This window comes from Mesoplodon bidens, assembly GCF_964165515.1.
Source record: "Mesoplodon bidens genome assembly, chromosome: 9".
NCBI lineage: Eukaryota > Metazoa > Chordata > Mammalia > Artiodactyla > Ziphiidae > Mesoplodon > Mesoplodon bidens.
In genome coordinates this window covers 63,924,760-64,129,628 of record NC_138166.1, presented here as the reverse complement: position 1 = coordinate 64,129,628, position 204,869 = coordinate 63,924,760, and the positions used below count along the sequence as shown (strand labels likewise).

General features: G+C 41.2%; 2 protein-coding genes and 1 long non-coding RNA gene across 3 annotated transcripts; 2 read left to right on the top strand and 1 right to left on the bottom strand.

The window, feature by feature from the left end:
* Positions 1-48,234: 48,234 nt before the first annotated feature.
* Positions 48,235-165,703, bottom strand: NPSR1 (neuropeptide S receptor 1; the record flags this gene model as incomplete). Its single annotated transcript, XM_081243664.1, has 10 exons — positions 48,235-48,282; positions 48,422-48,522; positions 53,073-53,213; positions 64,586-64,662; positions 74,852-75,053; positions 81,430-81,523; positions 86,849-86,952; positions 162,486-162,618; positions 164,595-164,680; positions 165,652-165,703. 10 exons carry the CDS (start codon positions 165,701-165,703, stop codon positions 48,235-48,237), a joined length of 1,038 nt encoding a protein of 345 aa, XP_081099790.1.
* Positions 110,867-114,063, top strand: LOC308622487 (SUMO-conjugating enzyme UBC9-like). The gene has a single exon (XM_081243946.1). It carries the CDS (start codon positions 113,359-113,361, stop codon positions 113,959-113,961), a length of 603 nt encoding a protein of 200 aa, XP_081100072.1. The 5' UTR covers positions 110,867-113,358; the 3' UTR covers positions 113,962-114,063.
* On the top strand, positions 133,298-151,882 carry LOC308622464. The gene is made up of 4 exons (XR_014016640.1): positions 133,298-133,348; positions 135,237-135,316; positions 138,070-138,210; positions 151,775-151,882. It is a non-coding gene; the product is annotated as an uncharacterized lncRNA (long non-coding RNA).
* Positions 165,704-204,869: the final 39,166 nt, after the last annotated feature.

Genomic DNA, 204,869 nt, shown 5'->3' with positions numbered 1-204,869 from the left:
TTTAAAAAGGACATTAAGATATAGAAAAGTCTTGAAAACTCTTTCCTCTTACCTTTCCTTCCATGAGAGAGATTTTAAAATTCTGAATGAATGTGAGAGTTGAAGACTTTTTCTCTTAAGATTTTGAGTCATTGTAGTGTAATTAAAAGGTAGATTTTTTTTTTTTGCAAAGAGATTAAGATAGTATTGATACTGGCTCTGCTTTCAGAGCAATGCTTTCTGTACTTCTAAATCTAACCCAAAGTTCTAATTAAGTAATGAGTTGTCAAAATGACTTTCAAATAAATGGTAGCACTATCAAGTATTCTGTTTATGCAGCATGTGCATTTAAATTCAGCATAATATAATTTCATTGATTTTTTAAAAGTAGCTGGACTTTTTTTCCCTGTATGCAGATTTAATACCTTGAAAGAAAGTTGAATGTAGCAGAATTATGCTCATTCAGTTGTTATGCTGATTGCTTTTAAAGCTTTAGTACTTACCCATTTCTAAAAAAATAGAAAGTGAAAATAAAAAATGACCATTTCTAAGAAGATTTGGCATCAGGCCATGAAAACTGATTTTTTTAAAATGGTGCCTGAAGGCCAGCTCTTCAGCTCAGCTTTATGGACACAGCTAACATCTCTGGTTCTGCCCCGCTGGGTGATGATGCCCCCCTCTGGTCTTCATTCTTGGTATCTGCTTATTAACCAGAGTCCAGATTCAGAGGCCTCCCTCTTGCCCTAGAACATCCTCTTCCTAGGAGGTGCAGTTCGGTTATTCACTCCAAATCTATGATGAATTTGGCTTTTTCTAACAAAGACTCTTTATGGCAGTCGTCCTCATACTTGTCTGTACATTGTAAATAATTTGCAAAGCTTTGAAAATACTGAAGTCTTTCCCTCACCTCCACAGATTGAGATTTAATCAGTGTAGGGTGTGTCCTAAGATTTGGAACTTTAAAAAAATGCCCAAGTGACATTTTAGAACCAGGCCTCTCTGCCTTATGTCTGTATGTTCACCCTTTGCATATCTCTGCCCAATTGAATTAGAAACGGTAAGCAAGTTTCTCTCACACAGTCTCCTTTATTAATAATGATTGACTCTTTCTACTTTATGAATAATGGAATGTAGTGTTGAGTAGACTCTCTAAGGAAAGAATTCTGTGTTTGGTTAGAGCTGAGTGCCATGGTGGCTGTGGGCGGTGGGAGAGTGGCAGCATAAGTATGTATATGTATAAACACTGATTTGAGTGCCAGTGAGAAATGGGGATATAGCAGCCAACAAACAAAAAACAAAAAGGAATAAAAAGAGACTAATTTAAAAATCACTTTGACAATTTAATATTAGTTGTGGAGAATCAGGTTTCTGCTCTTTGCTGATTTTTTTTTCTTTTTCGTGGAATATGCTTTCTTGATCAGTTTTCATTTCAAGATACAACTCAACTCAAATGTCACCTCCTCTGTGAAGCCTTCCCTGACTGCCTATCCTTTGGCTGAGTTAACTGCTCCTACTGTCCACACTCCTATAACCCCTAAATTCTGCACATTTAACATGACTTTTTCTACTGCATTGTGTCCTGTTAGACGGAACCTATGTCTTACTCCATTCCGAATCCACAGTGCCTCCTAGCACCGTGCCTAGCAAGTGGTAACACTTAATGATTTTTTAAATCATACTTTATTCAACAATGCAGTCAATTCCATTGTAGATGGCACTAAAAATTTTTTTTTTTTTTTTTTTTTTTTTTGCGGTACGCGGGCCTCTCACTGCTGTGGCCTCTCCCGTTGCGGAGCACAGGCTCCGGACGCGCAGGCTCAGCGGCCATGGCTCACGGGCCCAGCCGCTCCGCGGCATATGGGATCCTCCCGGACCGGGGCACGAACCCGTATCCCCTGCACCGGCAGGCGGACTCTCAACCACTGCGCCACCAGGGAGGCCCTAAAATTTTTTTAAAAACTAAAAGAAATGGAAGATTATGTATTCCAACTGTGGAGATGAAATAATAAGGAAACGCAGTATCTCCAGATTAGATTAAGAGAAAAATGTCCCTGATAAACAGCTAAACAAAAATGAACCTCACAACATATCCTAGCTACCTTGATACATTCAGAAATGGCTGGTAATCAAAAAACTACTGGGAAGCAATATGGCAAAGATGGATATGTCTGTCTCCAAAGGAAGGATTCTCTTTGGCCTAGTTTGGGTTGTGTGGCCCAGGATACTATGATGGCTGGTCCTAGGATACTATGATGGCCAGTCCTGGGCACATTCACTGCTGATCAGGAAGCAGGGAGCTCTGATTAGGAATTTAGTTCAAGTCTGGGAGGAGGGGATTCCCAAAGGATGGGGAGAGACTCACGTTGTCACTAGATGAGGATGTTAGACAAAACAGATGACAGCAGTCATACAATTAATACTACCATAATTGAGACAACTAAATTAGAATCCTGGATCCATTCTTTACAAACTTTTTAAGGTAAGACATGTTTATTTATTTGAGAATCAGTCTTCTTACTTTTAAAAAGGATATGCCTCCAAGGGTGGTAATTAAAAACAAGTAGACAGGGCCTCCCTGGTGGCGCAGTGGTTGAGAGTCCGCCTGCCGATGCAGGGGATACGGGTTCGTGCCCCGGTCTGGGAGGATCCCATATGCCGCGGAGCGGCTGGGCCCGTGAGCCATGGCCGCTGGGCCTGCGCGTCCGGAGCCTGTGCTCCGCAACGGGAGAGGCCACAACAGTGAGAGGCCCGCATACCACAAAAAGAAAAAAAAAAAAAAAAAAAAAAAAAAAAAAAAACAAGTAGACAAATTCACAAACACAGCAGGAAATTTTAACATACCTGTCTTAGAAATTGATGTAATAAGCAGGCAAAAAGGTCAGTAAGGATATACATGATTTGAGTAATAAAATAATCTTGATGTAATGGTCATATATAGAACAACTACACTGAACAAATGAAAAATACACATTCTGTTCTAACATGTGGGACGTTTTCAAGAACTGACAAAGCATGAACTCCAGGGAGGCATAAATTTTTTATCCATTTTTTTCACTGATGTAACCTAGAACAGTACCTGGCATATATGTGTGCTCAATATTTGTTGAATGAAAAAAATTGATCCTATGGGGGGCCAAATAGTGATTCTTGAAAAAAATTAATGATTAAAACCCCTTAATGTGAGAAATCAATACAAAATATAAAAAACAGTTTTAAATACTCCATGAATCAAAGAAGAATCTTATGATGAAAATTTGAGGAAAAAAATAGAACAATGGTATACTACAAACTACTTGAGGGATATAATTAAAGCAAATCTAGAAATTTGCTTTTTTCTTATTTAGTCTAAAATGCACATATTAAACTAAAAATGAATTCAAATGTCAATGTCAGAAATATAGACAAAGAACAGCAGAATACTCCCTCCCCAAACTGAAGGAAATAACGAGCAGAACTTGATGAAATAGAAAACAGTGATATCAAAGCCAAAGTTGGTTATTTGAAATAATTCATAATTGAGAGAAAATAATAAGGCATAAAAATTAGGAATGACAAATTATGGAAGCTGCAGAGAGTAGGTGGAGGAGATATTATGAAAAACTTTGTCAATAAATTTGAACACTTAGATAAATGGTTAAATTCCTAGAAAAATACAACTAGTCCAAAAAGAAATAGAAATTAGGAATAATCTTATCCCTAGCAAAGAAATTGAATTAATAATATTTTAAGATCTCCCCTCAAAGAAAACAACAAATCCAGAGAGTTTTGCAGACCTCTTCTACTAAACATTCAAGATACCGATTATATCAATTTTGTACAAACACCCAGAGAATAGGAGATAAGAGAACTCCAGTTTTTTGGCAACTGTAACATTAAGCAACAACAGCAGAGTAGGATTAATGCAGTATAGGAAAATTACAGGTCTATTACATTCATGAGCAAAGATGTAAACAAGAACCAAGAATGAATTGAACATAAGTTGTAAAAATACTAGCTTACCTCAAATTGACCTATATTTTAATCAACATACAAATAGGGCTTTTTATAGAGCTTGACAAGCTGAATGTAAAATTTTTATGGATGAATAATCAAGACAAATCTGAAGAAGGACATGAAAGGACATTTTTGCCTACCATCTAGAAAGATTTATCACAACAGCAGTAAAAGTATCGGCACAGGGATATGGAAATTGACTAATAGAATAATAGCTCAAAATAAACGTGCATATATTTAATAAATGAAGCTGACAATTGGTTATATGGAAAACAAATTGTTTCCCTACCTCACATCACCCATAAAAATAAAATTCCAGATAGATGAAGACCTAAATATGAGAGATAATACTATAAAATCTAGAATACAATATAGGATAATATCTTTATGTCCTCAAGGAGAATTTCCTCAAAGAAGAAGTTCCTAAAATCCCAAAACAATAACTTTTTTTTTTAATTTTAGTTATTTTTGGTTGCATTGGGTCTTCGTTGCTGTGTGCGGGCTTTCTCTACTTGTGGCGAGCAGGGACTACTCTTGGTTGTGGTGTGTGGTCTTCTCATTGCGGTGGCTTCTCTTGCTGCAGAGCGTGGGCTCTAGGCGTGTGGGCTTCAGTAGTTGCAACGTGCGGGCTCTAGGGTGCGCGGGCTTCAGTAGTTGTGGCACACAAGCTTAGTTGCTCCACGGCATGTGGGATCTTCCCGGACCAGGGCTTGAACCTATGTCCCCTGCACTGGCAGGCAGATTCTTAACCACTGCGCCAACAGGGAAGTCCAAAACACTGACTTTAAAGGAAAGGAGCGATCAATTCACTATGTTATGGTTAATAACTTCTATTCACTAAAAGACATGAAGAGAGTGAAGCAAGCCATGATGTGTAGAAGATATATGCAACTTGTCTACCTGACAAAAGATTAGTATACAGAATAAAGAACTCCTACAAAGAGTAAAAATAATGAAAAGAAAAATTGGCCAAAAACATGGCATTTCCTGAAAAAGAAATGCAAGTGGCTCATAATCTTTAAAAAAAATCCAACCTATTCATAATCAGACAAATGCAAAATGCAACCGCAGTGACAACATTTATAACTTGCAACATTGGTTAAAATTTTAATGTACTAGGAAAAGGGTGGGACGGGTGGGACAACACCAAGTCTTTTTCCTTCCCAGTAGAGGGTAATCATTTTGGAAATAAATGGCATTTCCTGATAAATCTGAGATTATACATACTAAGACCCAACTTCTCCATGCCTTAGATTTATACCCCAGAAAAATTCCTACACGTGCATCAGGATACATGCCTAAGAAGTTTACTGCCAAGTGTTCATAACAGCAGAAAATCAGGAAATCACTTGCACATGTGTCTAGAGTAAATAGAATGGATAAAGACATTGAAGTATAGTCATCCAGCAATATCCTATTGAATATATAAAACTAAAACAGCTTTAGACAACAATGTGGATGACTCCTAGGGAAATACTGTTAAGCCAAAAAACAAAAACTAATTTCCAGAAGAATTCATGTGATGTGAGTTCATTTAGAGAAAGTTCAATAACATGTAAAGTTAAACAACACATTTTTAAGGGATTAAAACATGGTAAAATATGAAGAAAAACAAATTATAAGTAAAATTAGATTAGTGACTGTCTCTCAGAGGATGGAAGGCACAAAGGGGTCTTCAAAGTTGAAGTGTATGTGTTCTTCTTTGAAATTGGGTAGTGGGTACATGGATGTGATTCTACTATAATTATTTATACTTTATGCATATTTTATAATTATTCTTCAACAAATATTCAATATTGAAAAAACAAATAGACACTCTCAGATACTAAAACACATGAAAAGAAGAGCCCATCATAGGTGTGGCAGGTGGTTGAGAGAAAATCCTCAATTTCTCTGGCAATCACAATTTGTAAATAGTGTTTCCCTTGGTGCCTGGCATACCATTGGCCCTCAGTTCAATATGAAGGGAACAGAGGGAGGCGGGAAACAGGTGTCTCATTTAAAAGGCCAGCAGCAACCATTTAGGATGATAAAATCTGTTACTGAACTCAGGTCCAGCTGCTCACTGCTCAAAAATCAATACCCCAGAGGCAGTTGGTGGTGGAAAGGAAAGTTGCTTTTAATCAAAAAGCCAGCGATCTGGGAAGAAGGCAGACCTGTGTCCCCCAAAACCAACTCTGAAGATTCTGCTCAGCCATGAAAGTTTTAAAGGGAAAAGGGGAAGGAATCTCAGTTAACAATTGAGATATGGGGTCAGAGGAGTCGCCACCCCACCCCCCACTGTTGTGTGCAGGCTCCTCGACTTCTTGTGATCTTCCTCTAGATGCTATCTTGTTCAAACAGTTTGTTCACACAGTTTGTTCTCAAGATTACTGAAGGTGAAGCTAGGGAAGAGATCTGGTCATCTGTTAATTACTTATTTTTCATTTCTACTTCTTTGATCTACGGAAAGAACCAACAGGCTAGGTAACGTATTGTGTGATCAGAAGATTTGAAAAGTGTGCTAGGGCTGGAGATGAGCAGAGCACGGGAGTGCCTGAAACCAAGTTTAGTTACAATATAGCTTTGCTAAAGTGACAAGACAGACAGTAACACAATCATAGTAGGGGACTTTAACACCCCCCATTCACCAATAGACAGATCATCCAAAATGAAAATAAATAAGGAAACACTAGCTTTAAATGACACATTAAACAAGGTGGACTTAATTGATATTTGTAGGACATTCCATCCAAAAACAACAGAATACACTTTCTTCTCAAGTGCTCATGGAACACTCTCCAGGATAGATCATATCTTTGGTCACAAATCAAGCCCTGGTAAATTTAAGAAAATTGAAATCGTTTCAAGTATCTTTTCCGACTGCAATGCTATGAGATTAGATATCATCTACAGGAAAAAAATGTAAAAAATACTAACACATGGAGGCTAAACAATACGCTACTAAATAACCCAGAGAGCACTGAAGAAATCAGAGGAAATCAAAAAATTCCTATAAACAAATGACAATGAAAACACGATGACCCAAAACCTATGGGATGCAGCAAAAGCAGTTTGAAGAGGGAAGTTTATACCAGTACAGTCCTACCTCAAGAAACAAGAAAAATCTCAGATAAACAACCTAACCTTACACCTAAAGCAATTAGATAAAAAAGAACAAAAAAACCCCCAAAGTTAGCGGAAGGAAAGAAATAGTAAAGATCAGATGAGAAATAAATGAAAAAGAAACGAAGGAAACAATAACAAAGATCAGTAAAACTAAAAGCTGGTTCTTTGAGAAGATAAACAAAATTGACAAACCACTAGCCAGATTCATCAAGAAAAAAAGGGAGAAGACTCAAATCAACAGAATTAGAGATGAAAAAGGAGAAGTAACAACTGACCCTGCAGAAATACAAAGAATCGTGAGGGATTACTACAAGCAACTATATGCCAAATGGACAAATTCTTAGAAAAGCACAACCTTTTGAGACTGAACCAGGAAGAAATAAAACATATAAACAGACCAATCATAAGCATAGAAATTGAAACTGTGATTAGAAATCTTCCAACAAACAAAAGCGCAGGACAGATGAATTCCATCAAACATTTAGAGGAGAGCTAATGCCGATACTGCTCAAACTCTTCCAAAATATAGCAGAGGGAGGACACTCCCAAACTCATTCTACGAGGCCACCATCACCCTGATACCAAAACCAGAAAAAGATGTCACAAAAAAAGAAAACTATAGACCAATATCACTGATGAACATAGATGCAAAAATCCTCAACAAAATACTAGCCAACAGAATACAACAGCACATTAAAAGGATCATACACCATGATCCAGTGGGGTTTCTCCCAGGAATGCAATGATTCTTCAATATACACAAATCAAAGAATGTGATACACCACATTAACAAATTGAAGGATAAAAACCATATGATAATCATAATAGATGCAGAAAAAGCTTTTGACAGAATACAACACCAATATATGATAAAAATTCTCTAGGAAGTAGGCATAGAGGGAACTTACCTCAACATTATAAAGGCCATATATGACAAACCCACAGCCAACATCATTCTCAATGGTGAAAAATTGAAACCATTTCCTCTAAAATCAGGAATAAGACAAGGATGCCCACTCTCACCACTGTTATTCAACATAGTTTTGGAAGTTTTAGCCACAGCAATCAGAGAAGAAAAAGAAATAAAAGGAATCCAAATCACAAAAGAAGAAGTAAAGCTGTCACTGTTTGCAGATGACATGATACTATACATAGAGAATCCTAAAGATGCCATCAGAAAACTACTAGAGCTAATCAATGAACTTGGTAAAGTAGCAGGATACAAAATTAATGCACAGAAATCTCTTGCATTCCTATACACTAATGATGAAAAATCTGAAAGAGAAATGAAGGAAACACTCCCATTTACCATTGCAACAAAAAGAATAAAATACCTAGGAATAAACCTACCTAACGAGACAAAAGACCTGTATGCAGAAAACTATAAGACACTGATGAAAGAAATTAAACATGATATAGACAGATGGAGAGATATACCATGTTCTTGGATTGGAAGAATCAATATTGTGAAAATGACTATGCTGCCCAAAGCAATCTACAGATTCATTGCAATCCCTATCAAACTACCAATGGCATTTTTCACAGAACTAGAACAAAAAATTTTACAATTTGTAGGGAAACACAAAAGACCCTGAATAACCAAAGCAATTTTGAGAAAGAAAAACGGAGCTGGAGGAATCAGGCTCCCTGACTTCAGACTATACTACAAAGCTACAGTGATCAAGACAGTATGGTACTGGCACAAAAACAGAAATATAGATCAATGGAACAGGATAGAAAGCCCAGAGATAAACCCACACACATATGGTCACCTTATCTTTGACAAAGGAGGCAAGAATATACAATGGAGAAAAGACAGCCTCTTCAATAAGTGGTGCTGGGAAAATTTGACAGCTACATGTAAAAGAATGAAATTAGAACACAATACACAAAAATAAACTCAAAATGGATTAAAGACTTAAATGTAAGGCCAGACACTATAAAACTCTTAGAGGTAAACATAGGAAGAACACTCTTTGACATAAATTACAGCAAGATCCTTTTGACCCACCTCCTAGAGAAATGGAAATAAAAAGAAAAATAAATAATTGGAACCTAATGAAACTTAAAAGCTTTTGCACAGCAAAGGAAACAAGACAAAACAGACAACCCTCAGAATGGGAGAAAATATTTGCAAACGAACCTAATGACAAAGGATTAATCTCCAAAATATACAAGCAGCTCATGCAGCTCAATATCAAAAATACAAACACCCCAATCCAAAATGGGCAGAAGATCTAAATAGACATTTCTCCAAAGAAGATATACAGATTGCCAACAAACACATGAAAGGATGCTCAACATCACTAATCATTAGAGAAATGCCAATCAGAATTACAATATAGCTGATTCACTTTGTTATAAAGCAGAAACTAACACAACATTGTAAAGCAGTTATACTCCAATAAGGATGTTAAAAAATAATCATATAAAAAAATGTGACAAAGCAAAGGGGGTTTCCTGCTGAGGGTGGTTACAGTACCTGTAAAACAACTGCATCAGACAGTGGGTCTGTGACTCCACTGTCCTAATTCTTAACTGCTTAAGCCTACTTTTTTTTGACTCAGGGAGGTGTGGGAGATTTCAGCTTATCTACAAACAAGAGACAGGAGACATGGAGCGGTCTTTGTATTGTACTTGAGGGGGCTGGGGGCGCAGGGTTCTGCTGGGTTCCAAAACCACAGGCTGTTAGAAGAAAGTGTTTGCTGGCAAGGTTGAAGTCAATATCTTTTTATAAATGGAGAAGCTGAGGCTGTGAGAGGGGAAGTGACTTGCCCAAGTTCGGGCTAGTACTCAGTAGTAAAGCTGAAATTAGAAAGTTGCTCCCCAGGGCCTAGCCGGAGGCACCCCATTCACCTTGGTGTGGTAGGAAGAACACGGCCTTGGCCTTAGGAACACAGTTAATGGGGTTGGAATTGCAAATGATTATTGTGGTTCCCTGTTTACTCCAGACACAAAGACCTTTTGTTATCACCAAAAGATCCCTATGGTAACAGAAGAATCATGCTGAGCAAAGATTTCTGCCAAGAATCAATTTCCTGAAGTCAGGAGGCCTTATCATTCATAGTCTGTGTGCAAAGCTTTTTTTTTTAAATGTATGATAGCCTCCTTTATTGATTTCTCCCTTCACCCAGCCTCCCGTTGCTTGCTGTTTCCCCCTGACTTCTGGAATCTTACCCTGGGTGATAAAGAATTGGCGAGACACTCCCTACCCAACGAGGTGCTGTGCAAAGCCAACTCACCCTAGCGCTGGGACCTTTTAGCTACGCGGGGAGCACAGGTGTGGCAGGCTGGGGGGCTTTGTGGTGCCCCCAAAGGGCCACTGGGAGGTTGGCTGAAGGTCCTCAGGAAATGTTTACTTGAGGCAGATCTGGGTCACATTTTAGCTATGTGATCTCAGGCAAACTGTTTAACTTCTGAGTATCTGAAGAATATTCTCCATGACAGAAATTGTAGGATTTAGTTTCATTTTTTGTTGCAGTTTAACATACATATATTGAGTACCTGCTGTATGCCAGGCACTGGGAAATCATTATAGAATAAATAAGTCACGCTCCCTGCTATCAAGGAGAGCCAGAATTAAGTTCAGGGACGTGCAAGTTTTATCCCAAGCACACTGGTTAGGAGCACATGTGCTGCTGAGGGTCAGAGCAGGGCACGCAGCCTGGCTTTGCCATTCTCTGGAAAAGGCTAAGGGATCTTAGGCAACACATTAACCTTTGTAAACTTCTGTTTTCAAGTCCATAAAATAGGAATAATGATTCTTCATAGCCTGGGTGTGAGGTTTAAATGAGATCTAATTTTTGTGACCAAGTTACTGCCAGCTCTCTGTGCTCAATCTTCCATTTAACATAAGAATAAAATGATCTAGGGATCTCATCCCACCTGCTGTTTTTTCACCCCATGGCGTGTCAATCACACCAGCATCTTCTTTCATCTTCTTTCCTATCTCTGTTCTCTCCTCCTCACCCTGAACTCAGCAGGCAGCTGCTCTTTTCCTTTAAGCCCCCTGGACACGGCTGGCCAGACACCAGAGCCACAACATCACACACTTCCCCTGAGGTCTGGGGTGAAGGGAGGGCCTCGGTGGTGCTGCTGCCATTGTGCTCCCATTAAGACCTCGGGAAATGTTTCACTAGCTAGGCTTCCTCCCTTGGCCCTGCCCTCTGCCAGGCTGCTGGACGCTGTCCTTGCTCTGTTTCACTCTCCTTCCTCCTCTGGTCAACAGCCCCCGACTTCCAGCCACTAGTGAGCCCCCTCTGGTCAAATCCTAAGTTCCCCTTCATTACGCAGAGCAAGTTATCTCCTCATTGCCTAACCCTTTTTTAAAAAAATTGTGGTAAGAACACTTAACATGAGATCTGCCTTCCTAACAAATTTTAAGAGTACAATAGAGTATTGTTAACAGTAAGGCACAATGTTGTACAGCAGAGCTCTAGAACTTTTTCATCTTGCTTAAGTGAAACTTTATACCTGTTGGTTAGTAATTCCCCATCTCCCCCTCCCACAAGCCCATGGCAACCACCATTCTATTCTTTGCTTCTGAGTTTGACTATTTTAGGTAACTGATATAAGTGGAATCATGCAGTATTGGGCCTGACTGGTTTATTTCACTTAGCATAATGTCTTCAAGGTCCATCTATGTTGTCACATAGAGCAGGATTTCCTCCTTTTTAAAAAGGCCAAATAATATTCCGTGGTATGTATATACCACATTTTCTAAATCCATTCATTTGCTGATAGACATTTAGGTTGTTTCCACAAGTTGGTTATTATGAACGCAGCGAACATGGCAGTGCTAATATCTCTTTGAGATCTTGATTTCAATTCTTTTCTCTAACCTTCTTATCTAGGTTATCTATTCCCAGGGGGCTTCTCATTCATAACCAAACATTTCTGTTAGGTTATTTTTCCCAACCAGAGGATCAGGGATCTCTTTGAAAAGAATTCCCTATCAAGCTTAAATAGCAGACACCTTAAAAACATTCTCCCTCTGGGACTTCCTTGGTGGCGCAGTGGTTAAGAATCCGCCTGCCAGTGCAGGGGACATAGGTTCGATCCCTGGTCCGGGAAGATCCCACATGCCGCAGAGCAGCTAAGCCCGTGCGCCACAACTACTGAGCCCACGTGCCACAACTACTGAAGCCTACATGCCCTAGAGCCCATGCTCTGAAACAAGAGAAGCCACCACAATGAGAAGCCCTCACGGTGCAATGAAGAGTAGCCCCTGCTCGCCGCAACTAGAGAAAGCCCATGAGCAACAATGAAGACCCGACGCAGACAAAAATAAATAAATAAAATAAAATAAGTTATAAACCAAAAATTCTCCCTCAATCAGGGTGGAACTGATCACTAACCATTCTTAATACTGAAAACTTCTGAGGTTTTCTTTTTGTGCTTTTCCTCCCAGATGTCTCTCCAACCCCCACCCAGAATAATTTTTTGCTGTTCCTCTTTGCTGTTCATTGAGAGTAGGAATAATTCATCCAAACATAAGGAGAGGGAAAAAAAGCTTTGTGGGGGAAGGGAGGAGAAAATCAATCTCCTGTCAAAATAGTCTGGCTCCCACATCTGCCCCTTTCACTCAGCCTTTGCTTAAAGTGGGCCTGGCTGGTTGAGATGGGATGGGCCGGGAGCTCTGCTCAGCACAGCATCTGTCACTCCCTGCAGAGCTAGGGATGCCTTCTGAGATGAACAGGAAAATGACTAAGTGATGACAGAGAAATGGCTGCTAATTCCAAGTAAAATTGCCACCTTGGAGAACGCACAGCATTGCCTTTTCACATGGTATTTTCACAACGACCTTGCACTCCCTGCAGAAGCTTATGATCTGAAAATATGATTCCTGTCCAAATGCCCAGGCATCCACTGACTCCTAGAGTTGTAGAGTTTTATGCTGGGAAAAATCCTTTTGAGTGAAAGGCAAAGTTATAAGCTGTGAAATTGGTTTTGGAAGTGTTACCGAACCAAACCTGGGTCCACTTGCTTGCATAATAAAGCCAATCTACTGACACTGGGTTGTGGTGAAAGAAAGTGCAGCATTTATCATAAGGTGCCAGATGAGAAGTCCAGGACAACTCATGCTCAAAAAACCCGAGCTCCTCGAGGGGTTTCAGGGAGGTATTTTTAAAGGCAAACTAAGGGAGGGGAGTTGCAGGGTATGTGATCAGCTTGTGCACAGTTGTCTAATTGGTTGGTGGTGAGGTAACAGGGTGGTGTCACGGGGTTAGGTTCTCAGTCCTCAGGTACCAGTAGGCCTGGGGGCTATGTGCTCCCTGATTTTCAAGTGGTTTACTTCTTCCACTTGGCAGAGGTTTTAGCATCTGTAAAACAACTCAGGAAATGTGCATCAGATACTGTTATCTAGGTACTTCAGAGAGGAACTAAAGCAGAGGATATGGGGGAGGGGTCTGTCCCAGGAAGGCCCCATAGGATCCTGCTTGGTTATAGAAGGATAGGAAATTCCTAAGGAAAGTTTCAAGAATTCCAAGGTTTCTGAGTGAATGCTGAGGAGAGAACACTGGACTTATTCTGGAAGACTTAAGTGTTAGTTTCCACTTTGACACTAACATTTTGTGTGTTATTGGGCAAATTACTTCTCTGAACTTTTTCTCACCTATAAAATGAGGATGTTGAATGGGAACAATAATTTTCAAATTGTGTTCCTAGGGTCCTATGTGTCAATAAGTTGGGGAGATGCTGGAATAAATGACTTAGAATACTTTAGTAATGACCTTCTCAGAACCTTTAATATGCCAATATGCACAATGACTTTCCAGGACAAGGATAACCTGCAAGTTCTCATAAGCAATTAAAAGCCCTTTAGTGGAGGAGGTGGCAGTCAAGCCACTTATGACTTTATTGGTACTAAATGAAACTTGTTCTGGACATTTAGTTACACAGTTCAAGAAGGTGGAGAGAAGCTAGAGGAGTGTAAAGAAGAGCAGCACAAGTCCTGAAGGTAAAGAAAGTGAGTCCCATGAGAATAAAAATCAATGGAAATGAGGATGTGAAGTTAGAAGGAGAGATGGATAAAAGGCAATTTGACTGGTATTCACTTATATGAAGGGCTTTAATGAAGAGTTGGAGGTCATGGAGGACCAATTAAAGGTAGAATGACTTGAAATTTAAATAATAAGAAAAAAAATCTTACATGTTTGCTCAGTTCCATGTTTGCTCTTCATGCCTTTGTGTAGCTCAGGATTTCCACCTGGTATCATTTTCCTTCTACAGGAAGGACTTCCTTCACATTTCCTGTGGTGCAGGTCTGCTGGTGAAGTATTGTTTCAGCTTCTGTATGACCGAAATGGTCTTATTTTGCCTTTGTTTTGAAATATAGTTTTACAGAGTGAAGAATTCTAGGTAGACAGTTTTTTCTTTCAGTACTTTAAAGATGTTGCTCCACCGTCTTCCTGCTTTCACCCTCTCCAGGAAGAAATTTGCTGTAATTGTTATTTTTATTCCTCCATATGTAGTATGTCAGTATTCTCTGGATGCTTTTTAAATTTGCCTTTTCTCACTTGCTTCTTAGCAATTTGATTGGGATGGGTCTTGGTATAGTTTTCTTCATGTTTCTTGACCTTGGGCTTCATTGAGCTTTCTTTGATCCATGGGTTTATAGTAGTCATCAAATTTGGAAATTTTAAGCCATTAGTTCTTCAAATAAATTTTCTGTCCATACCCCTTTCTCTGTTGTCTCTTTTGGAGACTCCAGCTACTTACATTTTAGGCTGCCTGTATTTGTCCTGCAGCTTACCGATTTTGGGGCGGGGGGGCAGGAGGGAGGGATTCTTTTTACTCTCTGTGTTTCATTTCAGATGGTTTCTATTGCTGTGCCTTTAAGTTCACTAATCTTCCTCCCTGAAATGTCTAATCTACTGTGAATACCATTCAGTGTACTTTACATCTTAGACATTATAGTTTCCATGCCCTGAATTTCTATGTGGGTCTTTAAAAAATATTTCCATGTCTCTCCAGAACTTTTGAGCATATTGGGTAAAATACATTTTAATAAATGATTTAATGTCCTTCTCTGCTTGTTCTACTATCTATGTTAGTTTGGGGTCAGTTTCTATTGATAGATTAATCTTCTCATCATGGGTCATGATTTCTTCTTTGCATATCTGAAAATCTTTGATTATGCCAAACATTGTGAATTTTATCCTGTTTGGTGCTGATTATTTTTATATTCCTATAAATATCCTTGAACTTTGTTCTGTGATGCAATTAAGTTACTTTGAAACAGATCTTATATGTCTTGCTTTTATGATTTTTTTAGATGGGTTCAGAGCTGTGCTCAGTCTAGGACCATTTATTCTCTACTACACTATTTTCCTGGGTACTCTACCCAATGTGTATGAATTATGTGTTGTTCTCTCTGGCTGGTAGAAACAGTCACTATTCACAGTCCTGTGTGAGCACTGGGCACTGTTCTCTAATCCTTCAAGATGGTTTGCCCTCAGCATTGGGTAGTTTCCTTAAGTGCATATGCTTATTAGTACTGTGCTGAATACCCAGGGAACCTCTACAGATCACCCTCTGAGCAATTCTCTCCTTTTTGGTACTCTGTCTTGCAAGCTCAAGCTCCCTTCACCTCCCCAGACTCTCAGTTCAGGGAGTCCATGATCCTCTTTCTGGCTTCCCCCTTCATAGGCTGCAGACTGTAAACTCTCTCAAGGCTGTAATCTGAGGCAAGTCTAGGGCTCACCTCATTAGTTCGCTATCTCTGGGATCACTGTCCTTCATTGCCTAGTATCCAGTGACTTAAAAATCTTTTTTTCATATATTATGTCTTTGTTGTTATTTCAGTAGGAGAGTAAATCCAGTTCCTTTTACTCTGTCTCAGGTAGAAGCAAAAGTCTTTAACTTAAAATTGTAGCCGAAAGTTTAAGTTCAACATAAGCAAATGTTTTTTTCTATCACTATTAGGAAAAAAATCATAGAGATAGGAGACTCAGGGATATTTTGGAGTCCTCGTCTTGGAGGCCTTAATAAAGGGGACAGAATGTGAGGGCAATCTGACTGTGACATCTGTCACCCCACTGATCACGAGGGTTGATTTGGCTGATCTGGCTGGCTAGGCAGGTGTCCCCTTCCTCCCTCACTGCTCCACAAGCATCCCTCCCAAAGCTGCACACTTAGTTGAAGAGGACAACCTTCACTTATAGAGGTGAACCGGCCTTTAGTCAAGGCTACATGAGTAGCTGCACTCCCCTGCTAGAACCTCCAATCAAGCTCTGCAGGATAACGTAGGGTAGTCAAGCTTCCAAGATTGCAGACACATCCAAATGTGGTGCTGCATGTGGCAGTCTGCCTTTCTTTAAAAAATAAAATAAATAAAATAAAGTGGACAAATGGCATTAGTAATGGATGGTTATTTATTAAGGTTTCTCTCTGATGTATGTGACAGAAAATAAATTCCAACCTTCAGCAAAAAGAGTCATTTATTGGCTTAATACTTTTCCGGGAAGTCCAAGGAGTTGGGCCAAGCACATCTGTCATTCAAGATATGAATGGCCATTCTAGATCCACACCTTTCCTTAACTCGAGGGCCAACGCAGAGAGAATAATCCTCTCCCCAGCAGAAGTAATCTGAATGGCCATTTAAGTCATGTGAACACTGCCAGATTAATTATTGTTTCTCGAGAAATGATTTAAATTACTCTCTGGTTGTTTAGTTTGGATCTTGTTTCTCAGCATCTCCACACTCCCCTCCAACCCTACCCATCCCCATGATTGACAGTTTTATTAGAATTACATGCAGTGGGGGAGGGAGGGAGTGGGTAGTCAAAATTTTACCCGTGAAACATGAGAGAGCTATATGAGATGATCTTACAAGGTTTCCACCTACTCTAAAAATTCATGATTTTAAGGATCAAAATGAATATAGAAAAGATTTGAAAAATATCAATTATAGGGCTTCAGACAACACACAGTAAATTGATTCCCTTCTTAGGAAGCATTTCTTAAGGTTTTATTTTTCTGAATTTTTTTAATAGACATATAGTTGATTTACAATGTTGTGTTGATTTCTGCTGTACAGCAGAGTGACTCAGTTATACACATATATACGTTCTTTTTTATATTCTTTTCCATTGTGGTTTATCACAGGATACTGAATATAGTTCCCTGTGCCATACAGTAAGACCTTTTTGTTTATCCTGTTTTTCTGATTTTTTTTAAGTAATGCATGCTTATAACTGAAAACTTGCAAAATTGAGAAAATCTCACTGCCCAAAGAAGACCCCTGATAGCATTTCAGCATATATCCAAATTGTTAAAGAACTTGATTGATTTGAATTAAAAGAAGGCATACCTGAATAAAGTCTGTTGCTAAGTCTCCTGATATTTCATGCTTACAGAACAAGTTGAATACCAAATCTTGGCATTTATGCTCCTAGTAACAGTGAGCAGATTTTTCAATTAATTATGTCATGTATACACTTTTGAAAGTCTTATTCCTTTAATCACTTACTAGTTGCTGCTCTACGTTGTGCGGCTATTCAATAAAAATGCACATCATTAATGTCCGGCCACTGCGGCTCTATCCCGCATTACAAAACTTCACTGTGATACACAGCTTATCTTGACATATTTCTGAAAGGTCTTTATATAAATAGCAATGGTGAGGTATGGGCTGGATGGAACCCATGGTTAATTTTGTGCTGCTTCTGCTCATTCATTCCTGCATTCATCATTCATTTACTCATTTATTCAACAACTTTTTTATTGAATTCCTACTATATTCCAGGCACTTACAGGGTAGAAGAGAAATAAATGTGAACAAAACACACATGGTTCCTTTCCTCTCATAGTTGGAAGTTTAATGGGAGATATGGAAAAAAATAAACAAGTCAATGAAATAATTACAAACTGTGATAGCGCTATAAAGGAAGCAAACAGTGTTGAGATTTATAAAATTTAGACCAGACAAGGTTCTTTTCTCTTCAAACCATCCATAGCTCTGCATTGCTTATATAATGCAGCCAAACTCCTCAGCATGACATTCCAGGTTCTTTATAATATGGCCCCTACCTGATATTCCCAGCTTCCTTTGCCCCCAACACTCAGACACATGTAAATATTCAGCACTCCCTGGACATGTATGTAATGCCAAGGAGCTCAGATTTTGACTTGCTAATACTGGTAAAGAACCTTGGAGTAGTTCCAGGTGAGGCAGTGACACAAGCTCAGACAATGTATACTTTGGATGGTAACTGCAAAGTGGAGTGTGCAGGAGGACCTGGTCAGGTGGATGCATGAGGATCTGTTAGGAAACATCAGCAGGGCTTCAGCAACAGGATGCCGTAACCTGAAGTGTCAGTGGGAGTGACAGATCTACAAGATACTGAAGTGATCCATTCTCTAGGACCTGGCTGTGAGGGCCAGGAGAAGGAGAGAGCAAATGACTCCCAGCCTCCTGGCCTTGAAGAGTTTGGCGAGCTGCCAGCTGAGGCAGTAAAAGTAGCAGTAAAATGGTGTTAAGGTAGTAATACTACCTTAATCAATATATAGATTCTTCCAGAGAAACTCAGAAATAATTTCTTCCTCTGGGGCTCACCAGAGTCTTACAGAAAAAGTACCCAGACTTCTTGCCAGTGGTGTTCTGACATCAGAAGACATGGCAAGAAACGTTATTTCATAAGCCTCTAACCTGGGGTCTCACAAGGGTGGTTTATAGGCTGAATCTGTCTTACAGACCAATGAGCTGTCTTTTTAAAACATAGGAAGTTCCCCCCTGAAATTTCTGATTTCCAGCTTCTCTTAATTAAAAATGAGATCTGCTAAAATGTTCATGACACCGATTGGCTGGAACTGAGGGGTGACTCTCTCCTTCCAAAGACGTCTGCCCCTCAAGTTCACCAGGGGCCCCCCACTCCCTAATGTCCATCTGGACAGCAGTTTGAGAAGTCCTCCGTGACTGTTCTGTATAAGGGCTCTTGTGCAGTGCTTGCAGGGACACGTGTGAGACCCTGGGGCACACAGGTGAGGTCCTAAACACAGTCATCCTTCTCTGGTTCAGAAGGCTTCGATCTTCCCCCACACCACCCCTCCAGGTGCCTGGCCCTGGAGTGCCCCGCGCTGTGGCTGCTCTCCCCACTCCTGAGTCTCTCCCCCAGCAGCATGTGCCCTGATGGGATCAAACCCAACACTCTGCCCTGTAGCAAGGAGTCCTGCAGGTGAACTGCAGCCTATCTATTATTTTAAGCACTGTTGGCAATAACACTTTCAGTGATATTAATAGGAACAATTATAAAGCACTTAGTCTAGATATACGACTCCTTCAATGCACCTCAGGGTAGACATTATTATTCCCAGGCTACAGATGTGGAAACAGAGGTACAGAGAAATACCTCGCACAGGGTTACACCATGGGTGATTAGGGAGAGAGGAGAATCTAGGTTAAATCCTTAGCACCTACCCTTGAAAAATTTCTTGACAGATTATGTATTTTTAAATAAAATTATTCCTCTTACATCTATTTTTTTAAACCTTAGTATTATGCATGTTTGGAATTATCTTTAAACAGCCACATCTATCTGGAATTGCTGATTAACTCTAGATAGTGGGCCGTATGCTTTCCCGTCCTGCCTCTTTGTGCACGTGTTTCTCCTGCTTGGGTTGTGGTCCCCTCCTCCTCCTCCTCTTGGCCCATGTGAATCTCTACTCTGGAAGCTTCCAGTAGCAATTTGCATATGCCTCTTTAAAAATTTTTTTAATTAATTTTATTTTTTTACTGAAGTATAGTTGATTCACAATGTTGTGTTCTTTCAGGTGTACAGCAGAGTGATTCAGATATATATATACATATATGATCCCTCTCTCTCTCTCTCTCTCTCTCTCTCTCTCTCTCTCTCTATATATATATATATATATATATATATATATATATATATATGTATATGTATATGTTCTTTTTCAGATTCTTTTCCCTTGTAGGTTATTAGAAAATATTGGGTATAGTTCCCTGTGCTGTATAGTAGGTCCTTATTGGTTATCTATTTTACATACAGTAGTGTGTATATGTTAATCCCAACCTCATAATTTATCCCTCCCTCCCCCCACCACCTTTCCCCTTTGGTAACCATGAGTTTGTTTTCTATGTCTGTGGGTCTATTTCTGTTTTGCATATCAGTTAATTTGTATCATTTTTTTAGATTCCACATATAAGCAGTATCATATGATATTTGTCTTTCTCTGTCTGACTTACTTCGCTTTGTATGATAATCTCCAGGTCCATCCATGTTGCTGCATATGCCTCTTATAGGTGGCATGGGCACATTTTCTGAGGCAGTCTTGATTTCAAATATTTGGTCCTATTGTTATACTTTCTCACAGCTTGTGTCCAGACCATGGATTCTTGATTCAAAATATATGACCATGGTGTGTGTACAGTCCTTTTAATCTCTACTGAGAGTTTGGCTTTTTTAAATTGCACATGAGTCTCCCTTATGAGACAATGAGGTCCTAAGAGCAGAAATCACATCTTACTCATGTTCATGCTGCAGCCCAGCTTAAATGATAAAGAGCATTGAATGGAGTGGGCAGAGTTTGTCTTGCATCCATTTAGATATCAGTTCTCCTTACTTAATAGCATGTTCAGATTTCTTTTTCTCTCTCACCATTAAACCAGCTGGGTTGAAATGATAGAAACTTACTCTGAGGCATCAGAGACTAATGCCGATTTTGTGTGGTACTTAATTTTCAATTGGCATCAAAGACCTCATCCAGAAGCATCCACATAGAAAAGGTCAGTGACTAGAATCCCATGTGTGTGAGGGCAAGTGCATATTAAAATGGACAACCATGGTGAGTTCAGAGCAGAGGTACTGAACCAGGGGTGATTTTCCCCCTTTCTTTCCCCCTCAAAGCAGTGTCTGAAGACATTCTTGGTTGTTGTAACTTGGGGAGGGACCTTCTACTGACATCTAGTGGGTAGAGGTGAGGGATCCTACAAAATATCCCACAATTCACAAGACAGCCCCACAACAAACAATTTTCCAGCCCAAAATGTCAATAGTTCTGAAGTTGAGAAACTCAGGTTGAGAGGGTTTCCTATTGCTACTGTAACAAATTTCCACAAACACAGTGGCTTAAAACAACACACATTTATTATATTATAGTTCTGGAGGTCAGAAATCTGAATGGGTCTCACTGGGCTAAGATCAAGTTGTCATCAGGGCTATGTTCCTTCTGGAGGTTCTAAGGGAGAAAACATGTCCTTGCTTTTTCCAGCTTCTAGAGGCCACTCACATTCCTTAACTTGTTCCTCCTGCTCTCTTTCTTCAGCAATGTCAGGCCAAGTTCTCAGGTGCCATGCCTCGGGTTCTCCCTCTGCTGCCTCCCTCTTTCACTTAAGGACCCCTGTGATTATGATGGGTCTATCCAGATAAACCCCAATAATCTCCCTATTTTCAGGTCATCTGATTAGCAACCCTAATTCCACCTGTGACTTTAATTTCTCTTTGCCCTGGAACCTTACATACTCATAGGTTTGGAAATTAGGATGTGGGTATCTTTGGGGGCCATTATTCTGCCTACCACAGAGGCCTGTCCATGTCCTACAAGTATTGGCCACAACACAATCCTAAATCAAATGCATTTACTGGCTTTATCAAGACCAATTTTCAAGTCATTTAAGTAATGCCCAAATACCATGATATGATTTTAAAATAATTATGTGTGGACGGCTCAAGATATATAATTGAGTTCATTCCCCTTCAATTATAGTTACTTACAGATCAAGGCCTACCATATGACCTCCTATGGCATTATTTCCTGAGCTGTAGGACTTGTTAAGGGCTCTGGGCTCAACTACACTGGCCTCCCAGTGTCAATACCTGGTAAGAGGTTTACACACAAGGATCAATAGCCAAATGGAAATCAAGGTGCCTTTTCATTAAGTGCCAGATGCCACAACTTTCAGTGTAAAGATAGGAATCCAAGAGAGGCTTCACTCCCCTTCCCTGAAAATGTAAGACCTCAGCCTAAATTTCCTACCCAGTTACAGGCAGAGTGGAGGTGGAAGAGAAGGAGCCCTGGCTGGGCCTGCCGAGAGACTGAAGCCCCGCCCAGGTCTGCCTCCCAAAGGACCCATCATTGTCTGCTCCCTTAGATCAACTTAGAAAATTAGGTTAAAAATAAAAGCTAACATGAGCTTAGGTAGATATTGGAGAGTTAGATTACCCTTAGGAGGCGTGTTGGAATTTGGGGGCCTTCAACAAAAGGATTGAGGTTACCAGTGGTGGTACAGAATGGGCGGTGGAGAGAGTACTGGTATTGGAATCAGAAGGTTCTGTGTTCTGGTGCTGGCTCACCTCCACCTGGGAAGGCTGCCTTATATAGCTTTCCAGGATCTAAGCCACTGTCCTTCCCCCTGCTGACCTACAGCGTGGTGTTCCAGCCCCCTTTAAGCAGGGCAGGTGCATGCAAATTACTATTCCCTACAGAAAACGCACCTGCGGATCAGTGGTCATTATTTTAGGAACACAGTAGGAACATTGCTCTGATTCCAGGCACTCTCCAGCTTTTGATAGTAAGGCCTGAGTACCTGGCATGTCACAGCGGCTGTGGTGCTGTTGTTTCCTGGGTTGCCATGTGAACCCAGAGAAATATTCTCCATGGGAGCCAGTAATATGATTTATTTGAAAGAAAGTCTATAATGAACATGTGCTTCAAATGAAAGAATCAGGATGGTACTGCCAGGGTTCGGCCTGTTACGCTAATGCTCTGCAGGGTGGTAGCTTGAAATTGCTTTTATTAAGGGAATGGAGCACAGCGTGGAGAAATGGAGCCTGCTGGCAGCCAGAGGTCTCCTAATCTCTTCACTTTCGATTTGCAAGCATCTGGGATGCCAGCTACGGTTGGCAGGGTGGTTTGCTGGTGCTGGCCTGGCAAGCTGACTGGGCCTGGAGAAGTGCCTTCCCTGCATCCCACAGTCTGCCTGAACTTGCTTTCCCCAGCTCTCTGTCCTCTCTCTTGGTGAGAGTCAGGAAAGAAGAACAGACCCCATTGTCCCCACAGTGCCAGGGTGAGGCAGGTCACGCTTTAGTTAAGAGACCTGGTGACAGGTGGAATGGCTGTGTCCCACTGGCGCTAACATACACAATGCCGTCAACCTGGAGGATTCCAACAGGCTCTGGGTGGACACTGGCCTCACCACCTAGGTGGATGACCCTTTTGGCAACATAAAAAGCATTTTACCAAGTGAGTGAGTGACCCAGAGATGGCCTGGGGACCTCAGAAGGTACGGATGTTGCCATTTGCAGCATATCTTGGCCCATGAAGTTTTGGAAAATGTCCAAAGCCCCCATGTGCTCCCATCAACCCTCCCTGCCCTATATGGGGGTGTATTCATCTCCTACAGCCACTGCAACAAATTAAATCAGATTTAGTGGCTTAAAACAACACACATCTATTCTTTTACAGTTCTGAAAGTCAGAAAGCGAAAACCAAGATCTTAGCAGGGCTGTTTTCCTTCTGGAGGCTTCAGAAGAGAATCTATTACCTTCTCTTTTTTAAAATCTAGAAGCCACCTGTATTCCACTCCACTCCAGCTTCTTGCTTCTGTCATCGCATCTCCTGCTACAGACTCTGAGCCACCTGCGTCTCTCTTGTCAGGACCCTTGTGATTACATTGGGCATAATCTCCCCATCCAGAGATCCTTAACTTAATCATATCTGCTAAGTTCCCTATACTGTAAGGTAAAAGTTTCCAGGACTGAGAGCTGAACATCTTTGGAGGGCTATTTCTCAACCTACTGCAGGGGGACCACAGCTGGTGGTGGTGTGGGACAGGGAGACCACATCAAACCTTGCCCCATCCAGCCCAACAATGCCTCCTTCAGTGTGGCGGCACCGGACACCATGTCAAAGGGCAGCTCTGGACCCCGCTTGCTAGGATAGGCCTACCCTAGCCACTTTCCATGACCTCTCTCCTGAACCTGAGCTGCTCATCTTCACTCTGCTGGCAAGTGACCTTGCAGCTCCTTCTCTCCTTTCGGACTTTTTCTTCATCACTAGAGTGATCAGGTTGTACCATTTCCTTTGTTCTATCCTTGGATTCTCTTTTTTTTTTTTAACATCTTTATTGGAGTATAATTGCTTTACAATGTTATGTTAGTTTCTGCTGTATAACAAAATGAATCAGCTATACGTATACATATATCCCCGTATACCCTCCCTCTTGTGTCTCCCTCCCATGCTCCCTAATCCCACCCCTCTAGGTGGTCACAAAGCACCGAGCTGATCTCCCTGTGCTATGAGGCTGCTTCCCACTAGCTATCTATTTTACATTTGGTAGTGTCACAGTCTTTTTTTTTTTTTTTTTTTACATCTTTATTGGAGTATAATTGCTTTACAGTGGTGTTAGTTTCTGCTTTATAACAAAGTGAATCAGTTATACATATACATATGTTCCCATATCTCTTCCCTCTTGCGTCTCCCTCCCTCCCACCCTCCCAATCCCACCCCTCTAGGTGGTCACAAAGCACCGAGCTGATCTCCCTTTGCTATGCGGCTGCTTCCCACTAGCTATCTATTATCCTTAGATTCTCTTATCCACGTCCCACTTATCCTCCTTGTGGCCCTACTCGATTGAACATTTTCCCCAGAAAGCTTACCATGACCCAAGAAGTTCTGTGAAGTTTGAAGACATTAATGTTACAACAGAAATGCAAAAATATACCATCTCTTGAAGCCAAAGATAAAATCTGAGGGTAGCATGTGGGAACAGGGATGAGGTCTCAGTGCTTCAGGCGTGATGACCAAGGGCAGAGAAGAAGTAGAACCAGTGGGACAACTCGGGGGCAGGAAGCAGAGATTTGTCATAGATGAGGGTGCCTCAAGGTGAGACCTGCTTAAGAAAGACCTGAAAATGAATGAGAAACCCCCAGGGGATGCTGATGAGACCTCTGCTCAGAAAGTGTTGTATCTGAGACAGAGGAGACAGTCACTGCTTAGGGCAGCTGGCGGGGGTGGGGGTGGGGTCCCAGGAGGACAGACTATGAACCTAAGATAAGACCTGGACCAACCAGAGAAGATCAGGAATGTGGGAGGGTGAGTTTTCTCACTTATTAGTGGAATCCATCTTTTACCACGTGTATTAGTTTCCTGAGGCTACTGTAACAAATTCCCCAAAACTTAGTGGCTTAAAAGAACAGAGATTCATTCTCTCACAGTTCTGGAGACCAGAAATCTGAAATCAGTATCAGTGGGCTGATATCAAGACATAGGACTGTGCTCTCTCTGGGTGCTTTGGGGGGAATCTGTTCCTTGACTCTTCCAGCTTCTGGTGGCAGCCGGCTTTCCTTGACTTGTGGCTACTTCAATCTCTGTCTCTGTTTGACTTGTGGCTAATTCAATATCTGCCTCTGACTTGTAGCTACGTCAATCTCTGCCTCTGTGGTCACATTGCCTCTCCTCTGCGTGTGATCTCTCACTGTGCTCTTTTATAAGGGTACTTGTAATCACATTTAGAGCCCATCCTGATAATCCAGGATAATTTCCTATGTCAAAATCCTTATTTTAGTCATACCTACAATGGTTCTTTTTCCTTATAACATTTACAAGTTTCAGTAATTAGAACCTGATATATTTGGGTGACCATTTTTCAACACATGACACCATCTTTACACCAGCCTTGTCAATGGCCATCAGCAAGGAAGGGGATAAGTGACTGCATTTCCAGCCTCTCATCATAGCTGTGACCTTTGTAAAATCAATCACGAGGTGAGTGCTAATGATGATGACCCTGACATTCTTAGAGAAAAATTCACAGAACTTTCCCAGTCAAAGAAGACAGAGGATGTGTCTATGGACCTATGGCCTGGGCTCCTTGTTAAGTACACCATGAAACCCTCAATGTACCAACTTTTTGACAGATGATGGAAGACAGATGACCTATTCTAAGAATTCCTTTTCTTTGGTTCTTTTCTCTTCTGGTCACTGTTTTCAGAGATAGTATCATGGGAGGAAAAACTGTATAAGCAACTGAAGACCCAATGCCATAGGCAACTCTTCTGTTGTAAACACAGTGCCCTCAGATCCAGATCCTACCAACTCTCAAGGCTTTTTTCCTCTCTCTCTCTTACTCTTTCTCCCTCTCCCTGTACATGGCTAAGTGGTAAGATTTTTAATAAGAATTTGTAATTGAAATACATCTATTCAAAGTCTCAGTATCAAAATTTGTTGCCCTTTTCCCCTCTATTTGACATTGGGAAAATCACTACCCCTTTCTAGACCTCAATTTGCTCCCTTGTAATTTGAAGGGAATGAACAGAGAGGGCAGAGGCAGGGAGGGATGTCTAATGTGAAAAAGACTGTATAACGTAGTGGAGAAGCTCAAGCTTGAGAACCAGGCAGCCCTGAGTTAGAAACCTGCCTCTGACACTCTGCTACTCAGGTGCTCTTGAGCAAGTTGCTTTCCCTTTCTGAGTCCCTGGCTCCTCATCTGTAAAATGGGAACAACAATTGGTGTGAGGATTGTTTATAGGTTGAATTGTACCACACAAAAGGAGATACTAAGTCCTAATCCCCGGTACCTGTGAAGGTGACCTTATTTGGGAATGGGGTTGGTGCTGCTGTAAGGTGTTAAGACGAAGGCATACTGGAGTAGGGGGGCCCCTAATCCAACATGACTGGTGTCCTTATAAGAAGAGGAGAAGACACACAGGGAGAATATAGTCATGTGATGATGGGGGCAGAGATGGGGGTGGAGCATCTACAGCCCAAGGAATGCCTGGGACTACCAGAAGCTGGAAGAGGTAAGGGAGGATCCTCCCCTAGAGGCTTCAGAGGGAACATGGCCCTGCCAACACCTTGATTTCAGACCTCTGGACTCCAAAACTGTGAGAGAATAAACCTCGGCTGAGTTAAGCCACTCATTTTGTGGTTGTTTGTCATGTCTACTCAGGCTCCTCTTGGCTGTGACAGTTTCTCAGACGTTCCTTGTTTTTGATAAACTTGGATTTTGTAGTGTCCTTCTGGTGGAATTCGTCTGATGATTTTCTCATGATTGCACTGGGGTTATGTATTTTGGGGAGGAAGACCAGAGGTAAAGTGACGTGCTAATCACATCATATCAAGGGTGCATACTATGAATATGATTTATGACTATGGTGCTGACCTTCATCACCTGGCTGAGACAGTGTTTGTCAGCTTTCTCTACCACAGAGAAAAAAGCTTATTCTCCCTTTTCCTACTGTGCTCTTTGGAAGGAAGTCACTATCTGCAGCCCACACTTAAGAGATGGGAAGTTATAATCCACATCCTTGAGGGTGAAATATCTACCAACCTTATTTAGAATTCTTCTGTATGGAAGATTGGTCTCTTCTTCTCTGTTTATTAATTTATTTAATTATTTTAATATGAATGTGGACTCGTGGATATTTATTCTACACTGTGGATTATGATCCAGCATTACTTTATGTTGTGGTTCAAGTTGTTCCAGCTTGGCCATGGGGGCTCTTTCAGTTGGCTCCTGAGTCCTTTTGAGATACCCCCATCACTGTGAGGTTTTTTCCTTCCCAAGAACTCCCTTATTTCTGGCACTGCAAGATGCTCCAGGGTCATCTTGTATATTTCCTGCCCCAGCCGTAGAATCAGCTCTGGATAAACCCTGGCTTTTTGAATTAGAGAATGGTATTAGAAATCACTGTGTGCTCATTGCTACTGGAGTGTCACAGCTTTTAGTCCCTCTTAGCTGACAGAGCAAGAAAATATACGTGTGTTTACTAACCAGCGTTTTTCTAAGTTGCTGTTGACCTTAGATTTGGTATTTCTTGGATCCCTCCTCTTTATATTCCTAATAGGAATAGATATTGTTGGGTCCAGACAAAAGGGTCCATCAGCAGGACAAGTCTATTAAAATGCACATGATGATTGAGTCTGAATGGGCTTTCTTTCTTTATCCTAATTATCCATGTTTGTCAAGTCTGTACCCTTATAGCCTCCCTAGCGTACCCCATAAGGTCCTACCTTGGGACTTAAACTTACATTGTTCATTTTACCTACCATGCCTGGCTGGCCCTTTACCTTCTATTTATCCAAATCTTCCCCATTTTTCTAGGTCCAACCTGGGTGGTTGCATGGGTGTGTTCCCATTATCATGATTCATCAAATTGTACATCTAGGATTTGCACAAATTTTTAAATGTTGGCTATACTTCAATAAAACGTTTACTTAAAAAGATACCTTTGATCTAGGTAGATGGCATCCATGAGTTTGCTCCCATGAGGTTGTAAGTAAACTTCATGATACTAAAAATAAAACTTATTCTTAGGCATCAGTTCAAATAGATTTGTCTTTAAGAAACCCCATCTCAAGCTGGTTTAAACAAGGACTTTATTATCTCAGGTTACAGGAAGTTCTGAGGTAGGTGGACCTCAGGCACAGCTCATTTGGTCGCCCAGTGATGGCACTGACGACCTAGGTCTGACTGTCTGCTCAGGCCCCCGGGCGCTGACTGGTCCTCAGTGCCAGCAGCCACATTGAAGCATCACTCCCAGACCTTCCCATACTCAGAGTGTCTCTTCCTGTGGCTCTCCCTAAAGAGCAAGGGAACCTTCTCAGCAGCTTCCCCCTCTCAAAAGAGTCTTCCCTTCACACCCCCTGAGTCAGAATTGAAAAAGGGAAGGGAAGGGTCTTGGTATCTTTGTGTCAGTAACAAATGCTGTCACTCCTCCTAAGGAAGGAAAACTCTTTCAGGCAGGTGAACATATGAGGCTCACATTCCAGGGATTTTCCTCCTAACCGCCCTCAACAGTTTATTTGTTGGCTCTTCTCTGCCATGTCTTCTGGTATTGCTGGAATCTGGTCTGAGTGGCCATCACCTTCTGGACCTGCTGGAGGAGGTGGGCAGTGAAGGGTCAAGCAGTACCCGTTATGAAGGAGGTTGCACGCCCCTGGTGCCCTGGTGGTTATTATGGACCAGGAAACAGCTTCAGCGCCCCAACCAGGGCTGCATTGTTGGTAAAATAGACCCTAGACCTGGGCTCCTGGCCCAGGATTTTAGAGGTGGGCTCCGGGCCACTGAAGTGTTCCTTCAAAGTATTTAACACAGTTCTAATTTTATATTTTTTGATGATTAATTGATTAATATCTTTCTCCATACTATTCTGTAAATTCCCCAAGACTAAGGAACATGCCATCTATTTTGCTCAGCTTTGTACATCCAGCATCCAGAATAGCATCTGGAACACACGGGAGTTCACCACTATTGCTTGAACCAGTGAATATGGTGGAAAGGGGTATAGGTTTTGAGATCAAACCAATATGGGTTCAGTGCCTAACCAAGGAGGACCTTTCAGTTTCTGGCTTTGACCAGGGCCATTTAACTTCTCTGAGCCTCCAAATCTCCATCTGTAAAACGAGGAGAACACTACCTACCCTTTAGGAGAGCTATGTGTTAAGCTCTCACACATGTCAGTGTGTCCCTTATTTTTCACTCCCCTGACCCCAAACACCCCACCAGACTGTTTCTTTATAAATCAAATGGGGACCAAAGGCTTATCTCATAGAATGGTTATGGAAATTAAATAAAGTAAAATTTGTGAAAGAAGGTGCTATGTAAAAGTTGGCGCTAAAATTACGAGGGCCATCATTTAAAGAGGCAGGTAGAAGAGTCCTGAAGTCTGTGTCTACCTCACAAGATTTCCCAAAATACACAAACCTTCTTACCCTGCAATTGATTTTGCTCTGTGTCATTTAAAGACCTCAGTGGCATTTTTGAGGGTAGATTATGCAAAGCTGTATTGACTTTTTAAAAAAAATTTTTATTAGTTATCTATTTTATACATATTAGTGTATACATGTCAATCCCAATCTCCCAATTCATCGCACCACCACCACCCCCGCCCCTCTGCTTTCCCCCCTTGGTGTCCATATGTTTGTTCTCTACATCTGTGTCTCTATTCCTGCCTTTGCAAACTGGTTCATCTGTACCATTTTTCTAGATTCCACATATATGTGTTAACATACAATATTTGTTTTTCTCTTTCTGACTTACTTCACTCTGTATGACAGTCTCTAGGTCCATCCACATCTCTACAAATGACCCAATTTCATTCCTTTTTATGGCTGAGTAATAGTCCATTGTATATATGTGCCACATGTTCTTTATCCATTTGTCTGTTGATGGGCATTTAGGTTGCTTCCATGACCTGGCTATTGTAAATAGTGCTGCAATGAACATTGGGGTGCATGTGTCTTTTTGAATTATGGTTTTCTCAGAGTGTATGCCCAGTAGTGGGATTGCTGGGTCATATGGTAATTCTATTTTTAGTTTTTTAAGGAACCTCCGTACTGTTCTCCATAGAGGCTGTTTCAATTTACATTCCCGCCAACAGTGTGAGAGGGTTCCCTTTTCTCCACACCTTCTTCAGCATTTGTTGTCTGTAGATTTTCTGACGATGCCCATTCTAACTGGTGTGAGGAGATACCTCATTGTAGTTTTGAAATTAGTGATGTTGAGCAGCTTTTCGTGTGCTTCTTGGCCATCTGTATGTCTTCTTTAGAGAAATGTCTATTTAGGTCTTTTGCCCTTTTTTTTTTTTTTTTTTTTTTTTGCGGTACGTGGGCCTCTCACTGTTGTGGCCTCTCCCAGTGGGGAGCACAGGCTCCGGACACGCAGGCTCAGTGGCCATGGCTCACGGGCCCAGCCACTCCGCGGCATGTGGGATCTTCCCAGACCGGGGCACGAACCCGTGTCCCCTGCATCGGCAGGCGGACTCTCAACCACTGCGCCACCAGGGAAGCCCTTTTGCCCATTTTTTGATTGGATTGTTTGTTTTTGTATTGACTATATTCTAAAAAAATTTTTGTATCCTTAATACTCTGACATTTGGTGCCTTGATCTTGGAGAGATTGCCCCTCCCAGGGCCACCTAATTCCTAAAAATAGCAAATGATTTCCCCAAGAGTGCACCTGTCATATACAAACCAACCAACCCAGAGCCCACACATACATCATCTCCTTTACCAAACTTGCACACAACAAGTCAGTATTCCTCCTGCCCTTAATCACCCTAGAGCCAGGTGCCAGACACCTAGAGACCACCCACACAGCCCAGAGCCTGCTGAAATTCTTCAAACTTCCCCATCCTAAGTTTACTCATTGTACCTACCCTGCCTGGCCCATCCCCTCTGGGCAAAACCCTAATAAACGCTCTGGGCCATGTTCTCTTCTCTTGCCTCTTCTGCCTCCTAACCTACCCTGGTGCTTCTCATGTGGCCCTGCATGGCATGGCATGGTGTACCTCTCGTTTCTAGGGACCCATGAGTATAAATTTCTTCCTCTGTGACAGTCTTGTCTGTGTCATACCTGACTGAAGCAAACCTGGGTACATTTTAACACAGAAACAGACCCCAGGACCGAAAGCTCTGGGTGGGGGTAGGTGGAATGGTGTGCGTATGTTGGAGGGAGGATAACAAAGAACCCCCTTCTCATCTTCTTAGAGGACATTCAGTGGCAGAGGCTACGTGGACAGTGGCCTCAGACCCTGGGAAGGGTTCATGAATTTCTTGCTGATGCACAGAAGACCATCTGTACTACTCAGAAATAAGTGGAAAAAATATTATTTAATACCCTCGAGACTTAACTGGAATCACATTTGCAGGAATTTCCAGTAAAAGGGTCAGAAAAGAAAACATTCTGTTGAGTATCTACATTGTGCTTGTGTCAGGGACACAACAGCCTCCCAAAGAAGGTACTATTTAGCCTCTTGTTACAAATGGTGAAACTGGGTCATGGAAGTCCGTTGCCCAGCTTGTAAGTGGTGAGGCTGGGACTGGGACACATGTGTGTTGCTCCAAGGCCTCCCTGACCCCATCCGCCTGTTGTCTCTAGACCAGAGTGACGTCATCAGACATGCACACAGGGACAAGGGAGCCTGAGGTCACCCCCGTCCTTTGGGCAGTGTGGGTGGAGAACAGAAGTAAAGAAGAGAAAGGAATAAAGAAGAGAAAACCCTATAATCCTATCATCCTACCACCCAGATATCTATGCATCTATATATCTAATGTGTGTGTACTTATAAAATTGGAAGTATACTGTTTATTATATACTACAAAACATATACATACACACACAAAAAAAAACAAATGGAGTTACACTATAATATAGGCATTTAACTACCTTTTGTTAGCAGCATTTTACACAGTTGGATGGTAGTATTATTTTGCATAAATCAGTACTTTTCAAGTTTGGCTGTGCTTCATAACAGCCTGAGGAGCTTAAACCTTTTTGTAAATTCCTGGGCTCTTTCCCACATGCTACTGTGTCAGGATTTCTAGGTTTGAACACTGCAATTTCACAAGCCTCCCTGGTGGTTCTGACATAGCCCAACCTGCTGTGACCCATTTGCAGAACCACTGGTGTCCGTGTGCCGTCATGAGCAGTAGGAAGTAGCAGAGGTCCCAGGACCACCTGCAGCACGTGGTGAGAACAGAGGAGCCAGGAAGGCCCCGCTGGCTGAGCTTCTGGCTTTCTCCTTGAGGGCATCACACAGTCAGCCTCCTGGAGCTGACACGGAAGAGAGAACTCCGGGAAAGAGGAAAGGTTTATCGAAATGAGTAAGTGCCGGGCTCTTCCTATGTGTGACCTCATTTTGATAACTCCTCACAGGACCTATAGTCCACACCCCACCCTGTTTCTCACCTTCCAACCAATACCACCACAGATGTCCTTCCCCCACCCCTTTTTATTCTGTGAGCATCTCTGATCATGTCTTCCATCCTCTTCAACTCTTTCCCAAGGGCTGGACCCTGCTGCTGTGTCAGGTCTGCTGAGGGGACAATGGCATCATGGCCGACTCCAGCTGAGTGGCTTCCTCACAGCCTCACAGATGCCCCTCAGATGTCAGCTCTAATCCTGTCCCTGGGGACTGAGCAAATCTCTAAGCCCTTGTGAGTAAACACATAGTCCCAGACCAGCAACAGTAATCTCACCTGGAAGTTTGTTAGAAATGCAGAATCTCGGGCTGAATCCAAACCTGCATGTTCACAAGATCACAAGGGATTCCTATACACACCGAAGCTCTGTTCTAAGGGGTTACATCTTCTAAAGAGCATAGCTGCTTCCGGTGCCCCACACTCAAGGGCCTGATTTGAGGGGTGAGATCAGAGGCTGCAAGTTCAGGCAAGCCACTGAGAGGCCCAGTAAGGGCACCCGGACCTCCAGCTCCATCACTGGATTGACCTGGAGATCCCCAAGTTTAAGGTGAGGAATCAAGCCATTCTGCAAGACGGTGTCAAGCCCCAGCACTTCCTGGAGGCCTCCAGCTGTGCTGGCTCATGCCCTTGGTGACACCTGGCTGCTATTGTTAGGGGAGAATAAGGACCAGCAGGGACAGTGGCACTGCAGATACTGACTAAAAAGGCAAGGCTCCTATCCGTATTTGGAATGACAGGCCAGATTCTGTTTTGGAAAGAAACAATGGCTCTTTTTTCACTGGATGTTACAGGATTTCAATGGCAGGAACCAGCCAGAGAGGCGAGGGGATGATTAAGAGACAAAATGCAAGGCATTGTGTGCACACCACACTTAGTCCAGCCCTGAAAGCATTATTGTAACAGCCTTTGTTCACATAGCCCCTGCCTGGGCCCTACCACCTTCCTCAGAAATACTGTAGGCCTTGGACATGCCGAGGTCTATTCAGCTCTTCTCCAGAAAATGGGGGTGAAGCCACAGCAAACTCTGATGGAGTCTTGGGAGGGGAAGTGGGGAGGGGGAGATGAAGGGGCAAAGGACATGTGGACAGAAGAAGGTGACAGTGAGGGTTGGTTAGGTCATAGACCACAGCAGATCAAGGAAGAGATGTTGGGAGCCAGATCAATTTATGTTGTACTGGGGTTTTGAGGAGAAGAGAGAAAGAAGAGGGCAGATGAGGGCAGGGAAGTGTCACCACTGGTTCACACCATGAGACAGGATATCAGAAAGCCCGAGTTCAAACCCCATACCCCTTAGGGCTACGTGACTTGGACATTTTGCGTGCCCTTTTTGAGTCTCATTTTCCTCATCTCTAAAGTGCAGATACTGACACGTGCCTCTTGAGGGGATGTGACAATGAAATTAAATGAAATGGAGCATGAGAAAGTATCTAGCATACTTGGCACAAAAATCATGAGTTCTAGTTCAGAAAGATGTTGCTTTCTGTTGCCTGTCAACTAATACACACCACCACCCCCAGCCCTGCCGGTTTCACCCTCTAAGAAAGTTTCAAGTTGTGATTCCCAAAAGCAGTGTGTGGGGAGGGCGCGAGGCAAGTCTGGTGGTAGTTAGAAGACTATGGCAATTATCCTAGTGGTAGTTAATTATGGTCCGAGCTACGGCGGGGCGTGTGGGAATGGAGAAAAGGCAGCGATTTTAAACAGGATCTGATGTCACCAAATTTGCATTTTAGAATAATCAGTTTCAAGCACTCTGAATGACTGGGCCTGTGTCTTCTCCCCTTGAATTGTTTTATTGTTTCACTTGAATTGTTTTACTGTTCAACCCCTGTTTCACTGATTCTTGCTCTCCCCTGATAATGAAGGACAGTTCCTTCCTCGCAGTTTCCAGAGAGTGTTGTTCAGGAACAGTTCTGTCCGCTGTCATACTGGGTCCTGGGTCAGCCCCGTCTTGGAGGGTGGCAAGGTGGACAATCTTCTTTCCGTGGTCATTATGGGACTCGCTTCCTCAGAGCCCTGGCCCGAAATGCTACGCAGAGTGAGCTTTCCTGTGAGGTCTTTCCAATTCCTCACGAGAGGTTTGTCTCAGCTCCACCTGGAGCCGCTGCTTCCTTCAAACAGGCTTGGTGTTGCAGCCGGGGCCCCTCGTCGTTCTGGTCATCCCTACCCAGGCCTTTGGCAATGTGAGGACTGGCAGTACCTCTTTCCCCATCTGTATTCTATTTTGACAGGGGGGGGCAAAGCAGCCCTGATGGGTTTAAACTGGAGTTGCTAAGGTGGCAAACACAGTGACGGATACCACAGGACTCCCAAGTTGCTCTCCTCTGAAGAACCAGGCCTGTGTTACTGGGCCGTGCTGGGCACCCAGCTCTTCCCCTTAGTGGGAGTTCACTCTCTCTCATGCCAAGAGCAGGCTCACCACCACCCCTCTCCTAGACAAACGCAGATGCTGCTGTGTCCCAGAGGTGGGCCCTGCTAGGGTTGACGCTGGGTGTCTAGTGCAGCTCTATGTTCAGATCCCATCCCTTCCTTTGACTTGGGGGATTACTCTCTGCTGAGGGACCTTCAACTCTTATTGGTCAGGGATGCTGAAATTCCCAGTCTCAGTGTTCTCCCCAGCTAGGTCAGAGCTACTCAGAGATGGATGAGCCAGGCAGGCATAAGGGGGTTCTGGGAGGCGCTGGCGCTGGGGGGCACTGAGGGGAGGTGCTGAGGGGTACTGCTGCCTCGTGTCCCCCTAGCTTTCTAGTGGAGGATGAGAAGGGGTTCCAGACTCCAGCTCGCTTTGACTTCTGGCATATACCCCCTGAAAGCTGCCTTTCTCCTGCTGACTTCTTGCTCTTTAATAAAGGAAATTCACCAGAGGTTTATATAATAGTATTCTAATGTACCCCAGATTATTTGGCTACTTGGCTAGTTTGAACTGTCAGTCAAATTCATCTCATTTGATGGCCTCACTAACTTCTTTATTTTGGGAGCAGAAGGTTGAGATAATTCAATAAATTATAGCTTCCCATGTTATAAATTTTAAAGATTGGGAATTTTTTTTTTTTTTTTTTTTTGGCTGCACACACGGCATGAGGGATCTTAATTCCCCGGCCAGGGATCGAATCAGCACCCCCTGCAATGGAAGCACAGAGTATTAACCACTGGACCACCAGGGAAGTCCCAAGGTTGGAAACTTTTAATAAAACTGACGGGCTTTCTCCATCTGGGGTAGACGTGCCTCATTAGTTTATTCATTCCACAGATTTCATAGTGCCTGCTTTTCATATCTGAACTCCTTTATTGAATGTGAGACTATGCACACGCACAATGTCCAGCACCACGATGTCCTTGAAGAAACCTCCTTTGTTTCCCCATGTGGGCTGGAGAATTCTTCTTACTGTGATGTCTTTTCCTTTACCCTAAACTCTGAGCCTCATAATAACCTAAAGAATAAAGCAAAGATTCACCTACTTATTCTCCTTTCTTCCCAAAGTGCCGATCTTGCCAAACTCTCTATTATTTATTCACAACTTCTTCCCAAAGCTAGTTACTCAAGCCACCTGACAGATAGGTAGGAAGAAGCCCACATGTTCATGGTCTTTTAGGGGATCACTCATCACAGTCTGATAACATTTATGGAAATGAATTGTTCTAGTCAGACAAGGCACAGTGATGCACTCAAGTTAAGTCAAGGAAAAAGAGGGTTATTATAAGGACAGATGTAGAAGGAACTGAACAACTGTCAGGATCCAAGATACCGCCGTGGATAGGTTTCTCCAAACTGTGTCCTCTCTCCCTCTTTCTTTCTCTCAGGCCTCTCTCCCCCCCTCCTCTCTCCATTTGCATTTCTCTGTACAACTACCCTATTGTCCTTTCTCTATCAGTCAACTTCCTCTGCTTACTCATGGGTCCTACTGTCTTATGGGCTTGAAAGTGTCCATTGTCACCTCTCCCATTTGAATCATATGAAATTTGGGTTTCAATTCCCACTAAATGACTCAGTCTCTTGTCCATAGTATGCTGACCAGTCTGTGGATGAGCCCCCATGGATTGGCGGTCTACCTTGGTCTAATCTGCTTTGGCCAGGAGGTGCTAGGCCACATGGGACCAAACGTTGGCCTGAGTATTAAAGGCTGTGCAGGACAGTGTCCTTCAGAAAAGACTGTGGGTGTGGTAGGCCCACTAAAGGGAGCCCAGGCCAGCATTATTCCTGCTATGGTGAGGATCTGAGCTTTTCTCTCTCCATTTCAAGCAAAGAAAGGTGGTCTCCAGGGCAGGTGGACTCTGAGGCAGGGAATTGCTGAGGGCACAAACTTCCCTCAGAAAAAGCCTGGTGATTTGTAAGTAAATGCCGCTATTCTTTAAAAAAAAAAAAAAACAATAAAAGAATGTGCTAAGGATATCCTGTTTTGTCTACTAAAAATGACCCTTTGTGGACTCTGTAATTGGGAGCAGGTAGAGAGGCAGGTCAAGAAGGGTTGTTTCTCCTTTAACTTTCACCCAACTTTGTCCAACGAGGACTATTTGGCTGGCTTTCCGTGGGCTAGTCACAAGAGAGAAGCAAATGTAGTTCTCCTCTATTTTATACCTAAGGAAGTTAGGAGGGGGTGTGTCTTGAGAAAGAGCTAATTGAATCTGGATGGGGAGCAAAGGAAAGATTGTTGGAGGTCAAAACAGGGGGTGCACAGAAAGAAAACACTTCCTTGGGAAGATCCTTCCCTGGGAAGGTGTGATCATCTTAGTCTCTGGAAAGAGGATCCCTCAGTCCTACCTGGTGGAGTTTAATCTGATTGGTTTGAATGTGGGAAGATGATGCTGAGCATGCTCAGCTCAGCTCCACACTCTTTCTCCTGGGCTCGGGCTGTCCCCAGGGTACAGAAGTTTTCTTCTGCTCCTTTATGTCTCCCCTGCACAGCTAACTCCCTGCTGTAGGAAAACCTGTCCTGGGTCAGTGCTTCCAGGAACCTGGTGGGTATATCAGGCAGGGTGACCTAAGTGCTGCAAGAAACAACTTCTGGAAATTTCTTAGCTTCGTCCTTTTCTAAGTCCTCAGAGTTCTTTCCATTCAGCTTGCAGATGGAGTTGGGGAGAGCATGAGAAATACTCATGGGAAGTTTTTATGGATCATGCTAAAAGGGAGCACATAAGGGTGTTGTTTTAATTTCCCTTCTGTCATCCTTTGTTTTATTTTATAATCTGTTCAAAGCTCTCATGGGAAGAGAGAGGCTATTTTTGGACCCCTCAACTCCAACATTTGGTGCAGGTCCTTGGAACATTGAGGAATAAAACATAGGACTTGAATAACAAATTGGGAAGGAATTGGACTCTAATTTTCCTCAAACCTTAAATCACAAGGGGAAGAGAATATGATTTGAGACCTTAAATCCTTTGGGCTTTAATATCTTTGGACTTTAACTTAATCATTGGCTTTAATCATTGAAATTTAATTTCTTCCCAGAAAATTCATGGTGAGAAGGGGTTGATACTCCAACTTGGAACATCTTGTATTTGGTATTTTATTGCTGGAGTATCTTACCGTCATTTAATTTCTTTGTAGAACATATAATGATCCATATTTAGAGTGACAATATAATTTATCACCCAAACTAGGATAGTTTTGAGAGAGAAAGGAGGCTCTATTAATAATTATGCTGGGACAACAGGCATAAACCTATACTGTTTGGATTGAACTGGGCTGTACAGTCACTCTAGCTATATTGGACAATGTGGAGGGACATCATTAGGAAAGATAAATGGAATAGGGAATTAATTTCCAGCAATGTAGAGATTTAATTAATGGAGATTTTCTGACTCATGTAGGAACCCTCTGGGGATCAATTCTAACTTGTCCACCAGTGGTCCCAGGAGGATCCACGAAGGAGCTGTACCAGTCAGGGGCCATCCAAGGGAAATAGGAACCACGGTAGATATTTCAGATAGAAGGGTCTCAGTGCAGGGAATTGGGTACACAGGTGCTGGACAGCTTAAATAGCAAAGAAGAATGGTAGCATAGAGATGAATAACTGCAGAAAGCAACTACCATCCCTCAGACTGGGGGAACAAAAGGAAGGACGTGGAGTTACTCCCACTGGCCCAGTGTAGCCCCATACTCCCCAAGATGTGTTCTTTTTTTACAATATCCTGCCCAGCTCCCTTTGGCAGACCCTACCTAACAAGAAACAACTGTCAAAGGAATTGGGAAATGCGGTTTGCAGAGTCCCCGCCCCAGCTTCAGCATCAAAAGTGGAGTGGAGGGTGGGCTTGGAGCTGAGAAACAGTAGGGACATAAAGGGCCCAGATGCTGTGGATGGCATTGGGGGAGTGTCTGATGAAAGAGGAGTAGAAAGGTCTTGATAGAACTTCTGGTGTCCTCATCGGAGGATCACCGCACCCCTGGTTGACCATAGGCTAAATAGTTAAAGCACAAAGGGGTTGAGAACAAACAATTGAAAGTCGGTGGTGGGTGATGCTTGTTCATTTCTGATGTTTCTTTTCATGTGGAGATGCCACATTTTCAACTTTTATTTGCTCTTCAGTCGCCCAAAGGGGAAGGAATGGCCTAATCTGCGTCAGGAATTTGGAGAGAATAAACTGGGCATGCTCAGCTCAGCCCTCCTCCTCTCTTGGATGCTGATGTTCTTCTCTGCCCCTTCTTCTGTAAATCTTACTATTTATTGACACCTGCTCTATCCCAGGCACTGTTCTGGTCCTGAGGATATAGCAGTGAACAAAATAGACAAAGATACTTGTCTCATGGGAGATGCAGGCAATAAGCAATAAACATAATCAATAAGTACATTATATAGTGTATTGGGAGGTGATAAATGCTGGTGCAAAGAAAAACACAGAACAGTGTGAGAGATCAGGGTTGCGGGGTTGGCAGCTGCAGTATTAAAGAATGTGGTCTGGGTAGGCTCACCTAGCAAGTGCATTGAGCAAATGAGGAGAGCCATTTGTCTGCCCACACTCAGAACCCTGTAAACACCAGAGCTTTTGAGGTGAATACTGGCCAGTCTGTTTCTCAGTCCACGCACCACTTGTCCCCAGTCCTGGACATGCCCTGAGCATCTTGTTTGAGTAGGACTATGGGCTGTGGCTCCCAGCAGAGACAGGTTTAATCACTAGGTTTACCTGTTGAGGTGTTGTCTTGGAGCAAAGCCTCAATCATAATTGCCTATAATTAGTGCTTTACCCAGCTTTGCAAACAGAGGCATGTGGTCCATTAGCCTACCCACCTCACCCTGCCTCAGGTTTGCAGCCAAGACAGCAGTATTAAAGCAATAGCTATTGCTATTGGCAAACAAATGTGCACACTGTTTTTCTTTAAGGCAGCAGTCCCCAAAGTGTGGTGCAGATCCTGGTGGGTGGAGAGAACCTTTCAGGGAGGGTCTGTGAGATTAAAACTATTTTCATAGTAGCACTAGAATGTTTTTTGCCTTTTTCATTTTCATTCCCTCATGTGTACAGTGGAATTTTCCAGAGGTTACATGGCATGGACTAGCACAACAGATTGAGTGCAGAAGCAGATTAAAATACTCCTTTTTTCCCTAACTACATATTTGTGTGAAGCCTGATCTTCTTTATATATTTCTATCAAAACAACATATTGCCACAGATTGAATGCAGAAGATCTGAAAATCCAGCTGTCTTCTATCAAGCGAAACTTAAAGAGATTTGCAAAAAGTTAAAACAAGTCACTCTTCTCGCTAAATATTTTTTTGAAGGGGGAAATACAGTTAACTTTCCACATAGGAGATATTTATGTTAATATGTAATGAGTTTATTATTGTTATTTATAAATGAATTCATAAGTAAATATTAAACATTTTCTCACTTTTAATTTTTAATGCAGTAAATATCTATGGGTATAATCCACATAAACAAGCATAAAGGGGTCCTGAGATCAAAAAGTTAAGAAAGGCTGCTCTCAAGGGCTTCAGTGTGATACCCCATTTACATGTTGTCACGGCCCCCAAAACATCCCTTCAGAGGCATCCTTCCTTGTTCTCAGACATCACATAAACTTGTGGCCATACTTCCCCACTTGACTTTCTTTTGGGTATCTACCTGCATGCAGAACTACTTTATACTAAGGTCTGTCTTCTTGGGTGGGGGCAGGACAGCATTTAGTTCAGAGTGGAGGGAAGAAATTAGAGTTGTCCTGGGTTTACCTAACAGATATCTGGAGAGTTGCGAGGTGATCAAGTTGGACTCTTAGAAGAACATTTGTCCTCAGGTTGGACCCAGGGCAACTGCACGGAGGTAAGCAAAGGGGGCCCACACATTTCCTGGCCATGGGGAACTTGGGCTCTAATGACCCGGCATGCTTTTGAGTGCTGGCTCCTCAGTACTGGCCCATTGAAGAGCTGCACCAGAACCCCCTGCACCAGAATCATCTGAGTTGCTTGCTGTACATACAGATTTCCAGGCTCTACCCAGAAACCAGTGAATCAGAATGCGGTTGGGGATCTCAAAATCTGTACTTTTTTTCTAACCCCTTGGGTGATTCTGTGATGCAGCCAGATTTGGGACCATTTGATCAGCCTTCTTAAACCCTGTCAAATCGTTATAGAGATGATTTACATGACTTTGGCCCCAAATATTTCTTCTAGCCCCCTCCTGCAGGCCCAAAGTACCTACTTTTTAGGAATTAGTTCTTTGGGGATAGGTAACACCACCTCAAATGTTCCCTATTTACATGAAATCCTATCTGGAGGAATGCTGATTCAGCTGTGATCTGGGAGTAACGTAGCAGGTGTATTATCTATCTGCTATACATGAGGGAGGAGAAAGGGCAGAATGGATGGAGACAAGAGGAGGAGACTCTTTGTAAGTACATGGGAGGCTAGGAGTAAAAACTTCGGGACTCAAGGACCCCTCAGTAGGCAACAAGAGAACAGAAGCTAGTTATTGATTTCTGCTGAACTGACACCCAAGGCTCTGTGGAGGAGCCAAGATATATTTCTGCAGATTCTGAAAAATCTTGGCATCAAATATTCCTATTACTGGATGCTAATGATACATGCTGGCTCGGATGCAGAGAAGGAACCCAGAAGGATCTTTCAGCCATCTCATCTCTGCTGTTTCTTGTAACTGAGACCCAATTGATCACCTCTCTCTTTCCAGTCTGGCTCCCTTCTCTGCGTGGCTTCCAGAATAATGGTCCTAAAAGGCTTTTAAAAAATACAGTCTTAGAAACTCTTTTTATTGTGCAATGTAGCACACATTCATAAAAGTGCACGAAACTTAAACATATCGCTTAATGAGTAATTAGAAAGTGAACACCCAGAGCAAGAAGTAGAACCCTGCCAGCCTCTTTTCTGCAGGCTCCCTCCTAAGCATTCTAAGCATTCTTTACTCATTAATTCTTTATTTCAAAGGGACCACCTCAAAGTTTTATCATTAGGTTATTTGGTACATAGCCTTTAGAGTTAGGAATTTCTTTTTATCTCAAGTTTTTGAAAACCTTTTATCATGCCTGAATGCCCAATAATTTTATCAAACATTTTCCTGTATCTATTACACTGATTTTTTTAATATTATAATCTATTAGTGTAATGAGTTATTTGAGTGGTTTTCTAATATTAAGTCAGCTTTGCATTCCTGGAATGAATACAACTTGGTCACATGCTTTAGTCTTTTTATATTTTGCTGGATTTGATTTGCTAACATTTTATTTGGAACTTTTTATTTTCATGACAGAAGTTCACTTGTAATTTTCCTTTTGGTAATATCTTTGTAGGGTTTTGGCATTAAGGCTTTTTTAGTCTCATAAATATTTTAAAAGTCACTCTTTCTGTAGTCTCCTGAAGACTGTATAAAATTGGAGTTGCTTTGTACTTCAGTGGTGGTAGAACTCACCAATGAAGGCATATTCTTTCTTTAGTAGTTATGATACTTACTACTCATATTTTCTGTTTCTTCTTCTGTCAGTTGTAGCAAGTTGTCCTGTTCATTTATATTTTCAGTTTATTTTAGTATAAGCTTGATCATAATATCTTTTTATTATCTCTTTATTGACTTTAGGACCTACAGTGATATCCTTAAAATAAATGATACTGCTTATTTGTGCCTTCCCTCTTTTTTTCTCCTTGCCAGTCTCACAAGAGGTTTATAATTTTTTTTTTCAAAAAACAGAAGTTTATCTTTTGAGCTTTTAAAATTATATGTTTGTTTTCTTTTTTCTTTTTTTGCCATGCTATGCACAGCTTGCCGGATCTTAGTTCCCAGACCAGGAATCGAACCCGCACACTTAGCAGTGAGAGCTCGGAGTCCTAACCACTGGACCACCAGGGAATTCCCATATGTTTGTTTTCTATTTCATTAATTTTACTCCTACTCTTATTATTTTCTTCCTTATATTTCCTCTGGGTCTATTTTGGTGAATTTTCCTAAGTTCATAAAATAGATGATTTATTCATTGACTTAAAGGAAAAGAAGAAAAATTCTTCTTTTTAGTGTTAGTTTGTCTGTATCCTGCACACTTGATATAATTTCATTATCATTCAGTACAATTATTTTCTACTTTCCATGTATTTTCTTCTTTGACCATAAGTTATTAAGAAATATATTTCCTAATTTCCAAACATATGGTAATTTTCTAGTTATACTCTTGCTCTTGAGCTCTAGCATAATTGCATTGTGATCAGATAAACCAGACTATATGAGCTCAATCTTTTGAAAGCTTTTTATTTTTTAATTAAAAAAATTTTTTAATTTTTGGCTGTGTTGGGTTTTTGTTGCTGCATGTGGGCTTTCTCTAATTGTGGTGAGCAGGGGCTACTCTTCGTTGTGGTGTGTGGGCTTCTAATTGCGGTGGCTTCTCCTGTTGCGGAGCACGGGCTCTAGAGTACAGGCTAAGTAGTTGTGGCACACGGGCTTAGTTGCCCCGCAGCATGTGGGATCTTCCCAGACCAGGGCTTGAACCTGCGTCCCCTACATTGGCAGGCAGATTCTTAACCTCTGTGCCACCAGGGAAGCCTCCTCAATCTTTTGAAAGTTTTGAAGCCTGTTTTATGGCCTGGCGTATGGTCAACTTTTGTAACTGCTTCACATGTGCTTGAAAAGACTGTTTACTCTGGGGTGGTAGGATAAAGTGACCTACGTGTGTTACTCATGTTGTTCCAGTTATGCAGATCATTCCTTATTTTTGCCTGCTTCAATTACTGGAATTAAGAGTGATAAAATTCCCCACTACAGCTGTGGATTTGTCTATTTGTTTTGTAGTTCTGACAACTTTTTGGAATACATACTTTGAGGCCATATTGTAAATGCATAGAAATTCAGAATTATTATATCATCTTACTGAACTAAAACATTTATCACTTGAAATGTCCCTGTTTAACTCTACTAGTGCTTTTTGCCTTAAAGTTTATTTCGTCTTTATTAATATAGTCTCACCAGCTTTCTTTTAGTACTGTTTCCATGGAATGCCTTTGTCCACTCTTTTGCTTCCAAACTTTCTGTGTCGTTGTGTTTTAGGCATGTCTTTTGCAAACAAAAGTCTAGTCTGACGATCTTTGATTATTAACTGGAGCATTTAATCTGCTTACATTATTACAGTTACTGATATATTTGGACAAAAAAAGTCCACCATTTTCCTATGTGCTTTCTATTTGTCCCAGCTGTTCATGTTCCTATATCTCTTTTTTCTTGCCTTCTTTTGGACTGCTAGAGTGATTTTATCATTTGTTTTTCTTCTCTTTTAGTTTCGAAGTTGTATACTTTATTTCTATTATTTTAGTGATTACAACATGGATTCTTGAAATTAAAACATTCATTCTTGGTGTATTAATGTCTAATGGTAATCTATATTCTACCCTCATTCCAGGTAATTCAAGGATTTTAAGCAATTTAACTATCTTTAGTTTCTTCTAGACTTACACATATACTATTTTTGTGTGTACGAATATGAATACTGAGTCACCTCTTTGGGACTTCTCAGGGGGTCCCTGAGCAGACTGAAAACCGTGAGACTACATGACCCAAGCCTCTGTCCACCTTAACATTCTATACGCGTGGAATTGCACTTTAAAAATGTTAACCAAGGGCTTCCTTGGTGGAGCAGTTGTTGAGAGTTCGCCTGCCGATGCACGGGACATGGGTTCGTGCCCCGGTCCGGGAAGATCCCACATGCTGCGGAGCGGCTAGGCCCGTGAGCCGTGGCCGCTGAGTCTGCGCGTCCGGAGCCTGTGCTGCGCAACGGGAGAGGCCACAACAGTGAGAGGCCCGTGTACCACAAAAATAAATAAATAAATAAATAAATAATAAAAATGTTAACCAAACCAGCCCTGTTGAGGATAATGCATTCTTAAAATGCAACTGCAGAGATATGAAGCATGTGTTTTCAGGTTTCCAAAAGCGAGGAGGTTGGCCCCTAAATAGGACCATCTCCTTTCAATCAAATACAGTTGAAAAGCTGCAGAAAACACTGGTAGATCTGCATATAAAATGAGGTATATTCAGATGATGATAAAAGAACTGTAGTTGCCAGTAGCCCTGTAGTTTACCCAAGATGATCCTAGAAGATCAGAACTGCTTTATTTCCTGCCAAAAATATTTTTGTTTTCCTGTTTCCCCAGCAGACCCAGGCTTGTGGTCCCTTTTGACGCTGTGGATGCAGAAGGAAGAGGCAAAGTCCTTTCTGTATATGGATGTACAGATTTGTCCAAATGAAATGAGGAAGCAAATTTAAGCTGCATGTTTGTTTGGTTGAGAAGGAATACATTTTTTCTCATCATTAATCACAAATTAAAGCCATTAAAAAGGTATTACCAGTTTCTGGGGGGGAAAAGTGGGAGATGTTGCTTGGCAAAATTAAACTTCCATTAAATTATGCTCAACACAAGCCCTGAAAGTAGAGAAGTTTTTACCATTTATATTTAATTTAGTTCAGTAAAGAAGAGACACATTTTCTCTAGCATGGCTAAATATATTAAACACACTTATTCTCGTTATCCTAAATTTTCACCTGTGCCTAAAGCTATGAGATAATACAACCACAGGTTTCTTTGACATCTGGATGTGGGAAGTAAGCACCTTTATTTTATATAGCTCCCTGCTGGCTTCTCTGCCCCAACTTGGGCATCCAAGGCTACAAACGGTGACATCACAACACTAAGCTGCTCACTTTCTCCAAGAGCTCAAACTGTATTTCCCAATTAGGAAATGATGTTTCTCTCACTTCATGGTGATAGAGGGGGAAGTTACAGCTTCTAAAGAGCAAATAACTCAGCTTTGAGTCATACAGTCATTGGTTCCCTGGGGAAGAAATTCCAGAAGCTCTGACTCTCTGGATGTAATTTAAGTCTTTACAATCTTAGAACCTGTATCTCTAAAGAACCCACAATACCTTCTGCTCCAGACTTATTTTGTTCCCATCCTACAGATGAGACAGTTGATGCTCAGAGACATTAAGTAATTTGTCCAAGGTCATAAGACTATGGAACAATTACCAGTGTTCCTCGATGTTTAAATCATGTTTCCTCAAGCTCAGAAAATACATGAGAATAAAGATTCTAGAATCCACACCAATATGAAGCAAGTTTCATTTTAATGGCAGCTTACCCTGCAGCAGCCGGTACCATCATCTTACTGATCTCCAGTCTTCACTGGGAATGGGAGACACAGCACCACAACAACTACAAAATCACATTCACAGTTTTTAAGGAGCACAAAGCCCCTCACTCAACTCTTTCCTTAACTTTCAGGGTCTATTGATAGGTGAGGTAGGCTTGTAATGTCTTTTGCAGACCAGAGCTTGACAGAGATTGAAAGCATCTGTCAAAAGAACCCAGGCCTCCCATTTTGCCATTTAGGACAGCCACCAGATTTTGCCATTAATAGGCTCCCATGCAGGCAGTTATTTTAGCAATGATTCTGTGGGTCTTCTGTGGCACATCTTGATTTAAAGTGAAATGTCAAAAAGCACTTCTCAACCACTCAAAGCTTCCAGGGTTTCTCACTTTTAACTGATTGGACAGAAAGGAAGGCAGCCTTCAAAACTGTTCTGTAGACATACAACTAGATTATTCGGTCTCTTCAAATTCAGAAAATAATTCGGAGAGGTGGTGACTGAGGAAACTGATTTCTGCCTAAGAAATACTTTCCCTAAGGTCAGATGGAATTGGAAAGAGAGTTTATGGGAAAAATGCCACTGTGACCTTAAATGTGAAATCTTTGGGTTGATACCATAATGAGGAATAGAGTGCTATTAAAATATATTGCAGATTTTAATAACTCCACTAGCAGTAGACCAAAAAAAAAAAAAGGCTTAAGCTCAGAATAATTCTGGGAAGGAGGGTTTTGCCAAGGAGATTTTAATGTCAAGAATGTATGTGAGGCTAAAAATAAGGAGCTCACGCGCATCCCAGAGCCGTGGGTGTGGATGTATATATAATCAAATTAAATTATTCCACTTCCACTTATGGAAAAATGTGATGGTAAAAGTTGACTAGAAAACATTTAGTCATATTTCACTTGGATTATGCTTATATATACCAAACTCCGGACTTGTCAAAATAAGCCTCACCAGTGCTTCCCAGCCAAGGTGTTAGATAGACAATGGGTGCAACATGCAAAAATGATAAAGATCTTACAGCAACATCATGCCTGGAAAAGCCACAGGAATTCAGCTCCCAACTAAAGAGAGAGAAGTGTCCCTGAGGTATGAGGAATGGAGCCCAGAGTGGCCTAAATGTAGAATGCAAAGGGAGGAGCCTTCAGAGAGCCGTAAAGCCATGTGTTGAGACCTAGGTCCCAACTCTCAGAGCCTGGAGGTCAGGGACCCATGACTTTTTGTACTATTTCTTTTCCTACCAGAGAAAGTACCCCTCAATTTCAACCTTGCTCTGGAGGGCCAGCATTTGTGTTCTTTCTACAAATCATTTGTTGATACAATGAGACTGTGAGATTGGCTGCTGCCAACACATCCATCTGCCAACCAAGGCCATCTGCAGAAGAGACGCAAAGCTTCAATGCCTGGAAGTGAATTTGTTGGCATTTCAAGACAAACATCTCTTTGGCTACAACTACTGAAACTTAAATCCAAAAATGGGAGGAAAATCTAGGCCCAGGTAAGACTTTTATTTACTTCTTAAACTGTAATTATAAGACACATGTACCATGCTTCTTTAGTCCCCTCTGCTTGCCCAAGCCTAGGCCTGGGCCAGTGAAGTCTCTGTCCATTGATTCTAGTGCTGACCAACGGACAGCTGGGAGTGGTGGGGAAAGAAGGGGCATCTTTCCTGGCTGGTGTGAATAGTATGTGACTTCATATTGGCTAAAACTTGCCAATGCAGGTGACACACACTCATTAGGGTGTTTTCCTTGTGCATCCCCCAAGTGATGAAAAGTGCAGCGTGGAGAAGTTGGCTCAGGCTTCGTGCACATGCCCAGGGTGCTGATGGGGACCCAGGAGAGCTGATGGGGCTCAGCCTAGCAATACCACTGCCTCAGGGTCTACATGAATTCTGGCTTGGACAGAATCTGCATCTCATGCCTCTCAGTTCTCTCCTGACATGTCGTTCTGGAATCCCGTGATCTTTGCTCCCTAGAGAAAGAACAGAGCAGAGAGGAAAAATAATTTGACCTGATGAAAAGGGAAGTGGGGATGTTAAGAGCTAACAGTTATGGAGAATGTATTAAGAATCAGACATTATGCTAAGCACTTTATATGTAATACCCCTCACCTTCCTACCCCACCACTCACAGCCCTCCTTCCTACTGGTCAGCACCAGAGCCCAATGGACAGAGACATCATTGGCCAAGAGGTAGGCACTGCTATTAGCCCCTTTTTACACGTGAGGAAACAGAGGTTCATGGAAGTTAAATAACTTTCCCTAGGTCACGTGTAGCTATGAATCAGCAATGGCAGCATCAAACCCAAGCCTGAAACCATTCTACGATTCTATCACGGAGACAAGAGGAAAGGGGAGGGGAGGGGAGGGGAGTGCGGCAACAAGTGAGAGGCCAGAGGCAAGGGGGGGCAGGGGATGGTAGCCATTCTAGTACTTATCAATGATTTTTAGGATCCCTGAGAAATGCTACCATCCATAATTCTAGAAGGACTTGAAAGATCTTGTCAATTGATGGAGGAGAGATCCATTGGAGGGCATCAAACCCAAACCTGAAACCATTCTACGATTCTATAACCTATAGATTTTTCCACCTACTCCCTGTAGCTTGTGCAGTAAAACAGCTGAAAAACAACAGACTGAGTAGATGTGGGAGGGATCTAATTTCAGCTCTGCAACTAATTATTCATATAATCTCAATAATGTCATGTAACCTTGTGAGCCTGAATTTATCTGTAAAATGATAATAATGCTTCATGTTCTGCTATCACCAAGGCATTGTATTGCGACAACTCATGTAGAGAAGCTTTGAACTAAAAAAAAAAGGTCTTCTATATGTGACCTGATTAGGATGGTTGCTATAAGAGGTGATGTGATATAGGAGAAAGCATGAGCCACGGATGAGGCTGGATTTGAATGGCTTCCTTTGCCATCTGGCAGCAGGAACCAACTTTCCTCCGTAACGCTTTGACTGACACATTTTTTACCCCAGACCTTGGCAATCTATTAAAACGGAGCAATTCAAACACAAAGACCACTAAACATTCTGGGCTCAGGTGGTGAAGCCTGGCATTGGCCCAGAATAGTGGTTCTGGGGCATGGAGGGGCAAAGCTTCCATTTGGGGGAATTTTTTAAATGCATGTTTATGTATTTGTGTGTGTTAGGGGAGGGTTCTGGTTTTCCTAGGGATACCGGTCCTCCTGCACGATGCGGGCGGTCCCACCCATGTCCCAGACATCCTTCAAATGTTATGTAGCAGAGAACCCTGTTTATAATGACCCCAATCTAGAAACCTAACTCTGTTTTATATATGAACACAATATTTTAAATAAATACTGAGTCTTCCAGAAGTGTAATTCCCTTGCAAATAGAGGCAAGATTACTTTGTTTAATTTGGAACTTTAGCAGGGTTTGCTCACCTGCTGGGAAAATAAAGTCACTGGCAGCAATACTGCTTAGTTTTCAGGTCTCCATGAAAAACACACCTGCATTGGTTTTCATTTGGAGCTATTACTACTTCATTGGGCTGTGCCCAAGTATTTCTATATTGAAATCTGTGTTATTTTATTATAAATTATTTTCTTTCTATTCCTCCTTTATATTATTGTATATTGATCCTTTAAGAATTATGTTAACTTGGGCTTCCCTGATGGTGCAGTGGTTGAGAGTCCGCCTGCCGATGCAGGGGACACGGGTTCGTGCCCCGGTCCGGGAAGATCCCACATGCCGCGGAGTGGCTGGGCCCGTGAGCCATGGCCGCTGAGCCTGCGCATCCAGAGCCTGTGCTCCGCAACGGGAGAGGCCACAACAGTGAGAGGCCCGCGTACCGCAAAAAAAAAAAAAAAAAAAAGAATTATGTTAACTAGATAGTTTTATGTATACATTTCATTTCAGGGTGGTAAAGGGGCATCACAAAATATTTGTTATAGGAAGGAGCGTTTGGGTCTGATTGGGCTGTTGACGCTGGTGACCTCCTTGTGGACAGCACTGCTCTGTGACTAAAGGGAGCCCAGTGCCTGGGAATATAGTCCCTGATTATGAAAGGCTATATTGGCTCTGAAACACATGTATAAGATATGTTTCCTAACTCAACATCCAGGGAATGTGCATCTGTGCTTCTGATTATCTGGGAAGGCAAGATAATCTTTGATCTACTTCAGAAGCTTCTGGGAAAGGATTTTGAGCCCTGGTGGGTGGCATATGCTCTATTCCCAGGTCTGCCTGCAGTGTTGTTTTGTGACTGTGTTCTGCTCGCTGAGTCACACTCTTTGTGGTCTGTTTGGCATTTTGCAGTTGCATTTTGGAAAGGTGAGCTGGACGGTTCTGGTGATTTGATATACTAGAAGAGCTAACATGAGAGCTATGCTCCCAGAGCTCCCAAGAGCCGCAAGAAGGGTAGGGAGGGGTAGTATTTGAGTTAAATAAAAAGGAAATGGTACAAATCCCTTTCCTTCTTGCATAACCTCATTCATTCATTCAACTAATATTAATTAAGCACCTAGTGTTCATGGACCCCCTAAGGCCTTGGTGATAACAGTGTAAGGAACACAAAAGCAAAAGTCATTGCTCTCATGGATTTCTTATGCCAGCAGGGGAGATAGACAATAAGCAGATCAATATCTATCCTATACTGTCAGGTAGAAGTAAAAATATGAAGGAAAATAAGGTAGGGTAAAGACTACAGGAGAGCTATTTAAGACTTATCAAGGAGGTCTTTCTGAAGAGGTGGTATTGTTGGAAAACAAGATGATGTGAGGGATAAGCCATGCCACCATCTGAAGGCAGAACATTTCAGGTGGGGGAAACAGTGCAAGGTATGAACAAGTTGACATTTTGAGGAAATAGCAAGAAAACCATTGTGACTGTTATAGAATAGGAAAGGGGAAGAGCAGGGGAATGGGGCTGGAGACTTGGCTGGGGGATAGATCACAGAGGCCATGTAAGACATGGGAAAAAGTAGGACTTTATTCCAATGTAATGGGAAGCTATGTGTGGGTTTGCAGGGTAGTGATAGTGTCTGATTTACATTTTTAAAAAGATCACATTGGCTGCTTTGAAGGGAAGGAATAAGAGAACATCAGCTGCAGTGTTCCAGGGAGAAGTTGGTGGGAGCTTAGACCAAGGAAATAATTGTATAGATGCTGAGAAATGGTTGGATTCGAGATCTCTTTTGTAGGTAAAGCCTCTAGGCCTTACTGATGGACTAGGTATGTGAGGTGGGAGAGAAATAGAATCATGACAGACAGATGATTCTTAGGTTTTTGGTGTGGACACTGGGTGAAAGATGCTGTCATTTACTGAACTGGGGGCAACAGGAGGAAGAGTTATCTTGCAGGAGGTAGGAGAGCATGAGACTTCTGGGTTTTCATGTCGAGTATGATAAGCTTATTAGAAATTATACACAGAGATTTCAAGTAGAAATCATAGATATAATTTCCAAGCAAAGGAAGTGTTCCAAAGAAGGACGAATCAAATGTTGCTTAGAAGTCAAGTAAGGTAAAGATTGAGAATTGATATTTTGCATTTTGTTGGTTGTGGTGACCCTGATAAGGATGCCTTTACTAGAGTAATAGGAAAGAAAGCTAACAGAAATAGACTCCAGAGAATGAGAGGTGAAAAGTGGAGGAGTTCTGCTAGAAAAGAGAGTGTTAAAGAGTGTCTGTTATGGGAGAGTTTATCGAGGGAGCTATTACAGTATGCTTGTGTGCATACGATCCAGGCAAGGGGGACATTTGTGGGGGGGAGGACATGACTGGAGAAGCAAATCTTGAGTTGGCAGGAAGGAATGGGATACAGGGCTCAAGTGAGCATTTTGGATTTAGAAAGAAGCAGAGACAGTTTATCCATAGTAATAGGAGAAAAGACAGATAGAGATGCAGGTAGGTCCATGGATGTGAAGGCAGAAGAATTAGGAAGTTCTATTCTGATAGAGTATTTTCTCAGTGAAATAAGAATCAGGGTCATTAACTGAGAGGGTGGAAGGGAGAGAAAATTTTGAAGGTTTGAGAATAACGAAGAATCTGACATATATTAGGTACTCTAGAAATACCTTTTTTTTTCCCTGAGATGAGGTGACTTTATGGGCATTAAGAGTAGAGAGAAAAGGGCTTCCCTGGTGGCACAGTGGTTGAGAGTCCGCCTGCCGATGCAGGGGACACGGGTTCGTGCCCCAGTCCGGGAAGATTCCACGTGCCGTGGAGCGGCTGGGCCCGTGAGCCATGGCCACTGAGCCTGCGTGTCCGGAGCCTGTGCTCTGCAACGGGACAGGCCACAACAGTGAGAGGTCCGCGTACCACAAAAAAAAAAAAAAAAAAAGGAGTAGAGAGAAAGGAAAAGGAAAGGGAAGACAACAGTAGGGTGGAGAGAAGATAAGGCATCCATTAGGGAAGGATTTATGGTGACCTTGACATTAAATATCCAGAAGAAATGGAATGCCACTTTTGTCTTCCTCTGGTTGATGGACTTCAGCCCTGGGGAGAGTGTGCCTTCAGGAGAGCAACTGGGTCAACTGGATGATGGTGAGCATCAGCTTCAGCCAGTTATGTCCTAATTGATTTTCTCCACATTACCCACCCCAGGGCTGTGGTGGACAACAATATTCATAAAGAGAGTGATTAGAAACCAAATGTCAGCCCTTGAAGGAGGCATAGATGGACTGATTAGCTCCACATATTCTTATCTAATCAGACAAAGGTAGAAGTGCCCATAGACAAATTTTTTAATTGTATGGGCTCTCTACCTACCAGGTTCTAGGTACAAATTTGCTTTTGGAATGTCCACACAGTTCTGCAACAAAAGGAGGGACGGGACATTGCTTACCAAGAATGATGACAATGCTATACTTGATGGCCTTGATTTTTGCCTTTGAGATGAGCCCTCGGTTGGAAATGGTGCACCGCTTTCCATCTGCAGGCACAAAAGGAGAATGGTAAAATAAATGCTGCTTGTCATGGGACCACTTCCATCTTCCTCACCTATGCCCAGGAAGACCCCCCTTGGACATTTTCCTAAAGATGGCTCTGGGCCGGATGCTGGAAACTGCTCAGTTTGCAGCTTAATATAAAATGCAAATGCATTGGGACATCCAGACTCTCTCAACAGGCTTGGCTGGATGCCCTGAATCAACTGAAGCTGGAATTAGCCATGTGACCACAGAGGGCGGTGCTGAGACACCTGTCTTGTCCCTTCAGCAACTTAGGGCAAAGCAGTTTGCCTAGAACTGTTACCCCAGACTAACGTACTCATTTAACTCAGAAACCCTACTCTCAAGAAAAGCTCAAGCGGGGCTATAATAAAAACCTGTCCCAAATAGGAGCCTGGTTATAACTTTAAGCCTATGTGGGTTGTTTGATAGTAAAACGTGTGAGGGTTAAATATAAGAATCCACTAGAATGTAAGCTTAATGGAGACAGAGACTTTGTGTTGTTTCTGCATCCTGTAAACTTAGTGAATGATTAATAAATATTTGTTGAACGAGTTAATATAAACCTCTCTCTAGTCAAGAAGTAGTGGGCTCAAGGGGCACAACTCTAGTGGTGGCCCAGGTCAGAGGCCCACCAGGGCACCTAAGTCAAATGGGGCAGGGCGGTTATACCCTAGAGGCCAACTACTGTGCTCGCTGGTCCTCACTACATCGTTCAGATTTCACATTTGAAGCGTATTTTTTTTTTAATCAGTTATACATATACATATGTTTCCATATCCCCTCCCTTTTGCGTCTCCCTCCCACCCTCCCTATCCCACTTGAAGCGTATTTAAATCCTCATGGAAACTGGTGTGAAATTTACCTTTGCACTATTTATTTTACCCCCTCTCCAATCCAATCCAGTCCAACCCACCAAGCATAGCACATCTGCTAAGAGCTAAGGACCGAACAAAATAGTCTAAAATAGAGTTCCTCTTCTCTAGGAACTTTCAATCCAGCAGGAAAGATCACACACTCCGCACACAGCTGTGTGAGATGAGAGCGACGAAAACCAAAAACCGACTATGAACAAAGAAGGAAGCCATCCCCCTACCGTTAGGCAGAGGAGGCCATGTGGCAGAGGCAGAGATTCCCAAGGCAGAGCTGGGGGTAGGGGCGTGGGATTGGGAAAGACTTGTGAAGCAGAGGGAAAGTCCTCAGCCAAGACACGGAAACAAGAAAATGTAGGAAGCGTTTGGACCTCGATGAGTCATCTCGCTTGGCTGGAGCCTGAGAGGACGCTGGATTTGAGAGTGGAGAGAAGAACTGAGGCCAAAGTGGGAAGACCTTAAATGTCTCCCTGAGGAGTTTGGGCTGAATTTCTGAGGCAGCTACAAGCCATCGAAGCTTCTGAGTGTTTTCACAGAGGGGACACTTACTCACTGGAGAGGACAAACTGTTAGCAGGAATCATAGGAATAAGGGGCTTTTTATGTGCAATGAACTGAAATGCTAATTAGGATTGATTTTTATTTCTTAATGTCTCCCCTGGAAGGCCACTCTTAGGCACCATTAGGGACTTCAAATCATTCTGTGCATTTCACAGCACCACAAAACATCAGTGGTGTAAGAAAGCAAATGCTTCAGAAGCATTTACAGCTGCGGTTCTCAAGTGAGGGCAATATTGCCCCCTGGGTTATATTTGGAAATGTCTGGACACATTTTTGATTGTCACAAATGGTTGGGGGTGGGTGCTACTGGCTTCTAGTGGGCAGAGGCCAGGATGCTGCTAAACGTCCTTCAGTACACAGAACAGCCCCTCACAAGAAAGAATTATCTAGTTCAAAACGCTGATAGTGACAAGGCTGAAAAGCCTTGATTTTCAAGGTGATATCTTGGGAAGGATACAGACTTTAGGGTCAAACCTGAATACACCCTCCAGCTCCACAACTTACTAGCGGTGTCACCTTATGCAAATTGCCTACTGTTTCTAGGCTCAGTTTCCCACTTTCAAAAATGAAGCATAGGGCCTCCCTGGTGGCGCAGTGGTTGAGAGTCCGCCTGCCGATGCAGGGGATACGGGTTCGTGCCCCGGTCTGGGAGGATCCCATATGCCGCGGAGCGGCTGGGCCCGTGAGCCGTGGCCGCTGGGCCTGCGCGTCCGGAGCCTGTGCTCCGCAACGGGAGAGGCCACAACAGTGAGAGGCCCGCATACCACAAAAAGAAAAAAAAAAAAAAAGAAGCATAAAACACCAAACTCACAGAGTTATTCTGATAATTAAAATAAAATAATGTATTCAAGATGCCAAGCCCCACACTGAGAATGTCAATTCCCTTATTAGTTGGGATGAATAGGTTTTAACGGTATTTCAGGAGGTATGAGCTGCCTTTTTGGAAGTGAACAGAAGGTATTACCATGTACATTTAGATAGGCTATTATACAATGTTATCTGTATATAGGAATTGTATACATCAAATAATTATCAGGGTGGGATTATAGCCATGGGAGGCAAGTAAAAGACAGCAGATCAGGGCTCCCCTGGTGGCCCAGTGGTTGAGAATCTGCCTGCTAATGCAGGGGACACGGGTTCGAGCCCTGGTCTGGGAAGACCCCACATGCCGCGGAGCAACTAGGCCCGTGAGCCACAACTACTGAGCCTGCGCGTCTGGAGCCTGTGCTCTGCAACAAGAGAGGCCGCGATAGTGAGAGGCCCGTGCACCGTGATGAAGAGTGGCCCCCGCTTGCCACAACTAGAGAAAGCCCTCGCACAGAAACGAAGACCCAACACAGGAAAAATAATTAATAAGCTCCTACCCCCAACATCTTCTTTAAAAAAAAAAAAAAAAAAGACAGCAGATCAAATTGTATCTTTTTGGGTTTCCCTGGTGGCGCATTGGTTAAGAATGCACCTGCCGGGCCTCCCTGGTGGCGCAGTGGTTGAGAGTCCGCCTGCCGATGCAGGGGATACGGGTTTGTGCCCCGGTCTGGGAGGATCCCATATGCCGCGGAGCGGCTGGGCCCGTGAGCCATGGCCGCTGGGCCTGCGCGTCCGGAGCCTGTGCTCCGCAACGGGAGAGGCCACAACAGTGAGAGGCCCGCATACCGCAAAAAGAAAAAAAAAAAAAAAAGAATGCACCTGCCAATGCAAGGGACACAGGTTCGAGCCCTGGTCTGGGAAGATCCCACATGCCGCAGAGCAACTAAGCCCGTGCACTACAGCTACTGAGCCTGTGCTCTAGAGCCCGTGAGCCACAACTACTGAAGCCCACATGCCTAGAGCCCGTGCTTCGCAACAAGAGAAGCCACCTGATGAGAAGCCCACGCACCGCAACGAAGAGTAGCCCCCGCTCACCGCAACTAGAGAAAGCCCACGCGCAGCAACAAAGACCCAATGCAGCCAAAAATAAAAAAATTAATAAAATTAATAAATTTATTTTTGAAAAATTGTATCTTTTCAAAGTATCTCCATTTGCTGGACTAACAGCTGGCTCCTAAACAGTATGGCTCTGAAGACTTTGTTGGTTTTTCAGACAACTTCTCAAGAATGACATTTGTGCTCTGAAATCTGCTTAAAATGGAAACTTGCAGTACTTTCTACAGAGCAAATGGGTGACAATATAATCAACTCCTGCCCTTCGATCTTCCAGTGAGATCAGTGAAAAGCATATTTAATCTGACCGCTCTAGGAAATGCAAAGCCTCCAGCTCCTAAAGATGGCTCTTCAAAGTGAGCTGAGCTATAAAATCCCAGTATTCTCCTTTATTGGGAGATGAAAGGATTATTTCTACTCAGGCCTTGGGGCTGAGCTGGAGCCAGAAAAGCAGTTAAATTCAGCTGTCACTGTGCATTAATAGGGGGTAGCCTAGAGGCGGTGGGTCGATTAGATTCAGGACTGAAAGCATCATGCTGCCTTAGGCTGTCTTAGTTCAAGGATGCCTGCCTAGTGGGGGCCCACGCTGGAGGGTTAGTCTCCAAGTGGCCAGTTCCTGCTCCTTACCTTCCCATGCTTCATGCCCCTTGCAGAGTCACTGGGAACCTATTTTTCTTGTGCGCTGAGCCCATGAACGGGGGGCAGTTGGTATCTAGGGATTTTAAGTGAAGCAGAATTTATTCCTGTTGGGTGGAGGGGACCGACAATGGGCCTACAATGAGTCCAGGTGATTTGTTTGTTAACAAGGAAGACTACCTGGTTAATATTTTAAAATAAATATTTTTTCATATGTTGGGAACTTTATGTACTTCAGGTTTATTTTAAAAATTAAACATTTTAACAGTTATGACTGATTGCCTGATTTCTAAAATTTTTAAACTTAAAATTCATTTTCAATTTCTGATCATTGATGACCTCTTTATCTACGAATATAACCTGAATGTTAACTATTTTTAGCATGTTATGTCTCATCTGCTTAGCTGCAGGACTTTGGCCACTTCCTTTTGTTTTTTATAGGAGGTCATAGCTAGATAGGAGGAGGTATGACTTAACTTACCTAACTCACAGCCTTTTCTGTTCCTCAGCGCCTCAGCTCAGGCAGAACCAGGAACCCTGACAGACCTAAAATAATTGTGGCAGAGACAGGTTAGCTATCCACCAAATCCTTTCTTTGCCCCCAGGGCACACAGAGAGACTACATTTCCCAGTCTCCCTTTCAGCAGGGGGTAGTCATATGACTAAGTTCTGCCTCTAGGAACATGGGAAGAATCCATATGTACCATTCCCAGGCCTGGCTCAGATAAACCCCCTGAGTAATCCTTCACTCTCTCTTCCCCCCTCCCCAGACTGCTGGATGCTGATGCTAAGCAATACCTTAGCAGCCATCTGTTAAGAGTGGCAGAATCTCCATCTGCTTGAGTTTCTGAATGGCTGTGTATCCATCCTTTTGACCTTTACTGTTAATTGAACAAGAAATAAACTTCTATTTTAAGGCTACTGTATTTGGGGGTTTCTCCTGTATAGCTGCTAGAGTTTCCTTAACTAAAGCAGAGATTGGTGCTTCATATGCAGCGCTGTCATAACACAAACCTAAAACATGTGGCATTGGCCTAGTGAGCAGGCAGCAGGTAATAAGGAAACTGACAGGGAAAGCTGGGACACTAGAGGTGCATTGGATAGAACTGTGATGCCACTATGATGCTTGGGAAGGCAGATTGTGTGCCTACTGAGACTGGACCCCCAGGGAGGGTACAAGAGTGGTGTGGAGTTAGGACTCTCCAGAGAAACAGAACCAATATGGTATATATATGTGGAAATTTGTAATAGAAATTGACTCATGCAGTTATGGAGGCTGAGAAATCCCATAATCTGCTGTCTGCAAGCTGGAGAACCAGGAAAGCTGGTGGTATAATTCAGCCCAAATCCAAAGGCATTCTCATGGGAGAAATACCAGGGGAGATGATGGTATAAGTCTAAGTACAAATGCTGGAGAAACAGGCAACCAATGGTGTAAATCTCTAAATCCTAGTCTGAAGCCCCAAGAACCAGAAATGCTGATGCATGAGAGCAGGACAAGATGGATGTCCCAGCTTGAGCAAATTTACACTTCCTTTGCCTTTTTATTCTATTCAAGCCTTCAGTGGATTGGATGATTCTCACTGGCACTGGTAAGGACAATCTTCTTTACTTAGTCTACAGATTCAAATGCTTCCAGGAATGCACTTCAGACACACCTAGAAATAATGTTTTGCCAGCTGTCTGTCTAGGGCAATCAAGTTGACACAAAATTAACTACCACAGTTGATAAACAGAATGTTAATAGTGTGTGTTGATTGCCACCAGCTGTGTTTAGCAAAGTATTAGAAAAAAGAGATGAACTCAGACAAGAGTTGGTTGGTTTATGAACAAAAATGAAAGGAAGTTAAAAGAATGTCCTAAAATTTGGGACCTTGTAGAGTTGCAAGGGTCAGTTGCTCCTAACCCCTTGTAGCACCAGCTATATACTTTGCGTGGCCGGGTACAAAATGAAAATGCGAATGTGTATACCTTCTGAGTGTGCAGGTCTTGTGCCGATGAAGCCTGAACCCAAATTCAGTTATTACAGTGAGGAGTTTAAACCAGCAATGAGGGGAAGATCAGACTAAGGATGTGGCCTCCCACCTATTGTTTCAGATGGCCTCAAGCTAGCTTCTATTCAGTTAGGGGAAAGGGATTGGATGAGGAAGCAAAGAAACAAGTCAGACCTGAGAATTATTTTCAGAAAGACTTTTTGAATATGATTGCTGGCATGTGAAACTGACTGGAAGCAAATAAATCAGAAGTCTACTAAGTTTTTTAGGAATGATATTGCCAGATGAACCATGAGGTTTATATCTTTGTCAATACTTAGAAATAACAGACTTCAAAATTTTTACCAGTCCTGTGAGTGGAAAATTGTATCTAATTGAAGTTTAAATGTGCACTTTCCTGATTTATCAGTGAGGTTGAGAATCTTATTTTTGGCTATTTCTCTTTTCCCTCCTGTGAAATGTCTGTTTGTGCCTTGCTCATTTTTCTTCTATTTATCTTTTAAAAAAATATATTTGATTGATTTTTAGGAGTTCTTCATATATTCTTCATACATTTTCCCAGATTATGTGTTGCAAATAGCTTCTCCCTCTTTTTGGCTTGACTTTTAAATATAAATAGAGTCAAATTTATCCATCAGTTTTTTGGTTTAGTGTACCTTGTATCTTGTATCTCATTTAAGAATTCCTTTATTCTAATGTCATAAAAATAACACCCTACATTTTCTTTAAAAATTTTTAAAAGTCTTACATTTCACATTTAAGTCTATAATTTCCTGGAATGTAATTTTGCCTAAGAATTGAGGTGAAGTTCCAATTTCATTTCTTTCCCTGTGATCTTCTGACATGTATCAGGTTCTCATATATGTGTAGGTCTATTTGGGGGTTGTTTTATTTTCCATTTTTTCTATTGAATTGTGTCAATACCATACTCTATTAATCATTCTAACTTTATGATAAATCAATATTTGGTACAGTAAACTTCTACTACCTTGTTCTACTTCTCCAGAACTGTCTTCATGGCTTTTTCTTGGCTCTTGAAATTTCCATGTTTTTTTTTTTTTTTTTTTTTTTGCGGTACGCGGGCCTCTCACTGCCGTGGCCTCTCCCATTGCGGAGCACAGGCTCCGGACGCGCAGGCTCAGCGGCCATGGCTCACGGGCCCAGCTGCTCCACAGCATGTGGGATCTTCCCGGACCGGGGCCCGAACCCGTGTCCCCTGCATCGGCAGGCGGACTCTCAACCACTGCGCCACGAGGGAAGCCCTCCATGTATGTTTTTAAATTGGCTTGTCAAGCTCAATAAAATGTCCCATTTCAGTTTTGATTGGAACTGCATTAATCTGTAGATCATTTGAGGAGAATTGACATCTTTATGGTACTGAATCTTACTATCCACGAACATGCTATAAGTGTCATTTATTTATATATGTATATATTTTTCATAAAGTTCTTTATGTCTTTTGCTGAAGGTGTTGATTGCAGAGAAGCCATTTTACTCTCATGTACTGATGAAGAAAGGTACTTAATGGGCTTATTTCACGTTCATTTAGTTAGAGGTGAACAGGACTCTAACCCAGTTCCTAATCCGAAGATTTTTCTTCACCTCGTTCTGCCCCATTTAATTGGAAACATGTACTTTGGATATAGCATGGATCACATCACATCTTCCAAGTCATAATGGACAGACTCAGTTATATCAGATATCTTATACTTCATCTATTTCATGGGTGCACCTCCCCCATCTCCTGCCCCCATGCGATAAATGTTCTGTTTTATAGGAGTAAACACCCCTGGGCATCAAGAGCAAGCTTATTTATGAAAGATAACCTACGGGATTGGAAACCTCATATTCTCTACCTCTCTCCTTCCACGCACTTGTTTTTGGGAAAGTCTGTAGATCATTTATTAAATAGTTCTTTCTTTTCCTTTCTGTCAGCCTTTGAGGGGGAGAAATAGGCATACTTGCCAGAAAGAAGAGTGATTCTTAAACTTGAATTTTGCAGCCCGTGTTTACAAAGTGAGCTTCTGTTCCCACTAATCATTGCTTATGTCCCCTCATTGATGAGCAGTAATCCTGGGGTACTAACACCACTGGAGATCCTACTTACCAGCCAACTCCAGAGCTACGTGGCTGTAATGACAGATAGAAAACCAAGTGAGTTCTGCTTATGAATAAGATATAGAGAGTATACAGGCTTTTGAAACCACCATCTGCCTGCTCCTCATTCCAGAAAGGGGTCAGTGATGCTGATATAAAGATACAGACAACTAAAAAATAGGTGTGATGGACATATAAACTTGTATTAAAGAATAAAAACTGACTGTAGCCATTTCCACCTTTGGGGAGGAGTAATGGCGTACTGTGTATCAGTGGGAAAATGGATCTCTATGTGGCTTTGTAATATCTCAGGGACTAGAGGATGGGGGAACCCAAGAGTGCAGGGACTGGAAAATCGAGTAGCAGGGAGATATAGGGCACTCTGGAGAGAGACAGGGGCCCAACCACAGTGGTGAAAGGCCTGCTGAGAAAAAAGGGGTGGGGGATACCCCGGGTGGTGGGGTAGCTGACAGAAACTTTTCATCACCTCAAACCTAAGGAAAATAAGGTGACTTCCACGGTTCATTGGACCAGGATCAGAGGGAACAGAAGAGCTGTTGGAGGTGAGCCAGTGGGGTAAGAACTCAGAGGGACAGGGAGAGAGGACACAGCAGTCTCCTGGGACTGGCAGAAATCACAGGACAAAGGTTGAAAGCAATCTGATTTAAATCTGAAAGTACAGGAAGACCTCAGCCTACTTAAACAAAATTAGGTCACCTTTTAGATTTTTACATATATCAAAACAAAACACTTTGGGAGATGACTCTGGAATAGTGCTCTGAAGGCCAAGCACAGCAGGGAGGCTGGTGAAAGACAGCCATGCCAACAACCCTATTTGGGTTTTTTAATTAAAAAAATGGTTTGTTTGGTTTTTTGTAGTTTGAGCTCTTTTTTCAGTCATTCACCACCTTCCTTTCTGTCATGTCCTTCTTTCTGAGAGGGAGCTTGATGTAGAGGAGAAAACATAGGCTTTCTAGCCAATCATATGTGCATTTGAATCCTGCTGTGTCATGCGCTACCTATGAAAACAAGCAAATTGCTTTACCCTCGGGCCTGTCTTCCATGTGCAAAAGACAGATGATAATATCACCTTTCAGGGTTCTGTAAGGATTCAGGGAGGTAAAGTATGGAAAGGACCCAGAAGTGGCTGACAGTAAGTGCTCTGTCTGTCCCTCTGTCTTGTCAGTCTGTGTTGACAGACTGAACAAACAAATGGATGGTGGCCAGATCATATTTAAGATGGAACTCTGACCCACACTCTGCAGCAACCAGCCCAGGAAACCAACCCATTATCTACAGTAACCAGACCAGGAAGCCAACCTGCTATGTGCAACTCAGACTTGGAGGAAGTCAGACCACTGTCTCTATCTCACAGTCCATAAGCCAAATAAGAATACCTGTAACAGTCTACCCCAAATAGCCAAGACTTGATAAATGACTGACAGCTTCTTTAATATTTGCCCCTATTTTTTACTTAAAGCCATCCTGAGAAAGCCAAATACACACCCTCTAACCCATCACACAGGATGCCATGCTTCTAGTCAGCACACTTACAGCTTCCACATGCCAACAGCCACCAATCAGGACGTACTGGAGGCTTTCTCACTCCACTGCCTGCTTTTGTATTTCTGCCAAGAGACAAGTGATGGTGGCTGACTCTCTTGCTATAGCAAGCTTTGAAAAAATAGCTTTTGTCTATTCTCATTTGGTTGGTCTTTGTTTTTTTCCACCATCTCTTTTTTTTCCTGGCTCTTCCCCTGTTATGGACTGAATGTTTGTGTCCCCACAAAATTCATAGGTTGAAGCCCTAACCCCCAATGTGATGGTATTTGGAGATGGGGCCTTTGGGAAATAGAGTTAGATGAGATCACGAGAGCAGGAACCCTATGATGGGATTAGTGCCCTTATAAGAAGAGACATTAGAAAGATTTCTCTGTCTCTCTCCTCTCTGCCATGTGAGGAGATAGCAAGAAGGCAGCAGTGGACATCTGCAATCCAAGAAGAGAGCTCTTACCAGGAATAGAACTGACTGGTGCCTTGATCTTAGGTTTCGAGTCTCTAAAACTGTGATAAAATAAATTTGTTGTTTAAGCCACTCACTGTGGTATATTGTTGTGGCACCTGAGCATACTAAAACATCCTCCTTTTCCCTATGCATCCTTCCAACCCAAAGCTCTGGACCTTCCAAAGCCTTCTGGTCCCACTACACTTGATCTGTTCACCATCACACTAGGGTCATGCACTCTGTTAAGTGACAACTCACTTGAAAAGCTCCCCAGGCAATGCAATGATATATCTATATATCTATACAGATATGTATAATTTAAAAATTAATATGATTTCCATTTGTAAAAGATAGATGATAATTTTTGCAAAATGAATATATGTATACAGTCTCAGCATTGGACCTCTCATTGTCCAAGCACACAAAAAAAAGAAGAAAATAAAAATCAACTAAGATTCTACCACTCAGAGATAATCACTATAACATTTAGTACTTGTCCTCCCTGACATTTTCTATCTATCTATCCATCCAGCTATCATCTATCTGTACATGAACTTATACTATTGTATATTATATATTCACACATTTATAAAGGCAACACCATACAGCTTTCTCCTTCTTAATCTAATACATCATAAACATCTTTCTAAGGCACTAAGTATACTATACAATAATTTTTAGAGCTGTAATATTTCATTGTATGGCTGTATAATTAATGTACTTAATCCCTCATTGTAGGATGTTCATACCTTTTTCAATTTTTCCTGATTATAAACAACAATTTGTATATTTTCTTTTCTTTCCCTTAATCAGAAGTTTATTTCCTTATAGCATATAAGGTAGCAATCATGTGTATTTTTTTTATTTATTTACCTATCCATCTATTTCCAAATAGTTGGTTAGTTTTCTCAACAACACTAATTTTCAAACAATCTCTATTTTCCTATCAGTCTGAACTACTTCATCATACCCTAAATACCTTAGGTTTCCTTTAGAGTTTCTGTCCTGTTCTATTCCCCCTTTCATGTAATTCTGTGATTGTTCAACAACTATTTGGTGTATTTCTTTGATATCTGAGGATAGGAAGGATGCCTTCATCCATCTTTTTTTTTGAAGGATGCCTTCATCCATCTTTTCAGGGCCCACATCTGGGCCCTGATATAAAAGAGCAGGCTTGTTATAACCAGAAAACCCAAGCTCATATTTGCTAGAGGAAAATCTGTACAGAAGCAAAATTAGCTAAGAGTTGGGTAATGCAGATGAGAGACTTACCTGAGCAGCTGGAAATCACTGTCTCATGGTCTTTGCTTTTGACCCAAATCGTTCTGATCACAATGGCATAGATGACACTGCGGAAAGGACCAAAGATACTATTAAAATGTCTGGTGGGTCCATACTGTGAAGACCACCCCCAGTTTCCTGAGTGTGAGGTGTGGAGTCAGGGGTCTCTCAACCATGGTCTGCCCACCTCTGTAGAATCACAGTAGATGGCAGCTACTTCTTTTTTTTAAGCCAGGAGGCTTGGACCTGGTGAAGTTAACTGATTTCTCCAAGATAACTCATGTGGTCAGAGGTATAGCTTAGGTTGGAATCCAAACACAGGGTTTGGGGTCAGAAAGATTTAGATTTGTAACCAGCTCTACTACTTGCTGGTTATATGACCTTGATTTTAGACAGGCTTTCATGTGCCTCCATGATTCCCACCTCGAGTGTTCACATCACTGTGTCATCCTCTCCCCTTGAGTGTGGCTGGACCTGTGACTTGCTTCTAATCAGTGCATTGGGGTGAAAGTGATGGGATGTCTGTGATTATATAATTGTGTAGCACCTGTCTTGCTAGTATCTCTCTGTATTCCTAGCTTTGAAAAAGCAACTTGCTGTGAGTCCTACAGCCCCAGGAGATCAATTCCGCCAGGAGCCCAGGGGAGCTTGGAGGAAGATACTTCCTCAGTTGAGCCTCTGATGACACCCCAGCCTTGGCAGACACCTTGATGGCTGCCTTGCCTAAGCAGAGGACCCAGTTAACTGTCCAGACTCCTGACCCACAGAAACTGTGAGATAATAAGTGTATGTTTTAAGTCACCAGGTTCATGATAATGTTATCCAACAATACATAACTAATACACTGAGCAAAATAGGCGGAATGTTTGTGTCCCTCTCCTCTCCCAATTTACATGTTGAAATCCTAATGCCCAATGTGATGGTATAAGGAGGTGAGGCCTTTGGGAGGTGCTTAGATCATAAGGAGGGTGAAGTCCTCATGAATGGGATTAGTGCCTTTATAAGAGGAGACCCCACAGAACTTTCTTGACCTTTCTGCCATGTGAGGCTACAAGGAGATGTCTGCAACCTGGAGGACAGCCCTCACCCAAATGTACTGGCAACTTGATCTCAGACTTCCAGCCTCCAGAACTGTGAGAAATACAGTTGTGTTGTTTAGAAGTCACCTACTCTGTGATATTTTGTTATAGCAGCCCGAACCCACTAAGACACTGGGCCTCAGTTGAGACTGTCAAATCGAGGTAGTAATACAAACCTCTTAAGAGGTTTATAGGGATCAAATGTGACAACATTTAAAGTGCTATGCACAGGGCTTGAAAATTAGCAGAGGCTCAATAAATGCCATTTTCTTTCCTCTCTTTCTTCCCCAATTTTCACATAATATCACACCTACTTTTACGAGATATAATCTGTACCTGAAAGGAAAAAAAAGTGTTAATGACTCAAAAGCATTAACAAATTTTGTATCCTTTGTTCCCTTTGATAAATATAAATATGCATGCCTTTCTTTAATTAGTTATTTGACATTTCTAATTTATTAAGAACCTTGACTAAAAACTTTGAGACAAAGCACTTCTTCATTTTAAAACTGCACTAACTTCCCCCTTGAGAATCACTTGGATGAAAAAAAATCAGAGTTCTAGTTTGCAGTAGCTGACAAAGCACTAATTGCTTTTAATGATCTTTAGAATATACCTTAATTAATGGCTGTGGTAAAACCCTCCTTATTGATTTTCCCCTGCTCAGAGAACCCCTCTGAGTGTTCCAGGAAAGCTCGGGGCCTTTTTGGAGCATCCTCACTCCTTCTCATATACCTGCCCAGGGACTTTTCTGGAAATTGTTTGTCTACATTAAAGAAAAACTGAGAAAGAAAACTGCTAATGAGTCTATTCTTTACCCTAAGTTGAATATTTATTAGAGCAGGGAAACTTTTTCCCAGGTAAATGAAATACAAGGAAAAGTTACAACCACCATCAAGCATTAATTGTGTACTACAATTGCAACCCCAGGGCTTAATTGATCAATAATTCAAATATTTATTGACCATCAACCATATGTACAATGGAAAATTAAGAAAGATTTTATGTGTTAGGGGTTTGGGCTTTAGTTACCCCCACCTCGTCTCCTTAGGATCAGTCAGGCAGGTGGAAAGCCAGTACCAGCTTTACTGTTAGCCAGGAAAACTAATAAGTAAGATGCCTCTTTAGCTTATTCCCCAAATCCAGCCACTTCTCAGGGTGTAACAGTCATGCATCAGAGAGCACTCTGAATACATTCATTTCCTTCTTCTTGCTGATTTCTTTCATCTAATTAATCAACAAGTTCTATGGACTGTCCTTCAAAATGTCTCCATCACCTGTACCTTCCTCTCCATTCCTGCTCTTAACTATCACTTTGGACCCTTTTGATCTCTTTTTGTTTAATATTGATATTTTGATGATTTTTTTATTGTGGTAAAATAAACATAACATAAAATTTACCATTTAATCCATTTTTAAGTGTATAGTTCAGTGGCGTTAAGTACACTGACATTGCTGTGCAACTATCACCATCATCCGTCTCCAGAACTTTCTCATCTTCCGCAACTGAAACTCTGTACCCATTAAACACAGAAGTGTGTATTACTTCACAAATTAATGTGTCATCCTTATGCAGGGGCCATACTAATCTTCTCTGTATCATTCTCATTTTAGTATACATGCTGCCAAAGCAAGCACCCCTTATAATCTCTTGCCTGATTATTTGCCATAGTCTTCTAAACACCTCCACTCTGCTAGCATCTTGAATGCCCATACCTCCCGCCATCAGAACTGGAGCTCTGGGACAGAGCATCATTCCCTGGCTTAAAAACCCTCCAGTGCCTCCACTTGCCTATTAGATGGTGTCCAGTCTCTCAAGCAGGGCATCCAAAGTCTCCCACAATCTGTCTCTGCTTCCTTCATCTCTATCATTATCATCCTGCCTCCCTCCCTCCCCACTGTCTCTCAACACATTTTTTTCCATGTGGGCAACAGGAGAAACCAATTAAACTAACCCCGATTCCATGCTTAATATGTGGTTGACTTTGGGTGAATGTGAGATCCAAGGTCTTCCATTTCTCTGTGTCTGCTTTCCTTTCTTCCTGAAAATACATTTTTTTTTTTAGCCCATTCTCTATATATCACTTTGCTGTGAAACCTTTCTGAGCTGCCTCTGTTCCTCAGTGACAGTTAGCTCCCCCTTCCTTGGGGCTTCCATGCTGGTGTCACACTAGGCACGCTGAATTTTGTCTATGACAGTTGTATCTTAAAGATCACGCAGACCTAGAAATAGCCCATTCTCAGAAACAGAGCTGAGGAATAGCACCTCCATTCTTTTGGGTCAGCTTCTTCCATGTCTTTTCTTTATCTCCACTCCCTCAGCAGGTGTAGCTTTACTTCAAGTTTCTTAGAAATCTGAAAACCTAAGGGTCACTGAGATTGAGTAAAATACCTCTTCCCTGCAACTGGCTGGTTTATTTCTTGATTTTATGGAAGACAGTCCAGACACAGACCCGTTTTCCTTCATTACCTTCATGAAGGCAGCTCCTGGCAGTGGGAGAGTGCGGGAGTCCAAGCCAGAGGAAGACCTTTCAAGTGGCATTAAGTACTTAAGATGATGCCTGAGGCCAGTTCCTGAGTCTTGCTTCTGGATTGTGTATGAGGAGTGTCAGAAAACAGAACAAAAATTCTCTCTGTCCTCAAGACACGTGGAGAGCATTCCACTGAGACCAAAAGTGCCTCTTTCACAAACGCTGCAGGACTCAGCACAGGCCTGGGGACTTGAAGGATGCCCATCACAGTCTTGGAGCCACAGGCTCCATCTCTGCCTCCACCTTTGCCTCATTTTGGGGCCTGAGGATGATGTCCAGTTGTGCTCTGAAGTTCTCATTAGAGACCAAGCATAGGGAGGGGGTGTAGGGGGAGCTGATGCTTCACTTAGCACGGTCCTTTTTACTCTTCTCCTAGCAGGGGCTTAAGGATGCTCCCTGACCAAAAGTGTCTCTCCCTTTTATTAGTTAATTTCATTAATACTAATGCTATGAAGATAAAATATAGGGAGATACAAGAGTATATAATAGAAGGCTTGGCTTGTTCTGGGGGTCATGGAAGCCTTCCCAGAGGAGGTGAAATCTCAGCTAAGATCTGAAGGATAAAATTGATTTTTTAAATGCAAAAGAGGATGATCATTCAGGCAGAGGGAACAGCATGTGCAAAGTCGCTGAAACAGGAGGGATCATGCGCACTTGAAGAACTTAGAGAAGACCAGCATGGCTGAAGCATGGTGAATAAGGCAGCTTGTGTGCCTTAAGATAAGGATGGAGAGTGAGGCAAGAACCAAAGCACACATGGCCTTTAGTGCAGGGTTAGAGGTCTTGGACTTTATCCTCAAACAATGGAAATCCACTGAATGGCTCTAAACAGGAAAGTAAAATGATTGATTAACATGTTTTTTCAAAGATCAGACATTGTTCAGTGTGTATAATTTGTTTCTATACATGTGTATATGCTGGTAAATGAATTGAACAGTCCTGGAAGGGTATATAGCAGGGGCCCCCAACCCCCTGGCCGCAGACCGGTAGTGGTGCATGGCCTGTTAGGAGCCAGGCCGCACAGTAGGAGGTGAGCGGCAGGTGAGGGAGTGAAGCTTCATCTGCCACTCCCCATCACTCGCAATTCTGCCCAAACCAGCCCCTCCCTCCCCATTCCCCCATCCCTCCCACCCCCACCCGTGGAAAAATTGCCTTCCACAAAACTGGTGCCTGGTACCAAAAAGGTTGGGGACCACTGATATGTAAGAAATTCTTAACAGTGCTACTTCTGAGGAGGGGGACAGGGCAGAAGTGGAAGGAAGATTTTTATTTTTCATTTCATACTCTTTCATTGCTTAGAATGGGGAAATCTTCCCAAAAGCTCTTCAGAGAGCTCACATTTCATTGGCTAGAATTGGATGACGTGGCCGTTCCTGAACCATTCACATGCTGAGGGGAGGGGTTGCCATTGAGTGGCTTAGAGTGGAATGGATATGGGAAATTCAAACACAAGCATCTACCATAACCTGTCAGGCTAGTGATAATGGCTTTTTCAAAAGACCTAACTCTTGCCAACCCTCAGGTAAAAATATATAGGATGTCACTTCCTTGACTGATGCGATGGGTCATCCGACCTTGGCCTTGGACTTCATGTCATGGACAGTGCTGGCTAGGATCTTGGGCCCTTTTACCCACCATGGCCTTGTAGTCCATAGAACTGTACTGACCTCAGCTTGGGGCTTTCCCACAGTCTGTTCCCCTTTCTCCAAGCAAAATAAGATGGATTTTTTTCGTGTAACATAAATCAGTGCTCCATGACAAACGTGCTTTCTTCCTCTTATCCTTTGCAGTTGTCGGCTCTGGATCTTTTAAGCCTCTACCTTTGTCTCACAGAGTAAAAATGATAGGAGAATGAGAAATCAATTAGGTAGCAAGAAAATAACCATAGCTAAAGTAAAGCAATTACACCAGGGCTAAGAACCTTTTCCAGCAACAGTTAGACAGTTGTGTCAAGTAAATTTCGAAACAACAGGAGTTGTGTGGACCCAGAAAAACAGTGTATTGCCTTTATTGTCAGTCACTGTGGTTTCAAGTCTTGGCAGCCTGATTTAATTAATGACAGAACAGCTAAATCTTTATCCATACACAGCTGTCATGACAGTTTGCCACTGACAATACAACTCCTTCCTTCCTCTCTTTCCCTCCCTCTCTGCCTTTCTTCCTTAATTCTTTCCTTTCACATATATTTATGGAGTATCTACCATATGCCAGAAACTGATCTAGGCACTAAATAACCAGAAATTTCCATACTAGGGGTGTGTGTGTCTGTGTGTGTGAGAGAGAGAGAGACAGAGATGGAGCGACATGACACTTCTGTCTGATTGATGAAGTACATCAGTCAGGTCTGCTTTGTTTATTTAATCAAACATTTATGAAGTGTCCGTTATGTGTTGGGTTTGGAGTCTAGAGATTAAGAGACAAGAGTCCATGTACTCAAGAAATGTAGCCACACTAGCAGGCAATGACTCTCCCGTGAAGCCTTAATGGCAACATGGACAAGCTGAGGCGGGATGCGGCCTAGGATTGGCAGGGGCAGCTCCGTGTGGGGTTGGTATTTGAAATGAGACAGAAAGAATGTGAATCATTTTGCCAGAAGCAAGGCAGCGTGGGTCTGGAGGAGTGCTCAGGCATAAGGAATGATGTGCACAAAAGCCCAGGGGTGAGAGGAGTGTGGGGTGTCCCGGAAACAAGAGATGGCTTGTTTTGGCTGCAGTAGTGGGTGCAAGGAGACTGTGTGAGCAGCTTCTCCAGGAATAGCCACGGAATCTGAAAAGGACCAGCGATCTGTCTTAGCAGATATTAAATGTATATAAAGCTACAGTAATGAAAGCAGTGTGGTGTTAGGGGCAGAAAAACCACTAATTTAGTTATTTGTGTGTTTTCTCCTTTTCTTAATTATGTCAATCACTACAAACTGGAAACAAAATGAAACCATATTCAAAGTGAAGAAACAAACGACAAACTAGGGAAATTTTTGCACTATATTAAAAAAGAAAAAGGTTATTGCATAAAGAATTCTCTAAAGATAGAGAATAGAGAAAATAAAAACAGAATAAAGTGAAGGGAATAGAAAGCTCAGAAACAATAAGAGCGTTTATAATATAAATATGCATATGATAAAATTACCATTTCATACCGTAGAGAAAAGATAAATCATTCAGTAAGTGATATTGGGACAAATGACCCAGCATTAAAAAAAAACAAAAAAAACAAATTTAACTTAGATCTCTAATTCATATTACATAAAAATCAAATTAAACATCAAAATCAAATAAAAAATATTTTAAGGTGATATTTTAACATGATCTCAACACTGAAATTATTTTCAAATAATTAAAATTATAAATCATTAAAAAGTTAAAGTATAGATAAGTTTGTGGAAGGGACAATTTCCTAAGAAAGAAAAGAAATGAAAAAATGTAAAGAAAATTGTGTGTAGATGTGAATACACTAAAATATAAAATGCTTATATATTACAGAAAAGCCATATACATTCCATTCGTATTTTCACATGCATTTATATAAAGTTTTGCAAAGTGCTTTCCTATGATTCTTTTTTTAAATGGAGTCATTTGACTTTCTAATTTAGGTATTCATGATTTCTCTCCTTAATTATGTCAGTCTTATTAACTGAAAGCAAAATAAAATCACATTCAAAATGAAAAGGCAAACTAGGGACAAACTAGGGAAATATCCTAATCGTATAAGAACAGGAAAAGTTTTTATATAAAAAATATCTCTAAAGAGAGAGAATAGAGAAAATAAAATAAAATGGAGAAAAACGGGTAAAAGAATACGAATAGGTAATTTACTTAAAAAACAAAAATAATAAGGAACATATAAAACGTGTTCAACCTCATCTGTGATGAAAGAAATGCGAATTAAAACAACAATAGTATATATGTATTTTTGCCTATCAATTTGGTAAGAATACACATATATATGTATATATATATCTGTATATAAATGTATCACGCACGAGGGACAATAAAGCATGAGGCATGGTTAATAAAGAGCATGAACACCTTATTTGTGTTGTTTCTTTTGTCTACTCAGTCTTGGAATTAAGAATTTAACCTTATCTGAAAGAGTCACTAGCAACAGAATCAAGCTCAGGGTACCAAAGTGTGATTAAGAAAAACAACAACAACAAAAAAAGAGTTGAGCTTTAGCTCTGAGAGAGATGAAATTATAGCAACTTATCCCTCAACTAGCTGGCAAACAAATTCTTCACAAAACTCCATCTGGGCCTGGTCTTGGTTCAAGAAGTGGGGAGTTGCTATGCTGCATCCCCCAGAGAGAAGCTTTCTCTCCCGCAGAAGCCTGACCATGGAAGAGGACGAGGGAAGATGATGACTGAGGAAGTAGGAAATGCTTCAGGGAAGCTCAAGGACAGACAGAGCAAGGTCCCTCGGAATTTTCATGGTTCTACCCCAGCTGGAAGCAAGGAGCAAGGAGCGGGGTTTACTGAGGCCTTTGTCTGACAAGGGCTGAGTGATTTTGAAATCATCCCCTTTAATCATTAAATGAGACTTTGCGTTTTCCAAGGACACTACAAAAATGCACAAGTTGGGCCGTAGGCGAGTCAGAGGAGAAGAAGAAGCAGCTTGAATTAACGGGGGAAATTTCAGACAGTGAAAGCCCCGCATGAGGGATCTGGCCAGACAGCACGCTGGGAGCCTGTGGTTCACGGCTGCATCCGCCCTGCTGAGCAGGGGTTTTGAGTGATTTCAGGAGCTGATGGGAAATTAATCAGGAGAGAAGCAGTGACATTTGCTGCCACCGAAATCGATGTGTCAGTTGCCTATGACGGCATGAGTCACTTCCTTCCAAATACTTTCTTACCGCTGCAACTGGCCTCTTTCCTCTTCCATGGGATTCTTTTAATGTGGCTGTTACTTACCTTTGATTGATTGTCTAAATAACCTACGTCTTCCCTTCGGGTTTCCCCCCAGATTCAGCTTGGTGGAGAGGAGAGTAGTAAATTGAAATACAATATAGATGTTAACTTGTAGATTCAGCAGAGATGACTGGACAATATCCAATCTCAGTAAGGCTGAGGGGCTAACTGTGGGAATCACTCTGCTCCCGTCCAGCTCGACCTCTGCTGTTGATGGAGAGCAAGTCATTTTGCTTCTTTTAGCCCTAAGTCTACTGGTGAAAAGTTTAGGGGCTGGACTATGTGGCGGATAACATTTTTCCAGCTTTAGTATCTTAAAGGACTGAAGATGAGCAAAGAGCAAGAACAAGAGATTCCTATAATGTCAGAAAACACTTGAAAAATACCCAACCACTTAATCTAAGAAATGCATATTAAAACAATGAGTTACTTATTTAAACCTCTGTGGTCAGCAAAGACTGAATAAAGAAATGATACCACCTTCCTCTGGGTCAGGGGAGGAAAAGTGAGAGCTCTTGTTTGCTGTTGGCAGGAATACACATTTTTTAATAGGGCAGTTTATGCATATGCATCAGAAGTCTTAAAATGAGCATCATCTGTGATCTAGCAATTCCATTAGAATGAGTTCTGAGGAAATAATCAGAGACTCATGAATAATTTTAAGTACAAAATTTTTATCACAGCATTATTTATACTATTGAGACCCAAAGGCTGATCTTCCTTTGCCCAGGACGAATTACGTGACACTCGATGGCAGGCTTGGGAACACTCAGAAGGTGCAGGATGAGCAAGACCCATATACATACTCAACATGCCAGGTATCTCCCTGCAATTCCTGATCCCATCCACCCGTGCAGAGCCACTTTTTCAGAGATGATCCTGCCATGTGACCAAGGGAGACCCTGCCTTGTCCAGGTGGTTGTGGTCTTCTTTGTTGAAAGACCATCTTTGGCCCATCATTGGCTGCAGGACAAAGGGAACATACTATGGCTTGGTTCCTAAGGCCCTTCACAATTGAGTCTCACCCCATCCAGAAAGAGCTTATTGCCAACTTCTTTTCCATCGGCACTGCCTGCCTGTCCTTTTCTGTCACCATACGCACTCTGACCCCCGGTTACCAGGGAAACTGCTTTCTCTCCACCATCCCCTTCTCCTATCTGAAGCCTTCCTTCCTTCAAAGGATGATTCCAAGAAGTGTTCCCTGCCATTATTTGACCTCACTGCATACATTGTCTAGCATATTTTTGTGTGTATTGCATTTTTTTGCTCAGTTTTGTTTCAAGTTTGTCTGTCTTTTCGATTATAGGATCTCTGAAACTGGCACTACGTCTTATATTTGAAAGGTTGCATGATATAGGAGAAAGAACAGGATATGGAATCAGACAAACCTGGGGTTAAATCCTGCGTAATGTTGGGTAAGTTACTTAACCTCTCTGAGTTTGAGTTTTATCATTTATAAGATGGGGATAATAGTTATTTCACAGAGTTGTAGTGTGGTTGATGAGATCAATGTTAACCACTTGGTACAATGCCTGCCCCACAGCACATACTCAGAAAATGTTAGTTCCCTCCTCTTTGTCCCACTTTGGAGGAGTTGAGCTTAGCACATAGCAGCTTTAGATAAAATCTTGTCACCTAGTCCGTTCCCCAGAGGATACTAGGAGCAATGAGTGGCCTGTAAGAGAGGAGAGCAGCAGTTGGTGAACCGGGAAAGCCCCTGTATGGGTCTGGCCTGCTGGCCTCTTACCTGATGATTGTCAGGGGGATGAAGTACACCAGGAAGGCCACGATGGTCATGTATGGGGTCCAGTAGGAGTCGTCGGGCCACAAGGCCCAGCACTGCACTTCACCATTGGAGAGTTTCCTTTTCCCAAATATGATAAGGGTGGGAATGGAGAACAGGAAAGAGAGGCTCCAGGCAATCACGCTGAGGACCTTGGCCTGCTTTTCTGCTCAGAGAAAAGAGGGGGATGCTTGGGTATCTGGAAACATCCTTTGGGAGCACGCTGAAGAGGGATTCTGGAAATCTCAGAGCCTCGGTTTCCTCATGCATAAAATGGGGATAATAGGACCAGCGTCTAAGGCTGATGCAGGGATTAAAAAGAGTATGCTTACACAGAAGCTAGAACACTGCCTGGCATAAGGTCAGTGTTCCCCAGTTTCTCCTCTTTTTCTTCCCCGATTTACCTGCTTGATTGAGATGGCTGATGCACCCATTCCTAAAGTACTACGGAGCTCACTTTGTACCGCATACATTTGATAGGTTGCTGTGCAAGTGCTTGTCTTTTGTACCTTGCCCATCCTCAAAGGCAGGGATGGGACCTTTGGTCTGTCTGTCATCCTTCTCTTGTACCTAGTACTGTGAAGCACTGTGACAGTGTTTGAAAGCTGTTTGCCAAACGTTAAGTAGCCTTCTTTCATTTGAAGGAACAAGGGAGGAATTGTAAGGCAGAGAAAGAACACTGGACTTGGTTCTGGAGAGCAGGGTTCATTCAAACCAAGCCCCGAAGTCTGGTAGATATGACCCTACACACTAGATTTGGGCTCTTTCAGATGTGATATTTTGACCTTGGGCAAATCACTCAGTCTCAGCCTGAGTTCTTCTCTAAAGTGGGATTAAAAAAAAAACCACACTCTGCTCACCTAACCAAGTCATGATGGGGCTAGAGAGAGACAATTAGTATACATGAGAGTGCTTTTTGAAAACAGTTGTTTTGATGTGATGCTTTCTGTTAAGCTGTTGTTGAAGGTCTTCATCTTCATCCCCATTGTAGCTGTGCTGTCTGTGCTGACTGGCCCTGGTGGCCCTTCTTCATCCAGGGACAGGAGACCTCCCTCCACCTTCCAACTTTCAAATTGGAAAGCAGGTGCATGTTTCTGGGTGGGGAGGGAAATGTAGAGTCTGGTGGTATCGTAGAGAGGTGTGTAGGGTGTGGTCAAGGAGCTATAAGAAGTGAGAACAATTCTAGAAGAAACTAGGGACTCTAGTAGAGTCTTGAATCCCAAATACTTGGGAGAATAATATCTGGGGTTCTGTTCTTGCTGAATTGTCACTCTGAAAAGAGTTATGAGAAAGATTTAGAAAACAGATATTACTGGCACACTGAACAAGCAGGAACCTTGGGGTGGAATTATAATACAGTCTTTTGAGGTCTTTCTGTCGTCCCCGTACATGGATCCAGTGACCCAGTGGAGTGGGAGCTCTTCTTCTCCTGTTTGAAAACTCAGCCTCTTGATGTCAGTGATAATTAGGTAGTTAAAAAGCCCCTGCAGTCACCTTACATGGTAAACAGTGCTTCAATGTAGTAATGAACTTAAAAATTAATAAGTAGATGGGCTTCCCTGGTGGCGCAGTGGTTGAGAGTCCGCCTGCCAATGCAGGGGACACGGGTTCGTGCCCCAGTCCGGGAAGATCCCACATGCCGCGGAGCAGCTGGGCCCGTGAGCCATGGCCGCTGAGCCTGCGCGTCCGGAGCCTGTGCTCCGCAACAGGAGAGGCCACAACAGTGAGAGGTCCGCGTACCGCAAAAAAAAAAAAAAAAAAAAAAAAAATTATTAAGTAGAATATCAGATAATAATAAAGATTCAAAATTCCTTAGATGACTTCAAGTTAAGTCTTCTTTCCTCAGATGGGCCTGCATCAAGTATGAAACTGGAGTCTGGGAAGGGGGCCGAGCCCTCTGCTTGCTTTTCTCATCTGCTGTTCCTACTCCTTCTCCAGGTCGCCAACAAGTTTGGGGCCTCTCTGAGCTGGGGTGCAGGGGGCAAGGAGGAGAGAGGGGACAGGAGAGTTCTTACTTGACTAGTAGTGTCACAAGGTGGCTCATGCTTTTTGTGCCTGGCTGCTGTTTAAGGCTGATGCTTCAACTCCTGAGGAACTTTCCCAGGCTCTTTGGAAACTCCTCTCCAGTTTCCATTTGCCTTACTTGGTTGGCCTCTTTCCATTCCTCCCTAGTAACCTCCAGCCTCTTTCCTTTTCATGTTCTGGTAACTCAGGTTGAGGCTGGGTGACAGCCAGGATCTTCCAGACCTGTCCTGGAGCAGGTCCACAAAATAAGCCCTCCAAGGGCCAGTGTGTGAAGTGCAATTTTAAAAACACGGACAAAATAAAATTCTTCCATGGTTAAACTAAACTCCAATTTTTCAAAGTATTAAGTATTTAAATTGTTTCCAATTATTTTGTATTATAAATAATTCATATGCATCTCTTTGCACTGCTCTGGTTATTTCCTTAGCATGAACTCTTAGAAACTGAAGATTTGGGCAAATATAGCTAAGTTTCCCCCAAAGTGTCTACAATTTATGGCTCCCACTGGAAGTGTACAGAAGTGTCCTTTTCCTTATAGTCACCCAACACTGAGGATTCTTCCTCTTAGTCTAGTTATCTTGTTGGTAAGATTTCCTATCCAAATGTTTAATCTTGCAGTTCTTCAATTAGCAGAAACAATAAGGGAAATAAAAATAGTTTTTACTAAATAAAAAAATTTTAATTATTTATAAATAGTAAATATTGTAAACATACTTAAAAAACAAAATGACAAATAGGAAATATTTGTATATGACAAGCAAAGGGCTAATATCCTTCTTATAAAGAACTCTGGCAAAGAAATAAGATCACACCAATTGAAAAAGTGGCAAAGGACATGAAAAAATTATGAGAAATTTTTGAGAAACAAAGCGACAAATAAATGAATGATATATAGAAATGATCTTCTTGACTACTAAAGAACTGCAAGATTTCTTTCCTAGAAAGATATTTTCCTCACCAAAATGATGAAAGTTTTACCCATACCCATACCCTCTTATGTTTAAAATTTTTGCTTTTTCAATCCAATTGGAATTTACTTTGTAATTAACTGTGACATGTAGTGATCTATTTTTTTTAAATGGCTAGACAGCTATTCTAACACCATACACTGGCAAATTCATTCTTTTCTAACTGATTTGGTATTCTATATGCTTTAGATAGGTTCCAGTATCATATTGTTATAATTATCAAAGTTTTATATTATATTTTCATACCTGGCACTATATATCTCTCTTCATTATGGGTTGATGTTTTTCTAATTATTCTCACAGTTACTTTTACTAAAGAGCTTTAAAACTGACAACTCCTCTGGAGTTGCTGGCTAAGGAAATTACCACTTTAGTAAAAAGCAATAAAACATCAGTAAAAATGTGCCCCCCCCCCCAAATCTGCTCTCCTTCCCTTGGTTTTGTTACCATTGCCATGTGCTTGCTCAGCCACAGGAGAGTTCCTCCTGGCTTCCACTGGCTCCATTTTCTGTGCTGCTCTGTGGGGAATCTCTTTCTCCCACCTTCTCTCAGCTCTCGCATAAACCCCCAACCCTGCCCCTCACAGCTGCCCTTACATTCCAACGTGCTGGAGCAGCAAGATGACTCTAGCCCAGGGTTCCCTGGACCTTCTTACACCCTGTTCCACCAACTACCACATCCTATAACCGTGCGGATCTTTTCAACTTCCTGCAAGGCCATGCAGCTTTCCTAGGGGGCTTGGCATCCTTGTTAATATTTAATCTGCTCCCTGTGTGCTGGGAATTCCTTGAAGTTTCTGGTCTTTGGATGGCGTCTTACCTTGGCTCCCATCCCAGCTGCAGATCTCCTCCTATTTGTAGGCTTCCTCCATGACTTCAGTTGGGATTGGGCAGAGGAAGGGAAAATGGCTAATTTCTGTTTCCAAGCTTGCATCTTTCCCTGAAGCTATTAGAGATGATTATTTTCCAAGTGCCCTAAATGAAGTGTCTATTAGTTTTATAGTGAGGAAGTAAATTGCTTTACATCTTTTAAAGAACACTATAATATTCATTCCTGCCTTTCCTGTAATTTAGAACATGATTTATAATATTGCACAGTATCTCCCAGAACCAGTCATATTTCCCCTAAGCTAAACAGTTGATTAATTTTTATCTAATGGATACGGTGGTGAGACATGTAACTGACCATGTTTCCCTCTTGACTGTGGATCCCAAAGCCTCGACCTCCAGCAAGTGTCCTGGGACACCCCTCACATGTTTTCTTATACTTATGTTCACTTTACTCCTATTTCTTCGCCTTGAAATACTCTGGTGTGGGTGTCTTTTTGTACACCAAATGCAATCCTTCCCAGAGCCTGCAGGATGTAAATAAGTGGTTGGCTGAGTAAGAGTATCACACTTTTGCATACATATATCATAAAATGTCTCTCCCATTTACCCTCGTGCCCTCTCCTGCATCCTTCTCTGCCAGAGAAGATGCTAGAGCATGACACTGTCTGGAAAGCTTGGTGCGAATTGCACACCTTCCTACACTCACACAACCTACAAAAAGCCTGAGAAACAGGTATAAATTCAATCTTAAAATTACTTTCAATTGCACACAACACACTGATATGTTTCTGGTATAAAAATTCCCTAAAGGCATGTAAGTCCCTGTGTTCTCTATGGAGAATCCAGCTCCCATCCCAAGAGGTAAGGACTAGTTGTTGTACATTTTTGCAGGCAGTTGTTTATTATTCTGAGACCTCACTTTTTCTTGCATTCTCTCACACTCTTCTCTCTCTGTCTGTACACAATATCTAGCATTGTTTTGAGTTTTTCTTTACAACAATGTTATCATACAGTATGGATACTGCATGTGTGTTGTTTTTATTACTCAATATATGATGTAGATATTTTCATGTCAATGCATATGGCTCTACCAGCTCCTCACTGAGAGACAGTGATCAAGGACACCTAAACTGAACCCAGACCATCTGGGTTCAGATCCTGCCTCTGCACCTACTAGCTCTGTGACCTTGGGCAAACTACTTTAACTCTTTGAATTGTAATTGCCCAGATTGAGATGAGAATAATAATAGAATTTACATCACAGAGCCGTTGTGAGGATTAAAGTATTTAACATATGTAAAGAACTTAGAGAATAGCACATAGTATGCAATCAATGAACCTAATCTACTGAAACTTCTACATAGGATGCTAGCCTTTCCTGCATTGAGGGACACCAAGGTTAGCATTGAATTCCTGCTATTCTAAGCAATGCTGCAACACACAACACATGCGTGTGCATGCACACATGTGAGTATTTGTCCAGAGAAGATACCAAGAAGTAGAATTTCTATGTCAAAAGGCTGCACATTTTATATTTTATTAGATATTATTAAGTTGCCATTCAAAGTATCTGTGTCAGTACTGCCTGATGTATTTAGTAGTATCTGATGACATTAATTCTACTTATTCTAAAGTTCTGCTTGCTCTATTAATTTTGCTTCCTTAGCTGTAAATCCTGCAGAATGGTATTTTAAACGTATTATCTATTTTCCACAGTTTGGCTTTTGTCACATTTTTTGTGATATTTGATTGCACCTCATTTTTGTAGGCAAGGTTTCCTATTGGGTTCTTCATTTTGTCATTTTCACAGCCTGCTTGGGAAAGTGTAGTATGTTGGCTTCTTATTTGCTTTTGGGGGTCAAAGAGGTTAAGTGGGCTCTGCCTGTGGGCGGAGTAATGGACAATTAGTCCTGTGACTAGGTACCCACCATCCCTCCAAGCTGTCATTGCTTCCCAGGGCCCCACTCTGTTTCTCCAAGTCCAATATCTCCACTACTTGGAAGCAGAGACCCCCATCCCTCCTGCATGCCTGGGAAGGGGAAGAGCAGTGGGAAGGGAGAAGTGCTGTGATTAAATGTCCTCATTGTACTCCAGGAATCATCCTGCCAGTTTCCTTGAGTCCTTCTTGCTCTGGACATTTACACGATCTATTTAGGAAGACCTCTGCCATATTGCTGCATCATCATCTGTGTGTATTGTGGGTTGTGTGGTTTCAGCCTTCCCTCTGACCCACCTGCTTCTTTCTTTCAGGGATTCTTTGCTATCTCTGGATATAAGAGGGTTTTCCTTGTTTCTATTATAATTATAAATTAAAACATCTTTCCAATTGTTTCCATGGTTATAGGGTAAGGAGGGCAAGGTGCTTGTTTCTGGAAAATAAGCAAGTAGAAGTGGGAGTGTTCATTAGTTTGGATAGGTGTGCGTGTTGACACTGCTCTTAAAAAAAACCCAAACAAACCTGGCAGCGTCAGCGTCAAGGTAAATGGTCACAAAGTAGGTCCAGCAAAGCACCTTTCCTAGTGGCTCTTGGCCATCCATAGAAGCCATCAGCATTTTCCCAGGCACCCAAACTTTCTTTTCTACATCTTTCTGGACAATCAGACTCATGAAGTTGGGGAGGAAGTGGAAGAGAAGAAAGGGGGAGGAAAAGACCATTACTAAGAGGATAATATTAGTGAAAACCCTCACCCAAGGATCGTACTTGTTTGAGCCAGCTCACCTCCTTGCAGGAACTTCATGGGGTAGACGATGGCATGGTACCTGTCTATGCTGAGGGACACCAGGACATAGGTAGAGGCATAGAGCAGCACAACCTGAAGACAGAAATGAGAGGAGGTGAGTGGCCTCACAAAGATGAGGAAATGCACATCATGGAAAGAAGAGCATTTTGTGCTATTTAGAAACCTTGGCACTGAACCAAGGGATGGATGATGTTTGGAGTATGGACAGGAATGACTGACTCCCATGTCAGGAAGAAGATTGCTGTTCTTGGTGCTGGGATTTGCACCGCTGGCTGTGACAGGTGAGAGTGCTTCCAGCTCTCGCTTGCTCACTCATTCACTTGGGTTTTCGGAGATGCTGCATTTCTCCAAGGATCAGTCCCTCTTGACATTTGCGTGGTACATGTGTTTGTAATTGACTTTTAAATCTAAACTAATTTTCTCTGCCACAATTGACATTCCAGAATAATTAGAAACAAACATTCATTTGCCTTTTATCAATGTGAGTTGTTGAGAGATGATAGAAGGGATCTGGCTTCAGGGAGCCCATGTGCTGTTTTGAATCATTTATCACCATCTGTGCTGACACTCTCAGAGCTCCCCTTCCTCACCCACTTCTGCAGCAGAGCTGTTCACTAGAGTCAGCCCTTGGGTCCCCTCTTCTTCCTTCCCACCCTCTCTTTTATTAAGCTTACCCATGCCCTTTAGTGATATTTGCAGAGAAGGAAATTGGGATATAAGAGGTTAATATCTCTTCTGTGAAGAGCATACTCAAAAGGTAATTAAATGAAATACCCCTGAAAGGATGATCAGGGTGGAAAATTTTCAAATAACTTTGAGCCTCATTTCTACCAAGAGTCTAGCCATATCACTGCTTTGTAGCCTTTGGGTCAAATTCAGAGTGGTAGAAAAGTAACTCAAAGAGTGAAATCTAAGGGTGAGTGTCTGAATTTCTTCTAAGATGAAATAGAAATAACATGACTTTGGTAGTAACCTTTGTCTGAATTTGTATCTTTTTGTTCATTCCCTGGCTCAGACAAACAACGATCAACTACATTGTTGTTCTTTATTATTTTTATCTCTGTAACACTACCACAAATGCATCCCAGCATCAGTGTTGTAGAAGGTGCCATAGGGAGGGCGTTCTGGAGACTGATCAGAGATTGAAGGCTCCCCTGAGGGATATAAGAAGAAATTCTTGTCTTGCTAAAAAGGTGATGAACGGTCAGAGAGATAAATGATGGCCAAATTTTACAACAACAAAAATAAGATGACTGTCGCCTTAGAGAAAACTGGGATTTTTATGTGGGATCCATGAATTCAGAATTGTTAAGGCTGGCCACACTCAGTTGAGGACATGGCATCAGAGCAGGATGGGAAAGAGAGCACCCAAGGGCAGAATGTTGTGATGAGACCGTCATAAGAACGGCAGCATCCGCAGCTGTGTTGAGTGAGATGGCTCCCACAAGTTCAGAATCTGAAGCAGGAGGAAAGGTCGCAGTAGAGTGCCCAGAGGAGCAGGCAAAGTCAATAAAAAGAGATCTTACTTTGAGACACAGTCAAAAAGAGTATTTAACTTCAGGAGTCTTCAAACATCTAGGCAGGGTGGGAGGGAGATGCAAGAGGGAGGGGATATGGGGATATATGTATATGTATAGCTGATTCACTTTGTTATATAGCAGCAACCAACACAACAATGTAAAGCAATTATACCTCAATAAAGATGCTAAAAAAAAAAATAGAGTGATGGCCAAAGGTATACTGAGCAACTGAAAACTAAAAGAAGGCATTCATTACAGTACTACTGTTAGACAAATTAAATTCAAAGCAAATAGCACTACATGGAATAAAGGGATTATTTATAGTGACAATAGATACAAGATACAATGGCAATAGAATATTAATAAACCTAAATGTAACAAGTAACATAACACTAAATATATAACTAAGATGTTCAAAGTTCTACAGAGGAAAAAAACACAATAATACATAGGTAGAAATAATTAAACAAACTGTAAGAATAATACACATTATTGTAAAATGTCTAGGCAATATTTCAAAAATTAGTCATAAACTAAACTACCAAGAAGAAAAACCCTCAATAGATTCCAAAAAGTGGAATTTATACAATTCACATATCTAAAACAACAAACAGTAAAAGCTGAAATTAGTATCTTCTTTTTTAAAAAATACCACTTGGAAATTTAAACACCCTTATAATTAACTTGAGTCAAGAAGGAAATTAAAGTATAATTATAGTCAATTCATAAATGTCAACAATGAAAATTCTACACGTCAACAACATATGGGATACCATTTGTAGAACAGATGGCAGCTTGAGGACATATGTCTAAATTCTCACTACCCCACCCTCAATTCTGACAAAAATGACCTAGGAAATATGAAACCAAAAAAAAAAAAAATTCTTGCAGAAAAGTGAGACTTAAATGCAGAAAACTTAAAAATTTTTATTTAGAAAAATGCCAGATTGGATTCATTTAAAGTAGAATCTCTGGACTGACTTAAAAAAAAAAGTCAATATACTTTATTTTTTAGAACAATTTTACTTTTACAGAAAAAATTGAGCAGATAAGACAGAGTTTCCATATTAGCCCCCCTTCCCCACACTTTCTCCTCTTATTAACATCTTACATTAGTGTGGTCAATTTTTTAAAATTGATGATCCAATATTGATACATTATTATTAACTAAAGTCCAAGGTTTATATTGAGATTCGCTCTTTGTGTTGTACAGTTCCATGGGTTTTGACAAATGCATAATGTCATTTATCCATTATTACAGTATCATGCAGAAGAGTTTCACTGTCCTAAAAATCCCTTGTGCTTTATCTATTCAATCCCTCCAAATCCCTGGCAACGACTGATCTTTTTACTGTCACCATGGATTTTCCTTTTCCAATGTCATGTAGTTATAATCATACAAAAGTAACCTTTTTAGACTGGCTTCTTTCACCTAGCAATGTGCGTTTAAGATTCCTCCATGACTTTTCTTGGCTTGATAGCTCATTTTGATTTATTTATCCATTCAGCTTTTGAGGGGTATCTTACTTTTAGTTTCTGGCAATTATGAATAAAACTGCTATAAACATTCTTGTGCAGGCTTTCGTGTGGATATAAGTTGTCAACTCAATTAGGTAAATACCTAGGAGCACAACTGCTAGATCGTATGGTAAGAGTATGTTCAATTTTACCAGAAACTACGAAACTGTCTTCTAAAGTGTACCATTTTGCATTCCCACAAGAAATGAATGAGACCTCCTGTAGCTACACATTCTCAGTACCATTTCATATCGTCAATTAAAATTTTTTTAGCCATTCTAATAGGTGTGTAGTGGTATCTCATTGTTGTTTTTCTTTGTAATTCCCTGATGCCATGTAATGTTGAACTTCTTTTCATATGCTTGTTTGTTATCTGTGTATCTTCTTTGCTGAAGTGTCTGTTCAGTTCTTTTGCCCATTTTGAAGAGGGTTGTTTGTTTTCTTATTGTTGAGTTTTAGGATTTTGTTGTATATTTTGGATATAAATTCTTTATCAAATATATGTTTTGCATATTTTTTCCCATCTGTGCCTTGTTTTTCCAGTCTCTTGACAGTGTCTTTTGCAGAGAATAAATTTTAAATTTTCATAAAACCTCAACTTTCAATTTTTTCTTTCATGGATTGTGCTTTTGATGTTGTATCTAAAAAAATCATTGAAAGACCCAAAGTCCCCTAGATTTTTCTCCTATGTTATCTTCTAGTAGTTTTATAGTACTGCATATTTCATTCCAGTCTGTGATCCATATTTAGTTAGTTTTGGTGAAATGTGTAAAGTTGGTTGGATTCTTATTTATTTATTTTTGCAAGTGGATTTCCAATGACTCCAGCAGTATTTCTTAAACAGGCTATCCTTTCTCCATTGAATTGTCTTTGCTCCTTTGTCAAAGATCAGTTAGACTTTTTGTGTGTATCTGTTTCTGGGCTGTCTGTTCTATTGATCTGTTTGTTGATTCTTTTCCAATATCATGCTGTCTTGATTTCTGTAGCTTTATAGTAATTCTTGAAATCAGATAGTGTCAACCTTCCAACCATGTTCTTCTTTTTCAATATTGTATCTGCCATTCTGTGTTGTTTGCCTTAAACTTCAGCATTTGTCCATATCTATAAAATAACTTGGTGGGATTTTGATTGGGATTGCATTGAATTTATAAATCACATTGGGAAGAATTAACATTTTAACAATAGTGAGCCTTCCTATCTATGAACATGGAATATCTATACATTTTAAGGTATTGTTTGATTTTTTTAAACAGTTTTTCCAGTTTTCTTCATATTAATCTTGCATATATTTTGTTAGATTTATACCTAAATATTTCATATATCTGGTGCTAACATAAATGGTACTGTGTTTTTAACTTCAAATTGTTTATTGCTGGTATATGAAAAAACAACTGGCTTCTGTATATTAACCTTGTATTCTGCAACCTTGCTATTTTTCACTTAATTGTCTACATAGACAAACTTGCCATCTGTGAACAAAGATGTTTTTATTTCATCTTTCCCAACCTATGTACCTTTTATTTCTTTTTCTAGTTCTTTTGAATTAGTTGGAACTTCCAGTATGATGCTGGATAAGAGTGTTGAGAGGAGACATCCTTGCCTTGTTTCTAATCTTAAGAGGAAAGCTTCTAGTTTCTCACCATTAAGTATGAGGTTAGTTGTAGGTTTTTTGTAAATGTTTGTTATCAAGTTGAGGAAGCTTTTCTCTATGCATAGTTTTCTGAGAGTTTTTATCATGAGTGGGTATTGGATTTTGTCAAATGCTTTTTCTGTATCTATTGATATGATCATATAATCTTTTCTTACCTTTTGTTGTTATGAATTACATCAATTGAATTTTGAATGTTGAACTGGCCTTGCATACCTGGAATAAACCCCACTTGGTCATAGTGTATGAGGAAATAATGAGAAGTCTGCAGTCTGGAAGGTGGCCCTCACCTGACCATGCTGGCACACTGATCTTGGATTTCCAGCTGCCAGAACTGTGAGAAATAAATGTTTATTTTTCATAAGCCACCTACTCTGTGGTATTTTTGTTATAGCAGCCTGAATGGGCTAAGACAGCCAGAATACGTTAAAAGGATAGTAACCCAGAAATTTTACCTAATGCTTGAAATATGAGTGTTTATGTTCTTATTGTTTCTTATTTTCATTTTCTTTATATAGGTATTATTTTTAACAACCAAAAAAAAAAAAACCATGAAAAAAATCTTAGAAATTTTGCTTCTCCTTTCAACTAGGAGGAAGTGAGCAGTTTGTTGCATCAGAGTGCAGGGTTTTATATTATATTCCTTATGAAGAATCCAAGAGCTAATTTTGGTGTCAGTTTGTCTCATCACATTTGGAAGGTGCTACATACCTGCAAATAGCAGACTACTCGGCAAACCAGATCAGGTGCCATGAAGTCTCCAGTGAATCTCCAAATGATATCTGTCAAGATGTTAACCAGTCCTGTGAAAGAGTCTAACAAAAACACACAAGTGGTTGATTTCAGCCTCTTTCAAATTTGCAGGTATGCTACAGTAGAAATGAATTCCTGGGGAGATTTTTTTTTTTTCTGATTTGTTAGGTGGCCATTGAGGGAATGTAAGACAAGGCAGGAGTTACTTGACTTTATTACTAGAGCCTCTCGCCACTCAGATGTAGCTACTTAGGAAGGAGTTTTGTAATGACTAAAGAGGAATTATATTAATCACAGAGTTGACCTTTTAAATCAGATGAGAGGAGTATTAAAGGTGTTTAGACCTTTATAAATAAATATTTATTTATTCTCATGAAGCCCCTCAAAATTTCCGTTTCTGCACCCATCATTTTACAACTTGGACCTCTCGTTACCTCCCTACATCCAGGTATGGCCCCCTTCCCCAGGTTCCTCTGCTTTCTTCTTCTTTCCCCTTTCAAATCCACCTTTGGAAAAAGTCAAGTGCATAATTTATCAATTTCATTGACTTAGTTGGTTAAACTACAGAGGAATTGAGGCCAAGATATGAGACCAAGGTTAGAGATTTTGTGCTCATTTCTATAGTTACAGACTATATAAGTTGTACGGATGTCTCCAGAAGCTATGGTAAAATATGCTATGTGTCTAGAAGTTCCTTCTCCCCCCACCCCCATGACAAATATCTTTAATTGGTTATGTGATCCAGAATCTTTCTCAAAACAGTGCTTCAGGGATTCTCTGCTGAATAGGACTGGAACTTAAGACTGATTCACTGACTTAGGGTCACTTTCTTGGGAGATGAGTTATAACACTCTGTCAAGGACCTGAGAGGCAGGAGGGTAAATCTTCCCTTTCTGGATCTTCACCATTAATAGGGTGAAGTCTGAGCCCCTAGTTTAGCATCAAAGCCTTCCACGATCTGGTGTTGCCTGCCTCTTGCCAAGTCCCCAGCTGGCATTTTTATATTGAACACCAGTGTTCTGCCTGTCTCTTCCTTTTTGTTTCTCTATAAGTAACAACAATTAGAAGTATTGGCAAGCACACGAGAACTACCAGAAAATTGTCAGAAAAATTGGAGGAGAGAAATCTCACGGCAGTTCTGGGTAGTCAGAGAAGTTCTAACTGAGAAGGTCAGATGAGAGCAGGGTCTTCAGAGTTGTGGGCTTGTGATTTGATCAAATAGGAATTTTATGGAGCTTTTCATGGCAGATGTGGACTCATTGAATGAGTGGAATGGGCATTGGAGTTACTTGGATATGCTCTTATGGTTTACTTATTCCTTAATTTAAAAATAATGAGGAAAAAACCCCCAAGCTTATGTTTCTCTAGATCTAAGTGGCTCTATGAACAATTATAATGTAATCCAGTAAAAAAAACTTTCCCCCTGGAGCTCAAGCTTAAATAAGCCCACCTCTGGGAGGAGACTATCAATAGACTGTGCCACTGCATTTGTTATTTGTTATTAAGGAAATGCTGCTCAATCTGATCGGTAAAAGCTATTTAGTTGCCTAAGTAATTGAGGACAATGCAAATAAGCCTTTCCTAAATGGTAATTAACAAGACCTTAGGAACAAAGTGTACACTTTAAAGGCTTAATCATTTCCATGTACTCTTGCTTTTTAAAATTTCTTCTGTGAATGATTCTAGGAAACTGTTACACTCAGAAAAGCCAAAACCAGCTCCTGGCAGGCTTTAGTGTTCCTTTGACAGGTTCTTGTGGGTTCCCAGTCCGAGCCTGAATATGGTTGGAGTGGAGAGAAGTCAAAATGAGATGACATCTGAGCTGAAACCTGAAGGGTCAGTAAGGATAGATCAGGGGAAAAGGGAGGGAAGGACATTGATTATGGCACAGATGACAGCATGAACAAAGTTATGGAGGTGAGACAAAGTGAGATGAGAAATTAAATGGCTTGTGCATATGAAACAACAATAATTTGCTGAAGCATAAAATAGGTGCTTGAAAGTGGCAAGAAATGGGCGTGGAGAGACAAGAATCCAGGGATTTTAGGGTCTTATGTGCCAATTAAAGGAGCTTTTGTTTTTTCATATACTGAGGGAACAATTAAATGTTTATGCACTCAGACATGTTTTAAATAGATTTCTTTAGTTACTGTAGTGGTTGTGTTGGGGAGGGAGGGGGAGATCTGTTTGGTAGTTCCAGTACTGGAATTACCAGAGTTTATAGCAATACAATCCTACCTTAAGAAACAAGAAACATCTCAAATAAACAACCTAACCTTATACCTAAAGCAATTAGAGAAAGAAGAACAAAAAAACCCCAAAGTTAGCAGAAGGAAAGAAATCATAAAGATCAGATCAGAAATAAATGAAAAAGAAATGAAGGAAGCTATAGCAAAGATCAATAAAACTAAAAGCTGGTTCTTTGAGAAGATAAACAAAATTGATAAACCATTAGCCAGACTCATCAAAAAAAAAAAAAGGGAGAAGACGCAGATCAATAGAATTAGAAATGAAAAGGGAGAAGTAACAACTGACACTGCAGACACACAAAGGATGATGAGAGATTACTACAAGCAACTATACGCCAATAAAATGGACAACCTGGAAGAAATGGACAAATTCTTAGAAATGCACAGCCTTCCGAGACTGAACCAGGAAGAAATAGAAAATATGAACAGACCAATCACAAGCACTGAAATTGAGATTTCAGTGATTAAAAATCGTCCAACAAACAAAAGCCAAGGACCAGACGGCTTCACAGGCGAATTCTATCAAACATTTAGAGAAGAGTTAACACCTATCCTTCTCAAACTCTTCCAAAATGTAGCAGAGGGAGGACACTCCCAAACTCATTCTATGAGGCCACCATCACCTTGATACCAAAACCAGACAAAGATGTCACAAAGAAAGAAAACTACAGGCCAATATCACTGATGAACATAGATGCAAAAATCCTCAACAAAATACTGGCAAACAGAATCCAGCAGCACACTGAAAGGATCATACACCATGATCAAGTGGGGTTTATCCCAGGAATGCAAGGATTCTTCAATATACGCAAATCAATCAATATGAAACACCATATTAACAAATTGAAAGAGAAAAACCATATGATCATCTCAACAGATGCAGAGAAAGCTTTCGACAAAATTCAACACCCATTTATGATAAAAACCCTGCAGAAAGTAGGCATAGAGGAAACTTACCTCAACATGATAAAGGCCACATATGACAAACCCACAGCTAACATCGTCCTCAATGGTGAAAAACTGAAACCATTTCCACTAAGATCAGGAACAAGACAAGGTTGCCCACTCTCACCACTATTATTCAACATAGTTTTGGAAGTTTTAGCCACAGCAATCAGAGAAGAAAAAGAAATAAAAGGAATCCAAATCAGAAAAGAAGAAGTAAAGCTGTCACTGTTTGCAGATGACATGATACTATACATAGAGAATCCTAAAGATGCTATCAGAAAACTAGTAGAGCTAATCAATGAATTTGGTAAAGTAGCAGGATACAAAATTAATACACAGAAATCTCTTGCATTCCTATACACTAATGGTGGAAAATCTGAAAGTGAAATTAAGAAAACACTCCCATTTACCATTGCAACAAAAAGAGTAAAATATCTAGGAACAAACCTACCTAAGGAGACAAAAGACCTGTATGCAGAAAATTTTAAGACACTGATGAAAGAAATTAAAGATGATACAAATAGATGGAGAGATATACCATGTTCTTGGATTGGAAGAGTCAACATTGTGAAAATGACTATACTAACCAAAGCAGTCTACAGATTCAATGCAATCCCTATCAAACTACCACTGGCATTTTTCACAGAACTAGAAAAAAAAAAATCTCACAGTTTCTATGAAAACACAAAAGATGCCGAATAGCCAAAGCAATCTTGAGAAAGAAAAACAGAGCTGGAGGAATCAGGCTCCCTGACCTCAGACTATACTACAAAGCTACAGTAATCAAGACAGTATGGTACTGGCACAAAAACAGAAATATAGATCAATGGAACAGGATAGAAAGCCCAGAGATAAACCCACACACATATGGTCACCTTAGCTTGATAAAGGAGGCAAGAATATACAGTGGATAAAAGACAGATTCTTCGATAAGTGGTGCTGAGAAAACTGGACAGCTACATGTTAAAGAATGAAATTAGAACACTCCCTAACACCATACACAAAAATAAACTCAAAATGGATTAAAAACCTAAATGTAAGGCCAGACACTATTAAACTCTTAGAGGAAAACATAGGCAGAACACTCCATGACATAAATCACAGCAAGATCCTTTTTGACCCACCTCCTAGAGAAATGGAAATAAAAAGAAAAATAAACAAATGGGACCTAATGTAACTTAAAAGCTTTTGCACAGCAAAGGAAACCATAAACAAGACAAAAAGACAACCCTCAGAATGGGAGAAAATATTTGCAAATGAAGCAACTGACAAAGGATTAATCTCCAAAATTTACAAGCAGCTCAATATCAAAAAAACAAACAACCCAATCCAAAAATGGGCAGAAGATCTAAATAGACATTTCTCCAAAGGAGATGTACAGATTGCCAACAGACACATGAAAGAATGTTCAACATCATTAGTCATTAGAGAAATGCAAATCAAAACTATAATGAGGTATCACCTCACACCGGTCAGAATGGCCATCATCAAGAAATCTACAAACAATAAATGTTGGAGAGGGTGTGGAGAAAAGGGAACTCTCTTGCACTGTTGGTGCGAATGTAAATTGATACAGCCACTTTGGAGAACAGTATGGAGGTTCCTTAAAAAACTAAAAATAGAACTACCATATGACCCAGCAATCCCACTACTGGGCATATACCCTGAGAAAACCATAATTCAAAAAGAGTCACATACCAAAATGTTCATTGCAGCTCTATTTACAATAGCCAGGACATGGAAGCAACCTAAGTGTCCATCAACAGATGAATGGATAAAGAAGATGTGGCACATATATACAATGGAATATTACTCAGCCATAAAAAGAATGAAATTGAGTTATTTGTAGTGAGGTGGATGGACCTAGAGTCTGTCATACAGAGTGAAGTAAGTCAGAAAGAGAAAAACAAATACCGTATGCTAACATATATATATGGAATCTAAGAAAAAAAAAAAAAGGTCATGAAGAACCTAGGGGCAAGACGGGAATAAAGACACAGACCTACTAGAGAATGGACTTGAGGATATGGGGAGGGGGAGGAGTAAGCTGGGACAAAGTGAGAGAGTGGCATGGACATATATACATTACCAAATGTAAAATAGATAGCTAGTGGGAAGCAGCCACAGAGCACAGGGAGATCAGCTCTGTGCTTTGTGACCACCTAGACAGGTGGGATAGGGAGGGTGGGAGGGAGGGTGACCCAAGAGGGAAGAGATATGGGGATATATGTATATGTGTAACTGATTCACTTTGTTATAAAGCAGAAACTAACACACCATTGTAAAGCAATTATACTCCAATAAAGATGTTAAAAAAGAAAGAAAGAGATCACTGGTACCTAGTATATGTCAAATTGGAGTAAAAATATAGAGAAAGATGCAAAGTTGACATATATTTTATAAGGTAAAATAAGAAGGATTTGGTGACTATTAGATGTTTTAAAGGTGAGGTAGAGGGAGTAGTTGACAACGTATTGAGTTGGCCAAAAATTTCGTTCGGGTTTTTTGTACCATGTTACGGAAAAACCCAGACGAACTTTTGAGCCAACCCAATGTTAAAGTCCTGGCTTACGCGGCCCTGGTAGATGGTGGCGCCTCCTGCAAATACAGGAGGATAAGCTCACTCTGTTTGGGTTGCTTCCAGGCTTCCTAAGATTTTGTGTGAACATAAGTTTTCATGTCCTCAGGGTAAAAGCCCAGGAGTAGACTGTTGGGCCATAGGGTAAGTATGGCCTTTCATAAGAAACTGCTCAACAGTTTTCCAGAGTTGCTGCAGCATAGTGATGCTCACCGAAAAAGTATGATTCAGTGCTTCTGCATTCTTATCAGCACTTGGTATTGTCTCTATGTTTTCTTTCAGTCATTTGACAATGTATGTAGTGGTCTCTCATTATGGCTTCGATGTGCATTTCCCTAATGGTTAATGACATTGTTGCTATGGTCAGCCTCACCCTGTACAGGCTTCAGATTCCTCTTTGGATGCTCTGTTATGGTGGAGCTGGGGTGCTGGAGGGTTTTAATGCTGCACTCTTGGCTTTCAGATGTATCTCTATTCCTGTAGCACTGTTACTATTTACTACGCAATACTTGCTAAGCTGGTGGTGGTAATGCTCTGTTTTGTCCTGGCTCAGCCTCAGTCTCACATAGACCTGTGCACCTGGGCCTTGGGGCTGGGACATTTTCAGTGTTCCAATTCCTCCCTCCCACGGCAATCAAACTCCTGCCTTGTATCTGTGGTGGGTCGTGTGTGGGAGAGAGTTTCAATCTCTTCCTCTAGTGGTAGGAGACTTCTAATGGCATTGGTATAGTATCTGGGACCAGCTGCTTTATACCTCCATCCCAAAGACTGAGGGGTTTTAATGTTTCTCTGCCCTTCTCTGTGCTTTGGGGGCAATAGAATTTGGTCCCACGGTGGCCTAGGATTTTTATTAAGAGAAGTGACTGGCAGGAGGGCAGCATTTCATGCCTTTCCTGTAGGCATGACCTAAACCTTTCTGTATACCTGCACACCGTCTCTATAACAACTCCTCAATTCTGCCATTGCAGTGTGGAAGCAGCCATGGGCACTCCTCTAACCGAATGGACATGGCTGTGTCCCAATAAAACTTTATTTATAAAAATGGGCTTTGGGCTGAAATTGGTCTGTGGGCTGTAGTTTGCCAACCCCTGGTCTACAGAATAAACTCCAAATGCCCTGTTGTGACTTTGGGATCCTTCCTGCCTTTCTCTTCAGTGTGATCTTTTCTCATCCTATCCTAAATTTATACTTCAAGAGAAACCCTTTCAACCAGCACATTAATAGTGACATCCAGTTAGTTGGTCAAAACATTGGTTAAAGAAAGGAAGCACACCCACAAACTCATCTTAAAATATCTTTTTTTTAAAAAAAATTATTTATTTATTTATTTTTGGCTACATTGGGTCTTTGTTGCTGTGCGCAGGCTTTCTCTAGTTGCGGTTAGCGGGGGCTGCTCTTTGTTGTGGTGCACGGGCTTCTCATTGCGGTGGCTTCTCTTGTTGCGGAGCAGGGGCTCTAAGCGGGCGGGCTTCAGTAGTTGCAGCACGTGGGCTCAGTAGTTGTGGCTCGCGGATTCTAGAGCACAGGCTCAGTAGTTGTGGCACACGGGCTTAGTTGCTCCGTGGCATGTGGGATCTTCCCGGACCAGGACTCGAACCCATGTCCTCTGCACTGGCAGGCGGATTCTTAACCACTGTGCCACCAGGGAAGCCCTTAAAATATCTTAACGTAAAACATTCACGGACATTTATTTGTCTTTTCTTTAACACAGGGCCAAGACTTTTATTTGATTTTATGTGCATAAAATCAATTTTTTGTGTGCATAATGCATTTTTTATGATTGCCAGTTCTGGTTTCTTTAGATTAGAATGAGAACTAGAGATATCAGCAAAGCAATTTGAGACAGAATCTCATTGCAGGGATTTTTTTTTTTTAAGATGTTGGGGGTAGGAGTTTTTATTAATTTATTTATTTATTTTTGCTGTGTTGCGTCTTCGTTTCTGTGCGAGGGCTTTCTGTAGTTGTGGCAACCGGGGGCCACTCTTCATCGCGGTGCGCGGGCCTCTCACTATCGCGGCCTCTTGTTGCGGAGCACAGGCTCCAGACGCGCAGGCTCAGCAGTCGTGGCTCACGGGCCCAGTTGCTCCGCGGCATGTGGGATCCTCCCAGCCCAGGGCTCGAACCCGTGTCCCCTGCATTAGCAGGCAGACTCCCAACCACTGTGCCACCAGGGAAGCCCCTGTAGGGATTTTTTATAATCCTCCTTCATTCTTTTATAGTTCCATTCTCTGGGCTTAATTCTATTGCAACTTCTTTTAGTGACTCGGTAAAAATAAAAAAGTCAAGTCTTTTCGAAGTATCCAACTTAATTTTCACAGAAACAACAACTCTTCAATGTTGTTTATGTTAATTATATAATTTCAGTAATGAGTACAACTGGCATAAACTGACTGGAAACAAACATCTGTGACTCAAATAACCCAAGAGGTGGAAGCAGAAATGGACAGGCTCATTAGGGTCCATCCATCTTGTCATGGATGCTAGTTAGTCAGGGTGTTTTCTGCTAGTTTGCAGAAAGAGTGGAAGTGTTAGTTAATCCAGTGAGGCACTTAAGATGTAGCTGAGAGAGCTTCTACTGGGAAGCCCTTACTCCCTTGACCATCCGCAGTTGTTCCCTCTGCCAGCCCCTTTCTGTATGTTGGTCCCTTGACTTAGGAGGTTCTTTATGCACCTCTACCTGAAGGGTATCTCCTAACTTTTTTTAGGTTTAGTTCAATGTTACCTCCTTTATAATGCCTTTTCTTTTCTTCTTCCTGAAGACTACTGAGATTGGCTGATTCCCTCTTCTGGATTGGCTGATTCCCTCTTCTGGGCTTCTCCCTGCCCTACTATTGAAGTACCTGTAACACATTAACATTTAAAAAATTTCTTTCTAATTCCGCTATACTGTGGGAGGATAGAGATTTTTTTATTCACCTTCACGTCTCCGGACCCTAACATTGTCTTATTTAGTGGTAAGAGCTTGGTAACTTTCCACTCAGTGAATGACTACATTATTACTGCCGTTGCTTGATTGGCTGGCTGCAGCAGAGGTGGTGCCACAGAGCAGACTGAGCCACATAACGATCTCCTTCAATGTAGATTAAGATAATGATTACAGAATCCAGATGCTGGAAGGAAGAACATGATTGGAAATTTTGATCCCTCAGCAGATTTCTAAAAGAGCTCTCTCGATTCTAAGATCTCTGCTAGGTTGCAAGACCACAGTGGCTGTGTCTTACTCATGTTTATAGTCTCATCCCTTTTTATGGTGTCTTGCAAGATACTCAGTGCTTGCTAGATAAAGAAGGAAATGTTGGCTTATAAAACAGATTTGCAAACGTCTTGAAAATGCAAGGCCACCAGGGTAGGATTCACTCTGCATAGAGAGCAAGTTGAAGCTCCATTTCTTAGATTTCTACTTGCTCTGAGTTGATGTTTGAACTTACCCATGCAGAGCAGAACTATAGGAACAATGAACACCTAGCAAGCTGAGTAACTCTTTTTCTTGGTAAGTGGGTAGTACCTGAACATTCGTTGCACTGGATAAGGGGCTATTGAATACAAACACAATTTTTATAACATCAACATTTCTGATCATGTAAGATCCTTTTAGCTCCAACTATGGGTTACGGGTGAGAGGTGCTCTGGTTTTTACTGTAGGGACACTCTGGGTAACAATTTCAGCTGTGAATCTCCAGGGTTTATGATGCTTCTAGCTCAATTCAGTGTCTTTAGTGTTGTTTGTTTTGTTTTTGAAGCAGAGGAGGTGATAATAGTTTATTTGCTTGCAGTTGCACAAGAAACTATTTTTGATATTGCTAAGGATCCCACTCTCTCCCACTTTTCTTTTTTAACAACCATATGCTTGAGAACACTCTAAATGAAACAAGATTTCATGACATTATGTGAAAGATTTTTAATGATAGAACTTGCATTGCCCAAACTGATGTCGGGTGCTCAACTGCCAATTAAAATTATTTCTCAAAAAACTAAGTTATTGTGGCTCTAAGTTTTGGGCTCATTTTACAATACTAATATGATTCTGGCACTGTGCCCTGCGCTAAGATTAAGTACTAGCTGAGCTTAATGGCCTAAACTGTCAACTCCCCAGCTCTTTATTAATCCCAGGAAAGTGGCCTGTACCTCAGTCATTACTGCTCAATTAGGTAAATAATCATCACATCCATTCTCATTAGAGCACAGAAAGCTTTGTTCCTGAGATTTTTCAATTAGTCTTAACAAGGCATAAAATGCCACTAATGTCTTCCTTTCTCCATTGGTCCACCAAACAAATAAAAATCATGTGTCTAATTAAAGAAACCCAAGTCCTCCTAAAACCTATTCCCTTTGCTTCTGTTGTGTTCAAAAGCCAAGAATCTCATCGAATGAGGCCAACTGGCCAGCCTGGGTCACTGATCATTGTTGAGTGGTGAAGAAGTCTTACATTGGTACTTGCAAACATCAGGTTCAGCAAGAGAAAATGTTTGCTCGAAATGAGGGAAAATAAGGCACTGAGTCACTGCTATTTCTCCTCTTCACTCCAATTTAAGGGGAAATTTCTTGAGGCAGGGTCGTACTCAGTCATCATTGCACAACACTGGACTCAAATTGACTCAGTATAAATATAGGAAATGGACAACTTGTTTCCTCTTTTAATGAGATTGTGTTTTCCTAGTAAGAAGAATTGACATCAGTGACCTGGGATGTTTAGCAATCTAAGTGTAGGGGTGGGGAGTTCCATTTGCAGTTATCCAAGAGACAGTTCTTTGAATGTCTTTTTTTTTTCCCCTTTGCACTCTTGCCCAAGGACAGCTGAGTTGTAACAGGTTGGGACAGAAGTGGTCAATAGTAACAAGAAATATTTGGTTCTCCAGGTATAAATTTGTACATAGGGACATGAGGCAGACATGGAGATACACTACTCAGATCCCTCTTCAGGAAAGAAATTGCTGTCGAGCTGCAAGGAGTGTGGTTCACTGGCATCCTCCAGCTGTTAGATTCTCAAGGTTTGCCTCAGCTTGAGATCATGTTATTCTTAATCCAAGCTCTGCCAGTGCCTGAGGTGCAGGTAGAAGGGTCTAGTCATTTGTATGCAACATGGGAATCCTTTAATGAGCTGGCAGAATCTGGTAGGTTGCCATCATGCTTTGATGGGTCCTCCTGACCATTCCTTTTTCTTTCCTTTTCTTTTCATAGGTGTTACTTCCCCCAAAACCCTTGCATGCCTAATTCTTTCTAACATCTGTTTCCCAAAGAATCCAACTTGCAACAGGAAGTAAGGCAGGAAGGGACACAAGATCATTCATTGTCTTGGGATGGTCTTTATGGCTGCCCTTTTGCATAATCTAAGATCTTAGCAAATATCCTATTTCACTGACCCTACCCAGGACTGCACTGTGCAATTCTCTGTCATCAAAGGCTTTGTAGTTAATATATATTGTTTAATAATCATAGAGTACCAGGTAGCCTCTATGCTCTGTTAATCCCCAAACCTTCACTGATATATTCCTAACGCCCATGAGACTAGTTACCCATCCATAAATCTTAAGTTAAGAATGCATGTCCTGTTTCCAAGCACCTACCCCCATACCCTAGATTAACTATAAAATTGTCTCAGTGGCCCCTCATCAGTGTGGGCTACAGCTGTGAATGCTTCTGGATCATTGTCTGCCTGAACCTGATCCCATCCTGTAAGTGACCCTATAATTAACTGATCCATTGAGTATATGGAGCTTCCGGCCTCGTTTTTTTTGGTCTCAAGATGCTGTCTCCGTTCAATGGGCACTTTTCATTTCCTCTGTCCTCCAACAGGCTTCACGCTTTCAGATCCTATTGAAGGTCTGTGAGAATCACTGATTCACTTACTGTAAAGATATTGTTGAGAACATGCTACTGAAGTCTTATCCAAGTCCTGTATATAAGGCTCCACAGAATCAGTGTTCATGCTCAGGAAACATCTTATGGTGCATTTCCCTCAAGGCTGGAAGGAATCATATCTGAGGAGTTTTTACCCTTAGTTTTGGCTACTAGGAAGCACAGAATGAAATATGCTCAGTCACAGTAACTTTGTAGTACCTCAAAGCTTAAATTTGTTTTTGATTTTGTTGTCTGTATAGTTTAATATTTTCCATGACTCTCATATTTTATTTTGTATTTCTCATTTTATTGGGTATGTCTTACATGTTATAGGCAGTGGATGCAGCATGGGTCCTGGCGCCTGACTGTAGGGATTTGAATGCTGGTTCTGCCCCATAATAGCTGTGCCATCTTAGGCATGTCACCAACCATGCTGAACATCAGGTTCTTTGTAAAAATATGATAATAAGAGTACGTGATTTCTAGGGCTATTGTGAAGGTTAAATGAGATAATGCATGTAAACTGCTTGGTAAAACGCTTGGTGTAAACCCTGAGTACCTCTGATTGGGGGTGATGCAATGAATAGGGCTGAACGACTAGGCGGAGTGCTGCATGGACTGGAAATGAAAGGGGCTTCATTGTAAGGTAAGTTCTGAGCTCATAACCAATTTCTGGAAGATAGTTTTCTGAAAAGAATTGATAAATAAGTGGTTGAGGCTCTGATTAAACTAGATCAACAGTAAAGACTGGCTGTTTTATCTGCTATAAGGCATGGTAGTTAACTTAATACATTTGGCATCCACTAAGAAGAGGGTGGTGATTAAGTTAACTGAGTGCCTGACAAGGCGGATAGAACCAGCCAATACTTGAGGGAACAGAACTCAAGATAGACGAACTGAGATGAGTGGCTCAGGGATTGGATAGCTATTTGTTAGCAAGGATGCTGTTTGTGGAGCCATGCTGTTAGGCTAGACCACTCTGTGCACTACAGGAAATTTCACATCCCTGGACTCTGTGATAACTCCAAATGCCCCACTGTTTCTAAATGCCCAAGGACTGCTTCTAGTTGAGAATCACTGAAGTATGAAAGGATATTTGGGCTTAGATTGAGAATATAAGCTGATGTCCCTAGAACATTCACAGTTCCTGTAGCCCTTTCCCTCAAATGTATCCTGGTCTACGTGGCTCCTTGGAGTTGGTTGATTTCAGGCCTGGGGCTCGGAAGAGTACAAGATGAGCCTGGAAGTAAAGAAGTGCCTTGGCCTCATCTTTCCAGGTGATGCCTTTCCCAAGAAATAGCTCTCTGATTCTGATCCTTGTCTTTAAGCAGGATGGGGACAAATATTGGCAGACTATCCTTGTTCTAGGCATTGTGCTAGGCAATTCACAGACATTCTCTTATTTAATGCAGTGTTTTGTATGAATGTATCTGAGCCAAACTCTACTTTGCACATAAATAGAATTAGTGACCACTCAGAGTGTGCATTCAACTTTGGTTCAGTGAAATTTGGAGTATAAATTGGACTTTTATGTACTTCTAATTGAATAGAATAATTCTAATCAGATGAAACGATTCACTCTAAAGTGCAGTACAACTACAGATACTCAAAAAAAAAAATCACAGAATCTTAGAAGAAGCAGGAACACTATCACTGAACCAACATAGAGACTTCTTCATATGATGAGGATGAACCTCAATAAACAATGAAGGCCAGGGCAGACAAAATTATGTACATAATCTCTTTCTAACAAACACCGTAACTGTCCAAAGAAAGGCAGTAATATAATTTCTGTTTCTTGTGGTCATTATGAGGATTAAATTTAAGTAAAGCACGTCTCAGTGCTAACTACAAAGGAGGACCTGAATGCATGGTACCTGCTCTGCTCATTTCCCCAGAGAGAAAGGAAGCTAGGAGAATTTAAGTAATGTTTTAAAAGCCACAGAAATAATAAATGGTAGAGCCAAGCTTCAAACCCAGATCTCTAGACTCTGCCACCTGTTTCTGTACAGCTGTCAGACTAAGAATCTTTTTTTTTTCAAGAATTTTGGAAACATTTTTTTCTACTCAGTAATTTCATATCAAGGATTCTCTAATAAAAAAGATAAAATACAAAGACTTACATCTATCTCAGACAAAGAATCTTTAAAAATGTCTTAATTTTTGAAAGAATCAAGAGAAGAAAAATTTTCTGTGGCACGTGAAAATTATATGAAATTCAAATTTCAGTATCCACAGCTAAAGTTCTATTGGAACACAGCCATGCCCATTCAGTCACATATTGTCCGTGACTGCTTTCATGCTACAAAGGCAGAGGTGGTTGGTTGAGACAGAGACCATATGACCCCCAAAGCCTAAAATGTTTAATATCTGGCCCTTAACAGAAAAAGCTGGCTGACCTCTGCTCTAGAACTTAAGACTCCTGCTCTTTTCATTATGCCCAAGTGCTGGTGGATCCAGATTGCTTGTGACTTTACCAAATCTTCTGGCATTCTTGGGGAATTATTAAATTGCCATGCAGGTTGCACTGAAGTGCTTCCTGCTGGCTTACGTTGGAGAGGTTTGAAGGTATCAGATGGGACAGATTCCCTTCTTTCACCTTAGCCAAAATCCAATCTCACTCTCTTTCATGTTCAAAAGGATCTGATTAACTAGGACATGAATGGGGAAAAGAACAATCCATGCTGTTGGGCTGGGCTGAGCGGGTGTTTGGAGCTGCTGTATTTCAGCTCCTCCTCCTCACTTCTGACTGGCTCCCTGGACGCCCAGCCCTGTCTAATGGAGACTGCGCACCAGAGGTTAAAGTACAAGAGTTAGGGACCTGTGTTTGAACTCCACTTACTAACTATGACTCTGGGCAAGTTATTTAAACTCCCTCAGTCTCAGTTTCCATAGGTCAAAAATGAGAGTAATAAGAGTATCTGTAGCTCAGATAATTTGGAGCATTAAATGAGAAAATAAAAAGGTTTTTTGTTGTTTTGCAAAGAGTTGGTTCAGTAAGCATTCAGTAAATGTTAGCTATTGTTATTAATTTTTCTGCTTACTTGTCAGCAGGGAAGGAGTGAAGTCTCTGATTCAAGTTAAAATGCCCTAGAAGGTGTTTTTAAAACATGTTTTCTGTGTTTTTTTAAAAAAAGTAATGCAAACACACAATACAAAATTCAAATAGTACAAATAATAAAAATAAATGTCTCACCAAAGAATGAGTCTGAGATGTTCAAGGCAGTAATAGTCATAATAGCTCTAAACTGGAAATTACCCAAATGCCCATCACTAGTAGAAGAGAGAAATCAACTGTGGTATATTTATACAATGGAATGCCGTTCAACAGAGTGAATGGTCTATAACTACAGGCAACAATGATGACGAATCTCTTGAACAAATGCTGAGCAAAAGAAGCCAGACAGCAAAGCACACACCTAGATTCCATCTAGAAAAGGTACAGAATCAGGAGAAATCTCACCTTTGCCTCAGGGATTACCCTGGGTGCAGGTGAGGGGTGATGGTGGGAAGCTGATGGGAGGAGACTTGGGGGGCAGCTAGTAATGCTCTGTTTCTTGATTTGGGTGCAGGTTACACAGGTGTGCTCAGTTTGTGAAAATTCATCAGCTGATTCTTGTAAATGCTTGCACAGGATTAGACTTCGTATTCTGGTAAAATAATAAAACCTAAAAATAGAAAGGCACCTTCCTCCTGCTCTTGACTCCCAGTCACTCAGTCCCCTCTTCAGAAGCAGCCACTATTACCATCAAACAGAATATCCAGAGACAGTCACTGAGTGTATAAGAACGTGTCCGCCTGTATGTAATATGTGCATTTTTATTGTTATTCTTCTTCTTTCTTGAAAGCAAGTTTTTGTTTTATTTTATAAGGACTTTATTTTTTAGAGCGGTTTTAGGGTTACAGCAAAATCGAGTGGAAGTACAGAGCGTCCTCATATATGAGGGCTCACTCCTGGTGTTGTACATCCTAGAGGTTTGCACCAAAGTATAATAACAAGTATCCGTCATTATAGTATCCTTCACTGCCCTGAAAATCCTCTGAGAGCAAGTTTTGATGTACCTAGTCTTATGTCCAGTCAACCACCTGCTGCAAAGGGGATAGTAGATCTCAGGAGGTCAGGTAGAGCAGAGGAGATGAGAAGGGGTCCTGATGCTGGGTGACCCTCTTGGACCTGGCAAGGTTTCCACAAATGTTCATTGAACTGTCACAGGGAATTTAAGTGCTTCAAGATGGCTGGGCCTTCTTCCTAGTTTTGGGCTGGGCCCCAGATAAAGTCATCCTATGCTTTCTTCTTGTTTAAAACTCTAGGTATCCCACTGGGCAGTCCTGCTCCCCAGGCCTCCTGTTCATGATGAACATTCAGCTCGGGTTGTGATTCAGAGTAACACTCTCTTCTCTGTGAAACAATGTTCCTCATTCTGAAGCTGGCAATGTCTGACAATAGGGTGAGATGTTTGAAACCAGGACCACCATGAAACATCTGGGAAGATATTCTTGTATTTCTGGTCTTTTATTCTGTCTTACCCTTGTAGCTGGTAACTTTCTCCTATACTTTTGGCAGCATCAACAACCCCAAATGTTATTCATCCTCTAAGACCCAATGCAAGCTCTACCCCCTTCATGAAGTTTCTATCAGGTTTCCCTGGAGTTCTCTGATTTGCATCACTTTATTTAGCACTTATTTATATAATCATCAGTCTATAATTTTTGATTTCTGTCTACTAAGCTTCAAATACCATGCCATATGCTGGGAATTCAAGAAAGAAAACTCTATTTCTTTCCTCAAGTAGCTCACATTCCAGTGTCAAATGGAGGCGTGTAAAATATCAAAGAGTATTACATGATATCGGTATAAAAGATGCAGTAATTGATGAAATCTGCTACAGTAGGAACCAAGAGTACAAGGCAAGCTTCACAGAGGTACCCCTTGAGCTCTGCACCTTGAAGAATAAGCCGGGCTTTGTTAGACCAGAGTGAGAGAAGGGCATTCAGGTAGTAAGAGCAGCACGTGTGAAGGTATGGAAGTATAGAGCATATATTGTCACTCACCATTTAATATGTCTATGTCATTAAATTTACTAGTCTTTCCAACCAGATTGTGAGAGACTCATGGATAAGACTCATAACTAGGCTTCTTTATCCCCCATTTCCCCAAAAAGCTAGTAAAATTCTAGTTATTAAATTAGATAGACACAAGAGTAAGGGCAAACACAGGAAGAGTCTTAAAAGATGTAACCAAAGACCTGAATTTAAAATATTCTAACAGATTTGCATTTTTAGAATGTGAACTTCTCATCAGATTTGGAATATAAAGGAAACCTTCTAAAGAAATAAAATTGAACTTTAATTGGAGCAGTTATTATAATCAGGGCCAAACTGTGATGAGCAGCTGGTGTCCTCCTCACTTTCTGCCCTATTCAACGCCCCACCCTTGAGTCCCCGGGGCTTGGCTCTCAGGTTCTCAGGAGGATAGGAATTATTTTGATTGTAATGGGGCCTGACCTGTGACACAGTCACTATCTGAATCCATTTTGGGCCACTGAATTGCTCTGTGACCTCGGGCAACTTACTTAGACATCTTGGGTCTCAGTGGCTACCTGATAAAACTGAAGTATACTTACTTCGTCAAGATTAAAAGGTATAAGTGTTTGAAACATAATAGACTCTCAATAATGTAAGCTTTCCTTCCTTTCTTCTCCTCACTTCCTTTTCTACCCTCTTCCCTTTTTCCTTGGAATGTTCAGGAGGAAATTTGGGGAAAGAGAGAGGCTAGAAGGCAGTGAATGAAGAGATTCTGAGCAGCTTATGGAGACCTTGGGAGAGGTAAATGGATGGACCCAGAGGCAGTTTAAGACATTTTGCCATGTTTCGTGCAGTTTACTGCCACAGGTAAATGCCATTACCTCTGAGAGGTTTCCTTGAGACCGAAGGTGGAGGTTTCTTTGGAAGAAACATCAGGCGGGGATCAGCCACAAAGAGGGCTCGGAGTTGTTAGGGCTGCAGGGAAGGGATAGGTCATGATTTATCCAGAAGAGGAGACTGACTCAAGGTCACACTCTTGACTTCAGCCTGTGCCTGTCACACCTTCCCTTCAAGGCTGTCACCTGGGAGGAGCATTAGACTTCAGGCTAACATAGGGCTGGGCTCAGGGTCTTCTCTCTGTATTATCTTGGAGCTTCCAAATAGCTTGCCTTAGGAGGAGATGATTAACCTCAGATCCTCAGTTCACTTATCAAGAATTCAGGCACCGCAGGGAGAGGGATGCACCTGCATCTATGGTTCTCTAATGACTCACTAGGATCCTTCCCTGTGTCACCCATCCCACTCCCAGGCAGGAGATTCCCAATGCTCCACTTAGCCTTCTCCCACCTGCTCCCACCCCCATGTCAGCCCACCAAAGCCAAAGAGCTCTCAGCTGTAAACAAATCAAACTGACAAACTAATTCTTGGGAGTTAATGGCTAAAGGCACTTAATTCTCGCAACAGCATTTTCGTTTTAATGGGGGCATCAAACCTTGGCCCAGGAGGGACTCCCCTAATGGAGAGATTCCAGGTGGTGTGGAATGCAGAGAGGAACAGAATGTGCTGGCAGCTTGCCCAAGGTCACACAGCGAGGTGGTGGCAGAGCTGTGCGTAAAACCCAGCTACCTTGACTTCCAATCTCACACTGATGGAGGCTGCCTCTTGTTTGGTCACACTGGGACTCCCTGCCCCATTCTTGAGCTGCGTCAGTGACTGTGGCCCAGCTTGAGTGTACAGAGGCTGTGATGTGAGCCTAAACCGTCCACCTGCACTGCCAGAACCTCTCAGGAAGAATAGTAGCATTGAGGAGGCTTGATCAATAAATATTATGCAAATGCCTAGAGCAATAACATTTCCTTCCATTACCAAGCTAACAGTCCCCGTCAAGAGCCTGCCTGCATTCTGACGGTTTTATTTTTCCTGGTTTATCAGCCTGAAATCAGGGTCTGACTGATGCCCGTATGAAGCATAAAAGGTATATGACTGGCAGAGGCCCAGTTCCTTTTTCTCTGAATTAGAGGCCCTTGTTCCATGAGCTGGCAAGAGGCCCGGCTTTGTGCACATCAGTTATGTTTGACTGAGAGCCTTGCTGAGCAGAACCAGACAGTAAACATTCCTGGAGCCATGATCAGCCTCATTGTGATGCGGTCTCCATAGAGAGAAAGCAGCGAGGCAGCGGTACCCAGATCCCTTCCCTCCATCCCCTCTTCATCTCTTCCCACCTGTCACCCAGCTAAGGGATCCCGGAATCCGAGCAATCGTTACACTTCTGTTTGTAGTTGTACAAGAAAACTAACATTCTTCATCTTCTAAAACTGAAATTAATTGCTACTATGAACTCTTACTCTGCTGGATGTCAAAACTTAATTGCAGTCAATTAAGTGTTTACCCTTCTCTTGTCTCTGTAGTCCTCTTAAAGTTCTAGAAAGCTTATTCAGTGTCAAGTCCTGTGTGTGTGTGTGTGGGGGGGTCTGGTCATTGGCATCATTCCTTACCCTCATTGACATCTACTGAGATGATGTCCCCAACTCCATCTTGCATTTGGTTGTCAGTAGATCAAAGTGGTGCCTCCCTTTTTTCTAACTGCAGGACCCCTTTAAGGCACCAGCTCTCTCTGCTCTTGGCTGCTCAGAATACATTCTCTGTCCCCACAACAGAATGCAGGTGTCCAGAGATCATATGTGGCTGTTTCAGGCTCTCTGCCTAGATACCCATATACACATTTCTTCTCACTTTCAGTGCTACGTGGAGGGTGAACCCAGGGCCTCACTCATTCCCTGGACTGCCTCTTGAGAAAGCGGGTAGAGGGAGTCACAGATCTTCTTCCTCTTGCATTTCGCCAGCTTGTATCTCCCCTCCCATATCCTCTGCAATGTTTGTCCTGTGGTGGCTCAGGGCTCAAGGTCTCCTTCCCAGCAATGCCCTGATGTTCAAGCTCCTGTCTCCTGCACATGCTCTCCGCATTCCTTCCCATTCTTAGATCCACATAGCCTGGCTTTTCATTTTTTCTTCCAAATCATTTGAAACTCAAAAGTCAAGAAGTAGACTATTTTGTTTTCATGTTCCTTTAATAAACCTTCATTGTAGCAGCAAAAACCTCATGACATAGCTGTCCAAATGGAGGATTATGCAGTGATAGAAATTCTAAAGAGGAGAAGGGGAAAGCACATTGGTTAAGAATCAAAAAGATTATATAGCTATATGATGTATTTTTTAATTGCTTGCAGTCTATCTCAACCAGAGTTCCAGAGAAAATGATTGGAGCTTTCATTTTCTCAGTGTTCCCAGTGTTGGCATCTTCCTAAAAGTGCCAAAGGCAAGTCCCAAGGGTAATTCTCGATGCGTAGGCGAGAAAGAATTCATTTAAATCAATGGATGCTTTAGGGAGGTGATTCTCAGTGTGATCTGAGGATCCCCAAGGGTCCCTGAGACCCTCAATCTATCGGGTCAAAATTATTTTCATAATAATACTAAGACTTTATTTGCCTTTTTTACTTTCATCTCTCATGAGTGTACTATGACGTTTGAAAAACTCCACTGTGCAAACATAAACATCTGTGTACACACAGAAATTAACTGTTCAGAGATTTCATATATTGGAAATATCAGAAAAACAATATTATATAGCATTTAAAAATACATTAAAAGAAATAAAGCGGGGGACTATAAATTTGATGATATTAAAAAGTGACTCTCTAATTGACCAGGTATATTAAAACAAGAACAAAGTGAAACTTTTAGAAATGACAAAAAATTACATAATAATTAAAATTAGTATCCCAATAAACATGATAAAGAGAAGACTGGAAACAGATGAAAAGAGAATCAGTAAGCTTGAAGAGAGATCTGAAAAAATCAAATTGAAGGCAATAGAGACAAAGAGGTAGATCAAAGAGAAGTTAAGAGACATAGTGAACAGAATGAGAAAGTCTAATAAAAATCTCATTGGAGTTCCAGGAGGAGATGAAAAAGAGAATGGAAAAGAGGCATTATGCAAAAAGATAGTGCCTAGGAATTTTATACAATCAATGTAGGATGTCAGTCTCGGATACAGGAAACCTGAAAAAGTCCCCGTTTAAAATATCTCATACTATTTTCAGACAACGTCACAACTTTTGGAAGAGGAAATGCTTTCACAGAGATAATGGATGTTGTTTTGAATCACAAACCAAATGGAGTGTTTATCGTGAACAGAACACTTGGGGGTCAGGGCTTCTTCATTGGACACCTAGAGTTTCAAACACAAAGAGATCATGGGGAAACTTTATCTGAGTCCAAGGCCAACACTAGAGAGAAGCCCTGGTCATTTAATTCACTTTGATGCCAGATGAAGGATCAGGGCTTCTTTGCATCTCCTTTGCTCTCCCTGTTCCTCTTATCCTGAGGTCTACCCCCACCCCTTGGGAGCAGGTGGTCAAACCGGACACAGGGCTAAATACATGAGTACTTGTTCTCAGGAAAGCAGAAAAAGGAAGCACCTAAAACATAAAAGCTAAAAATATTAAAATAAAAATGACATATCAGGCAAATATTAAGTAAAAGGAAGACACTATAGCTATACCAATATAAGATAAAATCCTTAAAAGCATTACTAGAGACAAAGAGAGTTACTGAATAGTGACTGAAAGTTCAATTCGCCAGGAAGATGTATCAATTCTAAACCTGTTAGAATAAATAAAGTAAAAACTTAATAAAACTGCAGGGATTGGCTTCCCTGGTGGCGCAGTGGTTAAGAATCTGCCTGCCAATGCAGGGGACACGGATTCAAGCCCTGGTCTAGGTAGATCCCATACGCCACGGAGCAACTAAGCCCGTACGCCACAACTACTGTCTGTGCTCTAGAGCCCGCGAACCACAACTACTGAGTCTGCGTGCTGTAACTACTGAGGCCCACGCACCTAGAGCCCATGCTCCGCAACAAGAGAAGCCACAGCAATGACAAGCCTGCGCACTGCAACGAAGAGTAGCCCCTGCTCACCGCAACTAGAGAAAGCCCATGCGCAGCAACAAAGACCCAATGCAGGCAAAAAAAAAAAAAAAAAAAAACTGCAGGGAGAAATTGACAAATCCACTACCATAACTGCAGATTTTAGCAACCTCTTTTAGTTATTTACAGATCAAGTAGATAAAAAAATCACTAAGGATAGAGGAAATTTGAATCATGCAGGAAACAACCTTGATCTGATGTAAATAATTAATGATACTTCTCAAATCTGGAGCACACATATTTTCAAAGGCACATGGCACATTCTAAAAATGTTATGCATTACACTGTATGTCAAGTTTCATCCAATTTCATAAAACTTAAAACATAGAAGAAGTTAAGCTAGAGAATAATAACAAAGACAAGCCTGGTACTTTTGAAAATTAAAGTTCTAAATAAAAATTTGTGAAAATTGTCAAGAAAGAAATCATAATAGAAATTATAGATTAATTAATCATAATGAGATAGAATGAAAATAATGTCTATCAGGACTTGTGAGATGAAATTAAAGCATTTTTGACAAATACTTATGGTGCCTAAGTGCCTATAATAGAAAAGAGGAAAGTGTGAAGCCAAATTATCCAAGTATCTAACTTAAGAACATAAAAAAGGTGGGGGTGATGTTGCTGAACATGACAGGGTAGGGAACTCCAGTGCTCCATCATTCCAGCAGCTAATGCGCTAGTGAAAACTGTCAGGATCAACTTCCACAGAACTCTGGAATGATGGGTTGGCCAAAAAGTTCGCTCGGGTTTTTCCATAACATCTTACGGAAAAACTCAAACGAACTTTTTGGCCAACCCAATAGTAAATAACTTACAACAACCAGGAGAAAGCTTAGTGAAGAAAGAAGTTGGTGCACTGTAGTAAGAGAGTGCTACAAAGTTTTAAATTGCCCACTTGCCATCCTCCACTCCCCAGGTCAACAGTGGCCACAAAGACACTGCACACCTGGTGCAGGTTGCTAGTGCCACAGGCAGCAAGACAAACCTTATTCTCAAAGAGCTGTGGTTGTTTGTTTTGACCTGTCTGTCTACTTCTAAGGGACTCCTCTGCATGATGGAGAAGAATCTAGGAACCATATTTTCTAGATTCTCTTTCCCTATGTGGTTCCAGGTTAGAGTTTTTCAATGCGAAATTTGAAAAGGAAAAGTGAAGAGAGGCCATTATTGTCAGTAGCCATAGAAGGCAGATGTATGAGCAACTGCAAGGTGTATAGCTTCTCAGGCTTCTGGAAGAGCCTGCTTTGCTTCTGCAGTTGAGACAGTTGATGGGAGCTTTGGCATAGACCCTGAGAAATGCTGCAGTTCCCCAAAGAACATTTAAGAGCCACAAGCTTTGGAGGTATTTCTTTGATCTTCTGGCTTCAGTCTTCTTGATCTTCACTCTTGTAACTCTGCTCACACTTAGGAAAGCACCAAGTTATCTACTCAATCCCTTGATTCCTATAATAATTAGAGTAACTCTGATTTCTAGACCAAATCTTGACTGGTACAGATGAGAAAGAACCCAAATGGAATAGGTTTGGGAAGGGAAGATCAGGAATTAGTTTGGGACATGAATTGTTTGAGATATCTTTTTGCAGCCATGTATAGTAGGGTTGCGTATTCAAGTCTAGAGTTCAGGAGCAAGGACTAGTCTGGAGATATAAGTGGGAGACTTGTTGGCATATAGATGGTATGTAAAGTCATGCTGCTGTGTGAGGCCATTAAGGAAGTGTGACTAGTCAAGAGTAAAGATCTGTGGACCAAGTTCTGGGACACCCAACACTAAGAGATAAGGGAGAAGATGAGGAGCAAGGAAAGGAGATGGAAGGAGGGACCAATGGGTGAGTGAAAAACCAGCAGGGTATGGTGTTCTAGAAGGCAAGTTTGTAAAGTTTTTTGGGGAGGAGGGAGTGATCAACTGTGTCAAATTCTGCTGACAGGTCAATCAAGATGATTGAGAACTGAACATCGGTTATGCTTACCAAAAATACGGAAACTAAAGAAAAGTAGAAAGTTGGAAGAGGAGGATCATACATTCTATCATCACCAAAAACAAGTTATTTGAGTTCATTTTTCCATGTAAGTCTTTACTTTTTTATATAGCTGGAGTTCACTGTGCATATATAATTTTCTATCTTGCTTTTCACTTATTTAGGAGATTTTTTCAAAATTATTATAAATTTATTACTAAAATTATTTTTAATGGTAAACTATATTCTTTGAGTGGATGTAGCGTATGTTATTTAACTGTTCTTTCAAAGTTGGACATTTAATTTGTTTACAATTTTCTACTTTATAAATAGCTTTGCAAAATTCCTTTGCAAAAAGCTTTATCAGCAGTTTTATATGACCTCCTCAGGGTAGATTATCAAAACCTTAACCACTGTTTAAAAGAAATGAACATTTTTAAAGCTCTGTTTTAGGCTTTTGGAAATTAACTCATTAAGCATTACTTTTCACAAGCCCCATTCTTTTTTCTCTGGGTCTGGAGTTGAGAGCTCTCACTTTTCCAGCTCTTTTATTCCAATAATCACTCAGTTCATCTTTTGGAAGAAAGAAGGAAGGCTGGCATGGGGTTTGTAGGGACCATATGTGTGGCACCCAAATATACATTCATTTATTCACTCATTCAGTTATCAAAGTCAGCAAAAAGGAGGAGGGGAACAGGGCTCCGGGATAAGAAACAAGAGGGATGGCCTGCCATGAATGGCACAACAAGTTGGCCTTCACTTTAGCTTTAACCTCCAGGGTAGTCTTTTCTCTGAAACTTCCAGGGCCTCCCCATGATGCACGACCATCTCTGCCTCCACACATGGGTATGTGTGGAGACTGGGGAGGGAACACAGTAAACCATGGATTATTCCTGTGAATCACCCAGCCATGGTGAGGCTCAGGGAAATGGAAAGTCAGAGACTCACTGAAGTTTTACTGGTCATCTGTTGGTTTTGCTTACCCTACCTATATTTCTTCTCCTGATGACAGTATCTCAATTACCTTTCCCAGAGAAGGCCTTAATCCACATGATTTAGGTGGTATTGACTCCATGCCCGCCACCTAGTGTGGACTCATGACCCAATCAGAGTTGTCTACTCCATTGTCATAGTGATTGTTTATTAGCATTAAGGATAATGTAAGCCTAATGCTGCTGAGGTTCCTCGTGGAGAGATCCTGCCTGAGAGAAATACCTTCGCAGGGAAAAATACAACCATTAAATGAGGGAACAAGCAAGAGAAAAACAGGTAGGACCAGTAGGAGTTGACAGAGAACACATTTGCAGGTGGATGTGGGTTTTCAAGAAGACTGAAATCTAAGAACTGCTCTGAAACTTCATAGCCATATAGACCAGTTTGCTGAGAAAGTGTCCTCTGATGAGATACTCCAACTCAGTCTTAAAGAAAAGAAATGATAAATCTAATCTCAGATAGCAGCAAAATCTTCACAATGAGATGTTGCTATTTCAATATCCAGATCTCCGTTGAGAACAGGCATCTATAGTCAAACCATATTTTTCTTGTAACATTTGAAAGAATATAATTTTCCTGACATTAGCAAAGAATTATTTTTCAAATTATGTAAGCTTTCTTTGCCGATTGCCACTCCAAGTTTGTAGATTTGTAGGGCAGGTTAGGTTTTGAAGAGAGTACACGTGTATTCAAAGCTTGAAATATATTCAAGAAGTTCTCCATATTTTCCATCTTAATAAGTGCCTCCCCATCCTCCAAGCTGTCCAAGACCTACACCATGAAGTTAGACACTTCCTGTTCCTCCATTTCCATCAGTCAGCCATCATGAAGGTTTATCTCCTAAAGATTTTTTGAATATATCCACACCTATTGCCATTGCATAGTTCAGAGCAGCATTCTCACTTCTCATCTTGTACCAGAATCATATGGGGAACTTAAAAAAATAGTGATGCCCCAGAGATTCTGATGTGTTTGATCTGGAATGGTATTCAGGAATCCATAGTTTCCAAAGCTCCCTAGCTGACTCTGTGATCCAACCAGGGTTGAGGACCACTGGATTTGAGATCCTTATCATCTTTTTAGGACAATGAAAATAGTCTCCTAAGCTGTTACCTTGACTCCTCCAGTCTGGTTTCTTACCAGTTTGTCTTCCACCAATCTGTCTGTCCATTTCCAGGGGAATCTTTCAGTGAAATTGGTTTCCAGGAGAACCAATCTGATTCCATCACTCTTATGGTTGTGAGCCTTCCGAGTTAATCCCTATGCGTGGCTTGAAACTCAACTCATGGTCGGCTTCCCACCTCCCATCTCCTCAGTATCATCTCCCGTGACTTCCCCCTCCCAGTTTGTTCTGAAGTGGTACCAACGTAGTCTTTGATATTCTAAGACAGAAATATCTCAAGACAGTTGTGAAACTCCGTTTTCTTGAATGTCACATAATTTCTTTCTATAACTGAAAAATTTGTGACTTCCGTGACTCTATAAATGCAGGACTAAGGTAATTTAAATAGCAATCACAGTATATTTGTCATGAAAATAATCTCCACACAATATTGCATTACATCTCTACAGTAACACTAACCAAGAATGATGAATGATGTTAACTATTCTTATAGAATCCACATTTGTACAGAGGTGTGTGATTAAGGTGACCTCACCTCACAAAGGCCTATTATCCACATTCTGCAAGGAAAAAATATATTTTTAAAATTTCCAACCAACTTTTATTTTTCAACATATACTATTTAAAGCCGTTATGGCACTTTTGCTGGGCAGGGGTTCCTGTACAAACACCTGCTAACACTCTAAGTTAATCACCATTTTATCATTCATTTATTTTATCTCTAACTGGATGAGCAGTTTTTGAATTAGTGAGGCAATCATTAAAACCGTTTCATGGGGGCTCGTGAGGGAAGTCCCGAGACAAAGGGAGCGCCGCCGCCGCCAACGCCAACGCCAACGCCTCCAACGCCTCCCCGTCCGCCTCCCTCGCCGGGCCGCGGCCGCCCGAGGGACGCAAACATGTTGGGGATCGCCCTCAGCAGACTCGCCCAGGAGAGGAAAGCTTGGAGAAAAGACCACCCGTTTGGTTTTGTGGCCGTCCCAACAAAAAATCCCGACGGCACGATGAACCTCATGAACTGGGAGTGCGCCATTCCCGGGAAGAAGGGGACTCCGTGGGAAGGAGGCTCGTTTAAACTACGGATGCTGTTCAAAGACGATTATCCATCCTCACCTCCGAAATGCACGTTTGAACCGCCATTATTTCATCCGAACGTGTACCCCTCGGGCACAGTGTGCCTGTCCATCCTGGGGGAGGACAAGGACTGGAGGCCGGGCATCACGATTAAGCACATCTTATTAGGAATACAGGAACTTCTAAATGAACCAAATATCCGAGACCCAGCTCAAGCAGAGGCCTACACGATCTACTGCCGAAACAGAGTGGAATACGAGAAAAGGGTTCGAGCACAAGCCAAGAAGTTTGCTCCCTCATAAGCAGCGACCCGTGGCATCATAAAAAGGAAGGGATTGGTGTGGCAAGAACTTGTTTACAACATTTTTGCAAATCTAACGTTGCTCTCTACAGTTACTGGTCACCAGGGGAGGGTTGGGCGGGCGCCATTTTCCATTTCCGCCCCTGGTACGGTCTCGGCTCGCTGAATCGCCCAGTTTTCCATACAGGGTCTCTTCCTTCAGTCTTTTGTATTCTTGATTGTTATGTAAAACTTGCTTTTATTTTAATATTGATGTCAGTATTTCAACTGCTGTAAAATTATAAACTTTTATACTTCAATGAGTCCCAAGGAGCTAGTTCCTTTGCTCGCGGATGCAGGCATGCTTCACGCCGTCTAGAGCTGCACTTAGCCTTCAGCTGGCTGCACGAAACTGAAAATCAGACCTGCCCCGCCCCGCCGCCTCCTCTCCCAGAGCCCGGCTTGTGTTGCTTAGGAGCCTCAGATCCACAGTCAGCCAGCGTCGCGTTTCCGCATCACTTCCTTTGTGTTTATATGGCGTTTGTCTGTGTTGCTGTTTAGAGTAAATAAGCTGTTTATTTAAAAAAAAAAAAAAAACCAGTTTCATGGATCCCCTTACTCTTTCTAAATGTTGCCCTTGTTATCAAACTTTAACCGATAACATGGGTTAATATTTCAATTCTTTGTCATTTATCTAGAACTTCTCTTTTCTGTCCAAGAACTGTTAACCCTTCACTCTCTGTCTCCTAGCATTGGCAGTTAGTACAAAAAAGTAGTTTTGTGGCTACTTTTCACAAAAGACCAGCCTTGAATCATAAGCGTGTATGTGTATGTGCTGACAAATACACAAAAAGACGTCTAATAGAGACGTGACTGCTGGGCATGTAGTTAACCTCAGGCACTAGTTTTGTGATGTATTCTGCACACTACCCTTAAAGCATGGGTGAGTCAAATCCAGCCTCAGTGAAATTAAAATCAGTGAAATGTATGGGCACCAGAATAGTCCAAAAGTGACCCTAAGATTCTGTTACGGATAAATAGAATAGTCCAAAAGCAAGTTGGGAATTCTCACCGAGTGGCCTAGGTGATGAGCCAGTGGGGACAGTGGGTTTTCCCCAGGTCAAGAAGTGGGACTGCACCTGAACTCAACTCCCATGGGTCTCAAGCTGGCAGCTGGCTTTCCTAAACAACTGCGGTAAACAACTGACCTCTACACCAGACTGCCTAGTGGTCGAGGCCCTTTTTCTGCCACCACCACACCCTTCCCCCCACTGATAAACTTGTTCTATCCCTTGATAAATAACAAAGGAGAGCAACTAGGGAAACTGGGTCCCTCCCCTGGAAGGTATACTCTGGCCAGTCCCAGCACTCCCCGGGGTAAGACATTAGGGAAATGTGCTCTTTTTACTAACCCTCGCTTTGCAAATTTCATCAAAAAATCTGTCTTTTACCCATAACCAGTGAGGTGAACTCCAACCTGAGCCCTATTACCTGATAGACATTCAGTGTCAAGTGTGAATTCTGGAAACTGAGAATTCAAGTTGTTACTGCGCACCATGCTGTCCTGTGCCCATCTCCTTCTTGCACATTCTATTCTGCCTACAATCCATTCCTCCTTTGGGCACCTGGAAAACCTCTGCTGAGACTTCAAGATCCATCTGTGCAGAATTAACTCTCGTCCCCTGGCCTTCATCTAAAGCAGAGAAAATCATCACCCTCTCCACTGTGCTACCAAAGTTGCAACAGACCTAGGCCATTCTCAGTATTGGGACATCGTTTTCCATGATTGGCCCACTCTAGGAGCCAGGGATTTACCCTAACTATTCATTTTTAATGTACAATTACTTTTTTATTGCATAAGTAATATGTAATGATGAAAAATTAAAAAGTATCGAAAAGCAAAACATGACCCATAGATAAACACTTTCTAACGCTTTGTTGATACCTTTTCAGATTGTATTTAATAGAAATGGCCTGATGCAGTACCAGTTTCCTGAAACCTACTCTCTTTTCTTACTAGGCAGACATGGCATCTCATTGTTATTGTTTTTTGCATTTATTTAGTTCATGACATTAAACATTTAAAATAGACAGTGGTGGGCTTCCCTGGTGGCGCAGTGGTTGAGAGTCCGCCTGCCGATGCAGGGGACATGGGTTCGTGCCCCGGTCCGGGAAGATCCCACATGCCGCGGAGAGGCTGGGCCCGTGAGCCATGGCCGCTGAGCCTGTGCGTCTGGAGCCTGTGCTCCGCAACGGGAGAGGCCACAACAGTGAGAGGCCCGCATACCGCAAAATAAATAAATAAATAAATAAATAAAATAGACAGTGGTGAATTGCATTTCCTTTATGTGTTTTCCTATTCACATATTTGTGTTTATTTTTCTATTAGGTATTTTTCTTTTTATTATTGATTTGTAGGAAGTCCTTATTTGGTGAGTATGTCAACTCTCTATCAACTATGCAAATACTACTTATACTATAAATATTTAAATTAGTTTATAATTTTATTTTTAAAAATTTTTACTTCATAATTTAAATTTTATGCTTTATATTTTTGAATTCAAATCTGTTAGTCTTCCTTAATAATTTCTACCTTGATGTCCCACTTAGAAAAATTCTTCCCCACCCTAATTATTGAAATAGTTTTCCTAAAAGCAATTTCATGTTTATGTTGGAATTTTAACTCTATTTTGATGCTTATCTTAGTATGGCTTCCTCCTTTCTTCCTTTCCTTTCTTCATTCCTCCAGCAAATGTTTTTTAAGTACCCATTCTGTTCAGACACTCAATTTTTTGGTACTGAGGAAACATCGATGTATAAGGATGACACAGTTCTATCTTCACAGAGTTAACATTGTAGTGAGAAAAACAGATAAAAACACAAAAACCAAATAATATAGATTATAATGGCACAGAGGGATAAGTGCTCTAACAAAATATCAAGCGGTGTATTGACATTGAATCGAGTGGAAGTGTGTTATATAAATAAGCCAAAGATGGTCTCTGTATATTAGCTCCTAGGTTGCTTGTTTCTTCATTGCAGACTGAGATCCATTAGCTCAAAGGCGCACTGGCACCAACTCAAGTTTTTACATCTAATTATTTTATATATAGCCCATATAAGCAGATTTTTAGCCACTGACAGCCTTCCTGTTTTGTATACCCTGAAAAACTGTGCCCAACATCTGTTAGATTTATAGCCATAGCTATAGCCATAGACTAAAAAGACCTCAAGCAGATGCTGTCAACTTTGGAACTCCCTGACCTAGACTCCCTGCTGTGCTGCTGAATGACATCACCTAGACACATAAACCCCTCTCTGATCTCACTCCCACCTTACCTTCCTTCCCTTCTGAATGGTGACCCCTGCACCGTAGCCACTTGACAGTCTGGCTGTGAGGGACTTCCTCACATGCAAACTTGTCAAAGCGGCACCGAAATAAAGCTTGTGTGTGTTACTGGTACCTAGTGGTCACATCTTTTTCATTGATCAACCCCCAAATCCCTTAAACCCTCTACAGGGTGCTATTTTAGTTAGGAAGACCAAGGAAGACCTCTCTGTGGAGGGAACACTGAGCAGAGACAAGGAATAGCTTCGGGAGAAGACTTCAAGTCAGAGGGCCAAGCCAGCACAGAGGGCTGCAGGCAGCACAGAGTTAAGTATGTGCAGGAAAGCAGGAGGGCTAATCTGCTGGAGCACACATCCTGCTCTGATTATTCAACCACCTTTCTTTCCCCTTGTTCATTTCAAAAGCATTTTTCTTATTTCCTAAAGTCCTATGTATATTTGATTTTTGTCCAGCTTTTCATTCTGTTCCTTCATTTTTAAATCTTAAGCCAACATGGCCTTGTTTCAAGATGAGCAGTTACATTTTACTTGTTTCCCTTGTTATAAATTTCTTGGAAAAATATCAAGAATATGTGTTTCCAGATGTGCTTTAAAATAGTATCTGCTAGTTTTAAAATTAAAAATCCAATTAGAGTCTTCATCTGAATTGCATGGAACCACAATTTTAATTGCAGTCTTTACAATGTGGACTTTTCTGACCAGAAACATTGAATGGATTTTCAATTATTAAATTTAAAAAATGTCACTAAGTTAACTTCTATTGATATAATTTTCTTCATATAAGTCACTACATTTATTTTAAAGTGTATTCATATGCATTTTGTGTTATTGAAAATGCAATCTTTAGTTTTTTATTATATTTTCTAATAAGTTATTGCTAGTATATAGAAAAGCTAATTGCTTTTTATATTTGTTGTTTTTATAATCAGCTACTTTAATTAAATCTCTTATTAGGACCAATGGGATTTCCAAACAATCTTGTGTTTCCTTCTAAAGTAGTCACATCATTTGTAAACTGATAATTTCACTCATTTTTGTTTTCACTTACACCATTTATTCTGTTGTCTTCTTATTGGATTGTATTAGCTAAATTCCTTAGAGAGTTTCCTTTTGAACTACAGAAACTTTGTATGTGTTCATTGATTTTTCTATCAGAGGTTGTTCTATTTTTTCAAGATGTTTAAGTCTTGTAAAGTTCAGGGATATAGCTCTTCACTGGGATTGAACATACTTTGATTCTTTTATTCACAAGGAGATGGAGATTTTAGGACACAGAGAGGCAAATAGAGATCAGTCAATGGGCTTTGCTCCTCCTCTAGTCCCTCTCAAGTGGAAGTCTCCAGAGATCACCACACTGACACAACTCCAGGGCAGGTGGGATGCTTGCATAGACTGGATCCTGGGGCTGACAAGGCTCCCTGGGAGAGGATGATGTGCTTAGGAGTGTTTTACTCAGAACTGAACCTCCGGTGGGGGAAATAGGTGATGGTTCTTGCAAAAGGTAGGTGGGAGGGGTTAAGACACCCTGATTAATATCCTTAGGTCAGAAACTGTGGGCACACTCTGAAATCGAATCTAACTTTCAGTTTTCTCTTGGAAGGCAGAGGAGCAAGTTTCTCTACTCTCCTTAAAAAAGCAAGCCAAAATGCGTTCTAAACAAAGAGCTGTAATGAGAAATTTTACGTTCTCTCTCTGCTCCTATTTGCAGCTTATCTGAGAAGTGACCCATAGAAACCGTGGTTAAGTGCCACAGTCTTCAGGCCGATGGGCTTCCTGTGAGAAGAAAAACAGTGGATATAGTTGTCAGGGATCTCAAGCCCAGCAGAGGGGTTTTTCCTGAGGGTCTTTCATAACATCAAATTTGGAGCTGAGAGTATTTCTTCAGAGATGCTGTCGCTTTTGTTCAGATACTTGGATGGTTTCTGAAAAACCTTAGATGAGCAGACAAGAGTTGAGGGAGAATTTTGGCCAGATCAAAGTCCAGTTATTTTTGGAGACTAAGACCAGAGCACTAGCTCCACCTAGAGCTTTTGAACTTTGTCAGGGGCTGAGACACTGCCCCATCTCTTGGTTTTCTGAGTTCTGGGATGGAGAATGGATTCTTGATGGGTATCCCTTCTACTTACTACAAAGGAGGTTTTTGTTTTTCTTCCCACAGCTGCTCTGAATATGGTAAGAAAGTCTCAATTTTTTCTTTTTTTCTTTTGCCACATGGATAGCACTCTTTCCTATCATCAAGGATATATATATATATGTACCCATTTCCCCCTATATTTATGTTATATTATTTCAATAACAATGTTTTGGGGGAGGGCAACTAAACACACGTAGGCTCAATTAGCCAAGTTGAAATGGCTCTTAATAGTGTGGTGGTGTGCTTCCAATCCATGCATTTATAAACAACCCTCAGATCAAGACTTTATAAAAATAAAAATGATTTGTGAGATTGACTGACCCTATATTCAAATAAGATCTATGTGCCATTTATTTATCTCATGCACTGTCATCCACTCAGCCACTTGCTTATTTGTTCATTCAATGAGTCTTTAATAGTATCTTTATTGAGTATCTTATTCGGCACTTGATCAAGATATTGTGGTGGTGGTTATACGAATTTACATATGTGGCAAAATGGCATAGAGCTATACACACACATTTTACCTATGTCAGTTTCCTGACTTGATATTGTATGCAAAATGTTGTACACACATCATTGGGGAAACTAGATAAAAGGTATGAGGACCTCACCCCACTGTTTTTGTAACTTCCTTTGAATTTATTATTATTTCAAAATAAATTTTTAAAAAGCTAACAAGATGAACATGAGTCTTTCCCCACTTGGAGATCATCGTTTATAAATGAATTATAAAAAGCTGCACGTGTTGAAGATTAGCATCCACTTCTTTTTAAAAAAAATAGATTTAATTTTTTAGAGCAGTTTTAGGTTCACAACAAAATGGAGAGGAAAGTACAGAGTTCCCATATACCCCCTACCCCCGACATGCACAACCTCTCCCCCTATCAACATCCCCCGCCAGAGTGGTACATTTGTTACAATCAATGAACCTCCAAAGTCCATGGTTTACATTAGGGTTCATGCTTGATGTTGTACATTCTATGGGTTTTGATAAATGTATATAATGACATGAATCTACCATTGTCATATCATACAGAATAGCTTCACTGCCCTAAAAATCCTCTGCACTCTGCCTATTCATCCCCCCCTCTCTTCTAACCCCTGGCAACCACTGATCGTTTTACTCTTTCCAGCTTAATTTTAGAATAGAATGGTTTTAGAATAGTTTTACCTTTTCCAAAATGTCATATAGTTGAATTCATACAATATGTAGCCTTTTCAGATTGGCTTCTTTCACTTAGTAATATGCATTTAAGTTTTCTTCCACGTCTTTTTATGGCTTGATAGCTCATTTCTTTTTAGCGCTGAATAATATGCCATTGTGTAGATGTTCCATAGTTTGTTTATCCATTCATCTACTGAGGGACATCTTGGTTGCTTTCAAGTTTTGGCAATTATGAATAAAGCTGTTATAAAAATCCATGTGCAGGTTTTTGTGTGGATATAAATTTTCAGCTCTTTGGGTAAATACCAAGGAGTGTGATTGCTGGATTGTGTGGTAAGAGTATGTTTAGTTTTGTAAGAAACTACCATTTTGCATTCCCACCAGCAATGAATGAGAGTTCCTGTTATTCCACATCCTCACTAGCATTTGATATTTTCTGTGTTCTGGATTTTGGCCATCCTAATAGGTGTATAGCAGTATCTTGTTGTTTTAATTTGCAATTCCATAATGATATATGTGGAGCGTTTTTTCATAAGCTTATTTGCCATCTGTATATCTTCCTTGGTAAGGTGGCTATTCAGGTCTTTTGCCCAATTTTTAAAATGGTTTTCTTTTTTCTAACTATTGAGTTTTAAGAGTTCTTTGTATATTTTGGTTAACAGTCTTTTATCAGATGTGTCTTTTGCAAATATTTTTTCCCAGGCTGTGGCTTGTCTTCTCATTATCTTGACCCACTTCCTGTTCATTAACAAGCTGGTGACAACAATTAGCTTGCATAGTGCACTAAACAGCCTCTCCACGGGGTTTTGCCCACATTCTGGGGACACTACTGTTCTCTTGACTACATGAGCAGTTCTGTGTGGGGGTTCTGACTAGGAGCACAGGCTTTGGGATGTGTCATCCTGGGTTTAACCTGGGTCTACTCTCCATGAGGTGCATAAATACTTACTTAATCTCTCTGTTCTCAGTACCCTCAGTCACAAATGGAGATCAAACCAACACTCATCCTAGGGTGGCTGTCAGGATAGAATGAGCTAATTCCAGTAGGGGATTTGGCATGGCACAGTTGATGGGACATAGTCAGTTCTCTAAAAGTGTTATTATGGGTGTTCTGATATGTATTGTGATGTCTTTTTTTGGCTGAGTGTCTTAATTACTAAGTTTTACTCTTAGAAGTATGTTCTCTTTTTGGAATATGAGTGATTTCAGGAATGGTTATGAAAGCTGTATCTACAGTCACCTTGGTGACAGTCAGCAGTCTACTGTTCTGAGCTTGTGCTGAGAAGGGGTTTAGAGGTCCCCACCCTTTTTTGTTCCTGTTTAAAGTGGAATTTAATTGGATTATTAACTTGGGTAGCTTGATAACACGTGTTGTGTGTTACCATTAGACATTTCTCTCACCTAACTCCATGGGCAACAGACATATGGGGATTTGTTCTTAGTTCTGTCCAAGAAAATGAGGGCTTCACTGCATACTATATTACTATCTAACATTTCATATAATATAATGATAATAATAATTACTTCCACTTATTGATTACCTACTGTAATCCTGACACTGGTCTAAGCACTTTGCATATATATATTAGCTCATTAATTTACATATATTATTATCACACCCACTTGATAAATGGGAAAACTGAGACTTAGTTAATTGGCTTGCCACCTTCACCCAGTTGGTGACACAAAGAGCTGGGATTTGACTCTGGACCCTATGATGCCATGTTCCTAACCACTATGTGCATACCACCACCAAATACCTGACTCGAGATTCTCAAAACATTGTTCCAAAACCACTTGGGTAAGGAAAACTTTGAAGGGGTTGTTTAAAGAAATCCAGCTTCCTGGGATCCCCCCCACCAACACCTATTGAACCAGGCTGTCTGCTTTCTGTCCCTTTCTGAACACATCTTATCCCCACAAATGTTTTACACTTATCAGAAGAAAGAAAACTTCCAGATCATGGGAGGAGAGAACAGATGTCAGGAAGTAAAGTTGTGTGGGCTTATTGGTAGAACTAAATGAGTTTATAGCCAACTATGAACAAAGGCTGCCAAACTCTAAGGGAAAACTTACATAATATGTTTCCTTTCTCTAGCATTCTCAGGTTTGTTTTTCTGAATCTGTTTCTGTGGCAATATGGTTATACTATTTTAGAGTTTTTCCTTTATACTAGTTATGCCGAAGGTGGTGAAAAGAAAAGTCAACATTAATTACCCTTTTCGAGAAACCAGCCGGTAACTCAGGTTTGGATGACTTTGAAGGCAAAGGTCAAAGCAAATGTTTAATAGGTCTTTCTTGATAATAGCATATTCTTTAAAATAAAAGCCTAACTCCTCAGTGTGGGAGGTAGATGGGTTTTGGTTCAATCAAATGGACAAATTTCCTCCCTGATATCTGTAGAAATTGTTACCTTCTTCATGTTGATTGTTATAAAGATAAAATGAGATAGGTTTGTAATAGGGTCTGGCAAACTAAGAAATATTCATATTATTTCATTATGATTATCATTGTTATTGTTAGAAATTATCTCTGGTAAGAAATGTTGAACAGGTCAAGTGAAAAACAGTCTTTTTTTGATAAAGAACTTCAATGAAGATTTGGAATGGAAATCCCATTGACCTGTCATATTGACTTAAAAATTCTGCTAAAAATAGATAATTACAGGCTACTGTATTGTGTGCCATTTAGAAATTTGTGCCTCCTTCACCCTGCATATAAAAGGATGCTTTGTTCAAATCCTCTGGCACTTGGGGTCTTCAGGGAGAACCTGTCAGTGTGATGGATCTTCATGTTCTGACAGGAGCTCCCATCTGCTGGATGGTATTTTGGATCAGGTCCTTGTGGGAAAGGACCATTCCCAGTGAAGGTCACAGTGATTTTTACTGGGTAATGGGACATTGTTCTGTTATTGTAAGTCATTGGGGTCAAATGAAAATTTTCTGGAAATAGTAACTGTGCTGTGCTTGGCTGGTCCAGGATTCTCAGGAGTTCTCCATTCAGGTGTAAATGAGGTGCTCAGCACAGAATAAGCCTTTTCTGCAAAGCAGCCTTGGGCAGCCTGTCTGGAAACTGCTATAGCCAGGATGGATGGATTCACTTTGACATAATGTGCTCAGAGTTTCCAGAGGGAATTATGCTTTCCTCTCCCTTTGAAAATGTTAATTCAACTTTGGTGGGTGTGTTTGCAATTTGGCTGGGAAAGGCCACTGTAAGACAGGTCAAATAATGGGACACACACTTCTGGCTGAAATGGCCTTCCCTCCCTCTCCATCTGGCTGACTCATCCTTATTTTAAACTCCAAGGAAGCATGATTTCTTACTGCACTGTAGGTATCTGCAGCCTCACTCCCATAAGTAACCAATCTTCAAGCTCATCATTTCTTGTCTTTGGAATCACTCAAGTCTGCCCACTTTTGCCCATTCCCACTGCCACTTCCTGGCTTCTGGCTGCCATAATCTCTCATCTGATTTGCTTCAATAACTTTGCCTCTTATATTGGCCCTGCAATCCTGTTTCTACCCTTGAAAATCTAATTATGTCACAGCCTTATTTAAATCGCTTACATGCAACTTGCAGAAAAACTGGAAAATCCACATGAGCCAAACAAACTAGGATAAAATAGAAAATAACAAGCATGCAAAAGCTTGCCATCTAGATATAACAACTACTAACATTCAACTGCAGAAATTTTTAGAATTTATTTTCTATTTACATGCATATATTTTTTTCTAAAGTAGAATTATACTGTAAATAGTGGGGTTTAAGTTGCTTTTTTCTTTTTAACATGACAACATATTGTAAACAAACAGGACAGGGGATCCTTGGAGAAAGAGAACCAGGCATGGCTTTCTTGACATAAGAGAAGCCATTTTTGGCCTAAACCATTTTGTGATCTAAGCCTGGCCACAATGCTTGCCCTTGAACACGTCTCAGTAATTAATGATCTTAAAGGAACAAAAGAACAAACAACTATTATCAGGCAAAAGAAGAAGCAATAACAAAGATTATATATCAGTTGTTAAAGACTCCCAGTTTTGTTTTAATGGTAAAGATTATTCTAAAGTGTTCAACCACCAGATCAACCGGAACTCAATGAATGATGATATCAACGTTTTCTGACCCTCGTGACTTCTATCAACTAAAGCTTGGACTCAGTGGACCACCCAAGCCCCTTCATGAATATGCATGTACCCTTAGCTTAAAACTTCCCCAGTTTTGCTGTTGGGGAGACACTGCTTTGGCAAAGAGTCTCTGTGTTCTCCTTATTTGCTGCAAGTAATAAGAAATCCTTCCTTCTCCCGATGTTTGGCTTGGTTATGTCTTTTGGCTTGACACCTACCAAGAAGTGAACCCATATTTTGCGTAACAATATCACAGCTTATTACCCTATAAATGGACATTATCTACATTGTTCTATTTTATTTCTTCGTAGATATAAATTATTGTTTATATAACCAATGCCACCACTGTTTTATTCTTATTCTATTTTTTTTTTCATTTTGTAACTAACACTGTAAATTATATCCTTGTTTAGAAACCATTATACCATCCTTAAATAATGGCTTGGGGGAAATTTTTCTACTCATAGAATTGTTGCGCTAAAGGGTATGTACATTTATATATATCCTTTTTCTAGTATAATATTTGATACATGTTTTCAGTTTACAACCACATGTACCAATTATTTATGAATATCTGTGTTTTAGTAATTTTAGGACTTCTGTACATGAATGACTTCTTCAGTTTTAGGCCTTTAATTCTGCTCCAAATCTCCACTAGTTGTGGAAAACATTTACATATATTTTTAAATATTCAATACTAAGGCCATGGTTTTTACACCACTGTGAAACCAAACAGGAACCTGTGGGGCCCTCCCAGGTACAAAAGCCCCTCATGTCCCCCATTTCTTGTTTGTAGAAAAAAAGCTTTAGTCTCCCAGCCCTTCCCTGAGTTCTAAAGACCAGACTCAACCAGTTACTAATTAGGGAAGTGAGGGCATGCAGAAACAAAGGAAAAGCAGTCAAGATCAACAGTTCAGCAATAGTTCCTCCTCAAGGGATATATATATAACAATCTGACATGTATCTTTAAGTTGTTCTGCAGGAACGAAGACCCCTGCCACTGCCCAGGTGGAGGATGGTGGTATAACCCAGACTGGTCGGAACCAGAAGGTTGATAATTAAGATTACTGAAACACCACCCTGTTACCTTACCATGAACCAGTCAGAAGAAGGTCCATGAGATGGCCATGCTCCTATGATCCCCTCCCCTAACACTGTCTTTAAAAACCCTTGCCTGAAAGCCATGGGGTGTTTGGGTCTTTTGAGCATGAGCTGCTCATTCTCCTTGCTTGGCACCTGCAATAAATGCTGCAGTTTCCTCCACCACAACCTGGTGTAGGTAGATTGGCTTGGCTGTGAGGCAGGCAAGTGGATCCAAGTTTGGTTTGGTTACAAATGTATACCTGCATTTGTCATTTTGTTATGTTCATACAGTAAAGGTAGCTTGGAAGCCTAAGAAATCCCTGAGCCCCCAAACTATCCCTTAAGATGATAGATGTCTTCTTCTAATGATCTGATACTTGGTTTACGGTGGGTATTGTAAGTAAACAATTTTGTACTGCCTAAATCTTTGAGAACTTTTCCTTCGATCTTTATAATTGCAGTGCCTGGCACATAAAATAAGTATTTGTTGAGTGAATGAATAAAAATGCTTTGATAAGACATGACTAGATGATGGTGGAGGTGGGGATACCCCAGGTATATTTTCAGTTACTATGCCTAAGTATGGTAAGCTCTTGGAATCTGCTTCCACAAGCCTCTTTCTCCCCTTTTTTGCAAGCTCAGGAAAGATTTCTTATGTTATAGGTTTGATTCTGCTTTTCTCTATTTTTGTTTCTCTTCCAGGAACACTCTCTGCTGACTTTATTCCTATCTCCTCTTACTTTGTTTTGACTTCCTTATCCTTTCACTTGGCATTCTGGAAAGGCTTCTCAAACCTGCCCTTCCAGTAATTGATGGGATTTTCTGCACCACGAATTGACCTTTTTTGGTTGTCGTTGCCTCAGGCTTTGTTTTAGTGGCTCCTTTCCCCACAATGGCGCCTTTCGTGCCATCCTCTTCCTTTCCTCTCCCTGCCTTTTTGCTTACAACACTGTTCCTGCTTATGCTTTCTTACATCTCTTCATGACACTAAAACACTTCCTTGAAATATCTTTTTTTCTAGTCATTGAGGTATACTTTTTTAGAGATGTCTTTTTCTTCGGAGCCTTCCAGATGTTATTTCTTTTTTCTTGGTATAAATTATGCTTCTATAGTTACAAATGATTTGATGGATTTCTTCTTTTTCTCAAAAAATAACCAGATTTCTTTTCAGATTTGATGCTTAGAAGCAGATAGGGTAAATGAATGACTCTTATTCCCACTCTCTGTTCAGCATATGGTGAAGCAATAATAACCATCCTTTATTACATCCGGAGGCCAGGTCAACGTGCACAAACAGCTCCAGGCCAACTCCAAGTTTCTGATGGGTCTTTATCCAAGGGAACTCATCCCTCTCTTTCAATTGCCTTATTCTTTAGGAGTCTTAATTATAGTAGTTAGGTATATACACACACCCCCCACACATACCACATCCACATACATATATACACCAAACACATACCACATACACACACACATACACGTATCACATACACACATTGCATACTCACACATACATATTCACTCAGTACATGATACACACACACACCATACAATACAATGCAACACATACCACACATTATGCATGCTACATGCACACACAGGTGTACACACATATACTACATGCCCCACGTGCCACACCCACACACATACCACACCACAGAAAACCACACAACTCCCACCCACTCCCAGTGTGGCCCATTACCAGGGGACTTCTCTCTGCTCATACACCCAGTTCCTCACTTGTGGGACTACATATCACATTATATCCTGAGTCTGTTCCTACATCCTGACCATTTTCCTCCTGGGACTTGTATTCTTTCTAGAAAGTAGTTAATGAGGTAGAGTCCATCCTCTGCTTGCCTCAGAGCCTGGCAGCATCTAAGGATGAGCTTCTCCTCGATGGGTGGGTCAGATCCGGCTGCAGACAATGCCTCTGTCTCACATTTGTTGACAGTCTGTGTTTTGCATGGCGCAGAGGCTCCTTGGCTTAGTGTTTCTCAGTGCAGCTCCATCTGCTTTATAAGTAGTGTCTATTCCTCTCTGATTCAGACATTAGGTTGTCTGTCAATGATGGTTTTCAACAGTAGTGAGAGTTTTCATTTTTTCCCATATTTTTAAAGTGAGAAAATGGGACAGGTTGTATTGAAGGCTGTTAGCCAGGCACAGTCTTGAGCTGGAAGTCCATCTAGATTTTTTGCATAAGAAAAGGAAAACAGTCTGTCTGGCAGAAGTATGAGAATGCATTTGGGATCCTAGTTAAAGAATCAGGTATGAAATATACATTTATTTAGTCAGGTGCCAGCTGTATGAAAAATCCCTTTCTTGTTTCCCATAATATTTCTGAAACTTCTTAACAGTGCATAGAGGCAAAATATCATCATTATGCAGGGACAGCGTGTTATCGCTTTTTGGGGGGGGACAGATCTTTTCTAGGTCACCTGCTGCTTCAACATAGCTCTGAACACTCTAGCATGCTAACCATCTGACTCTATTCTCCTAAGTCGTGAGAGAGAAAACGGCTTTGCAGCAAATTATGCCAGGCATCAGCATTTAAATGAAAGGAGGGACAGGCTTCCCTCCCACCCTTCCCTTGAGAGGTGCAGGGATGGGAGGGTGTTTGCATACCGAGCACATGTGCTCTGAGGGTCTTTCTCCTCACTCTAGCCCTCTGACAACTAGTGAGGTTACCATTTCATTCCCCACTCATTGTATATACCTCCCCAGTGCCGTTATTAGGTACTGAGTACTCATTCACTCCTGGCATAGTCACCATACGCCATGAGCTCTGGATAAACTTACAGAACAAACCCCATCTTCCACCATTCTCTGCTCCGTGCTGTCTCTGGACACAAACTCCAAGGACTCCTTGGAGTCTTCATCTTAAATCTTAATTATGAAAAAGCAATTTTTAACCTTTTTGGGCCTTTGAGACTTGAATGATGTATTCTGGAGCTAAGGAATGGATAGTTTCAGAACAGTCCAATCACAGAAAACAATTCTCTAACACAGAGGTCTTCAGGTGGGGTCTGGGGACTCCTGGGGTCCCTTGAGGCCCTTTCTGGGGAGGGGGGATGGTCTGCAAAGTCAAAACTATTTTTACAACAATGCTAAGATGCTATTACTTTTTCTCTCATTCTTTCATATGGTGTTTTCCAGAGGCTACATGATATGCCTCTGTTTCTCTGACACCAACTGGCTATTCAATGGTCCAACTCAATCCTGACGCTGACTGTCAGAGTTGGTATGGACTTCACAGGTTAAGAGTTCAGTCCCACAAGAATGCCCACTTCAGACACCTGCCACAAATAGGGAGCTCAGGTGACCCACACTTCTGCCTGGCTGCCTGCAGATTTGGGTGCTCCCACAACCTTCCCTGCCCCTGTTTGATAATTCATTAGAACCACTCACAAATCTCAAGAAAACCCTTTACTTATGTTCACCAGTTTATTATAGCCAATACAACTCAGGAAACAGAAGAGAAGCACAGGGCAACGTGTAGGGGTGCACACATGGCTTCCATACCCTCTACGGGAGCACCGCCCTTCACCACTTTGATGTGTTCACCAACCAGGAAGGGTCTCAAACCCTGTTTAGGGGATTTTATGGAGGTTTCATTACATTCATTCCATTACATTAAATCATTGGTCATTGTTAATTGAACTCAATCTCCAGTCCCTCCAGAAGGGGTGGAGCTGAAGTTTCCAACCCTCTAATCACAGGGTTGGTTCCTCTGTGTACCAGCTCTCACCCTGAAGCTATCTGGGTGAAGCTATCTGAGTATGCCCTCCAAGACTCACCTCATTAGTATAAACGCAGGTACAGTTGAAAAGGGCTTCTTAGGAATAACAAAAAGTGCTTCTCTCACCCCCATCGCTCAGGAAATTCCAGGGATTTTAGGAGCTCTGAGCCAAGGATGAGACAAAGATTAAATATATATGTATTTCCTACTATATCACACATATAATAGCATAACTGACTGATGAAGAAGCAAAGCAATCTTTTTTTTTGGAAAAAAAGTTACTTTTCATAATGTATGTTATTTCTGTTAATATTTTATTACCGTTATTTAAAATAAATTAATAAAAATATTTTTAATTTCTCAATTTTACTTTCCAAAATGGTAAATAATTCTAGAGATAAGTTAATCCACATAAACAACAGTTCTTTGGGAGCCTCAATATTATTTTAAAGTGTGTAAACTAAATATTTTAAACTTCTGCTCTAAAATATGATGCCCAAATAAATCCCAGCTAGATTTGCTCATCCATTGTGTTTATTCCTATGTTTATACTCCCCCAAAGGGCCACAGTGGCACATTTAGAGGTCCAGGCGATCTCAAATCCTTTAACTGGGGGGCAGGGTGGGCATTTGACATATTTATTGGCCCTCAAAATCCCCCATGCAGGACGTGTCCTAATAAAAATGCCTTTGGTTCCAAAGCCCACACTTGCTGGCTGTGCACTCTGATTACTTCCTGTTCGCTGATGAATAGTTCCTCAGATTACTGTTATAAACTCTGCAATCCCAGGATTTAAAAGTAGTCTCCTCCTCGGGTGAGACCCTGAAAACCCTACGAGGCCTCTGGTGGTACGACTCATTTGGGGACATGGCCCATTCAGAGCAGCCCTGCTCCAAATGGTACTTCCACAGTGAGCATCTCTGGAGTTCCCAGGGCTCTCATTTGGATCCTTTTCTTTCTCAGCTGCTTCTCAAATCCTCAGGCTTTTCATCCTCTCTTATATCTCCCCCTTGTCTAACCTGTTTTCAGAAAAGAAATCTGGGAAATTCATTTGTACTGAGGTAAATGTGACCGATAACTCTTGCTATATATCTTCTCCCTGGAATTTTTGTATTTTAACTAAACGAATGTGCCCTGCCTTACAAAACTTTAGACATGAGAATGTGAATGGTGGTAAAATGTTTTTGGTAGTGGGAGTTTTCTGGTATCCAGTAAAGCGCACCAAGAAAGGAATTGTCTGACTTCTCTCCCTCTAAGAGAAGCCCTCGTTCACAAAGCAGCAGCTGCAGGGCTGCATGTAATCTGCTCCTGAACACCCCGGCTAGGCGTGAAGCAGACAAGAATAGTGGCAAGTAAGAGACAGAAGGGAATTAGGACTCTCAAGCTGTGATACCCTCATCCCAGAGCGAGACCCCACAGTGCAGTTCTGTACTCCCAGGAACTGTGTGGCAGGTGTGGAGAGGGGAGAAGTGACCTGTCTTAGGCATTTAGATGGGAAAAGGGGGGAAAGGGGGTAGGTAGGGATACCCGTCCAGTACTTTAAAGGGTCCTGGTTAAATCGTGACATCTAGCATTATTTAGGACTCATGTATCAGACACGGTACTTAACACTTTTCTTCCTGATCCAGTATAATTCTCGTACTGACCTCATGAAAAAAGAAATACTTTCATCTCCATTTGACAGATGAGGAAATAGAAGCAGAAAGAAGTCAAATAACCACCTTGCAAGATCTCCCAGTAGAAAATGGGAGAGCAAGGATTTGAAGCAGAAACACTGTCTCTGCAACCTGCTGCCAGCATGTATGCTCTCCTGCTCTTCTCAGGTCAGGGTTAATGTAGGAAGACAGCATTTTTGTGACAATGCTCAACTTTTCCAAGGTACCAGCTAAAGTGCCCAGAGGAGCGTGATGTTTGCCATCATTTTATACATTGGTAAATGCCATGCATGGGCTCATTTCCTCTGTGCTGGATAGATGACCATGCCTTTGTTATAATCATCTCACGCTTCAAGTAACAAGTCTCTCCATTAATAGAATTTAGAGCACAACCTTCATCTGAAGTACGTTCTCTGCTGAATGGGCACTGAAGCATGTCTTACCTGTTTGTAAGCTGAGACCCGAACAGCTCAATCCCGAGCACAATTTATACCATGTCCTGGCACCTCAACTCTGGGGGCCACCACATCATCACTCCTTCTCCAGGTTTTCTATGCTTCCTTCTTTGAGTTTAACCAATACTATTTCCCTCATTCTGACTGTGGCTTCACTCAGCTTTCTTCTCTTGGAGGCACATCCTAGGATTGCTTCCACTAACACCTCTCCAAGCTGAACAACAAGCTTTCCCACCCCTGTGCTGCCCCCACCAATAGCTCTCCCATGAGAGGGCTCCAGCATCAGGACACCCCTAGGGCTACAAAATGAGCCCACCAGGTCTCCAGAGTAACAGCGTAGATGAGGTTTATGCTGCCTGCAGTAGCAGACGACCTCCAAATGCAGAGTGAGTCAGGCTGCTTTGCTCTAAAGACCCTGATGTGTCAACACAGCCTCCATACTCATTACTGCAAGTGGAGAGACAGACAGGGTAATCTTTTTTTTTTTTTTAAAACAGCTTTGTTGGAGTATAATTGCTTTACAATGGTGTGTTAGTTTCTGCTTTATAACAAAGTGAATCAGCTATACATATACATATATCCCCATATCTCCTCCCTCTTGCATCTCCCTCCCTCCCACCCTCCCTATCCCACCCCTCTAGGTGGTCACAAATCACGGAACTGATCTCCCTGTGCTATGTGGCTGCTTCCCACTAGCTATCTATTTTACATTTGGTAGTGTATATATGTCCATGCCACTCTCTCACTTCGTCCCAGCTTACCCTTACCCTTCCCCCTCCCATGTCCTCAAGTCCATTCTGTATGTCTGTGTCTTTATTCCTGTCCTGCCCCTAGGTTCTTCAGAGCCATTTTTTTTCTTTTTATTTTAGATTCCATATATATGTGTTAGCATACGATATTTGTTTGTCTCTTTCTGACTTACTTCACTTTGTATGACAGACTCTAGGTCCATCCACCTCACTACAAATAACTCAATTTCGTTTCTTTTTATGGCTGAGTAATATTCCATTGTATATATGTGCCACATCTTCTTTATCCATTCATGTGTTGATGGACACTTAGGTTGCTTCCATGTCCTGGCTATTGTAAATAGAGCTGCAATGAACATTGTGGTACATGACTCTTTTTGAATTATGGTTTTCTCAGGGTGTATGCTCAGTAGTGGGATTGCTGGGTCGTATGGTAGTTCTAATTTTAGTTTTTTAAGGAATCTCCATACTGTTCTCCATAGTAGCTGTATCAATTTACATTCCCACCAACAGTGCAAGAGGGTTCCCTTTTCTCCACACCCTCTCCAGCATTTATTGTTTGTAGATTTTTTGATGATGGCCATTCCAGACAGGGTAATCTTTTTTTTTTTTTTTTTTTCTTGTGGTACGCGGGCCTCTCACTGTTGTGGCCTCCCCCGTTACGGAGCACAGGCTCCGGACGCGCAGGCTCAGCGGCCATGGCTCACGGGCCCAGCCGCTCCGCGGCATGTGGGATCCTCCCGGACCGGGGCACAAACCCGTGTCCCCTGCATCGGCAGGCGGACTCTCAACCACTGCACCACCAGGGAAGCCCCAGACAGGGTAATCTTAAAGGGACTTTTTCATGGCTTCAGCCTGGAGGTGACACAATCACTTCTGCTCACATTTCATTGGCTTGAACGAATTATATGACCCCATCCGGAAGGGAAGAAATATTTCTACCAAGCATTTAAGGTAAGGTCACACAGAATATTCTGTACGGCTGACTGACAATTCCTTGGTAGAGGCTCCAATGATATGATTTTCTGAAGCATTTCTAAATGTTTCATTGCATGAGCTACTTTATAATCCACTTGTGCTGGATTGGCTGTCAAAAAGGAGATTTCCTTGGGAGAAGGACTTCCTGAATTCACATTCCCATGTGCTTATTCCAACAGGAATGCTGGCTTGGGATAGCATTGCCTTTCCATGCTTGAGCTTCTTGATTTATTAAATTAGGTATTCTTTCTTTGCTGCCTTTCAAGCAGTCCTAACTGTGAGGCAGTCATAGATCTCCACTCTATTCTGAAGCATCAGCAGGGCAGAAAGGAACCTGCCACAACCTTGACAGGAACCTGCCACAACCTTGACCTATGCTCCTCTCATGCTCTTCCCCACATAGGCTGTCCTCAGTTACTCTTCTTCCAGACAGAGGAAACACAGTAGGACTTGTCATTTGTGCTAATCTGAGCACACATCTCCACTGTGAATTGTGCTACCCTGGGGCTTCTGTTCAGAGATCAATGCTGGGCTGACATGGGAGGTTTGTGATCCTAGTAAAATTTCTTATAAACGTGCATGTGGTTTTATGTCCTTCAAAATAATGGCACATCTTCATTCATTTGACTCCTGGTCTCTGTGGCACTCCTTGATGGATAGTTAAAGTCACTTGATAGCCCATCTACCCATCTAGCCCCGACCCCAGCTCTGCTTTACTCCTGAGGCTAATCAGGAACTGGGTCTGGGTCTTCGGTGGGGAACAACCCTGCAGACCCCCACTTAGTCAACCTTGGGGCTCACAACCCAGCTAAATGACACCTACCTTCTAGCTGACTTCATCTTCCAGGGGACCTATCACCTTTGGGAATTCTGAGGCAGTCCTGCAGGTGCTCTAATGAGAAGAGGTCCTTTTATGGGAGGAGTTTTATGATCGTTTCTGAAGGGCGCCATTGGATTGTCTTATTCTGAATCCATGTTTCTATTTGGCTCTTACACGGGAATTTCCACAACCGCAGCCGAGGACTGACACATTGCCTAATTCCAGTAGCGTGGTCACTAGTCTCTAAAAATCCACTCCCAGCCCGCCTCCCACAGCAAGAACCATGTTTCCTGTTCTTCACACCCTTGTGTGGTCTCATCTTGAATCCTGGCTGGTGTGTGGCTCGTGCCTGGTCAATGAAATCTGGCAGAAGTGACACATCATGACTTCTAAGCCTGGTCCATAGGTATCCTTTCAGCTTCTACCCTGTGCTCTTGGAACCCAGCTGCCACCCTCCAAGGAAGCTCTGGAGACACCCATGTGAAGAGGAGCTGAGGAAGCTGTCTTACAGTCCTTGCTAAGCTCCCGTGGTCAGTCAGCGTCACCATGCCAGCCACGCCATTCATGCTATTCCTAGACAAGTCCCAGACATCATGGAGTCCACGTCATGGACCTTGCTGTGTCCTGCTTGATTTCCTGACCCTCAGAAACATGAGGGGCAGTAAACTGATATTTTAAGCCACTATCTTTTGGGATTATTTGTCACATAGCAATCAATGACCAGAACAGGGGACCCTTGTTTATGTGAAAGATGTCCTCCAGAGGTGTCCAGTGGACTTGGTGCCTGGTGTGTGGTACGCAGTGGGTTTGAGATCCTATTTCCTGAGGCTCTCATATCTGGAGGGACCTGAAACAAGGCCTAGGACAAATGGTTGGCTTCCCAGCCAGTGGGGAGATTTTCCATTTCTCAGTCACAGATGATGCAGTTTCCCCAATTCCAGGCTTCATTCAGGCAGTCCAGTTCTGTGCTCGAGTCCTGAAGCCTTGACCGTCTCAGAGATGGCACCTAATATATCACATCTTGATTCCCACTATATTCTGCAGGGCTTCAGCTCCCATAGCCTTCCAGCCTAAGGATTTGCTCTTTATTTCTGGCACGTGAGATTTCACCTTCTGCCTTTAAGGTAAGTTATTAATTTTTTAAAATATATGTTTTTTCTTCTAGAAGTTTTAATTTGGGGTGGGGCTGAAGGTGGGCTGCAAAGGAGGAGTTCCAGAGGCTGATCCATCTGATATTTTAACCTCATTACCTTATCTTCTTTCTAGAATACTTTTGAGTATTTGCCCCCTACATCACAGACTGTGCTAGCAAAACCATGAATGTGCTAACTCTTTTAAAAGATGCAAATTCTTTCAGAAAAATGAAACTATGTCATTGGTTTCTAGATGATTAAATTCATAGTTGTAGTCTATTGTTCCAGGATGGCTCTGACAATTGAAATTCTATTAGCTGTGGGGACCAGCAATGGCAGTTACAGATCAGGGAGGCACCATCTCTGCCCAGTCTGGTCTTCTTTTTAACAAAGAGCTGTGTCCTTAAGATCATGACTGCTCATAACCCATATCCACTGTAGACAACAGCTAATGGAGCCAGGCTGCTCACATGGATCTCCTAGATACTGTAGAGGGTTTTTTCCCCATTTATATTTTAATAAAACTAGCAGATGGGAATTCATCTGTAACATTCAGCAAGAGAATTAATATACTGAAATGTGGCCCTTTGACAGTTGCTCAAATGAGTATAAGGCTATCAGGACAAGTGAATGGAGGAAAAAGTAATTATAGAAGGAAGGAAACTGGAAACAGAACTGAGATGATTATGTAAGTCCTTTGAGAAATGAATAAAGGACCCTCTCAGAAGTAATTAAGTCTCTCTCTTATATCCACATGCTGCATTCTGGCTTATACACTTAAACACGTCTCCAGTTCCACTGCATCTCTGCTGAAAGACATTAGTGATGAACCAGTGCCCACATTTATTATACTCCAACTCCTAGAGTTGGTCTTGGGTCTCAGATGCTTCTGCAATCTGGCCTCAATCTACCCCTAGAATAGTGATTCTTAACCTTGGGTGCATTTTTGAATCACTGGGGACATTTGTAAATTGTGGGTGCCTTCTCACATACACAAAAGTAGACCAAATATTATAACTCACATGCATGCTAATTATATCATTGTCTATATACTATCATACCCACCAGCAGACTTCAATGATAGAGTTGAATTTTGAAAAGGTCATTTTGGCTACAGTGTGAAAAAAGACATCATAAAACAACAACAGAAGAAAGTACAGCTGGGAATGTAAGTGAAAAAGTAGATTGGAGAAGTGGGAGAGCTTCACATGGATATCTGCAGCATTAGACAATTAATTAAATTAATATTACTTAAATATATACAAAATGTTAGAACTCTGATGGGTTCTGAGTGTAAGGGGAAAGAGAATGTATGAAAACAATACGAAACAAAACATCCACCTTGACATCAGGTGGTTCACAGTATAGTGAGAGAGACAATATAAACAAGCAGCTGTAACTGAAGTGGCATAAAGAACTACGAATAAATTATAATGGGGGACTAGAGATCAGATCATGTGGCGATGTTTGTGGAATAATCAATAATAATACTGATGCGTGGGTCCCACCCCAGTGGCGCTGATTTAATTGGTCAGGATTACCAGGCATCAGTACTTTTGCAAAGTCTCCATTGACTGGAATGTTCAGTCAGTGCCAAGGAGTGTGTTGTATGGTCTTATCCATGCTTCCGGGCTGCTGTGGGGAAATGGAAGGGACACTCCTCCAAGAAGCCTGGGCTCAAGTCTCAGATTTCCCAACAATGACAGCAGAGGACAAGAGCTAACATTTCTTGAGCAGGATCTGTGCTGAGCATTTCATGGACATTTTCTTAGTGTTTCTCAACCCTGGCTGCATAGTAAAATAATCTGAGAACTTTGAAAAACTACTAACGTCTTGGTTTGGCCCCAGATCAATTAAATCAAATCTTTGTTATGAGTCTGGATATATATATATATTGTAACTGCTCTTGCAGTTGATTATCTGCAGGATGTTGAGAACCACCAGCTTTGGAGTCCACTAGCTGATTATATTTTTATAAACCTACTCACACCTTTATGGAGTCCCTGTTCCCTAGCCAAGCAAGCCTGTTTGCCATATCCTGAAAACATCACTAAGAAGACCCACAGGCCAAGGAGAGCTTCTCAATTATCCAATATTAGGTCAGGTAAAAAGGTTTTTCTCTTATTGGCTAAAGGACTTCTTTTCAAGCTTCTGATTAGTCTGTGAGGCTCCAGTATAGGAAGTACAAAGAGCACATTAGTCACTAATAGTGGAATCTAGAAATAGGTAATTTACATTTCCTCCCTCTGTTTTCTCTTCTCTACCTGAAGGGAGGCCATTGTATATTTAGCTTAAGGATCTTGGGAAGAGGGCCAAAATAACTGGGGATAGTCCTTCCCATACAAACGTACTGAACTTTTCAAGTTTGATCAGAAAGTAGCCTTTCTATGTATTCCAAGTAGGAAAGGTTTCAGATACAGGGAATGAGACTTAAGAGGGCTTAGGGAAGCTTTGGCTTGAGTTCATAAAATCAGAAAGCACCTGAGTGGCTACAAAGCACCTGCAGATGACCTTAGTTTGCCCGTGGCACCAAAGCAGGTGGTTTACAGGAGCTCACCAGGAGCCTGCAAGCTTCAAGAATCTTTGGAAGCACAAGGAGATCAGGTAACTTCCAAGAACTTGCTTAGAAGTTGCTGCTGATAATCGCATGTTTGCCATCTGCTCGTGTTCTGGCAGAACTGCCACTGGAGAAAGTGGTTTCTCCTTCTCAGCTATCTTCCAAATCCCATGTCTGTACCCCTCAGTGGCAGAATGTGACCTGGAAGTAAATGGGAAAAACAATTCTGGGAAATGCAGCCTTCTCCCCTGTGATGCAAAGCAAAACCTGGAGAGAGGCAGTGATGACATGGAATTAACAACAGACAATCTGGCAAAATGAACTCAAGGTAAGTCAAGACAAGCTTATTTGGGGGAAGACTTAGAGGGGGAAAAAAAGAAGAGGTGAGAAAAAATGTAAATGGGAAAAAGAAAGAAATCTCAAGAAAAAATTTCTCTTGAAAGCAGAGTATGTAGCCAGCAGGAAGGTGCCTCTGTGTACTTGTCCCCACGAGGCTCACAGAGTGAATTTCCTGTGGTGATTTGAAATCTATGGTTTAGTTCTCAGCACGGCAGATTCAGAAATTAGGTTTTCAATCTGTAGCCACCTCCCCCAAACCTCACAGTTTCCTGAAAATCTATATGAGAGACAAGTAGTCATCAGAAGGTGTTTTCATGATCGTATAATCAGAGAAAGAATTGGTGGCTGGTCTTGGAGACCCCTTCAAACTGTCCTAGACCAGTGTGTGTTTAATATCTGCACCCACACGAGACTTCTGTTCCTCAGGGCTTGGCACACTGTCTGTTTTGCTCACCACTCAATCCCTGGCACTTAGCATAAGCCTGGTGCATGGTAGATGCTCCATGAGCTTTGATTAATTGAATGGATACATAATCATCGTGAGGTCTGATGACATATCCTTGATTCAAAGGACAGAACACTACACTAGTGACCTGATTTAGTACTTCTCTCTCTTGGTCGGTAGTAGATACTTAGTTCCATAGTTTCTCTCCTTTTATTAAAAAATTCCATATTGTCAGTCTTTTTGAATCTATAGATCTATATGGATATATATGATATGTGATATATAGACATATAGGTATAATATATATATGTATATATATGATATAATGTATCTGCATGTATTATAAACTGTATCTCTGTATATTATATATATTTCTCTCTATATTATATATACAGTTACAGAAAGTTATAGATATATATTACATAATGTATATATCTAATGTATATACATGTGTTATTACATATTATATTATCATATTACTATCTAGAGGATTGCATATTACTGAATAATCTATAGCAAAGTAACTATTTCAGTGGCTCTAGAAGACTCTGCCTTTTCCCATCACGGATCGGTTTAATAAGTTTAACTATTAAATGGAAACCTCCTTTCCCTTTCTTTTACGTCCGGGGCTTGGAGCTTTGTGAATGTCCATCAGGATTTCCTACATGCAGATGCCAAGAAGCTCTACTAAAGGCATACCCCGCACTTGTGCTCTTCCAGCACTACCTGGCCAGGCGTCATCCAGAGGGCTCCATGTTCCCTTCTATAGCCTGTTTTCTCTGTACTGACTCTCTAGGTGGATTAGACCAAGCTCCTCAATGTCCCATTGATTGATTGATTGATTGATGATTGATGGAGGAAGATCAAAACTTCAACACTGGATTGTTAAGCTAGGGCTGACTAATAATTTGCTGAGCAACAGGTGTGGTAAAGATTGTTCTTCCTCGCTTCCCTGGCTTTGCTTATGCTGTGCCCTTCATATGCAATACTGTGAGTTCCTCCTGCCACCCACTGTTTAATTCAGCTTAATTCTCTCTACTTTTCTGGGAGTGGTTCATGGTGTTCCAAGGAGCCTTCCCAAACAACTCTGTCCTACTTTGTTCTCTTTTATTCTAATCTACTCTGTACATTTGGCTATACTAGTCATTTTAGTGCTAATTATATTCCATTATATTTTTCCTAAATTCCTTCAACTTTGTGGGTGATAATACATTCTTGAGATAAAGGAACATGTCACATATTGGGGAATGTGTGTGTGTGTGTGTGTGTGTGTGTGTATTCCCCCATAGTGCTTAGCAGAATGTTAGGACCTGTAAATATTTTATATTCATTTTTCATTTACTCATTTGTTCATTCATTCTCTCAACAAATATTTATTGAATGACTACTATGTGTCCAGGTCCTTTTCTAAGTTGTTATAGAACAAAAGTCCCTACCCTATATTTTAGGGAGTGTAGGCAAACAATAAACAATAAGCTCAATGCATAAGTAAATTATAGCATAGTAGAATGTAACAATTGCTATGCAAAAAAAAAAGGAAAAATAGAACAGTGTGAAGGAAGTCTCAGGAATTCTGGGATCTAGGGCTGGTGGGTTGTATTAATTAGAAACCCACAAGCAACTGATATTTGAGCAAAGATTTGAGGAATACGAGAAAGTGAGCCATGCAGACATCTGGGGAAAGAGCTCTCTAAGCTGAAGATACAGCATGTGCAAAGATTCTGAGGTAAGATTGTGCCTGGCATGTTGGAAGAACAGCAAGGGGTCCTTTGGGCTGGAGCAGAGTGAATGAGGGAGATAGCAGTAGAAGATATCAGAGAGGTAATGGAAAAGCCAGATCATGTAACCTTAAAAGGTCTTTGTAAAGCTTTTTGGATTTTACTCATGGTAAACTGGGGAGTCATAGGAGGGATGTGAGCAGTGGCATCACCTGATCTGATTTTTATTTCAAAAGGACCTTTCAGATTGCCAAGTCGAGAGTATTCCAGAGACCTAAAGAGAAGAAAACCTTCTCTTTAAAGGGTCAGATAGTAAATATTTTAGGCTTTGTGGGCCATATGATCTCTGTCAAATCTGTTCATTTCTGTGCCATTTTAGCACATAAATAGCCATGGACAATATGCAGACAAATGGGCCTATTTGTGTTTTAATAAAACTTTATTTACAAAAACAGGCAGTTGACAGAGTTTGACTTATGGACTGTAGTTTGCCACCCTTGGCATAGACTATAAAGAGGCAACTATAGAAACAGGAAGACCTATCAGGAGGCTATTGAAGTAATCCATGCAAGAGATGTTGAAAGCTCAGAACTGAGTGGAAGCCATAGAGATGGCAAGAAGTGGTTGAATATTTTTTAAGGCAGATGATTTCCTGATGAATTGCATGTGTGGTGTGAGAGAAAGAGAGGAGTCTAGGATGACTTCTTGTTTGTTCTAAGCAACGATAAAGATGTGCTGGCAGCAATTGAGGTGTGGAAAGCTGTGCATGAAAAAGGGCATTTTTAGACGTGTCAGGTAAGCGGTTGGCAACACAAGTCAGAACATCGTGAATTGGATTAGCCTAAAAAGTATGCTACAAGGACACGTTTTAAACTCAAGTGTTGATTGCTCGAATTTTGAGACAATGACCCAATTGTACAAAAAGCTGGGGAATTCAGAAGCATGCAATGATATTACCATGGAGGAAGAAGCTGGTCATAGATCATGTCCAGCCTTTGTTTGTATAACAGTGATCACACTGTTACTGCCCAAGAAACAGTAAGCCAAAGAAAACTGAGTTAAAAGTAACTGAGAGTTGTAAAACTTCCATTAATTATTAAAATTAGAAACAGGCAATAATTCTTAATGTTAAAATTTTTGGCAGAGTTCATCTAGAATTGAGCCAATAATTGCTGAGCCAAGGACAGAGTTGCACAGGACAGAATTGTGGTGCCTGTGTGTATACTAAGTTGCTCTACTCTGAGGATCCTCAAGGTGTGACCACAAGGACCCCTTGAACAGGTGCTGGTGGCTCTCAAACCCCCTTAGGGGAAAAGGACCACCTGCAACTCCAGGTTGCTCATTCTTGCGTCCTCACGCTGCAGAGGGGCTATGGGGCAGGGCAAAAGGCACTCGAAAACTTTTGCCAGGCCACTTACCCTCTCTGAGCCTTGTTATTCTCATCTGGAAAATGGGAATATTTATCTCACAAGGCTGGTATAAAGTTGAAAGTGATGATATTTGTAAACATCCTGAAGGTTTGTGCTCACCAATCACCCTTCTATCTGAATATCAGGGAGACAAACACAATTGCAGTTCATTTGATCTGTGTAAGTTCCCGAGTTGAATCGAATAAGCTAACTTTATAACTTCATAAATTTTACTTTTCTCAGGCAGAGTTTTAATGTTTTTAATCTTCAGAGATATTTGGAAGGCTCCCAGCTCTTGGGTAGAGATATATTCTGCCCTTCTCTGGATTCCAGGCATTAACTGCCAAGCTGCCCCAGTCCTGAAGCCCTGAGAAAAATCTACCCCCGACCCCTCCCCTGAATAGAAGCTCCTGAGGATTAAGCACTCTGTCTTTTCCCCCCTACCATTTGTAATGAGGTTATCTCTCCAACATCTACTTCTTTTAGTAAGAGCCCAATTTTTAGTTCAAATATCTCATCCCAGCCAGTGTGCTCTGGGGAAAGCTGAATCCCTAGGAGTGGGACATTTGACTTCAACCTGAGCTCATCAGTAATTGCATATCTTGTTCACACTGATTAGTTCACATATGAGCATATAGCTCAAGTTAGATTGGTGAGGGGCATGTACGTGTTTGCTAAGCACTGCCGGGAAGGGTGGCTTCCTACATTTCTAAGAAAATTTCTAAAAGTCACAGTCTTTCTCTGTGCATGTGGACCAGAGTTCCCCAGGAGTCATTAGTAAGCATCCGTTGTGGGTTCACTTGTGTCCCCCTACCCCCCGACAAAATGTATTTGTTGAAGTCCTAATTCCCAGTACTTCAGAATGTGAAAGTATTTGGAGATAGGGCCTTTACAAAGGTAATTAAGGAAAACGGGAGAAGCACTGGTTTGAGAAAAGCATGGGTCGCAAGTACACATTGGGACCCTGCCATTAATGGAGGGGAAAAGCGGGGAGACGCCAGCAGATTCCATCCTGTAAGCTGGTAGGAAGCCTGAAGGCTTGATGGGATTCCAGTGTGATAGGAGGCAAGGACATGCTTCAGGACCCCGGAGGAAGATGGCGGAAGAGTAAGACGCGGAGATCACCTTCCTCCCCACAGATACATCAGAAATTCATCTACACGTGGAACAACTCCTACAGAACACCTACTGAACGCTGACAGAAGACCTCAGACCCCCCAAAAGGCAAGAAGCTCCCCACATACCTGGGTAGGGCAAAAGAAAAAAAGAATAAACAGAGACAATAGGATAGGGACGGGACCTGCACCAGTGGGAGGGAGCCGTGAAGGGGGGAAGGTTTCTACACACTACAAGCCCCTTCGCGGGCGGAGACTGCAGGTGGCGGAGGGGGAAAGCTTCGGAGTAGCGGAGGAGAGCACAGCAACAGGGGTGCGGAGGGCAAAGCGGAGAGATTCTGGCACAGAGGACCGGTGCCCTCAGGCACACACCAGCCCGAGAGGCTTGTCTGCTCGGCCGCCGTGGCGGGCGGGGCTGGGAGCTGAGGCTCGGGTATCGGCTTTCAGTCGGAGCGCAGGGAGAGGACTGGGGCTGGCGGCAGGAAGAGAGCCTGAAGGAGTTAGTGCACCACGGCTAGCCCGGAGGGAGTCCGGGGAAAGGGTCTGGAGCTGCTGAAGAGGCAAGAGACTTTTTTCCCTTTTGTTTCCTGGTGCGCGAGGAGAGGGCATTAAGAGGGCTGCTTGGGGAAGCGCCGGTGACAGGCACGAGCCGCGGGTAAGGCACGGACCTCGGAGACGGGCGTGGGCCGCCGCCGCCGCCGCCGCCCGCCCGCCGCGGCCCGCCGCCGCCGCCGCCGCCGCCGCCGCCGCGGGGCCTGTGTGCGAGCGCGGGTCACTGTCCGCCCCGCCTTCCGGGGGGCCTGTGCACCCCGCCACTGCTGGGGTCCCCGAGACCCGGGGACGGCTTTCCCGGGAAAGCGCACGGAGCGCCACGGGCTGCTGCAACGTCACGCCGGCCTCTGCCGCCTCAGGCCCGCCCCACACTGCGCGCCCCTCCCTCCCCTCTGCCTGAGTGAGCCAGAGCCCCCGAATCAGCGGCTCCTTTAAACCCGTCCTGTCTGAGCGAAGAACGGACGCCCTCCGGCGACCTACGCGCAGAGGCGGGGCCAGGTCCAAGGCTGAGACCCGGGAGCTGTGAGAGCAGAGGCAGGGAAATCTCTCTGTGCAGCCTCGGAGGCAGCGGATTAAAGCTCCACGGTCCATTTGATGTGCCCTGCGTCTGTGGAGTGCATGAATGGACAGCGAATCATCCCAAATTGAGGAAGTGGACTTTGAGGACAAGATTTAAGACTTTCCCCCCTTTTCCTCTTTTTACAACGAATTATTCCAAATTAAGGAGGTGGACTTAGAGAGCAAGATTTCAGACTTCTCGCCCTTTTCCTCTTTTTACAACGAATTATCCCAAATTGAGGAGGTGGACTTGGAGAGCAAGATTTTTGATTTTTCCCCCTGCTCTCTTTTTGTGAATGTGTATGTGTAATCTTCTGTGTAAGATTCTCTCTGTATAGCTTTGCTTCCACCATATGTCTCAGGGTTCTATCGGTCCGTTTTTTTTTTTTTTTTTTTTTCAATAATTACTTTCTAATTTTAATAACGCTACTATATTTCATACTTTATTCTATTTTACTTTACCTGCTCTTTCTTTTTTTCCTACTCTCCCTTCCTCCCTCCCTCCCTCCGCTCCTCCTTTCCTTCTTTCTTTTTCTTTCCTCCCTCCCACCCTTCTTCTTTCCACTTTCTTTTTCTTTCCTTCCTCCCTCCCTCCTGTCTTTCTTCCTTTCCTTTCTCCCTCCCTCCCTCCTTTCTTTCCTTCTTTCTTTCCATCCTTCCTCCCTCCCTCCCTCCCTCCTTTCTTTCTTCCTTCCTTTCTTCCTTCCTTTCTTCCCTTCTTCCTTTCTTTCCCTCTCTCTTTCTTTCTTCTACTAATTCTTTCTTTCTACTTTTTCTCCCTGTTACTCTGAGCCGGGTGGATGAAAGGCTCTTGGTGCTGCAGCCAGGAGCCAGTGCTGTGCCTCTGAAGTGGGAGAGCCAACTTCAGGACACGGGTCCACAACAGACCTCCCAGCTCCACATAATATCAAGCAGCAAAAATCTCCCAGAGATCTCCATCCCAACACCAGCACCCAGCTTCAGTCAACGACCAGCAAGCTACAGTGCAGGTCACCCTATGCCAAGCAACTAGCAAGGCAGGAACACAACCCCACCCATTAGCAGAGAGGCTACCTAAAAACATAATAAGGCCATAGGCACCCCAAAACACACCACCAGACGTGGACCTGTCCACCAGAAAGACAAGATCGAGCCTCAACCACCAGAGCACAGGAATTAGTCCCCCCCACCAGGAAGCCTACACAACCTACTGAAACAACCTTAGCCACTGGGGTCAGACACCAAAAACAACGGGAACTACGAATCTGCAGCCGGCAAAAAGGAGACCCCAAACACAGTAACATAAGCAAAATGAGAAGGCAGAAAAACACACAGCAGGTGAAGGAGCAAGATAAACACCTACCAGACCTAACAAATGAAGAGGTAATAGGCAGTCTACCTGAAAAAGAATTCAGAATAATGATAGTAAAGCTGATCCAAGATTCTATTTCCATGATCCATAATCTTGGAAATAGAATAGACAACATGCAAGAAACAGTTAACAAGGACCTAGAAGAACTAAAGATGAATCAAGCATCGATTAAAAACACAATAAATGAAATGAAAAATACTCTAGATGGGATCAATAGCAGAATAACTGAGGCAGAAGAACGGATAAGTGAGGTGGAAGATAAAATAGTGGAAATAACTGATGCAGAGCAAAATAAAGAAAAAAGAATGAAAAGAACAGAGGAGAGTCTCAGAGATCTCTGGGACAACATTAAACGCACCAACATTCGAATTATAGGGGTTCCAGAAGAAGAAGAGAAAAAGAAAGGGACTGAGAAAATATTTGAAGAGATTATAGTTGAAAACTTCCCTAATTTGGGAAAGGAAATAGTTAATCAAGTCCAGGAGGCACAGAGAGTCCCATACAGAATAAATCCAAGGAGAAATACACCAAGACACATATTAATCAAACTGTCAAAAATTAAACACAAAGAAATCATATTAAAAGCAGCAAGGCAAAAACAACAAATAACACACAAGGGAATCCCCATAAGGTTAACAGCTGATCTCTCAGCAGAAACCCTACAAGCCAGAAGGGAGTGGCAGGACATAATTAAAGTGATGAAGGAGAGAAACCTGCAACCTAGATTACTCTACCCAGCAAGGATCTCATTCAGATTTGATGGAGAAATTAAAACCTTTACAGACAAGCAAAAGCTGAGAGAGTTCAGCACCACCAAACCAGCTTTACAACAAATGCTAAAGGAACTTCTCTAGGCAAGAAACACAACAGAAGGAATATACCTACAATAACGAACCCAAAGCAATTAAGGAAATGGGAATAGGAACATACATATCAATAATTACCTTAAATGTAAATGGACTAAATGCTCCCACCAAAAGACACAGAGTGGCTGAATGGATACAAAAACAAGACCCATATATATGCTGTCTACAAGAGACCCACTTCAGACCTAGAGACACATACAGATTGAAAGTAAAGGGATGGAAAAAGATATTCCATGCAAATGGAAATCAAAAGAAAGCTGGAGTAGCAATTCTTATATCAGACAAAATAGACTTTAAAATAAAGACTATTAGAAGAGACAAGGAAGGACACTACATAACGATAAAGGGATCGATCCAAGAAGAAGATATAACAATTGTAAATATTTATGCACCCAACATAGGAGCACCTCAATACATAAGGCAAATACTAACAGCCATAAAAGGGGAAATCGACAGTAACACACTCATAGTAGGGGACTTTAACACCCCACTTTCACCAATGGACAGATCATCCAAAATGAAAATAAATAAGGAAACACAAGCTTTAAATGATACATTAAACGAGATGGACTTAGTTGATATTTATAGGACATTCCATCCAAAAACAACAGAATACACATTTTTCTCAAGTGCTCATGGAACATTCTCCAGGATAGATCATATCTTGGGTCACAAATCAAGCCTCGGTAATTTTAAGAAAATTGAAATTGTATCAAGTATCTTCTCCGACCACAATGCTATGAGACTAGACATCAATTACAGGAAAAGATGTGTAAAAAATACAAACACATGGAGGCTAAACAATACACTACTCAATAACGAAGTGATCACTGAAGAAATCAAAGAGGAAATTAAAAAATACCTAGAAACAAATGACAATGGAGACACGACGACCCAAAACCTATGGGACGCAGCAAAAGCAGTTCTAAGGGGGAAGTTTATAGCAATACAATCCCACCTTAAGAAACAGAAAGCATTTCGAGTAAACAACCTGACCCTGCACCTAAAGCAATTAGAGAAAGAAGAACAAAAATACCCCAAAGCTAGCAGAAGGAAAGAAATCATAAAGATCAGATCAGAAATAAATGAAAAAGAAATGAAGGAAACGATAGCAAAGATCAACCAAACTAAAAGCTGGTTCTTTGAGAAGATAAACAAAATTGACAAACCATTAGCCAGACTCATCAAGAAAAAAAGGGAGAAGACTCAAATCAATAGAATTAGAAATGAAAAAGGAGAAGTAACAACTGACACTGCAGAAATACAAAAGATTATGAGAGATTACTATAAGCAACTCTATTCCAATAAAATGGACAACCTGGAAGAAATGGACACATTCTTAGAAATGCACAACCTGCCAAGACTGACTCAGGAAGAAATAGAAAATATGAATAGACCAATCACAAGCACTGAAATTGAAACTGTGATTAAAAATCTTCCATCAAACAAAAGCCCAGGACCAGATGGCTTCACAGGTGAATTCTATCAAACATTTAGAGAAGAGCTAACACCTATCCTTCTCAAACTCTTCCAAAATATAGCAGAGGGAGGAACACTCCCAAACTCATTCTACGAGGCCGACATCACCTTGATACCAAAACCAGGCAAGGATGTCACAAAGAAAGAAAACTACAGGCCAATATCACTGATGAACATAGATGCAAAAATCCTCAACAAAATACTAGCAAACAGAATCCAACAGCACATTAAAAGGATCATACACCATGATCAAGTGGGGTTTATCCCAGGAATGCAAGGATTCTTCAATATACGCAAATCAATCAATGTAATACACCATATTAACAAGTTGAAGGAGAAAAACCATATGATCATCTCAATAGATGCAGAGAAAGCTTTCGACAAAATTCAACACCCATTTATGATAAAAACCCTGCAGAAAGTAGGTATAGAGGGATCTTTCCTCAACATAATAAAGGCCATATATGACAAACCCACAGCCAACATTGTCCTCAATGGTGAAAAACTGAAACCATTTCCACTAAGATCAGGAACAAGACAAGGCTGCCCACTCTCACCACTCTTATTCAACATAGTTTTGGAAGTTTTAGCCACAGCAATCAGAGAAGAAAAGGAAATAAAAGGAATCCAAATTGGAAAAGAAGAAGTAAAGCTGTCACTGTTTGCAGATGACATGATACTATACATAGAGAATCCTAAAGATGCTACCGAAAAACTACTAGAGCTAATCAATGAATTTGGTAAAGTAGCAGGATATAAAATTAATGTACAGAAATCTCTGGCATTCCTATACACTAATGATGAAAAATCTGAAAATGAAATCAAGAAAACACTCCCATTTACCATCGCAACAAAAAGAATAAAATATCTAGGAATAAACCTACCTAAGGAGACAAAAGACCTGTATGCAGAAAACTATAAGACACTGATGAAAGAAATTAAAGATGATACAAATAGATGGAGAGATATACCATGCTCCTGGATTGGAAGAATCAATATTGTGAAAATGACTCTACTACCGAAAGCAATCTACAGATTCAATGCAATCCCTATCAAACTACCAATGGCATTTTTCACAGAACTAGAACAAAAAATTTCAAAATTTGTTTGGAAAAACAAAAGGCCCCGAATAGCTAAAGCAATCTTGAGAACGAAAAACGGAGCTGGAGGAATCAGGCTCCCTGACTTCAGACTATACTACAAAGCTACAGTAATTAAGACAGTCTGGTACTGGCATAAAAACAGAAAGATAGATCAGTGGATCAGGATAGAAAGCCCAGAGATAAACCCACGCACATATGGCCAACTTATCTTTGATAAAGGAGGCAGGAATGTACAGTGGAGAAAGGACAGCCTCTTCAATAAGTGGTGCTGGGAAAACTGGACAGGGACATGTAAAAGTTTGAGATTAGATCATTCCCTAGCACCATACACAAAAATAAGCTCAAAATGGATTAAAGACTTAAATGTAAGGCCAGAAACTATCAAACTCTTAGAGGAAAACATAGGTAGAACACTCTATGACATAAATCACAGCAAGATCCTTTTGGACCCACCTCCTAGAGAAATGGAAATAAAAACAAAGATAAACAAATGGGACCTAATGAAACTTCAAAGCTTTTGCACAGCAAAGGAAACCATAAAGAAGACCAAAAGACAACCCTCAGAATGGGAGAAAATATTTGCAAATGAAGCAACTGACAAAGGATTAATCTCCAAAATTTATAAACAGCTCATGCAGCTCAATAGCAAAAAAACAGACAACCCAATCCAAAAATGGGCAGAAGACTTAAACAGGCATTTCTCCAAAGAAGATATACAGACTGCCAACAAACACATGAAAGAATGCTCAACATCATTAATCATTAGAGAAATGCAAATCAAAACTACAATGAGATATCATCTCACACCAGTCAGAATGGCCATCATCAAGGAATCTAGAAACAATAAATGCTGGAGAGGGTGTGGAGAAAAGGGAACACTCTTGCACTGCTGGTGGGAATGTGAATTGGTACAGCCACTATGGAGAACGGTATGGAGGTTCCTTAAAAAACTACAAATAGAACTACCATATGACCCAGCAATCCCACTACTGGGCATATACCCTGAGAAAACCATAATTCAAAAAGAGACATGTACCAAAATGTTCATTGCAGCTCTATTCACAATAGCCCGGAGCTGGAAACAACCTAAGTGTCCATCATCGGATGAATGGATAAAGAAGATGTGGCACATATATACAATGGAATATTACTCAGCCATAAAAAGAAACGAAACTGAGCTATTTGTAATGAGGTGGATAGACCTAGAGTCTGTCATACAGAGTGAAGTTAGTCAGAAAGAGAAAGACAAATACCGTATGCTAACACATATATACGGAATTTAAAAAAAAATGTCATGAAGAACCTAGGGGCAAAACGAGAATAAAGACACAGACCTACTTGAGAATGGACTTGAGGATATGGGGAGGGGGAAGGGTAAGCTGTGACAAAGCGAAAGAGAGGCATGGACATATATACACTACCAAACGTAAGGTAGATAGATAGTGGGAAGCAGCCGCAGAGCACAGGGAGATCAGCTCGGTGCTTTGTGACCGCCTGGAGGGGTGGGATGGGGAGGGTGGGAGGGAGGGAGATGCATGAGGGAAGGGATGTGGGAACAGATGTATATGTATGACTGATTCACTTTGTTATAAAGCAGAAACTAATTTAAAAAAAAAAAAGAAATCTAGAAACAATAAATGCTGGAGAGGGTGTGGAGAAAAGGGAACACTCTTGCACTGCTGGTGGGAATGTGAATTGGTACAGCCACTATGGAGAACGGTATGGAGGTTCCTTAAAAAACTACAAATAGAACTACCATATGACCCAGCAATCCCACTACTGGGCATATACCCTGAGAAAACCATAATTCCAAAAGAGACATGTACCAAAATGTTCATTGCAGCTCTATTCACAATAGCCCGGAGCTGGAAACAACCTAAGTGTCCATCATCGGATGAATGGATAAAGAAGATGTGGCACATATATACAATGGAATATTACTCAGCCATAAAAAGAAACGAAACTGAGCTATTTGTAATGAGGTGGATAGACCTAGAGTCTGTCATACAGAGTGAAGTTAGTCAGAAAGAGAAAGACAAATACCGTATGCTAACACATATATACGGAATTTAAAAAAAAAAATGTCATGAAGAACCTAGGGGCAAAACGGGAATGAAGACGCAGACCTACTTGAGAATGGACTTGAGGATATGGGGAGGGGGAAGGGTGGGCTGTGACAAGGCGAAAGAGAGGCATGGACGTGTATACACTACCAAACGTAAGGTAGATAGATAGTGGGAAGCAGCCGCAGAGCACAGGGAGATCAGCTCGGTGCTTTGTGACCGCCTGGAGGGGTGGGATGGGGAGGGTGGGAGGGAGGGAGATGCATGAGGGAAGGGATGTGGGAACAGATGTATATGTATGACTGATTCACTTTGTTATAAAGCAGAAACTAATTAAAAAAATAAATAAATAAACTTAAAAAAAAAAAAAAAAAAAAAAAAAAGGTAATTAAGGTAAAATGAGGTCATATGGGTTGGACTTAATCCACCTGACTAATGTCCTTATAAGAAGAGGAGACTAGGACACAGACATTCACACACTCGAAGAAAGACCATGTGAAGTGTAAAAATTGATAAACAGAAACCTCAATTAAAATAGAGTCAGGAAGCCAGAAGGGGGAGCTCTCCTGTCCTATGAAGACAGCAGAGCCCAACAGGAAGAAGAAAGACTTTCTCTTCTTTCCTGGCAAGAGCTCAGCCAATGAGAAAACGTCAGCACAACTCAGCCAATGAAAAGCCATTATCGTTTGAACTCTCAAGTCCTCCAGTAGACCCTTTGTTTCCTATAGCCCTCCCAGCTTCCCTTTCCCCTCTTTAAAAGAGTTCTCCTCTCCTTCCTGTGAGAGGACTTGCACATGGCTTGCCATCCTTGCACACCCTGAATGGCAATTCTTTACTGATCCTGAATAAACCCTTTTTTTTCTGGAGAAATAATTGGCAGTCTATTTGTTATAGGTCAACAGAAGACAAAAGAAGAAGATGGCCACCACTTCAAGGAGAGAGGCCTCAGAAGAAACCAAACTTGCCAACATCGTCATCCTGGACCTCTAGCCTCCAGATCTGTGAGAAAAAATTTCTGTTGTTTAAGCCACCCAGTCTGTGGTAATTGTTATGGCAGCCCTAGCAAATGAATACAGCATCCTACAACCAGGATGAGGGACAAGGCTGAGGGTGATGCCTTCTACCATGTCAGAGACAGGGTCCTTGGTGGCATTCCTGAATCGCTAAGCAAATCAAGCCCAAAGCTTATTCTGTCCCTGAACTTTGCATGACAAAAGCAAAATTGTCTCCTTTTTTGCTTTATAGTTTCAACTGTAACTAATAACCAAGTACACCACTGTGTCCTTAGCACCTAGAACCAAGCCTCATCGTAGTAAGTGCTTAATAGTATTTGTTAAATGACTAGAGGAAGGAATGAAAGAATAAGCCACAAAAGGAATTGTAGTGTGTTGATCTGGGAAGCCCAGCGAGGTAGCAAGCAGCAGAGGAGTGGGTCAATCTTATTATTATTACTATTATTACTACATTCCATTGGACACGTTCTATGTGGACCAGGAGACAGATATTACCATTTTTAAGCAACAGAGCTAATTCATAAGGGTGACCTGTACTCATTATAACAAAAGTTGTTTAATTGGCAGACATCTGAAAATGTAAAAATTCCCCTCAATTTCTACAACTGGAAATTTCTAATTAGAAGCACAGGACTACTACAGCCAGATCACTTCTGGCCTCTTAAGATCATCCAGATAACTCCTTCATTTTAGAGATGAGAAAACGAACACTTAGTGAGGTTAAGTGCCCTTTCCAGATCACACAGTGTGATAATGGTGGAGCAAACGGAGGGAACAAAAAAGAAACCCAATTTCTCTAAAGAAGAAAAAGTTTTCCTGGGATAAGAGTTCCTTCTTTTTAGTTAAATTATTTCCATAGTGATAGGACAATACCTTCTTTTCCTGCTCAAGAGAAACTGATTTTCTTTACAAACATAGACCATCTCTTCTCAGAGTGGGAAACAATGATGGTATTGTATAGCCACTGTATGAGTAATCTAAATGAAAAGCATGCACATTTATTCAGATGTTAGCCAATCAAGCAACTTTTAGTGGAATGAGTGAGTCATATGGTAGAGAAATTTTGTAATATTAAGTAGTAAAGAATACACAAATGTCAGAAAAAAAATCCTTTAAAAAACACTTTTAGTTCAAGAAACATACTTAAATCTTAAGCAGTGTGTTTTGTGTTCTTTTTACACTTTAGAAAAACTTTGACATTGTGGCATAAAAGGTGAAAGATGAGATAATAAGACATTAGGTAAGTTGTAAAAAGAGAAATACTGAGAAGTTGACAGAGATAAAAAGGTACTGGATAATATAAGGAATGAATGTTTTGAAACTGCTCAAAGGAAAAGCAACTTTTAAGATACTTTAGAAACATTAAAAAGTAGAGTTAACACTGCTAATCAAAATCAAATCAATAATTAGAAAAAGTTTTAATAGTTAGAAGAATAGGACCAAGATATCTAAATGGTGAGCGAGAAGGACCATAGTTACTGACGTATGAATAGTTAGTGCTCCTGAACATAAGATAAGAATAAATGGAAGATAATCAATATTCAGACATAAATAAAATGAGCTAAGAAATTACTTTAATCTGCAGATCCAAAGAGCTTACTTGGCAAAAAGCAGAACTGATATAGTGGATCAATAAATAGATATAACCAGGTAAAAGTATGAATCCTCAAAAAAAAAAAAATTAGGGGACTTCCCCGGAGGTCCAGTGGTTAAGATTCTGAGCTTCCATTGCAGGGGGTGCGGGTTTGTTCCCTGGTAAAGGAACTAAGATCCCATACCCAGCTCAGCGCAGGAAAAAAAGGAAAAGAAAATCTGGAAACAAAAGAAAAAATCTGGTAAGCTATAAAGGAAGAAATTCCAGGCTGACTTTAGACTTCTCTGTAACATGGGGTGCCAGAAGTCAGTGGAGCAACATCTATGGTGATATGAGTTGTGAATTCAAGATTTCCTCATCTATACTGCCATTGTTGTGGAGGCAAGAGAAAGTCTTTTTCATTGATGCCGGGTGCTTGAGAATCCTATCCAGGCTGAATGAGGAATAATATTAGCACTCAAAGTACTCCAGAAAATTGGAAGCTCTATCAAAATAAAGGAACCAAGAATGGGGAAGCCAACTATTGGTGAGCATTGAAACATTCAAATATAGAAATATTTGCTGATAATTATTGCAAGCATAGTCACAAAGCAGAAGACAAATGCGATAAATATATTTTTTAAATGAGATTTTATTAAAATGCTTAGTCCCGTGCTTGGAAAACAAATGCAATAAAAATTAAATAGATGCATTTACTATTAATATCACGTGAATAAAATTTAAGCAAGCTAATAAATGAAACTAGAAGGATTGTGTGTGTGTGTGTGTGTGTGTGTGTAACATTAAGCACTCAGACCTATATTAAAGATATATTAGTCAGGAGCCTTTAGGAGCCAAATAACAAAATGTTAAAATTTATAAAATAAATATTGTTAAAAAATACTGGGAGAAAATGAGACAAAGTGTGAAACTTTTTAACAGCACTTTTAGTCACTCATGACATATCAAATAGGCAAGAAGTACATATATGGAAATAGAGAAAATCTGAAGACTCTAATTAATAGGGGCAAATTCAGAAAGATAAGCACAAAGAATACATTGAGAGACTGAATATACATATGGACAATGACCAGACTGTATATAAAAATGGAACTCTGAACCGCAACCTGAAGTAACCAGCTCAGGAAGCCAACCTACTATCTGTAGCGACCAGTCCAGAAAGCCAAACAATAACTGCTGTAGTGATCTGCCCCAAATAGGCAGCACTTGATTAATAACTGACAGCTTCCCTTATTAATAACCGACTCTGCTTACAACTTAGGACCAAACAGAGAAAGACAAATATGCAATGCTAACCAATCACATAGAATGCTGTGCTTCTGGTTAGTCTGCCTACTGCTTCCCATGCCAACAGTTTCCAATCAGGGCACACCTGCAGCCTTTCCTTTTTTTGTGTGTGTTGCAAAGCTTTCCCACTCCTCTGCCTACCTTTGAGTCCTGCCAACACAAATGATACTGACTGACTTCCTTGCTATAGTAAGCTCTAAGTAAACAACCATTGCTTTTTTTCATTTAGGTGATTTTTTTTTTAATTTCCACAATTTTAATTATTATGTCCTAATTTTTAGTAAACGTTAGATATTTTTCAAAATAAATAATTACGTGTTATACCTCAAAGGTACTCTTAGTAAATTCCAAAGAGCAGGAATCCTTCTAAAAATATTCTCTGACTGCAAGGCAATAAAATTAAATGTGAATTACAAAGTGTTAAAGAAAAATACAGTTACCTGGAAATTAAAGATAAAAAAAACCAAAAACTACTAAATAGTTATTTAGTAGTGAAAGAGGAAATTAAAATTTCAACACTAAAATATTTGGAAAATAAAAACAATAAGAATTATCTCATAAAATTTATGAATTCAGAAAAAAATCCTTAGTCTTAAGCATTTTCATTATGAAAGGGAAGAATTACAAGTAATGTCATCAAGATGGCAACATAGATCATTCCTGACTTCAGTCCCCCTCACAAGAAGACCAACTAGCAAGTGTCCATAGACAAGACATGATTGTGAAAATTCTAGAACACACAGGGGTGAGGTGAAACAACCCCCTGGACCACAGAGACCAAGAAGGACCACGTTAGAAGGGTATTTGAAGAACTACACTCTGACAACATCGTCCTTCCCCCAGGCAGGCACAAGGCCACACTGAGAGGGCCCTACTGGGCCTACAATTTCTCCAGTGGGGAAACAATATCCCAAAGTGAGCATCCACTTCCCCCAGTGTTGCAGGATGCTTCCTAGGATGCCCTCTCTGGTCTCAACTCACAAGAATCACTGGGAAAATCTGCAGGGCTTGACCATGTGGATCAGAAACAAGCAGAGAAGAAGGGTGGAGCTTATAGCAACCAGTGCTCAGATCTTGGCAGATGACATTTCTCTTCACACATGCACCAGAGCAAAGATCACAGATGGTGACCCCATTTGGCTAGGGAGCTTAGTTGGTATTTTTGCCTGATTTGGGTTGCAGGATATAAAATCAACATACAAAAGTCAGCTGCATTTCGATGCACTAAAAATTATCTGAAAAAGAAATAAAGGAAACAATCCCATTTTCAATAGCATCCAAAACAATAAAATACTTATTAATAAATTTAATGAAGGAGGTGAAAGATCTGCACACAGAAAATTGTAAGATACTGATTAAAGAAATTGAAGAAGACACAAATAAATGGAAAGATATCCCCTGTTCATGGATTGGAAAATTTAATATTGTTAAAATGTCCATAATACCGAAAACAATCTACAGATTCAATGCAATCCCTGTCAAGATTTCAATGGCATTTTTCCACAGAAATAGAAAACAATTCCTAAAATTCATATCAAACCACAAAAGACCTCAAATACCCAAAGAAATTCTGAGAAAGAAGAACAAAACTGGAGGCATTACACGTGCTGATTTCAAATATACTACAAAGCTGTAATAATCAAAACAGTATGGTACTGGCATAAATATAGACACATAGACCATTGAAACAGAATTGAGAGACCAGAAATAAACCCATGCATATACAGTCAACTAATAGTTGACTGTAGGGAGCCAAGAATACTCAATGGATAAAAGATAATTTCTTCAATAAGTGTGCTGGGAAAACTGGATATTCACATGCAAAAAAATGAAACTGGACCCCCTATCTTACACTGCTCACAAAGATTAATTTGAAGTGGATTAAAGAAAAATGTAAGACCTTGAAGCCATCAAACTCCTAGAAGAATACATAGGGAAAAACTCCTCGATATTGTTCTTGGTGATGATTTTATGGATATGACACCCAAAGCATAGGTAACAAAAGCAAAATAACCAGGCAGGAATATGTCAAACTAAAATGCTTATGCATAAAAAAAGAAATGATCAACAAAATGAAAAGGCAACATATGGAATGGGAAAAAATATTTGCAAACAATATATCTGATAAGGGGTTAATATCCAAAATATATAAGAAACTCATACAACTCAATAGCCAAAGTAGAAATAATCCATTTAAATTATGGGCACATAACATAAATAGACATTTTTCCAAAGAAAATATTCAAATGGCCAACAGGTACAAGAAAAGATACTCAACATCACTAATCACCAGGGAAACGCAAATCAAAACCACAAAGAGTTATCACCACAAATGTTAGAATGGCTATTATCAGAAAGACAAGAGGTAAGTGTTGGTGAGGATGTGGAGAAAAGGGGACTTTTGTACATTTTTGGTGGGAATGTAAATTTGTGTATCCACTATGGAAAACAGTATGGAGTTTCCTTAAGAAATTAAAAACTCCTATATGATCCAGCAATTTCACTCCTGTGTATATATATCCAAAGGAAATAAAATCTCTATCTTCAAAGTATCTGCACCTCCATGTTTATGGCAGCATTATATACAATAACCAAAACATGGAAACAACCTAAGTTTTCATCAGTGGATGAATGGATAAAGAATACATGGTATAAGGCTTCTCTGGTGGCACAGTGGTTAAGAATCTGTCTGCCAATGCAGGGAACACAGGTTCGGGCCCTGGTCCGGGAAGATCCCACATGCCACGGAGCAACTAAACCCGAGCGCCACAGCTACTGAAGCCTGCGCGCCTAGAGCCCATGTTCCACAACAAGAGAAGCCACCTCCGTGAGAATCCTGCGCACTGCAACAGAGTAGCCCCCGCTCGCTGCAACTAGAGAAAGACCACACGTAGCAACAAAGATCCAACGCAAGCAAAAATAAATAAATAAAATAAATAAATTTATTTAAAAAAAGAATACATGGTACACATACAAAATGGAATATTATTCAACCATAAAAAGAAAGAGATCGTCCCATTTGTGACAACATAAATGAATCTTGAGGGCATTATGAAATGTCAGAGAAAGACAAATGCTATATGTGGAATCTGAAAAAAAAAAAAAAAAAAACTCATAGAAACAGAGGACAGATTGGTGGTTGCCAGAGGTGGGGATTGGGGGAAATGGGTGAAGATGATCGAAGGGAACAAATTTCTAGTTATGAGAAGAATAAGTTCTGGGGATGTAATGTACAACATGGTGACCATCATTAACAATACTGTATTGTATATTTGAAAGTTGCTTAGAGAGTAGATTTTAAAAGTTCTTAACATACTCCCCTCCCCCACCAAACACAAATTGTAACTATGTGAGGTGATGGATGCTAACTGAACTTATTGCAATAGGTACATACAGCATATCATTACTTTGTACATATTAAGCTTATACATAGTCTATGTCAACTTTATCTCAATAAAGCTGAAAAAATATTTAAAAAACGAATGAGCAGAATTAAAATAAATAAATGAACTAAGTATGCCATTCAAAACCCCAGGGAAAAAGTGAGTGAAATTAGCATTGGAAGTGGTAGTGAACTCCATGGATGGCCTTAAATACCTCAGTCTTTCTGGTCTCACCTCCCTGCCTGAACCTCTCAATTTTCTCTGCTGTCAGATAATTAACAGGAAGGCATTGAGGGTGGCACATACCTTCGTTTATTAGTAAATTGCTCTCCAGAAAGTGCTTTGAGGCAAAGCTAATTTCCACCAATGTGAGAAGATTTGGGCCTATCAGAAGAAGGGCGTTATTTGAATATGTGCCAAAAAATATATATTTTCAGTCTTTCCTTGGTTGAACACTCAATGGGAGTTACTCTCATTAGGTCCCCTTCTTTATGGCATTTGAATAAAACAGACAAGTCAGTCCTGAAGATGATAAATGACTAATAAATTTTAATTAGCACTTTAGCTCATAAAATATAAACAGCCATTAAATTCATCCAATAGATTGTTAAAATGGAAGTGCTAGGGCTTCCCTGGTGGCGCAGTGGTTGAGAGTCCGCCTGCCGATGCAGGGGACACGGGTTCGTGCCCCGGTCTGGGAAGATCCCACATGCCGCAGAGCGGCTAGGCCCGTGAGCCATGGCTGCTGAGCCTGCGCATCCGGAGCCTGTGCTCTGCAAGGGGAGAGGCCACAACAGTGAGAGGCCCGCCTACCGCAAAAAAAAAAAAAAAAAATGGAAGTGCTAAAAATGGCAGCATATGCCAAAATAGCAGCTTTAAGAACTTCTGGTTTCCTTCTGTTCTCAAGACTAAACCTACAGTCAAAATTCCTAATGGAAGATATAGAGAAGAATTAGGTAAGATTTTCTGAAGGGAACAGAAATGTGGAGAAGAGGGAAGTGAATTAAAATATACAGATGCAAAATAAAAACAATTCTTCAAATGTCTTGTAAATGATGTGATCTTTGTTTTCACAAATACGAGTGCTGCTATAGTTACTGTGGGGGAAAGAAAGGCCAAATTAGGTGTGGCTTCTTCTCTGATACACTAGCTAGGGTGGAAGAAAATGCTCCTTTTTAAAATAAGCAAATTAGACTTGAGTAGGTACAGATAGAACATTTATAGGTGAACAAAGAGAATCCGTGTCCTCAAGGAACTGGTCATGATTCTATAACTATTGCAAGCCAATAGGGCTTTTGTTTTCAGGGTCCTTTTTTTTTTTTTTTTTGGCTGTATGTGGGCCTCTCACTGTTGTGGCCTCTCCCCTTGTGGAGCACAGGCTCCGGACGCCAGGCTCAGCGGCCATGGCTCACGGGCCCAGCCGCTCCACAGCATGTGGGATCTTCCCGAACCGGGGCACGAACCCGTGTCCCCTGCATCGGCAGGCGGACTCTCAACCACTGCGCCACCAGGGAAGCCCCTTCAGGGTCCTTTTTAAATAAGACTCAGTGTGGATCTGTGTTGGTAGCCTCTAGAGCATTTGTCCCATGACATTCTTCATCATCTTTTAATCCTGGGTGACCTAACAGGAAATTGGCCAGTTTGAAGCTCACAAAAGTGTCTTCTTTTGATGCACTAAGTTCATGTCTATAAATTTTCTTAAATAAATAATAAAGAATGCTCACAAGATTTAATTGTGAGAATATTAATTGCAGAATTGCTAATAATAGCCAAAAACTGTGTGGGGGGGAGGTTATATGAATAGTCAACAATAGGAGTTTATCTACTTAATGGGGCAGTTATCCAATGGGTCACTGCAGTGTTTGGACAACATGCGAAGTGCTGGCCTTCCAAGACATGAGGTCTGAAGAAGAAAGCATGGCACTCTGGAGGAAGCACCTTCAAATCAGTCCAATGGGTAGTCAAACAGAGATTCATTGTCTAAACTTCTCAGTTCTCAATGGAAACTGAAATACGGAAGACAAGCTATACCAGAGACTGCTACTTATCTCTGTTCTCTCATTCTTCCTTAGGAAAAGAAGCTTGATTTTATTCTGGCCAATGGGTTAAAAATGAACAAACAAAAACATTTACCAGCTTTTCTTCAGTTAGAGATAACAAATGAGATGCAAGCAAAAATTAATGGGTGGGAGTTCTAGGAATGCCAGTTAAGAGGACACATAGCTGGCATGAGCCCCTCTTGTCCTCCTCTCGTCCTTTCTGTTAGACTAGAATCTGGGGATGATGGCAGGAGTTCTAGCAGCCACCTTGAACCAAGAGCCATCCATACCATGAGGTGACCTTGAGTATGTAAGTCCTTTAATAGAGTAAAAATATATATACAGGAGCCTGAGACCCCAGGGATAAGAAAATAAAATATGAGCCCTGGACCGTCTACCTCCAGAATTCTTTACATAGATGAAAATAAAGCCTTGTAAACTTAAGCCACCATTATCTGGATTTTATAGATGTGCAGATGAATCTAACTCCAATTGATTCACCTACTAAATAGAAATCAAAATGTTCCTTAGGGCTTCCCTGGTGGCGCAGTGGTTGAGAGTCCGCCTGCCAATTCAGGGAATACGGGTTCGTGCCCTGGTCCGGGAAGATCCCACATGCCGCGGAGCAGCTGGGCCCATGAGCCATGGCCGCTGAGCCTGTGCGTCCGGAGCCTGTGCTCCGCAACGGGAGAGGCCACAACAGTGAGAGGCCCACGTACCAAAAAAAAAAAAAATGTTCCTTAAAGAATCACTCAAGGATACCGGCCTGTAAGTAGGAAGCTGCTCTTAAGAGGTGAGTCATGATGGAAAATATTATTATATGAAGGGCATTAATATTGCCTTACCCAGTAATAACTGTTAACTCTATTTTTCTCTATCAGAAGAGCCAAGAATAATGTCTCTGAATTTAATTTTCCAAATAAGTGCGTCACTGATGATGTCAGTTGAATCTGATGATTCAAGAATATGTTTATGTGAAAAAATTTGGTCATCCTATAAAACAACATTGGAGAGTCAAAAACACAACTGGTTGTAGCTGAAAGTTTTAAAAATATATAATATTCAATTTTAATATATTTGCTTTGCTATAATGCAATCTCCCTCTGTTGCCAGAAACATTTGACAAAGTCTTTTAAAAATAGAAAGTTATGTTTCTGTGGATGATTTTAAAGAATATATATAAAAAAAAAAGACTAGGGAAGGTGAGATGCCTGTAAAAGAGAGCAAAGGTTCAGCAGAGTTAGCAAGTAAGAACCAGAAGTGATGACTAAAAATACAAAGTCCAGAAAATTTGAAGAAATCTTGGGGAGGCCATTAGCATAGGATAGGGGACTCAAATCAAATTTATATAAATCTGAAAGAATAGGATCCTTCAGCTGATACCAGAGTAACCTTTTTATACATACTAAAGACTCAGATATGTATTCTCAAATCCCTTACTACAGGATCTGAGATCATGATGAAATGTGTATGAAGGAAATTTTAACACCTTAAATAAGAAGTTAGCCTAATCTCAGACTCTAGGCAAACTTTCTCTCTCCAAGAATTCTTCAGTTGAAATGCTCCTGATCTGACCCCTTGAGTTTTTCCAGAGGGAATTAACACATTAATTTATCTAGACTATCTAGAACATTCATGAGAAATTAAGCCCAGGTTAACACAGCAGACTATGGATTTGACTAGAACATGCAACTCTTCTTTTTGACAATAGATGGTGAAATTTCAGTTGTTCATTTATTATTATTCTTGACAGTACTTTAAATTCTAAGCTGATATCCTTACCACCTCTAAATTCTTACACTCTAGAAGAACACATAGTTTTGTAGAATGTGGGTTACAACACTGTAATTGAAAAAATATGGTGAAAGAAAGTTATTATACCCTCATCCAAGAATTTTGCATTTACTCGGTAATCCTAATTACCCTTTACTCTATTTTCTGGGATATATTCTTTAAGCTCATAAGACGGTATGATATGGTAATATCACCTTAGTGAACCATGGAGGCTGCTGTGTATAGGGAAAGTAGAACCCTTTAGAACGCTTTGGTAGCACTGATAATGATATTTTCAAGTTTGTTGTAGAAGGAGTTATTTTTATAATGGAATCTTATAAATATTTAAATATGTTAAATTTGCTGGAAGAAAAATTCAGATTTGAGTTTTATATCCCTATAGAAATTCCTCCCAAATTTGCAGTTGCATTTTGGACTGATAATACACCAATTCTATTGGTAAAATAATTGAAAGTGAGGAGCCATTGGAATTCTGCACACACTGCAGTTATGTACCTGTGATGGCCAGCTGAGTCACAAAGAAGGTCATTCTCGACTTCCTCTTCCTTCTCAGTGTAGAGAACAGCACGATGGCATTTCCAACAATGGTGAAAACAAAGAGGACCCACAGAGTTATCAACTGCTCAGTCTGTGAGAAACAAAGCACACAAAACTGGTGTATCAGTGAGGACCAGGGTACTTTACAGAATGCAAGGCTCAGGCTTTGGTGTTGAAATGTCTTCCTCCTGGTCTCCTACCCCCACCTGTCAAAGCTCTACTCTCAAGAGAACAAAGACACAGTGGTCCTTATTTACACTGACAGCAGTGTAAATTGATGCAACCTTTAAAAAGATCCATTTGGAAATATATGTCAAGAGAAAAATGTATACACAGTATTCTTGCCAAACAATTTTAAGCCTATGTGAAAGAATTCTAAGTTTGAAAAAGAACATTACAATCACAAAGATGTGCATATTTACTGTAAGAAGCAATTGGAAATTGTTGAAAGATAATAGGATAGTTAAGTAAATAAAGCACTTCAATTCAGTGAACTATTATGTAGCTATTAACAACGACAGACATGAAGATTATGTGGCAACATTAAAAATGCTTATAATATAATGGTAAATGGAAAAACATAATAAAATTGTATGTTGGGTGTGATTACAACTCTGCAAAATTATACATGCAGGGGAAAGACTGAAGTATACTAAAATGTTAAGAGTGGTTATTTTAGGGTAGTGTGATTATGGGTTATCTTACTATTTCTCCTTTGACAGAATTATATAATATAGTAATATTAAACTTCCACTGAATAGTGTATAATTAGTAAAGATGAAAAAAGCAGGAATGCTACTCATTTAAAATGTCAAGTTCTTCATAAAAAGTTTTCCACTCTTCCTTCAAATGGAACTTGCCATCTACCTAAAGTCCATAGCCCAGAATAAGCAGAAACCCAGGGCAACAGGATGGGTTGGACATAAGGACGGGGTGGGCTGAGCTGTGGGTGAGGAACAGGGAGCCAAGGGGATCCAGATGGAAGTCGGAGATCAGAAGCCAAGAGACTTCAGCCCAAAAGGTCTGGGCAGAGTCCTGGTAAGAATGCACACATCTAAGACTGGGATGAGAAGTGCTTCTCCTGTTTGGAGAAGACGGTAAGAAGAGCCTGAAGAAATCCCGTGTGATGTTAAAATTGTATGTGTCAACCTGGCCAGGCTAGAGGACCCAGCTGTTTGGTCAAACCCTAGTGTAAGGTGGTTGTTGTGAAGGTATTTTATAGATGTGATCAACATCTACAACCACTCAACTTTAAATAAAGGCAGATTATCCTCCCTAATAGGGGTGGACTTCAACCAATGAGTTGAAAGCCTTGAGAGCAAAAGCCAAGGTTTCTCAGAGAAGAAGGAATGTTTCCTCAAGAATTCCTTGTGTACCATAGAAATCAAGCCTAAGTTTCCAGCCTGCTCTATCCTTTAAGGATTTCAGACTCACCAGTCCCCACAATCACGTGAACAAATTCCTTAAAATAAGTCTCTCTCTCTCAATAAAATATATTATCTATCTATCTATCATCTATCTATCTATCATCTATCTATCTATCTATCATCTATCTTCCTATTGGTTCTGTTTTCTGTGGAGAACCCTGACTGACACACTCCCTGAGAATCTGAGGCACCACGGCAGCCCTTTTTATATACTAAATTAATTTTAAATTATACAAGAACAGCCAGATAAATTCTTCTATAATAATTCAGATAAAGCTCAAATCCCCTTTGTCCACCACTTTCCATCTTGATCAACTCCCGTCTCGCAGAAGGTAAATATCCTTTTGATTACACTGTATATCCTTCCTATCCTTTGAAAAATACTTCATAAGCATGCACACACACACACATCCATAGCAAATAAATATCAAGCTGATATTAAAGTTCTCCATCTCACATTTACAGATGGGTCCTGAGGCCCTGGTGGAGGTCAGGGCCTTGGAGCCACAGAACGGTAGAAGTTAGGGAGGATGGGCCTTGTGGTGGTGCCGGTGGATGGGTGGGTGCACAACTGGAGTGGGAGGACCGCAGGGTGGATGACCTCTGCTGCTTTGAAGGGCACAGGTGGCAGATACTTCACCTCCAGCATGCTTACATCATCTCCCATTTGGAGAGCAGAGTCTTTTTGCTCAGTGCCAGGCCTCCTGCTTTTTCTCTGGTCCTTTTCTAACCAGAAGGGTCACATTTTTCTGGATGATTCAATTCTCTAGCAGCCTACATATGGGTGGCACTGAGAAAGCATCAGGAATGGAAACTAATTATTTTGAAAAGGGTTATTCTGAGTGGAGAGAGGGAAAGAGTTTTTGTAGGAGAATTCTATTCTTTGAGATGGATGGACAACTGTGCCGTCAGGAGAAAATCCAGCAGGGGAAGCCTTGATGTACCAGACTGATGTTCTCCATTCAGGATCTGTGTGTAGGTGGTGGGACATAAACAAGTGGTTTGAACTTGGAGGACCTACTTTGTAAAACTGTAGAGCAACTTGGGGACCAATGCAAGAAAATAGGTGGCTTGGAAATCTCTCTTAGCAGAAGGTCTCACGGACCCTATGATACTGATAGATGATACAGGGGATACATACGGCATCTATGTCCCCAATATGGTCATAATGTAGTGTGCTGCCAGGGAAGATGATGGCACCCTGGGGGTGTTCGTGGTTCAGAAAAGATCAAGGAGCCCTTGGAGCAGGTGATGTGACAGGTAGGGGCCTGTGAAGTCCTTTCCAGCCCTGCTGAGAATGCAAATGAGGGATTTTCCACGAATTTCTCCTATTTCTCTTAGGAAATCTTTTTCATCTGGAGAAGCGTTCTGATGCCTTAAAGTAACTTCTTGTTTTGAATTGCAAAGCACTGTATCACAGTCAGCAAATTTTCTCTGCTTGGGTAGTGGTGGAGGGTAGTTTATTTCCACAGTTGTCCAGTACTACGTCGATCTCTGTTGAACTCCTTCAGCCTCAGATGAAGAAGGAAGGGAAAAGTTAGAATGTTTGTGATGTCCCTTTGTCAGATCAGAAATCCAGCTCTCCATGGTGAATGGGGAGAGAGCAGTGTCGGGAAGCAGACAAAGGAGGAGGCCTGGCACTCTACAGGGGATGGTAGAGTGGCGGGAAGGCAGGGAATACAGACTGTTTTCCTCACTGAGTCGCTTATCTTCACCAACACCATCCCCAGGCCTGCCCAGCTCCCTCATCCCTTTAGCTGGGAGAAAGCAGCTGGCGTGTGCGGCATTCAACGAACTTCCCACAGAAATCTGCCCCAGACTCAGCCTCTGGGCTGAGCCTTCCTGTGGTGGGATTCCCTGGGGGCCGGCCCCCCCCTTCCCGATTCTCCAGGGTGACTTTTACTGCACGGGAGAGAGAGAGAGAGAGTGAATGAGTCTGCTGCCCTGTGCTCGGGCGTCTTACCTCCTCTACACCTTATAGAGATAACCTCCAATTTTCCAGCAGGTGGGCAACAACCTTCCCTATTTTCTACTTCTGATACTGAATTTTTTCCAACTAAAATTACACTCTGAAGCCCTTTTGGCTGAGAATTAGAAAGAGTAGGAGAGTTAATCAAGTGAAGCCAGGGTAATTGTGAACTAGAAGTCAATGTCTTTTCTAGAATACACCTCTCTTCATGCACCCCTTTCCTGACATAACTAGCGCCTTTGGTAAGCACAGTTAGGCCACAGTTCCAGAAACGCAACACTGAACTGGGTAAATGATTTGCTTTTCACAAAGTGTGTTGGTGATTATGCTGCTGGCACCAAGAGTCAGATTTCCAGAAATCAAGTTTCTCTAATGGAGGAGCCCCCTGGCCTCCCAGTGGGCATGGAACAGCTGCTTTCTTCATCTTTGGACTGCATGATCCCGACCCAGGCATCCAATCTCTTCAAAGTAGGCTTGGGGATCAGAACCGCTCTGCTGCGAGCACAGAGTGACAAACACTGCAAAGCAAATTATCCCGGTTAGATGTATCAGTGAATAGGAGGTCAAGCCTCAGGAGGGCTGGAGCAGTCAGTGCTGGCTCGGCTGAGCCTTTTCTTAGGAGCTTGCAGTAACTGTGCTTTGGGCTGGCTGTCCCAGGGTGCTCTGTGAACAGGTCAGGGTCTGTTCTCCTTGGGATTAGATGATGTGTATGGAGCAGGTTGAACAAATCCTGTGAAATCAGGTCCACTCCTTCTGCTTTGGAGTTTTCTATCGAAAGACAATCTCAACCTTAAGTCACTGGCTCCAGGAAATTTCCAGATGAGAGAAGCTCCCTACTGTTGCTTTCCAAGAGCCATGTTTATTTATTTGTTAATTCATTCAGTATCAGTGAATTGTCTCTAGTATAAAGTGTTGGCACTACAAAAGAGACTAAAACATGTAGATTGTATAAATTATACCCAGCCAAAATTAAATCCTGTTTCATCAAGTTGTACAAAGGTCATTAAGTATGAAAACAATTACATAGTTGTAGGATCATTTATTCATAGTATACTTAACCCCATGCTTGCACATACACCTAAACACACACGCATCCCAGCGTAATACGAGGATTTGGAGAATTATGAAAATAGGAATTGGGGAAACAAGTTTAGAGGCATTTGAGCATCACAGTCAAGTGAGCCATTTAGTAGAAAAGTGAGTAGGCATTCAAACCAGCCTGATTTGGAATCAGATTCTTTACTACTTGCTAGATGTGTGACACATCAGTAAGTGATAACCTCTCTGAGCCTGTTTTCTCATTTATAAAATGAAGACAAAAATAAAATCTGTCTCAGGATACTTGTGATGGATAGATATGATGACAAAAATGGAGATTTCTAGCTCAGTGACTGATGCACAGTACACACAAAATAAAAATTGGTTTATCTCTTAGTTTCATGGACTACATTTAGGTTTGAGCAGTGATTTATAAATAACTCACTACTTTTTAAGAATGATGCTTGAATTTACCCTCTTTGTCCTATTTTCAGTTCCAGTCTGCTGAAATTTCACTTGAGCCTAACAGGCCTTCCACCTGCGCCTCTTCCCCACAGGTACGGATGGTATACCAACACCATTCTCAGAACCAGTATTTAAGAATATAGTTGGGGATTAAATGCCCCCTAGTGGTCATGTGAGGCAAAAATTCAAGCCAGATGCTCAATAGTGAGTAGAGGGAATAGGTGAATTTGGAATTTTTCAGTGACTAGAGACTGTTTTAAACTCAGTTAAATAGTTGTGGGATTATGACTAATTGGTTTTTAACCTCAGGTTACTGAGGTCACGCAGTGACCCCAGCTTCCTGCAGATCAGAAAATTACAACCTTGGTTTGAGAGGGATGAATTGCAGTGTTCTCTTGACGATGCTGGTGCTGCCATGGGGCTGATACCTGGGATTTGACTCCATGGGATATGCTTCCAGAGCCAAAAAGATTTCCATTAGGCCAGGCATTAAGTCTGAGTCACCATTTTGGGCTGGCATTTTATCTTTCCCATAGAAAGTGATTAATAAATATCTGATGGATGAATATATGGTTGATGACAAGGACAAGGGTACTTATAAGTATCATAAGAGGTTACTTGAAATGAAAATTATCTCAGGAAATACAGGACATTTAGCTGTATGACTTGTTGAAACTAGATATGTCAGATTTGTCTGGAGAAGAAGACATGATTTATTCAAATCCAAGGAATGATAATCCTCTTTTCCTTTGCAGTCCCGGAAACTGAAAACAAACAAAACAAAACAAAAACAAACAAAAAAACTCTAAGGTATCTTTAACAATCACAGAGTGAATAGGAACTAACATTATTTGAGCGAATCACATTTTAATCTAGCACCTGACTGACTTAGTTTGTAATGTATAATAGGTACTCAGTAAATAGGTACTCATTGGTCAGGCTGCCAATCGTCACAGCCTGACTGATGAGATGACACGGTCCTCAAACTTATAGGTAAGGAAGTAGGGCTCAGAGAAGTTGCTATCTAGGATACCTGGCTTATAAGCGATACAGATGGAGTTTGAACATGGCTTTGCTTGACTGAAAGTCCATGCCCTGCTTACTGTAGTGGCTTTCTGCTTGAATTTTAGGCCAGAGACAGTGAAGCTGCCTCATTTCTTTTCAATTTTCAAGTGGGAAACAGATCTTCATTTTCCTTCTGACCCAAACTTGTCTGAAGCTGAGTTTCTGGAGCTGAGTCGGTTTCATAACTGTCTTCCCCAGGACTGAGAGTAAGGTCAGTGCTCAGTATGTGTTTGGATGGATGGACTCTGGAGTAATGTGTGGCTTCCACACAACATAAGTCGTAGATATCACACAAGATGCAGCTGCATCTTCTGCCCCAGGGATCACAGGGCTTTACATTTTCATGTTTCATTTTATGGTTCTTGTTATTTCTGTGATGTTGAAGATGAATATCTCAAACACAGGAAGGAGAGACTACGTCATACTTCCCAAGAGAGGAAATGAAGTCTCATAAGGTTATGATTCAGCCTCAGTTCTCAGCCAGCAGTCCAAGAAGCTCTGCTGTCCTGTCACTGAGACCAGTGTACCACCTGTCATTCACAGCATCAGGCTCTGAGGTCTGCTCCAAGCCTCAGTAATTGGCTTAGGTGGGTTGGAAATATCAAAAGCAGAGCTCTGAAAGCATCTAATTCCATTGAGGCTGAATCACTATGTAACACAGGGAGCACACAATCTGAAGTGAGATAGGCAGGAGCAGACTGCAAAGCTTTGGATTCCCAAAGCTGCTTCATTAGACTTGGGGAATGAGATGCACTGAGGATCTGTAGACCCTTGGGCAGTGACCATTTCTGAACCACTGGAAACCTGTCATTCAGGAGTTTGTCCCAAGTTTTCCCTGTGTCTCGCCCTACCTGCTGCTTCAGAAGCATTGCCAGGTGGTCAACAATCACTAAGGAGGTCAAGTGGGAGGCACGGGGGTAGGACCAGGCTTGCTCCTGAGTGCCTGCCTTGGCTACTTCCCCACGATCCCCTCCTCCTGCCGATGCCCCTTTGGAAAATCTGCATTTTCACCAACCTCCCAGTAACCCAGCTTGGAGACATCCTTGCAAATACCATGGAATTATTGTCATCACAACCACCTATCTGCACTCACATTTTCTAGCTGTTTTACCTGGACCTCTGGGAATTCCGTCTTGGATTACTTCCAGGATAGCCTTCAATGCTAATACTCAATTATGAAAAAATATATGAGACTTTTTAATTAGTTACTTAAATTAATTTAAGTAATTAGTTTATTATTTATAAATAAACTATATATTTATAGTTTATTTAATTAGTTTAATTAAATTACAAAAAAATTAGAGAATTACATAAAGCTACATGTAAGTGTGGATGTTAATTCCAGTCTTATATTTTGGTAAGGCTCTTAATATCATTTTAACAGGGGTCTTGAACAGAAATGTAGGTTGCATCCTCTGACTAGGGGCTGGTAGGACCAGCTGGCAGGAGGCCTCCTGCATGTAGAAGAGAGAACATGAATGGAATGGGAGGTATTGTCGCAGCCTGGGTCTGTTGAGGTGGACGGCAGGGCTGTGGACAAAGACGGTCCCAAATATCAATAGTTGGGCACTAAGTGTCATCCTGTGATCTCTCATGTAGTGTACCAGAGGGGGAAGGCATTTACCGTGAGGGGAGAGCCTTGGCATATACCTATACGATGGTGTAGAAATGATACTCAGGCCCGAAGTAGGAAGCTGTCCTTGAAGTCATGTTGCTGTGACAATGATTATACTGGTTTACAGTTGGTATAATCAAGCTCAACAAACATTTATTGAGAATCTAGCAGCAAAGTTCAACATACGTTGGGAACTTTACCATAGTTCCACAGAAGTTCCATAGAAGGAAGGCTAGGACAGGGAGCTCCTAGTCTGGTGATAGAGGCTTATATGTAAACAAAAATTTTCAGTGTGAACTAACGTAATGGAGATGCTGTAGGATCCCCAATAAGGTACATTTAGTAGAACTTGAGGAGGGACTGGTCGTGGTTGGTCAAAAGGTATATCCTGGAGAAATTAATATGTGAGTTGAGTCTGAGAAATGAGTAGAAGTAGCCAAACAAACAAGTAGGTTGCTTGGCAAGAGTTTGCATGAAGGCAGACTGAAAACTTTCAGGTTAGTGATGACAGACAGGGACCATCCATGAACCATTAAGTGTGGTCACAAATCAGAGAAAGGCTTATAATGAGAAACTGGACTTGTGTCCTAAAAACTATTTCAAAAGTGGAGAAAGGTCCACACTGAGTCTTTGTCCTTAGTTAAAAGAACTTGCTACCAAGAGAAAAGATTCCTCCCCATCTGGAATCTTTCCCAATTGTCTTCATTGCATGTACTACCTTTGCCCTACTTCTCAACACCATCATCACAGGTGACAGAATACAACTTTAGCTCCCTCAAACTGGGGCTGAACAAGAAAGCAATTCACTGTCTAACACTTATTTCTTAGTTTAGCCTCCAGGACATATTGAATAACTGTATTATTCAATACAGCTCTTTCTACTCTGACCAGAAAGGGTTAATTACTAGTCTGGAGTATTTGATCATTTTTGCCATGGGTCATATTTCGAGTTTAATTAGCAGTGTTAACTTCCCACTGCCTAATTGCTCTCATTCATATCAGGCTTTGGTGCAAATCAGGGACTGCCTTTGCATGACAGGCTGATTCAACTTTCTGGTTACTAGTGAATCCTTAAATTTCGCCAGAAACAGAAATGCCCGTGTCCCACATTCATTTTAATGTGAGTCCCTCTTGTGATTCATTCTTGAATCACAAAATGACCTCCAGATTAATCACAAATAGGGTACATTGGAAGCTTTGAGGCAATTAAATTCTGGGATTCCATCTGAATTCCCGTAGTATATCAGACCACAGATGCTAGAAATCATCTTAAAACCCACTGGGCTCCAGTCTAGGTAGAAATTAATATTTGTTGAACAAATAAATAAAGTGTCTGCTGTGTACCAAGAACTGAGATTAGCTTTTAAATAGCTATTTGAGCTCTAGATCCTTGAAATATAGAACACTAACATTTGGATAAATTAGGTCCAAATCTCTACAATGTGGTAGAAACCAAAGTAATTCTATGTAATAAAAATACCAAGAAACGATTCTTCCTCATGATCCACATAATTAAAAAAAATAACACTGTGGGAATTTGTTTTCTGTTTTGGAGGTGCTACTAAACAAGGAAAGTGTCCTAGGAAACTTCCCCCTGAGGGCTTATCTCAGCTCAGACCATGATACAATCAATCTGTCATTTCCAGCCCTTCCAGGAGGCTCAAAATCAGACAGCTAGGAGAAATCTTGGGGAGCGAGCAAATGGAAGAACAGAAGCAGATGTGAGGCCAGGGCATGGAGCCGAACATCCTGGTAGATGAGAACAGGTCGGGGAAAGGGGCGTGAGAAGGGCTCTGTAGGATTCCAGGGAGATGGCTCTAGTCCTATATTGCTACTCTTGGCGCCTTCATTTTCTGTGCATCTAAATTGGGTGGCTGGTCAACAGAGTTTAAAAGGCTAACGAGTTAGTGTACATCCAATGACCGCTGGTCATCTGCCTTGGTTTCCACTGTCCTCCCATTCTCTTGCCTGTGTTTCTAGTCCCCTACATGCTATCTGATCCCCTACATGCAAGCCTCCCCAGCCCAGGGTTGAACACTAATCCTTCCACCTCTCATTAGTCACTTCATAGGCTCCCTGGGAGCCTATCCAAAGTCGACACATGCAGGCACCTGCCTGACTCCAAGCATCACTCCCACTCCACCCGAGCCTCTTGGATTTCGATGGAGTTGGCCACATCACCTTGGGCCTATGCTCAGGAGCCCTGGTTCCTAGCAGAGGCTAGTGCCCTGGGCCAGGTTGATTCTCTAAGCCTGATGCCTGCCTCTGTCTAATCCACCTACCTACTATTCTCAACTTAACATGGAAGCCCCAGTGCACTTTATGGTTCAGCCCATCCCAATGATAATAGAAAAATGACACAATTGGAAAATGGAGTTTTAAAGGAATAGATAATTCACAGGTTGCATGCTTAATCCAGAAATCACTATTAAGATACTAGTTGGGGGCTTCCCTGGTGGCGCAGTGGTTGAGAGTCCGCCTGCCGATGCAGGGGACGCGGGTTCGTGCCCCGGTCCGGGAAGGTCCCACATGCCGCGGAGCGGCTGGGCCCATGAACCATGGCCGCTGAGCCTGCGCATCCGGAGCCTGTGCTCCACAACGGGAGAGGCCACAAGAGTGAGAGGCCCGCATACCGCAAAGAAAAAAAAAAAAAAAAGATACTAGTTGGGGGTCAGAGTGGGGAAAAAATTCTAAGAGGAGCAATATGAGAGAGGGGAGAAAGAAATGAATTAGGAGAATCACTGCATTCATCACTAAATTCCTGAATTCTGCTTTGGCTCTGAAAGTGTGTAAACTTCATTATTTAAAGACTGCATCCCTCTCGCACCCACACAGTTCATTACTAGGGAGACGCTGGCAGGTCTTCAGACCCTTCGATGTGTGATTCTTGGGGGCCAGTGCATTGTCTGGAACCTCCTCTTCTTCCATTTGGCCTGCTTTATCATCACAAAGGTGTCTGCTTTCAGATGCCTCTTAGAGCCTCCCTTGTGATTTGTCTGCAGAGGAAATAGATCCTTTCATTTGCTCTCATGGAACTGCAACTTGCAGAATATTTTTGAGACATTACATAGTGTATTTTACATGATTATTTTGTTGATTCTGATAATAAAAGTAATAGGTGCTCACCGTCAAAAATTTAGTAAAATATTTTAAAAGTGCAAGGACAAAACCCCATCTGCCAGAGAGAATTTCTCACTTTCCCATTTTTGGTATATTCCTTTTTATATTTTCTGGCTACATATCTATATATCTGGATATGAATAGGTATTTATATATCTGTAAAACTTGGAATATATTATATATGCAGTTTATTGTGCTTTTAAAAAGTTTAACATTGAATAAGGAACAATGATGATTATAGGTGCATAATATTTCTTAATATTCCATCCTGTGGCTGTGTCACAGTTTCACTTTTCTACTATCAGATATGTACTCAATGAAATAATCTAACACAAATGACTATGTCTAAAGTTTCCTTGAATATTTCTTTACTATTCTTAAGGTTTAATCCTGCAAGTAGACCTACTAAGTCCAAGTGTAAATGTACTGTTTATGCTTGCTGTATATTACCAAATTGCTCTCTAGAAAAGTTGGGTTAGTTGTCCCGATTTACTTTCCCACAAACAGTCTACAAGACTGTCACATGCTTTTGTAACATTTGTCTTTAATCCTTGCTAATTTGATATGTCTTATATTATGCTTCATGGTTAAGTTTGAATTGTTCAGACCACTAGCAAATAACATTTTTTATACATTAAGTCGGCATTTAAACTAAAATTCTTTTTATTTCCTTTGCCTGTTTTTTCTGTTAGAAATATTTTTTTTCTTCCAAGAGCTTTTATATATTAAGGACTTTAGTCATGTTATATTTGTAGTACAACTATTTCATATTATAATATGTAATATTTATGTACATATAAATATTATATATTTATATTTATTGAAAATACTTTTCTTAGTTTTTTTGTTTCCCCTTATATTTTTATTGTTAGGCTTAGAAAGTTCTTGCTCATCCCAAAATTACTCTGCTAATTATGCTTTTTGCTGTCTATTTTGTAAAAACCTAGTTACGAAATCCAACAGAAATTGATCTTACAACTTTATGAGGTAAGAATCATCACTCATCCACTCACTACTCTTATTGCCAAAACATTCATTTCTTCTTACTAATTTTTGTAGTGTCTTTGTAGTAGTAAGTTCATATATGTACTAGGATTTTATTTTCAGGGCAAATTATTTGTTATTATTAATCTGTCAATTACTGTGCTAATTCTAAAACGTTTTGCTTAATGCAGGTTTATATTTATTAATAACTGATAGAGAAAAATCCCTCTTCCTCATTAGCATTTGTATTCAAATCTCTTAGCTTTTCTTACCTTTTTCAAAAGAGCTTTTAAGTTATTTTGTCAAATTAAAACAGTCACATTGAAGATTTGATTAACTTTTTTAACATTATTAAGAAATTTGCAGAGAATTGACATCTTCACAAAACTTAGTCTTCCTATCCTGAAGCACCACATACCTTTTCATTTATTCAAATATTATATATACTTCAGTAATGCTTAGCATTGTGAGCTATTGCTATCTTAAATTTGACTAGTGCTTTCTAGTCTATAAAGTACCCTCTTATTTTCATGATCCTCTCAACAAGCCGACCAGGAGTTCTGACTTTTTTCTAGAGACTACGGTTCTTGTCCTGACTACCATTTAATCGCTGTGTGACCTTGGTAAGATCACTTTACCTCTCTGGGCCTCTCAACACGATGTTGCAGAGCCTTTTCTGAGGTATGTTCCGGGGACATTGTCTTCATGGTGCGTATAATTAGAAGTAACACTGTAATGTTATGTGGTCAAATAAATTTAGGAAATTTAGGTTAAGCAGAATTAAACAGGTTTCTTTACTGTAAGGCTTCTCAGAAACTTAAATAGGCTAATACATCTTCTAAATATATGATGATACATAATATGTGTTATTTCCCAAACTTTTTTGGCTATAGTCTCTTTTTACCTGCTTAGCAGCTCACATAATTAGGCTTCTGTGGAGCATCCTTTGAAGAATTCGGATATGGTAGAAAATGCACATGCTTGGGAACCATATCTGGGTCCAAAGTTTTGGACTATGAACTATTGTGTGGACTTATCTTCTCTGAGCCTCATTTTTCTTCCCTGTAAATTGAGGATAATAAAGCCCAGCTCAGAGTTTTAGTAGTTGCAGACTGTTCTGATCACTGTAGGGGAGCAAAATTTGCCACCCTCAAATGTATCTCTTTGGCATGAGGATTAATGCAGGTTGATTCTTTTTAAGAAACAGAGGATGGGGGGGCGGAGTCAAGATGGCGGTGTGGGAAGGTGCAGAGTTCATGTCTCCCCACAACTAGGGCACCTGCTGGATGCAGGTGGGGGATCCCGATGCCCAAGAAGATGGGAAGCACCCCCAAGTGAACTGGTAGGACGTGGGGGGACTGACGGGGGAGGAGAAGTGGAGGTCGGACAGGACTGGCTCACCTGAGGCGTGGCTGAGAGGGGGCAGGGGTTCCCATGCTTGGAAGGACCCTCGGGGGCTTGGATCAGGGGGGAGGGGGCCTGGCATTTCCCCTGCCCAATTGGCCCGGGAAGTCTGCCTGGCTCTTGGCCAGGTCCTACGCCCTCAGAAGTCCCCTCTGGGCGGGGTTAGTCCTGGGCGTGGGTAGGAGGGAGGCCGGGAGAGAACAGGAGAGGCAGGTGGGAGGGACCCTCCAGGACCAGAGGAGTGGAAAAGGCCAGAGGGGTTTGCCCCACCCACTTGAGCCCAGAAAGCCTGCTGGGCTCCCAAGTGGGGTCCCCCACCCTCTGAGACCAGAGGCAGGAGGCATGCCTGCACCCTTTCTGTTCTGTTGAGCCTAACCCCCCACCCCCATCCCCCAGCCTTTTCCATCCCTGTGGGTTCTAAACATAGGCCCCGCACACTGCCCAAGCCTCACCCCTGCTTAGGCCCTGGCCTCCACAGCTAAGGCTTTTTCCACCTTTTTTTTTTTTCTCCTCCTGTTTTTTACTATTGTGGTTCTGTTTCACCTTCTGGTTGTTTAGAAATCGTTTAGAAAAATTCCTGTCACCAAGAAAGCCCACAGCCAATGAAAGGTATGACTATTGCTCTTGCTATTAGTTCTGGTAAGGCTGTTACCATTTCAATTTTGATGACATTTTTACTGCTTTTGGAAAAGGCAATGGAGATGAAAAGGACAAGTTTGGGAGACAGTAAAGAAGCACATTTCTGACTTTCTTCTTGAGAAGGTTGTGTGATAAAAGGGTCACAGTTTTCATCATTAAAAGAGGAACAAGAGTTTGCATCAGAGCTGTTTCTGTATCAACAGTGCATCAAAACTGCTTGTGCTCAAAGGGGACCATGGAAAAAGTTACACTAAGACACTTAAGCTAGTTCCCACCAACACCACTACTGACTTCTATGTAACTAAAAATCGCTGTTTTAATGAATGATTATACCTCTCAAAAAATGAAACAACTTTCTAAGCTCCTGGCCAGACATAATTACTCTCTTTCTGCTCCTCTCCTTGTCTAATGGTCCAATTGCTTGAGAGAAAACTTATTAATAGAAATGAGATGAAAACGATGTGATTTACCTTAGTGCCTGGAGATGATGTTGTTAGCACAGAGTACAAACACTAGAAGAGAGTGCGCAGGGATTTGTTTGTCCAGATACTCAGAACATCCCCTTAGGGGCTGTATTCAAAAAATGGCCAATGAGATTTCAGCTGAGAATGATCATTGCCCGAATCTCAGAACAACTGCCTTATTGCTGATTATTATCCCTCTTGCAGTGGCCCGTCTCTCTTCATTCTGTTTGCTGTCATGTTCTATCAATATCAAAGAGGCTGCAGAGGCAGCATCGCTGAGAGGAGTGGTGTGTTTCCTGGGTGCAAAAAGCCTGCTTCTCTAAGAATCTCTGGACCTGCAGGCTGATTTCATAGAGAGGATTATTCAGTCAACAGTAAATGGCCCCAAACTCCAATTCCAGCTTCTATTTTCTGTCGTGGAGCCGGGCAGCTGGGCTGTGTGTGAGCATGCATGTGTTAGGAGGTGGTGCCTAGGGATGGGTCCCGTGCAGTCAGCTGAAATGACTTGTTCAGCTCTGCTTTGCTATATTGTCTCTTGGTCTCTCCAGCACCAGTGAGGCTGGCTCCCGGGACAGCTCCCTGCTGAAAGTTTTTTTTTTTTTTTTTGCAATACGGGGGCCTCTCACTGTTGTGGCCTCTCCCGTTGCGGAGCACAGGCTCCGGAAGCGCAGGCTCAGCGGCCATGGCTCACGGGCCCAGCCACTCCGCGGCATGTGGGATCTTCCCGGACCAGGGCACGAACCCGTGTACCCTGCATCGGCAGGTGGACTCTCAACCACTGCACCACCAGGGAAGCCCCTTCCCTTCCTCTTTAGAGAAATAAACTAGGGACCCCTAGGCTTTGGGGTACCTTGCTCAAAAGTAAATGACGCAAGCTGTTCTTCTCATCCACTTTCTCTATAAGACAAAAATGATTATGTGGAGGTTTCAGTGGGATTTCCTTGAGGCTTCCCAAAACTTCTTCCCAGATGCCCCACCCCTTTGCATTTTCACTACCTTTTTCTTTCCTGATAACCGAATAAGGCCCTTTAAAAAATAAAATAATAAATTAGGGGAGAAGGGAAAAGGGGGCTATGTCTTATTTCCTTAAATATATTATAAATTTTGTAGAAGTCAGGAATGTGGCTTCTTCTCTTTGTATCTCCCAAATCACCTAGGTGTCTCCCCCGCCCAGGCCCTGAATTAGAATTAATAGACTGTGTCATGTTGTCATGTTTACCTCCTCTATTCCACCTGCTATTTACATCTGTTCAATGATCAAAGTCTGCCAGTACTCCCCTATGATGCTTTTTGGAAACTATCTATTTCTCTCCATCTCTACCATGCTAATCTTACTTCAGGCCACCATCATCTCCCACCTGAATTACTGAAACAGTCTGATACAGTCTCCTTGCTTCTAAGTCTTGGTTTTGAGTTTGATATCTTTCATCTTAGTCCTGTATCACCCTGTTTTATCTCTGCCATGTGTTACAGAGCCTGGACTATCCCCTTTTCTGTTCTCTGGCCTTGTGGATGAGATTGGCACACGTTTGATACAGAGTGAACATCTGTTGAATGAGTATCAGTGGAGCCATCTCTAGCTATTTAAGTGGATTACAGGTGGGTACCCGAGAGTTTAATGTTTAATGGTCCTTTTATTATCTACAGTGGCTACTGGGTACAGCTAATGCTGAAATTAATTAGATTGACTAAAGGATGAAGTCACCACAGTTGTTAAACCTTAGCGTAAACACATTGTGCTTAAGCTCAGAATAAGGTAAAATTTAGAGCATGAAATAACAAAAGAAGGGAGAAAAAGAAACTGATATTTGTTACATTTCTTTTATGAGTCAGTGGAATTGAGCGCTTTGTACCTGTCACTTCTTTTAATCTTCAGATAAAACATATGCTGAGATAGATTTTAGCCTTCACACTTGACAAATGAGGAAATTGAGGAAAGAGTAATACACGGAGCAGGTTATGGAACAGAGATTTGGCCCAGGTAGTCTGATCCCACATCCATGATCATTCTAATATTCTGCAGTGGCCTAGGTGGTTGCTCTAAACTCTCTTGTGGTATCTGACTTGGGGCTGTAAGTTGAACATTCTCTTTCTGCATTCTTTAGAATGCTGAATGGCATAAAACATCATTCACAGTGAACTAAGAAGCCTATGTGTCAACAATGAAATGTCACTCACAACAGGCAGGTCTCCCCAAGAAGCTGGTATCAGAGACAAATCCAGTTGAGTGATGCTTCCCGTGAACAAGGTCCATTCTTGAGCATGGAAGTGCTCTGTGGTGAGAGGTGGAAAGGCTGATCAAGCCGTCTTCATCTGGTGGGCTTGTGCCTCCTCTTTGCAGTTGTGAAATAAAATTCATGCTTAAAACTTCTTAGCTTGTAGGATTTCTGCACCTCGGGATCCTCAACTTGGGTCTTTTCCCCTGGGTCAGATGGAAACACAAGTCAACGGTCCTCTGGCTCAGACAAATCAGAGTCAGACATCATGGCAACGGGGCTGCTGCTGTTGAATTTTTGGGAAAATTGCTGTTATCTCAGATAGATGAGTCCTAACATATTTTATTCCAGGGATGTCAAATTGTCTGCTAAAACTTTAAATTTTATAATACCAACTCAGATGGGAAAAATGAAACTTTATTACAGAAATCAACTTAGTTCATGAAATACCATTTCTGTTCTATAGTAGAAAAAAACAGTCTTTTAATTTTCAGGTAACTCATTTTAAACTCAATCTCTGAATTGTTCTCTTTCTACTTTTTTCCCCATGTCTCTGATGTCATCACTTTTTGCATCTGCTATGGGCTCATGAATCCCTGACTGCACTCCAGCTCTTTTTTTTTTTTTTTTTGCGGTATGCGGGCCTCTCACTGTTGTGGCCTCTCCCGTTGTGGAGCACAGGCTCAGCGGCCATGGCTCACGGGCCTAGCTGCTCCACGGCATGTGGGATCTTCCCAGACCGGGGCACGAACCCGTGTCCCCTGCATCGGCAGGCGGACTCTCAACCACTGCGCCACCAGGGAAGCCCTGCACTCCAGCTCTCAATTCTCAGTTGTCTTCTGGGCCCCTTCTGGGGAAAGGTTGGGAAATTTTTGAATCTCTTCCAAGGTCTGAGATGGGTTGGTCTTGCTATGCTATTACTAATCTATAGCAGTCTACCTATGTTGATGCAGGGCACTTTGCATGGCTGTCTTCTCTCTGAATTCCAGGCAAAAGTGTGGTACAAGCCCTTTCTGTATTCACATTCCCAAGCCTATTCTATCCCATACCCTGTCAATGGGTCAAACCTGCAGAAAAGGGCATCCAGAAGTCAGACCCCAACATTAACATCTATTTTCTTGTTCTTCATTTCCAATCCTCTGTAGGAAATATTCTTATCTTCCCTGTGTACAGTGAGAAAACAACTGTTAGGTTGAATTCTCCTCCTCCTACCTTACTGTATAAACTTTAGACCCTGAGTTCACCAGGAATTTTTGGAAGAATCTGGATCTAACAGTGAAAAGTTAAGGCTTCCAAGATTTATGGGCCTTTTGCTTCTACAGCTTTATAAAAGTGTCACTTAAAGACTGAGTGACTTCCTCGTTCTGAGCTTTATCTATGTTGACAAATTGGGCAGAGCATGTAGGAAGTTATTGCTCTTGTCCATTTGATGGTGCATCTGCTTTAGGATGCTGTGGACTGTAAAGAGAAGAAGACTCAACTCCCATTAGATTAAACCATGGAGACATATTGTTTATACCACAGAAGGCTGGAGCTGAGCAGTATCAGGGAAGGTTTGGTGGTCCAACAAGGCCATAGGGGACCTCTTGACCATTTTTATCATGCTGCCAAAGTCTCCTCTCATGATTACAAGATGGCTGCCATCCCTAGTCATCATATTTTCACAGGTCAGTGTCCAAAACAAAAAGCAAGGATGGTAATGGGGAAAAAAGGGTGGGGGTTGGTGGAGGAGGGCATTCTTCTTATCTGTCTCTCTTTTCCTAGAGGAAAATATTTTCATGGTGCTCATGAAGGTACTTGCAGTTATCGCTTTGTATGTTGGTGGCAAGAAGGAGAGCACACAGCAACCCCCAGCTGTAAGCGAGTCTGGAAAATGAGTGCCTGGTTTTTAAAGACTCAGTAGTGGGAGACAGCAAGGAAGAAGAGTGTTAGAGATGACTGAAGAGTAGCTGAGTTGGGAAATGGCTACAAGGAAGCCCTGGGGGAAGAAACCTAACTCTATGTCAACCTGTTCTCCTTCTCTACGTCAGCCCTGCAGGCACTCCCCACTCTGCATGCCTGCTGCCTTTCCCACACCCACTGAGGACGCCACTAATGGACCACGACACTTAGTCCTGCTGCACCCTAGTATATCCTTGCAGTTATTCTCAAGATAGTACCATGAGAAGTTGATCCGGTTGGCTTAAAAGGTAAAATCTAGGTTCTGTTTTGGAAATTTTTGAGAAAAATATTATCTCTGGCTTTAGACCATTTTGATTTGATTCTCCAGTTCACTTCTCAGTAACTAGCTACCTTTGGCAAGTTAAATCTCTCAGCTTTGATTTCTTCCTAAGGGAAATGAAGGCAGTGATGTATATACCAGACTTTGTAAGGAGTAAATACAAATGCACATATAGAGTACCTGGAACAACATAGGTGCTCAATCAATGTGAGGATTAACAACAAATGACTGGAGTAGTCAGTGTGCTCCCAGAGTTCAGAGAAAAGGACCCCTTGAAGATAGAGAAAGTGAGGGTAACTCACAGAAATGCTGCCGATTGTGTAGACTGTGTGCAACTTGGGAATAGGTAGGGACAAGAGAGAGGCAAGATGACAGTCTGGATATAGGAATAACTAGAGAAAAGTTGTGGAGATAAGAACTTGAAAGTAATATTAGAAGAAGAGTGGAGACTTCAGGCTGTGAGTAGGGGGAGATAAAACAAAAACTAAATGCTGGGGGCTTCCCTGGTGGCGCAGTGGTTGGGAGTCCGCCTGCCGATGCAGGGGACACGGGTTCGTGCCCTGGTCCGGGAGGACCCCACATGCCGCGGAGCGGCTGGGACCGTGAGCCATGGCCGCCGAGCCTGCGCGTCCGGAGCCTGTGCTCCGCAGCGGGAGAGGCCACAGCAGTGAGAGGCCCGCGTACCGCAAAAAAAAAAAAAAAAACTAAATGCTGGCAGATTTTGGAGTGTCCTCAGTGACAGGCTAAAGAATCTGAACTTGATTCTGTAAGAAAAAGGAAGGCACTGGAGATTTTTGAGCAAGGAAGTGGTATGATCCCATCCTGATTTACCTGAGGGAAACTTTTCTCTCCTTTATCATAATATTTAAAGACAACATTTTGATTGATAGTTGATGGTTAAAAAAATAGATGTCAATCTGCTGGTTCTCAGGAACAACTTTATGCCTTATGTCAAGACATTGATAATGTTTTTTTTTTTTTAAGTTTAGCTACTTGAGTGATAGAAAGACAGAAACTGATTATTACAGAAGTATAAAACAAAGCAGGGCATCCTCTTATGTAGGCTTGGATTTTTTTGCATGTTTTTGGCATATATTTTTGTATATAATTTGGATATAGTATTGATATTGGAACTGACCTATACTTGGAGGATTCGGGAATAAGATTAACTGGTTCAAATCCCAGCTCCTGCACTCATTGCTGTGTGATCTTGGGAGTTACTTAACCCATCTGTGACTCAGTTTCTTAATAAGTAAAATGAAGATAGTAATAGTAATGCATTTTACGTGTCATGCATTTTAGAATAGGCAGTGTGTGGAACACAGTAGGTGCTCGATAAATGTTATTAGTAGTAATTGCTCAACTTAATTTGTAAATATGTTTTACTCTGTCAATCCCCATTTAGTGACAGTCTCACTTGCAATGAACCTTGATGTGATCTGGCTGCAAAGGGAGAAACCTGCATTTATGGAAAGTCTGTGTTGCACCAAGTAACATCCTCTCTATAACTACTTATTAAAAACTTAGGCTGCACTGGCAACTGTGCCAGGTGGTTTGTATATGTTATTTATTATCTCCATTTTGCTGATGGGGAAACTGAAGCTCAAGAAGAGTTTTAAAGTTTACCTAAATCACATTCACCTAGCTAGCTATGAGATAAAATTCCAACTGAGGTATGTGCGATATCAAAACTCAAATTATTTTCGCAAGGACATCACAGAAAACATTGTGTGCTGGGGTTAGGCAGTCTGGGTACTGTTCTGAGCACCAGTCCTTAATAACTCCACAATGTAGTGAAATTACTTAATCTCTCTTAAACTATTTATAAAAATGGATATAATATTATTGTCCTGCTTGTTCCAGAATTGATATAAGGATTAAATGAGGTAATAAATGTGAAAGTGGTATAGGAGCACTCTAGTGCTAGACAATTGAATGACGTTTGAGTGAATGAAATAAAGATATCATCATTATCATCATCATCATGGATAAATATAAGGAGTAAAATGAGAAAATTTCAAGAGAAACAGGAAATCAAGTATGAGCCTTGTACAGGGCATGTCCCATCTCAGGTCCACAGTACCATTCAGCAAGTTAAAAGATGGAGGAATTAATATATAACGTAGATCAGGACATAAAGGGAATTGTGTGGAAAGTAAGACAAGGAAGACTTGAAAGAAATAAACATCATTGACTTAGAAAATAATTTACCCATAATTTGGATGAAATTAATTTCTCTACACAGTTGACACTTGATTATCCACATGAGTTAAAGCTTCAGGTGAAAAAAATTAGTTTTATTTTGTGAATCAAAAGATGGAATGTATTTTAAGAAGTAACACATGCGTGCTTGCTTCAGCAGCACATATACTGGAAGTAACACATGCCGACAATTCATTTGAGCTGCTTGGAATGTTTTGAAAAATTAAAAATTTGTAAACAGAGAACACACTCATGTGTCTGTTGTAGTTAAAGACCGTATGTTGCCTGGATAAGAATTCATTCTTCTCCTCGTTGTTTTTCAGTTATTTGCTTGCAATGGGACTCTAATCATTAACCATTTGTGACCATTCTCTAGATCCGTATCGCCTCAAGTTGCTCATTACAATGAAAATATCTTTTGGAACAGAATAAGTCAAATAGCACATATATATATTTGTCATCTATTTAAAAACATTTAGGAATTGAAAGGGTACCTTATGCCCTCATAATTGTATCGGAACCATGGCGTCCTCTTTACTTTAAGGTTGTACTGTCTGATCTCTAAGATCTTTTCTGCTCTGGAGCAGAAAGAGTTAGCAGGGAGAACATTACCTCTTTCACACACATGGAAATAGTGCTGATCGTACACGCACTATGCTAACTTATTAATAGAGGATACATATAGGAAGATATATATTTTTTCCAATTCATAACTCCAGCTTTTTGGGATTCTCTCAACTGAGCCAGATGGCGAATGAGGACTCTAATCAGGTCTAGAATTTAAAAGAGAAAGAGAATGTAACTACATCTTGGAGATAGATTATCTACTTTGCTTCTAAGAAGCTCCTGCCAAGAAAACTTCAACCAAGAAACAATTTATATAATTTAAGATTTAAAGGAAAGAAACAGTTGTAGTTGTGTTTTTCTTTGTCTGCATAAAGCTTTTTGAAGTGGAAACAAACAGTGCCTGATCAAAGTTTTAAATATTTGGCCAGGAATATGACCAGGCCACAGATACTTTCAGTTCTGTTAGAACAATGATTACAATACAGCATCCTAAAGTGTGTTACTATGACTGTCATCAGCCTCCTGGCTCTAGGGCTAAGGGGTCTTTCACAGAGAACTGTTTATTATAGTGACTCACACGAGACCCAAGTAAACAGTGGCGGCTCCTGGATGGAGCCAGCCCAATATTTCCTTTAACTTCCTTCAACCTGTTTAGATGCAATAATCTGGCACCTTCCTTCAGGGTCTTTGAGCCTGTGTTCCAATCACTTTCCTTTCAGTCCTTTAATTTTTACCTCTGCCAAACAAAGGGAGTGGCAAATAACAATTTTCTTTACACAATTGGAGGCAAAATGTGCTTTTTATTTTCCCTGAGGTTTTATGAGCTAGGGGACGGAGAAACAAGATGTCAACTCAATGTATAATTGTGAGAAGACAAAATAGTCATGTTTTTACAATTTTGTGTTTGTAGCATATTTAGAAGACCTAAAAGTTTACAGAAAGAAGGAATAAGCACAGACTCAAGAAGAATCTGGGGTATCATGAGCATGTGAATTAATATGAGAACCATACAAGACATACTTAAATACAAAAATATATATGCTCATATAGTAACCATGAATTCCATGATTAGAGTCAATGCTCCTCCAAGGGAATTACGTACACTATTGTATTTTACCTTAATAACAACTCTATGAGGTGGCTATTAGAAGGAAACCGATGACCAGGGAGATTAAACAATTGTTTCCAAGATGCAAGGATACATTTTCAGTAGTAAATGGAGCGACAGGTTTCAAACCCAGCTTTGTCTGACATTAAAGTTCCTGTTGTGAATGATGCCTTATGACAACAGAGCATTTGCAGAAATGTTGCTTTCTCCTCTCTGTTTGCTGCCCTTACCTTTCCTTGCTTTTTGTGATCCATTGGACTGCAAGCTTGGTGAGGCCATGGATTGCATCTAACATATTTAAATAATGCCTCCCAACACCAAGAACAGTGCTTACCACGGAGCACGTGCTTGGCTGTATTTGTTGAATGAACGAATGAAAGACCCAGTGAATAGCTGAGCTTCCTTGATGACTTTGAATTGAAAAGCATCTCAGAAGGGTTGAACTCTGAATGTGAAGACAAACTTTTTAACCAATTAATTTCATGTATATTTTCCTTTTCTGTATGTACAAGAGTGATATATGATAAAAATCTGAATAAACTTAAAACAGCTTTTTAAAACAACTTTCTGATTCATTAGAAAGCTTCATGTGTGGTTTAATTAGCAGTGTTGTTGTTGTTGTTGTTTTTATAATTTCTTAGTGGTACATACAACAATGTTGTCTCTTTCAATTCATTGATTCTTAGAGTCTATGACTTACTATCTACACAGTAGCCAGGAGAACTTTTTTCTTAACTTAAATCAACTATTTTCTCTCTCTTGGTCATCCCCTCTAAGTAGTTTCTCATTTCGCTTGGAGTGCATTGCAGAGTCCTTACCATGGCTGATGCAGCCTTGTGTGACCTGCTCCCTCTCTGGCCTCATCTTCCTGCCTGACTCCAAGCCAGCACCTTTCCAGCATCGCTGGCCTTTTTGCTTTTCTCTGTCAACATGCTAGACATGCTTTTGCTTCAGCATCTTTACACTTGCTCTTCCTTCGACCTGGTATTGCTTTGTTCACAGATGTTCCTAAGATGCATATCATTCTGATCTCTGTCCAACCGTTATATTTTCAGAGTCCTTCTGGATCACTCTCTAGATCCCTGCTACTATCTTTTCATACTGCTGTATTATTCTCTACAGGACTTATTATCCCCTGACCTTCTGTCACGTATTTGTGCATTATCTGCCTCAATCCTGCCTTTCCCTCTCAGCGCCCACTGGAATGGCAGTTCCAGCAGAGACTTGATCTGCTTTGCTCACTGTTGTATCTCTAGCGTGTTGAACAATGTCCAACACGGAAAGTTGTAAGCAAACACTTGCTGAATTAGTTAGTGAGTGGATGAATACATGGATGAATAAGGCTCTCTAAGACCAACACGGGTCTGTGGGAGTGCATGATAAAAGGCCAGGATACGATGCGCCACCGTATTGTTGGAGGTGGGGGAGGGCATATCATTTCGAAGGCCTGAGAGTGAATATAGTTTGTACCTGAGGGAGGGCTCTTAGGGTCCAAATTCAGAAATTCAAACTTGTTCTTTGGCTCAATGGGCACTAAGAGCAGGAAATGAGATAAAAATACCAGGAGCTGCAGAGAGCCGAATAAATATAATAATAAGGTATGAGGGCCTCTCAGCATCAGGAAGCTCAAAGACTGTTCCTCTTGAGCACTGACTGAGCGGGGGGAAGACCGTTCTGTCTTTTGCCATTTTACTAATTAAGGTAAACAACTCCCCCCACTTTCTTATTCCAAGCCTATTTTACTCTGTTTTGGTCCCCAGTCCTCCTTTTCACTCTCAGAAATAGGCATAGAGTCCTGTTATTTGCAGACACTCTGGACAGGAGCTGTGTGGCAGGTACTTTTGCTAATATCTCTCAGCTTCAAAACACTCTTCTGTACTCAGCTTCTAACCAGGTCTCTGCAAACACCATTTGCTTTGTCAGCCTGCTCCCTGCTATGTCTGCTATGTCTGGGGGAGCTAGAGGGAGGATGACCGGCCGGAAGAGCGAGAAGGGACAGTTGCATGCTGTCTGTTTCCTGTTCATCTCAGCAACACTGTGTCAATGGCTGTTCACCCTGGCAGTAGCAGCAGTTACACAGTTTGTTGGTAGAACCAGCCTCATGGTGTCCCCTCAGGGATTGCAGCGCTGGCCGGCCAGGGACCCCTGCTAAGAGGTTTAAGTCCCAGCTCCTCAGGAAGCCTTCTACAAGGCTGTACCAACCAGGCGGTGCCCTCTCCTCAGAGGTCTCCATCCTAGTTCCTCGGGACCCCTCCTCTAAGCACTGACATTTTAATAATCCCAGTTCCGTCCCCTTGTCCTCCCAACCGTAGGGATAGTTGCTAATTCTTGCCGTTACAACTTGTGTAATACCTCAGAGTCCCTTATCTGCATTTTCAGTTCTCCAAAACCTAATTAACTGTACTTTGTATTACATTTTTTTGTAAAAATAATTGGTGTGACTGTTACCTTCAGGCTGGATCCTGACTGAGAAAAACCTAGAGGAAGATTAACTGGTTTTTGGTGGAGAAGTTAAGGGGTTCTCATTTTACTATTTCAAGTTGGCATCAGAATTATCCTCCCAAACAAGAACTACATTCTAATACTATTCAAATAATATGGATAACATGGATTTGAGAGGGAAAAGAAACAAAATTAAAATCTAAGGGAGAGGGAATGCATGTTATAAAATAAATGTTACTAACTATGAGAACAATAAAATGGACCTACCTGAATTATAGAGGTTAACATGATAATAAAAGAAACAAATGTGAAAGGAATTCTTCATGGAGATGATTCATAATGTATTGTTGAAAGAGATAAAAAGGAATCAGGTGTAATATACTTTATTATTTCAGTTATATGTGGGAGTAGAGAAGGGCAAGCAGAAGTCAAAATACGTTGAACATTTTGTCTGATGGTCAATGTCAAGAGAGGCAGTTGTGTATTTCACATTGGTAGATGAATTTAAGCTCTTTTTCCCCCCTCTAACATAAAGGCTCTAAACGTGATAAAGATAGCTCATCTTTATATTCAATATTCAAGGAGCCAACAATCTAATTGCTCTTAAACACAGAAACACAATTATCCTTTTATTTTAAGTCATTAGTGTTAAATATTTATTTTAGAATAACTAGACAATACAGATAAGCCAAAAGTACTATCATCCAGACAATACTAGCATTAATATCTTGGTGTGTGTTCTCTAGACGTTTTTCTATGTGCTTACGTATTTATGTATGTATTTATATGCCTATGTGGAAATATATAAATGTTTATAACCTGTTTCTTTCCTTAAAATATATCATGATTATGTTTTCCTCACCAGTAAGTGTCACAGAATAGTTATGCTGGCTTATTGCCTGTTTCCTCTCAGATTCATTCCCCATCTTGTCCTACGCTCCTCTGAATTGCAGGGAATGACATATACCAGATGCTACCGCCTCACTAATTTGCAGAGAGATTCACCAAAGGGAGGAACTGGTGGAAGATTGGAAAGGAATAAACCAGGGTATTTCTCCGCCTTTCTCTTTACATTGAGTGTTACTTTTGACAGCCATGAGTTTCTTCCTTGGTTCCAGCAAGAGTAGGACAGCCCTTTCCTTTATGGTCCCAGACTCGCCTGGAACGTTGCTCTGGGACCATACCTCCCATAAGAAGGTCTCAACTTCTGGTTCCAGTGACACCACTTCCTCCCCATCATCAATCCAGGTGTGGAGATGTGAGTGGCTTCCTGCTGTTGTTAAATTCTGCATTGCCTCATCATCCCATTTGCCTTCTCAGTTTTTCTGTCACCTGTGTAACCACTTCCCTGATTGCACTGTGACTGACAGTGACTCTACTGCTGAAACCTTTTCTGCTTTATGCATATGCTATGATATGCTTAATACTGCTTCATTATTGAACAGTTGGGATGCTTCAATTTCATGCCATTATAAACAGTAAACATCTTGGCCCTTTAGTCTAACTACATCTTTATGGCTTTTTTTAAACCCAATTTTGCCCAATTTCCCTCAATGCAGGTTAAAACATGTAGTATCTACCAAAAGTGAGTAATAATAATGAGTGGGATGATGACAATAATTATTAACATTTTATGAGTACTTACTACGTGCCAGCCTTTCTTTTAGTATAACCATGTGGTTTACTGTTGGTGCATGCTAGTGTAGCATGCATTTTTTTTCTTCCCATTTATTTGAGAAAATAATTTGTTTCTCCAATTAAATTTTAAGGGGCTGTAGGGGGCACCAAAGTTAACTTTTCAAAAACAATTCATTGACATTTTGATTGAAATGATTTTAATTTATAGGTTAATTTGAGAAGAACTGACACTTTTATGACATGATGTATTTGTTTGTGTAGTTTGCCATAAAAAATTCCACAGGCTGGGTGGCTTAAACAACAGACATTTATTTTCTCATAGGTCTGGAGGCTGGATGTCCATTATTAAGGTGCAGACAAGTTTGATTTTTGTTGAAGGCTCTCTTCCTGGCTTGTAGGTGGGTGTCTTCTTGCTGTATCCTCATATGGCCTTTTGTCAGTACACATGGGGAGAGAGAGAGAGAGAGAGAGAGAGAGAGAGAGAAAGAGAGGGAGGGAGAGGGAGAGAGAGCTCTTTGATGTTTCTTTTGTAAGAACAGTAATGCTACGGGGTTGCAGCTCTACCCTTATGACCTTATGACTTCATTTAACTTCAGTTGCTTCCTTATTCCATTTACAGCCACACGGGGGATTAGAAATAATCTATTGGAAGGAGAACATACACAAATACATACATTGTAGTACCACTCATTTTAGGAAAAAGAAAAAAAGGGAGAGAGAGACCTAAATATTTATGGTTTAATGAACCATGGTACATAAAGCATAATGAAACATGAAGCTACTATGAATACATTTTTACAAATATGGAAAGTCCTTGACATAATATATAGTTAAACTTGACTATAAAGTAGCAAGCATGGTAATATGAATAAACACGAGTGCAGAATGATGGATGGTTTATTATCATTATCTCTTTCAAAGGCCCTTTAATATTACTGTGATATTGTCCCTTCCACTAAAAAGTCAATGATCTGGTACTTGATTTAGCTACTTAACTCATTTCCTTCTTTCTGCTTCTTACTCTCCAGAGTGAGTGAGCCTCTCAGACCACCTCACTCCTTTCTAAACCCTCTCTATTGTGACTTCTATCCCCACCATATAAGGGGTAACACATTTTCAAATGTCTCCAGTCACCATCACCACCTTTGTGCTAAACCTTTTCTCAGATCTTGGTTATCTTGAACTTTATACAAACTTTAATGGCATAGACTTCAATGTTATATACTAAACTCTGTATTTTCCCCTAATGTGTTATGGTAAAACATTTCAACCGTAGAAAAAATTTGAAAGGATGGTACAACTGCAACTAGGTTAAAAATTATTTGTATTTTATCACATTTGCTCTCCTTTCTTTCTCATATTTATGTATATTTCTCATATATATATGCATATATATTGTTTTTGCTGAAGTATTTGAAAGTAAGTTACAGTTATGATATCTCACTCTTAAATACTTCTTCATGCAACTTCCCAAAGTAGGACACTCTTCCATTTAGCTACATTATCACACTTAAGAAAACTAATAGTTCCCTAATATTATCTAATACTCAGTATATTTAAATTTATTTAGTTGTCCCAAAATCTTTTGTTACTGTTTACTTTTAACCAAGCCCCAATCAAAGTTGACATATTGAACTTGACTATAGAGTCTCTTACTTTCTTTAAAACTAAGTCTCCATACTTCATTTTCCCATGATATTTTCATCTTTTGAAAATCCCATATGTATATATGTGTTTAAGTTCATTTGTTTCCACTCATGTTCAGTTTTATAATTTGCTCTTTTTTTCCTTTTTGATTTAGTTTTATGTTTGGACTACATGTAAGATAGTAACATGGTTTGAAGGTCAAAGGTATAAGAAAAGTTATTATCATGATACTCCCAGAGATAACCATTTTCATATAACCATTTTCATAAGTTTCTGGTTCATTAGTTCTGTGTTTCATTTTGCAAACATAAGCATACACTTAGTTCTTTTTTCCTAAAAAAATGATATATTAATTCCCCTTTCTTCTTACACAAAAAGTAGCATGCTGTAAATACTGTTTTGTAGAAAACATCTATATCAGTTCATAGAGATCACATTTCTCTGTAAGAGCTGTGTCATAGTCTGTTGTGTGGATGATCTATAGTCCTTCATTGAGAGACTTTGTTATTTAGATAATGTCACAATTAATGACCAAACACATGCACTTTTTAATATTTTTGAAGGTTTATTTTCAGGGCAGATCCTGAAGTGGGATTCTTGTGTCAAAAGGTGAATGCGTGTGTAGATCTGTTAATTGTTTCCAAATTCTCTTCCACAGTCAACATTGACTTCCTGATACACTCCACTTGGCTACCAGAACACTGTATTATTTTCCTCTTGACTCCTGAGTTTTTTATTGTTTACCAGAAATAATTTTCCCTTCCAGCTATATCCTTCATCCATTTATTCAATAAACATCTGCTGAGTAAAGTGCAAGTTACCAATATTTGAGAGATGAACAAGTCAGAGTCCCTGATTTGAAGGAACTCACAGTCTAATGCAGAGAGTAAACTGCAAACTGATATTGAACCATAAGGAGTGATGTGTTGATCAAAGCATAAATGAAGTATTATTGGATTCTGTGGAGAATCCAGCTTGGACTTGTTGAGGAAGTCTTTGAAGAGGAGGGATCTTTGAGATGGTTCACATAGGAAGTGAGAAAGGGCAAACAGATGAACAGAACTTTGTGTCAGGACATTGTGATGGAACCTGGTATGTTGAGGGATGGGAGAAGGTCAACGAGGCTGAAACACCAGGTGAGGCAAGAAATGAGACTGGCCAGGTTGCTGGAGGCCAGCTCCTGAAGGATGTTGTATGCCACATGAGATCTGGATTTTTATCTCACAAAGCAAGAAGAAAATGGGATATAATTAGTTTAAACAGATGTGTGTTGATTATATGCAAGATATCATATTAGGTAGTTACTGAAGATACAAAGTCAAAGATAAAAAGATATGAAGTCATGAAGCCCATAGGTGTGTTTGAAAGAAATAAACCATTGAGTAGAGCATGCACAGGGTACCATGGAAGCACAAAAACAGGACACTAAATTCTTCATCTGCCTTATACCTGCTCCTCCTCTTGGATTCTCATTTTTCATGAAGTAGTAAAGTAGTTTAAGCCACAAATCTGTGAGTCGTTTTTTTTGTTTGTTTGTTTTTTTGCGGTACGCGGGCCTCTCACTATTGTGTCCTCTCCCGTTGCGGAGCACAGGCTCCGGACGCGCAGGCTCAGCGGCCATGGCTCATGGGCCCAGCCGCTCCATGGCATGTGGGATCTTCCTGGACCGGGGCACGAACCCGTGTCCCCTGCATCGGCAGGCGGACTCTCAACCACTGCGCCACCAGGGAAGCCCCTATGAGTCGTTTTTGCCACCTTCTCTTTCCCAACCCACACATCCAATACATCACCAAGTCCTGCTGATTTCACCTTCAAAATGGATCTCAAGGGGCTTCCCTGGTGGTGCAGTGGTTAAGAATCCACCTGCCAATTCAGGGGACGTGGGTTTGAGCCCTCGTCGAGGAAGATCCCACATGCCGCAGAGCAACTAAGCCTGTGAGCCACAACTGCTGAGCCCGCATGCCACAACTACTGAAGCCTGCAGGCCTAGAGCCCATGCTCCACAACAAGAGAAGCCACCGCAATGAGAAACCCGATCACCACAACAAAGAGTAGCCCCTGCTTGCCGCAACTAGAGAAACCCCGTGTGCAGCAACGAAGACCCAATGCAGCCAAAAATAAGTAAATTTATTTAAAAAAAGGATCTCAAAATTTTTCTGTCTTAGTCAGTTCAGGCTGCTATAACAAATTACCATAGACTGGGTAACTTAAACAACACACATTTATTACAATTCTTAAGGCTGGGAAGTCCAAGATCAAGGTGCTGGCAGGTAGGGTGTCTGCTGAGAGCCCCATTTCTGGTTTGCAGATGGCCATCTTCTCATTGTATCTTTACTTGCAGGAAAGTAGAGAGACAAAAACAAGCTCTCCTCTGTCTCTTTTTATAAGGTCACTAATCCCATCTGTGCGGGCTCCACTCTCATGACCTAATTAACTCCTGCAGGCACTACCTCCTAACACCATCACGTTGGGGTTAGGATTTCAACAAATGAATTTGGGAGCGACACAAATATTCCATCCATAGCATTTTCTTCTCCGTTGTCCTTGAACTGATTTTGCCTAGACTGTCAGTCTCCTTGCTTTCACTCTTTCATCAGTCATTCATAGCAGCTAGAGTGAACATCTTCCACGTAAATATGATCCTGCAAATGCTTACATCTTCCCAATGCACGTTGCATAAAGTTCAAACCCTTAACATGTCCTAGATGCATATATGATCTGGTTCCTCTCCAAACACTCCAGTTCATCTTTAACCGTTTTCCCTCTTACTTACTTTCACAGGTTTGCTCACAGCTTCTGGAGCATGCAAACCTCTTTCCACCTCAAGGTATTTGTATATGCTGTTTTCTCTGTCTGGAGCACATTTCCTCTTACACCTCTTCTCATGGCTACCTCATCCCTCAGGACCATGTCACTTGCTCAGGAAGAACTTCCCTTACACCTAATCTGCATTAAGTTCCACTCTGACTTTCTTAAAGCATCATGAGCTTTTCCTATATGTGTACCAGGAAGGAACTGCTTTCCCACACCCAGAGTGTAAAAAACCTCACATCTCTCTTATTTTCTAAAGAACATATTCCACAGCTCAAGAGTCCCATTCACCAAGAATAGGAGCTCATTTAGATGGAAAGATCCTGTTTCCTTCATTTGTGTTATCAGCTTGGTTCCTTCTGCTAAGTGATGCTGCTGTTGAGTGTTGTCCACCATCAACTACTGGTCTGGGAATGGACTACAGATATGCTTCCTTATCCCCCGAAAGTTGGGTCACCAGGGTCTTTGCCAGGATACCAAGGCCTGGGAGCTTAGTGTGTGTACCCAGGGTTACCACACACCCATCTCAACTGAAAGTCTTCCTTCTTCAGTAACAGTAACGTTGAAGAAGGATCATAGTTTCTGTCACCTGCAAATGCATGAAGCTCCTCCTCCTCAATACCACTCTTTATGAAATCAACTCCAAATTTCATTTTGGGACATTCTCCTCTATCTTGCGTGTGCAAACTTTGCCTATCCCATCTGCACTTTGTACAACCCATCCTACTACCTTTGCTGTGTCTATACCCACTGTGTTCTAATATGGTAGCCACTCATTACCTGTATCTATCAGCACTTGAAATGTGGCTAGTGCAACTGAGATGTGATATGAGTGTAAAACACACTGGATATTGAAAACTTGATGTGAAAAAATAAATCTAAAATATCTTATTAATAACTTTACATTAATTACATGTTGTAATTATATTTTAGATATTGGGTTAAATAAAATACACTGTCAAAATTAATTGCACTCACACTTTTGTGTGTTTTAAGGTGGGTTATTAGAGAATTTAAAACTACATATATAACTTAATATATTTCTGTTACACAGTGTTGTTCTAGACCTTCCAAGACAGAGGTTTGGACCTCTTCCCCATTTGAAAGCTCCATCTCCAGGAGATGTCAAAGCCTGAATATCTCTCTGTAGGAGGAAAGGGAGAAATTACCTCTATTTCTTTTAAGTCAGCTACAGCCAAAAAAAAAGGCACAGGGTAATTTCTTTATTAAATTATCGATACATTATCATCCTGCCACAGCAGTCTAACCGCAACCTGTAATTATATGTGAATTATTTGGTTAATGTTTGATTCATCCACTAGACTATAAGCTCCATGAAGATGAAAATTGTTTCATTTTTGCTTACTTCTAAATCCGTAGCATCTGGGGAATCCTGAGAACTTTCAAAATATGTGTAGAATGAATGAATGGGGGTATGGTGAGGAAAGGGTGTCAAGAGGAAATGCCTTGAGTTAATTTCTGAAGAATGAGAAGTTATTTAGCTGAGGAAGACAGAATTACACTTCAGACAGAAAACAATACGCAGGAAGGATGAAGCCGTGGCTCAGCATGCTCCCCACCCCCCAGAGCAGAGTCATGATTGGCAGGAGCCAGATCACGGAGGTCTTTTTTTTTTTTTCTCTTTCCAATAGGTACTGGTGATTTTGTCTCTTATAGAAGAAAACAAGAATATTAAGTTTATGATCCTCTCAGACTGTGGGCCAGAGGTAGGGGTAAGTACAGAGAGAGCAGGAGACAGCTTTGTCATAAATTACATATCAGGGTGAAGACAGACAATAAACTTTAATGGAGACTTGTGAGCTCTGATATTGAAACCATGTCTCAATGTGTCTGAAATCCCAGATCTCCTTGAGGTTAATTTCTCTATCATCAGGACACTTGTGTTTTATCCCTTAAAGTAGGTATCAAGGAGTGGAGCAAAGTGCTAAATAAGGTATTCGCCAAATATGTGCAGGAGCAAGAAATACAAAAACCAACCTAATTTGTTTGTTAGTGACACTGTGGGCACATCATACCAATCGTTGCTAATTAACCTTATTATTCTTAGCAGTAACATGTGCTTCCCTGGCCACTACTGCACAAAATACTGACCTTTAGCTGGGTCCTACCAGCTGGCATGTCACCTCCCCATTTCTCTATGCTTCATCCCTGGTGTCAGAGGTGTCACAGCTCTGGCTGTAGCCATCAGCACGTGTAAGAGTAGCATAATTGTCTGAGTCCCTCTGTCTCATGGTGACTGATGTTTTCCTATGGCAGCTGCTCCTATTGTGTGCTGCCCCACCCACTCCAGCCTCTGAGAGGCAACCTTTGGTGGTGACTCAAATTCTGCATTTCCTTAGAAGTCACTTTCTGACCCTGACCTGATCCAGGATATAGGTTCTGTTTGAGTTTTCTACTGCTACTCTGACAAATGACTACAAATTAAGTGGCTTAAAGCAACACCAATGTATTGTCTTATAGTTGAGTAGGTTGGTAGCTTGCACACACAGAGTGGCTCAGCTGGGCTCTCAACTTTGAGTCTCTCAAGGCTGGAATCAAGGTGTTGGAAAAACTGTGTTCCTGTCCTGAGGCTCTGGGGGTAAATCTGCAACCCAGCTCATTCAGGCTGCTGGATGAAACACCCTCCTTGTGGTTGTGGGACGGAGGTCCCCGTTTCCTTGTTGGCTGTTAGCTGGGGACAGACAGGTCTTTGCTCCCAGAAGCTACCTGAGTTCCTTCTCATATTTTCCATGTGGCCTCCAGTAATGGCATGTTAAGGCACTCGCATGCTTCAGATCTCTCCCACTTCCCTTCTGCCATATCTTTCTGACTCCAGCTGGAGAATTCTCTGCGTTTTAGGCATCACATAGTTGGACTGGCCCTCCTGGATAATGCAAGGTAATCTCCCTATTTTATGGTCCATAACTTTAACTACATTAGCAAAATCCCTTTTGCCATGTAATGTAACATAGTCACAGGTCCAGGGATAAGAGTATATACATTTGTGGGGGGGGGGCTTTGTGGAATCCCTTACTTATTGCTTGAAGCAGCTGATATGCACCTTGCTGCAGATATGAATTGAAGCCTTCCCTTGGGATGACCCCAGGGATGCTATGAAAACATTACAGGTAAACCAATTTCCTAAATATTTAGGGGAAATGTAAAAGTAATATAGACAAACAAGAAAAAACAAGCACCTCAGGGCAGCTTCTTGAAACTATCAGTGAAAAGGCTCTGTCTCTAGAAGCATAATTGTCTGCATCAAGTGGAATCTTTTCTTCATATTTTCCCTTGCTTCTTAGGAAAAACAGAACAGGGTCTTTTGACTAAAATGGCCAAGCTACTGCCCCTTTGCTGGCATCCCAGGCTGGGTCTAGAAGAAGCCAGCCATGGTTCCTAAAAAGCAGCAGAAGGCTCCCTTCTCCCCAGGGTATGAATCTCCCAGAGGTAAAAGTAGCAGATGGGAATTTGAATCTTAGAATTCCATTTCGGGAGCTTACTTTGAGCCTTCTCAATTAGTCAGAGAGGAAAATTAATTCTCGCCATGTATCTTCCTAATCAGCTAAATGACTCTCATTAGAATTGTTAAATAACATATATTCAAATGAATTGATAATTAAATGAAGGAAGAGACTCAACTCCCCCCCCATCCCCAGGAGGCGTGATGGGAGGCAAAAAGAAGAATGTTGTAACACATTTTTCTTGTTTTGTGTCATTTTTCTTCTGAAGAAGCAGCCTGGTTCAGAGAAACAAGGGCGCTGTGGAAGTTTCAGCACCACGTGGGTGAGCTGAGTGACTTGGGACAAGTCACATGCCAGTCTTAGCCTCATGTCTTTAGCTGTAAAAGCTGGTCCCTCTCTCCCACCCTGGTTAGGCAAGTTTGCAGACGCACACATCAGCTCTATTACTCAAATGGAACTGGCAGAACTTAATGTGAGACTCAGTACAGCGTGGGGGTTGATGAGAACAACTGACATATTCAGCGTGACTAGTCACTAGGAATTGTTCCAAGCCAGTTCCAAACATTTTGTGGCATTCAGAGTGACAATAATTTTTTTTCATGGCACATCTGGGACAAAAGAAATATCCATCGTATCCATTTACTAAGTAGTTAGGTCTCAAAAACTTACTATTTGTAATATTATATAGTATATATTATAATATTATGACATCATTATAATATTTATGTCCTAACAACTTAAGTAGCCATTTGAAAAAAATGACATACACACATTAAAAGAAAAGACAATGCTTTTATTTCATTGTAAAATAACAAAATTACTTGTAATGGATTGTGCGCTCGTTGGGTGCTGTGCAACTTCTCAGATGTATGGATCAGACTGTACACAGCCACACTCAACCCCGCCCCGCATTGATTTTGGGATGGTACTTGCCTTTTTTTCACAGTGTTCATTGAAAACCCAGCTTCGTGAAGATTTATCATCATCAAAAGGAAAGCAGTGTAATCTAATGTTGCAACTGTGAACTACTTCGAGCTAGGAGTTTGCTCAATGTCTGACAGATGTCAAGTATCACCATATTTCCCTTGAAAAATTTAGAAGTCCCAACAACCCTATATGAGTTCATCGTGGTGCCCTGAGGCACCTTGGCTCACCAGATAGGAATCGCAGATCTAAGAACTTTCAATGTATTAACTCATTTAATCCTCACGACAGCCCTGTGATTTGCTGTCTCTATCACTACCCCACATTTTGGAAATGAAGACATTCCAGCACAGAGATGTTAGGAAACGTGCCCAAGGTCACACAGCTAGTGGAGCCAGAATTTGAACCCAAGTGTTTTGGCTCTAAAGTCCTCACACTGCACAAGTGCACAGGTCAGGGATCAGGGAAAGCTGGCTTGACCTCTCAGGATCTGCTTGATGAGCTAACCAACCCCTCTAGGCCTCAGTGTCCTTTTCCGATAAAAGGGGATCATAACAGCTGCTCTAAGGATTTAAATGAGACAACAGAGACCTGAGCTTAGTGCCATCACTTAAAACTTGTAAAATTTTGCAAAGGGGTTCATTTGTCCATTGTTCTTTCTTTTTCCCAAAAGAACTTTGTGAGATAGAAGTTGGTTTTAGGAAACCAAAGCCCAGAGATAACTCCGAGGACATTGCATTAAGCCTGTGGTTAACTGCTCCAAACCTAGCTATCTGGGTACAGGTCTCCCTGAGGGTAATCTTTTTATTACACTCCTTCTCACTCTAGCCTTTGTAAGAGAGAAGAATTGAGCTTTAAGGGGGAAGTATTTCCTATCAACACAGGGTAAGGATTTTGAGGAACTGATAGAAAACATCAAATATTTTGATTAAAAAAGCTTTGTTTTTCTGTTGATATAAAATAAAGGGAGAGTAAAAAAAAATGTAGAGTCCTACTTATCTGACAAAATAGAAAACAGAACAAAACAAACAAAAACCCCAAAAAACTTTTCCAAATTAAAACATGAAGGACTGTGGGAGAAAAAATTGTCCCCTACCCCCTGACCAATTTCTTTCTGCTCCAAAGTCTAAAATTGTTTTGTTCATGTCCCACAAATGTGGAACAACCATTCTGACGTGTTCATGTCATATAGCCCAGGGTAGCCTCCCTCGTGGCAAACACTTCCCTCAGAGACTTGTGCCCGTTTCCAGAGCTTTTCTTACGTGTGAATTACAGTATTCTGTTTTAGTTAGCAATGGTCTTTGGTAGCTGTGGGCTTCTCCTCTGTACTACACAAAATAGTTTAATAGAAAGAAGATAAACGGTGAAATGGAGCAAGCCATGAGTTGAATCTCGCTCCATTCTGCCACTAACAGTTGTATGGACTCTTGAAGTCTCGCCTGTACATGTCTGCATTTTCCCACCTGTAATACTGGGATAACAACATTTCCCTTTCATTGTCATTGGGAAGATTACCTTTGATAATAAATGTGAAGAGGAGGTATATAATAGACATTGTATTGACCTTTTCTCTAACTGTAAACCTTCTATCCATGTTTTCTCAACACCAGAACTTCGTTTCTATTTTCCTATCACCTCCACCCTCTTAGCAGAATATAGGAATTCCTGGGCTCTTTTCTTCAAGGATGCTTTTTTCTACCTTAAGCATTTATTTTCCTTATTCATATTTATTTTGTTTTCCATAATGCTAATAAATTGGTTTCTGAATTTATAGAGAATTTGCATGTGTTATGCTTTGCGTAGTATGTCTCATTTGGCTCCTTTTCGATGAAATGAACATCAGAGACCTGCTAGAGTTATTAAGGACATTAGAGAGATAAGAGAAAGAAAATTACTGAATAAATCCAAAGTATCTTTCAAAACAATTTCCCACAGAGAAGATTTTCTCAAGCCATCTTTTCACTCTTTTGGGAACAGATAATATTTAAGAAGTTTTGTCCTAGAGCATTTTCTCTGTTGCCATTTCCACTAGAAGTAACCTTAAGCTCGAATGAGACTTGCATCATTTAATTCTTAGAAACTGAAGAAATTTGGGGCCTTCATTGCAGAGATTGATAGAAGAGAGGATGGTTGGACTACTTAAAAGCTAGCCTCCTTCTTATTTGATGAGTTAGGACTAGCAAGTTAGTTCACTTTCAACTATTTAAATAGAAAGGACAGGAACCTGCATTAGGATATTTAGCCAAATGTGGCAGTGGTGGCTCATGGGTGGTGGTGTGACACATGTTCCAATATTAAAAATTATATTGCTAATAAAATAATTTAAAATGTTTGTTCAATGCATTTAGCATTTTAGGTACTGTGTTTAATACTTCTTATGGAATTTTTTCACTTAAACTTTACTCAACCTAAAAAGAGAGGCATGATAATTATATTTTATGGATGAGGATATTGGGGCTTTTCAATGTTCAAAAGAGATTGGTTTGCAAATTCATCTTTTTGTTTATTCCATAAATAATTATTAAGTACCTGCTATGTACTTGGCTATCCTGGGGCTACAGAGATTTAAAAAACCCACTATCTTTGCCCTAAAGGACCTTTCAGGCTGTGGGGCAGCCTGAAATAATCTGAGAGTATGATAGACTGATACGTTGAATGGATTACTTTCTTTGGCTTAAATGATTTATTGAATGCATACTTTGTGGCAGCCTCAGGAAAGCTTTGGAGAAACAGAGATGAACGGAACAGTCACTACCCTGGAGCTCACATTCCAGCTGGAAAGACACAACATGCTAAACAGTCAAAATGCCACATAATAAATCCTATAATAATTATGAACAAGAGCCATGCAACCCAGAGGAAGGAATGTCTACCTCCAACTGAGGGAGTCATTGAGTAGGTAACTTTCAAAGCTGGGTCTTGAGTGAGAATGTGCCAGGCAGATGAGCAGAGGACAGGAAAGGCATGCCTTAGAGGAATCTTATATGCAGGCCTCCAGAAGCATGAATTGTTCACGATTGTCCAGAATTTTTAAAGAAGTGGTGAGGAATTCACAGTTATTGGGACTTGGGGTGGGGGCTGCCATTGCCAGTAGGAGAGCCCAGTAAGATAGCCATTGGCAGGAGGAGCCCAAACAGCCATCTACAATTAGCCCAAGTAAGCTGCTATCTTTGGTTTCCAAACCAAGCATAAGTTAGCCTGAGTGGGAAATACCGGTGTTGATCCCTTATACAGCTGTGGGAGGGAGGGTAGGAATGAGTCTCTCCTCAACTGGATAGTAACAACTTTATAGCTAATATTATGAGAGGTCTGATTTATAAGTATTTTGTAATTATATTATTTACTATTCATAGCAACCCTGTAAAGGAGGTACTATTTTTATCTCCACTTACAGATGTGGAAACTGAGGCATAGAAAATCAAGTAACCTGCTCAATGTCACATGAAGAACTAAAGCCAGGATTTGAACCCAGACAGTCTGACTTCAGAATCCATACGTTTTGCCACCATTATTATCAGTTTTGTTAATAGTTATATATCAAATGGCCTATGGGGATCACTTATTGCATGTCAGGAACTGTACTTTACATACAGTATCGCTTTTTAAAAATCCAATGATGTGGGGCTTCCCTGGTGGCGCAGTGGTTGAGAGTCCGCCTGCCGATGCAGGGGAGGCGGGTTTGTGCCTCGTTCCGGGAGGATCCCACATGCCGCGGAGCGGCTGGGCCCCTGAGCCATGGCCGCTGAGCCTGCGCGTCCGGAGTCTGTGCTCCGCAACGGGAGAGGCCACAACAGTGAGAGGCCCGCGTACCGAAAAAAAAAAAAAAGAATCCAATGATGTAATATTTTTACACCTATTTAACAGATGAGAAAACTGAGGCCCAAGATTACACAGCTAGTAAACAGCATGGCCATGACATGAACCATGTCAGTCCTATGCCAACGTCTTTGCCTTTGTGCCACTGCACAATTCTGCCTCTACTTGAAAAAATAACCAAGGGACCCAGGTAGGTGCAATTGTTACCAAGAAGAACTCGAGTCCACTCACCCAAGGCTCAGCAAAGCCAATCTACTGACTTCCTTGTGGTGAAGGAAAGTACAGTGTTCATTGCAGGGCGCCTAGCAAGGAAGTGGGAGACAAGCCTCAGACCCTCCTCAAATTGGTCTTTGAGTTAAAGTTATTTTTATTTTTTTGTTCATAACAATTGCTTTTATTTTTTATTATTTAAAAAAATTTTATTGGGGTATAGTTGATTTACAATGTTGCGTTAGTTTCAGGTGTACAGCAAAGTAAATCTGGGAGTTAGAGGTATTTTTAATGAGGAAGAACAGAGAGGCTGGGATTAATCATCATCTTGTGATATTTCTGTGCTTAATCATAGTTTCAGGAGTCAGGAGGTCTTTGGTTTATAATTCTCAGGCCAGGTGGTCCACAGCTTGGGGGTCTATTAGCTCATCTTGTTGGGAGAAACAACCTGAGTTTGTACATTAATGATGGTATCTACAACAGCAATTTTAGTACATTAAAGATGTTATCGACAACAGCAGTTTTAGTCATCTGATTCTGGTTGATTGGAGTTCAGTTAGCACAGGATTGAGGTCAGAGGGGAAAAGAAAGGGATTAAAGTTTTGGGTAGAGAGGCTGGTCATAAACTCAGTAAGGGAACTCAGTTTTAGGGGGACTCGGTTTCACAGTTACCCAATTTTCTGGGTTATAACTTGGACTAGAATAACCTGGTCCTTCAGTTTCCAGAAAAGCTCGTGGGAAAGAAAAGAAGACTGTGCTTTTATCACATATTAATTGGATTTATCTGTAATAATCTCATGCAGTTATTAAGGCATTTCTCTTCTCCCTGAAATGACAAAATGATAAGGAAGAAAGAGAGAGAGAAAGAGAGCTCCCCAGCTTTCCTTCTCTGTGCCTGTATCTCTCCCACTGGGTCCCTGTATCTCTCCCACTGGGTCTTACTCATTCCTGGATTAAGGTCTTGCCCTTGGGTTTTCAGGGCCAGTGGGAAACTGGTGAGGAGAAGGAGCCCTAGATGTAAAGGTGTTTCCACAACTAGAGAAAACTTTCTTTTAGGGAGTTCTCAGAAGAGTATATCAGGCCCCAGAACCCATTTCCCCCACTGTAGACACAGTGGTGGGCTGTGATGAATTGTGAGGGGGATTGCTGGTGCCCTGAAGTATACAAATACTTTAATTTTATCAGCAATTAGAGACTATAATATAGATGAAAGAGCAGTCTGTTGTTAGTACCTGAACTCTAATGGAGAGAGAAAGACGAGTTCTGACAGCTAATTCAGTTGAAACTGCTGCATTCCTCCATTTATTCTAACTCAACTGAGCCCCACTGGCAGCGAACACTACCCATTTTTTTAATCCAAAATTTTTAAAGGTGAGCTTAGTTACATTTATTATTCTTTCAACTGACAACTTTTTTGAGATAAGTCCCTGATTTCTTCATTTTTGTGATTATGAAATGCTTTAAAAATGCCATGACAAATAATTTGTGTGGGGAAAGCTGTTTGTCTAAATTGGGTTACACTCATGTGTTTGTGCTGTTCAAGTGAAAATCATCCAACGCATATAGTTCAGTAGAGAAACGTTGAGAACTGCTGCCTTAGAACAATCTACATAGTGACGTCTTTGATGCTCCCTATTGGTCTCTCTGGGTCCTGCCCTGATGGTGGCCAGCTCTTGGCACCTCCTTCCAAGGAGAGTTTCTGTTCAGGTGTCCCCTGACCCTGGCTGGGCTCCTACCACAGAGAGTCAGACCAGCCAGAAACACGGCACAACTTAGCCATGCTGGATTGTGCTGGATCCAGGAGCCTGGATTCTCTTGCTGTGACACCCTGGTTTATGGTTTGGCATCTGTGCTCTGATGTTTGTCTGCACCCCACAGCCCAGGATGCCCAGGAGCTGCTGTAGAAGCCTGCCTGCAGCTCCTCCCAGCACAGGTACTTCAAAAGAGGAGAACTCACTGTTCCAATTCTTTCGACTTTTCTTCTGTCCCTTATTTCCTGACGTTAACCTGTGTTAAATCCTAGACTTACACCCCAGAGGGCCTATAATTGCCCTGAAGCCAGGGCCTCCTTATTCTGTTTGCTTTAAACCCTTACTCTGTGTAATGTGATGTTGATGAGAAGTAAATGCATGAGCAGACATTAACACAAATTATTTAAAAATTAAAGTGAATTCCAAACAATGACATGAAAGCGCATTCTAATTCTGTCATTACAAGAAACTTTTCTAATAACTTTGCTTCTGACAGCCTTAAATATATTGGTCTCAAATATATCTTTTCTTACTTAACGTGTGCACTTTCTTTGCTCCCAGCCATTGTAATAGTTGGGGCCAAGGCTGGCAGCTCCCCAGGCTGCATCCACAGTGCCGCTCGCCCAGGGCTTGAAGAATCTGAAAGAACCGACACATAACTTCTCCCCACAGAGTGAAGATGACACATTTGCATGTCCACTCTGGACTTCAGGTCACCTAAGTAGAACCCCATGAAGAGGGTGAACATCCAGAAGATGGCTGGATAAAATTATCCATTTAATGATTCTGTAAAACTGACAAATATTGTCTTGGGCTTGGTGGTCCAACACGTGAGACTCAGTGTAACCAGAATGCTGGGCTTCCAACAATGCTCTAATGAGCCCCTACTCTGTGTTTCTGAATTCCTGATTTCTGTTCTTTTCATCCCCGAGCAGAAGTATGGTTGACCTCAGAAAACAACGTTTCTTCAACATATAAAGGATATTTTCCAGTTCAGAAGAAATTATGTTTTACATAAGTACAATATTATCTGGTTACATAATGGAACATTTGTGCTTGGCCTGTTCTCTTAAATTTTGCATTCCTCATAACAACTATTTGAGGTCTCGCCAACACCTCACCCCCACCCACCTTTCTC

Excerpts from the sequence above, each read along its gene's own strand:
- LOC308622487 (XM_081243946.1), top strand. The coding sequence starts at position 113,359 with ATGGGGGCTCGTGAGGGAAGTCCCGAGACAAAGGGAGCGCCGCCGCCG.